At 54.6% G+C, this 266840-nt stretch overlaps 15 protein-coding genes and 2 non-coding genes across 20 annotated transcripts; 9 read left to right on the top strand and 8 right to left on the bottom strand.

Moving 5' to 3' along the window:
* Positions 1-18643: 18643 nt before the first annotated feature.
* On the bottom strand, positions 18644-30510 carry SLC13A2 (solute carrier family 13 member 2). The gene is made up of 12 exons (XM_054287215.1): positions 30409-30510; positions 27283-27411; positions 26813-26949; positions 25445-25665; positions 24294-24471; positions 23969-24091; positions 22776-22997; positions 22536-22633; positions 21814-21935; positions 20509-20670; positions 19521-19658; positions 18644-18775 (listed from the first exon to the last, which is right to left on the bottom strand). Exons 1-12 carry the CDS (start codon positions 30508-30510, stop codon positions 18644-18646), a joined length of 1764 nt encoding a protein of 587 aa, XP_054143190.1.
* A 2773-nt stretch (positions 30511-33283) lies between these two features.
* On the top strand, positions 33284-37563 carry SLC46A1 (solute carrier family 46 member 1). Its single transcript, XM_054287366.1, has 5 exons — positions 33284-33529; positions 33956-34808; positions 35172-35255; positions 36159-36315; positions 36822-37563. Exons 1-5 carry the CDS (start codon positions 33284-33286, stop codon positions 36895-36897), a joined length of 1416 nt encoding a protein of 471 aa, XP_054143341.1. The 3' UTR covers positions 36898-37563.
* A 2637-nt stretch (positions 37564-40200) lies between these two features.
* Positions 40201-50516, bottom strand: SARM1 (sterile alpha and TIR motif containing 1). The gene is made up of 9 exons (XM_054287076.1): positions 50089-50516; positions 47039-47657; positions 45875-46087; positions 45659-45750; positions 43630-43865; positions 42825-42918; positions 41863-42052; positions 41649-41770; positions 40201-41182 (listed from the first exon to the last, which is right to left on the bottom strand). Exons 1-9 carry the CDS (start codon positions 50514-50516, stop codon positions 41053-41055), a joined length of 2124 nt encoding a protein of 707 aa, XP_054143051.1. The 3' UTR covers positions 40201-41052.
* Positions 50517-51967: 1451 nt separating this feature from the next.
* Positions 51968-57445, top strand: VTN (vitronectin). 2 transcript variants are annotated; one of them, XM_054287267.1, is made up of 10 exons: positions 51968-52053; positions 52133-52230; positions 53810-53943; positions 54539-54658; positions 55114-55398; positions 55505-55644; positions 55887-56043; positions 56135-56284; positions 56785-57057; positions 57224-57445. In XM_054287267.1, the coding sequence occupies exons 3-10, from the start codon at positions 53883-53885 to the stop codon at positions 57340-57342; spliced, it is 1305 nt and encodes a 434-aa protein (XP_054143242.1). In that variant the 5' UTR covers positions 51968-52053; positions 52133-52230; positions 53810-53882; the 3' UTR covers positions 57343-57445. The 2 variants fall into 2 exon arrangements, with proteins under 2 accessions (XP_054143242.1, XP_054143241.1); XM_054287266.1 differs by having other exon boundaries at positions 51969-52230.
* A 121-nt stretch (positions 57446-57566) lies between these two features.
* KIF12 (kinesin family member 12) lies at positions 57567-61953 on the bottom strand. Its single transcript, XM_054287430.1, is given in 18 exon segments — positions 57567-57631; positions 57816-57952; positions 58041-58150; positions 58227-58301; positions 58444-58627; positions 58799-59058; positions 59144-59248; positions 59346-59464; positions 59542-59677; positions 59897-59988; positions 60150-60336; positions 60463-60597; positions 60736-60811; positions 60964-61085; positions 61163-61241; positions 61369-61434; positions 61756-61886; positions 61888-61953. Coding segments are annotated over 18 exon segments (2145 nt in total).
* A 373-nt stretch (positions 61954-62326) lies between these two features.
* On the top strand, positions 62327-62983 carry SEBOX (SEBOX homeobox). The gene is made up of 2 exons (XM_054287463.1): positions 62327-62611; positions 62735-62983. The coding sequence occupies exons 1-2, from the start codon at positions 62327-62329 to the stop codon at positions 62981-62983; spliced, it is 534 nt and encodes a 177-aa protein (XP_054143438.1).
* Positions 62984-63665: 682 nt separating this feature from the next.
* TMEM199 (transmembrane protein 199) lies at positions 63666-65977 on the bottom strand. The gene is made up of 6 exons (XM_054287319.1): positions 65789-65977; positions 65626-65699; positions 65459-65548; positions 64551-64587; positions 64155-64267; positions 63666-64063 (listed from the first exon to the last, which is right to left on the bottom strand). Exons 1-6 carry the CDS (start codon positions 65958-65960, stop codon positions 63968-63970), a joined length of 582 nt encoding a protein of 193 aa, XP_054143294.1. The 5' UTR covers positions 65961-65977; the 3' UTR covers positions 63666-63967.
* A 117-nt stretch (positions 65978-66094) lies between these two features.
* POLDIP2 (DNA polymerase delta interacting protein 2) lies at positions 66095-73514 on the top strand. Its single transcript, XM_054287415.1, has 11 exons — positions 66095-66273; positions 66608-66689; positions 67273-67370; positions 68132-68228; positions 68686-68761; positions 69314-69421; positions 69663-69799; positions 70718-70744; positions 70930-71055; positions 71446-71525; positions 73034-73514. The coding sequence occupies exons 1-11, from the start codon at positions 66095-66097 to the stop codon at positions 73146-73148; spliced, it is 1125 nt and encodes a 374-aa protein (XP_054143390.1). The 3' UTR covers positions 73149-73514.
* Positions 73515-75412: 1898 nt separating this feature from the next.
* TSR1 (TSR1 ribosome maturation factor) lies at positions 75413-81341 on the top strand. Its single transcript, XM_054286973.1, has 15 exons — positions 75413-75529; positions 75612-75715; positions 76013-76229; positions 76310-76444; positions 76784-77214; positions 77478-77637; positions 77936-78099; positions 78333-78535; positions 78941-79103; positions 79325-79435; positions 79713-79845; positions 80198-80314; positions 80558-80698; positions 80807-80881; positions 80978-81341. Exons 1-15 carry the CDS (start codon positions 75424-75426, stop codon positions 81154-81156), a joined length of 2439 nt encoding a protein of 812 aa, XP_054142948.1. The 5' UTR covers positions 75413-75423; the 3' UTR covers positions 81157-81341.
* LOC128944326 (small nucleolar RNA SNORD91 family) lies at positions 78596-78686 on the top strand. Its single transcript, XR_008483801.1, has one exon. It is a non-coding gene; the product is annotated as a small nucleolar RNA SNORD91 family (small nucleolar RNA).
* LOC128944327 (small nucleolar RNA SNORD91 family) lies at positions 79893-79983 on the top strand. The gene has a single exon (XR_008483802.1). It is a non-coding gene; the product is annotated as a small nucleolar RNA SNORD91 family (small nucleolar RNA).
* Positions 81219-189051, top strand: SMG6 (SMG6 nonsense mediated mRNA decay factor). Of its 3 annotated transcripts, none has more exons than XM_054286970.1 (19): positions 81219-81297; positions 84837-86589; positions 88407-88599; positions 89288-89398; positions 90099-90205; positions 90869-90947; positions 91636-91746; positions 92328-92540; positions 106950-107011; positions 110583-110728; positions 134531-134647; positions 135134-135302; positions 143387-143588; positions 171756-171932; positions 174818-174967; positions 181630-181783; positions 184951-185162; positions 185400-185481; positions 187029-189051. In XM_054286970.1, exons 1-19 carry the CDS (start codon positions 81234-81236, stop codon positions 187157-187159), a joined length of 4233 nt encoding a protein of 1410 aa, XP_054142945.1. In that variant the 5' UTR covers positions 81219-81233; the 3' UTR covers positions 187160-189051. The 3 variants fall into 3 exon arrangements, with proteins under 3 accessions (XP_054142945.1, XP_054142947.1, XP_054142944.1); XM_054286972.1 differs by lacking the exon at positions 81219-81297 and adding an exon at positions 83891-83984 and having other exon boundaries at positions 174821-174967; XM_054286969.1 differs by lacking the exon at positions 81219-81297 and adding an exon at positions 83894-83984.
* SRR (serine racemase) lies at positions 81609-83214 on the bottom strand. The gene is made up of 5 exons (XM_054286976.1): positions 82987-83214; positions 82796-82915; positions 82646-82720; positions 82216-82425; positions 81609-81949 (listed from the first exon to the last, which is right to left on the bottom strand). The coding sequence occupies exons 1-5, from the start codon at positions 83212-83214 to the stop codon at positions 81752-81754; spliced, it is 831 nt and encodes a 276-aa protein (XP_054142951.1). The 3' UTR covers positions 81609-81751.
* Positions 189052-190330: 1279 nt separating the features above from the next.
* On the bottom strand, positions 190331-193669 carry HIC1 (HIC ZBTB transcriptional repressor 1). The gene is made up of 2 exons (XM_054286974.1): positions 193407-193669; positions 190331-192731 (listed from the first exon to the last, which is right to left on the bottom strand). The coding sequence occupies exons 1-2, from the start codon at positions 193456-193458 to the stop codon at positions 190786-190788; spliced, it is 1998 nt and encodes a 665-aa protein (XP_054142949.1). The 5' UTR covers positions 193459-193669; the 3' UTR covers positions 190331-190785.
* Positions 193670-206181: 12512 nt separating this feature from the next.
* Positions 206182-207368, bottom strand: OVCA2 (OVCA2 serine hydrolase domain containing). The gene is given in 5 exon segments (XM_054287505.1): positions 206182-207093; positions 207095-207185; positions 207188-207245; positions 207248-207299; positions 207331-207368. Coding segments are annotated over 5 exon segments (951 nt in total). The 3' UTR covers positions 206182-206381.
* DPH1 (diphthamide biosynthesis 1) lies at positions 207317-224771 on the bottom strand. The gene is made up of 12 exons (XM_054287108.1): positions 224712-224771; positions 223867-224013; positions 221705-221768; positions 214448-214569; positions 212641-212795; positions 211915-212036; positions 210392-210460; positions 209550-209706; positions 208601-208701; positions 208303-208381; positions 207871-208002; positions 207317-207537 (listed from the first exon to the last, which is right to left on the bottom strand). Exons 1-12 carry the CDS (start codon positions 224758-224760, stop codon positions 207463-207465), a joined length of 1272 nt encoding a protein of 423 aa, XP_054143083.1. The 5' UTR covers positions 224761-224771; the 3' UTR covers positions 207317-207462.
* Positions 224772-226479: 1708 nt separating this feature from the next.
* On the top strand, positions 226480-255008 carry RTN4RL1 (reticulon 4 receptor like 1). Its single transcript, XM_054287454.1, has 2 exons — positions 226480-226564; positions 252737-255008. The coding sequence occupies exons 1-2, from the start codon at positions 226552-226554 to the stop codon at positions 254098-254100; spliced, it is 1377 nt and encodes a 458-aa protein (XP_054143429.1). The 5' UTR covers positions 226480-226551; the 3' UTR covers positions 254101-255008.
* The last annotated feature ends 11832 nt before the right edge of the window (positions 255009-266840 follow it).

The raw sequence follows: 266840 nt of genomic DNA, 5'->3' as shown, positions 1-266840 counted from the left end.
GGAGGTGTGTTTGACCCAAATCTCTGAGCTGGGGAATGAGAAAGGGCAGGGCCACCACCAGCAAATCCTATCTGCTGGGAAAAATCCACATTTCCTGCGGCTGAAAAATCCACATTCCTGCCCATTTACTGAGCCCCAGCTGCTGCTTCACCACATTTTCCTCACATCCCACCCAAATTTTCCTGACTTTCCAAGGAGCACCGGCAGCAGGAGTCAGGCTGGAGTGCTTTGCATGTGTAATTGTTTGGTTTGTAAGCAGTAGCTGTAAAAATCCTCCATGAGACACTTCAGTGCTTTGAGTCCCTGCTTTTTAAAGGGTGAATACATGTAGTGGTTTTAATTTTTTTAAAATTTTGTTTGGATTCATTTGAAATTTTATGCTTTTTAAAATGTCTTGAATGGACTAATGGAGGACTTCTGCCTCCCAACCTATCGTGGTCACTTTAGGCTGTAACCAAAGGATCACTTTGGTTCTAACATGAATCAGTTCTCAATATTTTCTGCAGGGGCTTGGAAATTCCTGTTTCAGATTTTTTTGGAGGCCTGATTTTGAAATCAGGTTATGGGAGTGATTTCATGAGTGAAAGTAGTTCTGACACCACTTCTTGTGTGAAATATCTGGAACTTAGTGGCCAAAAATATCCGAATATTGTTGTTGTTGTTGTTAATGTTCAGTTTCCAGAAATCTAAAAAATCACGTTTTCCTTTAATTTCTGTTTTACAACATAGATGTTTTTAAAGGACAGAGAATTAAAAGGATGTTTTCTGATTTTTTCAAATGTATTTTTCTCATTATCCTGAGCTGCAAAAAAGGAAAGCCTGCTGTGACCAGGGATGGATCTGAAGGATTTTGCCCCATGCAGGTGGATCTTCCCTCTCTCTCCACTTTCCTCTTTCAGATCAATAAAATCAAATGTTTTCTGTGTTCCTGGCAGGCTCCTGTGCTGCACCTACCGCAGTGGCATTGTACAGATATTTCCATTTGCTCCCCAGAGTGCTGCACTGACTCCTGTGTGTGGCACGTGCTGCAGTAACACCCAGGAGCTCAGCAATGTCACACCAGGCTCTGGGCTCCTGCACCAGCCAGGACTTTCTCACACTCTGCTTTTACATTTGGAGCTCAGATTATTTCGTTTACATTAACCCTTCTTCTGCCAGCGCCCATCTCCCATCACCAGGATAAACAATCTGCTTTAATGGTGTGTTTTCTTTCTTGTCTACATATATCATATCTGGCTGACAGAAAACTTCACAATCTGTTGCTCCTTCAGAAATATACTTTATCTATCCAACATTTTTTCCCTTTATGCCCATAATTAATTATTAACAAAATAAATACATTTTCAGCCTACACCTCAGTTCAACATATCGCGTATAGTATTCAAATTAGAAACATATGATCCTGATAAACCAAACTGAAACATTTATAAAATCTAATTCCCCAAGATTTAATCTGCTGTCCAGGAAGGCAGGAGGGTCAAGAGTTGAATGACAGATGGTTGTTATTTATAGGTTTAGGTAATTATTGTGTTTGTAACACAAACAGTCCCTTTCTTGAACAGTCTGAAGCTAAAAAGTGAAAAGAAAGCAATGTAAAGAAATAATAATTCAGTTTCTGCTGGCAGTGCTCAAATTCAGCCATTCCTGCCCTAAACACATCCTGGCTTTTCTCTGGAGGTGACTTCAGCCACCTTTCCATGTGGGAATAAATCCAAACAAAGTTTTCATCCTCTGCTACAAACCACACGAGGCAGAAGCACCAGATTTAAAACAGCATTAAAAAACAAGCTTGGTTCCAAAACTCAGAACTTCCCAAGGTTTCGATTCACCACTGGAAAAGTTGGACACAAATCTTTCAAGAATTGGTGAGACATGGGGTTTTTTTCATCAATACTTTTCTTGGTCTGTTGTTTAACTCCTCCTGTTTGTTTTTTTCCTTTCAGGTAATGAAAACACTTCCAGCTTTCTTTATAATTATGGAGCAGAAGGATTGGATTGAGCTGCACCCGAGACGAGAAAATCGACTTTTTTTTTTTTTTTTTTTTTCCTTTGGGAAGGAAAAAAATCTTCCTTTTTCCAACCTTCCTTCCTCCCAGCACCAATGGATCCATGGACTTACCTGGATTTCTGGATTTCCTTGGCTCCTTGTGCGCTGCTGGCTGGTAAATACCAACAGGAGCTGCCGAGGACCAGGATGGAGGTGTTGACCTTCCCTTCCCTGCAGTTCTTCAAAGTCAGCCCCAGGGACTCCACATTAAATAGAGGAGCTGGGCAGGAGAGCTCTGCTCCCCCTTCTGTTTGGCTTTCACGGCTGAGTTCTGAAAAGCTGCTCAGAGGTTTCCTCTTACCTTTCTACTGAAGCACAACGGCGTGGTGCTGCTCCAGGACAGGATTAGGTCATTCAAAGAGCCCAGAGAGAGAGAGAGAGAGTGGAGCTCAGAGGCTCCAAAGGCTGGAAAGATCTGATCTTACATCAGGTGAGAGAAGGCAGCTGGCTGGGCAAGCCAATAATTATGATATCAGCTCTTGTTGGCCTCAGGCAGTCCTGCATTTAATAAGAATACAAATATGACTAAGCTGCATTTTTTTTTTTTTTTTTTTTTTGCCTTGTTCTCTTGGTGATTGCTCAGAGAAGTTGGGCAGGTACGGAGCTCTAACTGTCTGGAAAGAGAGAGCTCCCTCTCCACCTCTCTGTTTTCCTTTTGATTTAAAACACCCTTCTGTTACCCTGTTTTGCAAACCCATTATCCACCTGTGGTTATTAAAAACACTCTTTCCTGGCATGGAGCTTGCCAGAGGATCCCAAAGCCTCCAGCTCCCAGAATTAGGTGCCTTCCTTGCATTTGTTGAGCCTGAACTCTCAGCACGGAAAGAACACGTTGGAATGTCAAAACATCTTGCGCTGTTTAAAGCATCAGGGGAGCACTACAAAACCAGGGCACCCAAGATTTTATTCCTTCCCAAAACCAGAGGAATAGGTTAGTGTGGGCCTGATTTTGTACATGTATTTATGAGGAGAGGTCTTTTTGTGTGCAGCTCTCAGGAATTGAGATGTGCATTTGCAGGAATGTGTGTTTGCTGCCCTTGCCTGGCTTTGTGCACCCTCTCCAATCCCCTGCTCACACCTACTGTAATAACACTCACCTACCTCATAGGGTGTTGTGGGGATTAATTAATGTTTGTAAAGTGCTTTGAAGATGAAAAGCCCTGAATGAGTGCTAAATATAATTATCATCATTCCACAAAACAGTAGAAACATCTCCATGGCCCCCAGGTCATTGTATAGGTACACCCATGTTTATCTGCCACGATTGTTTATCTGCCACGATTATGGTCAGATACTGAACCAGGTATTGAAACTTTGATAAAAATTCCCTCTCTGCTCTGGAGGATGTATTTAAATCCATGTTAAGCTCATGCTGTTTGTGAAGTGTTTTTTTGTGATGCCTGTTGGAGAATATTTTACACTGATCTGTGGTAGAAAAGCTCTGCCAGGGCACCCACGTGCCACAAAAACAGGTGAAGGAAAATCCATGTTTTCACCTGTGCTGAATTATTTCCTATCATGAATTTTCCAGTTTGATTTTATTAAATCTGTCAGAGACTTCTGAGACTAGAAATGAAGACTTTGTCAATTTATCTGCTGGATCTTCTAGCAATGTGGAGTGTTGGTGGATGTGCTCTTTCCTGTCTGGAAGATGCCAAAGATAGTGCTGGGTAATGACTTCTCTTTTCCAAGGACTTCCACGTTTGATGTTCCTCAGAGCTGTGTGTCTGAATCTGCCAGGGAAGGCTCTGAGATGGCTGGGATGGCACCCCACATCTCCTCTTCATTATCCCCAAATTCTGCACCACCTTTAATCTCCAGCTCTCTCTGTGATGGCTGGGACAGACAAACCTGAGATGGTTTTTGTGTGGGGACAGCCCAGAAACAAAGCCTGGCCTGGGTGCAGCTGCTGGTCCCTAAATTTGCTGTTTTAGCATCAGTCTGGTGGTGCTCCCTCTCTCCATCTGGAGTCACAGATTGGTTGCAGCGCAGAGATAAGAGCCTGAATGAAAGTGAAAGGACAGGAGAGCATTATCTCTTCATTCCTGGGATGAGCATCAGGAGGAAATACCTAGAGGAAAGCAGAGAGTCAGAATTTGCTGCACATTTTCCTGTCATACACTTTTGTGAATGTGAGGAGAACAGCCCAGCACTGCTTCCTGGGGTCTCTCCTTTCCAGTTTTGTGGCATTTAAAATCACTATTTTTTCCCTTACAGAGTGTTGTTTAAAGCAGTTTTTTCTTCAGGAGATGAAGCTGAAAAACAGGAGAGATCAAGATGTTTAAATCAGAGCAACCTTGGTTTTGTCAGATCCAGACTAGACTCCAGCAATGTGATAACTTTACATCTCTCCTTGGTCTGGGCTCTTGTGGAAAGACTGAGCTGTTGATTTGCTGTACTGGCAGCTATGCTAAACTGCTAAATTCTGCTCCCTAATCGGATATTTAATTTTAGAGGGGAAAAATTAAAATTACAGCGATTAAAGTTGTAAAGTAAATATTCAAAAAGCAAGTCAGTGGAACCCATTCACTGTGTCTGCAGCCTGAAGTAACAATGTCAGGTGGAAATGGTTCCTATCCACTTCCAGCAGAGCTCCTTGTTTTCCACAGTTTGATCCTTGTTTTCCAGAAGTTTTCCCCGCTTTCTGCTTTCCAAAGGAAGAGGAAGAGCTGAGCTCAAAGCTGTGCACGACACCCTGTGTGCAACTCAGAGCGTTTGATCAATTTTAACATTAAATATTCTTCAATTCCTTGACATGGAAAAGCACTGCTGACCTCATTATAAACCCCTCCTGCTATTTATAATTGACAAGAACAGTCTTGTTGATCTGGAAATTTGTCAGCCAGTAGTTCTCCCTATGAACTTCACTTTTTGCCCAGCCAAAGCATAATTTAATCCCTTTGATTCAATATTCCTGCTTAATTTAGCAGAGGGATAATTGCTTATTTTTAATACATTGTTTATATTTTATTATGCAGTGATGGCAGCAGTATTTGTTATCATAAATAGCTTTGTAGGCTCACAATTTTTGTGTCCTAACATTTGGATGATAAGCTTAGAAAATGATTTAGGACGTAATCTAACCAGCTATTCTGCCACCATTAAATAGGAAAAGTGGCCCAGCATCTCTCCCTTGGGATCACCTGAGGGAAGACACACCTGGGTGTAACTTTACTCGTCTGCTGGGCTGCCTTTAAATAGTAGTTAGGACTTGCTTTTTATCTGCTGAGATATCCCTAGGGAATACACACCTTGGTTTAACCTACATACACCCCAGTCCATTTCTGCCCCTCAGAAGTAATCACAAGTGCATTTACCTGGCAGTTTGATGTGTGGAGAAAAACACATTGGTTAAACTGAGCTTGGCAGTGTCAGCATCCCAAATATTTCACCAAATCAGAGAATGCTTTGGGCAGGAAGGGACCTGGAGGACCATTTGTTCCACCCCTTGCCATGAGCGGGGACACCTTCCACCAACTTTTTCCCACCTGGACTTGAACAATTCCAAGGATTTAATAAAGTTTAGTTCTCATTCCCTCTTCTTTTGGCAAAATTTATCTTTTGCCCTGTTATTGTTATAGAGGAGCTGTGAGCTGGAGCAGTGAAGGATAAAATTCACCAGAGAAATCTGAATTACAGCCTCCAAATCTGGCACGCCCAGAAGATGCTCTTTTGTTGCCATTTGCAGAACTTTCAGCTTGCTAATTGTTCAATCTTAAATTAAAATACAAAGAACCATCATTACACACAGAAATATCATTTCCTGACCAGTGATTTAGTGCTGCCCACAGAGCACAGCATGAGGAGCAGTGTGGCAGCAAGGTGTTATTTGGTTATTTTGGAAATGAGGCTGAGCTCAAGGTGCTGTTAGCCTTGACTCTGTGCCTTTCTGCTCTAGGTGAAATTCAGGAAGGTGATCCTGACACGTGTGCCAGGCATTGTGTCACCAGCACTGGGCTTTGCTTTGCATTTTTGACAGGACTGCTCTTGGTGAGCAGCTTTCAGTGCAGAGGGGGGATAATTAATTAAACATAGACAGAGATTGGGTTAATAATTGGGAGTAATAATCTCTGATTGGCCTCACAGGTTTATTTTGTCCTGTGGTGAGTTATTTGGTCCCTCCATATTCAGAGCAGGACCGTGCATTGTTCCAGGTAGCTGGAGCTGGATCCTTCTCCTGTCCTCAGGGAGGAATTCCTGTTCCTCATTGCAGCTGATCACTGTAGAAACACAGAATTTCAGACCTCAGATAACAGCTGATAAACCTCCTTCTGTCCTCACAGAACACAGTTAGTGAGGAGTTGGCAGCATTCTGCCAACTTTCCCCTTTTTTTGTTGACACTGCGCTTCAGAAAAAATCCTTTTGTGTTTTTTTCCCCCTTTTTATTTTTTTTTCTTTTGAGGTTAACAGAAAGGGAGCAGGCTTTCCTAGCCTGCAGCTGCTGGATGAGTGGTAGCTTGGCAGGCTGTCTGTGTTTGTTTGGTCTGATGGTGGCTCCTGCATTTCAGGCTGTTCCCAACATCACAGAGCGAGGCTGTCGGGGGAGTTCTGGTGACACGGCAAGGAAAGGGGAGATCCTGCCTTCCACCAGCTCCCAGAGCATGGGAATGGGATGGATGTCAAAGCCAGGGGTGTAGGGGAATGCGGCCAATGTCACAAGGCAATGATGGAATCCCAGCAGTGCTGCTGATGTTGGAGGGGCTGACCCACAGCAGGACCTTGTGAAGGTGAGAGCGCAGAGATTCAGAGCAGAATCCTGGTTTTAAGGCCCTGAGGGACTTGTGGGAGTTTCAAGAACATGTGTGGATCTCCAAGGGAGACCTCTGAACCACATGAGTCTTCCCAACCCACTCCTGTCACACTCCTGACGCCGAATATGTCATGCAGGTTTGGCCACTTAGTGTCCAGGCATGAGCAGGGCAGAGAACACTCATCCATGACTTCATTCTGTTGTTTCTAAGGCTTGCTGCCTGCTCTTTTTATTTTCCATTTATTTCAGGCTGAGTGGTGATTTCAGAGGTGTTGAACAACCCACACCTTCCCCCAGTAATGCCCAACTTTTTGTTCTTGGATTTTGGTTTTTTTTCCTGTTCCTCCTTGCTGATGCTCTGTGGTGAACACACAGCATCATTTCTGGAGCTGTGGCAGGGCTCAGAAGCAGAATTAGTTTGTGAATAAGATGTTGCTTGGTGGTTCAGATGGAAATGTTTGCAATTCACTGCACTTCACAACCCAAGGTGTAACACTTGTGCTCTGACACTGCTCCTCTACAGCAACAGAAGAATTTGTTTGAATTGCTGGAGTGTCTCTCCACATCCTCAGCTTGCAGAGCCTCCTAAATCCCTTCCAAAAAAATTATCAATTCAGGAATATTGCTCTGGATTTTGCCCTGCTCAACATATTTTCTGTAGAAGTCAGGGAATCCTTCAGCTAGAGATAAAACCCTAAACCCTCTTGGCACCACAACCTTTAACCAAGTTTCTCTCCAGTTAGTGACATGGTTGGTTCTAAACAGGATGATTAATATTTTGCCAGCTAGAAGACAGCTAACAGTGTTTTACTCCTGCCAGAGGCTTAGGCTAGCACATGATTATCTTCTTATAACTGGCTTGGCAGAAACGTGTGTGTGTGTGTGTGTTGGTTTGGTGTTTCTTTTCTTTTCTTTTTTTTTTTTTTTTTTTTTTTTAGCCCCTTAACCATGTCTAATAACCAGAACAACTGGTCTGTCTTCTTTCCTTCTTGGAGTTTGTGCTTGGATGTTCCTGAGTGCTCCATGAGCAGCCAGTGCCAACACATGCACACCCTTTTTGTGTTTCCCCACTTCCATAGAATCTGGGGGAATGTTTTTCCCCAAAGATTTCCAAATAATCAATGGGAGAAATACAGATGCATCAGCAGGACTGGGTTGTGTTGCAGAAAAACTGGTTTAGGAGCACAACTCAGATTTAGCTCTCCAATCACACAGCCCCAGGATGGTTTGGGTTGGAAGGGACCTTAAAGATCATCCCATTCCAAGCCTTACCCAAACATTAACCGGGCTGAAATGTGAATTTCTTGGGAGCTCCTGAAGAGAACACAGTGATACCTGCAGGACTGACAGGGGAAGCTGACAGGGGTGTGATATCACAAGGTGATATCACAATTCAAACAAGGTGTTGCCTCAAATCCTACCAGCCACGATTGTATTGAATTTGAAACAGAAAGGAGAACTGGGAAGAGCTGAGCTGGGACAATGGAAAGCAGGGACACACTCGGGTTTTCCTGACCAATTCTAATGCAAACACAGCCTGGGATGAATTATTTGAGCCAGACTAGAGCAGTGCCTGGATTTAAGTAAATAAGCATCATTTTCAGCAGGAAGGTTATGGAGTTATAGCTGTGTGCGCTCAGGCTTTGAGCTTCTCTGTTCAGGACTTTGGAGCCATCAGGTCAATAACCAGAATTCCAAGGTTCTCCCCAACCTGTCCAAACCATTTTCCCACCTTTCTTGGACCACCTTCATCTTCACCCCTAATAATGGAAAACACAAAACCTCTGTGCTTCCTCCAACAGCCACTGAAATCATCCCAGAGGTATTATCTTAAAAATGAGAAAATGATTCAATGAAAGAAGGAGTGAATCACGTAAATACCCAGAGAGCTGTACCTCAGCAATGTCCCTCCCTTCTGAGTACAAAGCAAAGAACAAAAGCAGGCTGCTGCCTGGCATGGGCCCCTCCTAGATGACTTACTGGGACTGTGAAATCATCAGAAGCCTCAGAAAGAAGTGCTTAGGCAGCGTTTATAACTTGATTTTCTTCTCTTCAGCCCTCTGTGAGCGTGGACCTGCTCACTGTTTAGTCCACAAAATGGGTGAGGAAGGCAAATATTTAATACTCATTGAATTTTGGATGCCTTTTACATTTTAGAGGCTGACAATTGGTTTTTTAGAGCTAAAAAGGGGCATAGACATTATAAGGTCATGTAAATATGAAACCACATTTTTATTGCTGAGGAGGATTTTTAAACACACTCTTAGAAAACAGGCAATGTGAAATCTTGTCTGTTATAATGGGAGGTAAAAATCCTCAGCAGGCCATTAATTCCTCCCTGGCAGCCAAACCAAGATTGCTTCAGCACTTAGAGGAGCTTCAGTTAGAATGAAATATTGATCTCAGATTGCCAGACTTAATTTTAAGCGTGTGAGATGCAAGAGTCAGAGTAATCCACTCTAGAAGGTATTCAGTGCAAAGCATGCTGTGAAAGATCCTAATTATTTCATGAAAAATCATCGTACAAAAGATGAAAAGAGGATAAAAAGGAAGTAATTGCAACCATGAGGTTTTCATTCTAAATTCAGTTAAAAATGTTTCAGCTTAAAACAAGAGTTTTGAGTTCATGTGATTCTCCATGCATCTGCTTAGGAAGAACAGGATCAGTTCTCCCTCATTGTCAGCCCTCTGTAACTCCTGAGTTTTTAATGGTTTATTCAGTGAAATGGGAATTCTCTGCAGCTACTCCACACTGCTGAAATGCCTTTGTCAGTGGTTTTTTTTCCATTTCTCATTGCCCTCCTCAGTTGTTTTTCTGCACTGTGAGCTTTTCACTCTGGCTCTTGTGACATCAGTGGCAAATGTCTGTGAGGAATTGCCCCGGGCCAGTGTGACTTTCAAAGGATAAGACAATTTGTTCCCTTGCCAATGAACAGTTTATTACATTTCTAATTATTGTTATTAGTCTGGCAGGTGGTGCCATGCATGATATTTTTACAACTGCCAAAGATGCAGGTACTTCTTTCATGATGAAAAAGTAACCTGGGTGAGATTGAAAGGAAAACCAGGTGCTCTGCTGTTGTATGTGCTGGATAATTCTCTGCACTCATGTGGTGTACTGGTTATTTTCAAATCTTAAGTTGAAACATCCTGACTCCTGAAAGATTTTGTTGTGAGACCAATTGTAATTAAAGTGTGTTAGCAGCCTAGGTTAGATATGGAGATTTCTCTCCCTCCCTCCCTCTCAAGTTCTTTCCTCTAATCTTTATTACTCTGCTTGTTGTGCAAATTAAAGACTCATCATATTTATAAACTCAGAGTTCACGTTAATCACTGCCTAAGAATATTAAATACCCCTTTCCCCATGAAGATCTGGGTTCCTGAGCACAGAGATTTGACTTTCTCTGCTCTGTGGGGTTGCATGCAGTCAGATTAAAGACATAAAAATGATATAAATACTCTGTGCTGGTGCAATACCTTAATATCCCCCTGGAGCAGCCCAGTCCAGTTCCACCCACTGCTACCTGTGCAGAGCAGTTTATAAAACTCTGAGCAACCTGATCCAGTGAAAGGTGTCCCTGCCCATGGCAGGGTGTTGGGATGAGATGGTTTTTAATGGTTTTGGCCTCAAACACTCCATTATTCCATGATAAATTGTGTTATTTTGTGTTATTCGTGTCTTTTGCACTCTTCCGATACTGTGTGGCAAAATACACTTTCTTAAAGCAATTTCACACTCTTTATCCTGTAAATCCTGGGTGATTTCATGTTACTCTAAAGAGAAGAAGTGAAATCAAAAGCAATAGAGAAATAAAACTGATTTATTCACTGATGGTTTCAACAGCCAATCTGACAATAATTAGAAGGGCCAAAGTCCAGCTTGAACTTAATCTGACCACTGCTGTAAAAGGCAATAAAACTGTTCCTATAAATACATCAGCAACAGAGGAAGAGCAAAGGAGATTCTCCCTCTTTTACTACTTGTAGAGGGAAGCCCAGTGACAGCAGATGAGGAGGAAGCTGGGTCCATCCAAGGATGGAGCTGGATCCATCCAGGGACACTGAGGATCCAGCTGGAAATTCTCCCTGAGCCCCTTTCCATCCCTCCCCAGCAGCCCAGACTGACTGGAGCTCGCTGGAGGTCAGCAAATGTGACACCCACCTCCAAATAACCACATCTGAATGGGAATCCAGGGCATTGCAGAGCTGCCTTGGTGCCAGGACAGGCTGTGGGCAGCCCCTCAGGGATGGCACGGATGGGACAGGAGGTGATGGAGCAGAGCTGGCACAGATCCACCAGACGCAGGCCCTGCCTGACCAACCTGATCTGCCCTGGCGGGGTCAGGGTGTCAGGAGAGGCTCTGACACCCTTCCCACAGGATTCTCCTGGGGAAACTCATGGCTTGGGTGGGTGCACTGCTGGTGCAGCAATGGCTGGAGCCCAGGGAATGGTGGGGATGGGGCCACAGCCATTCCCTGCTCACCTGGCTCAGTCCTGGCTCGCAGCTCCATCCGTGGCCTGGCTCAGGAGCCTCAGCAAGATTGGATCTCAGGAGGAACATCACTGGAAGGGCCACCATCAGTGGTGGAGCCACCATACCAGGGTGGGGATGTGGCCCTTGGGGACAGGGCTGTGGTGGCTTTGGCAGAGCTGGGTAATGGCTGGAATGTGTGATCCCAAAGGTCTTTGCCAACCTAAATAATTCCATCATTTCATGTTTGGGTTCCATCTGTGTGATGGTGTTCACAGGGGTCTGAGGATGAGGGGAGAGATGAGGATCTGACTCCATGTTTCAGAAGGCTTGATTTATTATTTTATGATACATATTATATTATATTATATTATATTATATTATATTATATTATATTATATTATATTATATTATATCATATCATATCATATCATATCATATCATATCATATCATATCATATTAATTTTATATTAATTTTATATTACTTTTATATATTTATATATATAAAATATATATTTATTATTTTATTATATATATTATATTAAAACTATACTAAAAGAATAGAAGAAAAGATTTCATCAGAAGGCTGGCTAAGAATAGAATAGAAAAGAATGACAACAAAGGTTTGTGGCTCTGTCCGAGCCAGCTGGGCTGTGATTGGCCATTATTTAGAAACAACCACATGAGACCAATCACAGATGCACCTGTTGCATTCCACAGCAGCAGATAATCATTGTTTACATTTTGTTCCTGAGGCCTCTCAGCTTCTCAGGAGGAAAAACCCTAAGGAAAGGATTTTTCATAAAAGATGTGTGTGACATACCAGCACTGCAGCAGGAGCTGCCTTGCTGTTACTCATGTGGCTGCTGTCTCAAAACAAGCACAAAACAGCTCTCTCTGTCATTCCCATGACAAAAAATAAATTTATTCTGGTGAAAAAATTTAATTTATTCTGTTCATATATACCCCTCTTTTTCTTCTCCATTTGCCCAGGAATATCAAACAATCCTATTCAGTAAAACCAGACACACAAATTTGCTGTAATTAATGCAAATGGATTTTACTGAATTGTACTTTGGTTTGAGGAGTTAAAGAGGTGGGACAGCTCTGTCCCCTACCCTGATGTTTTATTGTGACAGGAAAAGTTTCCTTAATTTTTACCTCATATAAATGGCACCGCCAGAAAATTAGGAATGTCTTGTAAGAAAACCAAATCAATAGAAAAATTGAGTAGAAAATCGAGTGTTTTTGTGTTTCTGTGACTTGCAGGAGCTGCAGCTGTGCTGTGCTGGGTTCAGGGTTTGGCTGCACCCGCCGGGGCTCCAGCAAAGAGCAGATCCTGCTGGAGCATGGAGCATGGGCATGTTCTGGAGTCACTCCCTGCAGGGGCTGTTCAGCAGGTACAGGAGGCCAACAGTGGCACTGAGTCAAGATAGAGGCTGCAGAGATATTACAGAGCCGGCTGCACCTGGCGTAGAGGAAAATAAAGCTGTCAGTGCCCTCCCCTTTCCCCATCACTTGTCTCGTGTTTCTGAGATACAGGTGTGTGGTTACTGTGTAAACACAGCAAAGATTTTTCTTCTAGGCTAATAAGCTGCATGTTTTGGTTTGGGGTTTGTTGTTTTTTTTTTTTTTTTTTCTCTCTTAGAGTATCTGTGCCAAATTACAAAAGCTGACAGTGTGAACTCCTGCACTTCCACACCCCCTGTGCTCACTTTGGTTTCTGAGCCAGGATTCAGTCAGAGCCTGCCCCTCTGGCAGCTCTGCCTCAGCCTTGTCTGAATTTATTTCACAAATTTATTTTTGTCTTATCTTGAATTAACAGATAATGCACGAGCATGAAATCGCTGCTTGCTTTTACTGCCCCGTCCACCAATCTGTTGCGACTGTCCAGGTACCTCTGGCTGTGATCATTGATTTTTGCCAATAATTGTGTGTGGGGGGTGAAAACTGCCCTATCTGCACCCTAAAAGTCCTCAGAACCAATCCTGCTGTTGTTGCTCTCTGCCACAGAGTGATAAAAACATAGCACTGAAGGAATCACAAAGGTTATTTTGGGTTATTTCCATGGAATCTTGCGGGACTGCTCTTTCTGCTGTGCCAGCTGCAGCTCTCAGTGCCACAGGAGCATTTGCTGAGGTGTGGGGAGAGAGAAAAGCAAAATCCCAGGTGTGAGGAGGCTGCCCCTGTCCAGCTGCGCTATTTGGGATGCACACAGGTGATTGATGAGCGCAGCTTTCATGTAGCAGCAATGACATTGCCAGAGGAAAGAGCAAGGAGGGGAAACTCAGGCTCCCTTGGGGTGACAGAGCAGAGAAAGAGGATCCTTTTTCAGCTTTCTGGCAAGTCTCATCAGGAGAGTCCTGGAGCAAAAAAAGGGAAATGTGGCTTTCCTTTTGCAGTCACCGAATGCCCCAGCACTCACTAAAATCCTCCCAAGAGAAAACTGGGAATGCTGGTGCAGCTGACTGGAACACTCTGCACACACCCTGCTGGTCTCACATTGTGCAATTCCATAAAAATGTGCTTTATTTTCATGGACAACCCTGACCACTTCTCCTTGTGCTTGATGGAAAGGAGCAAGGATCAGCAGAATTACTGAAATTGGGCTTCAGAATTGGGAAATGACTGAAATTCCCTTCCAAAGAATGGAAAGTCCTAGATGGGGAAAACTTGGAATTGCTCTACTCCTCGTGGACTGGACAGGGGTCCAGGGAAGTGAGGAAATTCCTGAAATTTTTCCATTTCATTCCTGGAGAATGAAATTTCTGGATTTCATTCCTGAAAGGGATCAAGGGAAGTGAGGAAATTCCTGAAATTTTTCCATTTTATTTCTGGAAAATGAAATTTCTGGATTTCATTCCTGACATCTAGATGATTTCAGGTCCTGAAATCATCTGAATGGTATAAACTGGGAGCAGAGTAAGTTTCTGATGGTCTAACTAATGCTAGTTAATATTTCAGGTGCAGTGGCACCTGAAGGTGGTTGTGATTCATTGTTAGATCACAAATACCTCACGCAGGCATCCAGCATCTGAGCCTTGAAGCAGCTGAATCTGGTCTGATTCATAAAAATAAATGCGTTGAACCCTTGAATTAATCATCCTGCTCCTTCTCTATTTTCAAGTTCATTTGGTTTTGCTGTTTTTTGGACAATTTTCATGCATTTTATTAAACGTATGACTCTGCTGCCCTGCATTGCTTTTGAGGAGTGTTCCCTTGTTCCATTCATTTTAAAGGGAATTTTCCAAGGAAAATCAACACCAGCCCAGGTGCTTGGCCTGGATTTGGGGACCCTGGGCTTGGCCTGGTGCAGTGTCTGCAGCAGGAGGTGACATTGGGGAGGGAACCTGCACCTCCTGCATGGTTTCGGTGTCTTAATATGATTAAAGGATAAATAATACTAAATGTTTCCTTAATAGGAGAAAATACCCAGCATTGACAGTAGTGATTAAGTTCCATTAAACAGTTGTTAGTTTGGACACCAGGTGATTAGTACATCCAAACCACTTCATTTCCAGACTTTGGCACCTTGCTCATTACTAACCCAAGCCATAAAGTTCAGTGAATCAAGTTGTAAATAGTTTTATTGGTCCCATGTTGGGAAAAAAAAAAAAAAAAAAAAAAAAAAGAAAAAAAATGGAGGGTTGTGAAATTCCTGGATGATTTCAAGTTAGGTATTTCTTAAGTCCTTGTGTTTCTGCTTTCTGTTCTTTAGTTATTCATCATTGCAGAGGATTTAAATTCTGTTTCTGCTTTGGCAAGCACTAAATCCAGTGGGCTAGTTGAGAGTTGTATTCCTAAAAAAAAATAAACCAAATGGAGAGAGGGCTGGAGATGCACCCAGCTTGCCATAGTTATCCAGGGGAGGAATTTCCTCAAGGACACCAGAGGAGCAGCTTTTACAGCTCCTGGAGAAAAGTCCACAGTCACCCACATGCTGCTAATTATTGAATAAAACACAGAACCTCATGCTTCTGTTTGTTTGCTGAAAATAATTCTCACCTTTTTGAGAATTATTTCATGTCCATTTGATGATAAAATGTCCTTCCAAGTAGTTTTTGTTTATTTACTTTTATTTTTAATGAAAGTTTAGGAATTGAGTCGTATGTCCTGACACATTTCAAGATGTCAGTGCTATTGCAACAAGGCTCATTTTAATACCTCTTAAGTGACTGGGAGCAAATTTTTGGTTTCTCCAAAGCAATTTGAGGATTAGAAAGATGTGCTGGCTTCACCCTGGTTTAGCTTTCAAATTGCCATGTGTCCTGTTAAGTCTGTTTATGATTTCAGTGACCCTTGCATCACTCCCATGCCACTTTTACAAATTGCTGCCGAGGTGTTTATGGCCAGGTTTCTTTCCCAAATGTAAGCAATTTTTTTTTTTTTTTTTTTCAGGAGCCTGCCCAGAAACCATCATCTTTTATGGTGTGGTCACAGAAATTGTGTGTTTTTAGCAGGGCAAGGCCTCCCTGCTCCCTCAGAGTGCATGTGTGTGCCTGCAGAGGCTCTGTGTGTGTGCAAGGCAAGGCAGGACAGCTCCATAACTGCAGGGAGAATCAGGAGGTGGCTCCGAGTCACCCACTTACTCACTGCTGGAAACCTGTGTTTTGTGGTTTTGAAGAGTAGTTTTTTAGGCCAAGTCAGGCAAAAAAAAAAAAAAAAATACACAGGTCCCCTCCTCGTCTCCAAATTTATCACTCGTGGAAAAGCAAACTTGGTGTGAGCTGAGGAGCTGCAGTGAGAATCCCAGCTGAGCACAGCAGGTGCTGAGCTGGCAGTTTCACAGCAGATTGTGAAATTTGATCTCACAATGGGAAATGGAGCCACTCCTTGAGGGCAATATCTGGAAACATAATGGGGAGCCACCCTTCAAAGGTGATCCGGGTAATAATGGGGCTTAGAAACACTTTCTACCTGCTTTGCTTAGAAAATTATGAAAATTTTTAATAGTGTTACTGGTTTTTGCACAAGCACACTATATTTAGCTGTACCTCAACTGGTCCTGAGCTCAGACACACCCAAGGCACCAAACTGCCCAGTGCCACCACCACTGCAAGATGGAAACTGGTCATGGAATTCTCCTTGTGTCCTGTTTGTTCTTCTCTTCTCTTCTCTTCTCTTCTCTTCTCTTCTCTTCTCTTCTCTTCTCTTCTCTCTTTCTCTCCTCCAGATTTTCACCCCTATTTTTTCTGAGTAACTCCCACTGCAGATAAATGTGGTAAATCTGTGCTCAGCCACGTTAATGAAGGTGGAACACCCAACATTAATGCATTGGCCCCATGACACTCTGTGCTACTTGATGTCTCCCTCCTTTCTTCTTGAGATTGGCATAAAGATTGCACCTGTGCTCCTGCAGGTTCTTTATGCACACCACAGCCTCTGAATAATGTAGACTAATAGAAAAGACTTCAAAGAACCATAACAGAGTTTTAAAAGGGCTGGAAGGAGAGGCCAATGGGAAATGTTATAAGAATTCCACCTTTCCTGCTTAGCTAAGCAGTAATTTAGGAGGACATGTAAAGTCTACAGGAGAATTTCAAAGAAAACAAAAAGCAAACAAAAGCAGAGCACACTGCCCTGTGTGATGCTGGAGACAAAGGGAGGGAGAAGGGAGAGGCTCTCAGCAAAGCATCTGCTCCAGTTTGGCATTTTTTAAGTCCTCAGACAGAGGGTGAGCAGAGTAATAATGAAAATATTTAGAGAGATTTGGGTGTTATTTGGTAGAGGTAAAAGCAGAGGGAAAGGAGAGTGGTGTAGCAGTGACCTGAGCAAGTCATTATGTGATTGGAATCTGTTGCCCAGGAGCTCATTAGCAGCAGAGAACAAATGCCTTTCCTTCTGGAGCTGTGGATATTCTGCTGGATCTCTATCTCACATCAAATTAAAACTCTGTCAAAGCCACAGGAGGATTAACACCACCAGGCTGTTCTTTCCAAGACAGAGATTTCCACAGCTACTGGAACCATCAGTGCTGAGGAATTAATGACCAGCAGACACCAGAATTGTCTGGGTCTTTGGAACTGGAAAAAAGCTGCAGCAAGTCAGTGAATTTGGACATTTTCTGAATCAAAATTACGCTGCACGCTGCCTTAATCTCCTAATAGTTAGTATTAATAAATAATTTTTTAATTTTTCTCTAATAATTAGAGAAAGAAAAAAGAAGGATTTTTGAGGAGAACATACTGCTTTAGAGTGAAATTCCCTCATTTTCACTCTCATGGAACCAGTATGGAGATCCCACCAGAGTGGGGTTTCAGAAATGCACTTTGTGCACCGTTGAAGCAGGAAACAACAGAACAAAGGTTTCAGAGCAAACTTCAGGGGCACACATTGAGCAACTGCTCTGCCTGAACCCAACCTCATTTATGGCACCAGGAGATCGTTTTGGCAAAGTGCTTTTGGACATTTTTCAGTTGGGTCATTAGGAATTTATCTGCTACTGAAAGTCAGCTCCAGCAGAACAGGGGTGAGATACGGAACAGGATTACATAATAGGCTTTCACAAAGGAAAATCTTGGGCTGCACAGTCCAAGAAAATTTGACTCAGTAATAATAACAACATAATTGCTACTTCAAAGATAAGAGAAAATCAACTATGCTGATTTCTCTGATTATTTAAAGATATTGTAAGTGAGAACATGGACAAGCAGTTGATATCTGGAAGACAGAAGCAGTGATTTATAATTAAAAATATAAACTCTAGAAGACAGGGGTACATTAAAAAACACTTTAATTCAGTCTTACGTATTTTAGAACACAGGGATTCTCTCCTTTTCACGGAAATGCCTTACCATGAACTTGCAGGCTGTAATGTGACATAAATAACACCGGGGTGGATGTTCTGGGAGAAAATTCATCTTTTACATTCCCAACAAGGGGACTGCAAATAAATACATTTCAAACTAGGAGGGGCTGACAGTGCTTTTTCTGCTATCACACAATACACAGCTTGCTGTCAGTGCCCCCAGAGTATATAACAATCATGTACACCTTGAACATTTACACATATACAGGTGGAGAGCTGTGACAGCACAAAATCAGGAGCTCAGAGTCTCTCTCCTTCCTTTTCCCTATTCACACCTCTCTCTTATTTTCTTGCTGCAGATTTCAGACTTACTGTAAAAGCACTGGGGGCAAACACCCCTGCAGAGGCAGAAAACCTAAAGGTGGGAGGGCTGCAAAGCCAAAAATCACCTCAATCCTCCTACAGAACCCAACAGCAACCGGGCAATTTCACTGCTGTTACCACTGGGAGGATTTTGCTTGTCCTTTTGCACAGAAGAGGCTTTTCTCTAAAGCTGTGTGGGTGAGAGCCCTGCTCTCCCTGCAGCTCTGACAGGAGCAGTCCTGGCTCTGTGCCCTGCCCAGGTCACAGGCAGGTCCCTGTCCTGTTGGCCCACGAGGGGAAGGTCTGCAGCTGGAACAGGGATGAGGCCCAGGTGTTGATGGCCAGGGTGATGGTCAGAACTCCCAGAATGTTGAGTACAAACCCAGCTTTGGCCTAGAATTAGAAAAGAGAAGGGTTGTTAGCAGCTCTGAGCAGTTTTTTCCCTTTCTTGAAGCTTAGGATGGTTTGCAGGGTTTGATTTTGTATTTGGTGTGTTTTTTCCACCAAATTATATTTAAGTTGTTTTTCTTCAGAAATATAATTTGTATAAAGGGAAAGGTTTCCATTGGATAAAACTCTTAAAACTACAAGTCCCCAAATCCTTTTAATCCACTTCTCTTCTGACCTGGTATTTCTCTCTAATGTTACTTTGGGTTTCTTCTTGGAACAGCATCAATGAATTGGCCCCATGTTATAAGTTATGGAAGCTATCAAGAGACTTGGCACTGCTGTCCTTGTATCTTTAGTGACTTCTTCAGTCTCTAAAGATTCAAGAGGGCACCCAGTGAGATGTGCCAGGCTGTTCCCTGTCCCTGCAGAAGGACAGCCCACGTGACAGGGCCCTTGGACACCCTCATGCTCTACATTTGGGTTTTTCCAAGCAGTGAGACATTGACAGCTCTTATTATAAAATCTTCAAGAGGCCCTGGCTGTTCTTTAAAGGTTCATTAGCACCTTTCTAAGATTCTCAGAGTGTATTAGAGACAGTGTGACCCTTTATTAATGCACACACTTCTTTCCACTTGACATAAGACAGGCACACTGACTCTTCTAACTCTCCAAGAAGAACCAGAATAAGGAAAAGATCAAACCTAGGGGTGAAAATTCTGGAAAAAAAGTGTTGTTTTTTTTTTCTCACCATATCAATAACCTTGAGCTGTCCATAGGAGAAGACAATGGCATTGGGAGGAGTTGCCACGGGGAGCATGAAGGCCAGAGATGCAGAGAGTGTGCAGGGCAGCATGACATAGAGAGGGTTGAGGCAAATTGCTTCAGCCTGTGGACAAAAAGAGAGCAGAGATGATGGGTTTGACACACAGAAATGCACAGAAATCTGGTTGTATTTGTCCATGTCAGAAGGCTCATTCTCCCCCAAACACTGCAGCCACTCATATTTTGCTGCTGCTTCAGGCACTTCCAGCATCTTTACGCAGCAAAGGCAAGAATTGATTTTGTGGTCAGGACTTTGTATAAATGGATAAAAAATGCTTATATTCAGCTCCAAACCCTGGCTTTGAATTGGCTAAGAACAAAATTAAAGCACCAGGGGAGGCAGGTGAAGCTGTGGAGGTGAGAGCTTTGGTTTAGGGGCTGGCTGGAGTCTGTGGCCTATGCAAAAAGATTTTGGAGGAGCTCATTCCAGTTTCTGTCTGGAACCAGCCTTGCAGTTTGCAGAACTCTGTCTGCCCCAGCAGCAGGAATCTCCTGTGGAAATGCAGAAGTCTGAATTAGGTCATGCTACCACCTTCAGAGGCTTCTGCAAGGCCTTGGTGGGGGTGAAATACAGTCATGGAATGTTGCAGGCAAGGAAATGCTGCTGCTGCTGTCTCCATGCAGAACAAATTGGAAAAAACAAGTACAGCTGGCAGTGACCTCATGTTTAGGCCAGAAGGAAAAATCTTCATATGCCAGCGAATTTAATCCCTTTGCTTTTCCCCAGCAATGGTTCCAGGAAGGTTGAATAAGCACGGTGTGTGTTCCTGTGTGCACACACAGATTTTTGTTTCACCCTGATGGGACATAGGAACCAGGGCTTGGCTTTGCCAGTAAAATTGATCACTTTAATTTTGGCAACTGAGGAGCTGAAAGCTGTTCTTACAAGAGTATTTTGACATGCTGGGACTCACCATAGAAGCCAGGATGGGGAGGAAGAGGGTGGTGGTGGCCACGTTGCTGGTGCACTCGGTGAAGGTGGCGATGAGGAGGCACAGGAGGAAGGCAATGGCTGGGTGAGGGATGTTCTGCAGAGGGGTCAGCTTGGTGCCCAGCCATGCAGACAGACCAGATTCCTGCAGCAGAGCAGAGAGGGAGGCCAGGTTGGAGAGGGAAGAGCCACATCAGTGTTCTGGGGCAGCTCTCATGCCAGCTCAGCCCTCCCTCCCCAGAGCAGTTCTCATGCAAACTGCAGGAAAACACAGCCAGGGCTCACAGACAGGATTGTCCAGTCAGGTAAACAAAAAAACTCCAACATTATTTCCCATCCAAGGAATTGGAAAGTAGGAGATCCTGCATTTATATTGCATTATTGACAGCAAATAATTATTTCTCTGTTCAGATCACTACTTGTACATGATCAATATTCGAGGTGCTTTTTTATATATAAGCAAAGATATTTGAATTAACTTCCTAAAATATTTTAATATAAATCTTATCAGATGCTGTAGTGATTTAATGTTATTTCATCATATTGTCTGAGATCTTGATAACTGTCTGAATCCTTTCACACCCTTCATCCTTGTCAGACACTGGGAAGGAGCAGCATCCTCCCTGTCATTCTGGGCTTTCTGCAGCAGCTTTTATGTATTTGGTTAATTATTCTAGGATAAATTAAAGTGATTTCCTAATTATTTCTTTTTCCAAACAGGTACTTTTCCATTTTAATGTTGATCTTTGAATTCTAAACTAGTATTTCTGGGCACTTGAAGCCTTTTAGAATTTCTTTATTGCCTATAGATTTAATAAACGGATTGTCTGTTCCATCACTTAAATCATTACTGAAAAATAATGTGTGGCACAGGACATGAAGTTTCTCTAGCATGCTCTACATTTCTCTTCTAATAGCTGAATTTAAACCCTATTTTCATAAATCTTTGTTTTGAAATACTTTGGAGACCCCTCCTGGGTGAATCATCTCATCGTGCTGGCTGCACCAATTACATTTTATTTAAAAGAAATTTTTAATAAATTTGTTTGGGGCTGTTTATTAATCGGCCAATTTTCTAGAAACACAGCCAATGGTGCAGCCAATGGCACGGGGAGCAAGCAGGATGTGATGCCAGCCCTCCAAGGATGGTCCCAGTGCCAGGAGCTGGGGAAAAGGAGCATTTGATGCTCCGGGTGTGCCCTCTTGTGTCCTGGGAGAGCACAAGGAGCAAGGTGGAGAAGGAGCCAGCCAGGAAAGCACAGGTCCCAGGTGAGCTGAGGGATGTTACCTCGCTGCCCTTGGCCAGGGCAAAGCCCCCTCCCAGCAGGAACACGATGTTCCAGGGCATCTTCTCCTGCACCACCTTCCAGTCCAGCAGGGGTGGAGGGGCCCGGAACTTTGCCCTGCCCCCTGGAACACACAAAAAAAGAGATTTTGTGAAACCACAAAAACCCCCAAAGAAAGGGAGAACTACTTGGGAGCTTGGTCTGAACATCAGGAATCTCTTCTGTCAGCAAACTCTGGAATTATCTCCCGAAGCAAACGCTGGGAGCAAGAGCAACAATGGTTTTAGAACTTGACTTGCAAAAGCTCTAAGGAATGATCTTTGCTGCTCCAAGAAGCTCAGTAGGAGGCAGGGAAGGGTGAGTTAAAGGTGTGGCAGCAGCTCCGTGTGTTTCTGTTGTGTGTTCCCTCCTGAAGATTCCAGCTTGGAATCCTTTACAAATGGGAATAACAGGGGGCAGGAACACTGCTGGGATAAGAGTTTCCTAATTAGTTAATGAGAAACTGATTAGTTGATGAATTCCTGAATAGTTGATTAGTTTCCTCATAAAATTATGAGAAACAGAGATTTTTATGTGACATGTGCTTTGCCAAACCTAAAGCACACAGCTGGAAGAGCACTTTGAAGTGTTATTTGATATTTGAAAATTCCTTTGTAAACCCCAAATGGGAACATTTCCCACACACCTCTTCAGACAGCAGATTTTTGGTGCTTCAGTGACTCACCTGTTTGCTCTTGGTCTCTGTCCTGGTTGGAGAAGCCAGAAGGGAGGATGAAGAGCAATATTGAGATGAAGAGGGCGACTGTAGCATCAGTGACATAGCTGCAGGAGAGCAGGCAGGAGTTTAGGTAGTTAGTATTATATAACACTAATATATTAGTATATTAGCTGTGATTCCAGCTGGATAAAATCCAGCCTGTTCCATTTTTATTCCAAGTGAGGAGGAGAAAGGTATAGATAATACCTTGTGTTATCTTTGTTGAAGAGAACTGTTGCCCAGCCTGGGATGAACCCAGGTTCTCTTGTAAACCACAACACCACCAGGAGAACAAAGAGGATTAAAACTTGTATTTCTGCAAAGCTCATTTTGCCCAGTTTCTTGCTCTCTTCCTTGATGATTTCATAGGCCTGTTTCTCCTTAGCCTTGGCAGCAGGACTGACACCACAACCAAAATTCTTCTTAAAACTGGAAGAAAATGGATGAGAAGTGTCAGAGAAATTTGCCAGGTATCTAGAGAGTTAAGAACCCAAATTTATTCTCAATCATAATGTTTTTATATGCATTTAAATATGAATATTGAAATTAAATATATTATAATTTGCAACCATGGTGAGTAGGAGCTGCATGTCTTGACAGGATGATCAGAAAGACAAGATGATCTTGTCCCTAAAAGCTCATTACTTTAATGTAAATAAGTGAGATATATGGACATGTGAGGAAAAAAAAAAATACAGAATCACAGAATGGTTTGTGTTAGAAGAGACTCTAAATTCCATTTCATTCCAATGAAAGGGCAGGGACACCTTCCACTAGACCAGGACAATGTTAATGTGATTGACAAGGCTGTTTGATCACTTTGCTAGGAAGTAAAGAGCTGCCAAGCTTTTTAAAATGACAGAAAATGAGAATTTTAAAGGAGGAATTTGAAGTTGAAAATACCATTTCAGGTGTTACAGCACTCTTTCCATGTAACATGAAGGAAGTTGGGATTACACAAACATGAAAAGCTGAGTATTAAACAGGCAGGCAATGCAGGCTGGTTGTGTGGGGTGAGGTGCTCCAGAACCAGCCCAGAACTAATCCTGTAGGTCTGAGGCAACCCTGGTCACAAAGGCATTTACAGCCCTCTGTAGAAATCAATTTCCTGCTTTGGAGCACAGCAATCTCCTAGGACACGACAGCAATGCTGCAGAACAGGTCATGTGCACTCACAGCTCCCTGTTTTCATCTACAGGGCACATTTAGCCAGGATTTAATCAGATTCCTCAAAGGAAAAGTGCAGAATTTTAACAGGCACCGAGTGCTGTTCTGGTCTCTGCTGTGCGTCAGGATTCTGCCACCTTCTGAGTGATTTTTCTCATCAAAAAAGGGTCACCGGTGTTGAGCAAGTCGTGATCAGAGCCCCCAGGTGCATGGCAGGGGCTCAGGGTACTCACTTGAAGCCCAGGTACAGGATCTGCAGCCAAATCCAGGCCAAAATCAGCAGCACCAGCATGGTGGGGAAGGCGAAGGAGAACCAGGAGGCAAAGTTGATGATGCCACCATTGTTTGGGAAGATGCTGGAAAATGCAGGTGGCTGTTAGCACCCAAAATTCCACACTCCCTTCTGTCCTTCATTAATGAGCCAGAAAAGGGGAGGTTCTGTGGGGCCCATTAGGGAAGAGAAGCTCCCAGGAAAGGCACCAAAGTGACATTTTCCTTCTCTGGGAGTCAGCTGGAGCAGAATGCTGCAGTTTTGGGGGTGTTTAATCCCAGACTTACTAATTAACTTGTCCTTGCAGCACCAGGTTTGGGGTTGTCCCAGTCAGAGTGGCAATCCCTCCAATGCTGGATGAGTAACAAATGCACAGGGACATTCCCTTGGACAGCTTCAAGTGCTTCTTCTCAAGCTCTTCTTTTCTCTTTTTCTCTTCCTCAATCACCAGGACATGAGAATTACCTAGATCCCAAGGAACAGAAGAGCTGCAGGAGCTATGTTGGACAGGAGAAGGCCTCGGGCCTGCAGAATTTAATATTTCAAGGCTAGGACACAATGGATTCAAAGCTGAGGGAACAAAATTCCTCCTTTTAAGGCTGGCATTGTTAATTTTTTGACCTTCTGCCCATTTTCACTGGTTGTCTTGACACATAGCAGTTTTTCAGAGGGGAATTTGAAATGTGTGTAAAGTTTTACACTTCCTTGTGAATGAGGGCAATGTCTGAACTGCACGTGGAGGGGAGTGAGGCAGAAATTCAGGGAATTATAACAGAGTTGGAGGAGCTGGGCTGAAGGGAGCTTTTCCTGCACCAGCACCTGTCTGCTGGCACTGAGATTTATGCTCAGAAACTTTGGAATCACCTCAAAAATGGGGAGAGGGCAAGACAGCTGGTAAAGAGATATTGTTGCTTGATTGTGTACCTTTGGATTAGAAAGATCTTTTTAATCCCTAACCTTCCAGCTGGAAACAGGCCAGAAATTTTGCCTTGGGAATCCCCTATGATATGATAAATTACACAGTGGATAATAATTGAACTGACATAAATATGCAGGAAAACAGCAAGCCTGATATAAAGGCTTCCCCTAGTGGAGAATTTGTACTTTTTTGGTCAGTTTGTTGAGTAGTTGGGAGCTTTTTGTATTTTTGATTTAACTTCAGCCAAGTAGTAGTAGTAGTAGTAGTAGTAGTAGTAGTAGTAGTAGTAGTAGTAGTAATAGTAATAGTAATAATAATAATAATAATAATAATAATAATAATAGTAATAGTAATAAATTGGGGTTTTGTCTGGTTCATGGAAGAACCTCATCAGGGCTGTGTGGTGCAGTCAGAATGTTTTGGGGACAGTTTTCTTTTAGGATTTAGTAGGAACTGCTACGACAGAAGAAAGGCCATCCTCCATCACCATGAAGAAAGAAACACCCCCAATCCATTCACCTTTTTCCTCAGGCTCTTTGGAGCTGTCAGGTGACTTTTCCTGCAGCTCAAAGGCTTTGTTGGTGTGTTCAGACACCTGGCCAGTGGTGCCAGACTCTGTTTCTGACTTGTGCAGCTGCTCCATCACGGCCTGGGCGATGGGGACCATCATGGCAGTGGTGGCTGTGTTGCTGATCCACATGGACAGGAAAGCTGTCACCACCATGAAACCCATCAGGAGCCTGCAATGAGAAGGTTTGGGAAAGCTGGATCAGAACCCAGCCCTGCAGTGCTCTTTATTTTTATTACAAACACTCAGCTGCAAATGCTGGGTTTGGAGAATGCTCAGCAATCCCCACCCAGCATTTCCTCCTGCTCTGGTTTGCTTTGTGAGCGACCCAGTTAAGATTTAACATCAATTTCTCTTTTTCAACCAATTTTTTGACATTCCTATGGCTAAGGATGTGGAAGCTGGTAGGCTGGAGCAAGCAGTTTATCCAGTCAGATCCTGCTTATCCCACATCATTCTCAGGAAGACATTTCTCAACAGCACATTTCAATGCATTACAATAGATTTTAAAGAGGGATTGCAAGCTGAATTTGATCCCAAATGGCAATCAGTTTAAGCCATAAGGAAGATGATCTCTTTTTTTTTTCCCTCTTGTTATTTTATCCCACCTCTATTATTTAAGATTCTTTTCTGAGTCATCTAAAATTCTAATCCTGGTTTCGGTATTACTCTGTTATTTGTCTCAAAATTATTCTTTAGATGAGATGTAGATTATGTATCAGATGAAAAAGGGTTTATCTTGTATGCATTTTTATTCTATTGCTTTGTAATTTCCTTCAGTATTCCCTCTTCTTATGAGCTGAAACTGATTAAACAGGGTGGTGTAGCCTGTGCATAGCTTAAAGTTCTAGTCTGGAAAACATTTGTTGTTTTCTAAACAAGCATCCTCATATTTTCTCTTCTCTGTGCAATCAGCAGCAGGCAGAAAGTCCATGTTCTTTGTGTTCCAGCTGTGCTTTTTCCTGACTGTCCAAAGTTGTGCTCCTGGCCCAGCCTGGCAGCACCCTTCTCTTTCCAGTATTGACTCCCTTGTTGCTATTTCTCCATCAAAAAGCCTTTTGGAGTTAAAAACCAAAATAAAACAAAACAAAACAAAACAAAACAAAACAAAATAAAATAAAATAAAATAAAATAAAATAAAATAAAATAAAGACACACCAGGTGTGTAACATCTTGACATTTGCAAGGCTTGCTCAGGCCCTAACTCACTTGGGCTGCAGGAAAGCATTTGCAGGGAAAGATTTGCAGATTCCCCTCAGAGATGGGGTCTAATGCCATAAAATCCTTCATCCCACAGCGTTTCCACCCCTGTCACTCACAGGGCTGGCCTGACACCCATGATCAGCAGGACCCTCAGAGCCACTCGCTTGTGCAGGTTCCAGGTCTCGATGGCAATGGCCATCACCAGGCCCCCCAAAAAGAGCATGTTGGTGTCCTTCAGGTACTCCTGACACACCTGTGAGGTGGGAGAGGGGAGAGGGAAGAGTCACAAGAGAGGGGGACATTTTCTGAGGGAGTTCATTCCAAAGGCATTAGCAGGGAGTAACTCTGAGTTGCATCCGAATGGGGAATTTGCTTTGATTTCAGATTAGCAGCTCCACCCAGAGCTCACTCTGGGCTCATGCATGTTCTAGTCCGTGGAGAAGACAGAGAATGATAAGAATAAAGTTAAAATAAAATAATAATACTATCAATAACATAAATATAATGATGGTCATCATATAATCCTGGGGAGCAATCCCAGAATAAAAGCAGCTGACTGATTAATACATGGAGCAAAATCTCTTACTGTGGTTGAATCCATGATATTCATTAGTGGGAACAGCAGGACGGGCAGGAGAGCTGTGACAGCCAAAGGCAGAGCTTCTGTGCACCAGAAAAGTGCCATCACTATGATCACATAGCCACAGAGTGCCTCCTGCCAGGGAAGGGGACAGCAATCAGAACACGCTGAACATCGAACCTGGGGCTTCTCCCAAGCCAAGGCCTCTTAATTACATCCACTGCCTGATAAAGGGATTAGATAAAAGGTTATTTCCTTTCCCATCTAGCCTCTGACCTCTGCAGATCCTAATCAAATGTCAAACTGTGAAGCAATCTCATCAGAACTCTGAGGAGCAGATGAGACCTTCAGCGGGGGCAAAAACAGCACTGGGGAAAAGAAGCGTGGGTGACTTTGGACTTTCATGATAAGGGATTGGCAATCACTGAATAGGCTTCTTGATTGTGCTGATGGTGTTATATTCAGATATTCTGATTGTGCTGATGGTGTTATATTCTGTATTTATGTCCTTGAGTTGTAGAATCAGTTGCTGATCCAGTCAAGATTTCTCCACCTGTTTCCACATGGGCTGCAGGTCATGGCCCAGGTGAACCACAGCTAATTTCAGCAGCTTGGACTCCTTGTACTGTAAATGCTTTTATAACTTTTCACTAGATTTTTAGCTTAGTAGAGACTTTGAAAGGCTGACTGGTCACAGATCATTTCAGCTTCCACTGACTTTGTCTTTTTTGTTTGGGGAAGGTGAGATTCCCTGTTTCATGTCACTCTTTTTCTGAGGAAACCTTGATTTAAGTTCTGCTTTGGACAACCACTCCAAATTTCAAGTAAAAATGTTTAAGCCAGTCCCTGCACACTGAAAAAATTCAAAATTACTTGTCACAACAGTGGCATTTGGTTGGGTTGGGAAAGAAAGTAAGAGGAGGGTTTGGTGTCTTCTGTGTTTTGGAACTTGCACAATTGTGGGAGACACCAAAGCCAAAGGAAGAAAACCATGGATGTGTGGTGTTGGATAAAGGATGTCCACTAAAATATACTGCTCAGTATGAATGAACTGTAGTGATGCTTTTGGAGGTTGGATTACAGAGGATTAAAGCAAGGAGCTGGAATAATGGGTGGCAGGATTGAATCTGAGACTCTTGGGAACAGGCTCAGGAATTCTGAGCGTGGTGTGGAGGTTACAGAGCTGTGAAGGGAAAGGATGAGCAGGGAGCTGAGCAGTTTGGAGGAAAGAAGAAGACAGCAATCTAGGTGTGAATTATCAAAGCAGCCAGGTGGAAGAAGTAAGTCTGAGAGATTCCCAAAGATGCTAAAATATTCCTTTTTGAGCCTTATTTTTGAATGAGAGCATCAAGAACCTTAATTACTCATCCCAGTGATCACTGAGAGCAATTTGCCCTTTTGACAATCCTTTTTCTTCATTTTTGTTATTAAAAGACACAGATGGGTGCCTTTTGAGAGACCCTGGTAGAACTTTGGGATGTGTCTCATGGGCACAGTGCCATTGTCTCCCATCCTGATGTGAACAGGCTCCCAGGTAAAGCTGGAAAAAGGGTTTTCCCAAAATCAGACACTCTGTAAGGACACTCTTCTGCCTTTAAGAAGGATTTTTAGCATTGTTTGCCCTCAATTATAATAGCTCAGTGTCCAGTGCTATGTCATCTTAGGGCAGGTTAATAGATGAACAGAATAGAAAAAATGTGAAATTCCACCCTGTAGCTGCTGGCTCACACCACCAGCTTTTCCTGCTCAGCAGTGGCACAGTGCACAATTTAACCCCAAAAATCCCTTCTCAAAGGTTTCCTTAAGTGGCAAAGGGAAAGATCCTGGACGTTTTCTATTTTTGTCTTGTTGCTGACTGCATAGAAACCAGAGAGAGTCATTTTCAAAGAGCAACTGAACCAAGACTGCCAAATCACTCCACTGGTATCTCCAAGGACTCACTGTATGTAACAATGTGAGTGAGTTTGAACTCATGGCCTCAGGACAAAAAAAAAAAGTCACTCTCTGTCTTCTTAGAACTTTCCTGATTCTGATCTCTTTTCACTTCAGTGACTCCTTTGCCCACTGAACGTTAACTAGCAAAAAAAGGGACTTCTTATTTTTCTTGTTTTTTTTTTTTTTCTGACTTCCTGGTGAGCTTTTAAGTAATAATTTAAACTGTTTTATTTACCTAGTGAGGGAATGAGAGCTGACCAGCTGCCACACTCAGAGCTGAGGTAGGTAGGGAGGGAAGGGTTAGGGAATTAGAGAACGGAACTTGGAGAAGGAATCTAAATTGGGAATCAGCCGGGATTGGGAAGTAGAGACCACAGGGAAGAGTGAGGATTTGTTGTCCAAAGAGAAGTGACAAGAGGGGCAGTCTGGGATGAGCTATTCTGTGGTGCTGGGGTTGTAATAAAAGACCAGAGATCAGATCTTTCTGCATGAAGAGGTTGGGAGTGCAAAAACAGTGAAGAAGCAGCAGAAGACTGGGAGTCTGTCAGCTCACAGCTCTCTCTTTAAATTATCAATACCCTGGAAATACCAACCCAGGTACTGCAGCTCCTGAGTCAACTTTCCCTGAAGGAACCCTAAGCCAGGTGTCTTCTATAACTTGGTGTTTTAAATTTAAAATCTTTGTTTGGGAGGATTCTTACAGAAATAAGTTAAAGCAAAACTGAAATGCATGATATTTTCCTTTATGTATCAGAATGCCTTGTCTGTCTAAAAATGCCTCTTCTAAGCAGCAGTGACAACAAGGAAAAAAATAAAGGAAGATATGGACTGAACACTGTTAGAAAATGCAAAGGGTGATTAAAATTGAGCTTTAGGTCCACAGGAATATCTTAGTATATCTTAGATCCTAGTGCAGCATAGAAAGTCCTCATAGAAAGTCCTTTTCTAAATCAGACAGATGCAAAGAAAGAGTCACAAAATCTCTCTCAGATCGCTGAGTGTTCCTCTAGAAGATGCAACCACAGACGTAGCTCCTCATCCATCTATGCCCCACTGCTGTTTTATTGCCCCTATATACTCAGGGAAAAAAAGAAAAGAGATCTCCAAGCAGCAGATGCAGAAAGAACCTCTTCCCCCTCGAAAAAAGCTGCTCTGAGACTTTGGAGGCTTTGAAAGTGAATTTTAAAAATTCCTTACCTTGGTGGGCAGAACCAGGGGCAGAGGGAGAAACACCAGGGGTACCAGGACGATGATGAGGTATTTCCTGCAGGCCAGCACTGCCTGCCAGGAGAAAGCCATGGTGCTGGAGCTGGCCCAGTGCTGAAGGGCCTGGAATCTGCTCTTGGAGCCTATATAAACACCCGGGAATATTAACCATTGACCTCGGGAGATTGGGTGTTGTTTTTGGAACTGTAATCGGAGAAAGAAGGAAGCGAACAAAGAAGGGAGGAGACAGTAAAAGAGTGTCAGAGCAGGAACCTTCTGAAGGGAATCTTGCAGAAAGGTGATAAATCTGGCGGAGAATTAATTCCTTGCGGAGCAAGTGGGTTTTTGAAAGCATGACCTGCATTTTTAAAAGCATAATATTAATGACTTGCTCTTTCATAATGCCCTCTTTGAATAGGTGCTGTTATTCCTCCTGGTAAAAAAAAAAAAAAAAATAAACTGCTCCCTCCAAAACAGGTTGAAAAATAATTTCAATTTTCAAAGAATATGGGAGAACACTGAAGATGGCACCTGTAATGCTCAAATACATGGATTAGAAACACCAGTGTAAAATGTTATATAAACATAATTGCTTATGATGTTTATGTTTGTTCGCTGAGAAATTCACTTTGGGTAGCAAAACCCATTGGGCAGAGCTGGAGTCACCAGGTGCCCAAACGAAGGGGACTTGTCACACCAAGTCCCCAAACAGAAAGGGACTGACAGTCCCTACCTTAGGTCTTAGTGGACTGGGAAACACTCGGCTACAGGAGATCTCTGTGCAAACACTGGGTTATTTTAATTTTTTTCCCACATTTTTGATCTTGCAGGTTTATAGTCACAGCTTTGGGAACTTGCAGGCTGTATTGGGGATGGGGAAAATTAAGAAGAAAAAGGTGCTACAGGGAAATTAGCAGTGATTCTTGTCCCGGTTGCAGGCAACTTCCAAAATACAGGCTGTGAATCAATAGGTTCTAGACATTAACAGGAATAGTACTAAACTTTTTAAATCCAAAGGGTTAAATTAATAAAAGTAATAATACAATAATAATAAAATAAATAAATTAAGTCCAAAGGGCAATTTCTTATTAATGCCATGTTGATGGCTTTATTAGATCATCCAGGTCCATTATCCAGCTAATGATGATAACATTTCCATTTGATTGCTATAAATCAGCTTGGTAGTGTTTATAGATTACTGGAGAGAGACAAAGGGAAGCACAGCCACCAGGTCATCTGATGTCAGCTCCACAAAAAGCTTCTGCTGTTTCTGCCTCTTCCCCCTTTTCTGTCAGGGCTTGTTTTCTCCCAAGAATGTAGGGAGATTTTCCCATCATTAGAATGTGCTAATGATGGAAAATCAGCTGTCAGATTTGCAAGGTGGACTTGGGCACATTGCTCACAACAAACAGCATCACGTTTCTTGGTGCCCACCCTGAGCTTCAGCATCTCACCCATGGTAAAAAAAGAATGAGAAAGAGCTTTCAATTTAATTCTGTTCCCCCATATCTTGCATCCACTGAATGTTTAATTACTGTCTGACAAGGTGCAGTGACAGCAGCCAACAGCAAGGTCGTTTTTCTGCTTTTTACTCTTATGCCCTAAGGCTGCGATGGAAATCTTAAAGAACATCTCGTTTTTGTATCTCTGCATCACAAATGTTGGCCTCCAGCTGCAGCCTCATTTATGGAGTGTAAATACCAATGTGGAACAGTCTCGGCTGAAGAATTGTGCCTGTCCTTTAAAAGCAGCACCTCCACAGAGATGGTGGCCACTGTCATGTGAGCCACAACACTTTCAAGGACGCTAGAAATTAGTTCTAGAAGTGCTTTACTGCAAAATGAGTGGTTTACATCTTGTCCAAGCTTTTCCTGTGGCCCATGAGCAGCTTGGTGCTGTCAGAGGAGCGAGGCCAATTTACATTATTTTAGTACTGCTCCACTTTATATAAACAGGTTAAATCAATACTCTGAATTGTGTGCTTTGAACTTCAAGGACAACTTGGTCTTTGCTTCCTGATCTGCTCTTTGAGGCAGCCAAACCTCACAGAAAAGCAAACAGCAGAGCCAAAACCTTTATTAACTGAGTTTCTAAGATATTTTGTTCTTTATAAAATGCAGCATTTTCTAGTGCACTGTGAATTAACAGAAGTGATTGTACATTGCTAAATACAGTATTTTGCTGATCCTAGCGCAGTTAAAATGTTGATTTTTGTTTTGCCTGGTTTGTTGAGCCTGCAGAACACTGAGGGGAGCCTTCATGGCATCCTGCAGCTTCCTCATGAGGGTGTTGGAGGGGCAGGGGCTGTTCTGTGCTCTCTGGTGACCAGCGACAGCACCCGAGGGAGCAGCATGAAGGCATGTCAGGGGGTTTAGGCTGGATAATAGGGAAAGGTTGTGCACCCAGAGGCGGAGAGAGCGGAGCCGGTCCCGTTATAGAGCTGAGCCTGAACCGCTCTGAGCGGAGCCGAGCCGGTCCCGTTCCGGACATAGCGGAGCCTGGACCGTTCTGAGTGGAGCCGTGTCAGTGCCGTTCCGTGCAGAGCCGAGCCAGTCCCGTTCCGGGCAGAGCCGTGCCAATCCCGTTCTGAGTGGAGCCGTGTCAGTGCCATCCCAAGAGGAGCAAACCAGTCCCGTCCCGTGCGGAGCCGAGCCAGTCCCGTTCCGGGCGGAGCCGTGTCAGTCCCATCCCAAGCGGAGCAAAGCCAGTCCCGTTCAGGGCGGAGCCTTTCCAGTCCCGTCCCGTGCGGAGCCGTGTCAGTCCGGTTCCGGCGGCGCCGTGTCAGTGCCATCCCGGGCGGAGCCGTGTCAGTGCCATCCCGGGCGGAGCCGTGTCAGTCCCGTTGCGGCGGAGCCTCCGCCCCGCCATGGCCGCCATGGCCGCTCCGCCGCCCGGCGAGCCCCCGGTGCCCCCGGGCCGGCGCCGCCTGTCGCTGCCCGCCGTGGAGCCGCTGCTGTTCCTGGCCACCCTGTCGCTGGGGCTGCAGGGCCCGCTGGCCACCCAGTACCTGTGGGACCGGCTGGGGGCCGAGTACGGCTACAGCAACAGCAACAGCACCGACTCCTCCTCCGGCTGCGGGGACGGCAACGCTACCGCCGACCCCCTGCAGCAGGTGGGGACACGGGGGGACCGGAGAGCCCTGGTGTGGATGAAGAGCTCAGGGGGAGAGCCCTGAGGGGAGGCACGGGATGGATGGGGAGCCGGGGGGAAAGGCGGGTCCGTGGGGTTGGGGAGCCCCGGAGGGAGCGGGGGGCTCAGGGTGAGCAGGAGATCCCAGGGGAGAGGGAATCTCTGGGGGAGCAGGGGAGGAGAGGTGCCCTGGGGAACAGGGAGCCTCAAGGGGAACAGGGAGCCCCAAGGGGAACAGAGAGCTTGAGGGGAGCTGAGTCCCTGGAAGCAGAGTGAGGAGGGAACGTGAAGCCCCAAAGGGAGCAGAGAGCCCTGAGGGGAAGGGGAGTGTGATGGAAGCAGGGAGCGCCGGGAGTGGGGAGCCCGGTGGGTGCTGTCGGATCTCCTCAGCTGCCTGTGTCTCCTGCAGGAGGTGGAAGCTCTGGTGTCCCACTGGAACCTTTACATCAACCTGGGAGGTTTCTTCGTCAGCCTCTTCTCCGTGACCCTCCTCGGCGCGTGGAGTGACAGCGTGGGCCGGCGCCCGGCGCTCATCCTGCCCGCAGCAGGCATGGCCCTGCAGACAGCCATCTACCTGCTGGTCATGTACCTGGAGCTGCACGTCGCCTTCTTCCTCCTGGGACGCATCCTGAGCGGCCTCACGGGCGACTACAACCTGATCCTGGCCGGCTGCTTCTCCTACGTGGCCGACACCAGCGAGCGGCGCGCGCGGACGTTCCGCGTGGCCATCCTCGAGGCCTGCCTGGGCACCGCGGGCATGGTGGCCAGCATTGGCGGCGGCCAGTGGCGCAAGGCCCAGGGCTACATCAACCCCTTCTGGCTGGCCTTTGCTGCCAGCCTTGCTGCCACCCTCTACGCCGCATTCTTCCTGCGGGAGTCGGTGAAGCAGAAGAGGGAGGCCAAGCTGTTCACGCTCAGCCACTACAAGGCTGTGTTCAGGCTGTACACGGCCCCCGAGCAGCCGAGCTGCAGGTGGAAGCTGGCTCTGTACTCCCTGGCTTTCTTTCTGATTGTCACGGTGCATTTTGGAGCCAAGGACATCTATGTGTTGTACGAGCTGGGCTTCCCTCTGTGCTGGGCTTCTGATCTCATCGGGTACGGCTCGGCCGCCAGCTACCTGGCGTACCTGAGCAGCCTGGCGGGGCTGAGGCTGCTGCAGCTCTGCCTTGAGGACACCTGGGTGGCAGAGATAGGCTTGCTTTCCAACATTGCTGGGCTGGTAGTGATGTCTCTTGCTACCACAACGCCACTGATGTTTACAGGTGATGCTGAGGGCTGAAATCCCTGTTTCTGGTAGTGTGCTTCACGGGGAGTTCTGGGCATGTGAGGGAGTTCTGCCTTGTGCACCAGCAAACCTGTTCTGCCTTGTGCACCAACAAAACGGTGCCTTGCTAAGGGCAGTGTTGTCCAAACACTGAATTTGGAAGTGCATCCATGTAGTTCCTAGAACATTAGGCTTCCCAGAACTGCAGACACAGACTGAAGTGCCTTATGAGATCCAAGAGGGGGAATTGTGTTTAAATATAGCAGGGAGACACTGCCAGCAGCTGCAGATTTCTGGGGCTGACTTGGGAGGCTTTATTTTTCAGGTGAGCTTTTCCTAATGTGCTATGTCTTGCTCACAGGTTACGGAATTCTGTTCCTTTCCATGGCAGCCACTCCAGTCATCAGATCTAAGCTCTCCAAGCTGGTCAGTGAGACAGAACAAGGTAAGAAATTAACCACTGTGCTTAGTCCAGATCCTGAAACACTTTTTTCTTGAAATATTGAAATCAGACTCCTGTGCCCCTGCATTCATCCTCAGGCCCAGAGTAATTTTATTTTTTTTTCCCCCCAAATAATTGTTGTTCTTTGATTCAGACTCGCTGCACTTCCAAAATGAGAACAAAGGAAGAAAAGCAGGAGTAGTTAATTCATCCATACATTCATTTCCAAAACTTTTACAGGGAGCAGGAGTTAAAATGGATTATATAACAAGGAGAAAAGAGTCATTTTCCTGACCATAACTTTCCTCTGTAGATCAGTAACAGTGGGGAGAACCAGGTGCTGTTGGAGGGTTGTATCATTGACCGTGGTGAAAGATCATGGATAACCCACAGGAGGAGCATGTTTGCCTTTTGTCCAGTTCTGTGTTTGGAGGGTTTGCACTTGCTGTGAAACACAGCACAGGAATGTCTCTGGAGCAGACAGGGGGAGGAGGGAATCCAGGTGGCAGCAATGGAGAGGTGATTTCGCAATACTCAGGTTTCTTATTTTGGGACAGTGATGGCACGTATGGCAGATTTATGGTGCTAAATCTTGTGCTGTACTTAATGTTTAACAAGTGATAAGAGGTGCCCTGGCCTGGAGCATTTACAATCCAGCTGATATGATGTCCTGGCCATCTCCTGATACAAATCCTGCAGGTTGGTGAGGTGGTCATGGCCACAGGCTGGACGTGCCAGGCCAGTCCTGTCCCACCTTACCACGCTTGATATTCACACACTTTTCTGATGGCAAGTGCAAACCCTTGGAAAGATTGGCAGAATGCACTGAGGGTGATGTGTTACAGCTGTTTACAGGCAATAACCATCTGTCTATCTTATCATTAACCTCTTATCTCTCTTTTCCAGGTGCTCTCTTTGCTTCTGTTGCCTGCGTGGAAGGGATGTGTTCACTTGTGTCTACAGGAGTGTTCAACTCTCTCTACCCTGCCACCTTGCACTTCATGAGGGGATTCCCGTTTCTCTTTGGGGCTATAATCCTCCTTATTCCAGCAGCTATCCTTGGGTAATTTACTTCAAAAGTCCAAAATTTGCCATGCAATGTCATATGGAAAATACTGTGTTATTCTTAGGATAGAAGCTGACAGTTTTTTAAGGCATATTTTAAGTTCTGGTTATGAGAGGGTGTCAAAAAGATGTGTAGGTCATTTTCTTTGGAATCTGAATCCTAGGGATAAACCTGCCAATATTCAAAGTGCTCCAAAGCCTCACTGCAGCCTCAATGGAATCCAAAATCTGGAACTGAATTTGAAAGTTCTTCACGGAAGAGATGGAGCTCTCTCAGCAGTCTCTCTTCCTGTAATTTCTTTAGTAATTGAAGCAGAAGTTTTGTTGTGATAGAAAACAAATCCCCTGGTAGGTTCTGGGAGAGGGAATGTGTTTGGATTTGCAGAAGTGCAGCAGTTCCTGGCAGGGTCATATTATTTTGTTCCTCTGAAACTTTTAAGATTCACTCAATTCAGCAACATCCTCATTTGACTTTGGAAGCTGAAACTGTTCATTCTTTTCTAGGTGGATACAAATCTGGGATTCAAAACACGACTACAACCACTTCCAAGAGGCTTCCCTGACCCCCACAAAAGACTGAATTCAATGCCAAGGAATTGGCCAGCACTGCAGTGGCCACCTGAACACTGCACTTCATTCTTCCCTCAAACGACTGATCAGTGTGGGCGGGACACTCTGCTTGTCCTTATTGACTTTTAAATGCCAAATAATTGGAAATCACAGGAGGAACTTGATTTGGAGCTGTGAATGGCTCCTCAGTGTTGTGTTTGCTCATCTGTCAGAGAAAACCCAAGAGACCCCAGAGCCAATCAAGCTGTTGAGGGCCTTTTGCAAAGCTGCTTTGTGGTTTGGGGTTGGTGGGGCCAGAAGGCTCTGCCCTGCTTTTAGTGGGGAGAGAGGACTGAGTTCTGCTGTAATTGCTGAGCATTTTCCCCTCAGGGTATTCCAGTGTGCAGGGATGAGCTGTTGGTGTGGGTGAGGCACAGGCTGAACCAGAAGCACCCAGCAGTGTCCTGTGCCCCAATTCATCACATTGCCAGTAAAAACCCAACAAATGTGACATGCCAGACCACAAAACTCCTTATGGAGAGGGGTGGTTTAGCACAGGAGTGCTATTGCTGTCCTTACTGACTGAACCAGCTTTAGTTGTGCAAGTCAGAGGTGTCCTAAGAAGAGGATCTAATTCATGAAGTGTTGGTGGGAGTGCCAGTGGTATGTCCTGCCTTGTCTGCAGCTCAGCCCAGGATCTCAGTGGTGGTTTTGAGAAGTAACAGATCATCTGGGAATACTGCAGGGCCAGTAGAATAAATCCTGGGCTAGGAGGGACCCACGAGGATCCTTGGAGCAACTCCTGTATATGCCTTAATTGACATAAAAATTGACATAGCCAAAAGCTGTGAAGTCAAGGAGAAAATAGTCAGAATTGTTCCCCCCTTACACTGCAGATCTGAGCCCCAATCATGTGAAATCCCTGCTGTGCTGATCCAGAGCCCTTCCTCAGCAAGATGGGGACAGGACTAGTGTCTTTAAGATTAATCTTTTTTTGTTGTATGTGGCATAATCTTGTGTTAATGACCTCAGTGCTGCTTGTCCTGGGATCTCTTGATGCCAGCAAGCAAACTCCATGTCCATGGTACTTAAATTGTTCTTTCCAAAGCATTACCTGTGTTGCTGCAATTCTTTTTGTGTCTTCACTGTGCCATAAACCAGCAGTTCTGTGTACACTGCACTGCACATGCTGTTCAGGTACATGCAGTAATGACTTTACTGTTACTTTCAGAATGAATAAAACCTCCATGCTCTTTTATGGTTCATAAAACTCTGGATATCTTGTGCAGCTGTTGGTATCGTTTGTCCTTGACTCATTGGAGGTTTGTCTCCATTATTTTACCTCTCAGTCCTTTATTGAAGACTGCAGTAAAGAAGGAGCAGCAGGAATTTATCTGTCTCGTGGAGAATGAGTGTGTGAAAGTGGAAAGTCAGGGAAAATGCAGGTTTGGGACTTGCCATCAGCCAAAACTTTCTTTTCCTGACCACCAGAGTAACGCTTGCAGGAGAGCTGTGTCTGAAACCTGTCCTTCAGTGTGCAGAAAATGTGAAATGCTTTAACCCAGCTTTGTCCCTGTGCATTGGGAGCTTGTGGTAAAAGCAGAACTGGGGAGCAGAGAAGCAGGGAGGCTTGAAGAACTTGGTGTTTTGCCACTTGCCCCAAGCAGTTCTGCCAGGGCAGGTTGGAGTTACAGGTCAGACTGCTGGGCTCAGCCTGGAATTGGCCTCCCTGGGGAACAGGGCATGCTGTGATCGTTGCAGTAGGTGTTTGTGGCTGAGCTGATTGTGAAGTGAAGCCCTCTCCACCCCCTGGGTGCCAATTCAGCTGCTCAGAGTTGTGCAGGGAGGTGAGACCTGGCTCTGCAGGGGGACACATTCAATGGCAGCAATTATGCCTAATTAAAAAAATTAAACCAGAGTTTTTCTGGGCCACCCTCCGAGAGTTGCAACAGTGGAGCCATGGCTGGTGAGAGCAGGCAGAGTCCCTGGGGGTGCAGGGCATCAGTCCACGCAAAGGTGAGTGGGAAGTGAGGGGTTCCTGCAGGAATCCTGCTTGGGAATGTCAGTTCTGCTTAGTGGTGGCAAGTGTGAAAAGCCTGCAGGGAGAGAAGCACGTGACACAGACAAAGAGGAAGGGATTTAAAGTAAAAACCAGATTTATTAATAATGCCTGATTGATTAACTCCAAACACTTCTGACATGGCAGAGCAAAGGAATGAGGGAGGGTGAGGGCAGAGGAATTCATTTCCTTGGGTCTGCTCCAGCTGGAAGGGGCTGGGTTTGGGATGCTTTGCCAGAAGGAGGGCAAGTTCATTAAGGTGAAGATAGTGATGGGGAAACAGGAGGAGTCACAGTCCAGGCAGCTGGAGCAGGAGATGGGAACTCGTGTCAGGTGAGACACCTGAGCTGTGGAGAATGAGTAAATCTCCCCACTGAGTGCTGGGTGAGGGGGCTGATTGCTACAGAGCTCCTGGGAAACAAGACACAATCACCAGATTATTGCAGGGAGGAAAATCCTTAGAACTGTTTGTGTGGGGCTCCTTCAGTGGCCATGGAGGCCCTGACATTCAGTTTCTGAAGGCTTTTCCCTGAAGCAGCTCACAAGAGGCTTTTATCCTTGGGCAGATTCACCTTTGGGCTCATCTGCTGCCTTCTTGTTATTTATTCTGGAGATTAGAAGGATTCTAATTCTGATGAATGCTGGGCAAATATGACTATTAACCTTTCACTGGAGAGCAAAGATGCCATTAACTGGGAGCTGATAAGAGCTATCCATAAAGCACCAGAATTAACTTTTTTATTTTTTTTTCGGCCCTTGTATGTTCGTGGATCCAAGCCAAAAGAAGAAAGTGTTTGTGTTCCTGACAGTTAAAGCAGAGCTGCAGGGAGAGCCAGGAGGAGGACAAGGAGGCTGAGACTCCTTGTTACTTCCTGAAAGGGTTGAGTTCTTCTTGAGCAAGGGTAGGAAGAGGAGCCTGTTTGTTTTGCAAGGTGATTCAGCAGCCTGGAGTGTGGAACACAGGGATTTGTGTCAGGATGCCCATGGTTCCTCACCAGACACTGATGGTCCTGGAGCATCCTTGGCCAGCCCTTTGAAAAAACTCCACTTTTCCTGGATATTTTAAGGTGAGGAGCTGCAAAAAGCCCAGGTGGGTGTTGAGAAGAGGTTGATAGGAAGAAGCAAGTGCTGCTTGGAATTGCACCCAGCAGCGAGCAGGGACAGCCCCAGGGAGCTCAGGCAGGGCTGTGGGGGTATGGGGGTCAGCAGAGAGATTCACCAGCTCCTGCTGAAGGCACAGACCACAGGAGCAGGATAAAACACAGCTGTGGAGCAGGATAAAATACAGCCACAGTGTGGAATAACTCCACAAGTACAGCAATTAGCATCTTCCCTGCATGGATTTCGAGTTTTCCAGGGTCACAATCCAGCCTCCAGTGCCCTGGAAATACAGACCTGATAAAATGGTGAAGCTGAGACTTCAGATGGGGGGAAGGAGGGTATTTTAAAAGCACTTTTTGCAGGGATCCTGCAGAAGCTTCACGTGGTCTAACCCCAAATTCCCACTGCCAGAGGTAAGAGCACAAAGTGGTTTTGCAGCACTGGGAGGTGGAAGTCCTTTGAGGAGGGAAGGAGCTCTTGTGATAAAGGGACATTGCTGGGAAAGATAAAGCACTTCAGGAGGCCCCTGTGGGTTATCTTTCCCAAACACAAAGATTTTGTTAGGGCTTAATTTTTATTTGCCCTTTCCTGCTCTCAGTTTCTGACCACAAGGATACTCCTGGGGCACACGGCAGAGCCTCACCTTCCTCTCAATTGCTCTTCTCTCCCTTGTGTCCTCTTACAACGGATTCTCAACACTTCTCCAATTTTCAGTCCTCCAAAGATTCTCCCTCTTTGGATGTGTTTCTGGGGGAAGCTGCAGCTGCCTGTGGGGGTCTGGATGGTGCCAGTCACCCTCACACCCCACAGGAGGACGTGGAAGACACACAATCCATCCCAGAGTCCAGCTTTGCTTGGCTCCCCAGGTGCTGGGGGAGTGAGCGCTGGGGCCGTGGGCTTGTATTGAGAGGGAGTAAGAGCCACAGGATTTCTCTCAAAGATGGGAAAAAAGTCAGAAGGGATAAATTTGGACCCCCACACAAAAAAAGGGGTCGCCTGTGAGTCTGTGAGGCTGCTGTGCTGGTTCTAGCTCTGCCCCAGGGAGTGCAGGCAGTCCAGCCCGTTCTCCGAGCCGGCCGAGGAGTCCCGCGAGGAGCGGCCCTGGAGGAAGCGGATGATTTTGTCAATCGTGGCCTCCTGGTACTCGTGGGACCACCTGAATGGAGGGGAAAAATGTGATGTTTACTTTTTCTGCTGTGTGTGGGGTGCCACAAGGTAGCTCAGTTTATTTGGGCCAGCAAGAGGCCCCTTTCCTCCACCCCAGCTCTCCAGGAGCTCCCTTCTCCCCACGGGTGCTGCCAGGTTGCACAAAGGGAAAGCAGGGGAGGAAAGTAACCCAGGTGAGCTGTAAAACCTGCCAGCATCAGTGAGGATGTGTGTCCTCCCAGCAGTGTCCCCTGTGTCACCCAGAGGAGCCCCAGCACAGCAGCAGCAGCAGGGATGTGGTGGGAACCTTTGCTCCCTGCCAGCTCTGGAGCACCTGGAGTGACTCAGTGTGCCTTTGACCTGTTCTGCCACTCTCATCTGTTTGTCCCCATGTCCTTGGGCTCTTTGCTGCTCCTTATGCAAGCTGTTCTCCCCAGGTGTCAATGAGCCCCATGGCACAGGTGGCTTTTACTTACATGATACCATTGAATTTCAGGACAGCCCTCATGTCCTTGGGGAGAGTTTCTGGGTCTGGCCACTCAAAGTGATCTGTAACAGGTACAATGTTCTTCCCAGAGTTCAGGGCTGTCACAATCTCCTGCAGGAACAGAATGCGCAGGTGCTCATGGCCTGTATCAGCCCCTCACCAACTCCCTCCCACCAGAGGTCCCACCTGGTGGCATCTCTTACCTTGTGTACCCAGTCCTTGCACTCGGGGTCCTCCATGCATTTATCCAGCGCGTTTGGTGAGAGCACCAGCACAAAATTCCGGGCACTCAGGACACTCTGGATCAGCTTATCTTCAAACTTCCCTGCCTCCAGCTTCTCCACATCAATGAACACGCTGAAGCCGTGGAGCTGCAGGTGGACCTTCAGCAGGCTGGTGGCAAGAGGGGACAGCACCATGAGGAGAGGTTTCATTTGCTGTCTCACCACGTTGGCTGACACACAGTGAGACAGAGGAGCAGGGAATGAGGTGCCAGCTCCATCCCAGATGTCTGGGCACGTGCAGAGAGCACAAGGAGCTGACATTGATACCCTGCTGTGATCCCCTACAGCCATAGGAGCATGAGGAAAAGGCCACTCAGTGCCAAAGTGGTATTGTAGCAAGGCCAGGGAATAATGTGCATTGACTCCAGTGGTTTCAGAAGGCTGAAGAATTGCTTTATTAAGTTATACTATATTATACTATGTACTATAATATATACTAATACTATAAAATACTAAAGAAAAACCCATGACCCCTTACAGTCATGACACAACTTTGACCTAGTTGGTCAATCAATCAATCAATCAATCAATCAAAACAACCATCACCAGAGTCTAATTAACAAATCCCTTTTGGTAAACAATCTCCATAACACATTCCACATGTGCTAAACAACAGGAGCAGCGAGTAGAGACAAGAATTTTCTTCTTTGTCTGAGCTTTCTTGCAGACTTTCCTAAGAGAAATCCTGGGGAGGTTGTTCCTGCTGCTCTCTGTGAAGAGAGCTGTGGCCACAAAGCGGCGGTGACAGGACTGGGAATTGGCCTGTCCACTGTGCATGTGCCGTCCCCATTTCCTCTGCAGCTTTTGGCAGCCTCTCCCTCCTCCCCATTCCCCGCTTTTCCCACAGCTGACCACCCACCTTCCCTTCCCTCAGGGCTCACCTGGCCAGCTGCGAGCCGGTGCTCCTGCGGTAGCTGATGAACACGTCGGTCCCGTTGGTCGCGGTTTGCAGCGTGATGGGCGAGTGCAGCGTCTCTGGACAGCACAAAACAACCACCAGGAGTTACAAACCAGCAGCTTGTTGAGTTGGGATTTCAGGGTTTACCTTAGAAATCTGGTCCCTCCTCTGAAGATTCCCTCCCAGGTGTGTCAGTCGCCTCTCCTTTCCCCTCCCTGACCCCTCCCAGCACTGTCTGTCATCCTGGAATTCCAGAAGGGCAGTAGGTGATTGGCAGATTCAAAGGATTCCCTCTACCCTCAGGTTTCCCTCTGGTGGAGAAGCTTTAAGGTGATGGTGAAGGAAAGGAGTCAGTTCTGATGGAGGGCTTGGATCCAGAGCTTTATTCTGGTCCACAGGCCTCTGAATCCAGCAGCAGCTCCAACAGAACAACCCGAACCACATGGTTGCTGGGGAGGGAGGCAGGGAAGGGGCAGGGAGCCACCAACCAGGTACAGGAGTGGAGGTCTCAAGGGACAAAGGACACCTGAATGGCCAAATGTCCCCCCAGGGGCAAGAGGCATCTTTTAAATCTGCCCAATAACTCAACACCCTTCCAGAACGCCAAGTTTGGCAGACAATACTCACCAAGGAGCAAGACAAAGAGAGAAAGAAGTGACTGACACACCTAGCAGAGAATCATCACAAGAACAACCAAATTTCTGAAGCAAATCCTAAAATCACAACGCAACTCCAACAGCAGCCCATCCCAAACACCCCTGCACCCGTTCCCTGGCGGGCGGGCGCACCCCTGGCCGCGGTGAGGATGCGGACGCGGTGGAAGCCGGTGTGGATGTGGCAGTCCTCCTGCAGCTGCTGCTCCGTCACGCGGTGCAGGAAGTTGCGGTCGATGCCGCAGGTGAGCAGGTTGTAGGTGTACTGCCGGAACTTGGGCTCGATGCCCCCCAGCCAGTCGGCCAGGTTGCTGCGGTCGCAGGTGGAGTAGTTGGCGAAGGTCTTGAGCTCCGTCAGCTCCCGGAAAAACCTGGTTGGGGGGGACAAGAGGAGCAGCGTAGCCATGATATTTTCTGAAAAATCCTTTCCTTAGGATTTTTTTGTCCTGAGAAGCCGAGAGGGCTCAGGAACAAAATGTAAACAATGGTTATCTGCTGCTGGGGAAACCAACAGGTGCATCTGTGATTGGTCTCATGTGGTTGTTTCTAATTAATGGCCAATCAAAGTCTGTGATGGTGTTCACGGGGGTTTTTGGATGAGGGAAGAGACGAGAACGTTGACTCCATGTTTCAGAAGGCTTGATTTATTATTTTATGATATATATTACATTAAAACGATACTAAAAGAATAGAAGAAAAGGTTTCATCAGAAGGCTAAATAAGCTAAGAATAGAATAGAAAGAATGGTAAAAAAGCTTGTGGCTCGGACTCTCTGTCCGAGCCAGCTGTGCTGTGATTGGCCATTAATTACAAACAAGCACGAGACCAATCACAGATGCACCTGTTGCATTCCACAGCAGCAGATAACCATTGTTTACACTTTGTTCCTGAGGCCTCTCAGCTTCTCAGGAGGAAAAATCCTAAGGAAAGGATTTTTCATAAAACATGTCTGTGACAACAGTCCAGCTGTCCGGATTGTCTCAGTCAGTCACAAGCCTTTCTTGTCATTCTTTTTCCATTCTTAGCTAGCCTTCTGATGAAACCTTTTCTTCTATTCTTTTAGTATAGTTTTAATATAATATGTATCATAAAACAATAAATCAAGCCTTCTGAATAATGGAGTCAACATTCTCATCTCTTCCCTCATCCTAAGACCCCTGCAAACACCGTCACAGGGCAGCACTTAGAGACACGTGGTACCACTATAGGATTTTTTAAGGAATTTAGAATGAGTTAGACACAGGACCTCTGAGTTGTTTTAGGGGATGTGGTTTATTTTTCTTATCTTCTGCATAGGCAGGAAGGGTGAGCTCACCTCACATCTCACCGCACAGTTCAGAAGGTCACAAGACTTGCAGTTGCAAGAATTTTTAAGGATTTATTGACCAATAAAACACTGCTAATAAGGATATTTATGCTTTTAACTTAATCCTTTATCCTTAACTTAATCTATTTTGTCTTATGGACTCATGCAACAATATAAGTTTTCTTAACCAACTATGTTATAACACACAAACCTACAGTACTGCACTCTAAACTTCTTTTTTACCTTTGTAACTACTTTTATTTTTTCTATATCTTAAACTCTGAAACTCTAAACTTTCCTCTTCTTAACTTAACATGTCTCTACTTTAAACTATAAATCCACATTCTTAGTTCTAGCATTTAAGTTTGGAAGCTCATTCCAAGGTCTCAAATCAAATCCTGTGTTTAATTCTAAGCTGTGGCTTACAGGCCCAAAGTTCTGAGAGTTCCCTGCATTTTGGATTCCAACATTTTACCTGTTCAGGAGGGAGAGCAGCTCCACACTGGGGTGAAGGATGAGGAACAGGAAACAGAGGAACAGCTGCATGGGAGTGCTGGTCCTCAGGACAACGGGGTGTGAGCAGCTCAGCTAAGGGTCAGTTCCCATCTTTCTGGGTAACTTGCAGGATCCCACCTGCCCTGTGCCATAGGCGGTCTTTCCCCCACCCACACCTCTGCCATGCAGTGGTGCCATTACAGAAATCTCTCCATGACTGGAAAAGCCCTGGCAGTCCAGGTTTTGCAATTGGAGGATCTCCGTTCCTGTTTTTGCAAGGAGGGAAAGGCAGAGACCTTGTCCCTGCTCTGCCACGGGGTGGTGGCCCTGAGGCAGTCCAGTGTGCCCTGGTGGTGGCCCTACCTTTTCCGAGTGATGCTGGAGTCCATCCCCAAATCCTTCTGCAGCTCCTCCTCTGTCAGCCTCAAGAGAATGTCCCCATCCACCTGGTGATCCTGCCAAGAGAAATCCAGGCTGGAGAGGTCCCAGGAAAAGCTGGGTGAGACGCTTGCACCTCTGCTGCGAGATGGGGCAGAGATGTCCCTCCCCATGCGTCCCTCCCCCAGCACAGAGCCCTACCAGGAATCTCTGGCAGTATTTATTGAATCCAATCTGCTGCAGCCACGTCTGCACCTCGCAGGATTTCCAGTTGGGAACCGTGGGAAGGATGCGCCGAGGAACCTCCTCCCCTATCAGGCGCAGAACCCTTTTGGCCAGGGAGGAGGTGGTGCTGCTGGTGGAGTAGCACACAATCCTCTTCAGGCTCTGCGTGGCCCCAATCTCACTGAAAATCTGGGGACACAAAGGGAGGAGACGTCACTGTGACGGTGTTCACAGGGGTCTCAAGTTGAGGGAAGAGACAAGGATCTGACTCCATGTTTCAGAAGGCTTGATTTATTATTTTATGATATATATTATATTAAAACTATACTAAAAGAATAGAAGAAAGGATTTAATCAGAAGGCTAGCTAAGAATAGAATAAGAAGGAATGACAACAAAGGCTTGTGGCTCGGACTCTCTGTCCAAGCCAGCTGACTGTGATTGGCCATTAATTAGAAACATCCAACATGGGCCAATCACAGATGCACCTGTTGCATTCCACAGCAGCAGATAACCATTGTTTACATTTTGTTCCTGAGGCCTCTCAGCTTCTCAGGAGGAAAAATCCTAAGGAAAGGATTTTTCATGAAAGATGTCTGCGACACGCCACTTTGCCTCCCCTCATCCTCTTCCCTGTTGTTCCAGACGAAGGAAGGAGTGATAAATCTGACTCCATGTTCTTCGAAGGCTAATTTATTATTTTATGATACTATATTATATTAAAGAATACTAAATTAAAACTATACTAAAGAATACAGAAAAGATACTTACAGAAGGCTAAAAGATACTAATGAAGGCTCATTACTTTTTCCAGAGCCTTGGCCCTGATTGGCCAATGAGTGAAAACAATTCACATGAAACCAATGAAACAATCAACTGTTGGATAAATAATCTCCAACCACATTCCAAAGCAGCACAACACAGGAGAAGCAAATGAGATAAATATTGTTTTCCTTTTTCTCTGAGGCTTCTTAGCTTCCCATGAAAAGAATCCTGGGCGAAGGGATTTTTCCCAGAAAATATGACTGCCACACTTCCCAACAAGCTGTGCTGGTCTGGGTAAGGACCAAAAGACACCAAAATGCAGCTGTGCCACCCCCTCCCTTTGTCATCACCCTCCTCCAGGCCAACCTACCCTTTACCTGTGTTTTCTTCTGCCTGGCTTTGATGGCAGCCTCGGTGCACAGGTAGAAGGCGGCGATGCACTGAGCCTCCAGCCTGGAGCTGTCCAGCAGCGGCACCAGGCGCTGCAGGTCCTGCGCTGTCCTCCCCTGGGTGTTGTCACTGCTGCCCAGCATCCGGCAGGCGAACTGCTCGGGGTCCAGCGAGGCGATGAAGGGCTCCACCAGCGCCAGCGTCCCCGAGCGCTCCACCTCCTTCTCGATCTCCTTGTTGGTGGCCAGCACCGTGATGGCCAGGCAGGCGTGCAGCCGGATCAGCTCGTCGTCTTTGGAGAAGGCCAGGGGGAAGAGCCACTCTGCTGCCTTCTTCTCGATCATGAGGCGCTGGTTGGCCTGGCCCCCGTACATGGCACAGTTGGCCAAGGCCATGGCGCAGTGGCGCAGCACGGCGGGGTCCGTCCAGCGGCACCAGTACAGGATGGTGTCCAGGCCTCCGTCGGAGATGAGCTGGAAGCAGGTCTCCTCCGTGTGCTTGAACATGTGCTCCAGGATGCCAGAGAGGCTCTGGGCCAGCTGGGGGATGTCCCTCTCCTTGGCTAAGTTCAGGATCACGCCCAGACCGATGCGAGCAATGCGGTCCCTGTGGGGAGGAGATGGGAAGAAGGGCAGGTGGATGTGCAGGGAGTGATGGCAGTGACTGGTGTGGCCCATGCCTTGGTGACATTTATCCCAGGACAGGCATTTATCCCATTGCCAGATATGCAATGCAGCAAGGTGCATTGTAGGAACCTGTGTGGGTCTGATGGAAGAATTTGTGATGGGGTGCACATCCCACCTACCCTCACTGGATGCTCTCATGCTCAAGGTAGGATCTTCATAACAATTAACAGGCAGGATGGGTTAATGCCAGGCTGGAAATGGATCTGCTGGGCCAGCGTTGCTGTGGTGTGGACCTGTTTTGTGTTTGGGAGTGGAACTTGTTTGTCCCCTAAGCGCTGCTGACAGGACAGGGCTTCCATACCTGGATGAGCAGCCAAGCAGCCCTGTTCACAAGTGGGACACTGGGGTCTGTCTGTCCTGGGATGGCAGCTGAGGAAAGCTCTTTATTTCCTCACCCTGCACTCTTCTGGAAGAGAACAGCAAGAGCCTGGGGTAGCTGACCAAGGGCCATCAGCTGCTGCTTGGCCATGGCTGGTCTTGGGAGGCCTGTGATGCCTGAATGGGGATGTGACTTGAAAATGCAGTGAGGAAGGGGAAAATGAGGGTCATAGAATGATTTGGGTTGGAAAGGATTGGAAAACTCATCCAGGTCCAAGCCCCTGCCATACGCAGGAACACCTTCCACCAGCCCAGGTTGCTCCAAGCCCTGTCCAGCCTGGCCTTGGACACTTCCAGATATGGAGCCGCCACAGCTTCTCTGGGCACCCTGTGCCAGGGCCTGCCCACCCCCTGAGATGAGCTCTTGGCTGTGCTCCCATGAGTGTCCTGGGGTGAGTGGCAGCTCCATTCCTGCCTCAGCAGTGGCCATTTGGTGGCTCTGTGCTGGAGCTGCTCTGTTAGGGAGGCAGCACTGGCCCTGGTGCCCCACGCCCTGCTGCTCAGGAGGGCAGTGCCACGCTCACAGTGGGGTGATGGCACTCCAGCCTCTGTGCTGGCAGGCAGGACGAGCATTTCTGGGAAGCCTGTGACCCACAGGGCTCTCACTGACCTTGGGGTGGGTTTGACAGGAAATGTTGTGGACAGCCCTGGGGGAAAAAAAAAATAAAATAAACCCTCAGCCTGGGTCTGGCTGCGAGCCCGGACTCAGCCATGGAGCTGGATGACAAACACAGGTCCCTGACTCCCTGCAGCTGCAGATGCAGCCAGGACCTGTCCAGCTCCCAGCTCAACACCTCTGCTGCTGAGCATGGGCTGGGAGAGTTCTGCAAGAGAGAGGTTGGACCCAAAGAGGAGCCCCACACCTCCCTGCCATGGCCCAGGAGCTGTGGGAAGCGAGGGGCTGGAATGCCATGGCTGCTCCAAGAGCATGAACTGCTCCTGGAGCAGAAACAACAACTCCAGCAAATGCTTTCTCTTGCTAAGAAGCTGAGTGCTGAATGCAGACCATGCCAGTGATGCTTACTGGGATTAAATTCCACCCTAATGGACTTTCCTGATTTAGCTGCTGCTTATTTTTGCTTGCCAGAGCATGAAGTTAGGCCCAGGCTGTGAGTCCACAGCCTTGCAGCAAGAGACATCCCCCAGGAAACCAGAGCAACCTTTGGCCAGGCTCCCTCCACATCCTTTCCAGAGCCCTGGCTGGGCTGGGTTGGGGTGCTCTGAGGGAGAGCAGAGCTGTCAGAGTGCATTTGGGGTGCTGGAAGGGTGAGCTGTGTGTGGGTGCTGTGATTGGGATGTGTCAGGTGTGCACATGCACCTTTGTACACACACACACACCGTGCCCATGCTCTGACAGAGACATCCCAGCACCTCTCACCTGTCCTGGGCAGCAGCACACACACCTGAACGTGGTCCTGAGGGCTGCTGGCCCCTCCTTATGGCTTCATCCCAGCCCTGGTCAGCAGCAGGGAGGCTCTGGGGAGTGGCTTTGTCCTCCTTGTGCTGCAGTTACGGCTAAAGGAGAGTCACACCTTGTCCTTTGGGTCAGATGCTGTGAGCCAGCCAAACTGACTCAGCTCAACCTGAGGCTGAGGGGGCTCAGGAGGGTCCCCCACTCCTGAACAGCACCCCTGGGCTGGGGCTGGTCCTCCTCCCTCCAGCTGTGGGGACAGGGAGCAGCCCATGGTCATTGCCTGGACACGAGTCAGGGACCCTGTGCACAGCCTGTGGGGGGATGTGGTGGGGATCCAAGGGGGTTTGTGCAACTGGGAGCACCCATATCAGGGAAATCTGGGGGTGTGGGGATGGGTGAAGGTAGGTCAAGGCCAGGGTGGATGGATTTGAAGGAACCTGGTCTGTGCAAGGTGTCCCTGCCCATGGCAGGGGGTTGAGATGAGGGGGTCCCTTTGAACCCAGCCCGTTCTGGGGCTGTGCCCAGCAGGGCGAGGCCGAGGGGCTCCTTGCACACTCACCTGTTCTCCGCCACCAGGATCTGCTCCAGCAGTTTCCCCGCCTGGCACTTGGTCTCCAGCTCGGCGGTGTAGAGCAGGCTGAGCAGCAGGTCCAGGCCGCCCTCGAGGCGGATCACATCGCACAGCACCTTGGCCACGTCCCTGCCCACGGCGGGCATCCCCCAGGCCTCCTCCACCAGCCGGAACACCTCGGAGAGCGCGGCCCGCAGCGCCGGGGCCGTGTCCGCCCTCACGGCGTGGCCGAGGGCCCTGCGGAGCACGGGCAGGACCCGCTCCAGCGCCTCCCGCGCCTCCGTGCCCACCCCGGGCGAGACCCCGCCGCCTCCGCCGCCGGCCCGGCCCGCAGCCCCGGGCACCGCCAGCAGCTCCGCGCTCGCCATGGCCAGCGACCGGCCCAGCGTGTGCAGCGACAGCAGCAGGGCCAGCATCGGCTACCGCGGCATGCCCGGCGCCGGCAGCCCCCGCTGCTGCCGGGACACCGGAGCGGGGCACCGGAGCGGGGATGCGCGGCCCCGCCGCCCCCGCTGCCCCCGCTGCCCGGCCGGGATGCGGAGATGGCAGCGGGGCGGGATCCGCCTTCCCCGAGCCGGGCTCAGCATCCCGGTCCCCGGGGCTGATGTCACCGGGAACAGGCGCCGCCTCTCTCCGAGGAGGGGCTCGGTGCTGGCGGCTGCAGCCCCCTCCTCCCGATGCTGAACCCCCCAAGAGCCCCAGAAGGATTTAACAGAATCGGGGATGTGGCACTTGGGGACGTGGCTCGGTGCTGGGCTCGGCAGTGCGGGGATAACGGCTGGAGTCGCTTTTCCATCCTAAATTAGACGGCTTTTCCATCCTACATTTTATGTTTCTGTATAGTGGTCTCTCAGTGCTTAAATAGAGCTCATTAGTAAAAGGGGAAGTGACTTTTTACATGAATAGATACCGATAGGACAAGGGGGAGCGGTTTTAAAATAGAAGATGAGAGATTTACATTAGATTCTGGGAGAAGATTTTCACTTGTGAAGTGCTTGTTCAGGGAAGCTGTGGACGTCCCAACCCAGAGCCCTCCGGCCACCAGCCCCCGAAGGATTTAACAGAATCGGGGATGTGGCACTTGGGGACGTGGCTCCGTGCTGGGCTTGGCAGTGCCGGGATAACGGCTGGAGTCGGGCTTAGAGGGCTTTTCCATCCTAAATTTTATGTTTCTGTGATTGTGGCCTTTCAGTGCTTAAATAGGGTTCATTAATAAAAGGGGAAGTGACTTTTTACATTAATAGATACCGATAGGACAAGGGGGAGCGGTTTTAAAATAAAAGATGAGAGATTTAGATTAGATATTAGGAGCAAATTTTCACTTGTGAAGTGCTTGTTCAGGGAAGCTGTGGATGTCCCAACCCTGAAAGTGTCCAAGGCCGGGTTAACGGGGCTTGGAGCAACCTGGGGCAGTGGAACGTGACAGGATTTGGAAGTAGACAATTTTCCATTTTCAACCCAAACCGTTCTATTCCACAGCCCTCCCTGCCCAGCCCGAGCTGGGGCTCATCCTGCTGTCCCACATCCCCTTTGTTCCCGAGCTGCTGCTGCGGTGTCACCCCCATGGCAGGCAGGGACCCCCACTCTGGTTTTTCAGGACACCCCTTCAGGACCCTCTGTGAGCAGCGAGGGCACACAGGGGGCAGGCAAAGGCCACCAGGCACCGTGGTGGTCACGGTGAGGCTGTGACCACCCTGGCACGGCGCTCCGAAGCCCCTTGGTACCAGCAGGAAGTAAATCCCCATTGCTCGGTGGAAATTCAGAGCAGCTCTTCTGGGTGGGCTCGGGATTTGCATGATAAAAGAAAGAGCAGAGGCAGCCTGGGCCTCTTTTGTTTTCTTTTTTCCAGGCCAGACGTGCTCAGGGCAGAAATGCTTAAACGCTTTGGGCATTTCTCGGGTGTGCTGGGAGGAGCAGCTTAAATCCTTGACTCCAACACCAGGTTGTTGCCAGGTCAGCCTGAGACTTAAATTCGAGTTGATGTTTGGATGTGACAGAGTCGCTCCTAATCCTCTCTGAATCCACTTCGAAGGGACAGACAGAGGGAAGGGACATCACCCCGCAAGGAAGGACGGCGAACAAGGCACCCTGAGCAGGGCAAAACTGCGGGAGCAGCTCGGCACAGAACCAGTAAGGAATTTCCTAATAAATTATTATTAATCGGGGTAACCATAAGGGCTGTTGCAGTGTAGAGCAGCAGAGGGTTTGCTGCCCGGGGGCAGCAGAATTCAAACCATTCCCTCAGGCTTGTCCTGGCTAGCCCAGAGAGCTGAGCTTTGTTTTGCTTTTAGTTTTGCTTTGCTTTGCTTTTTTTGGGGAGAGATTTCAGACCCAGCAGCCTGAGCTCTGGAACTGCAGCAGTTCCCAGCCTTGCCCTGGGGTTTCAGCCCCATTTCCCGAGTTCTCCTCACTGGCTCTGCTCCCCAGGAGCTCCCCGGGGCCCCTTTATCCACCCAACTCCTCTCCTGGGACCTGCTCCTGGCAGGGAAGGGCTCGCTGAGCCTCTGTGGGGCTGTGGCTGCTGGTTGGGAGCCCGGAGCAGCAGAAGGGAGCTTTGTCTTAGCTGATCAGCCAAAGCAGCTCAGACAGTGCCCAGCCCTTCTCCCCCAGAGCCTCCTGCAAGCCTGAGCCCTGGCAGGGCTGCTCTCCTGTTCAACAGGGATGGGATGAACCCCTTGGGGACAATGCCAGCCCTGCCACAGCTGAGGCCAGGGGACAAGGAGTGGGATGAGGGCTGCAGGAGAAGTTCTGCCCCAAAAGCCAATGTCTGGTAGCTGCCCTCAGCTCCCCAGGGCTTCCAGGTGGAAATGCCTCTCAAAACCAAATAAAGCTCTTTCCAGCAAGATGCCAGGGGCAGACGATGCCAGGAGCTGCCTGTGTCTGAGTTGGCAGAGGAAAGACCCTGGAGAATTGGCAGCCTGCTCGGGTTTCTCTCCCCCTAAAAGCTGCACCAGGGGCTGGGACAGATCCCTTGGAGCTCCTGTCCCAGCAGAGGCAGAAGAGACAGGATTGCTGCAGCCTCGTGTGCGTTTGCTCCTTGCCCCGATTAAATAAACACCCCAGAGTTATCAGGAGCTGCCAAAAGAGCTGAGTCGACATTAATTAGTAACTGAGAGATTGGTTGGAGAGGGGATGACGGGAGCAAAATACACAGGCCTTTGTTTGCCTTCTGCAGTGAAAGTGCTGAGGGCTCCTGGCCCCGGCCGCTCACCTCTGGCCTCTGGTCCCCAGGCATGGAGGTGGCATCTGCCCCATCCTAAGCCACCCTGCCTTGGGGCTGCTCAGGTCTGTTCCCATCCTTGACATTGAGAAAGCTGAAATCCCATGAAAATGGTGATATTTTGGGCAAGTATAAGCACGGGGTTCTTCCCTTTGTCTTCTGAGCATTGCTCCCCCATCCCATCTCATTTGGGGTTTTGGCTTTGCCAAGACCAGGCTGGGAAACAGCTGGCTGCTCTTAGACCATGAGGTATGTTGTGAAATGAGTGTGGCAAGACCTCAAAAGTGGTTCCTGACTCTCTGCTGTCCCTGCCCACTCTCTGAGCAGTGCCCACCCTGCACCAGGCTGGGGAGGAGCTGCTTACACCCCCTGTGCCCCTGCAGCCACCCCCAGCTCAGCGTGGGCTGCGGGGGAAGCTGGGTGGGAGATCATCTCTGCCCCTTTCCCCCCGTGCCGACCTTGGGCTGTTTGCTTTCCCCTCCGGGGCAGGCTGAGCAAACACAGGACGCTGCTGGGGCTCTGCCGTGCTCCAGCTCGCACAGACACAGGAGGGACACCCAGGATGAGGCTGCTCTTCCCTGCCCTCGTGCTGGCCCTGCTGGCCACCACCCGTGCTGCAGAAGGTGAGCTTTAGCCAGCCAAACCCTTGCCAGGTGCTTTGGGGATGGAGAAAGAGAGGTTTGTGGGCTGGTGGAGGGGCTGGGCAGGGTGGGCAGGGAGCAGATGGTGGCCATGGCCATGCTGGCTGTACCCTGCAGGATGGGGAGAAACAAGTGGGCAGCACATGGGTGTCAATGGTGGCGTGGCAAATCCCTGCCCAGGCACAGCTGGGCTGCCAGCATGGAACTGGGAGCATGGCACAGCCCACTCCATGGCTCCCATTCCAGCAGGACCTGATGGGAGCAGGGAACACCCCAATCCATGGCTCCCATCCCTTCAGGACCTGAGTGGGAGCAGGGAACACCCCAATCCATGGCTCCCATCCCTTCAGGACCTGAGTGGGAGCAGGGAACACCCCAGTCCATGGCTCCCGTCCCCTCAGGACCTGATGGGAGCAGGGCAAGGAGCTGCTGTCACCCCTGGTGATGGATTTGACCATGAAGGAGTGGGGTACCCCCAACCAGGACATCCCCAAGTTTGTTTTCCCCCAGAGGGGAGGCATGAGCCCCACTGCCCCACCCCACATCACCCCTCCTGAGCTATGGATGGCTTTTGCAGACTCCTGTGAGGGCCGCTGTGAAGAAGGCTTCGATGCAGGGCACAAGTGCCAGTGTGACACCCTCTGTGTGTACTACCAGAGCTGCTGCAGTGACTACTCCACCGTCTGCAAAGCCAAAGGTACTGTCCCCGTGGCCAGGGCAAGGGGGAATGGGTGCTCCACACGTGGGGTCTGTGCTGGGTCAGCTCTGCACCCACCTGTGGCTGAGGGCTGAAGTCAGCACCAGGATTTGCTGCAGCACAGGGGGGTTTGGGAGCTGGCTCGTTGCCATCTGGAGTGAGGGATCTGTGCTAATTGGATAGATTGGTTAGTAGGAAAAATGTCTTCTCTGAAAGGGCATTCAGGCATTGGAGTAGGCTGCCCAGGTGGAATCACCATCTGTGGAAATGTTCTAAAAAACGTGTACTTGTGGCACTTGGGGACATGGTTGGCAGTGCTGGGTTGAATTGGACTTGATGATCTCAGAGGGCTTTTCCAACCTTAATGACTCCATGATTCTATAAATCCCTATTGCCTGGGAGGGAGCATCTCCTGCTCCCAAACCCCAGAGGAATCATCCTGCTCCCTCCTGCAGTGACCCGAGGAGACGTCTTTGCCTTGCCCGAGGACGACTACCTGGACTACAACCTCACTGTGGACTTTGTCACCGAGGAGGCGCCCGTGGCTGACCCCACAGAGCTGCCCACAGCCCCAGCGCCGGTGGAGACCACGCCAGAGAGCCAGCCAAACCCCGAGGAGACACTGCCAGAGGTGCCCAACACCACCCCAGGTGTGTCTGAGGAGCCTGAGGAGCTGTGCAGCGGGAAACCTTTTGATGCCTTCACCGACCTGAAGAACGGTTCCCTTTACGCTTTCCGAGGTACTTTGGGGACCTTGCCCAGGCACGTGGGACGTGCTGCCATGCTGCCACCCTGTGCTGGTGTCTGCAGTCCCTCCTGCTGCCCCTGCCTCTCCTCTCTCCCCAGGGAAGTACTTCTATGAGCTGGACAAGACCAGTGTGAGGCCTGGCTATCCCAAGCTCATCAGTGACGTGTGGGGCATCGAGGGCCCCATCGATGCAGCCTTCACACGCATCAACTGCCAGGGCAAGACTTACCTCTTCAAGGTGGGCTGCAGGGCTGGGGGTACTCCCAGGGTGGCCAGCACAACCCCCAACCCACCCTAAATCCCCTTTTGGCACCTCCCATACACCCCTGCATGCGGTAGTTGCCAGAAACCCCAAATCCCTGTGGTTGTTCTGCTACCCCAAGCAACCACAGCCCCGTGATGGGGCTCCCCATCATCCCCTCACTCCTCCTGGCTGGGGGATGTTGCACCTGTGACCCCTCTCTGTCTCCCACCCTCCAGGGCACCCAGTACTGGCGCTTTGATGACGGAGCCCTGGACTCTGGGTACCCCCGGGACATCTCCGAGGGCTTTGAGGGCATCCCCGACAACGTGGACGCAGCGTTCGCCCTGCCTGCCCACAGCTACCACGGCAATGAGAGAGTCTACTTCTTCAAGGGTAAGGGGGCAGAGCCTGGCACCACTGGGCACAGGCTGGGCACCCCTGCACTGCTTGTCCCCCCACCAACACCCTGCTCATCCTCTCCTAGACAAGTACTACTGGTCCTACGACTTCGCCCAGCAGCCCACACAGGCCGACTGCGAGAAGTCCTCGCCCTCCACAGTGTTCAAGCACTATGCCTTCATGAACAGGGACAGCTGGGAGGATGTTTTCCAGATCCTCTTTGGCAGCAGGATGCGTAAGGGCTGGGAAGGGTTGGTGGGTCCCAACAGTGGGCACTGACAGGGCACAAGGGATGCAGACAGCCAGGGAATGATGGAGTGATGCCTGGAAGCAAAGGTGGGCAGGATGAGCCATCACCTCCTGCCCAGGCCATGCACAGGAACCCCCCAGGCCACAGCTGCACCTCCCACAGCATCCCAAATCCCACCCTCACAGCCCTTATGCCCCCCATGACCAAACCCATCACCACTGCCTCACACCACGGCGTCACTGCTGGGGACTGTTTATTGTCACTGGAGCTGGAGATGCCACAGCAAAACCCCAGCCCTGAGCAGAGAGAATGAAAGAGAGGAGGAGAAGGGGGCTCAGCAGATCCAAGCCAAGGGGGTGGGGGGCCACTCCTGGCTCAGCCTGTGTCACTGTCACACATCCCATCCAGGCTGGGATCCCTTGGAGCACTCCCGTGGGTCTCGGGCACGCTGCTGCCCCCTCACTCAGCCTCTGCTCCTTTTGCAGCCGGGACAAACGGGCCGTGGTACATCAGCCGGGACTGGCGGGGCGTGCCCAGCCGCCTGGACGCTGCCATGGCCGGCAGGATCTACGTGGCCTCCCAGCAGCCCCGCAGGAGGAAATCCCGCCGCCAGCGCAAGAGGTACAACCACCACCGCTCACTGAACCTGGGATTCTGGAGCTGGCTGCAAAACGACCCCGACTCATCAGGTGTTGAAAGCGATGGGCTGTCGGGCTCCACGTGTGAGATGCTGCAGAGTGTTTACTTCTTTGTGGGAGGTGAGTCTGGTCCGGCAGGATCCAGAATGATGCGGGATCAGGGGTGCTGGGGTAGGCTCCTCTCTCTCTGCAATGGCTCTGGGATGCAATGGGAAGGTGCTGGCAGTGAGGGCTGGCAGCTCCCCAGAGCTGGGGACAGTCCTGACTGCCCTGTCCCCTTCCCCAGACAAGTACTACCGTGTGAACCTGCGCACCAAGCGTGTGGACCTGGTGCGGCCGCGCTACCCCCGCTCCATCGCCCAGTACTGGCTGGACTGCCCCCAGCCCACGGAGGAGAGCACCTGATGGGATCCCTGGAGCCACCAGCAGCACAGCCCCAGCTAGACAGAAATAAACTGCGAGGGCCATGCAGGCTGCAGAGCTCTGTCCGTCCATCCATCCAACCGTCTGTGCCGTGGTTTGTGCAGTCCTTGCAGTCCAAGGTGCCGTGTCCCCGAAGGCTGTGGTTGTCCCCCCAGTCTGTGGCAGATCCCTGATGCTGGCCCCATCCATGGTGGGCCTGTGGCAGCTCAGATCTGCTCTGCCAGCCAGGCCAGTGCCTCTTCCCACTGGAGGAGAGGGACGGTGCCAGCAGCTGCCAGCGGGGAGGAGCAGGGTCAGGTCTCCATCTCCCCAGGATCAGTGCACTGCCCCACGTGTGAGAGGCTGAGCAGGGATGGGTGCCCATCCAAGGCCCTCACAGCCCCACGTGTGAGAGGCTGAGCAGGGATGGGTGCCCATCCAAGGCCCTGCTGCTCTCCTAGCACTGCCCTGCTCACCTCTGGGCTCTGGCAGCCCTGGCCATGGTGGTGCTGAAGGGATGACCCTTCCCTCGGGGCTGGGGACGCGCTCAGGGCCGGGCAGCTCTCGCTGCAGTGGGTGCTGCTGAGACAAACTCCTGCTCCTGCCACGGCTCCTGCCATGAGGACACATGAATAAACCATCACCTCCAAAACTCCAGGGAACTCCTGAGCTGCAGCCGATGCCCAAGGAGTGGCTCTCACCGCTGCCTCTGATGCGGCTGGGGGTGATGTGGGCCAGGCAGAGCCGTGTCCTCCTGCCCAGCACTTCCCTCAGGGGGCACTGGCTGTGGCACAGCGGGCGCTGGCAGCACCTGGGCGTGAGCAGAGCCGTCAAAGTGGTTGTGCCACCCCTGTGCCACCCTTCCAAAGGGACCCCTGGGGCTGTACCTGGAACATGGTGGCATCAGCTGGCCCAGGGCAGCACTGTGGGCAGCTGGGGTGGCTGGAGGCAGGAGGGAGCTTCTGCAAGAGAGGACAGCAGCGTATGTGTGGTGTGTGCATGGCTGGGTGGTTGTGCATGTGTGGGTGGTTGTGCCCGGGTGGGTGGTGTGTGCCTGCTGTCCCTGCCGTGGTTGCAGGCTGCAGAGCCCTCCCTGCCTCTCACCGGCAGCCGCGGCACGGAGCTGGGTGTGGTTTCGGGCCGCCGCTGCCTGGCCGGGAGCCTCTGGGGGACGTGCAGGCTGCGGGCACTCCGGAGCAGGGGCTGGCTGTCACAGGAGCTGCGGGTGCTTCTGTGGGATGGGCCAGCTGGGATGTCACCGCTGAGGTGTGGGGACAGATGGGGATGCCTGGGGAGCAGTGAGGAAGGCCAGCAGGGCATTGGCAGCCTCCAGAGAGCCCTGCCTCATGGAGTCACTGAGAGAGGCTGGTTGGTGCAGGGTGCTGCCCAGCCAGGGGCTCTGGCTGCCCTGGCAGCCCCTGGATCCCCTATCCAGGGGTCCCACACAAGCCTCCCATACCTCATCTGCTCGTTCTCCACCACGAAGTCCCGCAGGAGGCCGTAGAGGCTGGGCCAGGCCGGGGTTCCCTCTGGTGGGAGCTGCCCTGCAGGGCCGTGCCTGTCCCCAGAGCCTGCCCATGCCTTTGCAGGGTTCCCTGCCACCTCCGTGCCCCTCACTGGCACTCTGGGCAGGCTCAGCTGCTGGCGCAGGGAGAGGTTTTCCAGCTGCAGGGCGTGGATCTCTCGCTCCAAGGTTTGCAGCAGCTTCTCCCGGGACACCTGGGAGGGTGGGTGGATAAAGGGGGGCTCAGGGGGGTCCCAGCAGTGGGGAGAGGAGCTCAGAGGGGGTCTCTGTCTGCAATACCCTGTTGGCCAGGGGTCTGGTGGTGACCCTGCGGGCACGGCTGGCGTAGTGGAGAGTGCTCAGGGTCTCTGAGAGGCAGCGTGAGGACGGGGAGATGCAGGCGACCTGCCAACGAGGAAGACATGCAGGTGGGCTGTCATCCAGAGGGTCACCACCATTTTCCATGGGGTGAGACCCCTGCCCAGCCTCCTGCGTGTTTTACCATCAGGGTGATGCCCGAGCCGCCCAGGGAGCGAGCCAGCAGCCGGGTGAGCTTGCTGTCCCGGTAGGGGATGTGCGTTCGCTTCCCTCGGGGTTTGGCCAGCAGGGAGATGCAGTGTCCTGCCGGAGGATGAGCCACACAGGATGTGACAGGGCTCTGGTGGGGGCGCTCCCAGGGCGGGTTCCCCAGCCCTTACCCAGCGCCAGGAGGCTGCGGTTGATGCTGTTGGCCTCCACGGAGAGCTCCCCGCTGGAGCCAGTCTCCTTCACCCGCTCGCTGCCAGCCAGGTCCACGAAGCACAGCGTGCCCTGCTTGCTGGGGCAGGCGCTGGCCTGGGGAATCACGTTGTGGGGTGATGCTTTAACCCCCATCATCCCTTCCCCACAGCACTGTCCCGACTCCTGGATCTTGGATAGAATTCCCGGCTGCTCACTCCAGCCCCACCCAGGTATCCTTGAGGAGAGCCTGACCCCCCCACCGTGGGGCTGTTTGCACCCCCGCGCTGCGCCCTGAGCCCCCCAGCCCTGCCCAGGAGCGGGATGTGCGCTCACGGCTCGGCTGCGGACGTGGATGGTCAGCAGGGCGTGGCTGCGGCTCGAGTGCCTGTTGAGGGCATGTGCCGATGTCCGGCGCCTCTGGGATCCTGCCGAGAGAGGAATTGATTGCATGGCACCCCGCATCCCTGCCCCAACCCCACAGCGCTGCATCCCCTGCCCGACCAGAGCTGCCTTGACCGCTCCTCTTGGCTGCCATCAGAGCGCCACCAGCTCCGGAACAGTCTGCGAGGGGCTGAATCCCCCACACCGGGTCTAGCAGGCCCTGAACACGTCCAGCCCCGTGTGTGTGGCTCAGCACCTTGCAGGAGCAGGCTGACGATGGCCTCCAGGCTCTCGAATTCCACACTGAGCTGGTTCTCCACGTAGAAGCCGCGGGATTTGCTCCAGCGCAGGGGCAGAGCGCACGGGGGTCCCGGGCTCAGCAAGTCCCGGACCTGGGATGTGGCAGGGGGAAGGCACCGGGAGAGCACAGGGGAAGACACCGGGAGAGGGGTAAGGCACCGGGAGAGCGGGCATAGGGTGCCAGCAGGGCCGGAGGAGGCGGCTGGGCAGGAACTTACCTGTTCGTTGTAGATCTCCAGGTAGGAAGCGCTGAGAGCCAGGTCAGAGGCACGGCTCCGGCTCTGCTCCAGGAGGCAGGTGAAGGATCTCTGCATCAGCCCCAGCAGGGCCGGGGACGCCGGCTGGGTGTCGCTCTGCAGAGATGCCAGGGTGGTGAGCGGGCACATCGGGCACCCGCCTGCTCCCACAGCCCATAACCGGGTGGGCAGAGCTCATCCCAGGATCAGAGCTCATCCCACGGCCAGGATGGGGTCAGATGGTCAGCGTTCTACCTGGCCGAGGGGTCCCATCAGGGTGTAGGTCTTTCCCGAGCCGGTCTGCCCGAAGGCAAAGACGGTGCAGGAGAATCTGTGGGAGATGCTGAGCGTCAGGCACGGCCGCGGGCGGTGGCACAGCGATGCCACCTCCCGACACAGCCCGGGCAGTGCAAACGCGCCGGAAAGGCCCGGAATGGGCTGGCTGCAGGGTTTGGGGTCCGCGGGGGGCTCTGCGGGACTCACCCGTCCATGGCCAGCTCCACCAGCTGCCTCATCCCGCTGCCCTCGAACACGGCCTCCTGCGAGGCGCCGGCGTCGAACACGGCGCTGAAGCCGAACGTGGCATCGTGCCTGGCCGCGCTCACCTGGCCGTGGGGACAGCGGCGGCTCAGGGGTGCCACAGCCCTCCCAAACCCACAGTCCCAGGGGAGGTGGCACTCACGTGCACGGCGCCGTCACCGAGGCTGTGCACAACGTGCTGGTCACCTCGCCGCGTCTCCGTGCAGGTCAGCGGCCGGACCCTGAGGGTAGGGTGTGGATGGGGACACAGAGGTGTCGCTGCACAGGGACCCTGCGGAGCCCTGCTGTGACCGCGCCCCAGGCAGGGAAGTACCTGCCGCGTCCCTGAGCCCTTTCCTGTCCCCTTACCTTAGCACCACTCTCAGACGCGTCTCTCTGCCCTCCACGGGCCCTCCCCGCTCCTCTCCAGGGCTCCTTTGGGGAACAGAGGGCAGCAGGGTGGTGGGTGCCCTCCAGCTGGGGGGTTCTGCCCGCGGGCACCCCGGGGGCTGAGGCAGAGGGACTCCCGATCGTGCCGTGCTCGCACCGTCCTCCCACCTCCACTCTGCCCTGAGGCCTGGCCGGGGACAGAGCTCGGTGTCCCCGCCATGTCGCCGCAGAAGGACGGTCCTGTCCCCCCCCAGCCCTTTTGGGATGCCACCCCCGCTGCCTGTATCAGCCACTGCCCAAGTCCTGCTGCTCCAGGACGGGATGGCCTCTGTCGCCTCTGTCTCCTCCGTCTCCCCCACAACTTACGGTCTGTCCTGGCCCCGTGGGAGCGTTCTGGGCCGGGGGTCCTGCTGGGGGTCCCCGCCCCGCTCCCCCTCTGGTTTCATGCGGTCCCCAGTACCCGGTGCTCGAGGTGCCCGCAGCGCCCGGCCGGTCCCTGTGGGAACCACCTCCAGCCGGCCGCGGCTGCCCCGCACAACCGGTACCACCGCTCCGGTTAAACATTGACCGTGCCAGCCCTGCGGGAGAGCGGCGGTCGCACGGCGGGGGGCGAGCGGGGGAGGCAGCGCAAGGGGCGGGTGGCAGGTGGGTCTCCGAGCCCTGCGATCCTCACGGGCCCCACCGTGCCGCGACGGCGGCGCGGGGAGAGCTGTGCGAGCAGCTGGTGTGGGTACCGGTCCCCGGGGATGCTGGGGAGCCAGTCGGGGCTGTCGGGGCTCTGCCATCGGGGGCGCGGAGCTGGGATCGGCCCCGGGAGCCCTTGGGAAGGGCTGGGGGGGGGACAGCACCGCCCGCTCGGGGCGGTCCCAGCCCGCCGGGGGGGACCCGGGGGGGGATAAAAGCCGGGGCGGCGGCGGGCCCGGGGGAGCCGGGCAGGATGAGCGCGGCCCCGGGCACCTCCCGCGCTCCCCAGCCGCTGCTCCGCTTCCCCGACGGGGCGGGCGGGCCGGGCGGCGGGCGGGCAGCGGGCGGGGGCGGCGCCCCGGGGCCGTGCCCCTGTCCCTGTCCCTGTCCGGGGGGGCCGCGGAAGCGGCGGCGGACCACGTTCAGCCGGGGGCAGCTGTCGGAGCTGGAGCGCGCCTTCGCCGCCGTGCCCTACCCGGACATCGCCACCCGGGAGCGCCTGGCCGAGCTCACCCAGCTGCCCGAGGCCAAGATCCAGGTGAGAGCAGGCGGGAGCCTCCCCTCCATCCTTTCCTCCTTCCTCCCCGGGGCACCCTCTCCTCCGCGGGGCCGCCCTGTCGGGGCGCTGTCGGTGTCTCACAGCTCCCCTCGCCCGTCCCAGGTGTGGTTCCAGAACCGCCGCGCCCGCAGGATCCGTAGCGCCAAGCCGGAGCCGCCGCCGCTACCGCCGCTGCCGCCGCCCGGGGAGCGGGGTCCCCCCGCGGCACCTCCCGACGGCAGCATCCCGTGCCCGGCCCCTGCCCTGCCGCCGCCGGGATCCCACAGCCCCGCGCGGGGCCTCCCCACCTCGCTGGGCTCCATCTCCGACCTCATCTACAGCGCGGCCATCACCAACCTGGGCGAGCCATAGCCGTGGCAAGGACCCCTGGCTCCTGGGGACCCTCCTGGCACCGCGACCCCCCCGGATTAGCGCCACGATTTCATTAGGGTGTGGAATTACTGCCGGTCCCAAAGGCTCCGAGGATGTCATCCAATATCCTAAATGCCGGTGCCGCCACAGCAGGGACAGCTCCCCATCAGCTCCCTAATACTGACTAATCTTTTGGAAAAAATACCTTAATCTGAGGCCGTGTCCAGGGATGATTGTGGCGCGGCCGCCCCTAATCCGCAGGCACGTTCGCAGGTGCCGGCAGATCTCCCTGGATCAGATATTAAACCGTGTTTCCAAGGGGGCTTAGCTGCCATCAGAGCATTAATCACTGTGTCTGGCCCTGGCAGAGAGCCCACCCGGCAGGTGTCCGGGTCTCCAGGGCCTGCTGTGGGTGTCCCCTCCCCGCTGTGGGTGCACTGAGCTGGCTCTGCTCTCTGTCCCACAGCACCTGAGAAACCTCTGGGCTCAGTGTTGAGGGGTGCTCCATCCCTACCTCCAGAATCTGGGCAGCATGGTTTGGGAGCACCGTGCATCTCTCACTAGGCAGGCACAGGAAGGTTTGGACAGGAGATGCAGGGGGAGAGGGAAGATTCACATCTCTGTGGTGTCTTAGATGCCACATCAATGTTTCTCCCACCAACAGATACCTCCCAACACGCAGGAACACACAGTGTTATTTATTCCCAGAATAAAAGGACAGGAATTTCCCAGAACAGGGATGGCAGGAGCTCATGCCCCTCTCCCTGCTGGGGTGGTCGGAGTCCACAGCCATTCCCTCTCCTGTTCTGCAGCTCTGGGATTTCCAACCCAAGATTCATTTCAGGAGCGAGAAGCAAAGGACGAGCCTGAGGAGTGCAGAAGTCTTCCCTCAGCAGGAACAGGCACAGACAGGACAAGATCTGTCCCAAATTAGCAGCTCCTGAAGAGGACAAAATCCTCCAGCATGAAGCCTGCAGTCCATGGTCACAGTTTCCCAAGGTCCCCTTCGAGGGTCCGCACCATCACGTACAGCTCGGCCAGGCCCACCACTGAGGCCACAATGACAGCTGACAGGACACGCTGGGGACACAGAAGAGGCAGAGAGGTGACCCTGGGTGTCCAGCCTGGCCAGCAGACAGCACAGAGGGGCTCCAGGGGCTGGTTTGCTCACCGCTGCTGTCTCTGCAAACACGTACTGGCTGCCCAGGTAGGTGCAGGCAAAGGCGGCCACCACGGTGACAATGAAGTTGAAGATGGTGATGACAACGGCTTTCACGGAGCGAACTGGGGACACAGGGGTGGAGGAGCTGGTTTAGGTAAGGCTGGACACAAGGTGTAATCATGCACAGCTGTCTCAGCTGTAGATGTAATCCTGGGGGAGTCACACTCTTGGTGCCTCCAGAAATATTGGTGAGAATGACCAAGAGGCTCCTTTATTCAAGGAACACTTCAGTGCATGGAAACCTCCTGGTGAGATATTCCGAGAGGGAAGGGCTGTCACCAGCTGGAGATGGAACAGTTCCCATGCCTGGCCTGCCACATGCCAACAGGACAGGGAGCCACTCACCTTGCCTCCCAAATTCAGCCAATGGCCCGTTCATCTCCTGAAAGAAGGGATTGAAACAGCTTGTGATCACTTGTATTTTCATGTCAATATGTTAATGTTATTACTGTGTGTGCAGAATAAAAGCAATGCCAATGCCCTGTCTTGTCCACAGGACTCTGAGCTTTTGGGTGGGTGGGCTGTGGGGGAGCAGCAGTTTCACGGCACACAGGTTTCTCTGGGATTTTGCACAAGCTCTGCTAAAACCACCCTGGATTATAGATCACACATGGCTTGGCTTGGAAGGGGACCTTAAAGACCATCTTCTTCTAGCCCCTGCCATGAGCAGGGACACCTTTCACTACACCAGGTCAAACCTGGAGGGGTCCAGCTTGGCAGAGAGCAAAGCAGATCTTCCCATGAGAGTTAATGTGTACCTGGATGCCAGATACAGTGTGGAAGGGCAGAATGGGATCCCAAGGAATGCCAGCAAGAAGGGATGCTGACTAGTCTGAACAGCCACCCTGCCAGAAGATCTCAGCTCTCTCAGGAAAGAATGAGTGCCCACATATGACTTTGTATTTTCAGCTTTTACCTTGACATGAATGAGGCAATTTTAAAACTATGACAAAAATTTAACCAGCAGAGATGCTCCCACTCAAACATTTACAGCATGTGCTCAGTCTCCCAGAACAGAACCTGAGATCTCTGGCACAGTGAGCAGTTCCCAAAAGTCAGTACGTCTAATTCACCACCCTGTTAACCCTGTCCTACCTCTGTCCTCAACACTTCTGTTGTTCCCGGTGTGTTTACAGTGTGTTTTCCTCCAGTGCCTGCCACATCCCCTCTGCACCGCACCCACTCTAAGGGGGAAATCTCCTTTGCTCTCAGGTGTTTGAGGGATGAATCCCGGCACTGCATCAGCCCCTCACCTGGCCGGTGATGTTGCGGGTCATCCGCTGGTACTCCTCGTGTGCCAGCTTGGCCTTGATCCGCTCCAGCCGTGCCACCAGCTCGGGGTTCTGGGGAAGGCACAGACCCACCGTGAGGCCCGGCAGCCGCCGCCTCCTCCCGCGGCTCCGGGCCGGCCCTCACTCACCCGCGGCGGCACCGGCACTTCGGGCAGGTGGATCTCGCATCCCTCCAGCAGCTCGTGTAGGTGCAGCGGAGACCCTGTGGGCGGGGCACGGTGCGGTCACGGCCGCGGTCACAGCGCGATCCCGGCCGCGGTCACGGCGCGATCCCGGCGCAGCGCGGCCTACCTGCCTCCCTCAGCGCGGGGTGCAGCCTCCGCAGCAGCCCGAACGGCACCAGCGCTCCTTCCTCCGCCAGCGCCGCCTCCAGCTCATCCCTCAGCGCGGCGGGCAGCGCCTCCAACTCTCCGTCCCGCACCGCCCGCCGCAACCGCGGCCCGGCCCGCACCGAGGACGCCATGTTGGGCCCGGCCGGCGTTGCCGGGGCGACCGGGAGGGGCGGCGAGGGGAACCATAGAGACGGCGGGGCGGGGCGGCGCGGGCGCGGGCGGGCGGGGCGGGCGGCGCGGGGCACTGTGGGCCGCGGGCGGTGGGATGTCGGGCGGCGCGGCGCGGCGGTACGTGGCGGCGGCGCTGTGCCGGGCCCGGGCCCGCGGGCCGCCCCCGCTCTGGGAGCCGCCCCCCGCCCGCCACCTGCGCGCTCTGGGCACCGGGGGGGCGGTGGCGGCGCTGCCGCCGTTGCTGCTGCCGCCGAGGCGGCACCTCTCGTCGCGGTGAGGCCTGTGAGGGGTTCTGTGTGGGCAGGGGGGTGAGGGGGTGATTGAGGGTGAGGGGAGTTGGGGTCTGTTGAGTCGCTGGGGGAAACCTGAAAGAGCTGGAGGCTGTCAGGGTTGATATATGGGAGAGGGAGGATTGGGCCAAAGGGACAGCTGGGTGAAGGTGTCCAGGGCTGTGGGGAGAGGGGACATTGGCAAAAGGTGGAGGGCAGGGCAGGGATGGGCTGTTTGTGGGGTGCCCGAGGGACACCCAGGGTGGGCAGCAGTGTCCCCCTGGGCTGGGCGCTGTTTCAGCCCCTCTAAATCCTCCAAGCTGCCTCTCTGCTCGCAGGAACCGTCCCGAGGGCAAAGTGCTGGAGACCGTGGGGGTGTTTGAGGCCCCGAAGCAGCACGGGAAATACGAGACAGGCCAGGTAAGCGGTTTTGGGGGGCACAGCTGGCCCTGCGGGCTCCTGGCACAGGGTTTGGGCAGCTGGGGCATTTCCTGTAAGGAAAAGTCAGCAGCAGAAGGCCGGGAGTTTCACAGCTCGGTGCTCCTTGTCTGTGCTGTGTCTGCAGTTTGTCAGTCATCTGACAATAGCAGCTGGATAAGAATCTGCAGCACAACACAACTGTTGTACAATGGCCTATACTCCACTGTCTTGCTTCGGGGTTTTCTCCCTCAAGGATCCAAAGAGACAATCAGTGAATTTGAGAAATAGGAGCTAAACTTGTAATTCCTGTCCTGAGGACTCTCAGATCTGTTTGTGAGCAGTCTCTCCTTTCTGCTGCTCTACTACTGCATTACTCATTTAGTCCTTCCCTTTTATGGGATAGAGATTACATGGATTTCTTCTCTCATCCCAAACTGTTTCTCTCTTTCTGCTCTGGACCATCACAGTGATGTTTCTCCCTGTATCCCCATCCCACACATTAAACAATGTGCAAATGTTTGTAGTTTTACCTCAGATAACAGATTTTTAAAGCAATTCAGCTGCAATTATTTGTTCCTTCCAGCTCTTCCTTCACAGTGTGTTTGGCTATCGAGGAATAGTCCTGTTTCCCTGGCAAGCCAGGCTTTATGATCGGGATGTGGCTTCTCCTGTCACAGAAAAGTAAGGATTTGAGGATTTGGACTGTTAGATTTGCATTTTGTAGTGAATTACCTTTTGGGGGTAAACAAGTGTTTTTAAGGAGGGGAAATGGCATGGGTTTGTTTGCATGAGTGTAAACTAGGAGAGATCACTAAAGAGATACTTCATTATTAAGTATTGAGTATTATTAATTAGAGACATAATGGAAGCATGAAGGATAAAAGTGTGTGTATGGAGGAAATAAAAATAAATTAAAAATTATGCCAATGGCATTTTGTATTATACAAAAAGACCCTTTTTGAATTATATCCAGGCTCCTGTGTTACCATTTGGAGGCTGCTGTAGATTGCCAGTGAGCTGGGTTTGTCACCTTCCTCCTCAACTTCAGCTCACTAAACTAAGCTCATCCTTTTGAGTGGCTGTTCAGTTCTCTCCCCTCTTGCATCTGTGTTTCCCCTGGCCTGTGATCAGTTGTGCTGGGAAGGAGTGAGGATCAGAGAGAAAATCAGAGGGCAGTAGGAATATCCATCCCAGAGAGGAGCCTGCACTGAGCAGGAAAAACCTCTGAGCTGTTGGAGCTGTGTCAGACACCACTGATGGTCATCTCAGCTCGTCTGTCATTGTGTGGGTGGCTCATGGGGCTTTGGTTTGGGTGCAGCCAGATGATTACAGGCTGCAAAATGTGACTTTTAAAAAATTCATTGTTTATAAGTGCTTGGTTGTGGTAACAAGAATTTGCTGCCATCCTGGGCTTGAGCTCAGAGCTTTGCTTTTCTCTTCAGGAGCGAGAATGTGGCAGGCCATGGTTCCAAAGAGGTCAAGGGTAAAACACACACTTACTACCAGGTGTTAATAGATGCCCGGGATTGTCCACATATAGTAAGTAATGAGTAATGTTGGTGTTGAAACTTGAGTGTCTTCTCCTGCATGAGCGGTTCAAAGGGACAGGCACCGAAGCAAAATTACTTTGGTGGCTGACTGGATTGGTTAGGATTTTTGGATAAATTTGTTCTTCAAGGCATGTTTTCCTTGAGAGAGGTCATCTGGAATGTCATACAACTGTTTTCAGGATCATGTTTCCCCTTTCCTGTTCCTGGTGCTGTTCCCACACTGTTGCACACAGGTTATTAGGAATGTGGGCTACAGCACTGAAAATACTTCTCAATTGTCTGAGTGGGGAGTTAGCCCAGAGGAGTTAAATTGAGAGAATTCTGAGGTGAATTGGTTAAATGAAATAAACATTTTGTGCTTTATAAACCTCACTAATAACCTGAAATATGACTGGAAGCTGTCCTGCAGCAGTGCACACAAAGACATAAACCTCCCTGTTTCTCAGTCCCAGAGATCACAGACAGAGGCAGTGACCTTCCTGGCAAATCATGATGACAGCAGAGCCCTCTATGCCATCCCAGGTGAGTGAAATCCTCCTGCAGCCTCTGCTCCTTGTGAGGTGAGGTCAGAAAAAATATCAGTGGAGCAGCAATTCCTACAGGACATTCTGTAGTGGATCTGTCCATAGCTTAGGGCTGTGCTGGACACAACAGAGTGACTAAAGTACAGGAAGCCCTTTGGATAGCTGCAAGTTGTGATCAGACACAGCCATGTCTGATTTGAGCTCTTGGGGCATAGATCCCATACCAAGTTCTATATGGGCTGTTCTGCTTTGTGGTCAGGACAGCTGGATTTATTCCTGTCCTGGGCATTTCCTGCCCAGAGTGCTTCTGGGGCAGTGCAGGCACTTTGCAGGGCAGTGTGTGTTTATCAGAGGAGTCACTCCATGAAAAATCTCACAGGAGAACACTGCCAAGAGTTATTCCTGGCACCTCTCCTCCATTCTTCATTGCAGTTGTGATATCAGCTTTGACTTCTGCTGCCAAAGTCCTTTTTCCTCACCAGTGCGATCAATTTTTCTGCCAGGAGACTCTGCTGGAGAGGTTCCATAGGTTTTGGGGTTTCTTTTTCAGGTTTAGACTACGTAAGCCATGAAGACATCCTTCCCTACAGCTCCACTGATCAAGTGCCCATCCAGCATGAGCTCTTTGAGAGGTTCCTCATGTATGACCAAACAAAAGGTAAATTCTGGCTGCACAGGGAATTCTCCAGAGCCAGATGGTGCTCTATAAAAATACCCAGTGCTCTATGAAAAATACCCAACCCCCACCATCTTGGATATGGTATAAAAATCATGTCTGGCTTGGGGTTTGTTACACTGAAACTGCCTTTGAATATTTTTTTTAACCATGTGAAAGGAATTGTGTTGAGGGGGAGAGCAGTCCAGCTACAGTGTTTCCTCTCACCTTTCCCTCCCCACAGTCCCACCTTTTGTAGCAAGGGACACTCTGTGTGCGTGGCAGGAGAAGAACCACCCCTGGCTGGAGCTCTCGGATGTGCACCGAGAAACCACGGAGAACATCCGTGTCACTGTCATCCCCTTCTACATGGGCATGAGGGTAAGTCTCTGCTGCCCTGGTAATTCTGCCATCTGTTTCACTGGCTTGTTTTTGTAAGATTAGTTTGCTGCCTGAAGGTACTTTCTGCTTACTGGAGAGGTGACATTTAACCACAGTTGCCATTTTGTTCTCATGGGTATAAACATGAAACTGTTTTGGCGTGTATTTTTGGAGATCATCTCCTGCATATAGGCTTTTCCTGGTTATCAGTAGGATGAGAAATAGCAGTTAGTTATTCTCACAACTCAACAGTGCTAGCAAGATATTTGGGAAGACTTGAGTTGGTCCTGTTAGTCACCTCAGTCACGTGAGGTGAGGCTGGGGCCATCTGCTCTGTAACAACAGCCACATTTGTTATCCTGCCCAGTGATGGGCTGCAGCTCCCTGCCCATTTCCTGCCTCTAGTTTGGCTTTAGAGGGTTTGGCTAAAGCCTTCTGGATTTAGCTGACAACCATGTGCTGTTTATAGCACAGAACTTCACGTGGACCATCCAAAATAATGCAGCCCCAACAGACTCCTGAGTGGGAGAACTGGGAATTCCCACAGGGAGCCTGAGCTGTGGCAGGTGCATGTTTTGGTGTGGATTTGCAACTTTTGTGGATCCAGCTGGTGTTTGTCAGAAAAACAGGTGCCCAAAGGCAAGGAAAGGGGTTTTTAGATGTGTAGAAAGTGCATAATTACATAGAGATGAACCCTGGGGGTTGTCACGAGCTCCTTGCAGATCTCCCACGTCATGATTAGTGCAGAGCAGAGGCAGTGCCAGGCTCTCAGAGAGCAGCTGTCTGTGCTCACGTGAGTCGTCTGCGTCACCCTGGCACAGTGAGAGCCCCTGTGCCGGTGCTGTGGTGACAGCTGAAGAGGTTTTTGGCACCTCACATCCAAGGGCAGCTGCTAAAGTCTTTTGTTTTTCTTGACAGGAAGCCCAGAATTCCCATGTCTACTGGGTAAGTGCCTTTTCTATCGTGGAGCAGCTAAAGGGAAGGAGTTAATTTGCTGTGGCATCACTGCAGTGTGATAAGCTCTGAGGGAAAGTAGCCTTTGCCTGGCAACTGTTTCCCAGTACCAGCTGCAGGTTATCAACTGCTTGCAGCTGATTCCAGCTCTTGATAAGAGTCTTTCTTCTGCCCAGTGGCGCTACTGCATCCGCCTGGAGAACCTGGACAGCGAGGTGGTGCAGCTGAGAGAACGGCACTGGAGGATATTCAGCTTGTCTGGCACCTTGGAGACAGTCCGGGGCCGTGGGGTTGTAGGAAGGGTAGGTACCATCCACACTGTTTTTTGGGAAACATTGCCCTTTGTTGGAGTTCTCTCACTAGGCTGTGTGGATTTGCCAGTAAATTGTTTGAAATAGATGGAGTGGGAAGCTGGCAGTGAAAAAAGTCACGTGAGCTTTTCATCTGTTGTTTATCTGTGTGAACTGAAACCTCACACTGAGTACTAGAGGGTGATCCTAAATGAGTGGTGGTTGGAAAACTGGAATAATAACGGGATTCTGGTGCTACTCAGTGGACAAATTGTTTGCTGTGTAATTGGGAGAAATGTTGGGGTGTAGGTCTCTGTTTGGTTTTGTTTCATGCTATATACATTTCCTGTTGATGCCTGTCTGGTAGAACTGCGGATGCCCAGTGGTCTCTTGTTTTCTCAGGAGCCAGTTTTGTCCAAAGAGCAGCCAGCATTTCAGTACAGCAGCCACGTCTCCCTGCAGGCATCCAGTGGTCACATGTGGTAAGAAAAGAAGCCCTCATTGCTGCAGCAGTGTTTTGGGTGTAGGACCCCCCAGCAGTGAGCTGGGGTGCAGTTTGCAGCCTGGGGTTGTGGCTGAAAGCTGGGTGGAAGTGGAGAGGACAGGGCATAGTTGGTAGCTAAAATCTGATGAGCTTCTCTTTAGCTGTATGCTAGTTAGTGATAAGATGATCTGTTGGTTCTCTGCACCAGGAGGGGTTCCAGGATAATTTTTCCTCCTGCTGTGGTTTGTGCTAGACTGGATTTAAAGACATGAAGCAGTTGTTCCTTTTGTCCTTGGTGCAAGAGCCAAGGCCTTGTGCTGGTGATTGCCTCAGCAGCAGGGATGTGTGCTCTGGTATCTCCTTCCTTGAGAGAAGTTTGGGCTTTAACTCCATCTCTGTTCACTTCTGTGTCAGGAATTGGCATGCAGGGGTTTTCCCAGTTTAGACCAGTTAAGGACTTCAGTCTAACTGGTGCTTAAGTTTCTTCTTGTGTAAGTGCAGGGACAGAAGTGCCCAAAGTGCCCAGCTGAGTTGTTCTTTTCCTGTCCTTGGGGTTAAAGCAGCTTCCCTTTATTTGCCTTTTGGCTGGGTTAGCACATTTAGTGCCACCTCTGTGTGGACAAGGACTGCACAGCCACCTCCTGCCTTCTGTATGACAGATCCTTCTGCATTTTTTAAGGAAATCTCCTTCAAAGTTAGGTTGCATTTGAGTTGGGAAAAGCAGAGCAGCTCTTTGCATATAGGGTGTACCTTGTTTGCCATGTGAAGTGTTTTGAATTGCCTGAATGGATGCCCTGGGGAATAAAACCAGATGGTTTAGGAGTTTTTCCCTCTCTGCATACATCCTGAAGATAGAGAGACAAAGGTTCTGCAGCTCAGAAGCTGCTCAGCTTGACTTCTGGTGTTCAGTTGTGTCCTGTCTGTCCTGAGAACCTGTTAATTTATCTCCACAGCCCTCTTGCCCCTGTTGTGTTCTGCAGCACAGCTGTCTGTGGTTCAGAGCAGTAAACAAATGGTTGTACCAGGACAGGCAGGTTCAGCTCTGAAATGCAAAGCTGAAGCTGTTCCAAATTATATCTGTGATGGGGTTTCTTAATGTCACTGACAACCAGTGGCGCTCCTGCCAAGAAACACAAATCTGAATTTCCGTGTAACCAGTCTGTAAAAACAGCTCAGATGGCTCTGTGTCCTGGGGAGTGGGAGTTGGCTAAACACCACTGCAGGTGCATGGAGGGTGCCTGACTCCTGTGGGCTGCAATCATCACAGCTTTGTGCAGGAAATGTGTCAGGGATGTGCTGCAGAACTGCCCAGGAGTCCTCCATAAATGAGGAGTTATGTTTGCAGCTGAGCCATGGGCAGAGCAGGGCAAAGCCGTGCCCTGCTCTGGACCAGCCTTGCAGAGGGACCCCCAGGATGTTGAAGAGCTCAGGTTTTACCTTTTTGCTGATGCTTCCTAGGTGTGTTTGTCCCTGGCCTCAGTGTGACCTGTGCCATTACTTTTGCAGGGGCACTTTTCGGTTTGAGAGGCCTGATGGCTCCCACTTTGATGTGCGAATCCCACCCTTTTCCCTGGAAAGCAACAAAGATGAGAAGACCCCTCCCTCCGGCCTTCACTGGTAGCTCAGAGTGCCCAGAGCCACGGAGGCCTGTGTGTGCTGTAGACCTTTGCCTCCCCTTTATGCTGCAGTCAAGAACACGGAGCTTTTAAACATTTTAAACCATTTCTGTTTTAACTGTTGTCTGCCAGGGAGGCTTTTTTTGGGAACTTTACTACTGGCTCTTCTCTCAGGCTGCTTGTAAAACATAAGCTGTGTTCCAGGTAACCCTTTCTCTCTGTGGCACCTGCTGGGTTTTAGGGGCTGGGGGATGCAGATCTGTGCTGCTGCACAAGACTGGCCCCCCTCAGCAGGCCTGGACCCTTTCCAATGTGTTGTGACTTCTCTGCAATGTGAGGTTTCTCTAATAAACTGGCCCTTCCAGTTGCAACCAGTCTTCCTTCCTAAGCCAAGGCCACGGCTTTGCATCCAGCCTGTCCCAGCTTGTTGCTCCCCCAGAGTTGGTGCTGCTTCAGAAGCAGCTGCTCCTCCTTTAGGGATCAGGAATGTGAGCTCAGCTTTCCTGCAGTGCAGCTGCTTTTTGGGATTCAGCCAGGGCTGGAGCAGCCTGTGAGCTCCACTCGTGGCACAGCTTGTCTGGGCTTTGTGCTGTGTGACACAAAGCCTGTTCTTGTTGGAGAAGAGGGTGCAGAGGGGACAAGGTGGGTGACATTTGGTGCTGTCACAGTGTCCTGTGTGTGCTCAGTACTGTGATAGCACAGAGAGCTCAGGGGAGCCCTTCCCCTGCCAGGGCTTTGCTTTGCTGCAGGGATTTCCATGTCAGCAGCTCCCCTGCTCACACTGTGGCTGCACCCATATTTCCTTGGTAGTTGGTAGTTTCTGTCCAGGAATGCTTGTTTTCACCTGGGATGCTGTGAGGCAGGGCTTGGCTTTCTGCTTCTGCTTGCTCTGGGTGCCAGGCTGTGATGTTTTGGTGGCATGGAGGGCTCTGCAGGATGTGAAATCCTGTGAGATGACAATGAATGGATGTGTGGGAAAGCCAGAGCAGCTCTGAGGATTGCAAAGATCACCAGCCCCCCTGGTGTGGGACCCTTGTGGCTGCCTCTGGGCATCCAGACTTCTGCATCACTCTGAGGCAGGAGTACTTGGCTTTGTGATAACCCTAGGAAGAGTTTCCAACCTTCCTCCTTTCCAACCTTCCTCCTTTCCAACCTTCCTCCTTTCCTAGTCTTGCTTAAATGACAAGGTGTAACTAACTCACGGGATGTTTTCCTTGATTTAAAGTATCCCAGTTATTCCCTCTTCCCTGGAACCCCCTCTGAGCAGCCTGTTTGCCTTTGGCTCTGGAGGGCACAGCCTTGGGGGAGACTCTGATCTGTCCCCTAGGCAGTGGATCCCTCTTTAGAGAGACTCAATCACTGCAGTGTTCATCTGTTTATCACCAGTCTCTTCAGTTTTGTGTCTTCCTTCCTCTCAGGTAGCCCGTGCTCAAATTTAGACTTTGCAAGGTTCAAACAGCCAGCCTGCTTTTAGGGGTAGAAAAGGATCCCTAAAGACCACTCACAGCTGACAACCCCCCCACTGCTGCTGTCCTGCTGATTTCCTCTCAGGAGGAGGAGGTGGGAAGACGCCTCGAGTTCCGAGGCAGCAGGAGCCTGTAGGACCCTGCTTTTCCCTTCCCATGCAGCTGCCCTGCCCTCCCTCGGGTTCCTTCAGCTTTCCTGGCGATTGCAACACCCCCGTGAATGTTTAACCCCACTGCTCCACCCCGAAGGGATGGAGTGATCCCGGGGCAGGCTCTGCTGGGCTTTGGGGTGATGTCCCACGGGGGCTGAGGCAGGAAGGGACATTCCTGCCTGGATAATCATTGGCGAGACCGAGGTCACCGCGGTAGCACAGCAGGAATGTTTCCACTCCAGCAGGCTTTGCCGGCCTGTCCTGGCGCCTGGGCGCGGTGCCAGAGGCTCGGCAGGGCCTTTCCCCATCCGCTTCATCCCTCCGGTGCCTTCCCGGAGCGCGGCCGAGCCCCGTCCCCCTCTCGGTGTAAATACCTGTACAAAGAACCGACCAATAAAGCGCTGAACGAACGCCTCTGCCTCCCGCCTCTCATTGCCCAGCAGCGCTACGGCCACCAACCCCGCTGCTCTTCCCTCCCCTGCCCATTCCCGGGGCTCCTTTCCCATTCCCGGGGCTCCTTTCCTATTCCCGGGGTTCCTTTCCCAGTCTCGGTCCCGGTCCGGTCCGGTCCCTCCCGGTGCCCACGTGGATCCCCGCAGTCCCCGTCGCGCCGGAAGTGACGCGCGGCGGCCGCGCCGAGGCGGTGGCGGCGAGGCGGCAGCATGGTGATGGCGGCGGCGGGCGCGCACCGGCCCGGGCCGCTCAAGCAGCAGAACAAGGCGCACAAGGGCGGCAAGCACAGCGGCTCCTCGCAGCGCCGCGCTGGAGGTGAGGCGGGACGGGCGCTCCGCCGGTTCCCCGCCGCTCTCGGCTAGCCATGACCGTTCTTTTTCCGTTCCCCCCCACCCAGGCCGCGTCCCCGTCAAGGCCCAGCCCCGCCGGCGGCTCCGCGACCTGAACAGGGTGGACCGGCGGCATCAGGCGCTGCAGCTCCGCCGGCAGCGCAAGGAGGCGGTGAGGCACCGGGGGAACCGGGCCGGTTGTTGCGGGGCGGCGGGAAAGGGCTCGGTTCGAGTCTCTACCGGAGGGGCTTGGATTGGGGCCGGGGGATCCGGATGGGGGCGGTGCGGCCGGGGCGGTTCGGGACTTTGCGGGGGAACGAGCGGGGGCCGGGCCCGGTTGGGTTTGGGTCGAACGGAGCCTTACGGACCGGGTGGGTTCGGGCTGCGGGGTGGGGGAGCCTGGCCCGGCCCCGGGGCGGGAGAGGAGCCGCGCTCGGGTTGGCATTCGAGCCCTGCCCGTGTGCCCCAGGTGCTGGCGGAGAAGCGCAGCCTCGGCAGCAGGGACGGGCCCCCGCACCTCGTGGTTGTGGTGCTGCTGCACAGCAGGGCTGCGGCCCAAGACTCGCTGCGGCTGCTGCAGAGCCAGGACTCGGCCACCGTCCGTGCGGATGAGGGCGGAGCTGGCGGCTTTGCCCTGCTCTGCCCCCGGCTCAAGCAGCGCTGGCGCTTTGTCACAGCCCAGGCAGGTGAGGAGGCGCCGCTGTTGGTTGGGTTCTTGGTTCTGGTGCCTCTGGCAGCCCCACTAATGGAGGTGTTTTGGGTGCAGGGGATCTCCACGCTGTTCTAGACCTTGCCAAGGTTGCTGACTCCCTGCTGTTCATCCTGGACCCTGTGGATGGCTGGGACAGTGAAGGGGAGCACTGCCTCTCCTGCCTCTTCGCACAGGGGCTGCCCAGTTATGGTGAGAAATGTTTTGGGTTTCTGGGGGTGCTTCATGGAGATTGAGTATCACAGTAACTGAATTTCAGGGCTCTGTCACGTTAATGGAGATTGTCACTGTAATTAAATTTCAGGGTTCTGTCACCTTCAGTGAAAATAATATTTTTCTTATGTTGAGGTGGAAGTTCTTTCATTTCAGTTTATGGCCATTGCTCCTTGTCCTGTTGGGCACCACTGAAACCAGTGGAACTCCCTTTGTACCTTGTGGTGCAAATCTGGCCATTTGGGCTGCTGACATCCAAATATTTGTCTGCAGCAGAAAGTTTAGGATCTGCTCTGAGCTCTGTTCTCTGCTCGCCAGCTCTGGCTGTCCCGGGAGGCACTGACCTGCCCCCTAAGAAGAGGATAGATGCCAGGAAGAAACTCTCCAAGTGCATTGAGAAGCGTTTTCCCGAGGCCAAGCTGTTCCCACTGAACACAGAGCAGGAATCCTCGCTGCTCCTGAGGCACCTGAGCTCCCAGAAGCAGAGGCACCTGGCCTTCCGTGCCCGCCGCGCCCACCTGCTGGCCCATGCTGCTGAGTTTGTTCCCAGCCAGGACAGTGACCTGGTGGGGACCCTGAAGGTGTCAGGCTTTGTCCGGGGACAGTCCCTCAACGTGAACAGCCTGGTGCACATTGTGGGGCACGGGGACTTCCAGCTGAGCCAGGTGGATGCTCCCCCTGACCCGCTCTCTTTGAACCCACGCGTGGTTAAAGGACAGAAGAGGAGTCAGCAGGACATGGAGGTTCAGGTGTGTGGGGTGAGAGCTTTGTCAGTCCTTTTAGAACATAAGGTTTCTAAAGCTTCATTGGCGAAAATACACCTGTGGGAAATATGTGGGTGAGGAGAGGGGAAAGGGGGTTTTGTCTGTGCCCTGGTGCTGGGCTGAGGTTCTGTGCCTGCAGTGTGTAATGAAAATTATGTCACAACATCATGAAGGGAGTTTCACCTGAGACTCACTGCAAGCTTCAGTTGGGTGTGCTCAGATCTAGGAGCTCTGCTTTTCCCCTTCAGGATGACTCTGGAAATGGTGCTGTGGAGATGGAGGAAGATGTCAAGGTGCTGATGAAGGCAGATCCAAGCAAGCAGGAGTCTCTGCAGTCAGAAGTGGTTCCTGATCCCATGGAAGGGGAGCAGACGTGGCCCACTGAAGAAGAGCTGCAGGAAGCAGAGGGTGAGCAGAAGCAATAGCTCTGTATTTCTTCCCTGTCCCTCTCAGGAGGTTTGTTAGAAACTTCTGTCACCAGGGTGGCTGTGAAGAAACATCTCAGTTGGGATGGCTTCCATCCCCAGTCCCATCAGGTGGTTTTGCCTGGCAAGTTAGCAGGTTTTGGCTGTCCTGACAAATTCTGTGCTGGGAAAAAGTCAAGATCTAGATTCTAGTCTAGATCTGGTTTTGGCTGTCCTGGTGTAAATATTGCTGAGGGGAAGGAGAACTGTTCCTGTACTAACCCCTGGTGGGAATCCTACAGATTCTCTGAAGGCAAACAAGAGGGTGGTGAAGGTCCCCAAAGGCACATCCAAGTACCAGGCTGCCTGGATTGTGGATGATGGAGAAGAAGGCAGTGAGAAAGATGATGATGATGATGAAGATGACGACATGGATGATGATCTGATGGAAGAGGCAGTTTCTCAGGTACCTCCAAGAGCTGATAGTACAGGTGATCTCCAGGCCATTATTGCATGTTCTAGGAAGATTCTGTCCTATGCAAGGGCATGATGCAGAACCAGGACTTGCCTGGATCTCCACTTTTAAATCCCTGCATGTATCACATTCCTTCTTTGGCCTGTTAGACCCCAAAATGATGGGCTGGGGTCCCAGATCCCACAGTGTGAGCACACTGTGTGTGCTCACAGGCTCTGTGCCAGGAGGGGGAGAGCAGTGAGGAGGAGGAGGAGGCTGAGGAGGAGGAGAGCGAGAGCATGACCGTGTCCGAGTGCCTGCGGGATGAGCAGTACGACGAGAAGATGGAGGAGGATGAGCAGATGCTGGAGAGATACAAGCAGGAGAGGATGGATGAGATGTTTCCAGATGAGGTGGACACGCCACGGGATGTGCCTGCCAGAGTCAGGTAAGAGATGGGATGCTTTGCTGGGAGAGGAGCTGGAAGGTTCCTTTCTGTTTCATTTGGTGAGGAAGCCTGTGATGTCTTAGCCGTGGTGTCTGAACCTGGCTGAAGGACTCTTGTGAAGACTCTTTTTGGCTCTGAGGCTTCCATTGCAGGCACTTGTTGGCAGGGAGGGCTGGGCCCTGACCTGGGAGAGAGAGGAGGATTGGTCCTGAGGCAAGGACAGGTTGTTTGGGGATTTGGTTGCTGGTTTTAGCTCTCTTTGCACCGACACTTTCCTGAGGGCTAATGTTTGCTTTACACCCTTTGTCCTGGTGTGTGAGACCCTGCAGACCACAGCTGGTGGTGAAGGGTGGGATCCACCTCAGTTGGTGAAGTAATTTGTCTTTCCTGCTCTCTGTTCTCAAGGTTCCAGAAGTACAGGGGGCTGAAAAGCTTCCGGACTTCTCCTTGGGACCCCAAAGAGAATCTTCCAAGGGATTATGCCAGGATCTTCCAGTTCCAGGACTTCTCCCGAACCAGGAAGAACCTCTTCAGGCAAATAGAGAAGGAGGAGACTGAGGGAGCCTTGGTAATTCCCTTTTGCTGATCCCTTTCCTATTGTGTTCCTTTGCTCCCAATAGGAGTGACTCATCAGGGAGGTGGTTGGGTGGATCTTTCAGCCAGCTGGTTCTTACCATGAAGCCCTAAGTTCACACAGTTTTCTCTTGGAGTCCCTCCCTAATCCAGGCACATCTTCTGACACTTTTTTTCTGTTGAGAGAAGTGTTCACAACTGCTCCTGTCTTGGCAGGTGGGCTGGTACGTTACACTCCATGTCTGCAATGTCCCTGTCTCTGTGATGGAGAGCTTCAAGGAGGGGAAACCCCTGGTGCTGTTCTCACTGCTTCCCCACGAACAAAAGGTGAACACAAGGGATGTGCAGCTCCCTGTTCCTTCAGGCTGCATGACTTGGGGAGGGTCTGGCTGCAGAGGGTTTGGGCTGCAATCTCCCCACATTGCTCCTGTTTCAGAGCAGGTCGGAGCACGCAGAAACTGCTGGGGGGCAGGTTAAAGTGTCTGAGCCTGGCACTGGTGACCAGTGACCTTTTGGGACTTCATTTTCCAGGACTTTCATCTCTGCTGCAATGTCCTGTTGTTTTCTGCTGCCCTTCATCCCCTGACTGTGCTGCCTCTTGCAGATGTCCGTGTTGAACTTCCTGGTGCGCCGGCACCCGGGGAACAGCGAGCCAGTAAGGGCCAAGGAGGAGCTGATCTTCCACTGCGGCTTCAGGCGCTTCCGAGCATCCCCCCTGTTCTCCCAGCACACCTCAGGTTTGTCAGGGACTGGGTACAGCAGCAGTGGGGATGGGAATTCTGGAGCAGGAGGCCTGTGATGTCTTAGCCGTGGTGTCTGAACCTGGCTGAAGGATTCTTGTGAAGACTCTCTTTGGCTCTGAGGCTTCCAGGGCAGGCATTAAACCAGGGGAGTAGAATGGCTTGGGAAAGGTGGTTCACTCATCCAGGCAAGGTCCAGGTTCCATGCCAGGGGATCACCATCATTCCCACATACTCAGTGCCAGCAGAGCAGGGGTGTTTGTTGAACAGGAAATAATGAGCTCTGGGGTTTCTCACAGCTCTGAGGGCTGCTCTTGGCCTGAACTTGATAATTTCTGTTCTGTCCTAGCTGATAAGCACAAGCTGGAGCGTTTCCTGCGCCCAGATGCTGCTTTGGTGGTGACTGTCTACGCTCCCATCACTTTCCCTCCTGCCTCAGTGCTGGTTTTCAAACAGAGGAGTAATGGTGAGTTAATAAATGCTGATGAGGTGATGTCTGGGAAACAAACTGTCCCCATTCCTGCTTATAAATGCATCTCTCCAGAAAGTATGACTTGAATAAGCTTCTCCCTTCCTGCTGTTTGAGATGAGTTCCTCTCCCTCCCTGTTGTCACTTGTCTGGGCCTGCAGCCCTTTGGGGAAGGGGTTTGTGGTAGGGAAGGGCTGATGGAGGCACCTGCCCTGGTGCAATGGTGACTCTGCCTGGCAGGAATGCACGACCTCATTGCCACGGGCTCGCTGCTCTCCGTGGACCCGGACAGGATCGTCATCAAGCGCCTGGTGCTCAGTGGCCACCCCTTCAAGATCTTCACCAAGATGGCTGTGGTGCGATACATGTTCTTCAACAGAGGTACAGCTGGTCTCTGGTGGGAGCAGGGGTTCTGGGAGTTCTGTCCCTGTGCTTGTGTTGGTGCAGCACAGCCTGTTCCTTACCTGCCTTTTGTGTTTCCATCTCCAGAGGATGTGATGTGGTTCAAGCCCGTGGAGCTGAGGACAAAGTGGGGACGCAGAGGGCACATCAAGGAGCCATTAGGTAGGTTTGATTTGGTGTTGATCTCTGTGTTGCTGGCATGGTGTGATCCTCCTGTGCCTGAGAGACTGCTAATGGCCTCTTCTGCCCTCTGCCTAGGGACCCATGGGCACATGAAGTGCCACTTTGATGGGCAGCTCAAGTCCCAGGACACGGTGCTGCTGAACCTCTACAAGCGCGTTTTTCCCAAATGGACTTATGACCCTCACGTCCCAGAGCCTGTGCCGTGGGTGAGGAGTGAGAGTGCTCTGCCAGAGCAGGAGGTGGAGATGGAATGAGTCTCCAGCATGGCTGGAGTTTGTGCCTTGGCTCCCTGGATGCTGTTCTTGGCCCGTGCACTGTGAGGACAGCACTGATGCCTTGGACGTGTTACTGCTGGGGTCTGTACAGGGGCAGCTGCGTGGCCAGCTGCTGCTCAGGTACCAGCTATAGCTATTTATTTTAATGGAAAATGTCAAAAATGCCTCAGTGCCTCTGTCGTGGTGGTGGCCAGGAGGCTGTGAGCACCCCTTGTCCACTGACCCCACTGGGATTGTTTCAGTCCCTCATGCCCTGCCACGTGGGCTGAGGGGGATTGTGCTGTGTGGAGGAGTTTGCTGGCAGTTCCTGTGCTGCTGAGAAAGCAGAGCCAAGTAGCAGCTGGGGAGGGTGACTGAGTGCAGCTCTCTGGAGGCCTGGGCCAGAGCAAGGCAGCTGGGGAGGGGAGAACAGGCAGTGCTTTGTTTCCAGGCTCCCCACAGAGACCAATGCCAGCTCCCCTTGTCCCTCCACAAAAACTCCCAAACATTTGGACTCGGATCTGTTTTTAGTAGCGCACAAACCACTGCACAAATCCAGAGTGAGCTTTTCATTCCTTGAAACACCACTCCATCCTCATTCTGCTTTCCCAGAGAGCTCTGTGAGCCAGGTCAGGGATCTCAGGTCCACATTTCCCCCACACAGCACGATGCAAACGTTCTGCACGTCCCGGGGGACTGCCTGGAACTGCTCCGAGAGCACGGCCGCCAGTCCCACGCCTGCTGTTGGCTCAATCAGCAGCTTCATCCTTTCCCACACCAGCCACGTGGCTCGCTGTGGGGACAGGGCAGCAGCAGCTGTCAGCCCAGCAGCCAGCACAGGCTGCTCCAGGGCATCCCTGCAGCACTCTGGGAAGGGAGGGCAGAGCTCCCAACAGCCCTTTCCAGCTGGAGACAGCGTGGGTGTCACAGCTGCAGTGGTGCACGGGGGGTTGTGCTGCTCTGGGAGTGTGTTGGGGTGAGAGCAGAGGGGCAGGGCAGGGGTTGGAGGCAGCTGCCTGCTGGCAGCTACCATGAGAAGGGAGCTGGGAGCCCCTTTACCTTGATTTCTTCCTCTGAGACTGTCAGGACATCATCAACCAAGTCCCTGATGATGGGCCACGTGTTGGGCCCGATGCTGGTTTTGACTGCATCTGCAATGGTGTCCCGCGGGTGGAGGTTGGGGGTCAGCTCCCCTCGGAGCTTGGACTGGTAACAGTCATCCACATTGCTTGGCTCAGCAGCAAACACCTTCACATCTGGCCTCAAAGCCTGGGGAGAGCAGGAGGAGCCACTGGGGTGACACCAGTGTGTGCCTGTCCCCTGTTTCTGTGTGTGCAGGGGGTAAGCAGGCCCTGCTGCTGCCATGCAGACCCCAGGCAGTCGGTGTCTTTCACTGCAGGGTCTTTGTGTTTCTGAAGTTAAAAGCTGCTGCCTGCCTTGAGAGTCCTGCCCTTCCCACAGGGAGATTCCTGGATGAGCTATTACCTACCTTGATGGCGACTGCTATTCCTGCAACCATTCCTCCACCTCCAACAGGAACCACCACTGCATTTACCTGGGGTGCCTGTGCAGAAAGGAAGTGTGAGGGTTTCTGACACTTTGTGTCCCCCTTTTTGGCTGTGCTCTGCATTTCCCTCACCTGCTCCAGCACCTCCAGGGCGATGGTGCCTTGCCCTGCAATCACTGCCGGGTCCTGGTTGGGGTGCACCAGGACTCCTCCTGTCTCCTGGACTACCCTGGATGCTGTCTCTGCTCTGGACTAAGGGAAAGCACAGCAGTCACCTCTCTCTCTGCCTGGGCAGTGTCCCTGGCCCATCTCCCTGTGCCTACCTTGTCACTGGGCTCACATGGCACCAGCGTGGCACCATAGGCACGAATGGCATCTTGCTTACACTGCGGGGCAGTCCGGGGCACCACGATGTAGGCAGGAATCCCTGTGGCATGAGAGAGGGAGTCAATCCAACAGCCCAAAAACCACAGCGGCCAGTTCAAACTGCAGGAGCAGGCAATGCCTTGCCTATGCCACCTCCTGCATGGGTTCAGGAGAGGGATCTCCATCTTCTCCAACAGAACCAGCTCTGTATTTACCCCGTGCCTGCCTCTGGGACCTGAGTGGGGGTACAGGTTACCTTCTGCCTGGGCAGCACAGGCGAGTGCCTGCCCGTGGTTGCCGCTGCTGTGTGTGACCACAGCGCGGGGCAGCTCCCGGCCCGTGCGCTGCCGCTCCTCCACGAGGCTGCTCACGGCGTTCAGCGCTCCGCGGATCTGCGGGGACAGCGCAGGGCTAGGGGTGCTGGGCTGAACATCCTCCTCACAGCACTCCCCGAGCCCTGGGCAGCACCGTTCACTCCAGGGAATTAACGGGGCGGCAGGAGCTGTGGGTGCCGGCGCAACGCGAGTTTCCCTCTTGCAAAAAGCGACCTTTGCCCCGGGGCTTCGCAGTGCCGCCATCCCCGCGCACCTTGAAGGATCCGGTCTTCTGCAGCAGCTCGCACTTGAAGAGCAGCTTCCTGCCGGCCATGCGGTCCAGCCCGGCGCAGGTGAGCAGCGGGGTGCGGTGGATGCGGCCCCGCAGCCTCCGCTCCGCATCCCGCACCTCGCCCAGCCCCAGCGGCGGCGGCGGCTGGCCTCCGTGCGCGGCCATGTGCGCGCTCCCGTGCGCGCCTGCGCGCGGCCGCGCCGGCGGTTTGTCCCTGCGCGGCCGCCGTCGGCGCCGCCCGCCCCCGGCGCTGCCAAGATGGCGGAGGGGCTGGAGCGCGTCCGCGTCTCGGCCGCCGAGCTGCGGGACATGGTGGCGGCGCAGGCCCGCGCGGCCGGCGGCGGGCGAGGTGAGGGGGGCCGGGGGCACTCGCGACCCGCTGCCGGGCCGGTCCTTCCGCGCACGGGCGGCTGCCCGCGGCCGCGCACGGCCCCGCGGCCGCGCTGCGCCTGGGGTAGGGCTTGGGGCAGAGCTGCCGCCCCGCCGGCGCCGGCTCTGGGCTGTCCGGGCTGGGAGCGCACAGAACCGACCACGGGGAGCCTGCGGGGCAGACGGAGGCACCCGGAGCGGCTTTGCCTCGGGATGGTCAGTCCCAGCCCCTCGGGGTCCTCCGGGCCGAGCCCCCGGTACCGGCGGGGTTCGGGGCTGCGGTAGGGAGAGGGAGAAAGTTTAGGGAATGCAGTGGGGAGCAGCCCGGCTTCGGTGGGACGTTTAACCGTGCGAGGTCCAGCCTGGGCTCTGTAACGATTTTTTTTTTTTTTTTGTAAATACGGTTAAAGGAGGAGGAGAGAGACGTTACCGGATTGTGAGCAATGGGGAAAGGCGCCTTTGAGGAAAATGGTCCGGTGGCAGAGCGGGCGCTGCTGGGGATGGCAGCTCCTGCACCCGCAGCGGGCTGTGACTGCTGCTGAACCTGCCGTGATACAACTTTACTCTTGCTGCTTGTGCTCAAATCTGGTGGTGTGCTTCGAGGAAAAACCTGTTGCAGGATGGGATTTGTAAATGGATCAGGCCAAGGATTTGATCAGTTGTGTTAGAGTTTCTCATTTTCTACTTTTTCTCTGTGATTTCCCGTAAATATTGACATAGATTTTCAGATCTCTCCTGGACCTGCCCTGAGGGTGGCAGGCTCTTTGCCTTGACTTGATTATTTGTCATGGTATTTTTTGGGAATAACTTTTTTCTGTCTGTTTTTCCCCAGAAAACATGAAGGAGGTGAAGGAGCCGAGGCACCGCAAAGACAACAGGCGCCCAGACCAGGAGATTTACAAGCCTGGCCTCTCCAGACTGAGAAGCAAACTTGTGTCACTAAAGCAAGAGGCCTCGGAGAAGGAAAGGAGCAGAGCTGAGGAGGACAAGGAGGAGAGTGCTGGGGACAAGGACTCTGTGGGAATGGGAGCTCCAGCTGTGGAGGACTGTGACAAAAGCGATGGCCCCAAGCAGAACGGTCCTTCACAGGAGAAGGAAGAAACAGAGACCAAAGGCGGCCTGCAAAGCCAGGAAAACTCATCCAAACAGCCCATTGTGGATGAGTGGTGCCCAAAGGCCCCCAGGAGAACCAAGAAGCCAGACCAGCAGATCTACCAGCCTGGGAAACGCCTGCACTCTGCTGCTAAAGAGCCCTCCCTGCAGCCGGCCAGCGAGGAAATCATCGGGAGGATGGAGCAGCTCAAAGTCGAGGGAGATGAGGAGATTGAGAAAAGCACTGGAAAAGACAACAACAGGAAAACCAAATCCAGCAAGGAGGACAGAGAGGGGAGCCAGGCAGGGGAAGCACTGAAAGCCTCCAGGGGGGATAAAGGGAGGCGAGCAGAGCGGGGTGACAGGGTGAGGAGGGCGGGGGATGAGGGGCTGCCGGGGAAGCTGGGCTCCACCAAGCGCTACTCCCGCACGGACAAACGGCGCAGCCGCTACCGCACCTGCAGCACCAGCTCAGCCGGCAGCAACAACAGCACGGACGGAGCCCTGCTCGTGGACGGCGTGGAGAGGAGGCAGGAGCGTGCCAGGGAGAGGATACGTCCCAGGAAGCAGCTCTCTGTGTCCTCCACAGACTCCCTGGATGATGACAGGATTGATGAGGCTGAGGTGTACGTCTCCAGCAGGAATTCGGACAGGAGGAGGCATTCAGAGCAGAGCCGAGCTTCCAGGAGTGAGAGTGAGTGGAGCAGCAATGGCAGGGAAGCCAAGGGACCCTTTCGAGTGACATTTGACAGCAGGACCACGAGCAGGGACAGCAGCCTGGCAGATACAGATAAAAAAAAGTCCCTGAAGGCCTTAGAGGTTTCGGAGGTGAGGAGCCAAAGCAGGGAGCCCCAAGGGAGGGGCCGTGGGATTCTGTTCCTGCCTGCCAACACGGACCTCTCTGCCAGCTCGGTGGGTGTCCCTGAAGCCACTCACCCCGGCCCCAAGCTCCTGCTGGGTGGGGCTGGCAGCAAAGGCCCCCGGAGCCGGGGCCGGGGTGGCACCGCCCGCCGCCTGTGGGACCCAAACAACCCGGACCAAAAACCCGCCCTGAAGAACCAGACTGCTCAGCTTCACTTCCTAGACACGGATGATGAAGTGAGCCCCACCTCCTGGGGGGAAGCCCGCCAGGCCCAGCCCTCCTATTATAAATTCCAAAACTCTGACAACCCCTATTATTACCCTCGTGCCTCCGGGCAAGGCCCCCAGTATCCCTATGGTGGATATTCCCTGCAGTATCCTATGGGTCCAACCAATGGGGTGTACCCAGGAGCTTATTACCCTGGGTACCCTGGCCAGGCAGGGCAGTACCTGTGTGGCCCACTCCCTCCTACTCCTCTGAGCCCCGAGATGGAGCAGCAGATGAGGAACATGCAGCAGCAGGAGCTCAGCAAACTCCTGCGTGAGGCTGGCAACCAGGAGCAGCAGCTCAGCAACCTCCTGTCCAGAGACCGCATCAGCCCGGAGGGGCTGGAGAAGATGGCCCAGCTGAGGTTGGTGGGTGGGCTGGGGAGGGTGAAATACAGGAGAATGGTGTCTCCTTGGGGATCTCGGTGGCTGGGAGATGTGGCACTGGGTTGTCAGTTTTTTGTGTGCCTGGTCTGTTTGTTGTGTGCCAGCAGTGTGTGGGTGGTGGAAGGAAGCTGTGGGTGAGGATGGATGTCACTTCCCTGTGGCTTCTTGTGCTTGGTGAATGCCTTGCAGGGACACAGAGGAGCAGGACAAGCATGTGCTGAAGGTTTTTGGTTCTTCTGGCTCTTGCTGGAGCTGATGTTTCTCAGTTCCAGTGCTCTCAATGTTTGTTATCAGACTTCTGCTTTCTTACCTCTCCTTAGTGTGTGCCCAGGAAGCATTTTGTTCCTGGTGCTGTCAGTGCCTTTCCAGTGCTGTGTAGTTTTGCTCTTGATGCCACTCAGCGTGGTGACACTCTGGTAGGAGTAGCCTGGTGATGCCAGTCTGTCAGGAGAGCAGTAACACTGTTGCTCTGGGGGGTGGTTAATATGGCTGCAACAAGTTTCAACTTGGCATCTTTCACGTTTATTTGTGATCTCTGTGTCTGCAGGGCTTCTCTGGAGGCTGTTTTTCAGAGCTGACTGACAGCAAATCTAGCGAGTGAGCTCATTTCAGGGCTTGTTCTGTGTTTTGGGCACTTGCTGTATAAACCATGGGGTGGGATATGTCTGTGATTGAAGCAGCACTCGAGGTTTCAGGTGTTCCTCAAGGAGCTGAGGTCACCCAGAGCTGTTGTATGGAGGGAGGGGAAAGACTGGAGTGCTGCTGTGTCCTATGGAAGCCCACCCTGGCCTGGTGGGCACAGCTGACCCTGTCCTTGCTGGTAGTGCCCCTTGTGTCCTGCCTGTGTCCAAGTGCACACAGTTCCAGTTGTGTAGGGATTTTCACCTGATATCCATCTGTGGAAATGTCCTGTTCTCTTGGTGTTTGTGCTGCCCAGGTGTGTGTGCAGGGTTTGAGGACTATGTGGGGTCAGGCAGCCCATCCTGGCTGTGTGCTTTGTGCAGGAACTCATCAGCATCCTTCTCTTATCCATCAGGCTCTTCCAGGCATTGCCATCAGGCTACACTCCAGCCTTTACCATCCACAGTCTCCTACTGTTTCTGTAGGACCTGAAAGATTGTAAGGAATAAGGCAGGAACAGCTGAGGATCCCCCTTACTATTAACTTGCCCCACATGTTTCAGTGCTATTCCTAGCCTGAAGGAACAAATTTTATAAAATTTGGGGGAGAAATTCTGCTCCAGCATCCAGGCAGGGCTGTAGGCAGCTGAGAAGGGGAGTGTGATTTTTGGGACTCTGAGGCTTTATTTCCATTGTTCCCAACTTGTTAATTTTTGAGAAAGTGTGTATTTTGTTGTATTCTGTGTATTTTGGTTGGATGGAAGAGGGGTGGGAATCATTTTAATGGCAAGATCTCTGTTGCCCTGTGCTTCTTTGTGTTCTGGTTCCTGGCCCAGACCTTGTGTGTGTGTTCAGAGCAGCGTGTGTGTTCTCTGTGTTGGATCAGGAGACACTTGTGCCTTGCTGTTGGCAGAACTGCAGCCTTGCTCCTTGCTCTTTACCAAACCTTGATCCATCCCGAGTCACCTGTACCAGGGAGATGCTCCTGTTGGATTTGCCCTCTTGGAGCAGGAAGGGGTGTTGGACTGCAGCAGCTCCCAGCTCCCTGGGGGCTGTGTGTGAGCAGTGAGTGCTGCTGGCAGCTGGATGTGAGCAGCAGGTGGTTCAGCACGTGTTCCCTGTGCTCTGGGCAGTTGCTGTTGCATTGACCCTTCCCTGACTGTGTTTTGCTGCAGGGTGGAGATGCTGCAGCTCTATGAAAGGTGCATCCTCATGGATATTGAGTTCTCTGACACCCAGAATGTGGACCAGTTGCTGTGGAAAAATGCTTTTTACCAGGTGATCGAGAAATTCCGGCAGCTCCTCAAGGACCCTCAGGGGGAAAACGCCCAAGAAATTCGGAACAAACTGCTCTTGCTTCTAGATGAGGTAAGAAGAGAGAAATATCCCCAAATTCCACTAAACCTTTGGGTAGGATTGACTGGCTTTTAGAAAGGGATGGTTTAATGAGGTAACTGGTCATCTTGATCTTATTCATGTCATCCTTATGCCAAGAGGATGCTCAGACACATTATGGTTTATTGGGGCAGGTATAGGTCGAGGTCGACATCTGTTACAATTTAAACCAGTTTGTTTTAGTGTGTTTGTGTTAATTAGAAATTGATTTAAGCTAAAGTGAAATTAATGCCCTGAAGTGAAGCTAAAAGAGACATTCCTGGAGGTGTTTGTGGCAACTTTACCAAATTTGCTTGGAAATCATTCTGTAAAACTGAAGCTCAGTTTGTTCTTTGTACCAGGTAGGCTGACAGACCTGAGAAGATTTGTTTTAAAGAGTTAGGGTGAGAAAAGGAACTGCTGGAGGCCTTTAGTTCACCCTCCTCCTCAAAGCAGGATTTGTTGAGCACTAAATCCAGTCAGTCTTGATTTTGTGTAGCTCAGTCTTAAAAACCTCTGGGGCTGGAGATCCCCCAACCTCCTTGTTGTGTTCTGAAGAGGAACAGCCCAAACCTCAGGGAGCTGGAGCTCCTTTCTTGCACATGGCAGGGTTGGTGTGGTGATTTTGTGCTTGTCATTAGAAAGCTCATAACATCTAAGTGTGTGTGTGTGTGTTTTGCAGGGCTCTTCTTTTTTTGATGGCCTCCTCCAGAAGCTGCAGGTCTCCTACCAATTCAAGCTGGAGGACTACATGGATGGGATGGCCATCCGCAGCAAACCTCTCAGGAAAATGGTAGGTTGGCTTCCTCCTGGAGGCTTCTCATCCTGGTAATCCTGTGCAAGGTGCACAGGTGAATGCCTGAATGCAAGGGGCAGGCAGCTCTACTCCACACAGAGCCAGTTTGTTTGCAGGGAATCTTTCTCAGCTGCTGGACAACTCTGCACTCTGGTGCAGTAACATTTCTTAGCTTGCTTTGCAAAGAACTTGTTTTGTACCAATAATAAAGCAAATAAAGCAAAGAAGTTCTTTGCTAATAAAGCAAAGAAGTGTCCAAAGGCACCCTGACCTTTCCTGAGATATTGATCATGGGGGGTTTTTTTCCTGCCTGTGGAATCCAGAATAATGAGGGAAAGCTGGCAGTTGTGCTGCCTCCCTGACGTGTTGCCCTGAGCTCTGAGTGCAGGTGCAGGGACAGCTGGGAGAGGATATTTTAGTCCAGCTCCATTCCCACAGAGATGTGTTTATCCAACAGCTGTCCTCAAATTGGTCGTGGTCTGAACAACCCCCTTCTGGGGAGAGGTGGGGTATTGTGTCAGAGAGGAGGTGTTTGGGGGATTGGCTTGGAACCTTGTCATTTCGTCCCGCTGCCCTTTTGTGAGACCTTCGCTGTGTCACTGACCTCATATTGGCTCTGTACAGCCCCTGTGGGCTCTCTGGCTCTGCAGGTGAGTCAGGGCTGTGTCCCAGGTGCTCCATGGCTGCTCCTTTGCAGGTGAAGTACGCCCTGATCAGTGCCCAGAGGTGCATGATCTGCCAGGGGGACATTTGCCGCTACAGGGAACAGGCCAACGACACGGCGAACTACGGCAAGGCCCGCAGGTAGGGACCAGCTGCTGTGTCTCTCCAGCACAGCTCTGCCTCTGCACACCAGGGCTGGCTGTAATTTCATCCCTGAGCTCTCCTCTAGCCAAAGAAGGCTTTCTCTTCCTTTTAAAAGTCTTTCCACTCCTCTGTTGTGTGGCAGTCCTGTAAAGGTGAAGGGTGTAGCTGGGTTTGGCTGTTCCAGAGAGCAAGCTGCCAGATCCAGTCATCCTCCATCTAGAGGGGGAGGTGGTGGAAATTGTCCTGTGCTGATCCTGCAGCACAGGTGGTGGAAATTGTCCTGTGCTGATCCTGCAGCACGGAGGGAGGGTTTAGACCACTGAGCCTGGCAGATTTGCTCTTGTGTGTTCTGGTGATTTTTGCATCCATATGCTCTCACTCCATCAGAACTTAGCAGCACTTGTTGCCCCTTGCTCATCTGTGAGGTGAGCCAGGAATATTTCTTTCCTTCTGCAGCTGGATCTGCCTTCTCTTACCCAGTGCCAAGGATGAGCACAGCTCCCTGTCTGTGCTCACTCCTGCAGGCAGAGGGCACTTGTGGGAAGGGCCAGATCCCTGCAGAAATGCCAATTCCAAGGGGAATTCTGCACCCTTGAGGGCAAGGAAGGCCACCTGATGTCCTTTCAGTGACCTCTTCTCTCTGTTTTTTCCCTTCCCCAGCTGGTACCTGAAGGCTCAGCAAATTGCTCCCAAAAACGGTCGCCCATACAACCAGCTGGCACTTCTGGCCATCTACACGGTAAGATGCTCCTCAGGCAAGGATGTGCAGGCACAGGGAGAGTCTCTGGGATGGCTGGGAGATTCCATCTGGTGGAGAAATGCATTGTTGAGGGCAGTGCTCAGATGGTTTGGGTTTTTTCTTAAAAGGAAAAAGAGGCTGATGGCAGGATGTGCTGTGTGGATTCCAGCTGCTGTGGCTTCAAGCAGCTTTGTCAGACACACGCTACTCCCTCAGGGATTTTGGGGACTGTTTTGTGGGCTGTTGAGAGTGTAATTGTTTTAAGTTGAAAACACAGCCCACTTTTTGCATGAGATTTTTGTGCTCAGAGCCATCTGTTTGCTGTCTTATCACTGAACCTGTGGGCATTGGTCTGAGCAACATCCACACGTGATTTCCCCGGGTTTCAGTTGTGCTGGCTACCCCAGCCATGCAGGAAAAATGACTTCAGGGAAGATGTGGCAGCAGATAATGGAAGCATCATGCTGGGGCACAGGGATCTGCCACTTCCCAAGCCTGAAAGATGCTGGTTTAAAGCAGAGAAGTTCAGAAGCACCTTTCCTTCATGACCTTTCTCACTGTGTCTGTCTGTCCCAGGCAGCATTGAGGGAGGGAGAAGGGGAAACACATGGGAGCACTGGGGCTTTGAATGCCCCAGAGGAGTGGCAGCTCTGAGCCACTTGTTTTTGTTTTGGTGTGTTTTTTGCAGAGGAGGAAGCTGGATGCTGTGTACTACTACATGCGCAGCCTGGCTGCCAGCAACCCCATCCTCACTGCCAAGGAGAGCCTGATGAGTCTCTTTGAGGAGACAAAACGCAAGGTGGGTCTTGGAGCTGGGCTCTGGGGTGCTGCTCCTGCCTGTGCTGCAGACCATGGAGAGGATGGTGGATTTTGGACTTGGAGATACTTCTTACCTACTTCTAAGAAATTTCATGACAGAGGCAGCCTTCAGAATGGTGGTTTTAGGGTGGTTTGGGGAGCTGAATCTTTTGTTTCTGGGTCACAAAATGATGCAGCTGAGCTCAGCAAGGGCTGTTGGTTGCTGTGGTTTGCAGCATGGTCTTGGCATGCAAGCACTGCTTTATTCCATAGGTGCCCCACATGTGGGGATGAATAAAGGAGGCTGTAATGCCTTTGTGCCCCAGGGAGTCACCCCAAATACACCACATGGGCTCCCACATGTTCCTGGGACTGGACACAGCTTTTCTTGTCTTGGGGTAGCTGGAATTGAAAACTGCTCACCTGCACTGTTCTGCAGAGCCAGAACCAAATTCTGGACGTGTCCATGAGTTACTGTTGTTGTGAAGCAGGGGAAAGAGCTAATTTTTCCACGAATAGGAAATGATACATTTCCCCTGACCCTTGATCCCTGGCTGATCTCAGTGTGTCCTGTGTGCCCAGTCCGAGCAGATGGAGCAGAGGAAACACCAGGTGCTGGACGTGAGCCCCAACCGCCGGGGCAAGGGCAAGAAATCCACGCTGAGACAAGTGGGAGACGATGCCACCAGGCTGGAGATCTGGATCCATCCCTCCCACCCCCGCTCGTGCCAGGGCCACGAGTCCAGCCGGGATTCTGAGCAGGACAACGGGCTTGGGAACCTCAGCCCCAGCGACGTGAGTACCGCGCGAGGCGGCCGCTGCCCTCGCTCTCATGTCTTTGGAATGCAGTGGAATGACACTGGATCTGTTTTGCTTTCCTGTTGCTAAATTTTCCAGTGTTTTGGCTTTCCCTGTGGGAGCTGTGCCTGGGTCAGGCTGAGGAGCTGGTGACCTCGTGCCTCTCGTGTTTAAGGCATGTTGTTACCATCCCTCTCTTCGCAGCGCGCGCTGGCGTGGCTGATGGGGAGCAGGAGAGAGGCACAAACGCGAGATGCTGTAAAATGCTGCTGCTCTGAGGGCTCTAACTTGGGTGAGGCTCCCGGTGGGAAATGAGGTCAGGTGTTGGAGAGCAGGGTTAACAGTGACCCTGGCAGTTGTGAGGCTTGTTCTGGAAGTGTGTCACTTGTCCCGTTGCCAGATGATCGCTGAGAACGGGAAAACCGTGGTTTCAATTTCCAGTGTAGGTGTTACATTTGCATAACTTGCTCTGCTGAGAGGCCACACCAGCACCTTTCTTTTGCAAGAATTAAAAATATAATGAAGTGGTGGTGTCTGCTGTGAGCCTGTCCAGCTGTACCTTGCAGGAGGAGCACGGGTGAGCTCTGTTTGTCAGGCCCAGGAATGTGGGCAGAGGCAGTGGTGGTTGGGAGCTCATCCTCCAGGAATCTTTGCACTGCTCTGGCACATTTGACTTGCAAGAGAACTTGCCAGGGAGCTCTGGGCTGCCTGTCCTAAAATGGCTGTTAAGGATGGGAGTTTAGGAGAGCTGGGAAAACCTTCCCTGCACACTGTGAGGCCCAAAGCTTCTCAGATTTGTGCTTTTGTAACGAGTTTGTGACTTCAGCTGGGTGGAACTGGGGTGAAGTCTTGGGGCTTTGAAAGATAAGCTCTGGCACGTTGCTGCAGCATTTTTCAAATGTTCCTGCCCTTGGTTATTTTCCCTCTCCTCAGCTCTTCTGGGGACTTTTGCTTCCTCAGCATCCCTGAAAGGAACGTGCCAAGCTTTAGCTTCTCCATCAATCACAGGTGAAGCTGCTTGGCATGAGATGCTGTCAGTGTTTTTGGGGCACTGGTGGGGGTTTCTCTTTTGCAGTGCTGTCACAGGAGGCAGAGTAGCAGCTGGCAGAGTGGGAGGCAGGGATGTGTTTGTAGTGCAGCACTTTGTGCTGGAGCTTCCCCTTGCTCTGTTCAGTGGGGTCTGTGCTCTCTGAAGTGCAGCTTGTCTGTGCACACTGTGTGATATTTACCATTAGTCTTGATTTCTTTCTGTTTGAAACATTGGCTCCAGAAAAGCAGGAGCCTTCTGATCATGGAGAAGCCACACCATCAGAAATAGAATGGCAAAAGGGAGCTGAGGGCAGAAATAGAATGGCAAAAAGGAGCTGAGGGCCTGGGTTTGGGCACTGTTGGTTTTGGCAGCCAATATATTTATTCTCAGGCTGCCTGTGCCTACTGTGGGGCAGCCCTGGAGTTGGCACAACTGCTTTTGGGGCCATATCCACCCAAAATAACCACGTGGAGAGGAAACCTTAAATCTGTGTTGCTGCCAAAGCTCCCGAGCTGTGAAGCCGTGGGCTGGATGAAGACAGCAGCTCTTGGGGAAGCTCTGGGCTCCTTCCTCATGGAAGCTGTAGCCTCTTATCCTGCTCCTCGCAGCATCCCCGGGTGTTTTGGAGCCGAGCAGCCCCGAGCTGCCACTGTGTGGCAGTGTTTGGCCTCGGAAGGGCAGGAGCAGGAGCAGCCCTGGCATGGCAGCACCTCTGCCCCACATCCCCGGCCGGCAGGAAGGGAACAGCTCTGCTCCCAGGGGACGTGTGCCAGCGTTTGTGTGTCATTTTGGGGAAATGAGGCTAAATGTGTCATCATTGCCTGCACAGTCCCTTCCTTGCCAGCTTCAGCCCTTGAGGAGGCAGAGGCAGGCTGTGTTCTGTGCTGGCCCTGATAGCTGTGCTCTGCAGGTAGCAGAGGCATTGCAGACCCACAAAACCCCTTTAGCCCCCTCAGAAATGCCCTAAACCCCCTCAGTGCACCCCAAAACCCCCTCAGAGATGTCCTAAACCCTGATAATGCTGTCATCCTAAACCCTCTTGCAGACCCCTTTAATCCCCTCACATCCCCCCCCAACCCTGTCAGAGACCCCCCTGCGCCCTCAAAAATCACTTTAACACCCCCCAAACTGCCCTAGGGATGTCCTTAGCTCTCTCAAACATCCCTAACTCCCCTCTGGAAGGTCCTAAACCACCTCAGAACCCCTCCTAAACCCCCTCAGAGATGCCCCAAACTCCTCTCAGTTTCTGGGCCAGAGAAGGGGATTTTGCAGGGCAGAATGGGTAAATTCAGATGCCAGATATAACACTGCAAATAAAGCTATAACAGCTCTGGATGCATTCTGGGCAGGGTGTGGGACAGAGGCTGTTGTTTCAAACCCAGCCACAGGTGGTTTGACTGTGAGGATGCTGGCTGTCCTACAGGTGGCAAGAAATCGATTGGGGATGTTTTCTGTCCTCAGTAGTCGCTGTCTTTGCTGTGCAGGTGGTGAGGTGCCAGCCCTGTGACATGACACACTTTGAGGGAGGTGCTGCACGATTTGCTCTGCCAGGACCTGCTGCTGTCCCTGTCAGCACATACTGCACATCTCTGCCCAGGTCTCACTCCATTCTCCCTTATGCAGCTCTGTACAAACACCCCAAAATTGCTTTATTTCAGGGTCAGGAGCCCACAGGCTGGAGTTAGTGATGTGGGATGGCAAGGGTGAGAAGGCCAGCTCAAAGCACAGCCATTTCTGGGATGAGGGAAGCGTGTGGGGCTGGCAGCTTGCCTTGCACTGTGCTTTTAGGTTAGGCTTGGCAGAGCTGCCTGCTTCACAGTTTGCTCCATTCCCTTTTCTAGGAAGATGCAGAACTGGAGGCACACACCACCTGTGCACACCAAGGGGTGTAAATCTGTGTTTGGCCCCTTCCCCTGTCACTGGGTTTGGCACTGCTGGCACACAGAACAAGGGACAGTTTCAGAATGGCTGTTTTGTGCTCAGGGTTTTGGCTGTTTTGGCCACAGCCTTTTGGGGTTTCATTCTGTGAACAGCTGCTCTCTGTGGTCTCTTGTACGTTGCACGTTTCTGGGTGTGAAGGAGGGCCCAGGCTGACCCTTCCCCTGGCAATATCTGGTCACTTTGTGTGCAATTCCAATGAGAAATGCTAAAAAAGGAGGCTGAGCAAGTGAGCAGGTATTGGTGAGCTCAAGAACTGAACCTCTGCCATTTCTTCTCTGCCCCTGGTTTCATTTGCCATGGCTCTGTATTCATCTCAAATCTGATAGTACTGTAAGCAGTTTGCTCTGCAGGCTGTGAATTGGTAAAGTAAACAGGGCAAACGGGCTGTCAGTCTCTTGAGAAAGTGCTAATATTACACTGAGTTTGAGATTTTAATCACTCCTGTCAGGAAATGCTGAGTTAAGGTTCTCACAATTGCTGCTGCCTGCTGCCTGTGCTCTGCAGTAGACACTTCCTTGTGTTACACACAGCATGCAGGCACTAATAAAGATTGCTGCAGCTAAGATTAGGGAAGAGAGGTTTTCCCTTGGCAGGCCAGTAATTGAATAATACTTCTCTCCAGATGGCTGAATACTTCATCATCATTAAAGAATTAAGTCTCTTAGCCTCTTTGTGAGAGGTCAGTCTTGTAGAACCATCAAAAGTTTGGTCAGGGCCACCAGAAAAGCTCTTGGGAAAGCAAAGGGCAGAGTCAAGATGTGCTGTCCCAGCCCTGTGCATCAGCTGCAGGAACATTCCCATTTTCCTCCAGCCTGCTGGTCAGGGATGGAGGTTTTGGGTTTGCCTGGAGCAACAGCCCCTTTGCAGTGGCAGAGAAATTGGGGTGGAACCATTAGCTCTGGGATTCAGAGCAGGTTTTAACTTCCATTCCTTTACTCAGACTTTGTTCTCAGCACAGGGAGTGTGGAGCACTGCCCCAGGGTTTCCATGAGTGAGCAGTAAATAGCACCTGTATTTTGGGCAGTTTTGGGAATCATGTGCAGGAGCTTGGGGCTGCCCAAGCTGCTTCCTCACCAGAGACCTCGTGTCCTTAGTGAGAGGGTCCCTGTCCCAGGCAGCTCCTGCTTGTTTCACATCCCTTTTTCCTTGGTGATGTTTGTTGTTCCTGCTCTGTGCTCTTGTTCCTCTTGGGCAGCAGCCACTTGGGTGACTGGGCTGGCTCCTTCTCCTGCCTGGTTTCAATCCATGCAGTTTTTCATCTGCTGGAGCTTGGGCTTTGCATCTGGAGGGGTAAAAACTCCTTTTGGTCTGGGAGCAGCTGTGCTGGGGCTTTCTTGGCCATTCTGCTCCTTCAGCCTGGGCCGGTCACACACGGGGGGGCAGAAGTGACCCAGGTTCAGCGCTGGGGCTGCCTGCATGTCACTGCCTCTGCTCCCTGGGAGTGTCTGCTTTGTTCAGAGGCTCTTGTGGTGTGAGCTGGGTGTCTCTGAGCATGGCTCATGCAAATACACCCCACAGACATCCCCTGTTTCTGAGAGCTTCCCCCTCCACTCTCAGCTCTTCCCCTCACCTTGTAGCTCTGTTCCATTACACATGGCTGGAGGTAAGTGGCAGGCAGAAGTGGAAATGATGTATTGCTGTAATGATGGTTGTTCTTCCATACAGATGCACAGAGAAGGGGCTGCTTGGGGAACTCATTATTTTTGGTGCATCCCTGCCAGGCTGGTGGGAGCATTTCTCCTCGCTGCCAGCATGGTTGGGTGGTTTCACTCAGGACACTGAAAGATTGATCTTTTCTTTGCAGACTCCTATAAATAATCTTTGCTGGATGAAGTGCAGGGCTCCTACAGGGCTCTCTCATTTGATCCTTCCATGGTGTCAGGTGGGCAAAGCCCTCAGAATGTTCCATTTTAGGATCTTGTGATCTGGAAAATGAGCCCAGGCAGCTGGGACTGTGCCTGTGGTTTATGTGGGCAGGGTGAAAACACAGACTTGCTGCCTTCCCCCCACTGCTGGGGCATTGCTCCCCAAAAATGTAACCCTGCAGGCTGCACATGATGTCCTTTTGAATGCTTTTAGGGGTTTTTTAACCCAAAGCTAGGTGCTGGTGTAGAGAGTGGAGGGAATGGAACCCAGCAGCCCAGCAGTGCCTGCACATGGCCTGTGTGCTGTGCTGGAGCTGTTCCCACAGCAGTGAAACACCTGAGCCCCACCTGAGCAGTGGTGTAGGTGTGTCCCCAAAGGGAGGGAGTGTCCTCTGGGGTTTTTCTCATGGAAGGAGCCAGTGGGATGCACACAAGCTCTGAGAGTGCCATCACCTTGTCACAGGAGGGTGACTTGTGTCAGGAAGTGTGTCCCCTCTCAGGTTAGATGCTCTCTAGTACTGGAGTGGGTGATTTTGTGTGAGGGGTGCTGTGCTCTGGGCTGTCCTTGCTGTCAGAGGATGGCAGTGCTTCCCCCCAGCCTGCTCCTGCTCCACACCTCTGCAGAGCTCCAGCACTGCTGAGCCTCCCCTGCAGCACCCACACGAGAGAACAGCAAGAGCTGCTGCATCCTTCATCTTTGTGCCCAAAGCGAGACTTGAGAGGGAGAAGTGTGGAGTTCCCTCTGCCCTGCCCTCATTTTCCTCACCCCCACAAGCTTGCAGGAAGCTGTTGGGTTTGGTTACTCATTCATGGAGGTCAGCACTAGGTCTGGGGTTTTTTTTTTCCCTTTGTGTTTAGGAAACAGTTTACAAACTGTTTTGAGCACGGGGGAGCTGGTGGCGTGTGAAAGAGGCCTGTCAGCCTCTTTACTGCTGGACTTGCATTAATTCTCTGCCCTGCCTCCTTTTCTGTAATCTCTTTCTTGGTTGGCAGCATGAGTATTTCTGAGTGCTTTCCCCTGCCTGCAACCCCTGTGCCTCCTGATATGACCTCAGCCACCAAACCACCTTGGGGCTTTATTTTTACTCAGGCCGTTGTGTTTCGCGTGATGAGGTTGCTTTCTTTCCCTCAGCAGTGAGAAGAGATCTCTGCAGAGGAAGTAAAAGAGTGCCAGGCTGCAGTTGAAACTGGTTAAACACCAAAACCACACTCCTGGTCTCTCTGGGTTTGAGACGTGACACTCAGCCATGCAGTTCAGCCCTGGCTTTTTTTGCCTGCCAGTTGTGCACCATCCCTGCTAGCACTTGATTTTTTTTTTTTAATAAACTGTGTTTTCACATCAAATTGCTGATAAAAACCTTCTCAGCTGCAATTCCTGTGTTAGCAATCCAGCCAGAAAACGCTGCTTCCACTTTGCCTGAGCTTGTGATGTTGTGTGGATGCTCAGTGCTGCTCCACCAGAGCCCAGTCCAGCCTGTGCATTCATGTCATGTAGAACCCAAATAATCCTTTCCAGCACAACTTGACCTTTTGTCACTACCCAGAAAGTGAAGACTGAGCTATTTGTAACAGTTTCCAGAAGCTGGTGTTGATAATTTCCCCCCCTCTTCTTCTTTTTACTTGGTGGTTTGATTTAGCTGTGAAGAACAAGGCAGGGACTGATGTTGCCTGAATGGGAGAGAGACCCTGGCGTGTTCTCCTTGTGGCAGCAGGCATCTGGTGCTAATGTGTGTGGTGGATCAGAGGTGGGAGCACTACAAGGACATCAAGGCCTTGTGCTTTGTGAGGGGCTCTGCTCTATCCCTGTGCTCAAAGAGGCTGCGGTGAGGGGAGAGAGGCTTCGTGTTCCAACAAGCTTCTCATACCCCAAAACCAAACACAATCATCCAGAAACCGCCTTTCCCTGTCAGTCACTCTTCCCTCATTTCCTCTCCTGCTGGTGCTGATCAGGCAGGGATTTGTGTGTAACCAAACCCCTCCTGCTGCTGCACACGAGGCCTCTCTCAGAGCCCTGGGTTTGATGATCCTGGTGCTGCTCAGGGGTGTTGGGAGGGAGACTTTGCACTTGGGATGAGAGTGCTGCCAGAATTGGCAGTACTGGTAAAGGAAGCAAAATATCTTAATAGCAGGATTGGGAGATTTTCCAGAGCAGGGTGAAGGCTGTAGACAGAGATCTCTCTTGAGATTTTTTTTGTTATTAGTCTAACCTTGATCTTTGTCTGAAGTTGGCCCAGGCCAACATTTCCTGCTGTCTGCTGTAGACTTTTTGAGATTGGCACCTCGTATCCCACAGTCAAACCTCTTAATTCTGTCATGGGGAATGTTTATTCCTCTTCAGTGGTGAATGAGCCATTTCCAGACAGGCTCCTATCCACTGTGGAGCTGGGTACTAGGAAAGAAACTTCCTTCCGGAGGATCAGGGAGTGGAACCTGCTGGACTCTGTCATTTCCTCTGTCCTTGGCTCTCCTCTTCCTCCCCAGCAGATTTCACTGCTGCACAATTCAAAGATGCAGCAGGGTGGACAGCTACCTGTGGGAGCAGCTCCTGTTGTCCTGGGCGGGGATTGTGGCTGGGATGTGAAGGCTGCGTGAGATAATGCTGTCATCCTTCTGGAAGGTTCTGTCTCTGCTCAGCCTGGTGGCCAAATGTCTCCTCTCTTGGCCCAACTCCATGCTAAGCCTTTCAGGGTTCCATCTCTTCCTTAATTTCTCACATAATCTCCCTCCTTTGTGCTTTAACCCCACGAATAATCCGCTCTGGAGTAGTAAAGAAGGCTGACAGCACCCTGAGCTGCCTCTGCAGCTGATCTCTTACAACCAGAATTCATCACACATTTCTCTGTGTCAGTTTTCTGTCACAGAAAGGTGAATGCTGTTTATTCCTGGCAAGCAGTGAGTGTTTTGAGTGTGAGCTGCTTTTGGTTGGGGCTGCTTTAGTGCACATGTGGCCTCCCCCTTACCTGCTGGACACAGAAAGCTCTGCCTGGGCTTTAGTGCTTAACCAGATGCAGCCTTGAAGAGCTGAGCTTGTATCCTAAACGACCTGCAGCACCAGAGCCAATTTGTGAGAAGCTTTGTGTCAAAAGTGAACTTGATATCTCAGCTGAGGACTCTCTGGCGTGTTTGCATAGATTCAGAGAGTTTATGGTCAGCAGGGACCATTAGATCATCTAGTCTGATCTCCTGTATATCACAGGTCCTTAAATTTCACCCTGTTACCCCTATATGAAGCCAAATAACTTGTGTTTGGCTAAAGTAGGACTTCCAGAAAGACATCCAGCCTTGAGAATCCACCCTTTTCCTGGGGAGTTCATTCCAGTGATAACTGCACTGCTTTTGAGATGCTTTTACTTTATTTACAGAGTGAATGTTCCCAATTTGTTCCCATGCTTTGCTCTCCTGCAAGTGTAGAGAGCCCTCAAGTACCACGGAGGCATTTTACACCCAGCAATCCAATCTCCTCCCAGTCTTATTTTGATAACACTGAACAGATTGAGCTGTTGAAATTTTTCACTGCAAGGCATCAGTTCTAGCCTTTGAATCTCTTTTATGGCTGTTTTTTTGGATCCTTACCAATTTTTCAGCATCCTTTTAAAAAGAAGGGCACTAGAGCTGGATGCAGTATTTCAGTGCCAGCCCCCACAGGGCTGTATTTAGATGTGAATGTGCTGTCCAGTCCCTGCTCTGCTGGCACATCCAAGGGATGTGTTTAATCCTTTTTGCTGGACATTGCATTGGGAATTCAGCCACTGTGGTCCCTGAAGGCTTTGTGGAGAAGCTGCCTTGGGCACAATCTCCTGGAGGCTTCATTTTCCTTGTGGTGCCAGATGAATAACATGACATTTGATGCTGGAAACCCCCAGATTTTGAAGCTGTTATAATAAACCCTGTGTGAATGTTCTGTAGCCATCATTACTTACTGCTCCAGTTGGGCAGTTTGACAGCAGAATTTCCTTTTGTTGATTAAAAATGTTGCTAGTGAGTCTCTACCATCCTCTTTCCATCCAGTTCAGTGAGGGTCCCTCAAGTCCTCTCTTTAAGAGGTTACTGAATCAGTTTATTCGTTTAATGATAATATTTTTTCAAGAATGTAGCATATTACTAATTCATGGAAACCAGATTTAGATAGAAGCTTGGTTGAAAAGGAAGTAACACACATATAAATATTCTATTTGACCTGCTTTTGTTGAGTTGAACGTTCTGCTAGTAAATTTGTTACTAAATTATGCTGAATTTATTTAGGAGTCAGATACTTGTTCTGGAGCCAGTGAAGTTACCATGGCTTGATCTTTACGTTTACTAAAGCAGATAATTTTCTTCCTTAACATTTTTCCTTTCACCTGCTCCCTGCTGGGATGAAGGAAGAACTCAAAAGCTCATTGCTTTTGCCAGGGAGCTTCTTAAATTCCTCTTTTTCTTTGCTGGGTTGATGGCTTGTAACTTTTATAGCCATGGAGCTGCAGGAGTGTCTCGGTGTCTCTTTACCTGTAAATTAATTTTTTTATGCCCCAAGGCCATGATGCATCAGGGTTCCCTCTCTCTTCCATGTCACAGCAAATTGGATTTTATGTTTGTGCGGTGTCTGATGTTAAGTAGCAGGATTTTCACTGGAATTGCTTTTACTGCTACAGAAATGAATCCATTTGAGGGCAGGACGTTGCTCTGCTAAGCAGAAACCTGCACCAAACACGTGGCAGGAGGCAGCCAAGGCAAGCCCTGTATCCATTTGTGGTTGCAGGTGGTATATGAAGAGAAGTGATTATGGTAATTAGCCCAGCTGGAATTTGCCCACAGCTCTGTGGGTACCTTGTAAACACTGCAAAAATGCCTGACAATTTTAACAGCCCTTTTGTCTCATCACCTTTATGTAGGTAGCCATTTGCACAAAACCCTTTCCACCAGCACTTTGGTGGGGTTACACCTGTAGCAGTAAAAATTCCCCCTGCTATCCTGCCAGTTGAGCCCAGTGCAGCGTTCTGGGCTTTTCAGGAATCTCTGTATCAGTGTTGGGTGCTCTGAGAGAGCTGCCTGTGGAAAAAGAGGAATAATTTTAGTGTGGTATATCTAACTCTAGAGCTAGGAGTGAGAATATGGCACGTTTTGAGTGCCTGGATGTTATTTCACACAGTTCTCAGCAAGGAAGCTGTGCCTGGAAAAGCCTGGCTGCCCAAGAAACCCTGCAAATATTAGGGATGAGTGTGGTACGTGTTTTGGAGCAGAGCTGTGTGGCTCTGTGGTCTGTATCCCAACCCCTTGTCACTGAGGAGACCCTGAGACTCAGGAGAACGTCCTGCTGTGCTCCAGGCCCTTCCACTCCAGTGGAGACAGCACATTTGTTACAGGCAGTTTTGCATCTGGTCTCTTGATTAATGGACTTGTCTCTTGCAGCCTATTTTGACTCTGACACCGCTTTCTGCTCCACAGATGCTTTGCTGATGTTGAAGAAAGTTTGCCTCGCTTGATAAAGACCAGATCCTGGAATTTACTTCCAAACCTGAAGTAACAATTTTTAACTTGAAATGCTTTTTCCCCAGGAGTCACTTCTCCAGAATCTTTCCCTTATTTGGTGCCTCCTTCCCAGTTGGGGCTGATGCTCAGGTGCCAAAGCTCTGTGCACTCCTTGCCTGGAGACAAATGGGTTCCAGCCCTGATCATGGCACTCCATTTCCTGTGCCCTGCAGTGGCATTTCCAGCATTGCTCTGCTGGGTGGGGGACACCATTTTCAGTGCAGGATCTGGAGGTGAAATGTTGCTTTCTTCTCTGCTGGCTGGAGCCAATGCAGACCTTTCCCAAAGCTGCCTGAGCGGTTCTGTGTTGCTGTCAGGCCGTGCTCCCCGTGGCCTTGAGGAGATTTGAGCTGGCTGTTCAGCCCTGTTGCTATCTCTACTCTTTTAGCTGCTCCACAAGAAGTTGTTAGTCACTGTTGATTCCTTCCATGGCAACAAATCCAGTTGGGTTGGCGGTGAGGTGTGTGAGCGCTCCCCAAGCAGCACTGGGCTGCTTCCTCTGGTGAGGTTGCTCTTCCCAGGTGGATTTAGTCTGTCTGCACATGCTGACTCATGACAGCTGAAACAGCTGTTTTCAGCTTCAGGCACTACTGTGTGCAGGGACCCCTTCTTCTTCTTGACAGCTGGTTTGTTTTTGTAACTAATGCCTTCACTATATGCTCATAACTTCCATATCGGTGGTGCCCGCTTTTCAGCTGCAAGGGCCAAAATCCAGTTTTTGACATAGTTTTGTTGTTGTATAAGCTTTTTTTGATGGGCTTTTCCCAAGTGGGCAACTGGGACGATCCAAATTTGGTTTCCTGACCCAAGGAGCAGCGTTGCCCACAAAGGGCAGCAGTGTCAGTGTGCTGGGAGTCCTGGTCTGGCATCCTGATATCAGCATGAGGACCGTTTTTGGGAAAATTTTGGAGGGGGCTGCCTTTGGGCTGCACAGTCAGTGAGAAGAAGTTGTTGTGGGTCTCATGGTAGCACTGTCAGGGTAGTGAGCATGCTGACAGTGTTTCTGGGAAGTGTTCCTCTCCACCATGTGAGTGCAGAGCAGCAGCAGGTGACAGAACTTCCTCCTCCGTGCCAGGCCACTCATGGAGGTCGCTGTTTCCCTCTCCCCGTGAGAAGCTGAGTGTGTTGGGAGGAGCTGGGAGGGCTCCCAGAGGCTGAGGGACAGGTGAGTCAGTAGAGAAACAGTCATCCAGAGAAAACCCAGTCAAAGCAGCCCCATGGCCTCTGCATGAACCCAAAGATGAAAGGTCCAAAGTTGAGTGATGAGCTCGTCAAAACCTCGGGGCTGTGAGAGAAAAAGTGGTGAAAAAAAGTGTGAGGTGCCTGCTTGAGATGCCACAGTGCTGGGGCACACAGGGCTCTGCCTGGGCTTGCTGGAGCTGTGATTTAAACTGGCAAGAGGCATGAAACAGGCTTCATTCCTAGAGGCAGGTATCACATTTCCTAAAAACAATTATAAGTAAGCACATATCTCTGTCCCAGTTCTGTACTGGATGCTGGGAGTGTGACTGGTTAGTGCTTGGGATTGTGAGTGAAAAGGCTGAGTGTGAAACTTGCTGTGAGAGAAAATGGGGGTGAAGGCAATGTCCTGACAAGCCCTCCTGGAGCCGGGTGTCTGTGGACACACTCTGGGCATGTCCCTGCTGGGTGTCACTTTCCATTCAAGGTGGGGAATTCTGCTTTTCCCCGGCTGCCAGTAAAGTGTGGGGATTGCAGAGCACTCGTGGGTGAATGTGGGCCTTGGAGGAAAATTTCTGCCTCAATTTCTTCTTTCCCCCACCTGCAGCCTGCCCATGAGTGTTGCTGTTCAGTAGAGATGGGTCAAGCCATGAAGTCCTTCTCTTTTCCATATTTCCCCTCAAAGGATGCAGAGCTTGGACCCCCCCCTTCCAGCTCTTGCACAGGGTGGGGCAGAGCATTCCCCACCACCCCTCCAAGACTGTTGCACTGAGCTGGGGGCTGTGATTCCTTAGGCTGTGTCTGTGTCAGGATCTGTGATTTCAGCCAGGGCTGGTCACAAACCAGCTTTTTTGCCTCCACAAGCTGTTGCAAAAAAAAAAAAAAAAATAGAAAAAGACCTGTTAAAGGCTTCAAGCTCTCAATTACCATAGTGTTCTAAGGTGAAGAATCAGCTATATCCAGACTTCACTGCCAGAATGAATAAGGGCTTTGCTGTGCTGTCCCAGTATTCCCCAGTCTCTTCTGGGTTCCATCTGCAGAGTTAATAAAATGGTGGCAAATCAAGTTGAGCTCTAGTGGAAAGGGCTCTTTAGGGCAGCAGTAAAATAGTGAGTAAGCAAGAACCCCTTGCTGCAGGGGCCAGTTTAATTGGTCTGGCTTGTTTTATGAGACAGGTTTTATGTCTAAACTCGCACATGGCCCAGGAGCAGCTCTGCAGCAGGGCATCATTCTCCTGCATGGATCCTGGGGGAACGCAGCCGGGTTAATTACACCTCACTGGAGGTGCACAGCAGCTGGCATCAGTCATGCCTTGAGCCCAGGGGCTCAGCAAATGGAGCTGGGAGGTGGCACCAGAGCTGGGATGCCAGTGACAACTGTCCCCTGCAGCCAAGCCTGGCAGAGAGCTCGGGAGGCTCTGGTCAGTGCCTGCCCTGTGTCCTCTGGCGTGTGCCCAGCTCTTGGCTGGGCACTGCCACAGCCCTGCCGGGTGATCTTATCCTCCCCCTGTGGGTGGAAGTGGGGGAGTTGGAGCTGTAAAAGCCCTGGGTGGGTTGGAGCAGCGTGGTGGTGCTCTGGGTCGCTCCTGGTCAGCGTCTCCCTCGCAGCACTGGGGGCCTGGCTTTTCTCAGCACGCTGAGGCTGTGCAGGCCCAGCGAGAGAGGAAAACCTCCTGCTCTGGGGAAGGTAAAAGTGAGGCCAGTCCACTCTGCTGTGACACAGCCACCCCCAGGGCCAGGCTGAGGGAGTGCTCACCCACCCACAGCCATCCTCAGAGCCGTGCAGATAAGGACTGGGAAAGCCCAGAGCTGTGCTGAGCGAGCAGAGCTGGCCTGCACCAGAGTCAGTGATTATTCAAGTCAGGTTTTGGAGTCAGGGGAGCAAAGTAGGGCAGGAAGCTGCCTTCACACTGTGTGCTGCATCCAGCTCCATGTCCACAGAATCGTGGAATGGTTTGGGTAGGAAGGGACCTTAAAGCCCATCTAGCTCCAACCCCCCTGCCTTGGGCAGGGACAGTTTGCACTAGAGCAGATTGCTCAGAGCCCCATCCAGCCTGGCCTTGAACACTTGCAGGAGTGGGACATCCACAGCTTCTCCGGGCAGTTCAGTAGCTGTTGGAAAGGCAGGGTCTCAGAGCTCTGCTGGCCCATCTGAACACTGTCTCTAGCACCAGATAAATGAGGGGTGCAGCATCACCCCAATCCTCCCTGGCTTCTGGAAGCTGCTCCTGGCAGGGCACAAACAAGTGTGAGAGCTGCTGCTGAGCTCTCCGTGCTGGCTGCTCTGCAGAAAAGTGCTGGGAGGACATCCTGCTCCCTCTCTGCCTTGTCCAGCTGCTGCTCTGCCTCTGACACAGGCAGGAGCACGGAGCAGGCTGCTGCTGGTGCCTGTGGGGCTGTCTTTTTCCATCAGTGGGAACGCTGCCTTTGGAGACTCCTTTTCCAGAACCACTTAGGCTGTGCTAAGTTTTGGATTGATGAGACAGCAGGGAGGAGAGCTTTGCCTATCAAAGGGGTGCAGGTATCAGCTGTGGCTTGCCGGGGTGCAGGTTTGGGGTGCCCAGGGTGTGGGGTTGGGGCTCCCGGGGTGCAGCAGCCCTGTGCAGGATCACAGGACCCGGCAGAGGGTGCTGTGTCTCCACCGCCTCTCCCGGCTCCGCTTCCAGCTCCAGCTGTTTGGCACTTGCCTCTGCCTCTGTGCATGATGTTTGTAAGAGTTTGGGCATGTCCATTTGGTTCCCATCTCCAGTGCCACCCCCAGCATCCAGGCCAGGTTCTTCTGTCACTGGGGACATTCTTAATTCACAGGAAATAGGAGAGAGTTTAATTGTTTTCTCCTCTCTCTCTCTCTTTTTTTTTTCCTTTTTTTTTTTTTCCCATGCAGCTGAACAAAAGGTTCATCCTCAGTTTTCTCCATGCCCATGGGAAGCTGTTTACCAGGATTGGGTAAGTGTGCAGGATGTTTATTTTATTTTCCTACATTACAAGTCTTTTTGGAATTTAATATTGTTAGCAACTAAGCTGTGTTTGGAGCTGAGGGCACAGGGTGTGAATTCTTGCAGGCCTGGCCTCCTGGTTCTTATTCTCCTTACCCGCCCTCCAACCCACACTGGCTGGAGCTTGGGCTTTTCCTTTGCCCCACCCCAAAGCCCATTCCTGCCCATGCCCCAGGACCCTCTGGCAGAAGCTGAGCTCAGATGGTTCACACACACAGAGGAGGGATTAGAGGCTGTTTTCTCTCTCTCCCATCACCTAACTGTGCCCCCTCTACTTGAATTTCTGGGTTTAACCCCCTCTTTTCCATTGCCCTCACCCCGTGCAAAGGTGGCTCCTGGGGCTCTCAGTGGCTGTTGCCTGTGAGGATCACAAAGATCAATGTGCTGGCTGAAAGCTGCCATCCAGAGCATGGCAAAACAAGCCTTGCCCTTCATCTCCTCACTGCCATTTCAGTAAAGCCCCATAGCTGAGAGCTGCCCTGGCTGTGGGAACTGCTTTGTACAAAGAGCCCTTGGCAGTGGCTGTCAGAAATGGGTTTCAAATAATTGAACAGCTCCCCTTGAAGCAAAGCAAGCCTGATCCCAGCCTGGGCTGAGCTCCCAGCCCAGGGGACACCCTTGTGGCCCCGAGGGCAGAGCTCAGCCTCGCAGCTGATGGGCTTCCCATGGAGCTGCCTCTGCTCCAGGTCCAGCCTGGCCCTCACTGTGTGGGAGCAGCTGCTGAGGAGAGACCCCATGTGGGTCTCTGGCACTGGTGGTCTCTGCTTGAGCCTGCCAGGAGCTCGGAAGCAAGCAGAGTCTCCTGAGCTCTCTTGGCTGCTTCATTCTCCTGTGGAACTGCTGGCTGCAGGTCACAGGGCTCAGAGGGTGCAACCTTTTCCAGGCTGTGTGGGTGCAAAGTGTCAGCCTGTCCCTGCTGGGAACAGCTCAGATCCTGCCACACAGCAGCACCTCAGCTGTCTCCAGTGCTTACAGGGGTGACCACTTAGAGGGGAGCACCTTCACAAAAAGCAGGGAAGCAGGGGCTGGTGATTTGCTGGAGATCCAAGAGTCTGAGGGTCACTGCTGACCCCTCCCTGATTCACTGATTATCCCCTCATTGGCACCAGGCTGGCCTGCAGCGAGGAGGCTCAGCTGGGTGTCCTGCCTGCAGGGAAAGAGGAGGAGAGCTGCCAGAGCCCAGGGAGGGTTTGGGAAGTGCAGGGTGTGTGCTGGAGGGCAGAGCATCCGGGGAGCTGCTGGTCCCCGGCGCTGTGGGGCCGCGCTCGCGGTCGAGCGCCGCTTGAACGGATGCCAGCAGGGGATTAATGGGGATGTAGCAGAGATCAGTTGCACATTTGGCTCCTGAGGCTTTTGTGAAATTAAGATGCAGCGTTTCAGGCAGTTGCTTCCCAGGACAGTCATTTAGAAAACCCAAGTATGTTGAATGGTACAATATGCCCTGAAGTACTTAGAAGGGAACTAGAAAGTAATACCATGACACAGGAAGAGAAAATCGTCCAGCCCTGCTAAACAGCTTCCGTGCTTAAAATAGGTAAAAGGTGAGGAATAGCCAAGTCCTTTTTGGGCAGGATCTCTGGTGATTTATCTGGAAAAAATATGGAAAAGATGATGTTGTCCTAATTGGACTCTTGCTCCTAAAACCACAGGTAAGCAATTTATTAAAAGCTTCCGCTCGGCTCCTGACCTGCTGGTTCTGAGCTCAGTGGGGTTACTGCATGCTGTTCCAGATGTGCTGTGGTATCAAAGCACAGGTGGTGGAGCTAAGGAAGCCCTCACTCCTTCTTGTTGTTATTCCTTGGCAATAATCTTCATCTCCTCAGCAACAACCCATCCTGCAAAGAGCTCCTCCATCCCCAGAGTGCTGTCTGCCCTAGGAGGATGTTGCTGAATACACTGGATGTGGTCTGAGATTTCTCAAAATTAGGAAGTCTTTAGAAGCAATCAGTTTGCTCTAATTCTCTGGCTGTGCCCCAAATACAGGGAAGTTGCCTTTTGCAGGGAAAGCAGTGCATTTGTACCGTCAGAGCTGCTCCATTCTGCACAGCTACAAAGTACAAGGAGACTGTTCCAGCCCATGTTTTTGGGAAGGTAACAGAGACTTTGAACTGCTCCAGCAAACAATGCCCAGGAAGAGGGTAGCCTGCTGGTGGGCAGACCCAGGTGATGAAAAGCACACATGAAATATGACTAAGAAGAAAGCCATTTCTGTCTTGAAAAATAAAACCGTCACTGTCCTGAAGTCTGTTGGGGAAGCCCAGCAGAATTGCCCGTGTGGGTTACCAGAAGTGGCTCATTAATCCAGCCTGTGGTGATATCACAAGATCTGAATCTCCTGGGGGGAAGATAGAGGAAATTGCTATGGAGGCCCCTGAGGTCGCCTGCCCCAGCTCCAGATGCCTCACCCTCTGTGGGTTTTGGCTCCCTCACTGCCATGTGGGCACTTGATAATGTAACTCATAACTGGTGTGGGCACTTTCTGGAAGATATTCAGTCTGCTGGGTCTGGCTGTGGCTTTTCTAGTGTAGGAACAACAATCACTACAGCAGACTCTGCAGAAGAGCCAGTGGGAGAGAAGAACCTCCCCCCTCCGTAGTTCCCAAGGTTTTGGGCAACTTCTTGATTTTAAAATTGTTTTCATGGGATACCAGGTGAGGACTGTTGTGGGCAGCCACACCTCAGTCATTTTCGGGGTTTGACCGCGAATAATCATTTTGGGAGCTTGCTGAGGATCCAACAGCTTTGATAAGTGACCTCAGCTGATTCCCTCAGCGATGAGGAGCAGGATAAAGGTGTCAGATTTCCGTGGGCGCTTGTGAGGGGTGTTGAAAGCTCACCCCATCCCCAGGCGTGGCCCCGCAGCCGCGGGCTGCCGTGTCCTGACGCGCGACAGCGGCTGCGGGGACCCGCTCCAGCTTTGACACTGTCAGCAGCTCCACCAGGCAGAGAGTCCCTGTCCTGTGGGGCTCGAAGTGATGAAGTTTAGGGGCTCAATCACAGTGCTGGAGAGTGTGTAGCCTGGGGGAGACAGGGCTCGCTGCCATGTTGCAGCGAGGAGTTCTGGAGGAAGCACGCTCTGGCCGGCGTTCAACGCACTGGAATTGCCACATCCGCAATGTGGCACCAGTGTGTGCATTTTGCTGCAGCCTTGGGAGTCCCATGGGCTGCTCCTGGTCCAAGTGAGCTGCTGGCCCCTTGGCACCTCTCCCAGATTGGTAGAAGTCAGTAGAAAAAAATGGTTGGTCAGAAATGACTCATAAAGGCCGTGTTTTCCTGCCAAAAGAATGCTGCCTGTCGATCACAGAGCAATCCCTCACTGCCCTCTCGGAGGAAGCAGCCTGCACCTTCATTCCCCACAGCTCCTGGCTGGGAGACAGCACCCCAGGGATTCCCCCTTGCCCAGGAGATGTGCCATGGGCTGAGCCATGCCACCTCCCAGCCTTCATCTCAAGGCACAGCCTGCTCTCTCGACTCATCTCAGGGCACAGCCTGCTCTCTAGAGCCTCTCTCTCTGTCTGCAGGATGGAGACTTTCCCTGCCGTGGCCGAGGAGGTCCTGAGGGAGTTCCAGGTGCTGCTGCAGCACAGCCCCCCTCCCATCGGAAGCACTCGCATGCTGCAGCTCGTGGCCATCAACATGTTTGCAGTGTACAACTCCCAGCCCAAAGGTACCACGTGCTGCTGGAGGGGAAGCTGGATGGGGATCAGCCATTCCCCACGTGGAGAAGGGTGGGGGACACACCAGATGGGGAGGTGGGAGTGGTGGTTGGATGCCTGTGGGTGTCAACACAAAGGGACCTTGGCTGGGCCTTTGGAGCTGGCTGAGGTGTCTGAGGAGTGAGGAGGCATCGCATCCCCCTGGAGCCTGAGTCATCAGCACAGAAGGAAAATGCGGCTTTGTGGCTCTGCCTTCCCAGCGTTGGAGCTGGGCCCTGCTCAGTGCCTGTGCTGGCACCAGGAGGGCTGGGGCAGCCTCAGAGGCCTCAGCTGTTGGCTGTGTCCATGCAGGTGGGTGGGGATGTGATGCCACTCTCTGAAACACTGGGTTGGAGCCTGTGCCCCGTGGTAATTCAGAGAACAAGACAGATCTAGTGTTAATTACTCTCCTCCTCTCACTTCCTCCATCCGCCCAACAGCCTGGATGGTCTCTACCATTGACAAGTTTAGTGTGCCACCAAACCAGAGCCTCTTCACTGAGTTTAAAATGATGCTTCCAGGGATTGTACTTTTCCCTGTGTCCCCTCCAACACACACTCAGCAGCAGCTACCCAGCTCTGCCTGAGTTGTGAGTTTGGGAGCAGGGATGGGGCTGCTCTCCCTGGGTGGGAGGAAGCAGCATTTCACATCCTGATGCCTTGGGATTTAGATCCCAAATATGAAGGCCTCCAGCTGATGGATTTCAGCTAAGGCCAGCATGTGGGTGATCAGGCTGAGCCCCACAGAGCTGCTGCTGGAAGATCCCTCCCTCGTGAGCCAGTTGGCCACTGCTCAGGCTGGTGGTCAGTGGCCAAGGTCAGCTGATGGAGCAAACCAGCACCAGCTGGAGGGCTGGGAAGTGGCTCCTGTGGCTGCCTTGCAGGCACTCTCCACTCCTGGGGGGAGCTGTCAGTCCCACTGGCGAGGCAGCCATGCCCTCCTGCCTGCCAGATGCCAGCCAGTGATGGCGTGTTTATCTTTGAGCTGCAAAGTACTTTGTGATTATAAGCAAATGCCTCTGCGTGACAGTAATTATTGTATTCATAATATTAATAATACCCCTGGTAGGTGAATTAATAGTGGTGTCTGTGCCACAGTCAGGGGTTGGTGGGAAGCAGAGGATGGGATTTGTCTGGGATGGATGGCAAGCCCCCGTGGCAGAGCTGGAAGCAATCCCGGCTCTCACAGCACTGGGCTGAGCTCGTCCCTCCACAGCCGAGTTGTGGATGTGTGTGAGTGACGGAGGGAGTGCTTTTTATCTCATGAAAAATAAGTATTCTCAGAGTTTTCTGCCTCCTGTGTGGGTAGCTGCCAGCTGCTCCCAGCTTTTGGATCTCTGGAGAAGGCAAACCTGTTCCTGCCGGGGCCCGCGGGCTGCGCGCGGAGCAGGTGGCAGCTCCTGGAATGCCCGCAGGTCGGATGGCACCACGGCTGCCATCTGATGCCAAGGGCCCTTCGGGGATTTCCCTGAGGGCTCTTTGCTCTGGTGACCCTGAAATATCGCTGAGAGTGGTGTTGGCAAAGCAAACCCTGCTGTCAGCACAAACGCCCCGGTGGTCTCGGAGCGCTCGTACGCCGAGTGCTGGCACAGCGCGGGTCGGGCTCGCTGCCGACGCTGCCATCCTGGGAAGAGCTGGGTGCAGATGGAAATGAAAAGCAGAACAGCAAAGGGTCTGGAGTTTTGAAGGAAGGAAGGCAGGAATGTTGGAAGGGTTTCGGAGTCCCCTGCGTGGAGCGAGGGCGCTGGCTCGCTCCCCAGGCTGCTGTGGGCAGAGGCCTGGGGGAGCGCGGCAGGAACGCTGTCGGGAAGGTGCTGCCGGCTTTCCATTTCCCAGCACATGAGTCACCTCCCTGTGCTGCTGCAGCAGCAGGGGCAGCGGGGAGCCCGGGGGCCGAGCCGCCCCTGTGGGCCTGTGGGAGCAGCAGTCCCACCCTGCCTGCATCCCAAACTGCCAGGAGGCGTTGCTGGGGAGCCGGCTGCAGTCAGAGCTTGGCCGTGTCCACTCCGCAGAGCTTGGATGTAACTTTGCACTTGGACCAAACAGCCTCCGGAGATCTCCTCCTACTGAAATCCTCCTGCAAATCTGGGAGCAGAGCGTGTCTGGGTCCTTCCCATCTCACGGGGCTGACACTCTGTGTGCAGTAGCAGGAGGAGATCCGTGGGTTTGGGGCTGGGAGGGAGGTCTGAGCCTCTCTTCCCTGCTCTCCGGGGGTGTTCTCTTCCCTGCTGTGTATTCCCAGGTCTCTGGAGCCCCAGCTACTCCTGAGAAATTTGTAAATGTGCTTGTTGCTCCATGTCTGGTGTGTAACAAATCCCTGAGGCCGAGATCCAGTGGTGCTGGCAGTCATGGTGTGGTGTCACTGGCATACTTTTAAGTAAAGAGTCAGGTATTAAGAAAAAGGGAACTTAACAAATAAATGCTGTGGTTAGCACCTGTCCTCTGTCTTCCTCAGGCTTGCACCAAGCACAATCCTGCCCCGTCTCAGCCTCAGTTTCTCCCATTTTTGGATTGTGCTTGGTCTGTCCCAGACCTTCAGTGAGGGAGTGGGCAGCACAGGAGGTTGGGGCTCATGCATGATAGTTCATATCTGCTGCTCTTTGCTTTTTTGCTCCTATTCTTTTGCTGTGGTGTGGGTTGGCCATGACCCCTCGGGATGCCCTGTCCTGGCACGTGTCCCCTGTAGGATTTGTGACATGTCCTCTGTGTCTCTTCTCCCAGCCACTGCCACTTTTTCATAAACCACCCAACACCAACCGCAAGGTCACCGTGTGCTCTTCTAACAGGGTGACTTTTTTTGTGCTGTGTTTAAACTGGTTTCAAAACCAGCCAGCTGTGAGCAGCACGTGGCATTTCACATCCTCCTCCCACACAGCTCACTGCTGCGGTTACCTGAGCCCTGCAGTGGGTGCCAGGGCTCAGGTGAGCACAGGCAGGGCTCTGTGGCCCTTGCCCAGTGCAGCTGAGCTGTGCTTGTCCCCAGGGACAGCACCAGGCATGTTGGAGCTGGTCTCAGCTGCCTGTGCAGCCGGGCAGCACTGGGAAGATCCTGGGAGATGAATTGGATCTGTTGTTTTCTCTGACAGAGGAAGCCAAAGAATTCCCACATGAAGTGCATCCCCTGCTGTTCAGCATCAAACAGCGTGTTCCTGCTTTGTCCAGGGAGGCATGCAGCCAGTGAGGGTCCCACTGACCCGGCTGCCTCCTGCCAGGAGCACTTCAGGTGTGAAAAAGCTTCTTGCAGACCTCAAACCCATGGGGCAAGGAGTGCCCACCTAAGGGAGGGAGGCCCAGAGAGGTGGCCACTCTACATGGCAGAGATTTGCAGTTGCTGGTGCTTCCCAGGGTGGGACATAGGTGACCAGCCAGTGTTTTGGGCCATCCTGGGCTCTGGCTGGGGCGGGACCATAGTGGGGTGGCCAGTTTTAACAGTTTGGTAGCCATCTGCACAACCAACTCACAGAGAAGTTTGGATCCCTTTATCCCGACCACAAACACTCCAAGAATTTTAATTTTTTTTTAATTCTGTAATTTGGGGAAATAAAACTCTGGTTTCTGAAAAGACTAATTGAAGCCGTGCTTGCGGCAGGGGCATCTCGGTGAGTGGAGAGAGAGGAACCCCCTCCCAGCCCATCTGTGCCCAATTTACTCCAATCTGGCCTCTCTGAGGCTTTTTTTCTTTCTCTCTCTCTTTAATAATTTGTTTTATAATTCCTGGAATCAAACCCATCTCAGACACACTGTTTTATTTTACTGTATTATTGGATTATACTTCCTATAAATCACTGGATGTTATTCATAGGCCACCACCAGAATAACTTCCCCTCTCCCCCCAAACTCCCCCCTGACAGCCCTGCATTCCAAACAAGCACACACCAAGGTGGGGGTGCAGCAGCACGGGGCACCCTAGAGACACTTCCCGGAAATCCCAGCAAATTTGCCTGGCTGTGGGTGTGAAGCATCAGGCTGCAGCACCTGGATGCCTTCTGGCACTCTGGGCCGGTGGAGCAGTGCAGTGTGGAGGTTGTTAGGAGGTCGGGCTTAGGTGGAAGTGGAGAGGGGAGGGGGCTGCCATATGTGCATCCTCAGCACATGTAGGGAATGAAGTTGCATCCCCCAGGGCTGAGCAGAGTCAGGGCACAGAGGCACAAGGAGGGTCTGGCCAAGTCATCCTTTAGCTGAGGATTGGGAAAGTGGAAAGGGACAGTTTGGGCAGGGTGAGCCGTGCACAGGGCATCTGCTCTGCCAAGGAGGAAAAACTGCTTCTTGTGCCCTGGCACATGGGTTGTGAGGAGGGCTCAGTGTGGCAGGGGCAGGCTGAGCTTTGCTCTGCACACCCTGGGTCTGTCTTCTTGAGTGGAACAGGGTCAGGTTCTCTGTGCAAGGTGGTGTCAGCTGGGACACCCTGAAGGCTCGTGCGGAAAGGGAGGTTTCACAGCAGCAGTTTCCGAGCACTGTCTGTGGCTTTTGCCACACTGGGTGTCCTGAGACCTGGGCCGAGCAGGTCGGTGCTGCAGGGCTTGGAGAGACTCTGCCTGGCTCAGAGAGGAGCTGCTGCCACACAGCTGTGTCTGCAGCCTGTGCAAGGTTTGCTAAGGCACGTGGCCCTGCTTGCTCCTTGAGCACTGACACCAGCTTAAGATGCGGATCTTGCCCGAATCTTGATACACACAAGGAAAGATCTGTAGGTCAGTGCAAATCCCCTGCAGCTCTTAAGCAGGTCCAGGACTTTCTGTTACCACTGGGGAGGTCAGAGCTCTGAGGTGAGGCTGTGCTGTGGTTACCAGCAGCCAGCTCTGCTGCCATTCCACCCTCCTCACAGCCCTGTGCCGGACACGGCGGGTCTCGCTTTGCTGACCGCACCTGCTCAGCCTTGCAGCCTGAACCCTTAAAATATCCCTAGAGATGATGCAGAGGCTGGTGGTGTCTGCCTCAGCTCTGACCATTGCCACGGGCTGGTTTGTGCCGCTCGGACCCAGCTCTGCTCAAAGAGCTGACTGCAGCATCAGAGAGGCTCAGAGGAAGCACCTTCTGATCACCTGCGGCAGCCTCATCTCCACCTCTTCTCATGAAGCTCTAACCACATCTTGCATGTTGGAGCTGACAAAAGGTGGGGGTAATCGACTGCAAGAGAGTCCAGTGCATTTGCCCAAGTTTAAAAATAAAGCAGTGCTGTGGGTAACTGCCTTGGTTTGGTGGAGTTTTAAAATTAGGCACAAAAGAAAGCTTAATAAACCTTCGGCTATAGATAGCAGCAGAGACAACTTGATGTGTCCCTATCTGGGGTGCAAAACTGAGTTCTTTTCTCTGAATTCTCCTCTTTGTGTGGTAAATACACACTTCAGCTGTGGGCTGTGACACCTTTGGGCTAAGCAGCCAGGAGGGTGATGAAGATGTCACATTGCAGGCTGTGCCGGGGGGACACTGAGCATCTGCAGCCCTGTGCTCCGGTGAGAGCAGAGCCTGAGGTCCCTCCACCTGCCTGGGGGGCTCAGTTTGTAGTGCAAAGCCCACTTGATGCAGGGAGGCTGGAGTTGAGCGGTTTGACATCTGGCTTTCTCTGGGTGCTGGGGCTTTGGTTGATGTACAGCAGTTGTGGGCTGAGGTGTGTGCACTGAGATCTCCAGCTGCACCTGGAGTCGCTGTGTGACTTTCCCTCTGGGACTGGGCAGTGCTGTCTTTAGTGAGGTGGTGTTAAGACATAACACTTCCCAAGGCCTTAAGTTTGGAGGAACTGGATGTTTAATTTATCCTTCCCCTCCTTTCACATTACTGCTTGTATTTGCTTTGCATTTGAGTGGTATTTCGGAGAGGAAACTCAGAGGAGGGCTGGCTGATTCTGGTGTCCATCCTTCCCCTTGCTGCCTGCCTTGCACTGAGGCTCCTGAGCGAGCTGGCTCTTTGATGCCACTGCCTTTGCAAAGGGCTTTTACACTGAATTTAGTGTTATATAGTGATATCTGCTACTCCCTGCGTCCAGACACAACCCATACCCTGAGATGTGTGAGTAGAGGAAATGCTGAAGTGGTGCAGGGAGTTCTACCTGCATTGCTCATCTCAGGAGCCACACAGCTTCCTGTGCTGAGCCTCCTGAGGGACACGTACGTGTCCAGAGATGGCAGCTGACCCTCCAGGGTTTCTCCTCTGAGCCACTGGGAGTGTTGGAGGTTGGCACAGTTGCTGGGAACTGTCAACGCCTTTCCCTTCAGGGAAGGAAGCTGTCTCGGACTTGAGACACATCAGTAAAGTTCAGGTAAAATAATTCGTGTCTTCAGAGTCTTGCTCTCGGGCTCTTGAGGCTGGTGGCAGCAATGTTTAGACCAAAGTCTTCCTTTGCTTATTCCCCTCTGTTTCCTGTTTAAAAGGCAGATTGTCACATATTTGGGGATTTATTTACCGTAATTGGAGTTATTTTCCTGGCTGCTGGCTTCTGCCCTCTGATGCAAGACTCCTCAGTGAAACGTGTGTCCAGAAAGCCATGTGACTTTTTTTTTCCCCTTGCCACAAGTGCCAGCAGGAGATGCAATAATCAACGCGCTGCAGGGAATTTCCACTGGCAGTTCAGGTTTCTGAAATCTAGACCTTGGCTTGGGAGGCAAAAGATTGAGCAGGGCTTTGTGGCAGGGGAGGGAAAGGTTTCCAGCAAAATTGAGCGTTTGCTGGTGTGTCAGACTCTCCACTCCTGCCCTCCAGCTCAAGTGCAGCAAAGTCCACCTCAAGTGGTGTTAGATGAGCTTGCTGGGGGTTCTGCCTGGTCTGCCTGTCACACAAGCACATCCTTACATCTGCCCTTGAAGCTGTTCCACGAGGTGATAGCAGGATCTCATTTCAGGGCAACAAATCGAGGGGAAATGATTTGTAAACACAAAGCTTGAGTCTGCTTTAGAGCCAAGCTTCAGCAACCCAAGCAGCAAATCAGGACAATCAGTGACAGGTGAGGTGAGGTTGGAGAGGCTTTGCTGTGGTTCCAAGGCATGGCCAGCCCTGCAAACACTGAATCCAGACACTATTTGGATGAAGAAGCAGCGTTGCTGTGTAAAATGAAAGGCAGGAAATGGAGCAGTGGCACACTGTGTCCGTCTGTCCTGCTGTGGAACAAGAGAGGAGGTGCTCAGGCAGCTGTCCCAGGTCTCTGCATCTCCCCAGCTTTGGTGGTGGAGAAAAGAGGGGTGCCAGGCAGAGTGAGATGCACCAGGTGTAGCAGCTTTGGTGAAACTTTAGATGTTTGCAGCGTGACAGGAAGTCCTTTTGCTTTTGAAGAGATATTTCTGATTCTTTAATGTGCCTTGCACCTTTGATTTCCTCATGCTTTTAAGTAGCACCAAGTCAATTACTGTATTTCTGTTTAATTCTCTGAGAGAACACTGTATAATTAGGCTAATTATGCTGCTTTGTGAAGTTGTAAAACTCCTGATTGAGCTTGAGGGGCTGTTTTATAACCTTCCAGGTGTAGGCAGGGGGGGCTGCCCGCCCCGTGCCCTGTGCAGGTTTGGATGCAGCCTGCCAGCTCAGTGAGGGCAGTTCCTTCCCAGGGGCTGCCCCACAGCCTCATCCCCTGCCAGCTCCATCCCGCCTTCTTCTTTTCACAGGCTGCACTCCCTCTAGGAATGCTGTGCCCAGTGCTAGGGGGGCTTGTTGGGATCTCTTCTTGCCTTAGTGTTGAGATCAGGAATGGCAGCACAGCCGAGGCTGTATCTGCTCTTGAGTGTGTCTGAGGAGGTGACCCCATCCAGGTTTAGGTGTGGGGATCTTTTATTTTCCCAAATTTGGCTGTGTGTGCCCTGCACTGGGTTCTTGGCCACACAGAACTGGCTCTGCCTGTGCTAAGTGACAGTCAGGAGGAGGAAGGTGTGACCTTCAGGTGTCACCCTGGCTGTGTGATGCTCACTCCAGCTTCACTGACCAGGACAGTTTAACCCCGGCTGAGTGACAGCCCTGAAGGCACATGGCCCATCTCTAATGGAAGGGTCATTTTTAATACTGGTTGGTATGGCTCATGGTGGCCATGGTGGCCTTAGGGCTGGCTGGTAGGTGACACACAGAGGGCACAAGTGATTTGGCTGCCCCTGGGGCTCTCAAGTCCCACACAGAGAAGCAGCCAGAGGCACATCGCTGTGGAATGGGAAGGATATACCCCACGGGGATGGGTTTGGCTGTGGAATTTCTCCATTCCCCCTTCTCCCATCCCTCCTGGGATCATCTGGCCCCCTGACCCTGGCTCAGTGAACTCCTGGTGCTTCTCTGCCAGCCCCAGCAGCGGAGCTGGGGCGTCTTGCGAAAGCAGCGCCTGCTCCCCGGCTAATGGCACAGGGGATGGAGAAGGAGGCTCCGGCTGCCAAAGGCGGGTTGGGAACAGCATAAACCCTTCAGCCCGAGGAGCCAAGGGCTGACAGCCCTCGTGCCTGGTGCTGGGAGCCGAGCAGCTCGTCCCGCCCGCCCGGGGGGCCCCAGGCGCGCTCGGGGCCGGGCGGAGAGCGGCCAAAGGCGGCCACATGGGCGCGGGTGGCTCGGAAAGCAGCGCAGAGGAAGTGATGCTCCCAAACCCATCTGCACGGGGAGCGGGAGACGCGCCCCAGCTGGTGCGAGGCCCTGGCAGCCCCGGGAGCTGCCGTCTGTTGGGCTTTACTGCTGTCTACGTTGAAACACGGCTTGGGAAGGACGGGAGGGGGGTCGGTGGCACGGTGCCAGTCCCGGTTCTCCTGGCCTTCTCGTTGCTCTCTCCTCCTCCTCCTCCCCGCTCCCTCCAATGCTTTAAAGTCACATTTCCAGGCCAGACATAGAATTAATCTCTGGGCACTTCACATTGCTGGCAGCGCAAAGCAGGATGTGGGATCTTTTTTTCTCTCTCTCTGCGTCTTGGCTGACTTTTTTACCTCTCGAAGAATTTGGAAGGGCCGTGAGATTCCCCCCACCCCCCCTCGCCTCAGTGCCGTGCAGTTTTTCAGCACGCTGATCACCCTGCTGTGGCTTCACCCTAATAGATTTCATATGCTGACACAGTTGACATCAGTACCAAACTATTTTACATGTGATCTGGTGTATTTCCTGAGGAAATCTGCAAGATATTTATTAAGAACTAATAAAATAAACCTCTCCATGAGCTTTTAGGTAGTTTTCAATTTTTCATGTCTCTCTCGTTTCCTCTTATCAATGAGTTTCTATTTTCTCCCTCCTCTCTGACCATTGCACAAGGAAACAAAAATAAATGTTTTAAACCGTTCCTGAATGGACACTGGGAATATTTCTGTAGTGATGTATTAGCAAAGTCGTATTTTTAGGGCTGTATTGTCAAGACTAAAAATATCCCGCTGCAGTGCATCCTTTTTATAGGGCTTTGTGTGTGTGTGTGTGTGTGTGCTGAGCATTGTGCAAGTTTGCACCAACGTGCAAAGGTCTTTGTACTACTGCAGCGTTGCCTCCCCATCACAGCTGGACTCCATTAGGCCTTGGAAATTAGTGTAATCCCGGTTAAGAAAGGGAAAAAAAAAAATTAATCAATCTTGCAGAGCCGCGTTTCCCCAGCTGAGCCGGGATACCTGCGTGGCAGCCGCGCTCCGGAGGGCTCCAGCAGCCGGTGGTTTTGCCACGGCTTTCCTACCTCAGAGGGTGTTCTCTGACGGAGAACAGCGGCTCTGCTCTCCCTGCTTCCCCCGGAGCAGCGGGGTCCGGGCAGGACGGGTCACCCGGTGGGTTCTGCTCATTTGTCATACCCGGGAACCCCTTGGGGCTGCGCTGCGCTGTGCTGGCAGGCAGCAGCGTGTGTGTGTGTGTGTGTGTGTGTGTGTGTGTGTGTGTGCAGCAGGGAGCAGGCTGGATACTTCGCGTTCTCAGAGGGATTTTCTGCCTTCGTGCTATTTGTGTCTCCTTCAATTAGCTGCGATTGGAACAGAGAGAACCAAAGGTGGGCGCCGGGCTGAGAAGCCGCCTCCCCTGTGCGCTGCTTGCGGGGGGACCCCTGTGCCGCGCTGGGAGGCGGCTCAGCCTCTCCGTCACGTGTGATTGATGCAGCCCTTTCCAAACACGATTTCCCCTCCGGCTCGCGTCCGTGGAGCTGCGGCCGTCACTCCTGTCCCCAGCAGCAGCAGCCCTGCGTCACAGGTGGTGGGTGCATTGGCTGACGGGGGCTGACGGCCGGGCCAGCGCCGTGCGCATGGCACACGCGCCGCGCTCCCCCTCCATCCCCTCCGTTCACTCGCGGGCTCCTCGCCGTAGCTTTCCTGTCTGCTGCTGCTGCTGCCGTCTGGAGAGCCACAGCCTCTCTGCTTCCTGTAGAGCAGTTCAGCGAAAGCAGTAATTAGGGCCCGTAAAAATTTATTTTATTAGCGAGAAGTGTTGGTGGGTAATTGGCCATAATTTGAACCCAGCCAGATTGGAGATTAATAAAAAAAAAAATTCATACACACACACACATATATATATGTATAGTAAAAAAAAAAAATCATAGAGAGATCTTTTTACCAGAAACACCAGGGCTGGGAGCTGGAAACCCTTCCCAAGGCGGGTGGGACGGGACGGGATGGCGGCTGCGGAGAGGGCGGCCGGCAGCGAGCGCCTGTGCTGTACCCGTCCTTGAGGGTGTTTGACACTGGCATGGGAAGAAAGGAAACCTTGTTTTCCAAGAACTCTGCTCTTTCTCAGCTTGATAAGCATTTAAAATAAAAGCTGCACAATTGGAATTGGCAGAGCATCCTCATTCTTTTGTCTGTCTGTTTATTTTTTTCCCCTCATCCCTCGACATGTGTGCTACAGCCCAGGGTTACTACACCCCGTGGAACCACAGGCCTGGAGCTCTGCAGGCGCTCGCCGAGCTCTGCCCACCCCCGGCCTGGCTCTTTGAAGCCTGGCAGAGCAACAGAGATCCAGCCCCGACCCTGGCAGCCTCCTGATGGCCAGGGCACTGAAGCCTTTGACAAAACGTGCGTTCTCAGCCCCTTTTGGCTCCCCCTTCGCTCGCAGGGCAGCAAACCCAGGGCTGCGCCTGGAGCCGGAGCGGCGGTTTGGAATCAGGCTGTGACTGCACTATATGGACCCGATGGCTTTGGTATTTATAGGCTTGGTTGGAGCAGCTTGAGCGTGGCCAAGGGAGCGGGAGCGGCTTGAGGGCCGACGCTCATCTCGACGGAGGGTGATTGGAGAACTCCCCGCTCCGGGAGGACGGAAGAGCCAAGCCCCTCTGCACACATGTCACGCGCGGTTCCTGCCGCTTGAATCACACCAGGGAGTTACTTCAGGCTACTAGCCCTGCTTGTTGCTTTGGTGTAAGTTACTCGGGGCGTTCCTTCAGGTCCGTAGTGCTTGTTTTTTGCTTGGCAGCCTCGGGGCTGGGACCTGGTGTAACCGTTTCCCAAGGAATATTTTTGGTTTGAAAACTGAAGGTCAGCAGTTCGCGAGGGCTGCGCTCGCAGCCAACTCTGTGGTTCGTCTTGTGCCACCGGGCCAGCAGCACTTGAAATCCTGATCAATTGATCTGCAACAATATGAAACCACGAAGGGTGACTGCCAGTTAAAACTCCCCGTCTCGCCCTATTTTCCCCACCCAAAGTGTCTTTCTGCCCATATCCCCTTTCTTGCCGCCTGTCTCCCTCCCTCCCTTTCGGCTGTGTATTGGAGTTTTTGTCTATCTTTTTCCATCTCTCTGTCTCTTTTCATAACAGTTTTTAATAATGTTTTAGTTAGTTCCAGCCTTTTCCCTCAATGGATCCCATTGGAAAATACATTTGAAAGGAAACAGTTATACACTTCCCTTCCTTTGAAACTCTGTTGGCACCTTTTCCAGTGCAGTAAACCATACAACATGGATTTTCAAAGTTTCCAAACACAGACATGCTGGCGTTAAATTTATGAAAAAATATTTTATTCGGCTGTATAGTAACTATGAGTCTCCGAGCTGCTGGTCACAGTGAAATCGAAGCTCGCTTTGGAACTGCAACAGGTTTTCAAATCTCTGCAGGAAACGGCGCTGGAGCCTGCAGCTCCCTCGTGTCCTCCTGCCAGGAGACACAGCAGCAAACAAAAGGGGTGCTGGGGCACCCCATGGCCAGCCCACCAACCCCCAGCACAGCCCTTCCCTCTGTATGGCCAATGGGAGCTGCAGGGAATATCACAGTTGTGCCAATCCTGTCTCAAACCGTGGGGGAAAAGAGGAATTTGGCATAAAAGTGTGATGTGTTTGAATGTGGAGGGTTGAGGCTCTTTAGTTGCTCAGTGCTCCATCGCCTGTGTGAGCCCGCACGTGCGCTGGGAGCCGAGGCTCCGGCTCCATGCGAGTTGTTGGAGCACTGAGATCGTATTTTCTAACAGGGGGGCTCGGATGTTGAACTTCCTGGAACGGTTTCTCTGCGTGCTGTGGGTTTGTGCCTGTGGTCACGGCCCTTCCCGCAGGGAATCGCTCGCTCGACACCTGAGAACCCCCCTTTGCATGGCACCGCCCGCAGCTGAACTTCTTCCAAATTTCCACAGAATACCACAGTCCCTGTTCACCACCAGAGCTCTGGAGGGTGAATCTGGCTGTGTCTTCATGAGGAGCATTTTTAGGGGTTGTTTCCACCTAAAAACCTTCCTTTGCGTGGCACCGCCCACAGCTGAACTTCCAAATTTCCGCAGAAGACCACAGTCCTCATTCACCACCAGAGGTCTGGAGGGTGAATCTGGCTGCATCTTTGTGAGGAGCATTTTGAGGGGTTGTTCCACCTGAGAACCTCCCTTTGCGTGGCACCACTCACAGCTGAACTTCTTCCAAATTTCCACAGAACACCACAGCCCTCATTCACCACCAGAGGTCTGGAGGGTGAATCTGGCTGTGTCTTCATGAGGAGCATTTTTGGGGGTTGTTTCCAAACAGAGCAAGCCTCAAAGGCTGCACCCAGTTGCACTTCAGGTGTGGTGTAAGGCACACAAAGCCTCCTGTGATAGACAAGGTGATGACAAAGAGCTCCCAGGCTCAATTTCCCTGTTGTCCTTTTGCTTGTAAAATTTATTTCCGTTCTCATGGGAGTTTTCCAGAGAAGCCACTAATTAAGTGTTATCGTTGTACTTGATGCCACTTGGAGTGTAGGAAAATCTACAAGATTCAGGTTTAAATAATTGGATGGTGTAAACTCACTGATGTGTGCTCAAAGCTTGGGTTTGGGTGCCTTTTTTCATGGTACTGATGGAGAACTGAGCTTAAGGAAAATACCAGATTTTCTAGTCCCTTGTCTGCCCACCTTGAGATACAAAAAATGGAGTGCTCCTAAAAAGAGAATCCTTCAAAGCAGAGTTGCCCAGTGTCTGCAAATTCTATCCCCTCTGTGTCACCAGCCAGCCAACAAGTGAGGGACAGAAAAATAGCTGAGCACATGCATTGGGAGGAGTTAAGGGGACTTCTGGATCTCCCTGAAAGTTCAGGACCAAGGCGAGGAATGGAATCAAGTTCTCCATCTTAATCCCCCAAACCATGACCTGGTCCTGCAGCCCTGAGGCTCATTGAACACATGCACATTTCAGCACATCAGAACTCTGCAGGAGGGTCTCTGCTGCCTGTTAATTTTCTGTGCTGACTGAAAATGGTACCTTGAGGGGAGAAAAAGTGACGTGTTGTTAGGACGGCTTTATGGTGAGTAAGTGCGATGGAGCTGACTTGAAGCTGCAGAGATGCCTCCAAGTCTGGTGTTCTGAGATTTTTTTGCATGTGTAGTTTCTGTTCAGTTTCCATAGTTTTCAGAAAAGCGAGCTCCCCCGTGGAACCAGGCTGAGCTCATCTGGGATCCTTGGCTGGCACGTGAGTCTGGATGCACCACACGGCATGGTGCATCCAGACTCACGGATCCAATTTCTGGATGCTCTGCCACGGCAGGAATGCTGCACTTGTGGGGCTGGGATCCTCTGGGAGAGCAGCCACTGATGGTGCCAGCAGAGCACTGAGGGGCTGGAGAAGGGGCTGCTGTGCTGTGCCTCTCTTGTGCTGCTTCAGCCCCCTTTCCCACCTGCTTTTCCCTCCCCATTGCCTCACCTGGCTTGGTTTATTCTGTCCAAGCAGGTGAAGCAGCTGCTGCTTTCAGAGTGGCATGAGAGCTGTCTGATAGCAAACACCCCAATTTCCATCGGCCCCCACCTTGGCAAAGCAGGATGGAGATGGCAGAAGGCACACCCAGACCCCTCTGTTGTCCCCTGCCAAACTTCTGGTTCCTGCTCCAAGTGTGAAGGTGCTAGGGATTTTGCTGAAATGGTCAAAAGAATTTTTAACTTGAGAAGAACAATATATTTTCCCTAACCTCATTCTGGCAAATGGCTGAACCTTTGTAGTTGAATTTTTCCCAATAAATTTAGCTCGAAGAAAGCTTTTGGCATGAAGGATTGCATCCTAAATGGTTAAAGTTTGGCAAAGTTCTTAGGAGCTGAAACCAAGGTCTTATAATGGAAATTGTTAAGTAAGCATCACTGCAGGCAGAGTGGCTGGGCTGTGCCCCTCCTGGTGGGGTGTCCTGGGGCTGGGGGTGCCCCTGCCATCAGCCAGGGAGGCTGGAGCGACCAAGCAGGGCTGGAGTGGGAGGTGAGGAGGCAATTCAGGCTTGCAAGTATTTGATGAAGAGCCTGGGATTTCCAGCTTCCCAAGAGCTGGGAGGAGGGCACAGATTTCACTTAATGTTTTGGCATTTGCTTTGCAAACACTGGGCCCTCAGGAAGCCCTAGGAAGACGAGCGGCAAAGGAGGGAATGTGCTGAAAAGGAAGCTCCACACTTTGCTGTTCCTGCCCCATCAAAGGCTCCTTTCTCTGAATGCTCCTGTCTGCAGGCACTTGCTCTCATGAGCTTTAACTGCAGACTCAAATTGTTCACCCAGGTTCACACCCAAGGATGCCAGTTCCAGGCTGTCTGCTCCCATTTTGCTGCCAAGGACGTGCCCACCCCCAGCAAGAGCTTGGAGGGTGCAAAGTGCTGCCTGTTATTTGCTGCTGTTATTTGTCCTTATTTGTAAACTTCCCTCAGGGCAGGAGGAAATCTCTTGGGAAGCCCTGTTCACACCTCCTCCCTGTTGTAAATAACATCTGACACAGTTATGGCTGGGCACACACAGCTCCTGGGGAGGTGCTGGTAGCTCTTGCCATGCTGCTGTGTAACCCAGCCAGGCTCCCCAGCTCCTCACTGGCTCTTTTGGTGAGGTTCATAGCTCTGGCATCTTCAAAAACAGCTGACAGATCTGTGCAGACAGAGGATAGGCCATCAGGGGTTTTCTTTTTCCATTCTGCATCACTGCAGTGCCCCTAAAACCCTTTTCCATTTCTATCATCCATGATTTTTCTTCTTTCACTCCCTGTTGCATCTGAGCGCATCCTGCTTGTGCATTTTATGGCAAATATTCCCTCCACAGGAGGAGACAGCTGGTGCCAGGCTGGTCTGGAGCTATAGATATGCTGATGAGCTGGCATGCCAGCTTGAAAGGGACACACTTCCTTATGAGCCAGCCAGGAGTTACATACATTTAGATTTGCCAGCCTTTTAGCTGCCAGACGGGTCAAACTCACGTTGCTGTCAGTTGCTGGCAGCAGAACCTGTGGCTCTGGGGGATCTGCTGTGACACTGCTGGCACTTTGCTGTGCCTTTGTCACAAGTGCCAGCGTCAGAGTGAGGGCAGTGCTGAGAAATGAGAGTTTTTCTGGCAATTCTCCAGGTTTGCCAGCATGGCTGAGCCTGGAGGTGCCTCTGCTCCAGCTGTGATGGTCAGGGGCTGGCGTGTCTCAGTGCAAATGTGACTGGTGACAACTGGGATGGATATGCCTCCCCAGGCAGGGGGAGTGTGTCTGACTCTGTATGGGCTGTCCCACATCCCAAACTGACTCCCACAGCCCCGCTGGGGTCAGGGGGGCAGAGCAGGAGCCTGCCCTTGCTGGCTGGGTCAAGCACCCCAAGCGTGTAGGGAGAGCTCTGAAGTGCTGCTTAGTGCAAGTGGAAATGGCTTCAATCTGTGTTTTGACTGATGGGTCTTTTCAGGAAATTTCTGAGAATAACATTTCTAAAAATGGCTGCTTCTTTCCACTGATATTTCCTGGAAAAGGCTGTAGTTAATTTTAAACCACTATCCTTTTCCCTTTTCAAGTGGAAATGGCTTTGTGCTTGTCCTCAAGGCTAATGTCATTCTTTCTGACCTAGCCCAGGCTGTGTGCTGGGGAGGGACATTGTGCCATTGCCTCCTCTTGCAGGTCCTGTTGGTCTCCCAGAGCTTCAGCTTGGGGTGTTGGGGACACTCTGTGCACGTGTCTGCTTTCCCTGTCTAAATTAATAACTTCTTATTAAGTTAGCATTATTAATAGTCACTTCACAATGATGTTTTTTGTCGTTGACTCCCGGCCAGCCCCGAGCACACAAGAAAGCTGTCCCTAAAGCCGTTCCCTACAGCTTTGTTCATCAGGGTCAGGAAGGATATACTGAGCTGGTTATCGCACCCCAGGTGCAAGGATCCAGCCCTGCCTGGGCTGAGGGACAATGAGAGCCAGAGACAAGCTCCTGGATCAGCCAAAGGGAGCTGGCAGCACAGAGCTGTCTGGGGCAGGCAGCCCCTTCGTGTTGGGCAGAGCATGGCTTCCCCTGTGCCTCCTGGGCAGGCTCTCTGCTTCGGGTGGGAATATGTCATTAATTTTTATACCTTCCCCTGTAAACCATCGACCCTTTTTATGATGTCATGAGGGATTCCTTAATTTTGCAGCTGCTTCCTGGTTACGTCAGAGAAGAGCCTCCCATCCTAGAGCCCAGCGCTGCAGTCCAGGACGGCTGGAAACAAATGAAGTGTTGAACATCTAATGGCTTCCACAGGGAGAGCTGCTCCATCCTCCCCAGGCCCCCGGCATTCCTCACCTCCTAGGCCTCCCTCCTTCCTTCCCTCGGACAAGTCAGGCTTGCAGAGGGAGCTGCGGGCTCCTGGGCGGCCCCAGCTGCTCTGGGAACACGTGCAGCGAGTTCTCTGCTGTGACTGAGACCTTCCCAGAGCCTTCCTGCCTCTCCACGGGGGGACATCAGTGCAGGGAGGTGGTTTGGGGGCATCCAGGTTATTACTAAAATCCTGAGGTTGCTTGGGGAGGGGTCCAGCCCTGTGTGCTGCAGGTGGTGATGCTCAGCTCGGCCATAGTGCTGGAGCTGCCATCCTGTTGGCTCAGAGTGTGGGAGCATCCTTCCAGGAGAGCTGCCCATCGTTCCCAGGGTATCAGGCAGGGCTGAGCAGTGCCTGAGGGTTCCCAGGCTCTCTCGGGGGCAGATGAGTGCGTGTGTGACTCGCCAGTTCCCAGAGCTGGGAGTGCCAGTGACTCACAGCTCCCCTTCCGGGGGGTGTTGGGGAAATGCCCCACAGCTGTGAGCATCCCCCTCACTTTTGCTGCTTTGTATTCCCGTGGTTGTGTGCGGTCTCCACCAGCCCGGGCCGGCAGCAGGGCTCTCCTCACCCATTTCCTGCTGCCCTGTAGCCGTGCCAGGGCTGTGTCTGGCAGCAGGGAGTGACTCACCTCGGGGAAAGCTCTGTCTGAGAGTGAGGGAGCAGAGGAATTGCCTTCAGGTGGTGTCAGCTCCGAGGTGACCCCAGCTCGGGTCTCTTCCCCTCGGGGCAGCAGCCAGCTGGTGAATCAGTTGTCTGTGCCGCCAGGGTTGATGTGCTGACACATCAGGCGGGTGCCTTCGCCCCCAGCCCTGTGCTCACCGAGCTCCTGCAGCTCCTGTGTCCCCTGGCCAGCCCCTTATGTCATCCCTGGGACTGTGGCCATGGAACTGTTCGTTCTTTTGAGTGCCTTCCCGTGCAGTCCTTCACCCTGTCACCAGGAAAGGTGGCTTCAGCTGTTGTTCCCTGGGAGCAAAGCACATCCCTGCTGCTCTGCCAGCTCTGGCATCACCTGCTGCCAGCACTGCGCTGGGCTTCCCAGCCTGGAGGCACAGCTCAGGTGAGGACAGAGAGGCCAGCATGGAGGCTGTCCCTCTGGAGCCCTCCTGACCCTTGGCTGAGGCACTCTGGTTGCTTCAATCAAAGGAATCGGCTCTCCTTTGAGATTTGTTGGCTGGGATTGTTTTAACTGTGGAAGGTTCAGCATTCCTTGTATTTAGTTAGCTGGGATGGGTGGATGGAGGAGCATGTCTTGTGCTTGCTTGTAAGCTTGGGGGTTCCTGTGGCTCCTTTCCACCCAAACTGGGGCACACTCAGAGCAGAACAGCTGGGGGCCCTCACTGCCCCATCCCTGTGAGCAGCCCATGTGTGCTGTGCTGGCTGTGCCCTGATTGTCCCTCGCAGGATTTCCTTCAGCACATGGCACTGCAGCAGCCACCAGCAGCTTCCTCCAGCAAATCCCTCTCCTCGTGGGCGGCTGCCCCTTGCTCTTTTCCCATTCCCATTTCCTGTGGCTGGTCGTGCTGCCCTAATAAAGCTTTGGCACTGCTGTTTTGCACACCCTAGTGGGAGAGGGGATGTGTTTATCACTTTTCCTGGAGATTATCTGTTTAAGCACTCTGTGACAGTTACAATAACAAGGGCAGCGCGTTGTGTTTCCCAGCAAAAGGACACTCTCTGCTGAAAGATGTATAGCACTAATTAGAAATACATAACATCCGGCCACATGGCAGCCTTCTCCCGGCCGCTCCATTTCCTGAGCTCAGACGACTTTGACGACAGTTGGTTTATGTTTTCCATGAATATAACATTCTCAGAGAAACACTGCTTTCTCCCCGCTACAAAAGTCCCCTTTTCTCCCTGCCTCTCAGCCTCTCCCCCGTGGAACAGGTAGATTTATGGCTGCAGGAGGGCTGGGTGGGAGCAGAGCCCGCAGAGCCCGGGAGGATCCAGGTAGGAGCTTGCAGAGGGCGCTGCAGCTGCTGATCCACCCAGCTCCCTGCAGTCCCTGCAGGAAACTGCCTCCTGCTAGGGAAACAGCGCTCTCTGTGCAGCCCAGACCTCACTGGGAAAAAAAACCCCTTTCCTACAAGCAAAGAAACAGGAGGACTTCTCTTCTTGATCTTCAGAAAAACCACCCATCGCTGGTTCCCAGTTGCTTTTGCTCTGTTCTTGCAGTCTGATGCTCCTCAGCTCCCATTTTTTCCATCCCATCCCTCTCCCTCTCTCACTCTTGGGCTCTGCTTCAGAGCCTGGCTCCAATCTCCAGCTGAGGCACTCATACAAGGACATTTTTACACAAGTCCCCACCTGCTGGATGGGAGCAGGGCACTTGCTCTGCTGCCTGTAACACAGGTGAAAGGGAGGTAGGAAGATGGAACTTGCTCTGGGAGGTGAAATCTTAGCAGGTTTTAACTGTTGAAAGGAATTCCTGTAACACAGGTGAAAGGGAGGTAGGAAGATGGAACTTGCTCTGGGAGGTGAAATCTTAGCAGGTTTTAACTGTTGAAAGGAATTCCTGTTGAGTTTGGAAAAACTGCTGTCTTTCAGATGTTTATAGCTTGGCTAAGTGTGGACAGATTTCTAGTAGGACAGGAAAATTCTCTGTTAAAAAGGTTATTCTGCAGCAAAATCTCAGATCCTTGTTCCAGGGTTTACAGTTGCTAGATTAGCTGAAGGAAAAGGTTGTAAGTGTTTTTTTACAAACAGGGGTAAGCCACTATCTTGTTTCCTAGCCTCATTCTCACAAGTGGCTGAGCTGTTTTGGCTGAAGATTTCCAGGAGGATTCAGGCTGACACAGGCACCTAGCATGGAAACTTCAGCAAAGTCTGGGCCAGCTAGAAGAAGGGGCTGACAAGTGGTGAGTGTCAGGCAGGGTGCTCAGAACTGCTGCAGCTCGTGTCCTGCTGCCAGTCTGACCTTCACAGGGGCCTGCAGGGCTCTCATTTATTTTTCTGGTGCAGAAATACAGATCTTTGAGGCAAATTCAGCCTATGAGGAGTGGGGTAGTACAAGTCAGTTATTTCAAAGTGTTTGATGACTGCTTTAAAATGCTCTGCCTGCTCCTTCCTAGCCCCGTGCGGTGTTCCACAGACTGGAGCTTTGCTGATGTTGATGTGGGGCTACAAGTGGTCAAGAAACAGCTCCAGCCTAAGGAAACTCCCCAAAGGAGGCATTTTGGCCAGCTCAGCTGGCTGCAGTGTGGCTCCAGCATCTGTGTGTTGGTACAGCAGCACAAACAGGGCTGTGCATTTACCCTGAGTCAGTCTTGGCTCTGAGTGCAGGAGCCCTGACCTTAGGTTGGGGTTTAACAAGCAGTTATTGAGGCAGCAGTGCCAGCTTTGCCCACCTGCCTCTGCACCCACGCAGCACCCCTGAAGGCAGTGGCACAGCTGAGAGGTGACATTTGTGAGCCTGCTGAGCACTGGTGTTCTCAGAGCTGAGAGCTGACGTGACAGCAGCTGTTTATCCAGGGCTGGCATTAACAGGGACACTTGCTGGCTTACAAGGGGAGAAAGGTGGAGGGGGAATGTGTTGTGGTTGGTGGTGCTGGATGATTTCCTGTGGAGTGTCACTGCTGTGGCTGCTGGTGGCACAGAGGAGCCACAGCTCCAGCCAGCTCAGAGCTTGTAACCTCGTGGCCCCTTCCTTTGTGTGTGATTTCTTTCCACAGTTGCCTGACACCTCCACGGTGTGCCCCAGCTGTGCAGCGTGCCTGGGTGTGAATTGGGAGGGTTATCTGATTACAGCCCCATTTGGGGTTTCAGGGAGGAAGTGGAGTAGATTTGTGGCAGCTTTAGCTGTTGGGGTGCCATTGATGCCATTTGAAGTCTCTGTCACCGAGCTTTTGGTGGCAGCCTGCAGGGTTGCCTGTGGACCTGACACTCATTGTGCTTCACCTGCACCCACTGTGGATCTGGGGAAACAGATCTGGGAATTACAGTTTGCTCTGATTTGGGCAGTCTGGATCTCTCTGCCTGCTCTTGTTGGTCTGGGGCAGCTGGTGTCTCCATTTTTACTAGTGCTCTGCAACTGCAGGGACAGAAATTACCTAAGTGTCACTCCATCCTCCAAAAACATCTCTTTCCCAATACGTTTGTGTCTTACTGTGCATTACCAGCAGCACAGATATAATTACCAGCTCAGCTCAGAAGTAATGGTGCCCTGTGGGCTCCAGAGCAGATTTGTTGCTCCAGCCCTCACTTCAGCATATTTTCTACAAAATGTTTTCCTCTTAGTGCCAGGGTAGGCTCAGACACTGAGTGGGTCCAGAGATTTGGTTTCCTTATTGCCCATCACTCAAAACATTTACAAGTTTCTGTTTAAACACCCCAAAGAGCTTTGCCCTTTGATTGTCCCTTCACCTTGTGGTAAGGGTAGCCTGGGCTTTGTCCCCACATCCTCTGTTAGCCCTGGCCACTGGCTCCCAGCTCAGGGCAAGCCAGAGCTCCCAGCCTCCCAAGGAAAGTGATGAAAAGGCACAGAGAGAAAGTTTGTCCTGATTTATGGTGCTTTCCTCTTTTGTCCTACAATTAAGCTCTTAAGAGCCTTTGCTGGTGCATGTTGAGGGATCTTGAACAAGCACCCACCTGGATGTTTGTCTTTCTGTGCTGGAGGAGCCTCCTGGGAATGAGGCTGATGAGCTCATCCAGTGAATGAACTTTCAGGACTGGGGGAGTTTTGTGCATTTTATGAGTTTAATGATGAGCTGACAACACCCATGGTAGCTGAGCTGGAGCTGTGTGACAGCAGCCCTTCAGTGTGGGTGTCCTAATGCTCTTACCTGCACAGAGGGCAGCTTTGCAGGCTGTACCAGGGCTGAGCAGTGTTGGGGTACATTGGGGCACCTTTATGAGCTGGTGGGCACACAGTTAATGATTGCAGCAGCACAAGATGTTTGATGGACACCTGTACCTGCCACAGCTCAAGTGCAGGAGACTTTTTAGTGTATTTTGGCTGTTAAATGTTGTGTGGGGAGCTTGTAGCCTGCAGCAAGAGCTGCTGGTGGCACTGGGAAGGGCTGGGACCAAGCCTGGCCACAGCCACCACAGAGCACTGGTCTCTATATCTCTGAAATACACCCTGAAATATGGGATGCTCATCACCTTCACCATCACAAGCACTGCAGCAGATGTTTTAAGCTTTGCCTGTTTTGGAGGGGGTCAGGATGTAGCTTTTGCACCAGCTCAGTTTGGGGGTCCCTGTGAGCGCAGTGAGTCCTGGGGGCTGCCCACTCAAAGTGTGGGGGTCCATGCTGAAATGCCCAGAGATTTTCACCACCCAGACTCAGATGTGGCGGCTGGACCACCGTGGTCTTGTTGTGTGTCCATTTCAGACAAGAAGGGAAGAGTCTCACAGCATCTCACCCGAGTGCAGGGGGAGGGAGTGCAGGGAAGATGACTGAAATTTCTTGGACTGGACTGTGGCCAGAGCACTGGGACTAACACTCTTAATTGTGGGAAAGGCTTCATGAAAGAGATTTACTGTCCCAGAGTGGTCACATCTTTAGTTTTATGTTTCCTCCGAAAGCTGACTGCCCCTGTAGTACAGCACTTCCTACCACTGCTCTGCAGCACCAGCTCAGCCTGGCTCCACGAGCAAAGCACCCTCTTACAGCTTCCAGTGCCTTTGGTGCTACCCTGGGTTACCCTCCACACTGGGTATCAGATGTCACTCCTTGACAGCTGTAAGAACTGTCAATCCACCCTTCACATGTTCCTCCCTATTTTTCCTGTATTTTCTTGGTGTGTTCTTGTCTTTTTTGGATGTTTTTGACCTCCCACCCCACTCCTGTGAAATGATCTGTCTTTAAAACCCCACTATTTAATTCTGTGCACCTCAGGTGTTTTGCTAGCTCGAGATTAAATGTGATCTCAGTGTCTTGCTCTAATCTTCTAGCTGTTTGCTCTGAATCCCTGCCCTGCCACATCTGGGCAGTTGAGTTCCCAACGCTTCCATGCTGATGTCTCCAGCAGAGGTGCCTGGCAGCTGGGGGGCTCTGGGGGCTCTCCCTTCTTTACTCAGCCCTGGGGCTTCACCCACCCCTTCAGAGTCAGTAGCTGTGAGTTTGTAGAAATCCTCTGCCTGGTTTGGGGAGCTGTTCTCAGGTGGAAGCTCTGGTGCTGCAGTAAGCCAGGGAGGAGCATCCTGCACAGAGCAAGCAGCACTGATGGGTATGAACCCAGTAAATGTGTGGGTTCTCCCCAGCCAGCCACTCCCCCACATCCTGGGAGGGTGTGGATGGGGAGTAGAGGGAGTTGGGAGGGCAGAGGCTTTCCTTAAGGCTTAAACCCCCTGTGAGAGCTCTGGGGCAGGCTGGCATGTCCCAGGCACTGCTGGCCTCCCCAGCCTCACCCAGGCTGGCTCCAGGCAGCTCCCTCGAGCCAGCTCCCTGCTGCTCTCAGCAGCCTCAGAAGTGGTTTCTGGCTGGGGGGATTTGCTCTCACTCTGAGCCAGCTCTCTTTGGAAGAGCTGTGGTCGTGTGGCATCTCCTCGAGTAACAGTTCCAATTAAGCTCTCTTGACAAGCTGTTGTGTGACTGTGAAGCTAATGGGAGGAGCCCCCTCCTCAGCTGCTGAGGTTAAAACTCCAGCAGGGACAGAGATCAAGCATGCAGCTAATTACCCTTTTAACACTTAAACATCCCCTCCTCCTCAGGGGAAGGCATCAGCCCCCAGCAGCAGCTTCTGTGCTGGGAGCCCTGAGTGCCAGCATGGCTCAGCACAGCCATGGGGTTGGGCATGGTGTGGGCAGGGGGGCTGCAGCCTCTCCCCACTCCAGAGCAGCCACTCACCACCTTTTTCCTCCTCAAATGGAACAATTGTGTCTGGGACTGGTGTAAAATAGGGAATTGCTCACTCCTACCCCTCATGGGATGCAGAAGGGAGGCAGTGAAGGTGAACCCAGATGTGACCCAAACCCTGTGTGTCTCCTAGAGTGCATCTCCGAGGATTGCCGCTCCGTCATCCAGGAACAGGCCACGGCCCTGGGGCTCTCCATGTTTGCCCTCCTGGTGAGGAGGTGCACCAACCTGCTGAGGGAATGTGTGCCAGGTAAGGGCTCAGCAGCAGGGTCCATGCAGGGCCCCACGAGGCAGCCTGGTGGGGGTCAGGCTGGTTTTTACATCCCTTCCCTTCTCTTGGGGTCTCAGGATTCTCTCTCAGCATCCCAAGCTCTGCCCAGGTTTCAGCTGCAGGAAAGCCCCTGGTGTGTGCAGACAGAAATGTTTGGAAGAAAGGGATAGACTGAGGCCATGCTTTCTGCCAGCAGCTGGGAAACTTCCCAAAACTGGGACCTGGGAATCCTATCTCTGTGATTGGTGCAGTGGCACCCTGCTGCCCTCAAGAAAAGGGATCACAAACACCCTGGCTTGCCCACCAGGGCAGTCCATGGAGGGAGAACAGATCTGCCTTTGTGCTTGCTGTGGGTTGTGGCTGTTCCCTTGTGCTGGGATGTTGGGATCTGTGTCATACTTTCCCAGTCCCTGCCTGAGCCTGGCTGTGGTGAGCTGCCTCAGCTCTCACGTCTTCTATTTGCAGTTCAGCCACAAGAGATGGAGCAGGAGGATGAGGAGGACGACATCAAGGTCTCTGCCTTGCCCCAGGACCTGAAGGAGCTGCTGCCCAGTGTGAAGGTCTGGTCGGACTGGATGCTTGGCCACCCGGACACCTGGAACCCTCCTCCAACAGCTCTTGAGCTCCCCAAACAGTACGTGCACCTCTGGTTTCTGCTCCCTCCCTGAACTCCTCATGCTTCCCCCTTGCTCATGCTTTACTGCTGGCTGTGGCATCCAGGCAAGGCCCACTGGCCAGGGAATGTCGGGAATTTGTGACCCTTGGTGACACAGTGACCTCTTCATTGATGTGTGAGTGGGGCTGGAGGGTGCCTGCTGGCTGCCCTGTGTTTCCATGTGTTAGGAGATGACTTATGAGGTGGATTTTGACTTTCTGCTTAGGATGTGCATCTGGTTTTGTTGGGATACCCTTCCTTTGGGTGTTCATCTGGATGGGCAGGGCCCTCTTCTGGACCAGAAGGAACTCCATTTCCAGCACAAGCATTTTGTTGCCTTTTTTTTTACTGAGTCAGGCCAACCTTGCTTGGGCTGGGCTAGCCTGGAGCAGCTTGCCTGTTCCTGGAGCTCCAAAATTCACCTCCCCTCTGCTTCAGAAACCGCTTGTCCCTACCCTACAGCACCCAAAAGGGTTAATTTTCTAAACTGGCCGATTTCAGCCCATTAGTCCATAATGCGGACTAGGCAATTTGCATATTTTTGGACAGAAAATTGAGCGAAGGGGCCAAGTATGGAGTATGCAAACGGCCTCTGAGCATGCTCCGTAGCTGCCTTCCCGCAGGATTTTCCATCTGCCTCCGGTACTCCGGATCCAGAGCCTGAAATCACGTCTTACTGTTAATCCAAAGGAGCCAGAACCCTGGGTGATGGGAAGGAGCATTAAGAGTAATCCAGCAAAGTGGCTTAACCATTAATGGGTCCCCTCTCCGTGCGTCAGGTCCAGTCCCGCTCTCCTGGTTTATTGCCTCTTACTCCAGTTCTTTTTCATTTGGCTGAGGAAATGGAAATCTCACACAGGAAGTTCTGGGCCTCATTTTGTGGAGATGGAGTCTGTTTTCTGTTTGTCGGCTGCTCGGTGTGGGACCGCTGCCTGCTCATGTGAACTGCTGCCCATCTTTGGGCAGGAACTCAAACCAGGATCCATCACGTGAGCCTGGCTGCACCAATCCCCCCTTCCCCTCGCAGGGAGCGCCGAGCCCTTGGCCAGGGGCAGCCTCAAGATGGAATTTGTGATTGGATTCACTCAGCCAGCGCTCGGCGCCTGCCCTGGGACCAGCTGCTCCCTCTCTTGCAGGGCATGGGGCTGTGTCCATGTCCCCCTGGGGTGATGGAGCAGGTGCAGCCTCCTGCTCACCCGCTGGGGTGGGAGAAGGTGCTGGTGCTGCTGGTGGTGGTGGTTGTGGTGGTGGTGGTGGTGGCAGCCCACCCCAAGGCTCTTGCAGGAGTGGTGGGCATAGACTGGGGGCTCTACTCCACAAGATCCTGATGAGTTCAGTGGAGGAATGAGCATTTCTTGTCTTGCTTGGCCTCTCCATGGAGGGTGTCCCTCTTCTCCCACCATGCCCATCCTGTCCTCCATGTTGGCTCCCAGCTCCTCCACTCTCTGGCTCTCACGGAGAATCTGCCTTAGCCACGCTGCTCTTCCAGCCCAGACCTCTTGTATGGATGGGTGTTGGTGGTCCAGGACTCTGGGGCAGCAGTGGTTGAGCTTCCATGGAGATGCAGGTACTGATGAGCAGCAGGGAACCAGCTCTGCTCTTGGGCATGACCTGGAATTTGCAACATTTGCCCTGGGGATAGGAAAAGAAAAGGAGAGCACTGGGTTAGTGTTTCAGTTCTTTATTGACACAAGCCTGCTGGCTGCCCTGGGGCTCTTCAGGAACCAGGTAGAGCCACCGAGTCCAAGGGTTTAGATAGGAACAGCTTCAAAGAAGTTGAGAAGTAAAACATGGGTCAGAGCAGCAGGCGTGGTGGAGTAAGCCAAGGTTTATGGGCAGGGTGAGCTCAGGAGCAGGGAGAGCACGTGAGGAGCAAGTGCAGATGCCAAGTTAGAGCTGAGTGAGGGGCCTGGGCCATGTCACACATGCTCCTGCCACTGGGATGTGCTGTGAAATCCCACCATTGCCAACAGAGAAGCTGGTTGAATACTCTTAAACCACTTTCCTTGTCTCTTGTGGTGGCATGGGCACAGAGAAAGGATGTGGAAATCCCCTGAAGCACAGCAGCGCCCTGCAGAGATGCCATGAAACGTGCTAAAGCTTCTGGAATAAACAGGCCTCATACCCACCTGAAAGCCCACTCAGAGCCCAGAGCTCGCATCAAATGCAGCTCATCCAGGGCCAGAATGCTGGGCTGGGCTCGTGGCCAGCAGGGCAGCTTGGCAGGGCTCAGCCAGAGCTTTGGGCTGGGGCTGTGCGTCCCAAGGCCTCTCTTGCCATGTTTGCAATCGCTCCTTCTTCATATGGGAGAGAGCTGGGGGACTTTGAGAACGTCTAAACTCAGCCCAGCTGTGGCAGTTGGTTTATTGCTTTCAGCTGGTACTTGAACCCGGGTCCTGGTCTTGGAGTCTTTCCCAGGTTTAATCCCCGGAGCTTTCTCTGCAGCTGTATGACACTGCGCTGACCCCGAATGAGGATAGGAAAATAGAAACGGTGCCAAGCCAGAGTCTCTTTTTCATTTGGAGTCTGGCTGTCTGCCCATGACCAGGGTTACATAATGGGAAACATAGCTGGGGCTCTGGAGAGCCCGCGTTTCACCACGCTGCCCAGACCTTCGCGTTCTGATGCTATATATCTTCCTAATTGTAGCTCGGATGCATTTATCACACTGCTGGATTTGAGTCCTTACAATAAAAAAAAAAATAAAAAAAAAAAAAAAAAGAAAGAAAGAAAAAAAAAGCAAAACCAACCCCGCACCAGATTCCTCAGCTCGCTGCTTTCCCCCTTGGACAGAGGCGGAGGGAAAGGTGTGAGGGGTGAGCGCTGCCGAAAGCCGGCAGATGGATGTGAGCCATGCAGGAGTGGGCTCTGTGGAGTGGGACGAGAGCTCAGGAGGCTGTGTCTTCAGGGTCCTTTTTCTTGGTGGGAGCTTGGGAATGAACCCTGCTTCCTGGCAGGCAGCCTCTCCCTACCTGGGGGCTCAGCAGTCTTGAATTCAACCCAAGCGAGAAGCTGCATCTTTCCCCAAATCCACCCTTCTTCTTGGTCTGGTGCACTCCTGCAGCTCCTGGCCACACTGCATGGCCATCACAGCTCAGGGGATGCTCTGGAACAGATTTTCAGTTGTTGGACTTCCTAACTACCTCTCTGTGTGAATTTGAGAGGTGAAAGGTGTCCTTCCTATTTTGGAAGAGGGGCTCAGCGAGCTTTCCATGACTCTTTCCTCATGTCTTTCCAGAATAGGAGCTAAACTTAACCTTGGACATATCTGCTTCAGTGCCTCAGGAATTGTGTCTCTGAACCAGGTGTTGCCAGGTCTCCTAGCAGCAAGCAGCTGTCACTCCTGTATCTTAAAATTAATTTCTGTCTTCATGTTTCATGGCAAACCTTGTGTCGAGTTCTCTGCACATGGTGGTTTAAGGCAGTTGGAGAAGCATTTTTGAGACCACATGTCCCCAGGAGTGAATTGCAGAGATTGGGGTGTAAAAGCAGGGATTCTGGGAAAAAGGAAGCAGGGTGGCTCCCCTAAGGCAGAGATATTGGCAGCAGATGGGTCAGAAGGTGGATCTCCAAGGAGGCTGCTGTGTAAGTGACTCCATCCCCTTTTGGGATGTGGCTGGGAAGAAGGTGAAGAGGGCTGGGCAGAGCTGCTCCTTGCTCTGTTCTGTTGCCACAATTAATCCACTGCTAAATGAAGCACAAGGACTGATGGGGAAGCCACTGACTAGACACTGCTGCAGGGCTGACCCTGGCAAATCCATGCTCCTTCCACACGGGGCCAAGGGCCTCTCAGTTTGTGGAGACTGTCTGCAAGCATTTAAAAATGGTTAATTTAAACCAAGTATTAAATTAAATCCAAAAGCTGTGAGCACATTCTAGAGCTTACCTTCCCAGAGAGATGTGCCAGATTGCTCTCATCACTTCGCTCTCGCGGAGAAGTGTCACTGAGATGGCAGCTCCCACTGGGAGGGATGGACAGAGTCTTGCACAGAGGTGCCAAGACATTGCTGGAGTTTGCTGGAGACTAAATGGAAAATCCCTTTTGCAGATCCCATCCTCAGTAACTCTGGCCACCAGAGTTTCCCTATCGAGACATCAAAGCCAGGGTTCAGAGGTGTCTCAGTAGGGTAAACCTGGCTGAGATGGGAGATAAAGTCAACCAAAAGAGAAGCCAAAAGTCTCTGTGGAGAAGGGGGCTGTGGCAAAGCAGGGGCTGGCTGGGAGGAGACTGCACCTCCCCTGGGTAAAGGAGCTCAAAGGGTGGGTTCCTGGGAGAGGAATGGGTTTATGGATGCCTAGCTGGCCAAAGGGACCATGTGCAGGGCAGAGTGGGGGAAATCACTGATGCACAAGGGCTGTGACCACCTCATCCTGCTCTGTCTGAGCCCAGACCAGGGCTGCTGAACGCCTTTGGGAAAAACCCCCGTGGCCAACCCTTTTTACTCCTTGCAATGGAGCCGCTTTTAGTTCAGCTTCCCGTGGTCCAGGAGAGAGGAAAGGCAGGAGGAGGAGGAGGATGCAGAGCAGCTCATCCATCCTGTGGGCACTGGGATCCAGCAGCGCCAGCCCCGGGAGCAGCAGCCCGAGGCGTTTGCCATCTGCACGGCAGCGCTGGGAACACAATGCAGGGCTTCTTCTGCGCCGCTTCCCGGGTTTGTGCTGCAGCTGTGCAGCTTGGATGTTAGTGTTTAAACAAGCTGGTATTACACAGGAAATGGCCACCTCCACAGGCCCCCGCAGGCTTGTAACGTGGGGTCATTGTGCTTGATATTAATCACCAGGCAGCGCGCGCCCCCGGTGAGGATGGCGGGGATCCGGTGAGCATCAGGCTCGCCCTGGCATCCTCTGCTCTCTCTGTGCTTTGCTGTGTGCTTTTTGCCTCGTGGTGATGCCCATCTGGGCATCGTCTCTGCCAGGAGCCCTCCCCAGCCTCGTTGGGGCAGTGCTCAGCCCCAGGGCTGTGGTCCAGCTCGCTGCGCTCTCGCCGCTGCCTGGCCGGGCCGTGTCCGTCGGCGTTGCAGCTGGGCTGCGCTCACACTGACAGCTACATTAAACCTGGAATCCTGAGGCAATAAAAAAGAAATTAACTCTTATTTTTTTTTCCCGTCCTAGTGGAATAAGCAAATGTAAATGTGTCTGTGGGGAAGGGAATGAACCCCCGTTCCGAGGAAAGACCTCGCGCTCACCCCCTTCTCGCTTCCTCGGTTAAAAGCTCTGGGAGCCTCGTCCCCATACCTGGAGCTGCGTGCCTGGGCTCAGTGTCAGTAATTTGGGGCCTCCCTCCTCACAGAGACGGTGAAGCCGTGGCACTGTGCGTGCACAGAGCTTCCAGGCACCTGGAGCTGCCTGGGCTCTGCACAGAGGCTCCGGCACTGCTGCATCGTGGGGGTGACATAAGCCAGAAATGCTTGGGGGTGGCCGTGAAGTGGTCCTGGGCAGTGGGGAGAAGGAGGCTGACAGGGCTCACAAGTGTTGTGTGACCTTCCAGAGCAAGTGCACGTCCCAGCAGGAGATTCCCTGGGCCATAGGTGTCAGTGGGAGCCGTTTGTCCTCGCTGGGTTTGCCAGCAGTGGCAGCTGGTGAATGATGGTGGTGGTGGCAGTGATGGGAGATGAGCTGCAGAGGAGGAGGGGGTGGCAGAAAATGGTCAGAATTGATCTCCACAGTGCTGCCTCTGCCATGACAGGAGAAAACCAGGGAAAAACGCCAGCACTACTTCTTTCTTGGCTTTCTGAAGGCTCTGCAGGGTGCTGCTGGGGTAGCAGTGCAGTGAGAGCTGGCTACCCAGGGAGCCAGCACAGTCTGAGGTTTGACTGAAGTGAGCCCAGGGTGGGAATCTGTCACATCCAGGGCAAATGGGAGATGTGGCAAGGTGAAGGATGAAGTGACAGGGGCTGCTCTCACACTCAGGGGTGGTGGGGGAGTGCCCTGCCTGGGGGAGAGGAAAGGGAGCTGCTGGGCTGGCTGCCTGCAGGGGCATTAGCAGTGCCAGCTCAGTGACTGTTCCTGTGGCATTTTGCTGACTTTGGATGCCAAGCCCTGTGGAGGGAGATGCTCCCTGTACTTTATCTGTGCTGATACTCCTGCCACCACCACCCTGGCCCTGCAGTGAATCCCAGCCCAGCCCAGCATCCTGCCACTGCCCTCTGCCTCCCTCTCGCCCTCACTGTCATCATCATCCCCTGCCTGCAGCTCTGTTTTATGGGAATATGGGCGAGCTCTCTACAATGTGTTTCTTTCCCTTCTCCTCCACCCTGGCCCCATACACCTGGCTGTCCCAGCCCCCTGGAAAGGTCCCCTGCATCTCTGCCTGTCCCCAACACCCCGGTGCTCTCATTCCCCAGCAGTTTTGGGCACTTTTCCCATTCCTCTCCCTGCTGATGCCTCTGCACCTCCTTCATCCCAGCGAGCCCTCGTGGCCCTGGGGCCCCACCAGTGCTATGTGACTGGCCTCAGGCAGCCAAGCCCAGTTGCCAGCAGGGCACTGGGGGAGGCTGAGCCTCCCAAGCCCTGTGCATCTCCCATGGGCAGAGCTCGCCTTGGAGGTGGCCCAGAGCAGCCCTATCACATCCGGTGCTTGTCTCTGCAGCCTGGGCCGGAGGATAAACTATCAGGGCTGTGGGGCAGTGGATCATTCCTCTTATTATTTTCTTCTTTTGCAGATAGGGGTCGTGGAAAGTTCAGTTCCTTTTAACCCTCGCAGCTCTGTTTATTTTCCAGCTGGTAGCACAAACGCAGCGTTTCCCATTACATCACAAAGGGCCTCGGACAGATCCCTCCGAAAAACGTGTTGCAACTGTTTATTTTTTTCCATATTTAAACATTTCTGACAGCCAGACCTGGCTGAGCCAAGCGATGGAGCTTTGTGAATGAACCCAGCTCCTGGTGTGTCTGTGAGCAGAGGGTTTTGCAGGACCTCTCCTCCTTTGCAGGACGTGGGCTTGGGCTGGCTCAGGGACGTGGGCGACTCTGCCTTACATGTGTGCTGATTACGTGCCGGGCTTTGATTAATGGCTCCTCATTCTGCCTGGCTCCCAGGACGCTCTTGAAAACAAGATGTTTCATTTCAGTGTGCTTTCCTGGTACATTGATTCCCGTAAATAACCCAGTGCAGACTCTGTCCACCTGGAGCAGTTCAAAGAGCAGGGGGCCTCCCTCCAGCCCTGGGCTGCCTCGGCCCGCACCGGTCACTGCTGCACCCCCGGGGATGCTGGATTCCCTCTGCTTTCCTCCAGAGGAGCAGCCCACCAGAAGCACATCAGCCCCAGTTTCCCCTATTTCCTACTTAAATCCCAGTTTACATCTTAAAAAAACCCCCAATCTGAGTGTTTGTAGGAACAGGGGGAAATGCAGTGCGAGGCAGCCTGGTCAGCTGTAGTACCCCCATGCTTGTTGCTTGCTTCCCTGCTTTCTCCACACTGGCTCTCTCTGGGGTGCTGGGCCTTCCCTGGGTAGTGATGTGTGATGGATGTTTGCACCCTGGGCATCACTGCCACTCTGGCAAGGTGAGACGTGGCAGAGGCAGCTTTGCAGGTCACTCGTGAGAGTTGAAACCCATGGCCAGAAGCAAAACACGGCTTTAACCCCCCCATGGCTGGGGGTTAGCTGTGAAATCTCGGTGGCTGCAGAGAGATAAGAGCTGTGTGAAGGAGAGGATGCTCCGGGGTGAATTGGAGCCCTCCAAGAGCCCCTTCAGCCCCGACAGCATTGCGGGTGTTCACTCTGTCCGTCCAGCAGGCTTTAAAATTGAGTAGCACCATCTGGAACGGGCTGGGCTCCGCTCCCCGCGGGCAGAGGTGGGCAGAGCAGCGGGAAGGGACATCCCGGGAGCTGTCCCCATGCAGGGGCACGGTGGTGGCCGGGGTGAGGGTCACATCCCCGGCCCTGGCAGGGTCGGTGCCAGCGCAGCTGCGGCGGGGCCGGCCGCGGGGCAGGGCAGCAGCAGCAGCAGCAGCGGTGCCGGGCTCGCCTCGCCTCACCTCTCTGGTATTCGCTGCAGCATTGCAGGCAACTCCCAACGCATTCCAGCCCCGAATTGCTCACGTCTCTCCTCGTTCTCCCAGGGTCTCAGTAGATGTGTGGGCGACGCTGGCTGACTTCTGTAACATACTGACCACAGTGAATCAGTCGGAGGTGCCCTTGTACAAGGACCCAGATGACGACCTTGCCCTGCTTAGCCTGGAAGAGGATCGGCTGCTCTCGGGCTTCGTTCCCCTGCTGGTCGCCCCCCAGGAGCCCTGCTACGTGGAGAGGACCTCGGACAAGGTCAGCAGTAGGCCAAACATCCCCCCTCGATTCCTCCAGACTTTTATTCTTGGGAAGTTTTCTGTGCAAACGGAACACGATTAAGTCATTGAGAAGGGTGTTAAGGGAAAATATCGACCTTTCAGCCGCTGACATCCAGCTCTGTGTCATGAAAACCCCTCTCGACTTCCTCTGGTGTGTGTGTGCTCGCTGGCATGTTGTATATACGATCATTTCCTCACTTGTTTAAATAGTGCAGCTTGTGTTGGCAGAGCTCTCGGTGCACTCCAAATGGTTTGCATCATGCTTAAAGCACCCTCCCCCTCCCCCCGGCCACAAAACTCTGCCTTAGGAAGGCAGCCAGGACTTTTTTCCTTCTCTAAAGAGGAGAGTGATAAATAGGTGACTAGAGAGAAGCAGACACCATGTGTTAACGTACAAAAGGCTTTTAGGAATATGAAGCATTCCCCACTGCCCGCTCTCTATTTTCCTTTCTTTGCTCTAGGAGCCCATTCTAGGCTGAACTTTCCTTTGGCTGTTTGTTTTTAGAATAATGAAATCAGTTCCCTTGTTGATGTGGGGTTTTGGGTCTGCTCTCTGCCACCACCTGGTCAGGAGGGATCTGGGGGCTGCACTTGGAGAATGTGTGTGAGCCTGGCGGGGGATGGAGGAGGCACAATGGCATTTGTCATTTGTTTTGCACGCCCTTGGAGGCACAGCAGGATGAGAGTGGCTCTCAACAGTTTCCTGCTCGGAGGCAGAGCTGCAGCTCCAGGAACGTGGCTCATCTGGGAAGCTGCAGTGTCCCCTCCCTGAGGGGTTGATGCTCCAGGAGGGGAAGTGAGGATGCAGAGCAGGTTTCTGTGGAGAGCCTGCGTGTGACAATGGCAAGGTGCCTTTCCCTGTGCCACTTCTTCTTCGTGACATTGTCCTGAAATGACAGTGAGAAATTCAGGACCTTTCTCACAGAGGGACCCGAAGGTGCAGATTTCTGTTTCACTTCCCTGTCTGCCCCAACCTGTGCTCACAGCACTGCCTGCAGCACAGACTTCCAGTAAAACCAGGAGCCCTCTCAGTTTGGGGAAGCAGCTTAGTCCAGGAAGTGTCTGTGGAAGCATGAATTTTCAAGGCTCTATTTGGCAGGGTTAAAATAAGAAGTGTTCAGTTGCCCTTGCTGCTCTAAGGATTGCCCAGTGTGTGTGGTGGCCTCAGAGGGTTCTGCAGGGGACAATCCAAGTGTCCCTGTACAGAGATTCTTTTCCCAGCAGCCACAAACCAGAGCCCCCAGCAGGCAGATGAGGTGGCTGAGCAGCTCTGGTGCCCTGTAACTTGTGGGAGGGGGTCAGTATTCCCTGAACTCTAACCACACACCAGTTTATTTGGAGTGCCATCTACCTGCCCTGCCAGGCACTTGCACTCATCTCTGTGTCTTGGTCCTGTAGCTACACCCGAGTTACTGAGCTGAGCTGAGCTTTCCCTGCCCCAGCTCCCTTTGGCTCTGGTGCTTTGTAAAGGAGCTGCACGGCTCCACAGGTGGGAGTTGGTGCCCTCACAGCTCAGCACCAGCCACCCAGGAGCTCTGGAGTATCAGGCATGGTGTTATCTCAGTTCTGCTGAAAAAGAAGTGCTGATGCCACAGGGAAACAGGCAGGCCTGGCTGTGCCTGCACCCTTTATTTCTTTCTGACCAGTTTTTATTGATGGTCAGACAGGTGAGACAGCAGGTGTGCATGTTCACTGTGCAGAGGACACCTGAGAGGAGGAAGGGGAGGACAGTGAGTTAGCAAAGAGAGCTCAAAGCCCTGATTTCCAAGAAGGGCCTGGGTGAACTGAGGCTTTTTAATCTAAAGGAAATTCTGGGAAAAGGCAGAGAGGAGAACAAGGTGTCCTCCAGCTCCATGCTGAAAAGCACAGGAAGGAACAGGCAGAAATTGTAGCAAAATAAATTAAGAAACTTCAGGAAAGGTTTCATACCCTTGGGTAGTTCAGCACTTGAGAGCAGCCTCCTCAGTGAGTCTTGAGGAACTCTCCAGCCTTGGAGATTTTAAAAGCGAGCAGGGTGACTCTCTCAGGTACAGCTTGGGCTGAGGTAAACACCTTGGAATTGAAGGCAAAGTGACCTCTTTGGGTGAACTCAGCCCATTTTCTGCCATTTGGAAATGCTCTAGGAAGAGACTGCAGTGGCAGCTGCGTCAGTACGGTCAAGTGACTGCCCTGTTCCACAAATGTTATCCCTCTGCAGCATTAATGAAGGAATTGTTGGGCTCTGCAGGAGTGGGGTGCTGCAGAAGGCTCTGCAGAGCCAGCCAGGACCGAGAGGCACAAACCCACATGGGACTGACTGTGAGCAAGATACAAGAAGGCACTTTCTAGCAAAGAATCCCCCAACCCAACCTAAGCTTGTGTGCCATCTCCACTGCACCATCTGCTCCTTGCCCCCCCTGTAGCATGCAGAGCCCAGGTGAATCCAACTCCTTGGCAGTTCATCAGTTCAAGGTTGGACAGGGCTTGGAGCAACCTGCTCCAGTTAGTAGAAGGTGTCCCTGTCCATGGCAAGGGCTTGGAACTGGATGGTCTTTAAGATCCATTCCAACCCAAACCATCCTGAGCCTGTGGGATGCATCTCTGGGCTGTTTGCAGTGGAAGGTCTGTGCTGAGCATGGTGGCATTTTGGGATCTGTGTCCCTGAGCCTCCAGCAGGCAATGGCAGCAGAGCAACTCTCTCTGGCACCGATTTTTTTCCCATACTGATTTTTCATTGCTTTTTAGCAGGAGTTATTTTTTGCACCAAATTTCTTTCTGTTGTGTTCTCAGTCTTGGCCCAGTTTTCAGCCCGGATTCTTTGCTGGAGAGGCAATGAGAATGTACTGCTCTTTATATGGCACAATGTGAATGTCTTGTGGGTTCTGGTGTGCCAGAGTGACTCTGGGTCCTTTTTCTACCTCTTGCATGGCTAAGAGGCAGTTTTACTACAAGGATATCTCACCTTGCCTGCTGATTCTCCAAATCTTTACCCCATTTTTTTACCCTCTAGCTTCTTAATTAATTTGTAACATTTCAGAGGAAAAGAATCTGTTGAAAGGCAGGACCAGAAGGAATTGGGCTTAAAATGGTGTTGGGCTCTTTGCTCTACCAAGAGGGTGATTGTTTTGTAAGCTGCATAGGACTAACACTGTGCTTCCCACTCCTTTTTGTTCTCCACGTCCCATTTAGCAGATGGAGTGCAGAATTCAGCCAGAGTTCCTCAGTAAGTTTTTGAGCATTTGGCCTGGCTCTTATTTTGAGTGAAAACGTTCTGACTCCGTTCACTGCCACGGAGCCGCGTGTTCGAATTCCTGCTGGAGCCAGTGGGACACTTAGAGCTTCCCATCGTCTCTTGCACTGTCATTGGAGCTGTAACCAACAAAAGCTGGCTCTGGGGTGGGCAGAGCTCAGAGTTGTTTTCCTGGGTGTGTGTGTTGGGCACATCTCCACTGCAGCTTGTGTGATGGAACACCACCGACCGTACCAGTCAGCAGCAAACTATGCAGCCTGGTGCCTGAGCTGTCAGCTGTGTCTGCAGCCTCTGCAGCCCAAGGAGACACTGCCAGGACGTCCCTCACCCAGCCTTGGACCCCAGGCAGGAGCAGGGAGCAGCAGCATGGCTGAGTTTAGGTCGGGAAGGGGGAAGGTGGCAACGGTGGAGTCATGGTGGTGGTAATGGAAGACACTTGGGTCCTGGTGGTGGTGCGTGGGTGCAGCCCTGGGAACCTGGGGCACGTCCTGGATTCCTCAGCTCTCACTGGGTGCTGTTGTCTGGGGAGCATCCTGCTCTGCAGTGACCCCATGGAGCTCGTGGCAGAGCTGGAAGAGGGCTGCAGATACGCCTGGTGTGGAGCAGAGCAGGGGGGTTCTCCTCTCTGCAGGCAGGGATTGCCACATCCCTGCAAGCTCTTCATGGGCTCAGCGTGTGCATCCCCCAGCACTCCCTCTGCCACATGCCCCAGCCATGGGCAGATGTGGAGGAGAAAGTGTTAATGTCCCTTCCCACAATAAACCTCTCTGCATGGGGGGTCCTGAAACCTGAGCCTGTCTCTCCTCCCCCAGCCCTGACACACGTTAATAAAAGGTTTTTAAACGCCAATAAAAAGGCAGCAGCCCCAGCTCACCAGGTCCGGGGCCCAGGGTCCTTGGGAAGGCACTTCACAAATGTGTTTTTTGCATTTTCAGGCTTTTGGCTGGTGAATAAGATTGAGGAGAAATACTCCTTCCCCTGATAACAATACAGTGAGACGCAGGATCAGCAGTGTGTGGATTAAAACCAGACGGTGCATGATTAATACATGTGCTTATAGGGCCAGTCACCGTGGTTCCCTCCTCTCTAACAGAAAGGCACTTTTTTCCCTTTCCCTCATGTGCATGCTCATGTGTGGAGTGGACTGTCTCAGATACTCACCACTCAACTGGTCTCAACCCTGTCTCACTTCACCAGGCAAATGAAAGCCCTAAAACGCGAGGCTCTGAAAATTAATTAGCAATATTTTACTGCCAGACCTACAAGCTGGGTATTGCGTGGCTCCTCCTGCTCTGGGGTGGCCAGTGAGCTTCCCACACTTGGTGCTGTTCCTTGTTTCACTCACCTGTCAGTGCAGATAGCCTAAATCCCAAGCTTTATCCCAAATCTCCTTCCTCTGCACTGTCCAGCCCAGGTGGATAGTTCAAATGTGACCCTCTCTCTAGTTGCCCCAATATGCTCAAGACTGGGCAGTAGCTGTTTAGGAGCTAATTATTATTTAGGCTTGGGCTAAAATTAGTCCTGTCTTGTTATTCACTTCACTTATTTATGGTATTTCAGTCTTCCTAAGACTCTCAGAGATCTCTTGGCAGCGTGTAGTCATGTCTGAAGCTTCTTGGAAAGGGAGCCCCAGGTTTAAAAGCCCAAGAGGAGTAGCTGTTGGAGTGACTGGGCTCTGTCATGCCTCTGAACACCAGGCTTTTTGTCTTTTCTGAGACCTAATGACTCCTGGAATGCCAGGGATTAAATCCACCTTGGAGTGGCCACACTATGGTGATTTTGGGAGGACTTTTTGCAAGGCATCAGAGAAAAGGTAGCAAGACCAGGGCTCTGAGAACACAAACTCTTTGTAAGCAGAGAGAAAACCCCAGTGAGCAAATGTAACTTGTTTTCTCAGCATCCTTTCCATATTCCCATTCCATAGCCTTGGAGCATCTCCCTCCAGCTGGCAGGCAAATGCTCTCAGCCCATGAGAGCGAGAGCTTCCAGCTTGGAGTTTGGTCCAGAGAGGAAAAGGGAAACTGTGAGCAGAGATGGGAGCCCCAAGGAGGAGAGTCCAATGAGGAGTCATCCTTGAAAAACTCCTTCCATTCCTGCCTGCCTTGGTTTCCAAGCAAGCAGCGAGAGATCCCTGCCACGGGCAGCCCTGCTGGGAGCGGGGATTTGGCAGGAGCTGGCAGCCCCGAGGCGGCAGAGTTTGAGGTGTTTACATTTTCTGACCAGCATCTGAACTCCATCCCAGCCTCGACCTTCCCTTTCATGTGCTGCCTTCGGATTGTAAAAGGCAATTAAACTAAATTATGGGCCAGTGTTGGAAGATGATGTCACGGGGTGGTGGAGGAGAGGCTGGATTTTATGCCACCATGGAGGTACTGTGGGGAACATCACCTGCTTTGAACTCCTCAGCTGTCCTTGGCATCGCCTCGAGCCACCAGTGCCAGGGGCTGTGTGGGCACTGTGGGAGCCTCTCTCTGCCTTTGCCAGGTGCCTTTAGCACAGTGGGAAGTGCCAGGCTCAGTCCATGTCCATGTTCCCAGTCTGGGTGGCAGAGGAGGCAATGCTGGTGCCTGTTGTGCTGTTTAAATGCAGCATTGTAGCAACAGGCACAAGTCCTGTCCAGTGACTCCTGCAACATCTCCTAGGGCTGTGCAGGGCATCTTCCAGAGAGGAATCCTGTTCAGTTATTGTTTGGCCTCAGTTTTTAATCACTTTTTAAGCCAAGAGAGTTCTGAGGATATTCTTAAGATTGAGTTTCTGCAGCTAAAGGTGAAGGGAACTGATGGCAAACAAGCACTAGCACGGCACAAGGATGCTGAATCCAGCACTGGAGAAATCTGCAATGTGGAATAACAGTTCAGCCTCTTGAAGGGGGGGTGGGTTAAAAAGAAGAAAAAAAAAAAAACCTGCAATAAATCTAGCGAGTGGAATCTGCGGGAAATGATCCCATCTGGAAAACTCCAGTGCTGGTGCTGCTGAAGGCTTAAGGAGCGATGCAGATCACAAAAAGCAAAGCCTGCAGTCTGAGGATGACAGGCTGCTTAATTGATGTCCATTGCAACTGGTACTCTGCCAGTTTATGTTGGCCACCTGCCAGCGTGCTGTAATTTTGGGGCCAGGTGTGAAGCGTTTCTGTTCCATCTTGTTCCCAAGCACCTACAGAAGCCTCACACATCTCACTCGAGGCTGCAGCCCTGTAGGAAACAGCTGTACAGGTATAGGTGAAAGGAAATGTCACAGCTGGGCTGGGAGCCCTCCCCCGTGCCTTGCCCAGGGCTGTGTTTGGGGGGCCACCCCCTCCCCTCCGCCCCCACCCTGGCTTTGGGGAGGTGGTCACTGTCACAGGCACACCTGCCTGTCTGTCAGCAAGGTGCTTTGAACGCCGGGGAGCTGCTGGGAAGAATGCACAGGTCAGAATCCCCCTGTTCAAAGAGGAGCCCAGGGTGGTGTGTGTGAGTTCTGGGGATGGGGAATCCATCCCCGGATGCCGGCCAGCTGGGGAGGCTGTGGCCATCTCCACTGGTTTTTTCTGCCTCATGAAACCACAAGGAAATTTCCAACAGCAGGTCTTGTAGAAAGCACAAACCCTTGATTCTGGAAGGCTGAGAACCCTTCAGGATCCTCAGCAAATTGTCACCAGGCCCAGTTTCAGTCACTGTTAAAAACATGCATTATTTCCCGGCTAGATTTGCTTTGTCTCAGTTTCCAAGAATTGACTTTTGCTGTAGGTTGGGAAGTTGTGGGTTGCTGCTCTAGCTCTGATATGTAAATGTGTCCCAAGTCCCCCCAGTTCCCATCCTGTTTTTTGTAAGCTGAATAGATGGAGTGAGAGGCAGAACAGTCTGGAGCATGGTTTGGATCCCCTGAGCTGCTCTCCTGGTGTGTTTGTGACTGTCCAGGCTCCACATGTTGCTCCTCAGGAGGAGGTGACACTGTGCTGTCCCACTGTCCTCTGTACCCATGGGCACTCCCAGTGTCCTGCAGCCTTTGCTCCTTCCTGCAGGCACAGCTGTGGTAAATAGCTGTGGTAAATAGGGGTTTGTTCCTAAGCAAGTGACTGAGCAATCCCAAGTTTTTGCCTGTTACTGAGCTGCTCTCCTGAAACCTCAGGAGGGTTTGAGTCAGTGTCTAATCTGCTGCCTTTATCAGGAGAGGTTTTCTTTGTCCAGGTCACTGAACCTATTGTTAAGCAGCATAAGCCCGAGCGAGCTTCCCCGTGGCCCCGCCAGCACTGCCCTCCTGTTTACTCTGACATTTTAAGACCTCTGCTGACCAGATTTTAATCCAGGCCGTATCCTGTGCACAGCAGTCTCTGGGGCATAGGAGCTTTTCACATCCTCTGGCCCGGCCTGGCCATGAGAGCTCGGGGCTGCTGTGAAACGGCGCTGGAGGCAGCAGCAGCTCAAAGCCCTGCAGCCCTTTGGCCACAGCCAGGTGTGAACAGGTCCCTCCATAGCCCTGGGCCGGCAGGGTGGCCGGGAGGAGCAGATCTAAGCTCCGTGCAGAGCTGGGGTCCTGCTGCTTTGCCCAGGGTCAGGGCTGTGTGTGGGAACTGCAGTCGCACTGCGAGGTGAGGAACCACCTGCCAACGTGTTAAGATCCAGTTGCACGTGTTCTCCTCACCCCTGTGTCAGCGAGAGGCAGAGAGGCTTTGTGGTCTGGGCACAGCTTGCAGGGAAGTACAGGGTGCTGCCTGTGTCGTGCAGGGGGGAGCAGGGAGGGAGGAACCAGCAGCTGGTGGAAACAACCTTGCCTGTCCCTGAAACGCCTCTTTCCTGGCATGGGGAGGGAAGCAGCGCTACCACGCTGCGTGCGGAGTTTTCTCAAGTGGCTTGTGATGTTTCCATGCCTTCCTCCCCAGCCTTGGATGCTCCTCTGCCTCTCCTCCAGGCTCATCTTGGACAGGGCGCCTCAAGCACAGCGCGGGCTCCAAGTGAATCAGGGTGTGAGCTGTGCACGTGCCCCAGCACGTGTCGGGGGCTCAGCCAGCCCTGCTCAGCTTGGCTCTGCTGTCAGCTGAAGGCTCTTTTAAAGTGTTTGCTGGAAGTGAGATGGGATCATCAGCTCCTGGAGGCAGAGACTGACAGGATAAATCAGCCTTGGGGTTGGATCTTTCCGTGCGGATCAGATGACGCTCAGTGTCCAACGTCCTCACTTGTGTCATGGTCAGGCCAGGTTTGTGTAGTGGGATGGGAAACTTAACTTGTGTTTAGTCCTTTTGTCCTAAAAGCTGCTTCCAGGGGTTCAGCACAGATTCCTGGGAAACGGGAAATGTCCTATTCAAGAAACTCGCTGACCGTGTGTTCCTGGGGCTGGGAATAGTGGAGTGACCTAGGAAAGGAGAGGCAGACCACGTGCAGCACCTCCTTGGAGCACACTGTGTGCACCCTTCACTTCCCTTGGGATTTTGCAGTGGGAAATGGCCTTGTTTCTGCTGCCCCAGCACCCAGATAGCACAAACCCTGCCACCTCTTAGCAGGACATCAGGCCCAGAGTGCACAGCTCTGGCTGTGCAGAGGTGTTGCCACAGTTGGAATGACATATTGGAGCCCAGACATCCTCCAGTGGAATTTGCTGATTAGTCTATAAGTGTATTGAAAGGCCTCATTAAAACACCATTAATGCTGGATCCCCTCCCAATGAGCCATCTCTTATTGCTACCCAGAGAAACTCTGAGGAAATGGAAAGGCAGCTCTGGCTGGCTGAGCTGTCCCTGGGCATGAAGCGTGGCCTGAGACAATCTTTGTGCTGCTCAGGTGTTATTGGGGTGCTTTGGATCACATGAGAGATCCCTGGGACTCAGGGTTGCATCTTTGCCACCTGGATACACTGCCATTGCTTTTTTCAGACTCTTCTTTCTGGTACTAAACTCAGTCCTTGACCTGACTCTTGGCCTCTGCCTGGAGCTCAGCTTTAGAGGGAGCCTCTTTCATGGCACTGTTTTGTCTCTGCCCAACTGAAATGCTTAAATCCCATCTGAAGGCGAGGACGGCTGTGGTATCCACCAAGGCAGCTATGGGAAGGACCTCAGGAAACCCTAAAAAAGACCCAATTAATAACTCCTCATTGTTATCCTGAATAAGAAAGATCCACGTCCTGCAGAGCTTGCCAAAGAAGTGGACGGGGTGGAATGCAGGGAGTGGTCAGCCCAAATAACAGATGGGGATCTACTCTGTCTCTAAGGGAGACGGAAGGTGACCTCTGTCATTGAGCTTGGAGTCTGCTCCCCACGTTTCTGCTCCCAGCTGAGGCTTGTGTTGTTTTTGTGGATGCCAAATCCATTTGCCAGCCCTGGGCTGGGGCTGGGTGAGCTTGGAGAGCCCAGCTCCCATGGCAGGACAGAGCTGTCACCCTCAGTGCCCTCCTGTTGTCACATCCCAAACCCCAGAGAGAAGAAGACACCACCACAATCTTATTTATTGATTTTTTTTTTTTTCTCAAAGTCATTGAAGGCAAAGCACTTCCCAGGCATTAATGAACGTATCTCCACAACACGTTGTGACAGAAGGAAAAGCAATTTCCTCGTTAGGGATTGGCAACAGAGGTACACAGGGCTGAGGGACCAAGCTGGTCCCACAGGAAGCCTTGGCTTCAGGATGAGAACAAACCCCTGATACCCAGGATTTCAGGCCACTGCCTCAGCCCCGGGCCACCCGTGTCCCTTAGGAAGACAGGGGGGTACTAAGGGAAGGTTCATTGGGAAGCATTAAAATTCTTCCCAAACACAGACCCCACATGAGCAGCTTGACTGCTGCTGGCCTGGCTGTGTCTGTGGTGGGACATGAAAAATGTTGGATATTTAATCCAGCAGATAATTGAATCGCATTTTTCCCCATAACATATTTGCATATATTTCCTTAAACATAAGGTAGAAACCATAATTTATTTAAATTAACAAAATTTGCCTTAACATTTTACATACCAGCATTTTACATAAAGCATTTTCTCCACCATATGTAACAAATATTTGTCTATCTGTTTATATATTATGAATACTGACAACTATGGTTCTTATTTGTAGTCATTTCATTGATTTATTTTTTTAAACTTTCCCAAAACTTCATTGTGCTTGGAATAGGTAGATGCACACATAAACACAAACTCTCAGTATGAAGACAAATGTGTTTTCTGAGGAGTTACTGCCTGCCTGCTCTGTGAGCAGCAGAACAGATTTACATTCTGGTTCCGTATTTATCTTAAGCATAAACGATGTGATGTTTATTGCAGCAGCCATTATTAGGGAAGGAAGGAGATTTATATCCATGCACAGAAGAAAAAAGGAGTTTGCTACATCCTTCCAGAGGTGTGTCACTTCACCTGATACCTGTTCCACACATGATTGAAGGATGTTTTTACTACATCCTTCCAGAGCTGTGTCACTTCACCTGATACCTCTTTTCCATGTGTGATTCCCATGGAAAAGTGTCTCTGAGCAGCTCCCCAGGGTGTGTCAGGGACGTGCCTGCTGCTGTGCATTCCTGGAGCTCGCACAGTGACCTCCCAGCTGCGGTGACGTGCCACATGTCTGGTGCTGAGGTCACTCCTGAAGATCATTTTTGCGCTCTTAAGTCACCCAGATGCTTCTGGAGCTTGCACCCCTTGCCAGTTTTTATTATTAGCTCCCTCTAGTACCAGTAACTTTTTTTAGTTTTAATGAGTAAAGATTTAATCAGCGGTGATCTGAGCTTTGCTGAAGCCTCGTGGATGAAATGCTCTCGTCAGTCCAGGCCATGGGAGCTGAATTTGCTCAGCACTTGCCCATTTTCACACTCATAAATAAAACTTCCATTTAGACATGAGCATCCTCACCAATTTCCCTGGGATTTGAGTTAGTGACTGTCCTGATTTGGGGAGGGAGAGATCCTCCAGGTCTCCCCATTTGGGAAGTATGGAATACCTGCTAAGCATGCCTTTGTTCCTGGGAATCTCTGGAATCTCTGACCCTTACAGCCACACTTTGCTCCACAGCATCCTCCCCTTTCCAGGATAAAATCCACCACTTTGGAGAATGGTTTATTTAAATGAGTTCATTTTTTATGTGGAGTATGTTTTTTGTGCAAAATGAAACATCTTGGCATGGTGAAGTGTGAGGACAGGAGAGAATTTGCTGGAAATTCTGAGAGTCTTAGCGCGCGTGTGCTAATGGGATATAATTTCCACCCTGCCATGTCTCTCCTCACACAGGCTGAGGGCATGGGCTGCTCCCTCCTCGTGATGAAATCCTGGAAGCCTGATTTACATGGCTCCAGGGCAGCCTGGTGAGGAAGAGGAAGCCTGGCAGCACTAACCCTCAGAGATTGCCCCATCCTGTCTTGGGCAGTGCCACCCCTTTGTGCTGGCACCTAGCTCCTCCTGGAGCTTGTTCCCTCAGGCAGGATTCCCACTTTTCAGCTCTTCCCAGATTTCACCTCGGTTTCCCCCTTTTTAATAGGAATGTTTGGCCTCTTGCACTCGGGCTCGGGGAGGAGCAGCTTGTTTCTGTAGCTGGCCTAGTGCCAGATGTCATCACTTCAGGCAGTGCCACGCTGCACATCTTCAGCAGTTTGAAATGGAGAGACACAGAGAGACAGATAAGATCAGCAGCTTTAGGTGATGGCATTGTTTCAAATAAACCATGCATGACCCAAAGCTTCCACTTCAAATGGGGAATGAAATTGCTTCATCCTTTGACAGCTTGCTCCATGAAAGAAATTTATCTTCACTTAATTGCTTTAGATCCCAAGAGGCTGTGTACAGTAATTTCTAGGAGATAATTATATCAAATTAAAAAAAAACCTATGTGACTATCCGGCTGCTGAGCTTGAATGCAGTGGCCAGAGAAGAGAGCAGGGAGGAAGGAGGCACCACAGCGGAGCCCTGCACCAGGATCCTTCTCCTCATGGTCCACAGGCACTTGGAGAGCCCAGGAGAGTCTGCCTGCAAGGCATTGTGAGCTTTGAGCTGAGCAGTAAGCTTGGAGCTGGGAATTCTGCTCTCCCAGAGCACCTTGAGGAGCAGGGAAGCCTTGGCAGGGATGTTGTCACCCCTGCCTTGTCCCCTGTGCTCAGGACACCTCTCCAGGAGAGCTTGGCAGTGCCTCCATCCGGTTTGTTCTCCCGTGTGGATGTACAGTAGAGCTGAGGAACAAGAAAGCTTGTTGATTTAAAAACATGTATATTTAGAAGCAGAGTGTAAACTTCCTGCCCAGGCTGGGATTGGATTCTTGACTATGTTTGAGTTTCCAGTTTTCATTTCCTTTGCCCTCATACTTAACATTGTGTATCTCCCAGAGTGTGCCCCAGACTAATCTCTCTCTCTAACCCTCCCTTGCCCTGCATTTTTCTGCCATTATTTGCACATCGGTTCCAGCTCTTCCAGGAAGCAGCATATCTCCTGATTGTCACTCCGTGCCACGGCTTAGCCTGGGCTCCTGCAGGTCTCCTGTGTCCCTCTGGAAGTGACCTCAGACCCCAGCCAGCAGCAGATCCGAGCTGGGGACAGCAGCAGGGACAGAACTGCTGGCAGTTGCCATCCCTCAGAGAAAGATGAGCTCTTGGCACGGGTTTGAAATCCTGAAGGGACACTCATTCCTCTTGTTAGCTCATGGGAAACAGTCACTGCCCAGTCCCAGCAGGGGTAAATCCATCCTCTAAGTCTTCTCTTTCTCTCCTCCACATCAGGCTTGACGCCCTCCCTGCCTGCTCCTTGTGACAGCTCCTGCCCTGCCATTGCCTTTCCAGCCCATATCCTGGGGACAAAGGGAAAGTTGTTCCCCCCAGGGCTGTGACAATTTTTGTGTGTGATCCTGCGTGGGCTTTGAAAGGGTTGACAACAATCCTGAGCCAGAAGTGAGCTCCTCCCCAAGCCCTGTGATGTGCAGGCTGGTTTTTGAAGTGTGCTGCTGCTTCAGCTGTTCCCAGGAAGTCTGCAGGGGAACCGTGTTTGTGCTAACGAGGTAAAGTCCCCTTGTGTTTCTGGAGGGGATCTGCTCAGTGGGCTCTTTGATGTCATCTCAGTTTTTGGACTTACATCAAGTAAATCTGAAAAAGAAATGTTTTGGCTTAGCCCAGAACATTTGCACCTGAGCAAGATGACCTGTGGCTGTGCTGAAATCTGTGGCCACCAGTAGAGCTGTGGCCTGGAGCAGGGATTTGGAGGCTTCTGCTCCCAGAAGCTGCCTGGGTTATCTTGAGTAGTGAGAGAGTTGACACATGTAAAAAAGCTCCTCAAACATAGCACTGTCCCCCTGTGCTGATCAAGGTGCTGCTGATGGTCAATTTTATACCACCCTGGGTGCAGAAAAACCGGGTAGTTCAGGCCATTTGTGCCACACTGAACAGCCTCTGCTATCTTTCCCTGTGGCTCTAGAGCCCTGAGAAATGTTATGTTGGGATGACTGCCCCTAAATATCCTCAGATTTCATGTGTTGTCTCCTAGTTCAGACCTCACAGTGCTGCCATGAGGTTTGTAATGAATCATGGGAGTATTCAGTTGCAGAGGGGTTGGAACTTTAAGGTCCCTTCCAACCCAAACCATTCTGAGATTCTTGGTCCTGGCTGCCCAAGCCCAGCTCCCTGACAGGTCACACATCCTGATCTTCAATTCTAACTTGTTGTTACTTTTTTTTTTTTTTTTTTTTTTTGTATGAGATGTCCTGACAAAGCTCAACACATCACAATGGGTAGCAGCTTCCAGTGCTCTCCCTGACACCCTCTGCAGTGCAAACAGCCTTTGTCCCTTTGTGTCCTCCTTCTGGGAATGGCAGAAACTGGCAGAAGAGCAGTTAGGAAATGGAATATCCAAGGAGTTTGGAAATGGAGTATCCAAGGATCTCATCTGGCTGGGAGCTGCTGCTCACAGCAAAGTTGACATTTTTGTTTCAGAGGCCACGAGTGAAGGAGTTAATGATGATCCCAGATGGCTTCAGACTTTGCCTCTTGCCACCCCTTCCTGTTCCCCCAGGATCTCAGATGGTGGCGGGAGATGAAGCAAAATTCTGGAGTTTATTGTAAAGTTCATCCCTCTCCCTAAATCATGCTGGAACTTGTGTGTGCTGTGTTGGCAGCTTCAATGGGATGCTACCTGGTAATTAATTAGTTGTCAAGAGACAGCCCAGAGCTTCCAAGCCTTTATATCCTTGCTAATAGAAATTTCTCTGATTACATTTTCCCCCTTGGCTGGAGGGATGAGGAGCAGGAGTGATGGTCCAGGGGCAGCTGGAGCACGCCTGCCTGGCCCTTGCTGGGGCTGCTGTGAGCGTGCTAGCACATGCTTCCATCAGCACAGCCCCTGAGGGAGCCCACTGCTGAGCCAGGGCTCTGCCAGCCTGCTCTGCTCACGTTTCTGTTTCCCCTGCCTCTGCAGGTGAGCCCTGCCACAATTCCCCTTCAGCTGCTCCTCGGGGTCTTCCCTTGGCATCTCCGTTCCCTTCCCCTGCCCAGGCAGAGGTGCTTTGCATGTGCTTTTGGAGCCTTTTTTCTGGGCTCAGCTTGGAGAGACATTCAGTGTCTACAGAGGTTCCTGGTGTTTTCCCTCAGCCTCGCTTCTGTTTCCTTTTCACTTTTATCTCCATGTTTCTGCAGTTAGTTGTCAGCAGATTTAGGTTTTTACCTGCAGTGTGTGATCAGGGAGCAAGAAGTGCTTGGATTTTGGGCTCAGCCAAGCAAGGCACTGGTCCTAAGCTGGGTTTACCTTACCCAGTGGTTTGTTAAAGAATAATTTCCATTTTTGTACACTAGTTTATGTTTTTCCCATCTTTTTTGCAGAGATTCTTTGCTAAAAGCTGACAGTTCCCATTCTCCTTCTCTCTGGCCAGTGTCTGTGTGTCCCCTAGCAGCCTGACACCTTGAGCAGCCTCAAAAGAGCAGCCTCAAAATTAGAATATTAAGAGCTGAACCCTTCTCCTCATATCTGGCCAGTGTCTGTGTGTCCCTAACCTGGAGCAGCCTCAAAATTAGAATATTTGGAGCTGAATTCCATCATCCATCCTCCTGCTTCTCTGGTCAGCATCATCACCACCTTGGGGGCAGCAATCCCAGCTCTTTGGGAGGTGTCACCCATTGCTGTGCAGCAGGTCACAGTCATTTTCTGTCTCAATTATCAAACCTTCCTGTGGCTCCAGGGAGCAGCTGCCTGGGCAGGAGCTGGGAGAGGATCAGCCCAGCCCTTCTGGCAAGTGCAGAGCCCAGCCCATGGGTGCTGCAGCTCCTTTAATGCAACCTTGGCCAAGTTTTGGGGTATCCCTGGTGGGCTGCAGTGGGGTTTGGATAGCCCAGCCCTGCTCAGCACAGCCTGTCCGAGTTCCAAAACAGCCCCCAGCTACCTTATCAAGCTTAGGTGATATCAGCTGTAGTGATTATCAGCTCATTTGTGATTTCAGCTCTTTGCTTGCTAAGTGCCTTGGGCAGATGCAGGGAGAGAGAGGAGAAAGCTGTGTGAGGTTCCACAGGAGTGTCTTTGTTGAATCAGGGACAACTCTTCTGCCAAGCTGGGCAAAAGTAGGGTTTTTTGTAGGGTACAGAAGTTTTAGGAATTGTCCAATAGTAGGGGTCAAGGGGAATGTGACCTGTAGTCTTACAGAGAGATAAGCAAGGATCTGAAGGCGGAAAAAAGGGTTTCTAAGGTCCAGTTATCATGACTCAGCATTTCCTACCTTCGGCTGCTGAACACCATGGAGGCACTGCAGGTCCTGGGGCTGCTGCACTGCTTGGAGCCTGCCTGCTGCCCTGGGGAGCAGCTGAGGCCTGGCTGATCCCAGGAAGGCTCCCTGGAAGGCCGGGGGGGCAGCGTGGCTCTGCCGGATGCTCTCACGCCTGCCCGGGGCTGTGCCTTCCCTTCCCACCCCCGGGGAGCCCCACCTGCCCCTGCTGCCTCTGCAGACACATGGTGCCTTGTCTTTGTGTTTGCCTTAGTGTGGGAGGGCTCCACGCTGAACTCCTGGAGCTTTTAAGCTATTGTTAGTGCCGGGCAGCTTTACAGGCACGGCCCCAGCCCTAACAAAGGCAATTAGGATGCTATGCTGTTGGAGCTTTGGGGATGAGAGATTTCTAGTGTCTGGAAGGAGCAGTCTGGAAAGGGCATAATCTAATGCAGAAGATGAAGACAAAGGCATTTTGGAGGCAGGATGTGGGGGAAATGGGGGCATGAGATGCTCAGAGGCCAGAGCTGCTGCAGGACTGGGGATGCAGGAGCCCAGCAGCTCAGGATGCAAGGGTGGAGTGAGCAGGAATAACAGATGGTGCTCTGGGCAGGTACAGGGAGGTGTTTCTGCAGGATTGGGGGTGCAGGAGCCCAGCAGCTCAGGATGCAAGGGTGGAGTGAGCAGGAGAGAAGCAGAGATGCTGTTCTGGGTAGGTACAGGGAGGTGTTTCTGCAGGAGCCCAGCAGCCTCAGGATGCAAGGGTGGAGTGAGCAGGAGAGAAGCAGAGATGCTGCTCTGGGCAGGTACAGGGAGGTGTTTCAGCTGGGGTGAGGTGAAGGGGGAAGGGGAAGAGTTGGGTGCTCTGTCCTTGGGCAGGAAATGATGGTACTGGTGAGAAAAGTGTGGGGTGGAAAAAGCCCCAAGGTGTGACAACGACTAGAGTGTCACCCTGCAGAGTAGTGAGCAAAGGAGACGGAGGTGACAGCTGGGACAGGGGTGTCACAGGGCTGTCGAGTGACCTTGGAGGTGGCACAGGAGGGCTGGGGGAGCAGCAGAGGGTCCCAAGGGCCAGCAGCAGCATGTGGCTTGGTGCGATTCACCCAGGGCGAGTCAGGAGGCCGTTCCCAGTCACAGGGCTCGAGTTGCATTTCTTGCTGCTGGCTCCTTCCTCGCTTGGCTTTTCCAGCATCTGATCTGAGTGTTTGTTTGCTTCCAGTGATTTCAGTTGTTTTCTATTTTAGCTCCTGACCCCGAGTGCCTGGGCTGGGGCAGGCAGGCACCGTTTGAAAGCCGCCACTTGGCGGCAATAACTGTTCGAGCCGCGGAGCAGCACCCATCCAACCCCTCTTTTCACACACTCGGAGCTTCCCAAACATTAACCTTTGGATTAAAATTTTCCATGCTTGGTCTCTCCCCAGATGTGATGTCTGAGCTTTGGTTTGGGTTCATGTTTTTCCTGTTTGCTGGATTCGTATTATGGGAGAATGAAAGAAATACTTTTCCCATTTACAAAAAAAAAAAAAAAAAAAAAAAAATTATAGTCTTCATTTATTTGGGCTTGGTTTTGGTTTTTTTTTTTTCATTCGGGGATTCACCAAAAATGGTTGGAGTTTGAAACTGAAAATAATCAGCTTGGCTGTTGTCACAGCAGTCAGGGATGTGCCACAGCTCCAGATGTGTGACACCGTGGGTACCACCAGCACAGCCTGCTCAGCCCACTCCAGGTACATGCAGGCACTGCCAGCAGAGCCAGGAGAGCCTTGCTGTGAGTCAGCCTGAGTAACTCCAGATCTGCAAGAGGGCGTCTGGCTTTTTTGTTTTTTAGAAAAGACGGGAAAAAAAAGTTGTTTTTCAGGCTGCACATGCAGGCTGCCGATGCCGGGGCTGCGCAGGCCCCTGGGCTGGGTGAGTCAGGCACAGGGCTCATCCCCTGCTCCACTGCAGCTCATGGCACAGGGCTCATCCCCATTCCCATCCCCTGCTCCACTGCAGCTCATGGCACAGGGCTCATCCCCTGCTCCACTGCAGCTCATGGCACAGCCAGGAGATGACACACTGGGGACACAGCCGTGTCCTTGCCCCTGTGGCTCAGCTCCTGCCCCAAGCCCCCTGTGCAGCGTGGCTGTCACTGCCCTCCTTTGCAGCACAACCTGCCTCCTTTCACCTGATGCCACCAAGGGGCTGCACCGTTCCTTGTCCTGAAGCCAAACACTCAGATCCCGCTCTTTGACACCTTCTTCTCCACCTTGGACAATGCTCTGCATTTCCCTGCGTTGATTTTTTATTTTATTTTTTGCTGGCTGCTGCACCCTTCCTTTGTGCTCCAAGTCTGCTCGCTGCTCATCGGGTGGGGACCTGTGCTGCTCACACCAGCACTTGTAATGTCTGGCCTGCAGCTCTGCCAGAGGCCAGAATTGGCTCTGGGTGCACGGCTGGATCGCGAGGACGGCGTTAGATGGAGGGTGGAGTGAGTGAATACCCCTCTCTTCCTACTGTGCTTTCAGGAAATGTCTCTAATGCAGCTGTAAGTGTGAATGAAGTCAAAAGTATGGATTGGTGCCCCTGCTCCAGCCCACCCCACTTGTCGGGGCCCATCCAGAGTCCCCACCCTATTGTTCTGCTGCAGCTCCTCCGTTTCGGGGCAGGGGCCCTGCTCTGCACTCAGCATCCCACTCCCGAGAGGAGGAGCTCTCCTGAAAACAAAGACACAGCGAATAGCTTTCCTTTCCCCACGAGCCAACGTTCCAATTCCTCCTTCCCTTCCCTTCCCTAGGTGTGTTTGCAGTTCTTGGCCCAGCTGGAAGCAAGCAACTGCGAGACTCAGGCCATTAATCATTTGCCAGAAAAGCTGAGTATTGGGTATAAGTAGCAGAGCTGTGCTTGCTGCTTCCTTAAAGCAGAGCAGGATCTGCGTGGGCCAGAGCTCAGGGCCAGTGCTGAAAATCACCTCTCTGCTGGGCTAAGGGAGCATGTCCTGCTTGGAGCAGCCCCTCCTGGAAGAGGACACGGGCTCTCAGGCACAGGAACGTCATCGGGAGTCCCCTAAGTGGCAGCATTTCACTGTGAAGCAAAACAGAGCGTTTGTCCCTCCCTGAAGTGGCTGCTGGAAGTGGTGTGAGCCTCTTCCCGCCCTGCCCCAGCCCGGAGTGTGCTGCCAGCGCGGTTCTTGCGGCGGGGGGGAAATGCCAGTGTTGGGAATATCTCTGGGGCTGTGGTGTCCCAGCCAGCCGAGCTGTGGTGGCATTTTTCTGGTGTTATTCCACTGCCTGCCAGCCATGGTGGCATTTTTCTGGTGTTATTCCACTGCCTGCTCTATCCCCACCCTCTGTTTTCAAGGGAATTCGACGCTGGCCCCGACGGAGCAGTCGGAGGAGCTCCTCCCTGCACATGGCAGCCCCGTGAGCTGCCCTTGCACCAGGGCTTTGTTAGTTCAAAGCAAAGCAGCTTCTCCTTCCCCTTCCAAAGCTGAGTGCCCTGAGCTTCCCTGCAGCATCCAGGGCTGGTGAGGCGTGTGAGCAGCATCAGGGCAGCTCGGCACTGACGTTGCTCTGTCTGGCCTCTGGTTTGTGGAGCAGAGGTTTCTCATCCCATGGCTCTGACTCAGGTATCTGTTTCCTCTGATGTGGGCAGCCATCACTGGAGCTTTTGCCCTGGGCACACTGTTGTTTGTGTCCCTAAGGGGTGGTGGGAGTTGTGGGAGAGCTCCCCCAGTGCTGCCACAGCTGGCCGGTGCTGTGGATCCCTGGGGTGGGAAAAGCAGAATTGCAGGAGCAGCATCTCTGTGTTCTAAAGTTCCTCTAAAACTGGTGGGATGAGCATCCAGTTTGTGTCCTAGACTAAGAAGTCTGAAGGAAAGGAAATAGACACACACCTTGACTCGAGGCAATGCACTTTAACTCAGATTTTGGGCTGTTGCTGGGTGTCAGCTCAAGGACCCTCAGCTCTCTGCTCCACATCCAGCTCCACGTAAGAGCAACACCAAATTCCTTTGGCGCTGGATGCTTAGGAGGGATCTTTTGTGGTATTTCTTTGGCTGCATTTTCCTGGCCAAACAGCCCTGCCTGAATTCAATACCGTTGTGCCAGTGGCACTAACCACTCTGACCAGTTTACCTAGAGAGGGGTCCCAGTTCAGCAGGTTGGGATTATCACCCGCTGAGAATTGCTGGTGTTTGAGGAAGTGAAAACCCTCTGGGGAGGCTGCGAGCAGTGGCCAGGTGGGAGCTTTGCTGCTTTAGGAGGTTTTAGTGGTTCTCATTAAAACAGTCTCCTGTAGACTCAGTTTCCTAAAAGAAGAGGAGAAAATTCCAAACGCTTTCATCCCAGTTCAAGTATCCACCAGGGCAGGGAACTGTGGAAGTTACGGTGGGATCTCAGATGACATTCTCTGGAAAGAAAACTTAATAGAGTGCAAGTATGAAATGCTCAGGCCAGAGCAGCTGTGCCCTCTGCAAGGGCTTGGCCAGACCTCTCCCTTGCCTGTGCTGGGTAAGGAAGAGCAGAGAGGGGAAAATCAGGGGTCTGCTGGAGGAGCCCCTCTGCTTTGGAAGCCTTTGGCACCTCCGTGAGATATTTAAATGACAGACAGACATATAGGGATCTGTAAATACTCATTTGGTGCCAACTAAACCACAAAGAAGATATAGCATTTGTGGTCCAAGGAAGTTTAAATATTTGTGGTCAAACTTAAAATTCGACATAAAACTCTCATCTGCAGTGGAAGGCAGCCAGGAACTGCATGGAGAACGTATAAGCTGTGTAAACTCACAGAAATGGCTTCCCAGCCAGCTCTGCCAGGACCAGGCAGAATATTCCAGCTCTTGCCTCTCTGCCTGAAGCAGAGGTGACACAGGAAGGGCAGGAGGTGGATTGGGCAGGTGGGGGCTGTCAGGGTGAGCTCTGGTTTGCACCTTTTTTTATGCTATTTTTATTTTGTAGATTGCCAGCCCTGCTTCCCCGTTCCTGTGCTGTCATGCTTTTCCTTCCACCACCCAACTTCCCACTGTCACAGCGCTCTGTGACACTGCTGCTTTGTCCTGTGGGACAGGGATCTCTGAGCTACCCAGTGGGTGAAGTCCTGGGGCACTTTCTCGTTGTCTCCATGGGCAATCCTCGGGAAAGAGTTTGTGCTGCTGGTGAATCTTCAGGTTTTCCTCTTGTGAGCCCCCAGCAGGGCCAGCTCCAGAGACACATTCCGGAGCAGGGAGGGTGCCAGATAACCACAGCAGTGTCCCCACAGCACAGGGCAGCCTGCACTGGGCTCCTGCCCTTTTTTTCCCCCTCCACATATCCTGCAGAAAGGGCTCTGTCTCAGGGCACTGTCGCAAGAGCTCCCTGAGATTTGCAATCGAGATGTTGGATTGAACATTCATCAGCCGCATTTCCCAAATTCCAGGAGAGACAGATCCCAGTCCTGGCACAGCAACGCAGTCTCTGGTCACCAGCGTGGCCCCACAAGCAGATATACCCAAAAAACACCCAGGGTGAAGAGGTGGAGGTGCCCTGCCTTGTCCCCAGCGCCAGTGTCCTGTGATGGTGGCCTCAGAGGAAGGGCAGCGTGCGGCTGCTGAGAGCAGAGCTGTCGCCTTTCCCTTACTAAGCAATCCTCCCTTCCTCCACCGAAGAGCCTGCTAACCACTTTCTTATCTGTCTGAACTCTGCGAAACAATCTCTGGCAAGGCAGGCATCCTCCGAAATGGCAGAGGAAATAAATTCCCCCAGTCCCCGAAAAGGAAAAGACCGGAGGCTCCTGCGGCAGGCAGGGAGAGCAGCCCGTGCCCTGGGAGAGCTGTCAGTGGTGCCATGTTGGCTTTGCTGAGGATAAGGAGCTTGCCTTCCTCCTTCCCCAGCCTGGGACCACAGGTTAGGGGCAGGATTTCAGGGATTTGTCTTCCCTGGTTTGTGTTACGGTAGGATTTGCAAGGGAGAAGCAGAGCGGGCTCCTTTGGACTTGGCTTTACTCATGGCTTTACTTTTTCTCTTTCTTTCCTTGGGATGTTTGGGGATGTGCTGGGAGACAGGAAGGCACTGAGGTGGCTGTAACAGGGAGTCCCTGTGTGTGACTCACTGTCTCTCTCACAGCTGTGATTTTTCAGCCCCTCGTTCACATGACAGAAAATTTAAATGTGTGGTCCTGTGCTCAAGGCTTCACCTTGAACAGCAGAAGTGCCCTGGATGTGTCACTGCTGTGGGGATCAGCACATGTGCTCATGGTGGGTGGATGCAAATTCTTTCTCCAGTGAAAATTCCTGCAGAAATCCCTGCAGTGTCTTACTGGAGGCACCATTTTGCTCTGTGGAGGAGCCCACAGCCTCTGCTGAGCTGTTGGCACCAATGCCTGAGGACACGAGGAGAATCAGACACTCACAAACCAGATGAAACATCCCCATTACTCACTGGAAGCTTCCTGTATCCCATCATCTTCTCAGGGACTGCTCTGGTGGGGGTAAAATCAAACAAGCTGAGGAGCCACCTCCTGCCTACGAGGTGTCAGATGCAGCCTGCAGCCAACTGCAAATGCTGCTGCTCCCTGGATCTGACAGTGAAGTTCTTTAGCACATTTAACAGGTGAGTAAGACATTAGGACAAGTATTTCCAAGCATCAGTGGAAGCCAAAAGCTTGGTTTGGAATCCAGCAGGAACTTTCCTCTCCAGGCTGTGTAGCTCCAGGGAAGGAGTTGGTCCTGGGCTGGGCTGTGTCAGCTCTCCAGGCCATCCTGGGCACAGGAGCTTTAGGTGGATCTGGAGGATGGTTTTTCATCTGGAACATCTGCTTTGGCTTTGGTGTGACTCTTCCACAAAATTAAGTAAAGGTTCCTGCAGGACCCTCAGAGGTATTTTGGCTCCAAGCCCCAGAGCTGCTCACAGCTTCCCCTCTGTCCTACACCCTGATGTCCTACAGCTGCCAGCAGTGACAGGTACCAGAACCTTGGCAGGAATCTGGGCAGGCTGCTCAGGGCTTCTTGTGGTCTCTGACCCCAAAAACTGGGTGACTCAGCTCAGCTCCATCCCCTTGCACCTTTATGTCACCCATGTGTATTCTCTGCATCACTGCTCTGGATGAGGCAAGCCCAGCAAGCCCTGGGGATGGTGGGCAGCTGGCTCCCTTTCCATGCTGCTTTCCAGCTTTAAAGGCCAGTCCTGGCTGAGCTGAGTGGCCTTTAAAGCTGGAAAGACGGAGGTGTTTGCCAGGCCAGAGCACATCTGCTGTGATGACTCGTCTGAGACTGTGTGTGCCCCAGTGCAGGGGCTGGAGCTGTGCCTGAGAGAGGCTCAGCATGCTGGGAGAGAGTTTGGGATGAGACATGGCCACACTCTCTCTTTGGAGAGTGGTTCTCCAGCTGTGGCCACGGGGAAGGGCAACTGGAATGGTTCTTCTCTGTCTTCCTTGGGTGTTTTCTCGTGCTCCTCTCTGTGATGGAGCATCTGGCCGGGATGTGGCAGATTCTTTCCCCAGATGTGCTCTCTGCTTGGTGCACAGGATCCAGCAGTGAGATCCATCCAAGCCAGAGGTGCCTTGGTTTGGTCCCTGCTGTGGCTCTCTGGGGTCACCCACGGGAACTGTTGTGGGGTTAGTTGAAATTAAAAGTTTCTCTGAGAGACCTGTGCCTGCAGGCAGCTCTCAGCTGCCGAAACCAGGGTTGCACCCAGCTGTGAGTGCCTCTGCCCAGCTGCTTTGGACACCTTGGGCCTCCCTGCCCAGGACCCAAACCCCTCCAGGCTGTGTTTGGAGCTCCTCGGGTGGGGAATGAGCCCAGGGGAGTTGGGCTGTGATGAGTCCAGGCTTGAACCCAGCCCAGCTTCTGTGCAAGCCTGTGAGATTAAAACCCAGAAGGGATGAGACCAGAGGAGGCAGGCGCTTTCCTTTGTGCTCCTCCTCCGAGCTGGCTCTCCAGGGATGGGAGGAGGCAGCCCAGGGCACAGGGAGGCACTGAGCCATGGCCTGCCTGGATGTTTTGCAGGGTCAGTGCAAACGTTTCAGCTGGGCAGGGCAGTCCCTGCGTGGTTTAGATTGTTTGGGGCTCACTTGGTCTCAGCGTTGTTCATCTACTTCAGCTAAGACATGTTTAAAATGATGTGGCAAAAACAGCGTTATCCCCACTCTGGATCGTGGTGGAGCTTGGCTCTGAGTCCCTGTCCTATCCCGTTCCCATCTCCCGATCTGGGATGGGATCTCTCCATGCTATGACTCAAACTTCTCGTGTCCTTTTCCCCTTCTGAATCCAGCTGTCAGGATGTGCTGGTGTCTCCCCCTCTCACACAGGAATGCAGAGCCGGCAATGGCAGCCTGTCCTCTGAGCAATCGCTTCTCCAGAGCTGCTGCCTCCTGTTTTGCCGAGGGAGAAGCTGCCAGGATCCCTGCACGCACAGAGCAGCAGTGGGGACCGTGTCCCCCCGGGATGTGGCAGGTCCCCGTGGCTGAGCAGGGCTCCCCTGGCCAGCTGGCTGGGCTGCCGCAGGCTCTTTGGACTTAGCTGAAGGAATCCGCATTCCTGCCTCCCAGTTGTTTGCTCTTTAGGACGCTGTGTAAAATTAACAAGTTGTAAAAGTTGATTGAAGGCGGCGGAGGGTGTGACAGGGATTTTGGGAGCCGCGGGAGGGAGAGCGGCGTGCGGAGCAGCGGGGCTGGCCCGGGGGCAGAGGCTGCTCTGACCCAAAGCGAGAGCCAGGGCTGGTTTCTGGTGCTGTCACCAGCACCAGGTGCAGGTGTCCCCCCAGGCACAGAGCTCACAGCAAGCCCTTCCCTCCCCTTAAATCTTCTAGAGGACATGTGGTGCAGTGGTGTGGAGTCCTATGCTCTTTCCCTTCTGCCTGTTTTATCAGTGGGGGAAAATGCAGCTGAGACCATAGAGGGGATCAGCTTCATTAGATCTGGGATGCCCTGGTTGGAGTGGGGAACCTCACTGACTGCTGGCAGGAGGTGACACTCGTGAGGTCCTGGTGGCACTGGCACTGCAGAGTGGCTTTGAAAACACAACAGCTGGTACAGTTAATGCTGCAGCCCTGTGGGTCTCAACAGGCAGTCAGTGCGTGTTAATGTGTGTCCCGCTGTGTCTTACTCAATGATCAGTATGTTAATGTGTGACCCACGAATTAGCAGTCGGCTAATGAGCCTCGGCAGCGTGGCCAAGCAGCAGTGGGTGGCTGGTGCTGGAGCTGGGGGTGAGCGTGTCTGATGGAGCAGGAGGTTGGGAACGTGTCCCCTCCAGCCTCGGTGGCGATCAGGGCAGCCAGAGCCGCCTCAGTCCCACGCCTGGCCCGCAGCCACGTGTCCCCGAGAGGCACCGCGGTGGCGAGGGGCTCTGGGCTGGCTCTGGGGAACTGAGCCCGGGTCACGGACGGGGGCACCAGACCACTTCAGCAATTCTCGTTTTCGGTTTTCCTTTGAGAGCGGCTGCGTTCGTGTCAGGCCTATTTTCATACCCAGCAGTGACTCGGAGCCAGGCTTTCGGTTCCTGCTGCCGCCCTGCACGGAGGGGGAAGGGCTCTATTCCCCGCCGGGGCTGAGGTGTGTGCTGCCACATCACCAGAGACATCCCCACCGTGCCATTTCACACTGCCATTCCTCCGGGAAGGTCGGGCACAGCTCCTGCTGTCCTCACCACACCCCGCTGGCATTGCCACCTGTGCTGGGCGAGCACCATCGCGGTGATTCCGGCGCTGCCACTCACATTTCCACCCTGAAACAGGAAGTTTGTGCCCCAGGCGGGTTGCAGGGCGGCACGCAAGGTCCCTGTCCGTGTCCCTGGGTGCCAGTCACGGGTCACTTCTTTCCCAGCCTGGCTGCCGGCAGCCCGGGGCTCTGCCGCGTCCTCCCCGGGCAGGGCTGCACGTGACGGGGATGTGCAGAGCATTTGCTCCTTCCCTGTTTTTCATTCATGTGGGCTGGAAAAATGTGTTCATGAGACGAGTTGCTGTGGCATTATGTCATGGGCCTTTTGGTTGGGCTCTTTTCCCCCCACAGCAGATGAGCTGGATTTGAGCATGTGCTGTGCTGGCTTGGCAGGAAATCTGGTGTTTCCTACTGGTTTCTTCTTCAGGGGAGGAAGGAGTGATCCCACCTGCCCTTGTCCCCAGCCAAGGGTGAGGGGAGCTCTTCTGAGTTTTGCCCAATCATTCCTGATCCAAGAGGCTCAGGTTTAAGCGTTTGTGGAGCAATGGCTGCACTGCAGCTGTGTCAGCACTCAGCCCCTCCTGAAAACCTCATGGATGTGGCTTTTATTTCTAGAGGTGTCTTGAGAAATCCCTCAGGAATGGGGTCAGGATGGGGCACCATCTCTTCCCCACCTATACAAGCAGTTCCTGCATCCCCTTCCCCACTCCTGCTGTTCTTGGCCACATCCTGGCATCCTCTGGCACGTGGTTGGTGGTGGTGGGCACTCTGCTTGCCCAGCAGCCTGGGCACAACAGAACTGCAGATACCCAGCCTGGAAAATCCCTGGGCAGAACTTACCCCGTGTGAATCAGGCTGGGTCTCCGTGGCATTAGCCCATGGAGCTGGGGGTGAAGCCAGTGGTGAGGTTTCCACCACTTCCCTCAGCTGCAGCCCAGAGCTCTCAGGAACTCTCAGGAGGGATGTTTCCCATGACAGCCATTCCCACTTCACTCGTGTTCCCTTTCCTTTGGACTTTCCCCTGCACACAGTCGTTCCTAAAGGAGAGCCAGGAGGTTGGGAATGTTCCTGTGGTGACACTTGCAGGGATTGCTCCTGGCTGGATGTCACAAGCAGCAAAAGGCTGTCCTGGGAAAGAGTGTCTCCAGCAGCTCCTGGAGCTGCTGAGCTGGTGTCACCTTGTCCTTTGCCCAACCTCAGTACCACAGCACACATTTTATAGCTGCAGAATCAGTGGTTATGCATCTGTTGATCCCCAAAATGCTAATTCCTGTGATCACCCTGCTCACACCACCTCCCTGCAGCAGCAGCTGCCTCTGTGGGGAGGACAGGGCTTCTCCTGCCACGCAGGTACAGGGGGACAGGAGGATTTCAGGGGCACACCTACCAAGAGAGGCAGCCCCAGGTGCTTGAGGGTGCCTCGCTCCGGCAGCAGCTGAGGTGGAAGGTTGGAGGTCAGAGCAGGGTCAGGTTTTTAACACGCACGGCAGAGACACAGTGGTTAAAATTAGCCTCAGAGAGGAAACTGGCAGTGCTGTGGAAGAGCAGAGGTTTCCTCTCACGGCAGCCTGGTGCAGCAGGGCCAGTGCCACTGCCAGCCCTGGCTCACCGAGGCACCAGCGGGGACAAGGTGATGTCCAGCACCTGGCCTGGCATCACATGCTGTGTGTCTGGCTGTGAGGCACCCAGCCCTCTCCCCAGCTTCAGAATCCCAGTGCTGGCAGCCTGCAGAGACCCTTTTGGGATGGGGGTCTCTGAGACTGCTTTGGTCTACGAGCACAGCAACCCCAGGGTGGTTTGGGGGCAGGGGAAACTCAGGCGTCAGCACAGGCTTTGTGTCCGTAGTGTGCAGCGCTTTTAATCTCGTTTGCTGACTTTCTCCCTATAAATCTGCAGCTCCCTGGGGGTGACACCAGTCAGCAGGAAGCACCAGGGGAGAGCTGTGCAGGTGCAGAGCCCTGCTGCAAGGGGACAAGGCTGAGCCAAGGCCAGGCGTGGCAGAGGTGCCGGCTGAGGCTGTGCCGCGTGGGACAGGGCTGCGGAGGCACCGGGCTCCCGTGCTCTGGAAACTCCATTTGAGAGCCTCATAAATTGGATAATTACCCAAGCTATTGAGTTTCCTTCAGGCCAGATCCGTCCCAGCCTCCCCAGCAGGGCTCCCCAGTTGGTCTGTGAGATGGGCCTGTGGGACGGGGTCGGGCTGGAGGTGAGATGGAGCTCAGGTTTTCTCAAATGCCCCCACCCTCTCACTCTCACACCTGCATCCCTCCACAGCTCTTAGGGGAGAAATCCAGCAAGGAAGCCAAAAGGAAGCAGAGGGATAGGCCACATCATTGATCTCTCATGGTTCAGCAGGATTTTCCCCCATTTGCTGGGGCTGGGCAGGGGGCTGGCTGTGCCCTGCGAGTCCTGCAGCCCTGGAGTGCTCAGAGGAAGCAGGACAAGATTGGTGCTGAATGTCCTGACTTTGCTGAATGTCCTCTTCTTCCCTGGGGACTCCAAAGCAAGGCAAACCCTTTCCAGCCATGTTTAGAAAAGGGGCACCCCTCACATCCCAGCGGTGCTGCCTGCATCCCACTGGGCCTTCTATCCACAACATTTCCCCCTGGTCGTTACTCATCTGCTCCCCTTTGCACTGACTTTGTTTTCCTTTCCCTCTCCCCAACCCCCTCGTCCTCACCCCGTAGGTTATTGCAGCCGACTGCAAGAGGGTCACAGTTCTGAAGTATTTCCTGGAAGCCCTTTGTGGACAAGAAGAGCCTTTGCTGGCATTCAAGGGTGGAAAATATGTGTCAGTGGCACCCGTCCCAGACGCCATGGGAAAGGAAATGGGAAGCCAAGAGGGAAAACAACTGGAAGATCAGGTACCGTGCGGGAAGAGCGCGCCTCGGTGAAGGAAGAATCACCCCTGTGGGGCCCAGCCTCTGCCTGCCCTGCAGCTCCCGCTATTTATAGCTGGCCTAGCTGCGTGTGCATTTTCTGGGGGGAGGCAGGGGGGGCAAATGGTGCACAGCCCTTGTCTCCTGAGTGTGCTTCGCTCGTGCCCTTTCCTGCCAGCCCGGCCCGCCCGCCTCTATCTCGAGCGCCGCTATGAGTTCCAGATGCTGCTTTCTTCATACCCAGGGTGGGGGCAGCTTTAATAATGTGCAGCAGCACGGCCCCTGGAGAGGAGGTGGGCGAGGGGGTGTCAGGGTTCAGCTTCAGGATCAAGTTTATAGCCGTGGAGCTGGTTGAGCAGAGAGGCCTGAGCTCCAGCCTCCAGCACACGTACAGGAAGAGCTGACATTGGCGCCCCGTCCCTCCCCTGCCTCTCACATCCTGATGTGATTAAGGAATTCAACTCTTGTTTTTCTGCCCTTGCTTGTTCCTGTAGGCCTTGCTTCACTCCAGGCTCCGTGTGTGTGTTTAAGGGCCCTGCCAGCTGCTCTGCAGGTTGACTCCTTTCTTCTGTTTAATCTTGCAGTTGGAAAGGCCAGGGAAACAGGAGAGAGGAGCAGAGGCGTTGGGAACGGGAGGCTGGGTGGCCTGGTGCTGCCCAGGCTCACTCTGGCTGCCCTCCCCGTGCTGGGGCCGGGCACTCAGAGCCACGGGGATGTCACCCTGAGCAGGGACAGCACCTCCTCTCTGTCCCATGGGAACTGAAAGTCAGAAAGCTCACAGAGAAACCCAGAGCAGTGCTGTACCCAGCACCCAGCTGAGCAGGGGACAACAGATCCCCAGGCAAGAGTTGTCTCTGTAAGGTGGGAGACCTGGATCTTTGTCCTATTCTGGAGAAGGTGCTGGAGGTTTTCAGGCTGGCCTGTGGGATATGGGAGGGTATTTAGGTTCTTCCCAATGTCATGACAGGGATGGTCCTGTTCTTCAGAAGGCTCCTTGTGTTGGCTGAGTCCCTCCAGTTCCTGCTGTGAGCAAGCACAGTACCGGGACAGCTCCCTCCTGCCCCGTCCCCACAGTCTCTGCTCAGCTGTGGGAATCTCTCCATGAGCTGGTTGTGCAACTCTGGAGCTTCCCTTTGGGCTCTGATCTCAAGGGAGCTTGCAGCTCCCCAGAGTGACCACCAGCGCTGTGGGGCAAGCAGGTCCTGACCCCCCCCAGCAGATCTGCATCAGACACAGCCTTGTCCCTGGGGCCCTGGTGTGACACTGTCCCTCTGGCTGCATCCCCCCATCCCCTGTGGTCCAGGCTGTCCCAGCAGAGGGAAGTGAGCCTGAGGGCTCCCATCTTCCTCGTTCCCATGGCTAAAAGGTCACAGGGAGAGAAGAGAAGGTGGTTCTGTGGCCTGGGTGAAATGATTGAGTGCACGACTGTGCAGCACTGGGGTTGTTCTAAATTAAGACCACGAGTCCCTGCTGCTGACACGTGTCATGGCAGCCTGCACAGGGCAGGGAGTGGAGCCCTGCTCTTGCCCTCTGTGCAGGGTCTGTCTCCTGCAGCCCTCCAGGGGCTCAGAGCAGGTTTTTCTGGCCAGGTGCCATCTGGAAATTCTACCCAGCCCCATCACAAGGCTTGGATTTTGTGCAGAGAAGGGAGGATGGGTAGAGGCATGGCTTGAGGGCCATCCATGGTCACTGGGGAGCAAGGTTGGCTGCATGAGGTGAGGGGTGTGCAGGCAGCAGTGGAGAGTTGGGCAGCACATGTAGGACACATGCTGAGGAACAGGGACTTGTGGGCTCCCCTTTGGGTGTGGAATGACTGGGAAGAGTAGCAAGGCTTGGGCAGAGCATGGTTGTGAGTGATGGCCAGTTAGACACCAGCCACCATCTCCCACCCTCCTGTATCCCAGAGATTTGGGTACATGGGGAAAGGCCAGTGTGGCCTCCACCCAAGGTAGGAACAGCATGGCTCCTTCTGGGCTCTCCAGTGCAGGCACACTGGGAATGGTCTGCAGGACTGGTGGGGAAGGGTCTCTAGGAGAGGAACAAGATGCAGTATGGTCTGGATGTGGGCAGGAGGTTGGAGAAGCAGGGACCCTTGAATTCAGCCAAGACAAGGTTCCTGGAGAGCAGGAGCATGGCAAAGGCTGACTAAAAGTAGGGTGGAAATGTTAACAGAGGAAGTCATTAACTGTTGAAATGAGTGACCTTGAGACACAGTGGATGCTTCATCACGTCAGACTTTAAAATCAAGATTTTTGAACATCTCCTTCTGCAACATCTGTTCCAGATCAGCTGGAAGTTTTGGGGTGGGTGCAGGAATCTCTCTGGCCTGCTCAGAGGTCAGAATGGAGAAGGGCACCTGAGTTAGTGGGTGGATCTGAGGTTCCTGTCAGGATGAGCAGCCCGTGTGCCCTGTGGGATGGGGCAGCAGTGTTGGAGCAGCCTTGTACTGCCCTGGTGCAGGAAGAAGCAGCCTGAAGCAGCCAGGCAAAGCAGAGAGACAGGGAAATACCATGATTTCACAGAACTGGAGGCAATAAAACATCAGTGACTCACCCAAGGCTGTGGGAAGAGTTTCCCAAGGTGAGGAAGAGGGTGTGATTTTAGAACAGAGCGTAAAGCTGGGCTGCCCTTGCCCAGCCTGGTCGCTGCCTTTCCTGCCCATTATCTCCTGTCTCACCTTGTCATTTCCTGAAAGTTTACTATTTATTTGGCTTCTTTTGGATGTTTAGAAATAGTCAGGAGTGATGCACTGCCTGGCAGGGATTTGTCTGCTGGAAAAGGAAGAGCAGAACGAGAATGATCCCTGCCACCAGCATCCCTTACAGTGACTGCCCTCCTGTTCTTTTCTCTCTTTCTGCATTTCCTGGAAGAAGGAGGATGATGTGAGGATTGAGGCCTTTGAAGATGACTCTGAGACTGAAGGCAGTGGAGGAGAGATGGACATCAAGGAGCTCAGAGCCAAAAAGCAAGCACTGGCCAGGAAAGTGGCTGAGCAGCAGCGCCGCCAGGACATGATTCAGGTAGGATGGGCTGGTCCCACCTTGCTGTGGCAATGGTTATCAGCTCTTTTCCTACCATGCTTCAAAGACCTCTTGGGATGACCTTAACCTTCCTGGGTGTAATGCCTCGTGCTGCCTCTGTGAAACCCAGCAGCAAACAGCTGTGGCCCTTTGGAAGGTCCAAATCTGGCTTGCTGTCCCCACCCTGGGTAAGAAATGTGGGTTTTTCCCCTCACAGGCCTTGAAATGAATGTTTTGGGGACTCTCTTGAAGGCAGACATAGCTTCCCTGTGGAGCTGCCAGCTCACCCAGGAGTGGCAGGGCAGTGCTTTGGCTGCAGTGCAGTGCAGTGTGTGCCAGGCAGCGAGCTGTGCCCCAGGGCAGCAGCTCCTGTGTGTGTGTGCCAGCGAGCTGTGCCCCCACCCAGGGCAGAGGCTCCGTGACAGCCAGGTTTGGTGAGAAATCAGCCTTCCTGTGCAGCGGGGCACAGACAGGGGAGAGGGTGGGACGTGAACAGCAGAGTTCATGCAGGAGCCAGCGGCGGAAAAATAGTCAGTGCAGGGCTGCTGGAGCCAGGACGTTGCCATCGTTATGGGGACAAACAGACGGGATGCAGGTGATCCTGGCCTGGCCCTGGCCTGATGAGAGCGTGTTTCCCAGGGGGAGCTGGTGAAGCAAACTGGTTGAACTGGGAGCAGATGCACCCTGTTGCTTTAAGAGCAATCTCACATGCATGGATGGCTGTTGGCTGCCTCCTCGCTCACAACCCCTCTTCCTCCAGCCTCACGGCCCAGATGAGGATTTCTCAGCAGAGGAAAAATTCTCCCTGGCTCCCCTCCCCCTCACCTCCGCCCTCTCTAATGCCCAGGGCCCTTCACTTCCATAATTCTTCATTTTCCAGCCTTGAACGTAAGCCAGACACATCTGTCTGGCCATATGCGTGAACTCTGCAGTGTGTGCCGAGGTGGTTGTAAAACAGGGCTGCTGAAGGCCCTACTGGGAGAGCCTGCACATGTGTACCCTCGGGCTACTGGCGCCGGGCCCAGAACCACTGCGCTTCGCTTTTCCAAACCCACCCCAACCTTTGCAGATTTCGCCTTTTTTCTCTTTTTTCTTCCCCCCCCCCCCACTTTTTATTTTTTTTTTCATTTGAATTCAGAGCAATCCATATCAAGGTAGAAGTTTGTGTGCAGGGAGGGAGGGGCCGCCCCCACAAGCGAGTCCATTATTGTTGGCAGGTACCTGGGTCACGTTAATGCGAGGAGGAAGAAAGAGCAGCAACGCAAAAAAAACGAGTGAGCGATTGGAGAGATGGGCCGTAAATTAAAGCGGCCTGAAGCCTTCCAGCCTCCCATGGTTGTTAAGAGGGAGGTGTAAGTAAATTCCCCACTTCCCAGTGCCTTGTACAGACGCAGCAAACAGGAACTGCACATGTTCGGGGAGGGCAGCGCTGCAGCTGCACCGGGGCCCCCCGGGATGGCCGCTGCCCACTCTGCAGGGACAGTGGGGGCTGCCTGATGCTGTCAGGGGCTTTCTCCCCCCGGCCTGCTCCTCCCTTCCTCCTCAGCCGTGCTGGGGCCGATGCTCGCAGGCAGAGCGAGGTCAGAATGAGGGTGTGGGCAGCTTCAGGGGCTGCACAGCTGAGAGCTGAGGTGCACTTGGAGGCTGAAGGAGCGGGGTGGAGGAGAAGTCCTTGGGGCTTCAGTAAAGTCATCCAGGCCATAGCTGGCTGGGAATGGCCTGGAGCAGAACATGTGTGCTTGCCCCAGTGCTCTCCCTGCCCAGGTACTGACCACGCAGCTGGAGCAGCAGAGGAGCTGGGGTGGAAAATGCTGCTGGGGGAGGCCAGGTTGGAGCCAGCTCAGCATCCACCCCCTCCACTTTCCCTCTTAACCTGTGATCCTTGACCTTTCTGCTCTTCCCAACAGATTTAGTGTTTCATGGGAGCTGGGGAACTTTTCCCTTCCCTGTTACAGCCCCTCATTCACTGCCCACCTAGGGAATGTCAGCTGCTCTCCAAGTCACCCTTTCATTTTTCTGGGGACAAGGCACAGCTCCATCTGAATCCAGCAGATGTGGCTCCTGGCTCAGCACACAGGACTCAGGTCCAGGTGCTGTGGCTGCCTCCTGTGGAATCTGTGATGCTGTGTGCAGTCCCCCAGGGTGCAAAGCCTTCATCTCTTGGCTGTGTGGTTCCTTTCTGTGCCCAAGGAGAGCACAGTGTCACAGCCTCTCCGGGGATTTGCAGAGTTGTATTTCTCATGGATCTGCCTTCTTCCCTGCAGGTTTTCCTGCCTTTGCCCTGTTCCCCAGCCCAGCTGTGCTGATTGACACCTTGAGGGGGATTTGAGCTTCACTGCTCTCCTTAGGCCCCTGTCCCTGTCCTGGCTATCTGCAGGACTGTGGCTTGAGCTGCTGGGGAAGCACAGATTCAGGCAGGATAAATGGCAAATGGGTGGCCCTCAGCCAGCACCAGCTTTAGAGAGAACTCAGCTTAGCTCCATTCCCCTACACAAGCGCAGACCCCAGAACTATTGCTCTGAGAGGAAAGATGGACCAGAGCAGGGTCGGGTTTCTTGTCTCCCTGGTCAGCTCTAGATGCCAAGCAGCTGTCTGGCTGCACTGCCAGCCTGCCACTGCCCTCACCACATTCCCACACTGGGACAGAGCTGGTGCCAGCTGCCGACAGCAGGGATGCATCAGCACGAGGTGATAAACCCGGCACATCTCAGGTGTTGAGAGGGAGGAGAGAGCAGGCAGGCAGGTGGACAAGAAGAGGTGGCAGCAACACTGCTGGGGCAGGCAGCTCTCTCAGACAGGGCTGTCCCCAAGCCACAGCATGTCCCGCTGCTTGGCCAGCCCTCGGTCCATGCTGTTCAGCCTCCCCTGTCCTTTGTGCCGCCGCTGCGCGCTGGGAGCGGTCGAGTTTCCTGACCGGTTGAAAACATCCCACCTGAAACATAACAGGCTCTTCCTCTGGATGCTGCTATTGTTTTGCTCAGCATTACAGAAGCAGCTCAACCGGGGACTGCCAATTATGACATGTCCTCCCAAAATAGCCTCTCTCCTGTCCCTTCTGAGCCCACGGAACGGCCGCCCCCTTAAGATGCAGCCGCTCCTTTGTGGCGGTAGTGTGAGTAAGTGGCTAAATTTAGCCGTGTCCCATTCACGCTCTCGCTCCCCGCAGGAACAATGCGGCGGGCGCACACGCACAGCACCTGCCTGGAGCGGGTGCCTGCTGCCTGCGGAAGGCGCACACCCACCCACGGCGGCTCCGCCACGGCGGCGGCCCCGGTGCGCTACCAGCCACGGGGCACGTTCGCTCCCGAGGAAGACGCTGGGGACGAGCCTCGGGAGGAGGAAGCCCTGGAGCAGAGAGGCTTGGAGGAGGCATTGTTCTCGGCCCTGGAAAATCCGATCCCCGCGGAGAGCGCGGGCTTGGAAGGGGCAGCGGCGCCGGTTTTGGCCGCGGCTGGGGAGAGGGTGGTGGCGGCACGGAGGTGGTGGCAGGATGGTGCTGGCCTGAGCGGCGTGACCCCGTGTGACCCGGCGCTTTTCTGTTCGGCCTCTCTGCCATCCTGGCACCACGGGTGCAGGAGTTCTGGGGTCCGTGTGCCCAGCTCCAGGGTCAGTGTGGAGCCTTCTTCTTTTCTGTGCTGGCGGTGGATCCCCTCAGTTCGCCCCCCTGTCGCTCTGCACAAAGCCCTGGCTTTTGGGGGACCCGTCCCCTGCCCTCGCTGGGAGCCCTCCCCCGGCCATGGCTTCCGGGGAATTCCCCAGGTGATGGCAGCTGATGGATGAGCTGGGAATTTGGGACTGTGCGTGCAGGAGTGTCTGCTCTCAGTGCTGCCACCAGCTGGGGCAGCCGGGGGAGCCACCTCCGGCTCCGGCCCAGCTCCCGGGAGAAGCCCCCGTGGCCGGACAGCGGGATGGGGAGGGGGCTGCGGGTGCTGGCAGCGCTGACGTTGCAGTGTGCGGGGGCAGGAGGTGAGGGGAGTGGAGCTGGCAGCCCAGGAGAACACAAGGAGCCCCTGGTCTCAGAGCTCCACTGCCACGTCCAGCACTGTGGGGTCACCCTGCCACTGAGTTGAGCCAAGCCGAGCCTATTTGTTTAACCCCAATAAGCCAAAGCTAAAATGCGGCTGCCCCGAAACAGTCGGGCCAGGGCGAGGCTGTACCTCTGCTGTTCCATCCACCCTGGTTTCCAAAGCCCACCTCCCAGCAGGGCACACAGGCCACCACCTCCCTCTCTTCATTTTAGGGACACTGAGGCACCATGGGACCAGCAGCTCACTTCTGGCAACCCTAAAAGCACAGAAGCTGAGTCCCAAACATGAACATCCCGATCCACACCCGCATGGGACCGTGCCCCACTGACCGGCAGAAGGGTTAAGGCAGAACTGGCCTCCCCGGTTCTGCCGCACATGGGCTCCCTTTCATCTCTGGCGTGGGGCCAGCCAGCGTCCGCATGAATCACAGGCCACTCCTCTCTCCCCCAAACCCCTTGGCCGGAGGCTTCTGCAGCCTTTTACTCACACAAACAAAAATAAATCTCGCTGCCGGCCTCTGAACTCTGCAGAGGCGAGTTTCCCTCTGGCTCCCCGCGCGGCCCGGAGCTGTGCGCGGGGACTTGGCACGCTCCCCGCCGACCTCGCTCTTTCACTCCCGGCGCATCCTGTGTCCTTCTCTCACCGGGCGGCCCGGGGAGCGGAATGGGACGTGACGGCCGGCACAGGCCTGGCTGGAGGCTGCCAGGAATCGCCCGGGTACGGCCCCGCCGGGGCAAATGCCACACACGAGGGTGCTGCCCTCCCCGGCCCCAGAGGGAGCTGAGCAGGCCAGCGGGTCCTGCTGACACTGCCGAGGTCCCCTGCACAGGCTGGGCTGAGTCACAGGCTCAGGAAGTGAATTGGGGTGCAGGGGGGTCCCCTCCTGCCAGCAGCTCTTGTTCACATAGCACTGTCTCTGTTTGCGTGGTTTCGCCCCCACTTCTGCAGCTTCAGGGCCATTGACCTCTATGGCAGCCCCACGAGGGACTTGCCACTCTCTGAGTCTCTGCATTGGTCTCTGGGGCCCTTCTCTATGTCCCCGAGGCAGGTGGAGCAGGCTCCAGTGCCTCCCAGGGACAAGCAGCTCCTCCCACACCCCAAAGCTCTGTGGTGACACCCCAGCTGCTGTTGTCCTTGTGGTGAGGGGGCAGCAGCAGCTCCATGCTGGGGTTGGTTCCAGGTTGTCCCTGACTGCAGCAGTTCCTGTACCACCAGTGGGTGCCAAGGCAGAGCACAGGCAGGGATGGCATCTAGCACGTGGCTGGTACAGAGCTGCAGCCTGGGGACACTGGTGTGTCCTCTGTGTGATGGAGATGGCATGTCCTCCTGCTGGCATGCAGCAGACGGGACCTGACGTGCCCCCTGCTCTGCCTGCCTCCCCTGAGGGTCTGTGGGACCAGCACTGCCAGAAGGAGGGGGGGAGGCACGTGGTGAGGTTCTGCTTGCTGCCTTGCCTGGAGACACTTGTGGGAGGTGGCAGCATCAAGCCGCCTTGATTTAAAGCCAGATGACAACACTTGGAAATGAATTAAAAACCACTTCTTTCCATGGCCACTGCTGGCCCATGCAGCTCGTTGTTCCAGGGTTTGGCATGACTGAGGGAGGGTTGGGATCCTCGCTGTGGGCAGGGGGAGCTCCCCATACCTTGGGTTGGTGGTCACCACGTGTGCCCAGGGCACATCTGGTGGGTCCAGGCCTGGTCTCAGAAGGGTTTGCATGGTGGATGTGTTCCACAGCAGCTCTGCTCTGCTCCATGGGTGACCGGTTCCTATTAGAGGCAGCAAACATCAGCGAGTCCAGGGAAGCTATTTTTAAGCAGAGGAAGCACTAGAATAGCATCCTGAGTTTTTTAAGCCTGTGGCTTACTGAAGAGCCCAAGTCCTTCGAGAGCCTCGAAAGTCATACGTGAGCTCTGGGGTCCCGTTTTGGCAGCTGCCTTGGGCCAGAGGTCCAGGTGCAGCCCAGAGGGCGGCCAGCCAGCCCCAGCAGACCCTCTCCCTGTGAGTGTGAGCACCTCTGCTCTCTGTGGGTGTGAAGGGCTCGACCAAGGACAGTGCTGTGAGCTTTCAGGGCTGGAACCCACCTGGTTTCCCAGCTGGATGGAGTTGGAAAAGGCAAGGCATGTGCAGGAGGTGGTGGGACACTGAAGGAGATATTCAGCCAAGGATCCCTACCCCACAGGCCTCTGGCTGCCTGCTTGAGGTCCCTGTGTTAGGAGGCTGTTGGCAAGACTTGTGCATCCCAAACTGGTTTGTTTTGTCTCTTGTCACCTTGACCTATTTCCATGTGAAGCCCCAGAACCCCTGTCCTCCCCCCACTTGGCACCAGTGCAGATGATCCTGGCAACTGCCAGTGCCACAAATAGGACAATTCCCAAAATACCTCAGTTTTCAAGGCCGGTGCCAGTTCTCCCAAAACCTGGACAGGGCTGTTTTTCTAGGAGAATGTTTTCTTGGAGGCTTTTGCCATCCTGCTCCCATGTGTGCTGTGTGCAGGTGGGATGGATGCAGCCTCCTCCCATCCCCTTCCCATGGATCTGTACGTGCCAGCCAGGCTTATCTTGTGCTCTCAGGGTCCATGGATCATAGGACTGACATCCTCCTTACTCACCATGTGTCCTTCCTTCTCCTCCAGGCTGTGCTGAAAGACCAGAGCCAAATGAGGCAGATGGAGCTGGAGATCAGACCTGTCTTTCTGGTCCCAGACACCAATGGTTTCATCGACCACCTGGGCAGTTTGGTCACGCTGCTGGACTGCAGGAAGTTCATCCTGGTGGTGCCCCTGATCGGTGAGTAGGGCCAGTGCTGTGCTGGGGGCTCCTCCTCTCCCCTGGTGTGGTCTGTTCCTCCAGGCTGGCTCCCTCTCTCCGTGCCCCACGTGCCCTCAGTGCCTGTGTGGTCTGGAGCTGGTCAGCTTGTGCCGTGGGACTGGACTTCATCCTGCCCTGTCTCATCCCAGTCGTTGTTGGCATTCCTTCAGCCCCTGTCACCCTGCTCCCTCCCTGCCAGCCCTCTGCCCACAGCACTCAGCAAACTTCTCCCAGTGCTGCATTTGGGGGTGCCAGGGGCTGGCAGCAAGCAGATGGGTGTTAAACAGGATTTGGAGGGAATTTCGAAGGGAGCAAGGAGGAGGAATTGTTAAACAATCAGAGCAGAGAGCTTATCCCAGCTGAGCTGGGGCTTAGGCAGGCTGAGCAAATGGCCGGCCTGTGTCCCAGCAGCGTCCCGGGGCTGCTCAAGCCCAGCCCTTCTTTTTCTCCTTATAAAGCTCGCAGTAAAACAGCAAGCTGGTTCCCGTTATTGGTAAACACTCACCCTGGCAGATAACGGCTGTGCTGCTGGGTGGTCTCCCGGGGTGGTGCAGCCCTGGGTCTGTGCCTTTGCTCTGAGTGTTTGATCACGCTCCGGGCTGGAGGTGCCGCTGCTCCTGCCAGTGCCACCGCGGCGCCTGGCACGGCCCCGTGCCAGCCTGGCACTCACAGCATCCCCAGGGACAGCAGGACAGGCTGGGGCAGGAGTGGGGCTGGGCAGTGCAGAGCCCACATCCCATGCACAGCCCCCAGAGGATGGGGAGCAGCTGCGTTCTGTGGGTGTCAGGCAGCGAGGTGGCACAGGTGCACCCCGTGCTGCCCTCCGAGCCATTGTGGGGGTTCTTTCTCAGCTCCTGGGGACCAGCAGGCAGCTCTGCCTGTCCCAGAGCCAACATCCAGCTGCTGCCCTTTCCCCCCAGCCCAGGAGGGATTCCTGGGGCTGGCACCCCTGGGTGGGGAGAGCAGGGCTGAATGCCTGCCCAGCTCAGCACAGGAGCTGCCAAGTTGCTCCGTGGCTTGGCACTGCAGAAGGCAAGGGAAGGCAGTCAGCTGCACCAGCAGAGCCTGGGAAGCCCTGGGGGCTGTGGGGCATGTTAGCACCTGGGAGAGCTGGGGCCTGCCCTGGAGCCATGGCTTTGCCTCCTGGTGCACTCCAGTGGTTGCTGGGAGGCTTCTCCATCAAAGCCCAGCCAGGGGCAGCAGGAGAGCTGAACTCTGTGGTCCTCCCCCTGTCCCAGATACTGCTGCCCCCAACCTGCAAAAGGAGCCTGGCCTGCCCTTGCCACAGGCACAACTGAGCACTTATAGTGCCCTCCTGTCCTGCTGCCTCATCATATGGGGACAGAGTAACTCATCCCCCACTGCTGCCACAAGCCCCCCAGAAGCACCCCAAAGCCAGCAACTCCCTGCCCATGCACTTGTAGGTCCCATTCCCCCTCATCCCCCAGGACAGCCATCAGTATGGGCAGGAGGAAGCCATCCCCTGGGCCTGTGGCTGCTGGGAGCAGAGCCCTTGGTGCCATGTCCCATGGGCAGGCTGGAGAGAGCCCCAGTGCCCTTCCCCAGCACTGCTCCCTGCTCTTGCCGGGGATGCAGCAAGGGGTTAAGCGCTTGGCTTCTCGTTGGGTTTGTTTCTCTTGCTCTTTAACCTGCTCCGTGCTCCTTGAGCCTGACCCCGCCATGGAGAAGCCAGGCCTGGTGCAGAAGCACAAACAAGCCTCCCCTTTGAAGCCTGTTTAGCTTGGAAGCAGGAAGGCGGATTTCGGGAGGGAATACCAGCTTTTCCTGTTTGATGTTCCGTTCTTGCACGGCTCCCCCCACCCCGGGCCCAGCCGTGCATTGTGTGGAAATGGCAGCATCAGGTCGGTAGCAAGGAGAGTCTCCAGCCAGGGAAGAGCAAAGCAGCTCCACGCAGATTTAATTGGAATACCCAGACAGTGAGTGCCAGGCTCACCATGGAACAGAGCGATCACGCAGGCTCCCTGGGCAGTGATTCACAGCACTGGGGAGAGGCCTCAGACCCCGAGCTCTCTCCCCGAACCCCCCAAGGAATGCATAGTTCCCACTTGAACTCAGGACTTGGCTCCAAGCTCGGAAACAATCTTCAGAAATGAAGCCATGGCTCAAACACACACACACACACACACACACACACACAGAGCGGAGGCTCCCTCACACACACGTGCACACCAGCTCTGTGCACACGCAGCCCTGCACACCAGCACGGTCAGGGGACACTTGTTTGCACATCTGGATGCACATTTGTGTGCCCAGCCCTGCTGCCAGCTGTGAGGCCAGGCATACAAGGGTGTGTCCAGATGTGCTGAGAAGCATCATCACTCACACACGCAGAGCGGCTCTTACAGCAGCCCCAGCACCCAAGGGTTGGTCCCTCCTGGAGCTCTGGGGTCCCTTGGGCTCGACAGGATGGAGCAGCTGGAGTTCCCAACCACTTGGCAGCAGTACAAGAGGTTCCAGTCAAGGTGAACAGGCTGGGAATCCACCTGGATTCCAAGCTCGTCTCGAGGCAGGACAGATGCGCAGAGCCAGATGGGTGAGGCGTTGAAAGGAGCGCGTTCCCTGCCAGGAGCACGGGGTGGTGGCTTCAAGTGGGAAAACAGGCCTGGGATTTGTGTGGGAAATAGTGCCAGGGTGGGAACTGCCTGCTTCCTGTTCCCATGTGCAGCCCTGCAGTCAGAGGCAGCAGTGCCACACGGGCAGGAGGCACAGGGCCATGGCTGTGCTCGGAGACAGAGGAGCAGGATGCAGGAGTTGAGGGTTTCCTGACAGCCCTGGGCACGGACGTGCTGTTGGCATGGTACAGCAGGGTGGGATGGGGGGCACAGCGGTGCTCCCCAGTGTTTGGCAGGGCAGGGCCGGTTGCCCTCACCAGTTACTCTGCAGGGGTGAGGTGCCTGAGCTCTCGGGACCCAGCCAGGTGACCCACGGAGGTGGGAAGGCAGCAAAGCTTTTCCAGACCTGCAGCCAAGTCCGGGAGCACAGGGACACTGCAGCAGCTGAACCCAGATTTCCTGAGCCAGCTCCCAGTGCCCCGGCCCTGAGGCCTTGGCAGCTTGCGTGCTCCAGCAGCAGGTCACGGGAGCACCTTGTCCCATGGTAACTGTACCTCCTCTTCCTGTTTGAAGTGATAAACGAGCTGGATGGCCTGGCCAAGGGCCCAGAGATGGAGCACCGGGCTGCAGGCTATGCCCGCCAAGTGCAGGAGAGAGCCAGGAAGTCCATCGAGTTCCTGGAGGAGCGGTTTGAGAGCAGGGACAACTGTTTGAGGGCTCTGACCAGCCGGGGCAACGAGCTGGAGTCCATCTCCTTCCGCAGCGAGGACACCACTGGCCAGCAGGTAAGGGACACTGGGGAGCTCTGTGCCACCACCTCCTCTGGGAAAACCATGGACCCTGAGCTCCATGAGCTCTGGCAGGGGGTGGCTCTGTGCCCCCACTCTGCAGCTGGCTGAGCAGGCCCTTGTGTCCCTGCTGTCACTGAGCGGTGTTGGGGGGTCTCGAGGCAGTGCAGCATTCAGGGTGGTGAGGGTGCAAAGTTTTCCCTGCCAGGGGTAACCTTGCCCTTTCTTTTCCAGGGAAACAATGACGACCTGATTCTGTCCTGCTGCCTCCACTATTGCAATGACAAGGCCAAGGATTTCATGCCCTCCAACAAAGGTGGGACATCCTCACATCCTCTTTGTCCCTTCTCTGTGGCATTCCACAGACTCCTCCCGTTTCTCTTTCATGGCCCTTGGATCTGTTTCCCTCCTGCATTTTGCCTCTTTCAACACCAAGGTGCCACCTCCTGCCTCCGGTCAGCCCCAGGCTGTGGCCCTCCCCCCTCATTGCCAAATGTCGCCTCATGGCACCTTGGGGATGCCCCAGCCTGTGACAAACACACCATAAACATCCACAGATCCATTTTTTGTGGTGACAAAGGGCCAGAAAATGCCTCCTCCCCATGACCCCTGATGCCTTCTGTCCAGGATCTTTTTCCTCTGCATTCCTGGTTGGCATCAGCCATGTGTGCTGGGACCAGACAGCCTCCAGGCTGTTGCCAGGGCGGCAGGGATGGGAATCACATCAGCAGCTGCCCAAGAAATCAACCCGCATTTGTCAGCACGAATTCTTAGCAGCTTAACTTGTCAGATTCACAGAGAAACCGTCACCAAATGTTTATGTGCAAATGATGCTGAATTTTGAAATCATGTGGATTATGGGGAATGGGGCCTGACAAGCTGACAGCCTCTGGTTTGTAACAAGGAGGCGCGTCACCAGCGCGGGGCAGAGGATGTTTATTGTTACACATTTCTTAAAGTGTCCGCGCAGAACCTCCTGCTCCCACTTGAGGCAGCTCTCAATCCCTGCCCTGCCTTCCCACTGAGCCCCTAATTCCCTTCCTTCCAGCACAGCCAGCCAGGTGCTTGCCCACCATCCCCAGCCCCAACACCGTGACCATAGCCCGGCGTTCCTGGCCACCCTCCCCTTCCCCTCGTCCTGCTGCTCCCTGCGCAGCCAATCTGGGCCCATGTTGGGCTCCCATAAACTCTGTTTTTTCCATTCCCGTCCTGGCTCGGAGGCACTGTGTTTCCTGTGCTCATAGGAACAGTGCTCTGGTCACAGGACCCAGCTGCTTACACATAGCCCATATGCTTCCCCTGCCTCGCACACACATAAGCGTGGCTCCCACATCCCAGCCCGGCGCGTTGCGTGCGGGGCAGCTCATCCATCTGGGGGCAAGATCCCTCTGGTTCTTTCTCAGGCATCAACTCCCAGTGTCTGTCTGAGCCCCAGCCAGAAACGCCTCGGTGTCAGTGGCGACTCCAAAAAAGCTCCGCAAAAAATAAGGGGTGGCTTTAGATCTTATAATGAGATCAACAGAATAATAGCACCGGCTTCCTGCTGGAGCCAGGGTCGCAGGCCGTCTTCCTGGCCTGGGTCAGGCAGGGACCTCCTCTTCCCAGCCCGTGGCCAGTCCACCACCCCTGTGGGCAGTGGGCAATGGTCACAAATCACCCCTGGGCAGCACAGAGAGGGGAGCAGATGGCCTTGGGGATGCAGGGCTGTGTGCGAGGCCCACCAGGCAAGGAGCAGGGAGGGTAGGGGGGAGCACACCGTGGGATGGATGGATGGATGGATGGAAGGGGAGCACACCATGGGATGGATGAAGGCCCGGGGCAGGCCAGAGCTTCACTGTGCTCCGTGTGTGTGTCTCGTTGCAGACGATCCCATCCATTTGCTCAGGGAAGTGGTTTTGCTGACGGACGACCGGAACCTGCGAGTCAAAGCGCTGACCCGCAACGTGCCGGTGCGGGACATCCCCACCTTCCTCAAGTGGGCTCAGGAGGGCTGAGGAGGCCGAGGGGGGCCCAGGGCCCCTGAGGGAGTCACGCAGCCCCTGACGGCGGGAGCCCGGCTCCAGCGGCCGCCTCGCCGCGCCGCCGCCGCCGCCAGCCCACCACGAACAATAAACGCCACGTCTTCAACCCACCCCGGAATGGCCGTGCTGAGAAGGGCCCCCCGAGGGCAGAGCAGCTGGGAAGGTCATTGCTGTGGATGGTTCACGTGGAGGCTGGGCCCTTGAGGGGCCCGCCGGCCTTTGGGCAGTGCCAGCGCGGAGCTGGAGAGCCCCGCTGGCGAGGGAAGCTTTGGGTGAGCCCTGTGCTGGATCACCAACCAGCCTTTTGCTTGGTTTGCTTGGGTGCAGAGAGCTCGAGTCACGCCTCGGTGGCTCTTTGGGTTTGTAGGCTGCGTAGGGCAGAGATTGGGGACACGCCGGCACAGACTTTGGGATTGTTCAGTCCAGCCTGTACCCCTTGGAGAGGCCATGGATTTCGAGGGCAGGTTTCCCCCTGCCCCAGCCTATTTTGTCCTGCATGGCCAGACAGCCCCAGGTCCCCATGCCCTTCCCCACCGTGTGCTGCCCCACGCAGGAGTGCTGCTTGCAGAGGGCTTTGTCCTCTCCGTGGTGTGGGGTTTGCTTGTTGAGTTTCATTTTTTCAGTGTAGGTTAGTTTTCAGGTGTGTGCCCTGCCTGCTTTGCTGGGGGAGGCTTTGAACCCCCACAGCTGCTTTGTCCTGATCCCCTGCCCACCCCAGCTGTTCCTTGTCCCTTTTCTTCTCCCCCAAACCCCTTAGTCCTACCCTGCTACCTTCAGGCACGCTTTTGACCTAGGACTCAGTGTGAGGCTAACAGAATTCTCCAAGGACCCCAGGACTGGCTGTCCCACGGGTGCTGTGTGTCCTCACATTGCCACAGACCCCTCTTCATGTGGGATCTGGCTTCTGCCTATGGCTGCAGAGTTAGAGAGAACCGCAGAAATGCTCAGCCCTATTATTTGCCTAGCTGAGAGGGTCCATGGATGGAGCCATTGCCTCGTCCCTGGGTCATTTTGCACGTGGAGTTGGGGTTGGGGTGCTGCTAAGCCTTCCACACCCCACCTTGTCCCATCAGCAAGTGTCCCATCCCCAGTGACACACCAGACACAGAAGCTAAGAGGGAGCATTAACCCCTGAACCAGAGCCCCTGGAGCTCTGTCAAGTCCCAGTCCCACGAGCCAGGGTGGGAGCAGCCCCAGGGCCACCCCTGGTCCCCTCTGGGGCGCTGCAGCCATGGGAGGGACATGACAGAGGTGGCAGAGGAAGCAGCAGGACAGAGCCCCGCGTTTTCCTTTCCTGTGTGGGTGGCTCAGACCCAGAGTCTGCAGCAGGAAGCTCAGCCACCCCAGTGCCAGCCAGCCCTGTGCCAGCCCCCAGCCCCAGGGCAGGGCAGCAGCAGAGCCAGAGCCTCGGCAGCGCGATGGACACACAGACTGTGCTGGACAACCCATGCCAGAGCAGTGCCCAGCCCGGGGCACCGGGCACAGAGAGACTTGGGGGTGCTGTGGGGCACACGGAGCCACTGGCACAGCACCCACGCCCCGTTTCCTTCCTTGCCCACACCGTGCTGGCTGCCAGCTTTGCAGAGACTTTGCCTTCTCCTCCGCGCCGGGTGTGTTTCAGTGTTTGCTTTCTTACGGCGCTGCCCCAGCGCTCCTTTGCCAGGTGCCACCAGCCTGGAGGGCCCTGCAGCTCTGCCAGGTGTGTCACAGGCTCGGCCATGGGACAGTTTTGGTGCCACCAGACGAGGTGGCACAAGAGTGAGCAGAGCTCGAGCAGGCTGGGAGCCCTTGTCTTGGGGCAGCGCCCGCGTTCGGGATGTTAAGTTGGTTTTAATAATTTTTAGTATTAAACATGTGTCAGTGCAGCGTGCTGTGTCGTTTGTTGTCAGCCCATGAGTTGCTGCTGAGGGTGGGGTGGGCGACACCAGGGAGGGGCAGCAGTGGGACACACTGTAAGGATGACAGCAGCTCTGTCCCACCTGCATCGGCTGCTGCCCCCAGCCGAGGGGGTCTGGGCTAACCAGGTGCACAACAGAGCCCCCCGGGTCCCCTCCCTGCAGCTCTGCACCCCCAGGTGACCCCCAGGGTCACTCCCAGCCATGCTCAGCTTCAACCCTGCACCAGCCAAGCCCCTCCCCAGAGAAGAACGCGAGGCCACGCGTGTTAATGTCACTTTATTGCTCATTCCGTTTCGACTATAGAAAAAAAAAAGGGCGAGAAGCCCGTGTACAAATTGGACGTGATACAGGGGGGGCCGGGGCCCCGCTGGGCGCTGCCAGCTGTGCTTTGGGTGCTGCCGCCGCCGCCAGGCGCCCCCGGGCAGCTCCGGGGCACCGGGACAGGAGCGCAGCTCAGGCTAAGGCACAGTGGCTGCGAGGCCGGGGCAGCGCTGCTGGCGGCCGCCCGGAGCCTCGTGTGCAAAGGAGAGGAGGGGGCTCGGGAGGGGGGAGAAGCTTCACATTTGCCCCAACGGAGGGGTCAGGGCACGGGCCGGGGGGGTCCAGGCTGGGGGGGCTTGGCCCACACCGAGCAGAAGGTGGGAGAGGGGCTGCGCTGGTGGCAGAGGGTGCCGGGGGGGACTCGGCCCCGGGCTCTGCCCCACCGCCCCCTCCCGCAGCCCCTGCCCACCTCCCGTAGCTGACAAACCAGAGACCGCTTTGTCTTTGTCATGGACCCCCCGGCCCGGCCCGGCCGCGCTGGAGACGGGCGTCTTTGGCAAAAAATAAAAAAATAAAAAATAATCAAGGCGAGTGTGGCCGCCCGAGGGCGAATCCGCCGGGTCCCGGGGCTGGCCCGGGTGCCCCGGGCATCCCTGATGGCGAGGCAGGGCCCAGGGGCTCAGTCTGGGACAGGCCCTGCCCCGCCTCCCAGACGCACGGGGAGCAGCCGGCCGAGCCCTGCGCCGGGGACGGGAGCTCAGTGCTTGCTGCGGGCCGAGGAGCATCGCGATTCCCCGGGCCCCCAGCATGGACGTGACCGCCGCTGCCCCGTCCCGCTCCTGCTGCTCAGCCCGCACCGTCCCCTCCGTCAGTCCGTCCCGAGCCCCCGGGGATGCTCGGGCTCACACCCCGGCCCAGCGCCGGCCGCTCCCGCTCGCACGGAGCCGCCGCTCCGGCCACCACGGACGAGCTACTCACGGCGCTCGGGGAGGCACAGTCCGGGTCCCGTCGCGGCCAAGCCGAGCGCCGGCGGCTCCCAGAGCGGAGCCGGAGCGGTGCTGCGGCTGCCGAGGGCTTCCCCCGGCCCGGGGGCAGCCCTGAGGTAAGGAGCGGGCTCATGTCCTCCAAAGCCTCGGGGCGCAGCCCGGCCTCACTCACAGCTTGTGCGTCGCTGCCGCCCGGTGCCGGGCTCCCGGCACCCCCCACGGCCGGGGGCGGAGGTGCCGCGGGGTCAGTCCCTGATTTATCGGCTTCTCCCGAGGGACACGCCGTCCATCCGTCCCGGAGCAGCTCTCGCGGCACCTTCGCTACTGAGCGAGTTCTCCGGGACCGCCGGCAGCGCCTGGGGACGAGCACCCATCACCTCTCGCCCCCCCCCAGCTCCACACGGGGCAGCGAGGGGAGCCCAGCGGCCCCCCCAGCCCCCCGGCCAGGCCGGTGCTAGGGGGGCGAGTATCGCTCTATGGTCCGGGCGGCCTCGGTGTGCAGGTGCGGAGCCTGCGCCAGCACCTCGGCCGCCTTGTCCTGGCTCAGCCCCAGGTGCTCGGCCGTGAACTTGGCCAGGGGGTAGAGGCTCTCCATGGCCTTGGGGTCGCTGAGGAAGTGCGAGGTGTGGGACAGCAGCTCGGCCGCCTTCTCCTGCTTGAGCCCCAGCTGGTCGGCGGTGAGCCGGGCCATGGCGTAGACGCTGTCAGGGAAGTCCAGCTTGGCTTTGCCGTCGGGGCCGGCCGCGTGCATCTTCATGTGGCTGATGAGGTTGCGCTGCTGGGCGAACTTGCCGCCGCACACCTGGCACTCGTAGGGCTTCTCGCCCGAGTGGATGCGCATGTGCTCGGTCAGGCGGTACTGGCGGGTGAAGCGCATCCCGCAGGCGTCGCAGGCGAAGGGCTTCAGGCCGAGGTGGCTGCGCATGTGGCGGGTCATGGTGCCGCGCTGCGTGAACTTCTTGCCGCAGATGGTGCAGGGGTAGGGGCGCGTCAGCCAGTGCGTCTTCTCGTGCTGCCGCAGCGTGGCCGGGTCCTTGTAGGACTTGTCGCAGGAGGAGCAGCGGTAAGGCCGCAAGATGTCACCCAGGCCCGGGCCACCTTTGTCCAGGAAGGGCACGGCCTGCTCGGCCGCCGCCTTGTGATAGAGCTCCTCTTCGTTGTGGGCCTCCACGTGGGCGTTCAGCTGCTCGGAGCTGGGGAAGCCCTTGCCGCAGGGGATGCAGACGTACAGGTTGTCGCCCAGGCTCTCCGGCTCGTAGCCCAGGTGGTTGCAGTATCGGTCCAGAGCGTCTCCAGGCGAGGGGCCCTCGCTGCTGCCCGTCTCCTCGCTCGTGCTGTTGTCGGGCTCCAGGTCGTTGCTCTCCACGCTGGGGTAGCGGGGCTGCGGTGCCGCAGGCGGCGATTCGGCCTTCTCCTCCCGCTCCAGCTCCTTCTCCGCCTCCCCCTCGTCCAGGTAGGGGCCCAGGGGCTCGTGCTTCATCCAGCGGTACATCAGCTCTCGCCCGTCGGCGCGGGGCAGCGGGGGCTCGGCGCAGGGCGGCGTGCTGCGGAAGGGGTCGGGGGCGTGGGGGTGTCCCCCCGGCTCAGCGCCCGGCGGGGAGTCCTTGTAGGCAGCGGCGTGGCTGCCCAGGAGGCCGGCGCTGACCGGGGGGCTGTCGTGCCGTGGGGGCAGCGAGGGCTCGCGGGGCTCGCTGGGCAGCAGGCGGTCGGTGGGCAGGAGCTGGGCGGAGGGGCCGGTGGGGCTCTTCTTGGAGAGGTCGAGGCCGCAGGGCGGCGAGCAGTGGCGCTCGGGCGGGCACAGCCCGTGGGGGTGCAGCGGGGCGCCCTGGGCGGCCGAGGCGTACAGCTCCCCGCACTGCGTGTTGAGAGGCGCCGCCGGCTCCACGGGAGGCAGGTCCACGGGCCGCGGCGTCCCCGAGTAGCAAGCCTGGATGACCGGCGTGGCGGCCCGCAGCCCGCGGCCCAGCTTGTAGGGCGCGTAGCCCCCGCGCAGGTGGCAGTACTTGCCGCTGCGCTTCAGCTTCTTCTTGCACAGGGCCACCAAGCCGGGGATCTGGAGGTAGCTGGCGGCAGCCAGCACAGCACCCAGGCTCTGCTCGCTGCCCGGCTCGCACTCGGCCAGGCGGCCGGTGTAGATGAAGTCGAGGATGAGGCGGAAGATGCCGGGGCTCACCATCTCATGGTCCAGGTTGAGCAGGTTGTCGTGGACCACCAGCGACTTGAGGTAGGCGCTGCTGGCGGCCAGGATGTTCTTGTGCGCGCGGAAAAGCGCGTTCTGCACCACGATGATCACGTCGCACAGGAAGCCCTTGGTGCGCTGCGTGTTCAGCTGCAGCAGCAGCTGCCGCGAGTGGCTCGGCACCTCCATGGCGTCCAGCATCCCGCTCCTCGCCCGCCGCCCTGCAACACAGCGGCCGCGCCGTCAGCGCCGTGCCCGGCCCCGGTGCCCGCCGCACCGCGCGGGGGGCTCGACGTGCGCGGCCGGGGCTTCACCCACGCGCGGGGCGGGCGGCGTGGCGGGGGCGGGTCTGAGCCCCGCGCTCCGCCGAGTCCCGGCCGCTCTGCGCGCCCGCCCGGCCGGTGCCACCGCTTATATGGGGGCTCGTTTCTCGGCGGCTCGGGGGGGCGGGAGGGTGGCGAAAACCCCCGGAGGGTTTTGGAGAAAGTGACATCACCCGCCGCCGCCGCCAGCGCCGCGCCCCGGCCCCGCCAGCCGCGGGATCCCGAGACCCCGCGCCCACCTGCCGGGAGAGAGCAGGGGGGACGCCCCGAGCCGGTGCCCGCCCGCCGCTCCCCGCCGCTGTCCCGCTCCCCGCCGCGCCTCCCCGCTTCTTATGCGCGCCGGTCCCGGGAGGCGGCGGGCCGGACCCCCCGGGCGCCCCCCGCCCCCGTTTCCTCTCCCCCCCTCGAGGTGAGCGGGGGGACGGTCGGGGGTGTGGGGGGAGCGGGACCTCCCCTCCCCGCCTCCGTGCCGGTGCCGGTGCCCCCCGCCCAGGTGCGCGAAGCCAAGAGCCCGCGGAGCGGCTTTGTCGGCTGATTTCCCCGCATTTCGGGGCGTTCCCCCCCTCCTTTTACCTGGGCGTCCGGTGGCCTCCGCCAGCCAGCTGAGGTCTCGGTGAACTCTCATGGCTCAGCCCCGGGGGGGCCGCCGCCGGTTGCTGCTCCCCTCCACCCTCCTCTTCCTCTGCTGCTTCTCTTCCTCCATACCCCGCGCTCCCGGCCGGTCCTACGGAACGGGAGGAGGAGGAAGAGGAGGAGGAGGTGGTTGTGGAAGAAGCAGCAGCGGTTCCTCGGGGTTCCCGACGCCGCCAGCTCGGAGGTGAAACCCGGGCTGCGAACTCCCCCTGACCCCGGCCTGAACTCCGAGCAGCGCCGCTGGCTGTTAAAGGGACGGCGGGAGGTTTTCCTCCTCCCATCCCCGGGCGGGGCACCGACAAGCCGGGCCCCCCCCTTTACACACCCCTCCCTCCCCATCCCGGTCTCCTCCTCCCTGCCCGGCTTTTCCCTCCTCCCGGTCCTCTCCCGCCGCGCCCCGGCCGCCCCCTCGGGGGTCTCGGTCCTCAGCACATCGCTCTTTGCCCGGGACGGCCCAGGTGGGGCCGGGAGCCCCGGAGCGGGGGCACCGGGGGTGTCCCCGGGCAAAGGGCGATGCGTCCCCCCCGTCGGTCCCGCTCGTAGGGCGCCATCTAGCGGCTCCCGGTGCGCCCCACCCCGCCCGGTACCGGCGGCGGCTCCTCCCCGGCAGGTGGGACCCGACGGGGCGGACGGGGCTGGGGAGCGATGGAGCCGAGGGGTTTCGCTCGCCGCCCCGCCCGCCCGAGGGATGGGTGCGGATGGGCAGAGCGGGGGGCACCCAGCGGTTGGGGAGGCTGGAGAGGGTGGCAGCGTTTTGGGGTGCAGAGGGTGGAAGGTGGTGTCCGATGGGTGGAGATGATGTGGGAAGGGGTTCTGGGGCGCACGGAGGGAGGGCAGAGGGGCGCAATTTGCTGGTGAGGGGGGAGAGCAGAGCGGGAGGGGCGCGCAGCGCTGGCGCCCAGATGTGCGGTGGCTGCGGTGGGCTGGGGGCTTGCGGTGGTTCGGGATGAGGAGGAGGGGGAGGAGGGGGAGGCAGAGCCACGTTTCCCCGGCTTTATCCCTCCAGCCGCCGCTGGAAAAGCTGCTGGGCTTGGGGTGCAGGGTGGGGTACCCCCCTTGGAGCGGGGGGAGCCGCCTCTCGCTTCACACTTTCACTTCTCCTTTCTCACAGCCGCAGCCTCTTGCACAACCTCCTGGTACGGCAAAGCATCGCGATGGGCTTCCCCAGGCCGGCTGCTGATCCGGGGGTGTCCCGCTGGCACCCCCTGAGCTGAGCGGGGCACCCCGAGCAGGGCCATCCCTCCCACCTGGGGTTTCACCCCATAACCTCGGTCCCGTGGTGAAGGGGAGACAATGTGGGGTGCCTGGGACAGGGTTTGGGCAGCCCTGAACTGGGGACAAAAAGGGATGGCTGCTGGCAGGGTGATGGCAGCCCTTGCCCTCACAGCTCAGCATCGCTCACCTGGAACTGCCCCTCAGATCCCTTCAGACTCAGCGTGTCCCATTCACTACGGAAATGTCGCCCTGGGGACCGGGACGGAGTGTCACTGCCCGCGGGCTCACCCCAGGCCCAGCAGTTCCCCTCGCTGCTCCCCACGCTGGGCTCTTGCCCACAGGAAGCGCCGGGATCCTGGGAGCGGGACGTGGGCGACCCTCGTTAGAGCCGCGGTTTAATCCCAACTCCCCGGGCACTAATTTCTCCCTTCTCTCCCATTTTTTTTTTTTCTTTTCTTTCCCCCCTCTCTTCAATTAACGGCTGGAAGTGTTTCAGGTTCTGGCAGCGAGCTCTGGACGTCGCTGTGAGCGATGGCTCCCGCGGGCTCCGTGCCGGTAATTTATGGGGCTGAGCCGCATAAATCACGGCAGCGGGCGGCTCCCGGACAGCTGCATCCCCCGGGGCCGGCCGGGACCCCGGGCTGCCCCTGCTACCTGCTGAGTGACGCCGAGCCCCGGGGGCAGCGGCCCAGGCAGGCGCTGGAAAAACCCTTCACCTTTTCCACCCTCCTCTGCGGCTCCTCTCGCATTCCCGGCCTCTCCCAGCAGCGGAGGGGCGGATCGGTGCCCGCAGGGTTTTGGGGCAGGTGGAGGGGGGTTTATTGCATGAGTATCCCGGCTTTCTGGAGGGATCCTAACACAGCAGACTGAGCCAGAGTTCCGCACGCAGAGCTGTCAGAAGCTGCCGGGTGTCCCCAGGGAGCTGCAGCCCATGTCCAGCCCCGAGGGACATCGGGGACAGCCGGGCTGCAGGAGCAGCCAGCGCCGGCAGCGCGCAGAGAAAGGGGCATTTTCGCCTCAATGTGCTGAGCAGATTGGAACCAGCTCTGCTTAAGTCATTGGCTCTGTTGGGAGGTCTGAGCTGGAGCGTTTCCCGCCTGTGCCCCCTCCCCACGATCAATCAAAGTTGCAGCAAATTAGCCCAGATGCTGGGAGATTCGGTTCAAATCCAGCTGTGGTTTGGATCGCGTTCGCATGCCTGGCTTCATGTGGGACCTGGGCTTTTGGACAGGATACAGCCCCCCGGTCTCTGCAGGGCTCTGTTTCCCAGCGCAGCCTCTCCCCAAAGCCCACACACATGTCTTCCATTACTGCCCTTGGCCAGCGGGGCCGCATCCGGCAGCGCCAGGAGCCTGCAGCCCCCGCGGGCAGCTCCAGCTCCGCTCTGCCGGGGTGGAGCAGCCCCGAAACTGCGCCCCTGTGTGTGCAGGGGATGGATGGGGATGGATGCGTGTCTGTGTCCCCTCCACTGCGGGGCTGAGGCTGTGCAACTCGTGACAGTGCTGAGCCCTGGGTCACCGCTCCCATCTCCTGAGCTGTGCCGGTGCCAAGGCCCTGGGGGCAGCCACGGGACCCTGCCTGGCTCTCCCAGGGTGCTCCCATCAGGAGAGGATCCCTGGCAAGGGCAGAGGTGCCCTGGCACAGCACAGGCCTGGCCGGGGTGGCTGTTCCTGCTGTGCTGCCTGGGTGGCGTTGTTGGGGTGGACAATCCCTGTGGGGGGATGCTCAGGTGGCTTGGGGGGCCCTTCTCTGTGGAACTTGAGGGGGCAATGGGACCCTTTTCTTCTGGGGTGACACTGAGAGGACCCTTTTTGCAGAGTGATTCTTGGTCAGACAAGGGCACCTATCCCTGCAAGGTGATATTTGATTAAGCAGGGCAACAATTCCTAGTGGAAGGATATCCAGGTGCACAAGAGACAGAACCAAACAGCAGGAGCTGAGATTGGGAGAGACCTCAGGAGATCTCTCTCCTGAGGGAGAGACCTCAGGAAGTCACCCCAGCCCCAGCAGAGTCATCAGGGCTGGCTGCACAGGACCTTGCCCAGGTGGTTTTTGGTATCTCCAAGGATGGGGGCTCCAGCAGCTCCCCTGGGCAGCCCAGGCCAGTGCTCCCCCCCCAGTGAGGAAATGCTCCCTGATGGTGGCACTGTGCCCCCTGCCCCTGGTCCTGGCACTGGGCAGCAGGAGCTGAGTCTGGCTCTGCCCTCCCCACACCTCCAGGGCTGTGCATGCACTGACAGCTCCCTGGAGCCTTCCCTTGTCCCAGCCCTCTGCCTCTCCTCATCAGGGAGATGCTCCAGCCTTTTACTCCTCTTACTGCTCTTTCCCTGGACTCTCTGCAGTGTTTCCATGCTGGGAACCCAGGACTGGACCCAGCACTCCAGGGCTGAACAGGGGGAAGAATTCTCTCACTGCTGCCAACTAGCACAGAGCAGGACACCACTCACCTCCTTCATCCCAAGGGTCAGCTTCCCCAAGGACCCTCAAGGTGTTTTCCACCAACTGCTGCCCAGCTAGACACTCCTGGGATATCCCAGAGAGCAGGGCTTGGCAATTCCCCTTTCTGAAATGAGGGGCAATGGGATCCCTTCCTTATGGGGGGGATGTTTGGGAAATAAAGGGAACCCACCCCTGTGGGGCAATGCTTTGTGGAGCAATGGGACCCCTTCCTTGTGGGATGGTGCCTGAAGGGGTGACAGGACCCATCCTCTGCAGGTAGATGAGGATCCTGTCCCTGAGGGTCAGAGTTTGGTGAGATTTTGGCACCCCTTTTCCTTATGGGTGATGCTTCTTGGGGGCAATTTTCAGTCAAACAAGGACACCCATCCCTGCCAGGTGTTGTTTCTGGGGCAGTGGCACCCCTTCCCTGTGGGATGACACTGGATGGGGTGATGGAACCCCTTCTCTGCAGGCAGGTGATGATCTCACCCCTATGGGATGATGCTTGGTGAAACATTGGGACCTTTCCCTTATGGGAGATGCTTCATGGGGCAGTGGGACCCCTTCCCTGTGGGGTGACACTTTATGGGGTGATGGAACCCCTTCTCTGCAGGCAGGTGATGGTGTCATCCCTGATGCTCGGTGAAACATTGGGACCTTTCCCTTATGGATGATGCTTCATGGGAGCCCTTCCTCGTGGCACAATGCCTAGATTGGCTGAGGAACACTTCCAGCAGGGTGATATTTTGGGGCTTGGGGTGATGGGACCCTTTCCTTTGAAGTGGAACCCTTCCAGCAGAGTGATATTTTGGGGCTTGAGGCGATGGGACCCCTTCCTTTGAAGTGATGCACCGTGGGGCAGTAGGATCCCTTCCTTGTGGGGTGCCATCCAAGCAGGTGAACGCCCCACCCCTGCGGAGTCACGGCGGCACAACGAGACCTCCCTTCCTCTCCCCTTTCCTCCTCCTCCAACCCCCTCACCCACCACCTACAGGTGACCTCCCCCTCCCCACGCACACCCCCGGCTCCGCTCACCGCCTCCCCCGGCAGGGACACGGCCGTGTCGCCGGTGGGAAGCCCACGAGATGGCAGCAACGGGCCGCGCTCCGGGATGACACCCCCTGCTCGGGGCCGCGACCCCCCCGCTCCGCATCCCGCTCGGGGCTCCGTGCGCGCCTCGGGGGCACCGGGACGGGCAGCGGGGGGGTCGCGGCCCCCGGAGGAACGAGCGGCGGAGCTGCGCAGCCGGGTGCGGGTGGGCCGGCCCCGGGTGCTGACTAATCCCGGGCTGAGTCACGGTTGCGGCGGGGAGCGCTGCGGCAGCGATTCCGCACCTCCCCTCGCCGAACCGGAGAGCCCCGACGGGGCGAGCGCCGCTGCTGCGTGGGGGAAAAATAAAGGGGGGGACAGGAGGGGGACACCCCCATCTAGCAGGGGGCGGGAAAGGCGATTTGGGGAGTTCTAGTGGGGTGGCAGCACCTCGGTAGGGGGAGGATGGGGAGGTTGGGAGGGGTTAAATCTCTGAGGCGCTCTGCAGGTATTTGGGGGTGCGAGGGGTCGGGCAGTGGGGGGGTCGCGGCTCGAGGCCCCCGGAGCAGCGTGTGGCCTTGCAGCAGCGCGGCCTTGCGCAGCGGCGGATGCTGGCGGGCGCGGATGCTGCTGTCAATGACAACGCCGCTGTTGCTGTGGTTACCGGTGTGATGCTTCGCCAGAGCAGAGTGAGGTCAGACGGCTCCAGCAGGAGTGGGGGGGATGCATGGATGGATGGATGGATGGATGGATGGATGGATGGACGCACAGGTGCATAAAGGGAGAAAGGATGCTCCCAAATCCCCCTGGATATGACTCTAAGCCCATCTTGGGGGGTGCTGGTACTTAGGAAGGAGCAAGGGGCCAAAATTAACTCACCCGTGAAGCCACAACCTTCTTCTGTAGCACTGACGGTTTTGGGGGACCCAGCCCTGGTGGAAGTGAGGGCCAGGCCCCATTGTGGGGCTGGAGGGGTCAGCACGGTGCTGCAGTGGGTCGCTCACCCCATGTGTTCTAAACTCACCCCCCAGCACTGCTTGTGCTGTCCCATTGTCCTGCAGGGCGCTGGGGTGGCACCCGTGGGTGCTGGTGGCACTGCAGGGACAGGGGGTCTGATGAGGGGACACGTGGGTGGTGCTGCTGAGGACATTGCTGTGGGTGAGGGGTGCAGGTGGGCAGGGGGCACCCCCAGGATGGTGCCCTGGTCTGGGGACCCCTGTCCACCCTCTTGCCATGATGGGGGGCTCAGACAGCCCCAAATCAGCAGCCCCGTGGTGATGCCACGATGGGGCCACGTTCTGGCCTAGCAGGGTGGTCAGGGGCGATGGGCACCCTGGATTCCCATGTGTAATTCCATCCATTCCCTGGATGGACCCCTCTGTCTGGGGCAGGGGGTGCCCCACGCCGCCCTCCCAGGGGACAGGACCCTCGGTTGTGTCCCGGTGTGTGCACGGCCCCTGGCTCTGGCAGCAGGTGGAGAAGGGATGTGGGGCGCTGGGTGCTGCCCCACGGCTCTCCTCGAGCAGCCACGGAACGAGGGGGGCTCCGGAGGGGCCGGGGGGAGGGCCGGGGTCCTGTTGCAGCCCGGACCCCCTGCCCGGCTCCGGGCCGCTGTCCTCCCCCCGCGCCGATATAAATAGTAGCGTCTTCCCGTTCCCTAAATTTCCTCGCTGACGTAGCGCTCACGTCATTGTGTAGGTTGATGCTTTTCTATGAATGAGCCGAGATCCCCGTTACTACGAGCCCGATCCTATAAAAGCCCCGCGCGCTGCGGACAGCGCAGCACCGACACCGGCGCCGGCCCCGCCGGGAGCCGCGGGGCCCCTGCCCGGCCCGGCAGCCGCGGGGCCCGCAGCAGGTAAGGCACCGGCCGGGCTGGCCCGCAGGTAAGCGGGGACGGAGCCCGGTGCGGGGGCGGGAGGGGGCAGCGGAGCCCTCGCCGCACCTGCCGGCCCCGGGGCGGGGGTGAGGCGGAGCGGAGGGCACCGGGGGCCGGGCGGGGAACGGGAGCGCTGCGGCGGCGGGGGCGGCGCGGAGGCGCCTGGCGCAGCCCCACGTGCGGGCCGGGCGGCGGGGGCGGCGGGGCCGGGCGGCGGCGCCGGCGGGGGCGGTGCGCGGGGGCGGGCGCTGGGCGCGGGGCCGCCCCGGGGGCGCGCACGGCGGGACCGGCCGCCCGCACCTTGCAGGGGTTGGGGGGTGCGGGTGCGGGGCCGTGCGTGTGTGCGTGTCCCGCTCCGCGGTGACACCGGCGCCCGCTGTCCCCCCTCTCCGGGCCACCCCCGACGGGACCCCCCGGCCCCATCCCGCGGTGCCGTCGCCGTGCCAGGCACTCTCCGCCGCTGCCTCCCTTGGGTTCCCCCGCAGCCCCGTGTCCCCAGCCCGGGTGCTGCCGGCTCCGCAGCCCGGGGAAGGGGGGGTCCATCGCCTTCACCCCGCTGCGTCTAAAGAGCGCGGAGACCCCGTCGAGGAGAGCCCGAGTCAGAGCGTCGGCACCTTGGCTCTAGACTGCTTACTGCTGCGTAGGGACAGGACAGTAACAGTCTACAGTCATGGCTACTGAAGCATGACCCACCGCCGGCACCGGCCCCGGCCCGGCCCGCACCGGCCCCGGCCCCGCCGCAGCGCCGGGGGGGCGGGCGCTGTCCGTGGTGCTGAGCCGTCGGGGAGCGCGCCCCGCCGGGGGCGGGGGGAAGGCGGGACGGGGCGGGGATGGGGGGGTGTCCCGGTGCCCGCCTGACCCCGCTCTCTTTTTCCCCCCCCGCAGACACCGACCCCCCCACGGCGGACGCCCCCCCGCCCTCCCGCTGCAGCCCAGGTAGGGAGGGACTCCCGGCGGGGCGGACACGCGTGGGAGGGCAAGGGGCGGGCAGGGGGGTGGGCGGATGCTTCCGATGCTGCCGATGCTACCGACACTCCCCCCCCCAAGCACCGGGAGTCCCCCCCGCGCCGCCGGAGGGGGTCGGGCGCGCTCGCTGCGGTGGCGGGGACGCCTCCTCGCCGTCGCCAAGGCACCGCTGCCCCCTCCCAACCCGCCCTCCCGGCCCCCCCCCAACTCCGACGCCGCCCGGGCGACCGTGGCTTTAGATTGTTACTGTGCCGCTGGGGGGGTAACAGTCTACAGCCATGGTCGCCGGGACAGGCGGACTCGCAGCGCGGGCAGCACCGGCTCCCCTCCCTCCCTCGCCCACCCCCGGGGGTCCCCGAGGCGGCGGAGGCGGAGGCAGAGCGCGGGGGTCCCGTCGGGGGCGGCCCGCCTCCCGGGGCAGTAGGAGCTCACATGCAGGATGCAGCTCACCGCACATCAACTCTTACTGTTCGGGGGGGCGGGCGCCGAGCGGCTCCTCCTCGGGCAGCGGGATCGATGGGGACCCCCTCCTCGGAACCCCCATCCTCAGCAGCCCCTCACCTGCCCTCCCGGCGGGGACACGGAGTCCCTCGGGGACCGGCCCCGCCGCATCCATCCGCTCGGCAGCCGGGGTGCCGTGTCCCGGGAGGGACCGCGGGCCGTTCGCGGAGCGGGGCTGGCGGCGGGGACTGAGCGCGGCCGGCGGGGCCGGGGCGGGGGCGGCCGGGGGCGGTCGCAGGTTGCACAACCCGCCCGGCGCGGCCAGGAGATTCCTGAGCGGCGAAGTCAGAGCGGCCCGGCCTGCCCCGGCACCGGGCACCGGGCCTTCAGCAGCCGGCGGCGACCGGTGCTGGCCGGGCAGGGCTCCTCGTGGGGGGCACCGGGGACTCACGGCCCTGGAGATGGAGAGAAGGGGCTGGAAGGGCTGTAGGACCACACAGACCCGGAGGAGAGGGAGGTCACTGCCATGGGGACACCCTGTAGGGTCAGGCCCAAGTGGGTGAGGGCGGCAAGAGGGACAGGAAGAGTCCCTGAAGAAAAACTTTCAGTCCTGGGATCCTGCAGCTCCCGTGGGTGTCCCATCTAGACTGAGTAGGGGTCATGCAGGGTCCTCTGCCCACACTCTCCAAAGCAGCCCCATTAGGATCCCTCACCAATCCATGGGGTCATGCACCTGGCAGCTCTGCCCTCACCCAGACAGGCATGGCCACCACCAGGTCCCCAGGGGACAGCAGGGTCACAGTGGGACATGGGAGGACCAGAGATAGCAGGTCCTTGCTGTGCCCTGCCATGCATCTTGCTTGTTCCCTGTGACTCCTGCTTTTCCCATCACCGCTGTTGATGACAGGCCAAGCACTTCACACCCCCAGGACGGGGATTTTGGGGCAGTCCCAGCAGCGCTCAGGTAAAACCACAGCTATGTCCAGCACATCCATGCTGCAAGGTTGCCACTGCCACAAAACCCACCCTCCATCCCCTGGGAAACACCTCCTTGTTTACACCCCATTAAAAGCATCACAATGACGTCCAGGCCACGGCAACACCAGTGTCCCTTCCAGAGTACCCCTGGGTGAGGGGACATGTCCTGTGGGCAGCGCTGTGGCCCCTTGTACCCCACGCTCCAGCCCGGGAAAGTTCCAGCTGCTCTGCTGTTTTGAAGGCCAAGTTTCTCCCGCTGACACCCTGGAATCAGTTTTTCTTCCAGAGTCCTTAAAAATATCCTGGATTCCTGACACCAGGACTTGTCTTCCAAGCTGCTGGGCCCGGGGCCAGCCGCCGGCGCCAGGGGACAGAGGCTGTCCAGCTCCCGTGCTCCTCCTCAGCACAGAGACCTCCGGGAAGGAACGTGGTGCCTAGGAGGATCTCAGCCCCTGCCACGGCCTCCTCCACGCTGGATTGGTGCTCAGCAGGGCACAGGCATGGCACAAACCGTGCCTGACCTCGGCGGCGCACCCGGCGGCTTCAGGAGGGTGGGAAGGGTCTTCCTGGCACCTCCAAGCCGTGACCCTGCAAAGCCTGGCAGCTGAGGACAGGGGTGGACACTGCCTCAGCAAAGGACTCTCCTGGATGGGATTTCCCTGTGCATCCCTGGGAAAGCACGTGGCCCCAGAAAACTTCTAGACAAAACCTGTCACCCGCTCCCGGCTGTGCCAAGTGGCATCCTGGCACCGTAGGAATTCAGGGTGGGCCTGGGGGCGCTGAGCCAGCAGAGCTGGTGGGGGCTGCAGGAAGAGGTGCTGCTGTTGCCCCCCCAAAGGCCAGGCAGGTGCCCACTGGCCCCACACGCTGTTGCTGCCATCTGACAGCTCTTGGCGAAACGGCCTTTTGTGATTCAGCCGTGTTTATCCCAGCCTGCAGCCCGGCCCAGCGTGGGTTTCCATGGAAAACTTCCATCCAAAACAAGGAGAGAGAAGGAGCTACAGCAGGAGTGACTCAGCCACAACTGGAAGCTTCTGCGAGTGAAGCAGGGAAGGGGGGGCTGTTCCCTACGGCTTGGTCCTGCTCCAGCAGCGGGGCCCAGGCACGGTCCCGGCTGTGCCCTGCCCCTGCCACCGCCACTTCACAGGCAGGACCTTGGCAGGTTTGGAAAAGCCTCGCAGTAAAACCATCTGGGAAACACATCACCCTCCCAGAGTGCCCCATCCCCACGCCTCTGGCAGTTCTGCCGGCGGGGACAGAGGAGGAAGACGGTGAGATGAGTAAGGCTCAAACCCTGGCACGGGCTGCACCTGAGCCAGGCACGGCGGGACGTCGCTTTTTCCAGTGCTGCCCACAGGAACTCCTGCCCATGCCTGATGCCCCACGTGGGTGGCTGGCAGGGTGGGCAGTGGCAGTGACCTCGAGGTGACAGTGGCATGGGGGAAGGGGTGCAAGGAGCTGAGGAGAGGTGGGAAAACAGCCAGGAGTTTGCAGGGAAGCAGCAGCACCGGCAGCCCTGGTGGCATCTCTGCTCATGCCAGGCTCCTCCTGCCCTCCCCGGGACACTGGGACAGGGCTGGGGGCTCTGCTCACCCAGGGAAGGGGCAGCAAAGCTCTGCCTGGACTCCATGCCCTCCTCACAAGCAGGGCCACAGCCAGGGTCCCTCCTGTCCCTGAAGTCACACAGGTGGCTCCAATGGATGCACTGGGCTATGGAAAGGCACATCTGGGGACAGAGGTGACATCCCCCTGCCAAAACACCCAGGCTCCCAGTGCTGCTGCCAACACTGGTGACTGTCCCCAGGGCCCTCTTGTCCCAGACAAGTGGCACAGCTGCCACCCAGACCCCGGGCTCACTCCATCACCCCCTGTTCAGCAACAGCAACTGGGCCACGCTGTTTTTGGGGGAAAACCAACTCCCCTGGGCCAGGCCGGGTGATGGAAAAGGGAACTCCCCAGCATGGAGCTGAGTGAGGGGTGGGAGGGTATCAGCCAGTCTTGTCTCCAGGCTCACCTCTGAGAGCAGCCAAGTTCTGTGGCTGCATCCCAAGAGCAGACCTGGATCTGCGAGAGAGGCAGGGGCCAGCCCGAGGGCATCAGGCCAGGAAAGGAGGGAGAGGGCAGGATTCCCACGCAAACCCCTCCGAGCCGCTTCCCTCCTCCCACCACACCGGGACCGAGCAGGACCTCCCTGCGCTGCTCACGCAGGCACCTCCTGCGGACAAAAGTCGCGTTAATCTGTTTTAATAATTTATTTAAACCGCTACAGCAGACGCCCGGCAGGAGCCATCTTTATGCAGACCCCGGGGAAGAGGCAGGAACCGCAGTTCGGGTCACCCATCCCTCCCGACCCACCGAGGGAGCTGCCTGCAGAGCTGGGACCGTGCTGCTCACTCACCGCACCCTGAGCTGCTTCCCCTTCCTTCCTTCTCTTCCCGGGAGCTGCCGGGGCTGCGGGGCCGCAGTGCGGGCGGGCGGCCATGGCTGCGGGAAAGCACCGGGAGGGGGCTCGGCGACAACCGAGCAGCTCCCGGGGCTGCGAGCGCGGCGGCGGCGGGGGGACAAAAGCTCCGGTGCGTTGTCACAGCTGGTCGCTGTGCTCGGCAGCCCCAAAACGCAGCCCGTGGTGTCACCAAGGGGTGCAGACACCCCACGCCTTCGCGGCAGATGTGACACAGCCCACGTGAAGTGGCACAGGCGGCCAGCACTGCCCGAGCCCCCCCAGCCCCGCGGGGCAACAGCAGAGCGGGGCTGGGCTGCGGGGAGACAGCCACATCCTCCTGCCAGCACCAGCACGGTGTGCAAAGTGGGGCAAAACGCGATGGGGCTGAGCTGCTCACCCCTCCTGTGCTGCTTTGGGGCTGAGCTGCTCACTCCCGCCATGCTGCTTTGGGTTTGAGACCTGCTCACTCCTGCAGTGCTGCTTTGGGGCTGAGCTGCTCACCCTGCAGTGCTGCTCACCCTGCAGTGCTGCTTTGGGGCTGAGCTGCTCACCCTGCAGTGCTGCTTTGGGGCTGAGCTGCTCACTCCTGCTCTGCTGTTTTAACCCTCAGCACTGCCAGGCCCGTTCCCAGCTCAGTGAGCACAGGAAAGGTTTCAGCAGCTCAGTGTCCTGCAGCCTCAAAGAGCTGGCACTGCCCTGCCCTGCTGCTCAAGCAGGGGGAAAATTCGCTTTTTTCACCCCATTTCCCTCTTTTACCAGCTCTACACCCGCAAGGAAAGCTGTGGGTAGAGAAGCTCTGCTAGCTCTCCTCTCCTGAGACTGGTGCCCAGTGTTGAGCTGGGCAGGAGCTGAGCAGGACACCTGCAATTGTTACAGCAATAAAGATTTTCTTGTGCTTCTGGATAATACAGAGCCACAAACAGCAACACGCTTTTCTTGTTCATGGAGGCACTTTGTGCAGGGAATATTCAACACGTGCACACCGAGCCAGCAGGCATTTCATCCCTGAAACAAACACCAGCCCTGGCACTGCCAAGGATGAGAGAGAGGGTTTTCCAGGCCCAGACCAGCTGGAAGCTTGGTTTAACAGATATTAAAAACCACGAGGTTTTGGGGTATAAAACTGCAAGAGCTCTGTGCTCTGCAGATACTTCCTGTGGCTGAGCTGAGGAACTCTCCTTTTGAGCAGGTGTTGGAGTCTCTGAAAGCACCTTGCCCACAGAGCAGTGTCACCCTCCTGCCTTCAATCCCCTCACTGTCACACCCCCACACTCATCTTATATACATTATATATAACTTTATATACATATATATATATACACACATATATATACGTATGTATTTTATACTGATGTATACAACAAAGCTGAAAAAAAGGGAGATAAAAGAACCATTTAGCCTGGCCTGGGTGAACACTGAAGAGCAGAATGTGCAGTGAGCTGTTCTCTGGTCCCTCTGGAGGCACGGAAACAGTGATGTTTCACAGGATGGGTGGCTGCACATGGCTCACCAGAGCCCTTCTTTATTACAGAGCCCCTTCTCGAGCCTCCCCAGCCTCTGGGCGCTCGGCCTGGCCCTGCCCGGGGCAGAAGCGTTCCAGGAATTCCAGGTAGGCTTTCTTTTGCGCCGCAGCCGCGGGGATGAAGTGCCCGCCGGGGTGCGAGAGCACCACGGGCTCCACGAAGCACTGCGCCAGCTCCCTGCTCAGCGCCGCTGCGATCACGGCGTCCGTGTCGCCCACGACGTGCAGCGAGGGCAGGGCGATGGGCTCCCGGTAGAAGTGTCCGTGTGCCGGGGCGCGGCTGGCGAACGCGGCCACCAGCACGGCGAAGGCCACCGGGAAGCGCGGGTCGCCGCGGGCCCGCAGCGCGCACACCATGGCGGCCAGCGCCGCGCCCTGGCTGAAGCCCAGCAGACCGTCGAAGGGCCCGTGCTCCGCCAGCGCCGCCGCCACGGCCGACAGCGACTCCTCCAGCCCCGCCGGAGCCGCGGCCGCTTCGCCCGCCTCGAACGTGCCGGGCCCGGAGAACCACCAGCCGCGGGGGGGATCATCCCCGTCGGGGTCGTCCTCAGCGCTGGCGGGCAGGCGGTGCGGCGCGTCGATGGGCACCAGCTCGGCGCGGCCGCGCAGGGCCTTGCGGAGCGCGCCGGTGCGCTGGCGGAGGCGGCGGGCGCTCTGCCGGTACCCGTGCAGCGCCAGCAGCCGCAGCGGCCGCGCCTCCGCCATGGCCGCGCCTCGGCAGCGCCACTTCCGCCTTCCCGCCGAAACGCCGCGCGCTGATTGGCTGGACAGACGAGAGCGAGCGGAGCGGCTTCGCGGAGGTGACGGCGCCCCCTGGCGGCGGGAGGTCGCCGTGGGGGAGGGTGCGAGGACGGGGCAGCCCCGGAGGGGCGGGCGGGACGCGACCCCCGGTGCGACCCAGCCCGGTCCGGCAAGGGGCAACTCCCAGTGGACAGCCGGGGTCGGTCCTTACGGGCAGCAGTGTGGTCGAGTTACGGGGTGCGACCCCATCCGTTGCAGTAGGGGGTCCCGGTGGTGCTCACATCAGCGGTGCCCCCGCCGCTGCGCACGCCAGGTACCGGAGCGCGGCAGCTGCGGGCGACACTCACGAGGCTGCGAGGTCCCCGGTGCTTGGCTGCTCCCCACCCTCGGGCGGGGCGGGGGGCGCCGGTGGCTTCCCCTGCAGGGACAGGGAGGGTCAGGGATGCCCCAGCCCCGGCCGGAGCTGCCATGGGCCGGTCCGTGTCCAGCCCGCAGCACCCCCGGGGGAAACCCCCCCATTCCCGGGGATCCGCGGGGCTCGGCAGGCGCTCACCCCGACACGGCTGCGGGGACCCGCGTGTCCCTCCCCCGGGCCGGGCTGGCACTGTCCCCGTTACTGCTCGGTGGCAACGACACCACGGGGTGGCGCTTTCGGTACGTGACACCGAGCGGCACCGGGCGCTCAGCCCGTCCCGGTGCTCTCACCGGCCCGAGGGACCGAGCGGGACCCCGGTGTCCCCCCGCTGCCCACCTGTGCCGGCCGGGCGCGGCGCGGGGGCTGGGTGCCACCGTGGTTCACCGTCCACGGCCCCAGGGACTGGCTGGCATAGAAGTCCATGGGGTAAGGCTGCTGCCACTCGATGTCCTGGAGAGCCACCGCAGCCTGTGGAGAGGACCAGGGATGAGTCCCCGAGTGGTGCCTGCACAGAGGGAGCTGGTGTGCTGGGAGAGGTCCCAGCATCCAGCTTGGTGTGCTGAGGAGGGCACTGCTAGGGCACTGGGAATCCCACTGGCTTCACAAAATATTGGATATCCCAGCAGCGTGCCTGGACTGTGCACAGAGCACAGGTGCAGAGAGGAGGGGGCACTGTCTGGGTGCAGGGACATCCCCAAGGCTGCTCTGGTGCATCACCCCAAGCCAGGACTTTGTGGGGACACCCACAAAGCAGAGAGGGGTGCTCACCTCATAGGGTGTCAGCAGTGGCTTGCTGAATGCTTCTCCCCAGTCGATGGAGAGCCGGGGACAGGCTACCTGCACCCACCTGGAAGGAAATATCACAGTGGGGATGAGCATTTTGGGAAGAACAAGGCACAGTGAAGCCCCTCAGCAGAGCCCCAGAAGGTCCTCACTGTGCCAGCACCACCCTTTTAAGGACAGCCATGTCCCTTCCCTTGCAGGACAGAAGTGTCAGGGACAGCATCAAGCAGGAATTGCAGAGGGATGGGGCACCCTGGGGCTCGAGGGGATCAGCAGCACTCACACATCCACCTCTGGGAAGAGCTTTAACTTGATGGGGAAGATCTCAGACAGCAGCACCCTCACGTAGGGCCGGCCCAAGGCACGGAGACGTGACTCCAGGTGCTGCAGGGGAAAAAGGCACCTGGCAGGGTTAGGGTCCCTCTGCAACCCCCCCCAAGCCCTGCCCACAGCCCCTTCCTGGCCATCAGACCCTCTGTGGGTCCCAGCTCTGCCCCACGTGTCCCTTTGGCAGTCATAGGCCAGACTGTGGCCATGGCTCCGGCTTGTGCCCAGCTCTCCCCAGCACGTGCCTCAGCCTAATGAAGTAATTACTGCTCAATGACAACAATCTGTTCTCGTTAGCGGCTGCCTGCCCTGGGACACCCGCCTGTCACGGGCTGGCTGCAGCCAGGGCTTGCAGGAGGAGGAGGAGAGGGGCCAGAGATGTCCTTGTCCTCCCGAGGTGGCACTAACCACTCCCTGCCCAGCCAGCCCTGGCCATGCCCGCTGTGGAAGAGCAGCTGCTGGGACCTTCCTGCCCTGCCTCAAATCTCACCTGTGGCTAGCCCTGGGTGTGAGCAGGGCCACCATGCTCAGAGGGCAGAACTCTGCTGTCCTGCTCCCCTCTCCCAGGCGGGGTGCAGAAAGCGCCAGCCCGGCAGCTGAGCAGGGAGGCTGAACCTGATCGGAAGTTCATCCAATTAAAACAAACCCAGCCAATTAATTGCCGAGCTGTCTGGGGGAGGTGGGGGGGTTCTCCAAGACTGGCCAGCTCTCCCCAGGAACGGCTTTAATGAGCCCTTGTCCAGCCTCCCTCATCTGCTGCTAATTGCCCACGAAGGCCGGGGCCAGTGGCCACGGATGAGTTGCCAGCGGTGCCACATCCACCCTGGCAGCGATGGTCCAGCCCTTCCCCACACCCAACAGCAGCTCCTGGTGCCCAGTGGGGACACTGGGGAGGGGGCTGGTACCTGCAGGATGCTGGGGGAGCCCTGACGTCCCAGCGTGCCCAGGATGAGCCCCCATGAGCGGGCAGAGCTGGCAGTGAGGATGGCGTCCTGCCGGGCGCGGTGCATGCGCTCGTGGCTGTAGTGCTCCTGCGAGAACACTTTGCTGTAGGGATCGTACCTGCAAAGCACAGCCAGGCTCACACGGGCTCCATCACCTGCCCTCCTCCCAGCCATGCCTGTCCCTCATTAGCACTAATTGCCTCCCACAGCATCTGTCCTCCTGGCTGATGTAGGACCCAGCCGGCTCCTTGTTAGGGGACAAGGACAGGGATAGGGATGAGTGTCCCACCACAGCACCCCAACGCCCAGCACAGCCTCGGCTCCGTGCTCAGCTTCACACTCAGCTCCCCCCCATCCTGGCTCATCAATTATGAAGAATTCTTTGATTTGTTGCTTTGTTTGACGAGGAGAATTTTAATCAAATCCCACTCGGGTTTCGGCAGCTTCACCAGCGCCATAAACCTGACGTGCGCCTCCCGTTTGTAACAAACGACCTACTAGGAAATTCAGATTCCTCCAAATGGGCCCAGCCTTTCACTCCTGATATTTCATCTGCTTTCAGCGGCCTCATCATCGCGCTTTATGGCCTCTGCCTGCAGCAGCCGGGCTTTAATGGCTGCACCTCCACGAGCTTTCACAGGTACTTGTCAAAATGTTTATATTCAGCCGGAGTAAATGGCTGGTGTTCATCTCCCCCAAGCACCTCCCCACCCACTCCGTGGCCTCTCACCTGCCCATGCCTGCTGCTGGGGGGCACATGGGGACAGATGGGGGGGACCCCACCATGGGATTGGAGTCTGTACCTGTATGCAGGTATCCCTGGGTTGGCGATCATGATGGACTCCAGGTGGAAGCGCCCGTCGCCCAAATACCTGCCAAGAGGGGAGGGAGAGCTATGGCACTGGGAAACAGCAGCACCCTATCCATGTGTTCACTGGTTTCCCAAACTGCAGCACAGTGGAGATGCCAGGAATTCAAACTCCTCTGCTGGGCAGCAGGCACAGCCAGGGCTCCCTGGCATGGCAGGGCTGGAGAGGCAGCCATGCTCAGAGCAAGGAGGGGTGCTCACACCAGCACGGGGCAGCTGGGAGCTGCTCCATCTCAATGGCTGGTTCTAGACGTTGCTGCTTCCATTTCTAATCGGATTTCCAGTCAGCAATTACATTTCAAAGCCTTTCATTCAGCTGCCCTAATGGAGTGAGGGCCTGGAAAATGAATTCAGACGTAAAACTTGACTAGATTTTGCCCTTAATTGGAGAATGACATTTTGGGAGATCAAAGCTAATTTGTCTGCAAAAGTTAGCCCCAGAGACGGTGCAAAGAAGAAAATAATAATGCAGGGAGGACGCAGGTAAGGCCGAGTGCACCTGCGCGCGTTGGTACCGCACTGCCGCTCCTGTGCCAGCTGCAGGGACCCACTCTCACCCATGCAGTGCCAGCCTGGCTGCCCCTGCCGTCCTTGGAGAGACAGAGAGTGGCTCAGGATGAATCCACAGCTCTCACTGCCCCTGTGTCCAGCAATGCGGAGTCCAGCTCCCTGCATGGCCGTGCTTGGAAAGGCACTGGTGATGCTGGCTCCCAGCAATGTGGGCAAGAAGGAGCTCAGCAAAGCCCAAACCCACACCTGGGCTCCCCAGCTCCCCCCAAGGGTGGGGTCCTTGTATTTATTTATTCTGCAGCACACTGTATTCACAGTACATTAAGCATTTCCATTACCTAAAATAATTAGGTGATAGGAAGCGAAGTGCTCCCTCTAATTTGCTGTCCTTAAATAAAATTAATGTTGCTGTGATGTTGGGCCCCGGCCATTTGTCTTTTCCAATTATCCACCCGCCCTTCCATCTATTATCTATTCTGATATACGACTCAATTATTTCCTCCGTGCTACAAGCTCACGCCACTTAAAGCAGCGTGAGGAGCTGAAGGGGGCCCATCCCAGCCTGTGGATAGCCCTAAAACTGCACAAAACCAGGCAGGGGGTGCAGGGAGGATGGCAAGTCAGGGCCAGGCAGGAAGGTGCTACAAGCACACATCACTTAAAGCAGCGTGAAGAGCTGAAGGGGGCCCATCCCAGCCTGTGGATAGCCCTAAACACCTCTAAAACTGCACAAAATCAAGCAGGGGTGCAGGAAGGATGGCAAGTCAGGGCCAGGCAGGAAGGTGCTACAAGCACACTTAATGCAGCATGAGGAGCTGAAGGGGGCCCATCCCAACCTGTGGATAGCCCTAAACACTCTCTAAAATTGCACAAAACCAGGCAGGGGGTGCAGGAAGGATGGCAAGTCAGGGCCAGGCAGGAGGGTGCTGAAGGACCCCAGGTACTCACACAATGGCATCCGTGTCCTGAGCGAGCCGGGGTGACGTGCAGCCCAGGATCTCTCCCGGTGACAGTGGCTTACACTGGGGCACACACACCTTGTACTGGGAACGCAGCTCCTGTGACACTGCCTGTGGGAGATGGAGCTCAGCAGGGACAGGAAAAACACAAAGGGTGGCTGAGGATCCTTGGGGACACCCCAACCCTGGCAGTCCCAGCTGTTGTGGAGGGGAACCAGCCTGCTCGGGGTGGCACCAGGAACGGCCCCACGCAGCCGGGGAAGCTCAGCGAGGCTCGACCAAAGTATCAATTAAAAGACAAGGGAAAAGGCTTAACGCTTGGATAGCCCCGTGTTTTGATAGACACGGCTCAAGAGGCTCGTTCATCTCCTCCCCTCCTGGCCAGCCGGCCGTTGAGGGGCAGACAGACAGAGCCGCCGGAGCTCCCCCGGCCGCTGCCGGCACTGCATCAAAATGCCAAGTGCTCCACCGCCTGCCCTGACATTTCCAGAGCAGCTCCCGGGGGAGCAGGGGAGGGGTGCCGCCATGAAACATTGATCAGAGTTATTATAAAGTACTTGATCAACGTTCTGGCAGCACCACATTATTGCAGAGACTCGTCAGAGGGGAACCAGCTCCACCAGCAGCCCCGGGGCCCGCGGCGGGGCTGGGACAGGGAAGGGCTGAGCCACAGGAAAACTCAGGGGGAGACAAAAGCCAGGGATTTGCACCTCACCTGCAACGTGGAGACAAACTGGATGGTGCTGACCAGGGCCAGGGAGGTGCCTGCTGCGAAGTTGAAGCGAATGGTCTCAAGGAAATGGGATGCATCGATCTTTATGTCCACAAACACATAGAGCATCTTCAGCCCCTGGGTGGAGTCGATGGGAACTGGTGACAGGAGGAGACAGCGTCTGAGTGTGGGGTACACCCAGGGCTCCAGCGAGCCCCAAGTTGTTGCTGCCTGTTTGTGGGGCTCCCTGTGCCCCAAACTGCCCTGGCACAGGCAGGCTGGGCTGTGCCACCCCTCTGCCTGTGCTGGCACCCAGGGCAGGGGGTGCAGATGGGAGCCACAGAGAGCACCCGCTCGTTTCTCTCCAGATAATGGCAGCCTGGGGAATCAATGAACACAAATCTAATTACCCCTGGTGCTAAGAAGCCTTTGTCACCACGATTAAGTGAATAATTAAAGTACACAGAGTCCACATCGATCCACAGCTCCATGTTCACTTCCCATTTTGGTGCTCTTTGCCTGATCACAATTAAGTGCAAATTACTCCCTCCTGCGGGGCACGTGGGGCTGGCAGGGAGCAGGAAGCATCGTGTGCCTCACCAGTGGCCACCCTGCTGACAGGATCGCTTTGGGCAACTCAAAATGAGCCCAGCATCCTCACGGCAGCCCATGGGTAACCCAGGGTGCCCTGTGACCCACCCAACCCAGAGCAGGCAAGGGAAATGAGGCCATGGGCAGCAGATGGCAGCTGGTGTGGTGACAGTCAGCATGGCAGTGCCTGCCTGTCCCTGCAGGGAGCAGCTCCAGCTGATGTGACTCCCATTCCCTAGAGCAGCCTGATGGATACGGCCCCTTCTTCCCCTTCCTGCTGTTCATTCATGAGCAGCAGGTTACAAACCAGGAGTTTTATACTCCCTGTTCCAGTGGTGCCCATAACCCTCCTCCCGTAACAAAGCACCTAGCACCACATATTTATCACCAGGAATGCTCACACCAGCGTGGCTTTCAGGACAGAGTTCTCAACTGGGGAGTCAGTATTTCACACAGAGCCTGATGCAATTCTTCAAACCCATTTATAGGGCCCCATAAACGTCCAGGAGGGCTGCCAGGTGCTGGGAGCGTGGCAGCAGCAGGGATGCACACACCTCCTACTCATTATGGCAATTCTGCAGATCCACCTTAAAACCCAGAGCGTCTTATTGTTATTTTTGGGCTGATTCCATCCTGGGTGGACTTCAAAGTTAGCAGCATCTGGGACAGCAGCGCAGTTTCCATGGCAACTGGATCCAGAGTACTGTCCGCCTGGGGAGCACACAGCCTCCTCCTCCTCCTCCCTTCCCCGCCCAGCCTGCACTGTACCCTCAAAGCTGCCTTTCCTGGCCCTGGGGCAAGCGGGACCCGCAGGCCCCTGCTCTCCTCTGCCACCATTCCCTTTGTCATCACTCCTCAGAGGCCAGGTGGGGAGCAGGAGCAGCCTCATCCCCTGGGCCAGGGGGTCCTGCCAAGCCATGGCCTCGCTGCTCTGCTCTCGGGGACATGGCTGGAGCTGTGTGCTGCTGCAGCAGCCGAGCAGGATGAGCACGCCCTGCTGCACCCCAAATCCTGCCTGTGAGCAGCCACCCAGCCAGCCTGGCCCCATCCAAAGCCAGCAGCTGAAGCTGGAGAACAGAAAGCCCTTTGGGAAGGGATTAGCCTTTGGCACTAACTCTCCGAGCTGGTATCCAGAGGGGTGTGGAGTTGCTCGGTGTGGCATGGGCACAATGCCACACATGGGCACCCCAGCAGCACCCTGGGGCTCAGTGTCACCTACTCAGGCAGCTGTGTCCATAGTGCACCAGGAAATCAGCGCCTAGGGCCCGGGCCGTGTAGTCATCCACGCAGCAGGCGCCGTAGGTCACGTCTCCCATCACCACTGCCTCTGCATCTGTGAACCTGCGGGAGGGACAGCACTGAGGGTCACAGCCGTGTCACCAGAGCCCAGGTCCTGCCCCCCAGCCCCGTGGCGTGTCACCATGGGGGGACCCCGCGCCGCCACCGAGCCACGCGCCGGAGAGGACAAGCACTGGCTACTCTCTGAGATGTCAACATGATTAAGCTGGAGAGCGGTAATCCGCCTCTTCAATTGGGTAAAGCTGTTTGCAATTCAGCGGATTATCCACTCATCAAACAATACGCTGCCAGATTCCTAATGCTCCAGCAGGGAGAGCAGCAGAGGGAGACCCGGCACAGCGTGGTGCCACCGCTTCCACCAGCCAGCCATGGGGACTGGAGCCACCAGGACGGGCTGTCCTGGCATCCCTTGTGGTGCCAGCCAAACCACCACCACCCCATGGCTGTGGGCACTGTGTGATCTGGTGAATCCAATCTGTGCCTGGCTGTGTGGCCAAGCTGTGTCACCTCCAGAAGAGCTGGTGCTTAAGTGGCACTTGGTGAGGGAAAGCACCAAACCACCACTGGTGCTCTCCCCTACCCCCAGTGCTCCAGTCCACACCCAGCCTGTGGGTGAAGTGGCACACACCAGCACAGAGCAGCAAAGCCAAGGCTCTGGCATCATTCAGAGGCACCACCTTTGTGGGTATTTATGGCACCATTTTGGGGGATTATTAGCTTGGCCACCTTCCCGGGGAGCTGCCGCAGCAGGATGAGAGCAGGTATCGCGATGACAAAGCCCCGTGCCTGGAGGGGCTGCTTAAACCAGATGCTAATTCCTCATTTAATTGAGGCCTGCTGTAGCTCCGTGCCAGCGGGGTCCCCCCTGCTGCTGGCACCGGGCACCAGGGCAGGAGGGGGCCCTGGCACAGCGTCACCCCCTGCAGCACCCATGCCTGGCTGGGGGCCAGGGTCCCGCGCTCCCCCCGAGCGCCAGGCAGGGAGCGTTACGTCGGCGGCAAGAATAGAAATGGTGGGCAGAGCTGGGCAGATGGCAGAAGGTGGAGAAATGGCGGAGCGTGCTGAATATTAACAGCTCCGGCCCCTCCATCAGCGCCCGGGGAGGGGGACAGGGGAGCGGCAATGCTGGAGCATCCCCGAGGAGAGGGCACAGCCATCCTCACCTCAGTCTGGCCTGGGCAGCTCCTGCTCCAAAGGGTTGGGGAACGTCAGAAGATGGGCAGGATCCTGCCAGCGCCCAAATCCCGCCATTCCTCACGGCCAGCGTGGCCTGGATGGGAGGATGGCTCCTCCACTGCCCACGTGGGCACACCGTGGGGCTGGGGGCTGCCAGTAAAGGTTCCAGAAGGCTCTTCCCACCCTTCCGAGCCCCCAGCCCCCTCCTCTAATGAGAGGTGATGAGATGAACATGAATCAGACTCCACACATCTCAGCAAAAGTGGAAAATTATTCAGCTCCTTAAGATTCAGGATGGGGAGGTCTGACTCAGAGCGGCAGCCAGCGCCGCTTAATTTTTTATAGATTAAAATGTATGCAAATTGGCCCAAACCCCAGAGAAAGTCCCTGGGGGTGAAGAGCAAGAAAGTGAAATAGCAACAGTGGAAGGAGGAGGGCAGAGGTGCCCGTGGCCCTGCCTGATGTGTGGGGCTGCAGCTGGGCAGGGAGAGTGAGGCTGAGCCCTGTGCTGGCCGTGGGCAAGACTCCTCCTCTGGCTGCAGGGAGTGGAGTCACAGGTGAGCAAAGATGCCACGGGATGGTGCCTGGTGAGGAGGGAACCCTGGCAAAGCCAGGAGCCTGGTGGTGCTGCAGGAGGGGCTCCAGGATGGCACACACCGGGTTCACCTGCTCTGGCTGGGCTGGACAATCGAGCGGAGCCGTAATCATCTCCAGAGACAAATCAAAGGCAGACACCAGGGCCTCCCCTTGATGTTTTAATCAGTTCAGTGTCGCCAGAGTCTTTCATCAAACTACAGAGGAAGGAAATGTCAATTAGCAGCCACCTGCCTCCAACGCGGGCTGGGGAGCTGCTTCCCAACCAGCCTGGACCAGGCCGTGGGCAAGGGGCAGCCACAGCAGCATCTTTGTCAGTGTTTTGTGTCCCTGGAAGTTGTCACAGCACGGATGGGTCCCAGCAGCGTGCTGGCAGTGGTGACAGGGATGTCCCCACCCAGTGCTGAGATGCTCATTACAGCTGGGAGCTCATGAATATTGAACACGTGGGGAGGTTATTCATCTTTTACGTCCCGCAAACCCCGGCTCATTCTGAAAAACCGCCTGGCCTTAGCATTTTTCTCATCTCCCCTTAATTCATTATCTGCTCCTTTAAACAGATGGCTCCCAAAATCCCATTTATAAAGAGCCATGCTCAGCACTGGCAGGATGTGCCCCAGGGCAGGCCAGGTCCCACCCTGATCCCAGCTGGGACCTCCAGCCCTGCTCCCCAGAGCAGGATGGAGGCAGCAGCAATCCAGGGACAAGTTTTGGGGCTGAAAACGCTGGGTCAGAGACATGCACACACGGTGCCTGCGTGTCTCCAAGCATGGGGTAGCCAGCCCCTGTCACCTGAGCACAGGCACTTGGCTGGAGCAGCCCTGATTTATCCCAGCCCCTCGAAAAATGAATGAGAGCATTTGCTGCTGGCAGGAGCGCGAGGTCCCTTGGCAGCGTGTGAATGATACAGTGCTGGTCCTCGAGCCATGAGGCAGAGCTGCTCTCCCCAGCAGGGACGAGTCCTCAGCCCCTGTGTGCCCACCAGCCCTTGGTGGGGAGGGGATTGAGGGGACTGGGCTGAGAGTGGCCAGTCCTGGCACCCCTGTGCTGTGGGAGGATGGAGGCAGCACTGGGACGCCAGGGTGCCTGCATGTTGTGCTGGGGACACGGTGCTGCCCCTTGCCTCACAGCCACCTGTCTCACCTGCATGTGGCCCTTCAAATACCCCACAACCACCCCATAACCACCCCACAACTGCCTGCCCTGTGCCCAAGCCCAGCCTGTCCCAGGACACCTGTGGGTGCTGCTGTCCTGGGCTGTGGGGGCTGAGCCCAGTCCTGGCTGAGAACAGTGCACTCAATTAGCAGAGAAGCCCATCACCAAGCCCCATTACCAGACTCCCAACTTCATTAGCACAGGAAGGCTGCACATAATGAAAATAATGAGTTTGAGGTTTTATTGCAATTGGTGCTGGAAGAGCCTGGCTGCAGATGGAGTCCCACAGAGCTTCTGCAAGTGGGGCATGATGGGGAGAGGTGGTGGGCGTCCCCACAGCCCCCCAGGAGGAACCATCTCCAGCTCAGTCCCCTCCCCTGAGGGACTTCCCACTCTGTCCTCACCATAGGTGGCAGGACAAACACCACCTCTCAAGGGGCAAGTCCCAGGGCACCCCAGCTTTGCTGGTCGTGTAGCAGCAAAAAAAACCCAAAATAAGGCAAATCAAGGGTTAATGCACATTGGTTGTAAAGGCATCATGACCATCCTGTGTCTGGATTATGCCTGTCCCCTGTTCACAACACAGAGCTCTGTGGGATACAAGGAGGTGGCATGGGGCACTGGTGGTGGGCACCACACTGTGCTGGCACATCCCAGCCCTGGGAGGTGCCAGCCCTATAGACCCCGCACATTCCCCCCAGCCCAATCCCCGTGGCGCAGCCACCACCCGGGTGGAAGGTTTTGAACATCTCCAATGAAGTGAGAACTTCATTCCTCCTAATGATGCTGTTGTGCGGTTAACGACAGTGATTAAATTCCCCTGCACAGTGTGCACCCGCTGCCAGAGCCTCCAGGTTGTGCTGAAAAGGACGAGGGAAGGCAGTGCTGGCCAGCAGAGCCACGGCACTGTGCAGCTGAGGCCAGATCCTGATCCCTGTTAGTGTCCCAGGGTGGCCTTTTGGGACCTCCTGGTGATGCTGCCAGCTTCATCACAGCATTCAGTGCCACACTGCTCAGTGCCACATGGCAGAGCTGCCTGGCCAAGGGACCTGGCACCTGCTGGCACTGGGAATGGGCTGGGCACACCAGCCATGGCACCGGGTACTGTGTGGGGCACACCATCCATCAGGGCCTCTTTTGTCCTGGCCACAGCTGTTGGGCTGTGCATACAGATGTTTAACTCTTTTGTTCAACCAGGACCTGGTGCCACTCCAAAAAGTCCCTGCCTGCTCCTGAGTCAGCAGGATGAGACTGGGATGGTCTGTGCACCTCCAGCACTGCCTCGCATGGATCTTCAAAAGCCACTGGGAGTTGGGAGGTGTCTAAAAGTCACTGGGAGTTGGGAGGTGTTCAAAGCTATGTCAGGGCAGCCTCTGCAGGCATCAGGACACCCCTAGGCCCCCCACCATTGCCCATCCCCACCACCAAGCCTGGGCTGATTAGCAGGAGCCTCTCACCCCGGCGTGGCACAGGAAGACAGAGGGATTAGCAGCTGCGAAGCCTGACAGCCGACTTTATTAACACGGAATCAAAAGCCCAGCTGAGAGCCCAGCTGATCCGTCTGCTCCAGCCGCGGCAGGGAGGGGAGCAGGGGCCCGCTCCTGCCTGCACAGCCCCCAGCTGCAAGCTGGTGGCACAGGGAGGGGGACACGACTGCCACCTCCCCGGCATGACAGCGGCTGGGCTTGGGGGGGCTGCCCCTCCCCGAGCTGTGGTCCGAGCTCCCCCCACGCTGCCGCCCCCCAGCACGAGTTCCTCCCTGCCGAATTGCATCAGCCGTGACAAATGGAGCCAATTTGGACGGTGCCGCGGGAGTGTCGTGATGTGGCGCCGGCAGCGAGCAGACCCCGGCCCCGATGTCCTCCCCCCACCCCCCCGGCACGCCCCGGCATGGCTGTGACAATGACAAACCTATTAAGGGTAATTAAGTGGCCTCACACCGGTCAATGCTCCGAGCGTGCTCTCGGTTTCAAAGGCTCCAGGCTGCGAACCCCACCGGCCTTTCTGGCGATGCTTCGGCTGCATCTCCATCCCCGCAGCCCCTGGGGGCTCGGCCAGCGCCAGGGCAATGCTGGGAAGCTCAGACCTGGCCGCCCCCTCCCCTCCTCACTCCACGGAGCTCTCCCCGGGGGCCTGCTCACTCCCACACGGCACCGAGGGACGTGGTGACACTGCCATCCCACCGCACGGGGACAGACAGACGCACAGCGAGCAGCGTGTCCCCCTCCTGCGGGGCGGGGGAGTGAGGCACATCCCCGCTCCCGGCTCTCCCAGCAGCACCAGGCCACCGCACAAATATTCTATTAGAAGGCAGCTCCAGCAGAAGGGATAAATATTCCGTCTGAGTGGCAGCTGACAGGGCTCCAGTTCAACCCAAACACACAGGGGTGGGCATTGTCACCCCAGGGGCACAGCCCTGGGCAGGGCTCTGCAGCCAGCAGCAGGGAATGCAGGGCAGGGGGAACTCACCCCCCAAACTCCCACCAGCGAGGACAGGGCAGGATGGGCTGGGGAAAGGGGCTGCTCGCTGAGCAATGCCCCCAGTGGGCACACAGGTATTCCTGTCACATCCTCTCTGTCACCAGGAGCAAGGGGACACCAGCCCAGGGCTGATGGTACCCCTAGCCCCTGTCCCCAGCCTGGTGACAGCAGCCAGAGCACACACAGCTGCAGCGATTCCTGTCACGTTGGAGGCTCCTCCGGCCCCAGCGATGGGTGAGGAGGGCCAGCAGGAGCGGGTGGCCGAGCTTCCATTCCACATTAATGCTGGCCATGAATATTAATAGCAGGAAGAGGCAGGAACTAACGAGGCCACCTGCCGATTCACACCTCACCTCCAGCAGTGTGGCTGGGTCCCCACTGTGTCCCCAGGAGAGTGGACACAGGGCTGGGCTCACTCCTGCCCACAGCCACTATCGTTTGGCTGGCAGTCCCCATCCCCAGCCAGAGTCACGGATGGCACCCAGTGCTCCCAGTAAAGGAGTGGCAGTGGAAAGTCTCTGGGTACTGCATGATGCCAGGGAGGGAAGGATACAGCCCTCCTGCTCAGCCTTGAAGCCATCCCCCATCAAAACACCATCCCATCAGTGCCCCCACATCCCCTCCCTTGGCTGGGCACCTCCACCCACGCAGCACCCCTCACCAGCCCAGCGAGGATGCCAGCACCCCAGAATCCAGCGGCACCCTGGCATTCAGCACCCTGGAATGCACCATCCACCGGGAAGTGTGGCTTAAGGTTTCATTCAGATAAAAGAGCCCCTTAATCCGCTGCCTTTGAAGTCGGAGACATGAAAGCGGCTGGGTGCCAAAGCCGGAGAGGAGGCAGCTCCACTTAAAGGGACAAACCCACGCCGAGCTGCCCACACTCGCACCCGTCCCCTGCCCCCCTCGCCCGTGCCCACCTTCCCACCCAGTGTGGGGAGGCGATGGCAGAGCGGGACAAAGCCCGCGGGCACGGCTGCCTTCCCACCCAGCACGGCAGCGAGGCAAGGCAGCTGCTAATGAGTGCCACGACCCGGATGGCAGACGAGGCACGAAGTGCTATTAGCACTAATTCATTGTGCTAAAACAGAGAGGGGCTGCGGAGGGGGCTGCGGTGTGTGGGGAGGAAGGCAGAAGCGCTCAGCAGGAAAGAGATCACGGCCAATTTCTGCAAGGTGCCTGCATCCACTGTCACTGCACAGCCCAGCTCCTCTCCCGTGCCTCAGCCTCGCCTCTCAAGCGGCTCGGAAAAATCAAGAGAGGAGCCGTGGAGAAAGGGTCACCCAGCAGGAGTGACCCTCTCCGTGCCACCAGCGTGGCCTCGAGCCTCCCCAGCCGCAGCAGGGCTGCCCCTGCACATCTCCGCGGCTGCAGAGGCAGGACGAGGCCGGGGGAGGAGGCTGGGTCCCTGCCGCAGCGCTGCCGGCCCTCCCCGGGGCGCTGCCGGGGCACCGGGCTGGCGTCAGCCGCTTGTTAGCACGGCTGCTCCCGGCTCCAGCACCCCTGCGGGGCCCGGCATGCTGAGCCTGTCAGCAGCTCCCGGCACAGCGCAGAGGGGAGGAGAAGCCGAGCTGCGCTGGCACCGAGCCGGTCCCTGTCCCCAGGGATGGCAGCAGGTCCTTGTCACCCGCCACAGCGCTGCCCAGCCAGGTTGTGGCCACAGCCACAGCACCTCCTCATCCACAGCCCTCTTCCTGCCCAGTGGCCAAGCCATCCCCAGCAGTATTCCCCATCCCCTGGCCAGCCCCACAGGGAAAAGCCGTGCTCTTACCGCTCAATGATGTCAGCGATGGTGCAGGCGAACATGAGGAGCCCTTCTGGCATCTGCAGGGCCACTGGGAAGAGAAACAGCCACGGGGTTAGGAGACATCCCAAAGTGGGGATCAGCTCAAGGTGCAGCCACAAACCACCCTCCCCAGACCAGCCAGGTGTTGGCCAAAAACCCGTGTGGCTCTGGCAGCTGGGGTGCAGCCTGCCCTGCCTTGGGCTGCATCCACACCTCATCCCTCTCTGAACCCGCTGACACTGCTGCTCTCTCCCACTTCCCACTGTAATGACTTCCAGATTTTAATTATGTGCTGCACAGCAAAAGGTACTTTCTTCTGTTTATTTAAAACCTGCTCCTAATAATGTAAACGTGTGCCCCTGGTTCTCCTGGTACAAGAAAGAGTGAATAATCATCCCCTGTTCAGCCTCTCCACATCATTCACAATTCCACATCCCTATCATATCCCCTTTTGTTCACCTCTTTTCCAAGCTAAAGGATCTAAACCTATTTAATCTCTCCTTATACAGAAGCTGCTCCAAACCTTTGATCATCCTCAGTGCCCTTCTCCACACCTCCCTCGCAGCTCCTCTCTCCATTTCAGGAGGGTGGCCAGCAACAGCCGCAGCGTTGTGCCTTGCAGGAATTTATTCAACAACAAATTCATGTTTCCTCATTTGCTCCCTCCTCAGAGAACAATCAGAACAATCCCCATTCCTCCAAAGGACAGCAAACTGCCCAGTGCCTGGGCTCCACGGGGTGGTGGGGAGGAGCAGGGATCATGATGGAGGAGGTAAATGGAGGAGGCCCCATTAATCCTGTTGTTCTTTCACCTCCCAATCCCACTAAGATATCCCAGCTTCCGTGCTATCTATCCAAACACTCTCTCCAACAAAATCCCTGTGCTTCCAGGCCCAACCCAGGCCAGCGTGGAGCTGTGTGAAGGCCTGGCTCAAATCAGGCTGATCCCACCCTGTTCCAACCTGCAGGAAAGCTGCACATGTTCTGCCAGCAACCTGACCTGGCAGGGATGAGGTTCCTTATCCCAGCATCCCCTATTGAGCCGATTTGAGCCCATTTTGGCCCATTTGGGGCTGCCCTCCACCCCAGATCTGCAAAGAGCAGCTCGGCAGGAGGTCACTCTCCGCCATGGGGAAAGGGGGTGCTCCCCAGCCCCCCAAAGCCCGCAGCAGGCCGGGCACAGGCAGGGCTGGCTGCAGCCCTGTGGGAGGCTGCGTTCCCCCAGCAACGAGCCCCTGGCTGCTCTCTGCACACGCGGATTTTTAAATCCCAGCACGGCTGGCTGCCTGATGGGCTCGGCTCCCAGCTCGGAAGCCTAAATCCCAGCCGCATATTTACATTTAATTAGGAGGTGCCAAGCGGCAAAACACGGCGAGGAAAGGCAGAGCCAGCACGGCTGGGCGGCCCCGCCGTGTCCTGCTGGGACAGGCCCAGCCCTGACTGCCACCCCAGAGCCGGGATGGGCAGCGCAGCCCCACACCCTGCGGCCCTCCAGCATGGCAGCCGCGAGCAGCTCGGCCTCCAGAATATCCTGCCAGCCCTGGCAGCTCGGTGGCAGCAGGCAGAGCCGTTCCCAGGTGGATACAAAGCGTTGCAAACCCGGCTGTGCCACAGCAGCAGCCCCTGCATGCAGGTGAAGGCAGGGTGGGGACGCTGGTGACACCCGGGGATGGAGGGGGAGGCTCCCAGCCCTGCTCCCCCGAGCTGAGCACACACCTGAAGGCTCCACGATCACTCCCTGCTCCTCTGAGGAAGGTTCAGAGCAGGGAGCAGCATGGCCCAGCTCCCTGCCAGCCCCACTCGGTGCCCGGTGCTGTGGGGCTCCCCCGTGCCAGCGCCAGCAGCGCGTCAGGAAAGCGCAGGGAGAGAGGAGAGAGGCAAGAGGAGCACAGCAGGGACCTGGCTAGCATCCCAGACACATCTCCAGGCTGACAGGTCCACGCAGCTCAACCTGTCCTGTCCAATGTGATTATAATCCAGAGATACAGATCTATTAACCCCCCTCGAGAGGAGCAGAGCTCGCCAGCACAGAGCTGAACACACCGAGGGCACAGCAGCAGCTCAACCCCAGCCTCACCTGCCCCACAGGAGGGGCTCAGCAGCACAAACCAGCCCCAAACCCGCTCATGCCCCGGGGCAGCGCTCACCCTTCCTGGCCCGAGCCTGCCGGATGCGCCACACGGTCTTGGGGATCTCGAAGTTGTAGTTGGGGGGCAGGGCCAGAGCCGCCTCCCGCAGCTCCGCGTTGCCCAGGATCTCCTCGGGGATCTGCTGGGCCACCTGCCGGGCTCGGGCTGCGGGACAAACGGGGAGGGACCGAAAGGAGCGGTCAGAGGGCACGGCACGGGCCACCGTGCTGTCCTCGGGTCACTGCTCACACCCCTGGGGACAGTGGGAAAAGGGCCGGGGTCCTGCCCTGCACGCTGGGGGCAGATTGCTCTCGTTTTTTGACGAAAACAAGGCGGATTTTTTTAGCCCAGAAAGCACCGCAATAACTACATGAAACCCTATGAGTGCAGCTGGCTGAACCCACAGCGAGGGCACAGCACGCACAGCCCCTCGAGGCTCATCACCAGCACCCCGCTGACACCGTAGTGCACTCCGGTTTCCCCAGCGAGGGGATCCCGTTATCCCACCGGGAAGGAGCCGCCCGGTGCCGGCTGAGCCATCCCCGGGAGCCTCATCCCGAAGCCGCCCCCCGACAGCAGCCGCCCCCCTACATCTCGGCGATGCCAGAGTGCAGCGGGGGAGTGACAGCAGGGGGATTATTCACTATTTCCAGCCCAACACCGGCGCTCACGAGCCACCGAACCCTCCCCGCACGGCCCACGGCACAACCGACAAAGGGCCAGCTGGGCCGGGCCGGCGGCGGGGGCGGCCGCGACGGTGGGGGAGCCACCTCCCGCCACCGGCCGGGCCTCCCCCGTCGAGGCAAGCAGCACAGCGGCCGGTAGCGGCAGCAGAGCCCCGCGCAGGAGCGGTCTCAGCGCACCTTTGGCCGGCACCGGGGCCGCGCTCCCGGCCCGCACGGGGGCCGCCATGGCTGTGCGCACGTGGGGGCGGAAGGCAGCACTAGGCGATCCCCGCGCAAGGCCGGAGCAGCTGCCGGCCGAGAGATCGAGCTCGGGAGCGCACCGGGCGGGCCCCGACGGGACGGGACGGGCGGCGCGGACAGGCGGGGACCGAGCGCTCTCGGCACGGTCCCGGCGGGACGCTGGGAGTGCAGTGGGGTGTGACAAGCGCTGTGATGGCGGGGCTGTCCGCCCTTCACGTCGGGGATGTGGTGCCATCGCATCCCTCGCGGTGCTGAGAGTTTCAGGGTTAACCTGTCCTAACGTTAACACGGGGACGGGACTGGCACCGTGTGTGACCCCCTCATTCTCCTACGAAGCATGGGGCAAAAGGGACCCGAGGGTAATGGGGACCCCATGGAGATAACGGGGGTCCCGACGGTGCAGTGAGGACAGCGGTGCTCCCTGTGGAGTAACGGGACACTCTTGGGACAGCGGGGATAACGGGACCCTCGATGGGACAGAGGGAAAGAGGCAAAAGGGACGTCGAGAGACAGCAGGGACAGTCCGGGGTCAGCGGGGACCTCCAGGGGACGATAGAACCCCGAGGAGGCAGCGGGGACCCCCCGAGGAAAGCGGCCATCCCGGCGGGGCGGTGGGGACAGCTGCGCTCCCGGGGGGATAACGGGGAGGAGGCGGGAGGGACTGCCCGGGGACAGCGGGGACAGCTCGGGGACACCGGGGTGTGGGGACCGCGGCGGAGAGTGCGGGGACAGCAGGGATCGGGACACAGAGGGGACAGCAGGGATCGGGACACAGAGGGGACAGCGGCCACCGGGAGGCAGAGGGGACAGCAGAGCCCCCCGGTGACCCCGGTGGGACGGCGGGGACGAGAAGGGGCGGAGGGCACGGTAGGAGCGGCTGGGACCGTGCCGGGGCGGCGGGGACAGCGGAGACCCGATCGGACGGCGACATCGCGGCAGGACACGGCGGGCAGAGGGGACGATACGGGGCCGAGGGGACGGACGGTCCCCGGGGAGCGGCAGGGACGGTGTTGGGCAGGCGGGACAGCGGGGACAGCCGTGATCACGGCAGGCGCGGGGCGGCGCGGCGGAGCCTCGGTGCGATAACGGGGCACACCGTGCGGACGGCGACAGCAGAGGGGACAGCGATGTGCCGGGGGTGACAGCCGGTCCCGGGGGCACCGCAGAGCTTGGGGAGGGCGGCGCTGGGCCGTTCCCCCGGCGGGGCGGAGGGAGGGCGGCGGCGCGGGGAACGGGAGCACCGGCACTTTCACGAACTGTCCACGGGAGGCGGGAGAGGCGGCGGCGGCGGCGGAAGGGGGGGCCCGGGGGGGGCTCGCCCAGCCCAGCCCAGCCCAGCCCGGCCCAGCCCTGCCCGCCCCGTCGCTGCCCCGCCCCGCCCCGCCCTGCCCAGCCCTGCCCGCCGCTGCAGGCAGCGCGGCACCGGCACCGGGCACCCCTTTATAGGCTCTGCCCGAGGGGGTGGGGGGCGGCGGCGGCCCCAGCCCCGAGGGGGCGGCTCCCCCCTAAAAGCCGGCGGCGGGACGCGCGGCGGGCAGAGGCGCGGCCGGCGCTCCCGGCGCTCCCCGGTGCTCCGGGGCCGCCGCTCCCCGGTGCCGCTGCGGCTCGGCCCGCCATGCCCCCGCGGGGGCCGCTCGCCCGGGCTCCGGCTCCTTGTTCCCGGTACAGCAGCAGCAGCCGCCGCCGCCGCTACCGCTCGCCGCCGCCGCGCCCGAGGCTCTGAGCGCCGCCGCCGCCGCCGCCGCCGCCGGGAGACCGCGCCCGCCCCGGCTGCAAGATGCTCCGCCAAGGTGAGCAGCGCACCGGGAGGGCACCGGGCGCCGCGGGCACCGGGGGCAGCGGGGCCGGCCTCGAAGTTTGTCTCCCCGCCGAAGTTGGGGCCGCGCCGCCGGGCGCCCCCCGCCGCCACCGCGTTACCGGCGCCGCCGCCGAGGCTCGGGCACCCCCCGGGGAGCGGCACCGGCGGGAGGGCAGCGCGCCGGGGAGGCGGGAGACCGGGAGGAGCGACGGGAGGCAGGGCAGGCGCCGGGTCCCGCAGGACCGGGGACGCGGCGGGTCCCGCGGGCACCGGGCTACGGCGGGTCCCGGAGGCAGCGGGCATGCGGCGGGAGCGGGGGGGGCTCGGTGCTCGTTCCTCAAAGCGAGGGAACGGCGAACGGGGCTCGCCGGGGAGCGCGGGGGGCTCGGCGGGGAAGTTGGGGCTCGCCGTCCCGTTCGGCCCCCCCCGAGGAGAATCGCTCCGCTGTGACATCACGCGATTTCCATGGCAACCGCCTGGGACATCATCGGGGAGCGTTGTGACATCACGGCCGGGGGAGCCGCCGGCCCTCCCGGGGGGTCCGGGACGGTGGGGAGGGGGGGGGGCAGCACCCCCGGTCCCGCCGCACCGGGGCCGGTCCCGGGAGAGCTGCGGACAGCGGTGACATGGGGGGGACCCGGCTGGACCCCCAGTGCTGCCCCGTGCCCCGGGGAGGGGGCGACAGCACAGCCCCGGGCCCAGCCCTCGCCAGCGGCAGCACATGCCCCTCTCTGCGACGAGGCTCGGGCACAGGGGAAGGTGCCAACACTCTGCGTGCAGCCCCTGGCGTTGGGGTGCAGCCCCCCGGGCAGGGCAGAGCCCCCTGTGCCACCCCCGAGAGGCTTTTCCCGCTGGGGGAAATGTCACCTTGCGGCGGCGGGGCCTCGCACTCGGGTGCTCCTTCCTCCGGCTCAGCTTTGTTTGGTGTGTTAACCCAGCCCGGCTGATGAGTTGAGAACAATCCCCAAGCCTTTGGAGCTGTCCTGCTTTCCAGCCTCGATTCCCAGCCCTGCTGGAGGAAAAGCTTCATCCAGGCTGGGAAATGGGGAGCCTGAGGTGGAGGCAGGCAGCGAGGCTGCCGACAGGGCTGCATCCCACCAGGGGTAGCCTGTTAAGGTCAAGATCTACAGCTTTTCATTTGTGGAGCTAGAAAAACAAAATGCAAATTGAAGAGCCTGTGGGCTAAAGCAAAACCTATTCTTAAAGTTTTTCGTCTTGTTAAGCAAGGAAATAGAGTGCCAAATAGGCTTTGTTAAGTGGCAGTCTAATTAATAATTTAAAATCTTGTAGCTGTCTTTCATTAGAATTTATCTGTACATCAACCACAAAATCAGTCAAACACACTCATTTATAAGTTAATACCGTTCCTGAATAATTCAACAGGCAGTTAGAGGAGGCCTCCATCCTGCCACAGGTTCTCCCCTCCCTGCCTCACCGTGGCCAGGTGTCCCTGGGCAGGGCGTCCCTGTCCCCAGCATTTCCCCCAAGCAGGGTGTGGAGGGGACATCCAACATGTGAAGCAAGAGGACAAGGGGACAGCTGCTGCTCGGGCACTGGGGTTGGGCCAAACCCCTCTGTGGGGCTTTGCGGAGGCTGATTTTTGGATGGTGGCAAGGTGGGTGGCAGTGCGGGCTGATGGTGGCACTGCCACCACCTTCTATGTCCCACTGCCAGGGACCAGGCTTGAGGCTGGGGCCATGGCAGAGATTGAGGCAGCAGGAGCTGTGCATGGTTGATACCTCCAAGGGAGGCAGCAGGAGCTGTGCCATGGTTGTCACCTCCAAGGGAGGCAGCTCTAAGGGGACAGCTTCACACACGGTGTGCAGCAGGATGGTGGCAGCATGGCTGGGTGAGTGCTGCTGTTCCTGAGGGCATTTTGGGCCTCTTGCACCCCGTGAGCTTCATCTGTGCAGTCACTGGTGGGGTCCAGGGTGGGCTCTGTGCGGTGGGATGTCACTGGTGTGTGGCAGAGGGTGACAGTGTGGGTGCAGCCCCATCCTGGGTGAGGGTGTCACAGCCTTGGCCGCAGGCAGCCGCAGGCAGGAGCGCGACGCTGGCGATGCAGGAGAAGGAGATTTCCAGGTCAAGGATGGCACCAAGGTCATGGGCAGCCACATCCCTGTCCCTTCCATCGCTCATGCCATCAGTGGAGTGTCCAGCCTCCATCCCTGCCTGCCAGGGCAGCAGCCAGTGGGCAGGGTGCAGGCGCAGGCTGGACTGCGGTTCTTGCGCCGGGGAGCCAAGAGCCCAGAAACCTTTCTGCTTATAAAAGTTTAATTTCATAAAGAGCTGATAGGAAGCCACAAGCTCTCTGTGCCCGCTGAAGCAAGGGAGGGGGTCAGGATGTGGCCCAGGCTGTCCCTGTGGTGGTGCTGGGGGAGAGAGGAGGGCTCAGCAGATGAGACCTGCCTGGACCTGGAGTCAGATTCAGGATGTGAAGGAGCCGTGGCTGCTCAGTGACCTGCACTGGTGGAGCCTGGCAGGGTCAAAGCCATGGCCATGCTTGGCTGGATGTTATTCCCACTTTTTGCCTAAAATGCCACACCCGGTGCCCTGCAGTCCCATCTGGGTGCTGGAAGCTGTGTGTGACACTCCAGGTGGCCTGGAAGCACTGCCCTAAAAACATCAGTGAACCTGCTGGGGAGATGTAAAAAGATGCATTTTCCATCGTGATTTCACACCCATCTTGCCCTGAAGCAGTGCTGGAGCCAGTGGCACAGGCCAGCAGCAGGGGCAGGGGGGCTCCATGGTGTGCAGGATGAGGCCACGAGTGGGATGTCATTGCCTTGGGGCCGGGCAGGAGCTTGGGCTGCTGGAAACCGCTGATGGGATTTGACAGCAAGAGCCAAAATCTTGTTTGAAGGCAACAACCAGGCAGGGAAGTGTGGGAGCCCGGAGGGACGTGGTGGTGGTGGCCAGGTGTGACCAGGGCTGGCTCCCACTGGGGTGTCCCCTGCTCCTGGCAAGGGAGTGTAGAGGCAAAGCCCCCCTCACAGAGAGTGACCCAGGACACAGCCACCTCAGCCCCACATCACCTGTCCCACATTGGGGCACCCCGGGGTGACACTGCCACTCACCCACCCCAGAGAGCTGCTCCAGCCTCCCCCAAGCAGCCCAAAAACTCGGGCTTTGTTTGCCAAGTGCAATTCCAGGGTTCAGCCACGATCAATAGAGACTCGGGTTATTAAGAGCAGATTATGTTTGCAGAGCACTTTGGTGGAGCAGCAGCAGCTCAGGCACCCACACCCCAGCAGTGGTGGCTGCTGTTTGGTTCCCAGAAGGTTGGGGATGGGTGAGGTGCTGCCCTCATTCAGAACCCACCAGAGGAGGCTGAAATCTGATTTAGGAGCAGCTGCAACAAGTGGGAGGCTGCAGGGAGAGCCACGAGGCCGGGAGCAAGGGGGATCCTGGTGGGAGTCAGTGAGGAGGAGCAGGGTGCAGGGCACGGCCTCGATGGCACCACTGGCATACAGGAGCATCCCTGTCCTCCCCTGCGAGGCCGCTCTTCCCCTGCTATTTTGGGCGAGGCTGCTCGAGCCCAAGGTGGAAAGAGCTGGCTCAGCCTCAGGATCCTGTGCCAGCAGCAGGGCCGGTGCTGTCCTCGCTCCGGATGTCAACACCACGTCCCATCTCCCGAAGGGAGGAAGCGCCAATCCCACCGATCCCGCCGTGCCATCCCTGCGGAGCAGCATCTCCATGGAAACCCACAGCCCGGCAATCAGAGGGGGGACACTTTTAGGAGTATTATTTTTACTGATGGCAAATGGTGAAGGCTCGCTGCTGACAGAGGAGATGAGCCCATTCCTGGGCATCGCCTGCTTTCCCCAGGGCCGGTTTTGGTTTTTCTCCTGCTTTCCCTGCCGGGGGCAGGTGCTGATGGGGTGTTAAGTGCGGGCATGGCGAGCGGCAGATGCAGGACGGGGAGATGCGGGGGGCAATCTTCTTTGCACAGATTAGGATTTGGGGGTTATTAAGCGGAAAAAGCTCCATTTGGTGTAGAAAGCTCCTTTTCCTTTTGAACAGCATATGTGCCCGCTGGCTGCTTGCTTCCCGGCGGTGCTGGCACAGCGGCTCGGAGCCGGCACGGCAGCTTGGAGCCCGCCCAGCTTTGGTGAGCAGCTTTTAGCGATGCTCCTGCCTGGGCCGGCAGAGCCGTGACCGCTCTGCTGCCTCACAGTGCCAAAAGCGGCCGGGGGGATTTGGCCCTGGAGCGGTGATGCCACAGCAGGTCCGTGTAGACCCAGCACATCCCAGCGGATCCCGTGTGTGGAGAGGGAGCGGTGCTGGAATCAGAGGGTGTCAGAGGTGCTCCACGTGCTCCCGAAGTCCCGACATGGCCATCCTCACCCGGGGAGGATGCAGCCGCTGTTTACTGGGAGGGAATTTGGCTGCTGCTGCTCTGGCAGGGCTCCGCTCCTTTCGGAGCAGCCCTGCAAGCGGATGGGAGGTGCCAGCGGCTCCGCCAGCCCCGTGTGCCGCACTTGGGAACCGCTCTCTATTTTTTTCTATTTTTTCTCCAGCTGCATTTGCACCGGCGTGCGTTTGCATCGGTTTGCTCGGGGAAACCCCATCCCGGTGAGCGCGGGGCCCCCACGGTGCCACCCGAGGGGCGCGCAGCCCGTCCTTGGGCGCCGGGAATGTCACCCGAGAACGTCACCGGGCTGCTTTCGGCCCGAGGTGACCTGGGTGAGGGTCTTGTCCATGAGACCTTCACCCAGCTGGGCATCCATGCGCGTTCGGTGCGTGCCAGCACCGGGCACATCCCTCCTGATCCCCGCGGGGGGAAGGCAGAGGGGCACAAAAGCTGCTGGATGCATCCGCTCCTGCATCCCTGAGCATCCCTCCTTCCCTCCCCGCCGCCTGCAAATCCGGCATCCCATCGGGTGCTGGATCCAGGCACCCTGCGGGAGGCACCCCCGAGCCAGCAGAGGGGCTTGGGATGATCCCCCCTCGGCAGGGATGTGCCGGGGTGTTTGTGCTAACAAGCCCCGGCGTATTATAATTTCAATGGAATTTAAAAAACAAAATAGTCCTCAGACAAACGACTCTGCAGTGCCTCTGCCAGGGCCTAAGATCTGCTGCTATCTATTTTTTAATAATTGAGGGTAATAAATATGTATTTCTTTCTCCTTTCTCTCCGTACGCCGCAGCTTGTCAGCTCCCTGCGTCTCTCCTCTGATCAGACCCCATCTTTGCCGAGCAGGAAAGGAAAAGAAAGGGGGAAAAAAAAAAAAAAAAAAAAAAAAAAAAAAAAAAGATTCTTTAAGCAAAAAGGATTAAAGCCTTGAAAGTAGGTCTGCCCAAGCTCCTCGGCTCTTCCTGCTCCCTGCCAGCCGCAGACAGGCCCAGGGACAAGAGGAGCATTCCCAGGTGGTGCAATCCGTGCCCGCGGGGTGGTTTTGGGTGCAGGGCAAATCCCCCGGGGCACGGGGCTGTGGCTGGGCAGAGCCGCTGCTCCGGGTAACTTGGCACAGCGCTGCTCAGAGCCAGCAGAGATTCCCCGGCTCGTTATTCCCCCTGGTTTTCAGATGGAGATGTTGGCTCGGAGACGCGGAGGGGGTTTGGCAGTGGGGCTGAGCCCGGCCCGGGCTCCGGGACCCCCCCGGCCTCGTCGGGATGCTGGGGCGGAGGAGGCGCTGGTGTGAAGGAGGAGGCGGCTATTTATAGCTTCGCTCGGCTTTTGTTCCTTTTCCAGTAGAGCTCCTCTCGAAATAGAAACAGTGCCGACTGCGCGGCCGCTCCCGGGGCCCAGCCTGGGTGCGGGGGGCTCCTCCCGGCCCGGGCTGGGGGGATACCCCGAGCTATGAGATGATTTTTACCTTGGGTATCCCCCCCATCCTGCATCCCTCGAGATGCTGGTGTGGGATGGGGAGTGGGAGCTGCCCCCCTGCTCCCCACCCCGTGTGCTGGTGATGCCCATCCCGGCCCTGAAGGGGATGGATGGCTCTGAGGGGAGCATCTCTGCAGGGTGACAGCGCTGGGTGTCCCTTGGGAGAGCAGGTGAATCCCTCGGGAACGCCCTGGCGCTCTCTGTCCCCGATTTCCAGCTCAGTCGTTTCCTCTGCTTTTCCCTCCCGGCATCCAACAGCACCCCCTTGCTCCCCCCATTCCCCCCTCCCCACTCCATCTCTGATCAATATAAGCTGGGAAAAACAAAACAAAACAAAGTAAATATTTAATACGATCCAGGGAGCCACAGCGAGCGCTCCCCCCGTCTGTCTCCTGCAGCAGCCGCTCGCAGCAGCTCCCCGGCCCTAATGAGCCTGAGTGCAACAGGGATCGATGGCAGAGGCAACCTCTGCACAGGGGTCAGCTCTGCCACATCCCCCGTGCTGCTCCGGGGCTCAGGCTTGGCCCCCTGCACCCCCCAGGGCTGCCCATCCTCCCCATCCTCTTCCTCGCGCCCCGTTTTTCCTCTCTTGCATCCCCTTTGTCATTCCCAGTTGTGGGAGGGATGAAGGCTCTGCTGCTCCATCACAGCCACACGGGACGTGAGGTGTGGCAGGCATCAGCTGTGGGCTGGGGGCTTCCATGGGGTGTGGGATGGGGTCTGTGTAGGGCTGGATCCCACATGGGATGAGTGTGTCTCACCCCACAGTCGGGGAGCAGATCCCTTATGGATGGAGGTGGGAGCCTTTGGGAAGGCTTTGCCCATTGCTGACCTTGGAAACACACAGGAGAGGAGGATTTGGGGCTTGAGACAGGGCCCAAGAGACTTTTACAAGGAGCTGACCTGGGGGGTGCAGCCCCCTCTGCCAAATACCTTTGGAGCTGGTGCTGGCTTTTTAATCAGTGTTTGTGTTTGTGGTGGGATAAGGTCCTTCCTCCTCCTCTTCATCCTCTCACCCCCTCAGCTGCATCCCCTGCTGTCCTCCAGAGATCCCCATGTGTTGATATAGAGTTTGGGAAGTGCAGGTAAATGGCAGGTTTGTCCTGGCAATGCCAGCACAGGGCCTGCCTCATTGCACTCTGGCTCTGCATGTTTTCTGAGTTTGGATGGTCCCTGTCACTCCAACTCCAATGGAGCTGCCAGATTCCCTGTCACCCTGACCCAGCTGCCCTGCACTGCATGGTCCCTGTTGTGCCAAGGAGAGGGACCAAGCTTTGCCCCCAGCCAGGCATTCCCTCAGCTGGACCTGTGCATCCCCATCCTGCCCTGGTGTCCCAGCAGAGGTAACACACAGGACCCAGGTCCCAGAACCCAGGAGGAACACCAGGCTCTGCTCCTCTGCCACCTCAAGGCTTTGCAAATTGCTTTTCCATGCAAAACTCAGTTGTCCTTGCTAACGCCAGAGCTGAATTCCATCCCTGGGATGTGATGAGAGGAATGCCCACGCTGCCTGCTGCCCCTCATCCAGCACTGCAAACCCTCAGCCAGGCCGTGCCTGGGGATGGGAGCTGCATTTACAGCTGGAGAACAACCCCCAGCGTGCATCTCCTGGGCACGTGCATCTCCTGCACCCCAGGTGATGCTGCTGAGCCTCCTCCTGCAGCCCAGGGTGTCCCTCTGAGCAGGCTGCAGAGGTGCCAGGGCAGGGCAGGTGCAGCAGTGGCAGCAGGAGCCGGGACAGCGGCGCAGGTCCTGCATCACAGATGCAGCTTGTGGCAAAGTGCCGAGGAAGTTTTGCAGCAGCATTAGAAAATGTTGACATGTTTTTTGAAACAATTTCAGATCTGATATCTGCGCCAGATTGAGTTTGTAACCAGCTTTATTGTTTAAGCCTGCTGGGATTTCATCAAAGGCGTCTGCTGTTTACCCAGAACCATTTCATTGGAGAAAACAGCAAACAGACCTGCATTTCTATCTGATTTCACTTTTTCCTTTTCCTCCTGAATTTAAGTGCTTGTGAAAAGCATGGCTGATAAGGCAGAGCGGTGTGGATAAATCCCGAGGACTGGCGGTGGATGCTCCACCAGCTGCTCCAGCTTTATTAATAGACTGAAGGCAGTTGCTGGACCAGCTGCTGGGTGCCAGCCTGGAGCCAGGCACCCGCCTTGGGGGCAGCTGGATGTCCCCAGATGGTTTTGGGATCTCCATCCCGGCAGGCTGAGCCGAGTCATGACTCCTCAGGATGCCCAAGGCTGCGAAGAGGATCCACGCAGAGCTGTTTCAGTGCTTTCAGTGTGAATTCAGATTTAAACTGTGAGGGAGCCAATGGCTGTCCCTCCCCAGGGAGTGACCCCAGCAGGCAATGTGCTCTGTCACTCCCTGACAAGCCGGGCCAAGGCAGTGCAGCCTCGGGAAGCAGAGGAGGATGAAGGAGAAACCAAACGAGAAAGGGGCTTGGTGTAAACTGCATCAATCCTTCCCTCACATCCCTGGGGAATCCGGTGGCTGGCCGTGTCTTTTGCCTGTTGCTGACCTTGGAAACACACAGGAGAGGAGGATTTGGGGCTTGAGACAGAGCCCAAGAGGCTTTTACAAGGAGCTGACCTGGGGGCTGCAGCCCCCTCTGCCACTGACTGCTTTGCTCCAGGCATCTCCCCACCACTGCATCCTGGTCACCATCACCAGCATCGTATTTTCCAGGCATCTCCCTCCCTTGGGAATGGCCTTGGTGGCTGTTCCCACTTTTCCTGGCTTTTGGGACAGAGGCACAACAGGCTGGGGTTGGTGGAGTACATCCCACTGCCTTTCCTGGAGCTCCTTTGACATCTCCCAGCTGTCCCAGGTGCTGGCACTCCCTGTACCAGTGGCACCTTGCTGGCACTCCCAGGGCTTGTCCTGCCCATCCATCACACCTGCACGGTGGCAATGTAATTTTTATCTGCACTTGTTTATTTCTCAGACAGAACTACTTGTAAATTCTGAGAAGAATATATATCCCTGCACATGACAGACCCAGCACATGGCGATTAATCTGCCCTCTTAAGACCTGAATACAAAAGTGTCCCAATGTCACTCCTAGATGGGGTGTCAAGCCCTGGGGCAGCACTTTGGGGATGTGCAGGGACCTGGTGGCAGAACGTGCCCAGGTCCTGGTGACGCTTCCCAAATACTTATTGCACTTCCTCCCAGCTCCAGCGGTCCCTGACTGATATTCCAGCTCTCCAGACTCAGGCTCCGGCTCTTCTTTTTTGGAAGGTTTATGCAAATAGACCTTCTTCTTTTTTTTTTTTTTTTTTTTTTTTTTTTTTTTTTTTTTTTAATTCCTCGCCGCTGCTGCTCTGCTGTGCCCCAGATAGCAGAAGTGCTGAGGACAGGTGTTTGCGTCAGGTCCTGCGGCACCCGAGTCCCGCCCGGCAGAGGGGAGGAGGCACCGAGGGGATGCCCCGAGGGGGAAAAGGGGCAGGGAGCAGCGGGCAGAGGGCAAGGATGGAGAGGGAAATCTCCTTTAATGGCTGCACTGCCTAGTGAGGATGAGCATTGATGCCATTGCAGGTTTATCCAAGCCAAGGATGGAGAGGGGAATCTCCTTTAATGACTGCGCTAGTGAGGATGGGCAGTGATGCCAGTGCGGGTTTATCCAAGCCCCAAGCATTGCTCTGTCCCCAGGACAGGCTTTGGGGTGTCAATTTGGGCTCTGCAGCATCCCCCAGCCCCACTGGCAACACCCTCTGTGTGTGGCAAAGCCTCTTATTTACAACGTCCTGCTCGGGAGCATCTGGGAAGCGGAGCGCGTCATTTCCAGGGAGAGCAAAAAATGCTGCATATTTCAGTGTCTTTTGAATTTTTTAGGTTTCCCTGAACTGTGCTAATGGGTTGGTGGTGACGGGGGGGAGGTGAGGGCCCTGCCCAGCTCCCGGCCTGCCTTGCTGCCGCTCCGCCGTGCGCGGCCATCACTGCATTGCTGCTCTTAAAATATTCAGAGCTGTTGGCCACAATTTCACAGCGGGTCAAAGCACGCCGAGCCAGCAAGAAGGAGGGAAAGTGTGACAACGAGATTAACCCCGGCCCGGCAGGCCCGGGCCGTGCTCAGCAGGCTGAGCACGATGTGCTGCAGCCACCTCGTCCCAGGGGACCGGCAGAGAGCCCAGAGGGGACACGACACCCAAAATCCCTCTGGCTGCCCAGTCTTGGTGGCATCAGCTCTGCCAAGTGGTGAAGGGACATGGAGAGCATCCAGAGACCTGCTGGGAGCACTGAGCTCCTTCTCCCTCCCTCTCCAAGCTCTGGCGGTGCAGTGGGATGAAGAGCTGAGGATCCTCCCAGTTCTTGGGGATGTTGTTGAGGGTCCTGAGTGCTTTTCACCCCAAGATGTTGTGGTTCCCAGGCCTTGCACAACCATCAGTCGGAGCAGCAGATTTACAATGCAAAAGAGCAGCTGCTTGAGCCCTGTTTGCTGACAGGGATTTAGTAATCCTGTCGTCAGCCCGGAGTTTGCCCTCGGAGTGCCTGGCTCTGCCTGCCAGGCTTTTCTAAGAAAACTTCTGAGGCTGGGGGAAAGAGGTGGAGCAAAGAACATGGTCTATGCCCACCGTGCAAGGGGGATAGTGGGGGGTGTCTGTGATTCTTTGTGGATTCTGGGATGGATGAGGGATGCTGCCACAGGGAGAGGGTGTGTGCCAGGCTCAGTCCTGGGAGCCATGTGTTGTTCAGAAGCTGGAGACCCCCAGGAACTGCCTCTTGCACACCCTTGGGATGGCATACCCTGCGTGGCCAGGTTGGCTGAGGCTTGCTCTTGTGTCTCCTGCATTTTTGTTTGCATTCTTGGTGGCGTGCCACCAGCAGCACGGATGGCCGCGCACGCAGGCGTGGTGTCACCTGCAGCAAGTGCTGCAGCTGATGGATGCTCTCCTGGGCTTTAAGGCCACTGTGGCTGATTTATCAGGGCGTCTCCAGGGGTCACAGTCATGCCACAGGTCTCCATGAACAAGAGATGTTGTTGGGTTGGGTGTTGTGGCAAGGATTGGCAGTGCTGTGACCATCCTGTTGTCCCAGGCAGCCACCTCCAACCCGAATGCAACCAGCCCTGTGTGACACCTCTGTCACTGCCTCATTCCCAAAATCACACTTGCCAAGGGTGCAGGGGTGTGTTGGTGTCTCTGCCGGGCTCGTGGCTGCAGCAGCAGTGCCCTCCCTGAGCCAGCCCCGTGGTCACCCTCCTGCACCCTGTGCTGGTGGCTGGCCAAGCTCCTCTCCCTAATTCTCCTTCATCCCTGTTAATGTACCACCAGATGTTCTCATTATCCATTTAAACATATAATCCTCCCCCGAATCCCACTAAGCTCCTGGCCTCCCCGATACCTCATGGCAGCGCTGCGTTCCACAGGTTAATTATGCATTTTTAATTAATCACCAAGCAGAGAGTGACCCATGAATAAGGGATATGAAGATCCTTCAACTGGGAATAGTTGGCAGATTGTCCCCAGGCGGGGCCATGCTGGTGTCATGGTCTCCTTGAATAGCAAGAGTAGCTCTGAAAATCCCTGGTTTGTGAATCTGACATGACTGGAGGTTGTGACAGAGCTGTGCCTGTGTGGATGGGACCCCTCCTGTGCTTTGTGTCCCCCTCCAAAAGGGGAGGAACCACATCCCCACCAGAGCTGTCTGAGTCCCACCTGGAAGTGATGGAGCAGGCGCAGGGAGGAGGAGAAGTGAGGCAGGGAGGGGAAAAAAAAAAATCACATGTTGTTTTAAAAAGGCATTTTTGAGTGAATGCTGAATAGGGTTTGGGAAAATTGCCTTAAAGGCCTGTTCTCTGCAGGGACGGAGCTTTTCATGGAGCAGGAGTATTCTGAAACTTAATTGCACATTTGCACGGGCTAGTGTTTTTATTTCTCTCAGGTCTCCGAGGTGGTCTTTGAAGATTGCTGTCTCTCTGTAATGGTTTTCTTTATCTCAAACAAATTCCGCACACCTGCGAGGTGGAGCTGCTTGAAAGAAATTATGTCGGAATTGGCTCTCGATTTAATAAATCTGCAAATGGAGCTGGGATGCAGGGAGGCGAGGCGGTTGGCGGGGCTGGCTGCGCCTCCTCCCTGCTCCCCGGCCCTCCTCTCCCTTCCCTTCTCCACCAGCCTGCTCTCAGCCTCCCCGTGGGCCAGGAGCAGTGTGGGGCTGAGCAAAGCGAGCCCAGATCCTGCCTCTTCCCCCTGCCAGGAGGAAAAATGGACCCCTGTAATAATGCAACCCCACCTAGCTGCATCCCCCAGGAACGTGCAACCCTGGCACAAACACATCTGTGCTTCCAAAACTGCCATTAAGATCCCTAGATGTAAAGATTGAGATGATGGAGATGATACTACCCAAAGGGTATTCCCAAGGAATGTCCTTCTTTGAGGAAGTTTGGTGCTGTGATCATTCTGGCCTCAGTTTGGAGCTGTGGTTTGCCCCTGCAGCCGCCCATTGCACGCTGCCACCATTTCTCCTTCTCCAGGAATCAGTTCTGCCTCTCCCCGGCTCACCAGGGGATGTTCAGCCAGCGCTCCATTTTGGAAGCAGCTGAAAGCACTGGGGAGAAGCCTGAGGCAGGGCTGTGTGCTGCTGCAGCGGGCAGGCACACACCCCAGGCAGCCGGGGCAGCCCTGGCTGTCAGGCGGAGAGGGATGGGCGGCCACGGGAGTACACAGACAGGTTAATGGCAGCCGTGCATGCTGCACAATTGGATTTCACCTCCCCGCTTCTCAAGGCATCAGCAGCTCTCCCCTGCTCACAAATCCGCCCGTCCCCCTCCTCGTGGGATGAGCTGCCACCCGTGGGGAGCTCACCAAGGGCCACCCCAAACCCTCCCTGCCCTTGCCGGGCTCCCCAGGCTGCCCGCAGAGGCCGTGCCACCTCCTGTGCTGCTCAGGCTGCAGGTGAACAAGGCGCCGGGAGGTTTTATTGCGTTGCTGGGTTTTGTTCCACCCTGTTATTGGCCCCGATTGGATTTGCTGCCGCGGAGGCAGAGCCGGCGCAGCCGGAGCTCCCTCACTGCTCTGCTGGGACCGTGACCTTGTCTGGGTGCCTCCCTGAGCCCTCCTTGGGCTGGGGAATTGGGAGCTGGGCGTTCCTGTGCCTCCCACTGAGCATTCCGGCGTGGTCCCGCTCCCCTGCCTCAGCCAAACCCTCGCTCTGCTCCACTTTGGAGCGTTGACCTTGGAAATGCTTTCAGGGAAAGCATCTGCCTTCCCAGCTCTCTGCTCTCTTTCCTACCTGATTGTGTCCCTCTGTCCTCGTCTCCCTGAGCAGCTGCTGAGGTTTCAGTGCCTCACCACAGTGCCTGAAGCCCTGTGCAAAGCATTCCCAAGTTTTAGTCACACTCGCTGGTTCATGGTGTCAGCTGGGAAACAGCATCTCACCTTCCTCCTGCCCCGCTCTTGCACTTACGTAAAAAACACCTCAGTTTTCCTGAAAATGTAGTTTCTTGGCTCGTTTTCTCTTTGCACAGAGAGCTGTGTGGCGGCAGAGCTGGCAACATCCCACATTTCAGTGCAGGTGGCCTTGGATCAGAGCAATGCTGTGTGGTGGCACCAGCACAGGACCAGACCCCAGCCCTTAACAATGACACAGAGCCACTCCTGGTGCATTGGGAAATGCAGCTGTGAGAGGTCAGTGGGCAGAGCCACCCAGGAAAGCTGTGGAAGCCTCATTCTCCCTGTGTTGACAGCGAGATCTCTTCTCCCCCACCAGCCGCACCATTGCTGTGCCCTGTGATTGAATTAGGGGGCCGTACCCACCCCCTCCCCTGCCAGCCCCGTCCCCGCCGCGCCGGGCTCAGGCTGAACTCGAGAGCCGTAATTGAATAAGGCTCAGGCAGACAGTGCTCCCATAGCCCTCGGGATCTCTCGCCTCTTCCCTGCCCAGCCGTGCGCTGATTGATGCTCCCAGGTGGTGCCTGGGATTCTGCCTGGGATTTGCGGTCTTTTCCCAGAGCGGGAAGCTTGTGGGGTGAGCTGGGAGCAGGAATGGGGTCAGGCAGGCTGGGGTGAGCGTGGTGCTCATGCTTCATTTTGCTGACCCTTTATCTGAGGAGGAAATGGAGATGGGGGGCAGAGGGACCCCGTTTCTTAGAGCAGCTGCTGCTCTCAGGCTACCTGGGCACAAGGAGTTAAGAGCTGCAATTAGTGAAGTGCTGACGGTGGGAAGGTGGGGTGGAAGCGAGCGGCACTAAATGAATCCTGAAAGGTTATTCCAATAAGCAGCAGCAGAGTTTCCAGCTGCGCTCCCTTCCCTGGGAGCCGGGGGACGAGGGAAGGCATCCAGGATCAGAGACACCAGGTGGGATGAGGGATGTTGCTGGAGGATGCTCAGGTGCCAGCAACGCCTGCTGGAGTGGAAAATACAGCAGGGGAGTTAAAGCAGGAGGGGGAGAGACCACCACATCCCAGAGATGCTCACACAGGGGTGTGGTGGGTGAGTCCTGCCCGTCCTGTGCCCACAGTGGCTTTTCCACCTTGTCCAAACCCTGTCAGAGGGTGGCACCGAGAGGTTTGGGAGTGGTGTGAGCCACTCTGCTGGGACAGGGAATCCTTGGGGTGTGCAGAGAGGTCTGTGAGCCTCAGGGGGGGCTGCAGGGAGGAGCAGCCCAGGGAAAGGCGTTGTTGTTCTTCCAGCTGAGCACACAGGAGCCAGCGGTGGCCTCTCCCTGCCAGAGGAGGCTGTTCCAGCTCTCTGCTGGTGCAACACCACCAGCTATTATTAGACTCCAATTTTCTGTGGGTAGCTCTGAACTCCCCAGTGCCTCCAGCAGCCCGGCAGATGCCAGGATCTGCTGGCACTGCTGGGGACAATGGTCCCTGGCGAGTTCAGTGGCACTGAGGGGTGGCAGAGCCCCCCAGCACAGGGACATGGAGAGCTGAGCACCACAGCCTGGTCTGGAGCTGCAGAGCAAAAGGCAATGAGTTGTCTAGTGAGGGGTTTGGCTGGTAAGGAGGGCACAGAACCCCTGGAAACACTCCTTGGGTCAATAGTAGGTGAGAGAGATGCTGCTCCAACAGAGGTGTGGTGTACAGGGCTCTGCACCTCCAAGCACATCTGGATTTCACAGCATCACTCCAAAACGGAGCCACAGCATCCCCATCACTGCCATCCTTGGCAGGAGGCACATGGGACCACAAAAGGGTTGTGGCACACCCTTTTGTGTGTGCCACAACCATGCCAGAGGAGGGCTGGGGCTGGGCTGACATGGCATCTCCTTGCTCCCACCCTCTCCCAGCCTGGTTTCCAAGCAGGAGTGTTTAAATGCCTTTTATGTTGTGACTCAAATGATGAAAGGCCTGAAAATGGGACTAACAAAGACGAGTTGTACTTCAGAATAAAAAAACCCATGAAAGCAGCAGATGCTGTCATAGGAATAAATTGTATCAACAGCAATCAGATGGGAAGTGAAAAGTCAGAATGGAGTTGTTCTGTCTTTCACGCTTCCAGGGAAAATTTCTGGGTCCATGAATTTAGCCAGAATCAGGTAGGATGAAAGACTTTGTCTGACAAGGCATTTCAAAGGATCTGGGAACCTCCAGAGATGTGGCCACTTGGACAGGGAAGTGGGGCCCCTCAGTTTTAATGAGCATTTCAGTTGCCGTCCTTTATCCTTCTGCCAAGATCTTATTTTTGTTTTCTTTTCTTTTCCCTTAAAACCGCTGATTTCCGCTCTTTGCGATTTGTTTTAACTTTGCAAAACGTGCATTCGAGCCACACAACACGAGGAGGAGGAGGGTAGAACATCCCCATCACTCCATGCAGCCCAACCTGTTACTTCTCACCATACAAAACCAAACATCTGTAGCCAGCCCAGATGTTTTGGCACCACCAACCTTCAGCATCTTCCCGGCCCTGCAATGATTTCCCATCTCCCCATCTCCCCTTTCCACAGTGACAGGATCCTACACAGGCTGTAATTAATAGAAATTAGTCTGCCAGGACCTTGCAGCCCCATCCCATAATTACTTGGCCTTGCTGTGTTGGAGGCACAGGATCGGCGGCGGGCTCGAGAGCCGCCGCTGATGGGAACACATCCCGTTATCAAGCTATTTTTATTAAGCTTTTAATGCAGGCATTTGCGTGGTGCTGGGGGATGTGCAGCATCTCCACAGAGTCCACTCCCAGAGGGATGTTCAGGGGGATATTTTGGGATGGAATACCGGCACTGGAGCTAGACAAAGCAGGATATTAGCAGAGCGCCGTGTCCTGACCGCGTTCGTCGCTTGCGCATTAATTCCCAGCACCCAACTGCTCCAAACATTCAGATTCCAGGGGGTTGGAAAAGCATTGCTGCTCAGTGCTCAGGTCCCCCACATCCCCACACACCCCAAGAGCTGTGTGGGAGAGTGACAATGCCCAATATCCAACTGGGCATATGGCATTTCCTTGCGGCTCATTAAGCCATCCGGGGCAGGCCGGAGGAGCGGCGCAGCTCAGCTCTTCACACTGCTCTGCTTTTATCGCTGCCTTTTTCATGAGCTGGTAAAAAGTTCAGTGCAAAGCACAGGAGAGGTCTCTGAAAGGCAGCTGTGCTCATGACCCAGCATGCTGGCTCCAGTGGGGATGGGGTTTTGCTGGAATCTGCAGTGCTCACTTGGCTGCTGACCCGCAGGGATTTTCACTTGGAGGGCTCGTGGCATTGCCCTGAGAGGAGACCAAGGGCACAGGGGAAGGTGCTGCTGCCCTTTTTGGGTGTGGGAGAGAGGCCTGGGGCTGTGGGCTGGGCTTCAAATGACGCCAACACTTCTTTTTTGGTTGGGGGGGAAGAAAATGTGACAGAGCCGGCGGCTTTGATGCCTGCCCGTCCGTCTCCTTCCCCCCTGCTGCAGGCAGAATGATGTGCTGCTGAATGAGGGAGAAGGTACACGACAGGCTCCAATTTGCCCTCTTCCCCACCAAACACAAGGACATCCAGTAAATCTCAAATGCAGGAAGGCTGAAAAGGGATGATGAAAGGGAGCCCATGTGGCACGGCGCAGAATTGGCCTGTGGATCTCGGTGGCACAGGACACTGTTGGGGTCGGGACCTCAGCAGGATCACAAGTTTACAGGACTAATGCCCTCCCTATTAGCCATGCCTGCATGAAACTATCTTTGTCTCCATGTTGGATTGCTGTCCACTCCCAGCTTCAGCCAGGTAAAGATCCATCCAGCACATCCCTGCTTTTCCAGAGCCTCCAGTTTTTCCATCTCCTGTGGATGTGTGCTGGATGGGGCAGCCAAGCGTGCACTGAGAGCCCGGGCAGCTGTCACTTTGCTCTTCCATCTCATATTTGCTCAGTTTTGGCTGCATTTCTGATCCTAAAGAAACCCTCCTGTAGCTCCTGGCCAGCTGCTGGCAGGGAAAGGGGCTGGTGAATCTGCTTTCCCTGCACATGAGCTTGTTCAGCGTTTGATACCGATCTGGCTGGTGCTCAGCTGGGGTGGGTTTTGTCATTTCATCTGCAATTGTTTTGCTGTGAAGCACCTCGAAGGGCTCACTCCCCGGCTGTTTGTTACAAAGGACGCCGTTCTTATTACCGCTGTGAATGAACTGCTTTGCATTTCTGTGAATGGGAAGGAAAACTTGTCACCTCGGGACAAAAAGGGAGTGGAAGTATCTGATGATCCCCTGAGACGCCTCAGACAATCCACTAAGCTCAAGTCATCCTCCTGTATTTCTTTCCTCGGGGGCAATTGGAATTATTAGTCCCTTCTCAAGGACCTCGAGATCTCCCTGTCCTTTGCCAAATTCCATCCCGGATTCACTGCAGGCTGCTGGCAAGTCCTGCCAGAGCCCTGTCCTGTGCTGGGGACCAGCCTGGTGCCTGCTGGGGATCAGGACAGCAGTGCCAGGAGCTGGTGAAACCCTCATCCATGCCTGGAATCCTGCCCTGGTCCATGCTGTTCTCTCCTGGAGCGTCCTGGTGTGCACTGGCACCTCCAGCCACAGCAGGGCCCAAGGATTTGACTCATCCACGCACATGGAGATGTGCCTTTCCCTCCAGCATTCCTGCACTCCTAAAAGGCCCCAGTGGCTTTGGAGATGCTGATTGGGGTGAGACGCAGGGGCACAATAAACCCTGCAACAGACCCAGGAAAAGAGGATGGTCTGTCTCTCCTGATGTCCAGGGACAGGACATGGGGGAATGGTAGCAGCAAGGGAGGTTTAGACTGGAATTAGGAAGCATTTTATCACTGAGAGGATGGTCACACCCTGGAACAGGTTTCCTGGAGGGGTGGCTGATGCCCCAAGCCTGTCAGTGTTCCGGAGGCATTTAGACAGTGCCCTTAATAACAAGCTTTAGCTTTCAGGCAGATGGAGCAGATGATCATTGTAGGTCCCTTCCAATGAAATATTCTATCCCATCCCAATGATCCCATCCCATCCCAATGATCCCATCCCATCCCATCCCATCCCAATGATCCCATCCCAAAGATCTGTCTCCAGCTGCAGCAAGCAGCAGCCCAGCCTCTGATTTAAACTCTTTTCTCCCAAAGCTGAGGCACTGGGGTTGTTCCCTGTGCCTGCAGCCACAGGACCAGCAGCATCCATCCCACTGCAGGTTTCCACCAAGGGCATCCCTGCCACGGAAGGTGTGCTCAGAGCTGGGGTTAAGCAGAGCAGATTATACTGGGGAAACACACTCTACACTCCCTCTGCTTCTGCATGTATTAGTCCTGAAAGAAGCATTTAAATTAAACAAGTTTCTATAGCCAAGTTTCAATCCCACAGCCGCTTCCACCATTGACCTCCTTTTTTCCCCCTTTTTCTTCAGCTTGAGAGCAGGAGGAGGAGATGCAGACAGAGAGGAGTGCTAATTAAACAGGGAGTTCCACATTAGGGTACAAATCCTCTGGACTAGCACAAACCCTGCCAATTTCTGCATTTATTTATTATTTTTTCAGTACAATTGTAATTTCCAATGGTGCCTCCAGCACCAGGAGAGAGTTCAGGGGCTGCTCTTGGAGAGGATTAGCACGCTGGAAGCATTATTACTTTCCTTCACTGTGAATTCAGGAGTGATTCCCTGACGGCTGCACTCTATATAGAAGTGAATCGGTGCTAATTTGTTTTTGAGGATCACACATCCACCAACATGTGAAAGACAATCCTGCTTCTCGATGTATATTTTGAGCCAGTGCTACAGCAAACAACAGAAAATAAGCAAGCAGAGCAAGCCAGACCTCCCTCGCCCGGAAAGCCAGGGCTGGAAAAGAGCGGACTTCCATTAATTTTTGTCTGTCTGAGTTGGTTCTGCATCTTTCCAGAAGTATTTTGGGGTTTTGGCCCTGCTGCCCATGGCAATAGAGAGCAGGGCTTTGGGCAGCTCTCACGTGGAAAGCCTCAGGGACGCCGTGCTGGACGGGATGTCAGAGAGACTGAGCCTAAAAGGCTCCTTGTTTTTTCCTGTTCAATCATCCTCGAGTTTAACTGCAAGAGAGGAATAAATGAGCTAATTGAATCTGTAGCTATGGAGGGCACCTGGCAGGGCAGCAGCAGCCCCACCACCCATGGCTCCTCTCTCTCTGTTTGTGTGATTCAGAGGGACGTGGTCTGTGGGGAGATATCAGAGCTGGCTGAAATGGAAGACAAAGCTATTGTTTCAAACAGAGTTATTGATTTTTACATTATTACACTATGAAATTTATGGTCTGGTTTCAAACTGCAATAGGAGTTAATGACCACCATCCAGAAACTTCCAGGTGACCTTGGCCCTGACTTTGGTGGGGGAAGGTGAGCAGCTCCAGGTACCAGGTCAGCAAATGTAAATTGAAGTTGCAGCACCCTAAAGGACTGGATTTTGGGGTGCTGCTGGCTCTGGGTCTCCGCCCTGAGCTTGAGCTCACAGCAAACCCCAATCTGGTTGACAGCCGTGATGGAGTGGGGAAATTGGACCCTGGAAATTGGACCTTGGAAATTTGACCTTCTCAGCTCCAAACAAAAGTTGTTCCTGCTGTTAAGCCACCTTTTTCCCCCAGCCAGGAACACCGTGATGTCCCCAGAGCTCCTGAGCACGGTTCTCCACCCTCAGCTGACCTCCCAGCACAGCCGGGCTGCCCAAGGGTTTGCTCCTCTCAGTCACAGCTGGAGAAATGCAAACCAAGGGGCTCAGGGATGGGTAAGGAGCACCCAGGGAGAGGAGGCAGCACATCCCAGAGCAGGAGAAACCCTGTGAGAGGGGAGAGCAAAGGGCAGTGCCCAAAGCAAGCAGCTGCCTGCAAAGGCCACTGCCCATTTCTGGTTCCAGCTCTCCCATCTCAGTCACAGGAGGAGGAGGATTTGCCCTCAGAGTGATAAGAGGATGTTTGTACAAGTTAACACACAAGATACTGGTGGCACAGAAGGGTTTGCAAAGGCACTCCCCAGTCTACAGCCTTTTCCTGGCTTTTCTGTAAAAGGTACCTCCTGATGCATCTTTTGGCACCAGGCTCTTCCCAAAGCTTTCCTTTAGCACTATTCCTTCCAAATTTCCTTGTATGCTTCTACCTTTGGGAACTGTGTTTCCAACTTGCCAGCCAAGGAAGGCAATTTCCAGCTGCTGGAGAAGGTTTTTTTCCCTTGTAGTGCCATCTCCCTGGAACATCCCTGATGCTGCACCCTGAGCTAAAGTCGTGTGAAGCCAGTAGCCTCCAAGCTCATCTTCTGCCTCGGAGGTCATAATTGCCATTAAATCACAGCTTGCCTAACCAAATTATGCAAAACCGAAATTATCTCCAATGATTTTTATGTTGCTGAAATGTTCCAGAACTGCCGGGGTGATGACTGGGGGATTGGGAGCAGCTGTCACTCCATCAGAAACCATAACTCCAAACAGCTGGGATCTGTCAGTTATTTATGACACCGGTCGCGAAAAAAAAAAAAAAATAAAATAAAATAAAATGATGAAGGTGGATGGGTGGCTGCCACTCTCTGGCTGAAAAGCAGCTCGTGCAGAAAGCAGAGCCTCGTGTGCCAGTGCTGGGAGCTGCAGCTGATGTTTGGGGAGCAATCCCAGTGAGGATGCTCCTGCTGCAGGACCCTGGGGCAGCACCTGAGGGGCTTTGCACAGAGGCTGAAAGGGAGCTGCTGCTCGCTGGGGAATTTAGGCTTTGTGACAGGCAGCATGGGCATGTTTATTTTATCCTCTGTGTTGCAAAGAAAAAAAAAGAAGAATAAGAGGAAATAAACCCTGCAGCTGCTAAGCAGGGTCTGACACTGCTTTGTCGAACCGTCCCAGATCCTGAGTTTGGCTCTTGGCTCGTGCCCAGTTGCTTTTGCTACTCTGTCCTTGCCTTTCATCGTCCTTCACTTAGCTGATGAAATTGTGAGCGTTTGAGGCTGCTTTTTCTCCCTAAACAACAGTTTCTCTCTATGTGAACATCCAATTCTGAGGTCGTTCCCAAGTTTCAAAGTGTGCTTTCCCCCCGGGGGTTGCAGTCATGTCTTTGTGCACCAGCTTGTTAGGGGTGGATTTTGAAAAATCCTTTGATAGATGCAGGGTGGGAACAGGAGAGGAAAATCTCTGTGTAGAGCTCAGTGAGGTGCTGGTGTTAGAGCAGGTGTGAGTTTGGCCTCAAAAGAGGGTGAGTGATGAGGAAGCTTCTCCCTTTTTGATAATCCCGCCTGTGAGCAGATGCTTTGTCCCCACTTGTAGCGCACTCTGGTTAAGTATTATTATTTATATTATGTAGTAGCTATACATAGTGTTTTATGGCAGCAAAGATACATAAATCAGCCACCAGAAGACGAGGGCTTTGCTCTAAAGAGCTTATAAATCTAACAGCTTGAGCAGCCCTGGTAATGGACACAGTAAGCAGGCAGTCAAGTTGCATGTAGACATGAGCTAAGATGGGTATCCCAAAGCAGATGGTGGGTTTAGGAGAGATTTGGAAGAGAAGCAACCTGCTCCATCCTCGAGAGCGGATTCTCCTGCTGGAGAATTAGGCAGGCTCTGACCCACATAAGCTTGTCCGGGTGGAGAGGTGAAAATATCCATCAGGGAGAAGCAGCTCACCAAGAGGGGGTGCTGGGGTTTGTGCCAGGGCTGCCTTTTGGGGTCGTCCTGCAGGACAAGGATCCCCCATCCTTGTCCTAAGTGATGTCTTGGCCTCGAGTCTGAGCCTCCTAATGAAAGCAAGTGGCATCATGTTCTAAAAAAACTGAGTCCCTGCCTGGCTCAGAGGTACAGCAAAGTGTTCTAAACCTTAAAAAGCAAGAAAACTGCCGGGGCAGGTACACCTGGCTCTCTGGAGCAAGTGGCACTGCAGAGTCAAGAGTCCCTGCCGTGGTGGCAGAGAAGTGCTGCAACCCTTCAAACCATCTGTCTTTGATCCTGGGTATCAAACCAGGGTTTTTTGTTGGTTTTTTTTTTTTTTTTCAAATTTCTTCCTGTGCTGGCACCGGCCTGGGAGGAACCTGGTCTGGGCTGGAGAGAGATGTGCAGTGTCTGGCTGCTCATGCTGGCTCCGGGTGTCTGCATTCTTCTGGCTGCCTTCAGCTCCTGCACAAATTGAGGCTTCACGCTAAATGCATTACACTGTATAACAATTAATCCCGTGCTACATATAGAAAGTCCTTACTCATCAATAATGCATGTGGGAGGAGTGATTTTCACTCTCAGTAATAAGGCTAAGACAATGGAAACAAGCAGGTAATGGAGAACATTTATAAAGATGTTAATCTAATAATGAGTCTAATGCTGTTAAAAGTAAGACTGCAAACTGGACGCATCCAAAGATAAATTATTTCAAGCATTCATTAACTGATGCCTAATTAATGCCCAATTAGAGGAATGTTACATGGGAAATGGTTTGGACAGTCAGACGAATTCATTCCAATCACTGAAACCTCAGTCAGGAGCAGGAGGCAGCCGAAGGACTCGGCGAGCAGAGGCCGGGGTGACACAGCACGTCAGTGGGAGAGAGGCAGGAGATAAACACCCCTTTGCTGGTTTTATCCGTGTCAGCAGGGATTTGGGTTTGCTCACTTCACCAGCAGGTTCCTGGAGGATTTTTCTGTGCTGCTTTTGAAGCTCTCCCTCCCCGGCGAGCTCCGACATGGGCTGGTGACCCTCCGTGTGCCTCACAACCTTTACAAGATGAAGTTGAAAGGGCTGAGTCAGGAATAACAAGTTAGACAGGGTCAAACTCCCAGGAGAGGTGGGCTGGGGCCTCTCAGGGGGTCTCCCATGGTGTTTTCCAGTCTGGGAAGCCCAGTGAGACCCAAGAGCTCCTGGCTGCCATGCCTCAGTGGGGTTTGGCTGCTGGATATCCCAGTGCTGGTGTTACAGCCTCAGGAGCTTCATGGCTCCATAACCTCTTTGCTTTTTGGGAATCTCATCCCCAGATCTGAACTGGGAGCAGTGCCAGAGCAAGCCAGGAGCAGCTTCTCACAGCACTAAGCAGGCAGCAGGTTTTACAGGCTTGGAAGGGATGAGACCACAGGCCTTGTGTGCATCCACTGGGGAGCCCAGACCTTCATGGAATTACTTTGGGTTGGAAGGGACCCCAAAGAACGTCTAGGGCAGAGATACCTTCCACTAGGACCAAGCTGCTCCAGGCCCCATACAACCTGGCCTTGGACACATTCAGGGATGGGGCAGCCACAATTTTTCTGGGCAGCCTGTGCCAGGGGCTCACCACCCTGGCAAGGAAAATTCCTTCATTATACCTAATGTAAACCTACTCTCTATCCAAATCCTGTTCACCCTTTTTTCCTAAGTATCCATCCTTCTGTTTCCCCATTCTCCTCACTCCCAAGTTGCAATAGGAGGAAAGACATCCCTGTCTTTTCTTCCCACCATCCTATTCTCGGGAAGCTGAGAACAGTAACAACCCCAGCCTATCCTCACTGCCATCCCTGGCTGCAGGAATCCCATCTCTCTCTCCATAGAAGCTCCAGCCATTAACTCAGAGCCGCCTGTTAATTAAAGAGATGAACTCAGTTCCCTCTGACCTTTACCTCCGGAGTTATCCCCGCAGGCAGCGAGCTGTTAAACGCCGCGTTCCCTTTCTGCAGGAACCTCCACCTTGGCCATGCTCCAGGGAGGCCTGGGCTGCCTTGGTCCATCACCATGCATTGCTAACAGCCTCCTGTCATCACCATCCCTACACGTGAAATCCTGTGTGCTCCCAGATCCCTGCCCAGCTCCACCTCCCGTCAGTAATCCCGTTAGCCTGGCAACTGTCGTGTCACGGAAGAGCGCATAAAACTGTTGTTTGGAAGCAATATGTAATCTTCCAACCTGCTGCGTGTAGCTGGGAGATGGTTTATTGATTCAGACCCTTGTGATTTGGTATTTGCAATAACAGACTCTGCATGTGGGAGATCGTCACAGCACTTGTGCCTGGCAGGGTTTTGCTAATAAACATCAGACCTACGAAAGGTGCCGTGCTCCGGTGTCACCGAGGTAAGACGGGGGACGTGGAGCCGTCCCACCTTGGTGGAGCACATCCTCGAGTTGAAAAACCCAGCAGAACGTATCTGCAAACACTGCTTGATCCCTCCCACTGTAGGATAATCACAATATCCTCAGGACACCGCTGTTTCCCGGGCTGTGAGTGGCAGCCAGGGCTCCCGTTTTGGCAGGGAGCTCTGGGTAGTCAGCACGACGCTCCCACCAGCGCAGCCCCTCGCTCATCGTGCAGAGGCACGACAGCAAAGCCAAAATGCTACGGCAGTGACTTGGAGAATGTTCCTTTTCCTACACAGCCGTAGGAGTTGTCGCGAATTCAGCGTTCCCGACTCACCAGCCCTTTTTGGCAGTGGCGCAGGGATGAGACATCCCTCCTGGTAGCCCGTGCTTCGTTTCTGAAGGGCAGTGCCTGGAAGTCATCCCCCTCATTCCCATCCCCAGGCAAGGCTCCATCCCATGCTTTGGGCAGCGATGCTATTTTTTCCCCTATTAACCGCCCAGTCAGCGATGACTGGCTCTTACTGGTGATTTATGGAGAGTCTGAATAACCCAGTTTATCTAAAATATGTGGCAACTTTGCCTTGAAAGGATAGGGTTAGATGGAGGGGTCACCTGCTGTTAACTAAACAGCAATAGATCTCCATACCAGGGAAAAGGCAACAGCAACCACACAGTTATATTTCAAACACAATTAATAAGAAAACAGTGAGGTTTGTGCGCCTCCAACTCGTATTAGGCTGTAGGCTCTGAAAAGAAGGACTGTAAAAGCCCAAGGGGTCCTGGCTCTTGGACTAGCTGGTGATAACGACGTGGAGTAATTAGAGATGAACTCCACTTCCACTCTCGTTTTTCAGATTAGTACAAGCTGAGCAGGACTCGTGGGCAGGATGGCACCGGCAGCTGTGCGCTGCTCCGCTGTTACTCCTTTTCCCTGCAAAGTCCAGAGGCAGAATTCATTAGACATGAGCAAATTTTGCGTGTAAGAGGAAAAAGCCAAATCTAGGAGGAAAATCTGAATGAGAAATGACAAGTCTGGTGCAACGAGTCTGAAAAGCCACTCGGCGCAGAAGGAATGGCCTGAAAGCAAGCCTGGTGCGAGGAGTGGGAGCGAGACGGGAGCGAGTGGGGCGGCGGAACCCGAGCTCTGAGGAGCTGAGCAGAGGGAGGGCACGGTTCTGCCTCGTTCTCTGCTTCTCTGCTGCGAGAAAAACCCCAGTCACAGGCACATTCTGTAGCATTAGAGGATGCAATATGCTTTGCCACAGGACATCCATTTAAAAATATGTCTGAGCATCCCACTTCCAAACGGAGTTTTCGGCTCAGCCTTTTCCACCAACTGCTGACAACATGTTTCCCTGTAAAGCGCTCGGGTTTCGGGGTGGATGGTGGTGTCTAACGACTGTAGTGAAAGGAGACGGTGGGGATGGAAGTGCCTTTGGGGGGAGTGGGATGCCCCGCACACGTGTGATTTTAGGTGCTTCGCTGGGAACTGCTGAATCTCTGCTGATTTCTCTCTCCAACATGTGCAGGCGATTTAACAGATGCATTTCAAGAGGAGTGGGGACACCTGCGAGGGTTTGAATTGCCCCTGTTTGCTCTCACACCGCGGCGTTTCCTTGCCTGCAGGCAAATGGGCTCTGCTGCCTGCTCTGCCAGCGTGAATTCTCACCGAGAAACTTTCTCCTGCCTGTTCCGGGCTGGGAACACAACCAGGCGTGCTTGTTGCAGGCAGGGAGAGGAGGCAGGGAGTACTCCACACATCACGTTTCAGCTGCCGTGGGTGATGAGCCTACTCATCACAGCCGCGTGGGTAATTCATGAGCAGAGAGGAGGGCTGAGCTAATTGGGGGCGTTTTTCACCCGGAATAGTCTCCGGAGCAGCGATGGGTGGGCGGGAGGTGCCCGGTTCCCGCTGACGCCGCTCTCCCCTCTCTCCGCACAGGGGGGTTTGCGGAGCTGCTGCTGGTGCTGCTGGGGCTGAAGGTGCCCGGTGCCCTGGGCTGCCCCACCGACTGCGTGTGCTACCCCTCGCCCATGACCGTCAGCTGCCAGGCTCACAACTTCGTCACCATCCCCGAGGGCATCCCCGAGGACAGCGAGAGGATCTTCCTCCAGAACAACCAGATCACCTTGCTGCTGCGGGGCCACTTCAGCCCTTCCATGGTCACCCTCTGGATCTACTCCAACAACATCACCTTCATCGACCCCAACACCTTCGACGGGTTCATCAACCTGGAAGAGCTGGACCTGGGGGACAACCGCTACCTAAGGGCTTTGGCTGCAGACACTTTCCAAGGGCTGGTGAAACTCCACGCCTTGTATCTGTACAAGTGCGGGCTGAGCTCTCTCCCCAGCGGGATTTTCGGTGGCCTCCACAACCTGCAATACCTTTACCTGCAAGACAACCACATTGAGTTCCTTCAGGACGATATTTTTGTTGACTTGGTTAACCTCAGCCATCTTTTTCTCCATGGAAACAAGCTCTGGAGCCTCCATCAGAACACGTTCAGGGGACTAATAAACCTGGATCGGCTGCTCATCCATCAAAATCAGCTGCAGTGGATTCATAGGCGGGCTTTTCATGACCTCCGAAGATTGACCACCCTTTTCCTGTTCAATAACAGCCTCTCGGAGCTGCAGGGGGACTGCCTGGCCCACCTGGGAGCCCTGGAGTTCCTCAGGCTGAATGGGAACCCGTGGAGCTGCGACTGCAAAGCCCGTTCCCTCTGGGAATGGCTGCACAGGTTCAGAGGCTCCAGCTCCAGCGTCATCTGCGAGTCCCCCGAGCAGATGCACGGCAAGGACCTCAAGGTGCTAAGAGCAGAAGACTTTAGGAACTGTTCAGGGTCCGAGTCGCTCCACCAGATGAAAACACACACCTTCTCCACGGCGGACAGAGGAGCCTCCAAATCCCACCACCCCCACCACTCCTCCAAGGAGAAGGGGAAGGAGCGAGGGGCTGAGAACAGTTTGCACAGCAGCCAGCCCGCCGGCCCGCCGGGCTCCCGGCCGGGCTACCGCAAACCCGGCAAGAACTGCACCAGCCACAAGAGCCGCAACCGAACCTCCAAACCGGTGTCCTTGGGGCCGCGCAAAAACGGGCAGGAGTTCCCGGACTATGTGCCTGACTATCAGCACAAATACAGCTTCGGGGCCGTGCCCACGCTGTCGCCCAGGCGCAAGGGTAAGTGCACCCGGCGGACGCCCATCCGCCCGCCCAGCGGGGTCCAGCAGGCGGCCGGCTGCCCGGGGCTCAGGGCGTCGCTCCTGCTTTTCCTGGTGGTGTTGGCGGCCGTCATCCGCTGAGCCCCGCCGGCCCCGGCCGCGGACGGAGCGGATCTTGTACTGCCACCAATCTACAAAGGACCAGAGTTTCTTTTCTTCTTGTTTTTTTGTACGTGGCTCAGCGTTGGCCTGGCGAAGGGAAGAACGTTGTCTCGGCTTCCTGCGAGGGTTGTCTGCGCGCCCGGCCGGACTGTGCCGAGCGCAGCGGGAGCAGATTAAAAGGCATTATCACACCTTGTCACAAACAGCCTAACCGAGCACCTACGACAATAACAACAAAAAAAAGCCAACCTTACAAAAAGCAGATAACAGGGGTGGTAACCAATTCGTCGGTGACAGCACCCAGACAAATGGACTGTATCCATGCTCTTGTGAAATCCCGTGCGTTTGAGAGCGCTCCAAACGACCCCTCCAATTACCGAAAGGAACATAATTGCTGTAAAAACCATCACCGATTAAGCCTACACTGTTTCTCTCTGAAAGTGAGTGCAAGGACACTGATGCCGATGTAATAAGGACATTTGGTTCTCCCACGTTTTAGCCCTTTTGGCTCCAAACCCAGAGGCCAAAGTTGGCTGGGAATCTCTTAGAAGACAATCTCAAAACCCCTGAATATCTCAGGCATTACAGCAGAACAGGGCTTGCCTGCTGGGCTTGGAGTAGCCGACAACCAAAGGAAAGACTGATTAGAGGTGGAATTAAACAAAAAAAAAACAAAAACCAAACCCCAACAAACCCAACACATAAAGAAATGAGGTACCTGCAGGAGGTGTGTTTTTTGTAACCATGTTCACACATCTGAGAAAAACACCCCAACAATTGCACAGGCTCCCCCTCTTCCCCTCAATTATCCATATGTATGTCTTACAATGTTTATAAACTATATGGAAACTGTATCTTCAGAACTAAGGATTGTATTATTGAATTTATAGCAGACCAGTATATGATTTTTTTTTTTTTCTCCTTGAGAAAACAAACCGGCAGCAGTGCCTACAGATGCTGAAAGCCATCGGGCGGGCTCAGTACACGCGGGGGAACCACAACAGACCAATGTTCTCAGCAATTCAGAGCACTAAACTTTGGGAGGGGTTGGGGGGTGGCGGTGTGCCATGCAGCAAAGTCCATACCCAGAGAGCCAAAATTCACCCTTACATCCTAATTTGTAACTGGCAGGGGGGAGAGAGAGAGAGAGAGAGAGATTAATTAGCCCAAATAAATAGAGCCATAGAGCTCTGTCTCCGGAGAGCACTCGAGGCCCCAGGGAGGACAGGGGCTGGTTTTGGGGCTGGAGGCAGAGAGAGGCTTCCCAGCCGTGGCAGTGGCGTGAGGACCTTTATAGCTGGACTAAGGTTTTCACTGGGGCAGTGAGGAGCAGCTCCCAGGCTGCAGACAGGCCTGACAGAGTCAGGAGGGGTTTTGTTTCTTAAAAGGAACAGATTCTGGAAGAGTCAGAGCAGGGGGAAGCGACAGCTTGCAGAGGACCGGCGAGAAGCGCGGTGCCCGAGGTTCCTGGTCCATGGCAGGAGAGGGAAATCCGCGGTCCAAGAGAGCTGTACAAAGGGAGTTGTGGGGAGGTGGAGGACAGGGAGCAGGGCATCCTGTTCCACTTTTCCTGGGTTGAACCATGTGCTGGAGGGATGTGTTAGCTGGTCGGGGGCATGGCAGAGCCGGCAGCCCCACCGTGGGCTCGGGGAGGTGCTGCCCAGATTCTGCATTTGGTGTGAATTCCCTGTCAGCGTGGATGTGTGAGACCAAACAGACACTGAAGTTAATGAAACAAGGGAAATAAAAGTGATCTTGGACAAGAAAAGGCTTCTGTTCTTTCCATAACCACATTTCAGTGGTGGTGTTTGTGGCTCAGGTGGTGGGGCTGGAAATGCCGAAAAAACCCAGCTGCAATTTTCCATCAAACACACAATTAATTCCAGGAAAGATGGGCCAGCTGGGGAAATGCCCTCCCAACCACTGTGGGGAAGGGGAGAGGGTATTTACACAGTGGCAGATCCCTTGGAGGTATCTGGAAATGGAAAGGGAAACTCCCACTGAAAAGAGAAGTAGAAAATTCCCCGATGCGCTTGTGTTTACGAGCAGCTGGATGCTGAGAGTGGGAAGCTGGAGGGGCACGGCCTCCTCTGTCCATCTTGCAAGCAAGGAAAGCCAGAGGCTTGGATGCTTCTCTTTTAAACACCCTTCTTGGGGAATAGCAAGAGTGATTCTGGGAGGAGGAAGGAAGAGGTTACTTCATCAAGCCCTCTGCCTTCCAGCTCCTACCCAAACTTTTCTGTCTACAGGGCTCTAAAGCTCCACTAAAGGGATGTCCAATGCAGCCAGAACAAATAATCCGTGGTCTGAAATAGCTCCCTCATGTCCTACTCTCTATAACCAATAGCAACTGAATGAGCCTGGCACTGTCCCTCAGAAGTGGAGCATGTTGTTATGTTGGTTATTTCGTTTCATACTCTGGAAATCAAAGCTCTCAGTGGGAGAATGAAGAAAAGAAGCACTTTATTAATTTTTTTTTTAAGTCTGTGTGTAACTCCTGTAATATAGGAGTGAAATGTCAGCACAGGAGATGCTAATGTTTTATAAATGATTTGGGTGCAGCAGGCACGGTGGATAGTCTTTGAGATGAATTATATTAGAACAGACTACGCCTGGCTCAAAACCGTAATTGTATTTTTAGTATCTTTTCCTTTAACATGTAGGAAAAATAAAGGCAACTCCACGGTGTATTACAAGCCTTGTCAATCAAGTGCTCTAACTCCTAGTGATAAAGGCAACTGTTTAAAAACCAGAAGGGAGACATGATACACTGCTAAATAGGAGATGTCTCTTGACATGGCGTTGTGGTTTAACCTGGCAGGCAGCTGAGCACCACAGGGCCGTGCTGGAATGGGGGAGAGGATTGGGAAAAATACAAGTGACATTCATGGCTTGAGAAAAGGCTGGTTTAATAGGACAGAAATGAGAGAAACAATAATAGCAACAATAGAATTGGCATATGCAAACCAAGTGATGCACAACGCTGTTGCTCACCACCTGCTGATGCCCAGTCCCTCAGCAGAGGCCCTCAGTTTATGTACTGACCATGATTCCATTTGGTTTAGGATTTCCCTGTGACCAGTTGGAATCAGCTGTCCCTTCCCAGTTTATTGTGCCCCACAGCATCCTCAGAGGAGCAGAAAAGTCCTTGATTCAGGGCAAACACTGCTGAGCAACAACAAAAAATCCATGTGTTATCAACATTATTCTCATCCCAAACCCAAACCACAGCTCCTAGAAGGAAAATCAACCAACCCAGCCCAAACCAGGACACACAGGCTCCTGACATTCCTCCTGTCTCCTCCTCAGCTGCCATCCCTCCCCATCTCCATCCTTCTTCCACGACCACAGCTCTTTGAGGATAAACTAAATTTTTATGGCATGCTCTGACACTCGGGCTTGATAATGAACTTCCCAGCTGCGTGGTTCAGCTCACCACGGCCCTGGGTTCACACTCGTGTGCCTTCTCCCCAGCTCCTTCCCTACAGCATGTCTTCATGCATTTTGAATGCTGCTCTGAGGCCTGGCAGAAATCCCCTCTGCTCTGCTGCAGCTCTCCAGTGGAGCAGGCTCAGGTGTAACCCTGTCTGCCTGAGATTGTCTGACTGATAAGGTGGGGAAACTTGGGATCTCATTGGAGTTGCCCCCAGGTGCCCAAGGTGTCTGGGAGGGGGAAAGAGATGATCCCCAAAGTGGTGGGAAGCCCCTTGGAGGTGATGCTGGCCTGGAAGGATGGGGTGAGGCCAATGGCATGAGGTTCAACAAGGCCACGAGGCAGGTGCTGCGCAACCCCACACAACCCCTACAGGCCTGGGGCAGTGTCTAGAGAGGTACCCAGTGGGAAAGGACCTGGAGGTGCTGAACACGAGCCCAAATGGGCAAGAAGGCCAAGGGCAGCTGGCCTGGGGTCCCCATCCCTGGAGGGATTTAACAGACCTGTGGATGTGGCACTTGGGGACGTGATTTACTGGTGGCCTTGGCTGTGCTGGGTTAACTGTTGGACTTTATCAGCACAGAGGTACTTTCCAACCTAAATGATTCCATGATTTTACACATTCTGAAGCTTTCCATGCTCCTATCACAAGCTCATCCTTTGGATGTGCCCTGATCCCTTCCCAGGGTGGGGGCAGACAGGCCCTGTTGCCAGGGCAGACACTGCCAGTAGCTCCCCACAGCTCAGCTGTGATCTCCACACACCCCCCTGGGAAAGACATCACCTGAGCCTTTATTTGCTCATCAATTTGCCTTTCCTTGAGTGTTCTCCAGCCTGTGCTGCTCTGGAAGATGAGATCAGTGCCTGCTTTCCCCTTCTTCCCATCAGTGAGCTTTAACACTCTGACTTTGGGCTGCTCATGCAAATCCTTTCCATTAAAAAAAATAAACAGCAGAGAACCCAGAAGAGACCCCAGACTGTGCCTCTGGGAACTCACTCCCAGCGGCAGAATCCCGTTTCCTGAGCCAGAGCCAATTTTCTCTCCTTTGTAGCACTTTTCCACAGTTTCATCCCATAATTGCTAATATGGAGCTTTTCGTACATGCTTTGAAATCAGAAACCACGCAACACTGCATCTCTTTTATCCTCCCAGGCAGGATGAAAAACCAAACACCTCTTGGATACTGAGAATAAATTTTGAGTTTATCAGCCCAAACCAACACCACGAGACCACAGCTTCTCCTGTACTCCTCATCCTTTCCCAGACCACGCTCGTGCCCCCCTGCACCAATCCCAAACTCTTTCCTTTGTCTCAGAAAGTTGCTTTGTGACATGCTCCCCTTCAGAGGGACAGAGCAGAACAAAAGCACCACTTCACATTCCTCCCAGCTAAATAGCACTTTTTTTTTGCAGCCCTTCAAGTTTATCCTTCCCTAAATCCCCTGCCTGTGTATTCTTTCCCTGTCTTAGCTTCAACCACTCCCCCAGGAGCGCTTCCCAAGAGCCCATTTCCCATTACCAAGATTATTTCCCTTTTTATCATTATCTCCTTAAGGTCCTGCTGGTGGGCACCAGCCCCCTGTGCCCCCAGGCCCCCCTTCGCACATCCAGCATCCCCTGAGCTCATCCCTGCTTTGGAGAAACGTGAGATACTGACACCAGCGCTGGTGGGAACAGCGATTCCAGGGATGCTGTTGTGTTCCTGACTGCGTTGGAGTTTGTGGGTTACAGATGGAGGCAAAAGCAGCTCAGAAAGCAGGACACAGGTGCTCACACCCTGCAGTGTGTGTTTTTGGGGGAAGGTGTCACGCTGACGAGCCACAAACATCTCTGCCCAGGAGCAGCACCCCTCCAGGGTCCCCATCCATCTCTGTCCTCCCCTTTCCCAGAGAAGCAGCCCTCAGCAGGGAGAGGGATGTGTCAGCTCAGTGGCCACCTCTCTGGTCCCCACTCAAAGGCAGCAAAATTGGCGAACAACACAAGTCCCTCGTTACCCAGCTCCCTGCTGGAAATTGCTGCTCAGTAAATCCAATTTTTCCCCCCACCCTGTGAACACGGGTGAAATGCTCCCCACTCTGCAGATGCAGCTTTATCTCTCTGCAGGCTCATCCCCACCCTCATCCGAGTCCTTTCTGGAGCTGCCCCTCCATCCTCTTCCTCCTTTGTGAAAACAGAATCAAAATAACTGTTTAACAAATCAGCCATTACCTTCTCTCATGTCACCAATTCCCCGCTATCATTTCGTAATTGGCCAATTTTCTCTTTTACCTTCTCTCTGCTCTGAATACGTCTCGGGGAGCTCTGATTGTGTGTTAAAATATCCTCCCTAATTCACTGCTCAATATCTCTTTCTGCTCTTCTAATTGCCCTTTTAACTTCCTTCTAATTTTTTTATAAATCTCCTAATCCTCCTCCTGCACAGGTTGTTTACATGCACCGGAGAATGTATATGTATTAGCAGATGTTCCTGGGTAAATAATGCACAAAAGAATATTACTGCTTCACGCAAGCTGCAATTACTGCTTCCCTCAGAATAAGCCCTGTTTAACCCTCCTATTTAGGGCACACGCCCCTGCTCTTGCTGCACATCTCCAGGCTATTTCACTCCTGCTGCAGAGCATTAACACCACCAGCTGCACCACGGCTCCCTCGCTATCTTCTGGGGGGAGAAAGAAAATAATTCGGAAAAAAAAAGAGAGAAAGAATCTAAGGATAAAAGGAATAATGATATAGTTGTGCTCCAAAATTTTTCTTTTTTGGTGGACGCAGCTAAAAGGAACTAAACAAAATAGCCACATGAGTCAAACACAGCAAGTAATACCCCACAAATTGGATGGTCTTGGTGCTTTTGATTTATGGACAGCTTCCTGCACTCCCTGTCACAGCCCTGGTGCTGCAGACAGGCACGGGGTCAGGCAGGCCTTGTTTGCCATCTGCTTTGTAAAACACTTCCTAACATTACTCAACAATTCCTTCCTCTTCTCCATTTCTCCTCTCCATTTGTTTGTGGTTTCCCTTTTGCCAACACGCTGCAGCACCCGCCAGATGCTCTGAATCCTGTGTTTTCCACCCAAAAGGGGGATGCTTAATCATGGGTTTAAGGTTACGGGTCTTGTTTGGATGAAAAGAGTCAAATTCTCCTCTCTGGGGATGCAGGCAGAAATCAGTGATTTGCAACCCAACCCTTGATCTTGTTGAGGGACAAAAGGCATTGCTGGAAGCTTCAGGAGTTTGGGTTGTTTTGTACTTACAGAGTCTCAAAATCCAAGTACCAAATCATGATTTGCAATGATGTCCTGGCCAACAGAACATCTCTGGCATCTTACACCTCCATCCTGCCAAAACTACATCCTGCTACACCCTGCGAGGCTCCAGCGCCCACACTGAGCACCTCACCTGCCCAAACCTGCCTGGGGGACAGCAGATTTAAACAAATGGAGCTGGAGGGAACCCAAAATCTGATGGAAACAGTGAAAACTCTGCTGCTTTTCAGGGGCTGCGATGCCACACACGGTGGAATGCAAAACACTTCTATTAAAATACAGAATTGTTCATATGACAGGCTGAGGATTGCTGAGGCTGTTGTGGAATAATGAAATTCTTGGCTATTTGCTGACTTGCCCAGGAAGATTTCCATTTCTCCCCCACATCCACACACTTTGTTCCCCAGAGAAGCAGATCCTGCTCCCATCAAGGGTTGCCACCATCCCTAGAGATGGATTTTGTTTGCCTCAATCTGAGCTGCACCAGGTGATCCCTGTCCACCAGGGCAGGTACCACAGCACCCCCAGGACAGGACTTGTCTGCACCTTCCCCATCCCTCAGATGAGATTTAACACCTCCACTTTGAGCCTACCAGCATGACTTGGTTTTTTCTTTTTTTTTTTCCTGCACACCTCGCAAAACTTCTCTCAAGCCTGATTTCTCGATAGTGCATACAAATTGCTCTCCTTGGAAAAGGTTTTCATCATGATTCCCCCAGTCAATCCTTCCACAGCTAAAATATCCCGTAATCAAAGGTGTTGGCTCCTCACACATCTTCTCTGAGGAAGCTTCTCTGCGTGTTCTGGCTCATGAAGAGCCTTGCATGCCCTCGTGTCCTCAGAAAAAGCCCTCCTGGAGCCCCTCCTGGGAATCACAGGCTATCTGAGTGATTTTCAACTCATTCCTTAACCCCCCTCTGAAATATAGAAATGTAAAAGATAATAATTTAAGGGAAAAAGCAGCGACCATTTTGGCACCAGAGGTTCCTGGGGAGGACCCAATGTGCAGAATCTGCTGGCACACGGCATTGGCTGCGTGCAGGGTCCTGTTCCACAGCTCTGTGTGCCCTGCTCCCAGAGAAATCACGCCCATAACCACTTTTTCAGGGATCCCTGACTGAAGGAATCCCTGGGACACTTGTTCCTCTCCAGCTCCTCAAGGCACAGCTCGGGGAAGCAGCCCAGCCAAGGAGAGCAGAGCGCAGAGCAGCGAAACCTCACCCTCGCTGCTTCCCCACTCCTCCCTGCATCTACTTAGCACGTAGAAAGCAAAAGGAAACAAGAGAACACACACATATGGGGCCCCTGTTAAACCTGAACTAAATATACCATGGGATGTTAACAGCCTGCCTCAGCTCCCTGGCACTCCAGCTGGCACGGCAGCGCCCCGGCCACCGCCCGCCCGCCTTGGGGAGCTGGGAGGGTTTTCTCTGGAGCAGAGATGGGAAACCTCCAAAATCCCCCCTCCACATGTGCTGCTGACACAGCACTGCCCTGAAACGCTGGAGCAGAGAGGCTCAGAGCAGCCCTGCCTGGCAGCATCTCCTCCTGGGAGGCTCCATCTCCTCGTGTGGATCCCCTTCCTGCAGGGCTGGGACCAGGGAAGGACATCTGCATGAGGGAGCTGCACAGCCCGGCTGATGCCCAAGCCATCAGCGAGGGGATCTCAGGGAAGGAAGATGGGAATTATCGAGATTAGAGCTCGGGAGAGGCAGGAGCAGCAGGAAGGAGGGCAGACGTGCTGGCTGGCTGGAGTGGGTGTGTGCAGCCCTGCCAGGGGAAAGGTGGACATATTTGCCTTGAGAGCTGAGAAATTATTAGAGCCAATTATGTGAACAGAGAATGTGAAAAGTAATCCCAGCTGCAGGGAGCTGGGGGCGGGGGGGAAAGAGGAAAATCATGATGTGATTCAAGGGGGCCCAGGAGAGAAAGCACAAGAGCAGGGATGACCTGGTTTGCAGATGGATCCATTTCTATTTCTGCTCAGATGCTGAAGCTCAGCCTCACCCAGAGCTCTCAGCTCTCCCATGGCTTGCGTGACTCCTTCCCTGCCTAGTGCAAGTGTCAGGCACATGCATGTACCACAGGGCATCTGGGAATCATATTTTCCTTCAGAGCCTGCACAAATGTAAGGGCAAACAAGAATTCACTGTTAACGGGAGCTCTTCCTCTTCCAGCAGAACAATGTTTTTTAGTCCAATACAATGCTCTGTTCCCAGGTGTCAATATTTGGGACATAGGCTGCTCACTTTATTTCTATTTTCTGTCTTTTTACAGCTTTGGAAATAAAAGCTAATTCATTGTGCAGATTCTGGTAATTCTTAGTTGTGCACTAAATGCAGAATTTCTCAAGCAGATTTTTTTTTCCCTTTTCCCCCACTTTGTAACTTCCCCCAAGTAACACTGTACACAGAGAAACCAACACCAGGGAAAGAAAACAAAAAGCAGCTCCTACATCAAGGCAGATCCCAGCTCCTCAGGCTTCCAGCACATCTCAACCCAGAACTAGAGCAAAAGGGCAGATTATTTAAAGCCATTGCATGTAGGCCAATTTTCACTGCAGTTCCTTTTGGCTCTGATTTTCAGGCCCCAGTGGAGTGGTGAAGTCATGAATAAATGCAAGTAAACTGAGCTTATCCACTCTTATTTTGAGCAGTGGAGTTTACTCACCTCATGCTGCTTCAGATGGAACACCAAAGGGTAAGTTTAAAGGGAAAAAAAAAAAAATGCAGGGGGGAGCGGGGGATAATCTACTGCTGCCCTCACCCATCGGCTCAGCGAGTCCAGCACGGAGCAGAGGCAGGGCTGGGAAGCTGCAGAGCCACAGGGATCCCTGCTCTGGATATTTAACACACACAGAATCATCCCCTGGTGCTCTGGAAGGGCTGGAGTTGGTCCCTGGTGTGTGATGGGCAGGGGGAGCTCCCCGTGCCCCTCCAAGTGGGAAATCATCCCCTCCTCAGCCACTGCACACAGAAAGCTCCAGGAGGAGGAGGAGACTCCCTCAGCTGATGTTCTCCATCAGAAAGGCAGTGTCTGGAGGAGGAGGGCTGGATTTTGACTGGAAACATGATAGCCTTCCAAACTGAAAATAATTAGAGCAAATATTTGGGAGTTGAAGAGAGCATCACCAGTCTTGGAGCACATCACCTGCCCAGTGGTGTCCAGCGGGACCAACAATCAAATGCTGCTCACCTGGGATGCTCCCCAGGGACAGGGCAAGCTGGAGACACTCTCAGAGCTGGCCAACAGCAGCACTGCAAAGGTTGTGTCATGAATTAAATACATTAAACACCTCATTCTGCTCCTTGGAGCCAGCACCACACTCACCTGTTTCGTACAAAACTTCCCCTTAGCTCTGCCTAGGAGTGGCACAGCCTGAGTCTGCCATAGACAGGAAATCTCCAGAGATAAATCCATTATGGTTATCACATTAAGTTCAAATAAAAAAAAAAAAAAAAAAAAAAGAAGGAGAAACACCCTGCAATTTTATCTCCCTGCAAGCATCCCTTCCACTCAGCTCTGGCCATAGCGCAGAGATGGCCACACTTGTTTCCTTGTGGTCTGAGCAGCAGACAGAGCCAGCTTCTTCAAAGTTAAAAGAAAATAGTAATAATGGAGTCCCCACATTCCTGCTGTGTTTATAAAGAGATGTTTTCTTCCTGAGCTCTACAGCATGGCGGGCTTAATCTGAAATTTCTTTTTAATCATAGCGGGAGTCCCAATTAACGTGTCGGGTAATCACTCAAGTAGAACTGGAGGTTCATGGCTGCAGCAAGGCAAGGAGAGGCTCAGCATCAGAGCAGGGGCAGGGACCAGGAGCACCCCCAGGTGCCTCACCCCCTCCCCAAACCAGGGGGAATGAGGGCAGATCCCCCCAAATTTAGTGCACAAATGGGTCCCTGGGCTCCCCGGACATCGGGAACGCAGCAGCTCCACGGAAAACCTTGTCACAGACATATTTTATGAAGAATCCTTTCCTTAGGATTTTTTGTCCTGAAAAGCTGAGAGGCCTCAGGAACAAAATGTAAACAATGGTAATCTGCTGCTGTGGAATGCAACAGGTGCATCTGTGATTGGCCCATGTTGGATGTTTCTAATTAATGGCCAATCACAGTCCAGCTGTCCGGACTGTCTCAGTCACAAACCTTTGTTATCATTCTTTTTCTATTCTTAGCCAGCCTTCTGATTAAATCCTTTCTTCTATTCTTTTAGTACAGTTTTAATATAATATATATCACAAAACAATAAATCAAGCCTTCTGAATCATGGAGTCAACATTCTCATCTCTTCCCTCATCCTCAGACCCCTGCGAACACCATCACACACAAAACCTCCTGGTGGGAACAGCAGCGCTGCTCTGCTCTCACAGGCACCTTCCCGAAGGAGAAGCACCCATCACACTCACTCCTGCCTCAATCTGCAGGCGTGTAATCCAACACATGTGCTCCCAGCGCAGGCAGGGAGGGGGACCTGCCTCTGACCTACTTTCTTTTGTTGCTGGAAGTGCTGATGTCGATGCAGAATTCCACGGGCAGGCAGGAGCTGTCATTGGGCTCTGCCTTCACCTCTGCCTTGAGCCGCTCCTTACATCACTGCAGCCGCTCGTTCCAGCCCGGCTCATCCCGAATTTTCACCGGTGCCAGGACGCTCTGACCTCGTCCTGCCTGCGAGCACAGAAAATTCTCTGCGAACACAGAAAATTGCTGCCTGTCACACAGCGGATTTTGGCCAGGCAAGGGGGTTACCTGCAGCCTTGCAGCACACCCAGACCACAGCAGCACACACAACGCCTCACTCTGTATTTATTTTTTATTATTATTATTTTTCATTCACGAGGAAGCTGGGCCTGAGTTAGGCACTGTGCTGACCTGGAAAGCAAAGCTCTTAAAATTCAAATGTGTACACCCAGGGCACAGAAAGTGCTCTGTGAACACAGAAAATTGCCGCCTGTCACGCAGCAGATTTTGGCCAGGTTACCTGCATCCTGGGATGAACACTGTGCTTACCTAGAGGAGAACACTGCAGGCAGCACATCCAGACCACAGCAGCACACACAACGCCTCACTCTGTATTTTTTTAAATTATTTTTCATTCACAAGGAAAGCTGGGCCTGAGTTAGGCACCGCGCTGACCTGGAAAGCAAAGCTCTTAAAATTCAAATGTGTACACCCAGGGCGGATCTCATCAGGAGGTATTATGGAAAACACGCTCTTAAAACAAGCTCTTAAACACACAGGCTTCCATCTCGAGGTATAAAACAATCTGGTGTTGAGTGTGACTCTCCTCCAGCTCTCCTCTGGCGCCTCAATATCTCCTTTTAGGATGTTGAGACACAGCCCTGAGGTTTGGGAGTTCCAGGCTCTCTGCACTCACTGGGGCTTGTGTAAATTGGTCTTCAGAGAAAACCAGCTCGGCTGCCTTATGCAAAACTCGTCTTCAGTAACCTCCTAAAGAGCTTCCCCAGGATCTGCCTTGCCTGTGCTCCAGGTACCCGGGTGCAACGCAGCGCCTTGATGCTGCAGATCTGGAGATAAAAGGCTGTTGTGTTAAACCCGCATCCTTCAGACCTTGCGAGGCAGTTACTAGAAACGAGCCTTCCCTCCTGCGATGGCTTAAGAACAGACCATTTTAATTGATTAGTTTGCCCATTATGGGTAAGCAGAAGAACAGCCTTGCAATTGAACCTCAGTCCTTGAAATGCAGAGAGACATCAGCCTGCAGTGCATTTGCAAACCTCAGAGGCTAATTTCTACCCTTTCTGCTGTTCCACTCCCTCAGTCTGGGATTTACCTAAGCACACAGGATGCATCTCAGCACCAGGCAGGGGGGGAATTGCTTTGCATTGACGTTCAGTCAACAGATTCTAACGATAAAACAATTTCAAATCCGCACTTTGATTAAAATCAGAGCCATGGAAAAATCATGCTAAGGTTCATCTAATGAATTTTTACTTTCCAAGACTTTAGCAGAAGCCTGCCAGGGACTAAATCCAAGGGGGTAAAGCTAAATTTGACAGCCTG

Source organism: Melozone crissalis, unplaced genomic scaffold (assembly GCF_028551555.1).
Source record: "Melozone crissalis strain CALT ecotype California unplaced genomic scaffold, PUWL_Pcris_2 ptg000057l_1, whole genome shotgun sequence".
Lineage (NCBI taxonomy): Eukaryota > Metazoa > Chordata > Aves > Passeriformes > Passerellidae > Melozone > Melozone crissalis.
The sequence above is the reverse complement of the archived record's forward strand: the minus strand, read 5'-3'. Positions and strand labels throughout refer to the sequence as shown.

Bases quoted from the DNA above. Each gene is read 5' to 3' on its own strand.
- TMEM199 (XM_054287319.1), bottom strand. From the start codon at position 65,960: ATGGCGTCCTCGGTGCGGGCCGGGCCGCGGTTGCGGCGGGCGGTGCGG. The intron at 64,588-65,458 runs GTGAGGGGCTGA...CCCTTCTTTCAG, and splicing joins CCCGCAACATCACCGGCCAG to GAGATGAACGGGCCATTGGC. The intron at 64,268-64,550 runs GTGAGTGGCTCC...CTGTGTCCCCAG, and splicing joins GGCTGAATTTGGGAGGCAAG to TTCGCTCCGTGAAAGCCGTT.
- TSR1 (XM_054286973.1), top strand. From the start codon at position 75,424: ATGGTGATGGCGGCGGCGGGCGCGCACCGGCCCGGGCCGCTCAAGCAG. The intron at 75,716-76,012 runs GTGAGGCACCGG...CGTGTGCCCCAG, and splicing joins GCCGGCAGCGCAAGGAGGCG to GTGCTGGCGGAGAAGCGCAG. The intron at 76,445-76,783 runs GTGAGAAATGTT...TCTGCTCGCCAG, and splicing joins ACAGGGGCTGCCCAGTTATG to CTCTGGCTGTCCCGGGAGGC.
- DPH1 (XM_054287108.1), bottom strand. From the start codon at position 224,760: ATGGCGGCCCCCGTGCGGGCCGGGAGCGCGGCCCCGGTGCCGGCCAAA. The intron at 224,014-224,711 runs GTGCGCTGAGAC...TTTGTCCCGCAG, and splicing joins GGCCCCGGTGCCGGCCAAAG to CCCGAGCCCGGCAGGTGGCC. The intron at 212,796-214,447 runs GTAGGTGACACT...TCCTGTCACCAG, and splicing joins CTATGGACACAGCTGCCTGA to TTCCCATCGACTCCACCCAG.
- POLDIP2 (XM_054287415.1), top strand. From the start codon at position 66,095: ATGTCGGGCGGCGCGGCGCGGCGGTACGTGGCGGCGGCGCTGTGCCGG. The intron at 66,274-66,607 runs GTGAGGCCTGTG...CTCTGCTCGCAG, and splicing joins AGGCGGCACCTCTCGTCGCG to GAACCGTCCCGAGGGCAAAG. The intron at 68,229-68,685 runs GTAAGTAATGAG...CCTGTTTCTCAG, and splicing joins CCCGGGATTGTCCACATATA to TCCCAGAGATCACAGACAGA.
- SLC46A1 (XM_054287366.1), top strand. From the start codon at position 33,284: ATGGCCGCCATGGCCGCTCCGCCGCCCGGCGAGCCCCCGGTGCCCCCG. The intron at 34,809-35,171 runs GTGATGCTGAGG...TCTTGCTCACAG, and splicing joins AACGCCACTGATGTTTACAG to GTTACGGAATTCTGTTCCTT. The intron at 36,316-36,821 runs GTAATTTACTTC...ATTCTTTTCTAG, and splicing joins ATTCCAGCAGCTATCCTTGG to GTGGATACAAATCTGGGATT.
- SMG6 (XM_054286969.1), top strand. From the start codon at position 83,894: ATGGCGGAGGGGCTGGAGCGCGTCCGCGTCTCGGCCGCCGAGCTGCGG. The intron at 89,399-90,098 runs GTAGGTTGGCTT...GCTCCTTTGCAG, and splicing joins GCAAACCTCTCAGGAAAATG to GTGAAGTACGCCCTGATCAG. The intron at 185,163-185,399 runs GTAAGGGACACT...TTTCTTTTCCAG, and splicing joins AGGACACCACTGGCCAGCAG to GGAAACAATGACGACCTGAT.
- SARM1 (XM_054287076.1), bottom strand. From the start codon at position 50,516: ATGCTGGCCCTGCTGCTGTCGCTGCACACGCTGGGCCGGTCGCTGGCC. The intron at 46,088-47,038 runs GTAAAGGGTAGG...TTGTGTCCCCAG, and splicing joins CCAGGCAGAAGAAAACACAG to ATTTTCAGTGAGATTGGGGC. The intron at 43,866-45,658 runs GTAGGGCCACCA...CCCCCCAACCAG, and splicing joins TCCAGCATCACTCGGAAAAG to GTTTTTCCGGGAGCTGACGG.
- SEBOX (XM_054287463.1), top strand. From the start codon at position 62,327: ATGAGCGCGGCCCCGGGCACCTCCCGCGCTCCCCAGCCGCTGCTCCGC. The intron at 62,612-62,734 runs GTGAGAGCAGGC...CGCCCGTCCCAG, and splicing joins TGCCCGAGGCCAAGATCCAG to GTGTGGTTCCAGAACCGCCG.
- SLC13A2 (XM_054287215.1), bottom strand. From the start codon at position 30,510: ATGGCTTTCTCCTGGCAGGCAGTGCTGGCCTGCAGGAAATACCTCATC. The intron at 21,936-22,535 runs GTGAGTCACTGA...TGTGTGTTCCAG, and splicing joins CAGAGACCAAGAGCAAACAG to GGGGCAGGGCAAAGTTCCGG. The intron at 19,659-20,508 runs GTGAGTCCCAGC...TTTTGTCCACAG, and splicing joins TCCCCATCCTGGCTTCTATG to GCTGAAGCAATTTGCCTCAA.
- SRR (XM_054286976.1), bottom strand. From the start codon at position 83,214: ATGGAGATCCCTCTCCTGAACCCATGCAGGAGGTGGCATAGGCAAGGC. The intron at 82,721-82,795 runs GTGAGGGAAATG...CTTTCTGCACAG, and splicing joins CCCTGGAGGTGCTGGAGCAG to GCACCCCAGGTAAATGCAGT. The intron at 82,426-82,645 runs GTAGGTAATAGC...TGCTCTCCCCAG, and splicing joins GAATAGCAGTCGCCATCAAG to GCTTTGAGGCCAGATGTGAA.
- VTN (XM_054287267.1), top strand. From the start codon at position 53,883: ATGAGGCTGCTCTTCCCTGCCCTCGTGCTGGCCCTGCTGGCCACCACC. The intron at 54,659-55,113 runs GTACTGTCCCCG...TCCCTCCTGCAG, and splicing joins CACCGTCTGCAAAGCCAAAG to TGACCCGAGGAGACGTCTTT. The intron at 55,645-55,886 runs GTGGGCTGCAGG...CCCACCCTCCAG, and splicing joins GCAAGACTTACCTCTTCAAG to GGCACCCAGTACTGGCGCTT.
- HIC1 (XM_054286974.1), bottom strand. From the start codon at position 193,458: ATGAGAGTTCACCGAGACCTCAGCTGGCTGGCGGAGGCCACCGGACGC. The intron at 192,732-193,406 runs GTAAAAGGAGGG...GCTGTGTTGCAG, and splicing joins GGAGGCCACCGGACGCCCAG to GGCGGCGGGCGAGGAGCGGG.